The sequence below is a fragment of the Leuresthes tenuis genome, unplaced genomic scaffold (genome assembly GCF_036924035.1).
Source record: "Leuresthes tenuis unplaced genomic scaffold, fLeuTen1.0.hap1 SCAF_12, whole genome shotgun sequence".
Lineage (NCBI taxonomy): Eukaryota > Metazoa > Chordata > Actinopteri > Atheriniformes > Atherinopsidae > Leuresthes > Leuresthes tenuis.
In genome coordinates, this window is record NW_027325366.1 from 18,221,216 (window position 1) to 18,452,519 (window position 231,304).

Consider the following 231,304-nt stretch of genomic DNA (forward strand, 5'->3'; position numbering starts at 1 on the left):
ACTGTGGGAAGCCAGAGCACCTGGAGAGAACATGCAAACTCCACAGCTCAGATTTGGACGAGGGAGCAGTTCAACAACATGGCATCCTGCAAGGGTGAAGCACTGTGGTCTATATCTCCCTCTAGTGTAGGACGGTAATATCACAGAAACAAACCAAATGGTTTGCTGTGTGTAGACTGTAACTTATTTGCAATATATTCAGAATGCAACAAGTAAAGCCCTATGTTACAAAAACTAAAATATGATAACATTACAAAAGAAAGAAAAGTATATATTCTGGCATCTTTACATGTGTTAGTCCCTGTTGACGCTACCTGTAGTCCTGCTTACTTAAGTCCAGCACTTACTGTATAACAACCATCCTACGGTAAAGAAGTCTTTTCCCACAGAGGCCATCTAATCCAATCAGAGTGGTGAACTGAATTGAATTCATTTAAAAGTTACCCCCTTGAAATGTGTCACCTAATATAGAATATTCCCTCCCAGTGGTTTTAATGTCACGGCTGATCTTGTGCGCAGGTATTGTGGTACCTTTCAGATGTGTCCACTGAGCGTTTTGTTAAATTCATATGATGTACTTTCTTCCATTTCCACACAAATGTCTGATCCTCCCTGATCTATAGAATTCATGCTTTTATCTTGCCATCCTTGTTTGTGTCCACAGCATAGACGATGGATGGATGGAGGAGCAGCACACCCACCCGGCAGCCCAATCCCACAACAGATTGTGAAATAGCTACTCTGGTCCACAGAGCAAAACAGTGCAGTTTCACAATCGGTGCTCAAAAATGAAAAAGTTTACCATACGCAGTCGCCAACGGAAACGCAGCTTAACTTTCAGTATGTCAGCATGTGGAAGATATACATCTTGATCAACTGTTCGTGATAACATTCACACTCAGTGTGTCACTACGCTACTGGTGATTTGACCGCTAATGGTTATAAGGAAGAAGGAGAGGATGGCTGAAGGTTCTCATCTATTTAATCTCATTCACTAGATGATGGGTATGGTTAAGTTTTCAAAAACTAGAGTAAAAAGTATGTGGTGAGGATGACAATTAACGCACATGAATAAGCTTAGATGTTACAAAGAAAAAGGTTACGGTTTACACGTGCTGTGCTGCAGAAAACAATAGTCTGCCAAGAATTTATGACCCTGGATTGTGAATCTTGTTCATTTTGGACGTGTGGACAAATGTCAAGAGCATTACATGGTCTCTGGTGAGACTGGGCTGCATCAGGATGATAGAATATCCATGAAACAATGTTAGAGGATTTAGGGAGTTTGATTGACACCTACCAGGGGGAGGCTGTTCCTGTGCTGGCAAGTGTCGAAGTAACATCCAGTGCCAGGTGCAGGTTTTCCTGCAGAACGTTGCATTGTAAGCAAGATGTGGAGTATTTGAATGGATTTTTCCTGTTCCTTTTAATTTCAATAAAGGTTTTAAGTACTACTGCCATCATGATCTGTTGGCTATTTGCCAACGACCTGCCACCACAGCCATGGGAGGGGGGGGGGTTAACGAGAGTTAACGAGAATGTGTTCACTTATTCTACTCAATTAAAAAAAATGTATAAGAAGCTTTTTTTCGCAGAAGCTGGAAATGTACAAAAACATCTGCATGAAACAAAATCAATTCATGTTTAAAAACCTCTTCAAAGCAGGGGCTTGAAATAGAGCTCAATACAGGGCCCATATTATCTCCTTTTATTGTGTTCCTGGAAGGCATATTCATGGGTCCATTTCCAGCTAGATTAGTGCAAATATAAATATAAGTGCGATCCTGAGGTACTCTGAGGTTGATTTTGAGATACTTTGACCTGGTATGTTTATAGCTGCTTTGTTCTTATTCCACTCCTCCCACTCCATACTGTGTGCTCCCTGTGATTGGATTGAATGGTGAAGTGGGGTATTTCCAATGAGCTCTTGTTGGTTGAAGAAAGGACGTGCGTGAGCAGGAATGAATGCCTGTGCTCGCTGAGCCACACTCAAATCCACAAGATGGCAGTAATATCCCTGCATAAAATCCTGTTGCCAGATCAGCCAGTTGTTTTGCTCGGCTCTGCCAGGTCGAGCTACATCTTTTTCTTTTAGTATGGCTGATCTAGTTTGTGAAACTTAATAAGTAGCTTCAATCTCTGAAGTGAAGATGGTGGTTGTTACATGCAAGGGTGTGAGCAGGTGTAGTAGAAACAAGTTTTGGTCATTTGGCTCACTTATCCGCAGTGCTGCACGCATGGGAGCTACTAAAACCCAATCTGAACACACAAACCTGATACTTTTAGATTAACTGTGAATGCTTCGCGGGGAATATAATGATTTAAGATTTCCACAGTAAACACACATACCATAGATTTGCTCAGAAATGGCCTTGGAGCCCCCTGAGCTTGAGTATCATTATTTTTTTTCACAATCAAAATAAACCATCAATATGTAATAAATACATGTATAATAAAGTTATCTTTACACCCAGCAGCACTTCAAATTAGGGACTGATATTACCAAATTTGCTTTATTTGATTTTCCACTTAGTAAAGTTGTAAACTAGAAGCTAAAAATAAGGAAAGAGGGATTAATGCGTTGCCTTTTTGAAGCCTTGGCTGAAACTATCGGGGGTGTGCTGATTCAATTAGAGCTTGCACAGCCCTTCTCTATATTATCAGATAAGTTAGTTATAGAATTTGTGAAGTTTGTGACGTCTACCCTGGTGCACACAAATGTGTACTCCGTGTTTAGGTTTTTGGTTGATTAGTTGAAAATCTCCACTGATCTCGGGCCAGTGATGATAAATGATCATTTTGTTAGTAGATTTAACTATCCGTGCAGACTACCCTGACTATCCTTCAGTTTTTTTTTTAAATCAACAGCACATTTAGCTCACTTTTCAGCAACTTTTGATTAAAAAAAAATAGAAGAGAAACTGACCTCCTGTAATCTTTCCTTTGACCTAATTAAAAGACAACAACAACAATGGGACCACAGTAACTTTAAGCTGTGCTGTGCATCTATGGTTTCTGTTAGCTATTGGTTCGTTAATTAGATTACTTTATTCAGTCATAAAAAAAGAGGAAAAAACAAAAAAGAATTCATTCAATGTTCATTCACTGAGGTTATATTATATATAAATCAGTGTGACAGGACTTAATGTAGACTATGACTTCATCATTTAGATTTGTCATTCTAAAGAAATAGATAGAAGTGAACAGACTGTCACAGACTGCTTACCTTTGATCCTGCTGCTGATGTTTTTTTAGCATCTAAATGAAGTATTCCTCCATGACTCTTCAAACAGATAGAGCCCTGACCGCTGCAGGTGAGACACTCACTGCTGTACTTCACATGCACAGACTAACCTCAAAATAGATAAATAAACAAATGAATAAAATAATGCGCAAATGAATGGATAAATCAATAAACCAGAGTGCCCCCTTTAATGTCCTTAGTTTGTATCAGTCTATGCATGAAGTATAACTGAGGTGTGACATGTGCTGTTTGTCAATGTCATTTAAGAATTAGGAAAAAGAAACTCAGTTTGAGTCATACAATTCCATTCCTCCTTAATGGGGGGGAAAAGGGGCCTTTTATGGGTTATAGTTTTAATAGCTGTCCCCCGTGAAATGTCTCCACTAGATTACACTGTTGTTTGCATTTTCTGAAATGCAATGCTTGGAGACGGCAATGGTGACATGAACTGATGTGGAGATTTAATTTTTTCCATAATCGAGTTAGGGGAAGATAAACACCAAACTGTGTATTTTGTCTCTACTCGTCAGAGAGAAGATGGTCACGAGAATAAACTGTGGTCGTGGTGTTGCGATTCAAAAGTGGACTTACTCCGTTCAGTAAGTAAGTTCCTATGATGAGGACAAGTCAATCTCTAACCATGTCAAGCTGTAGCCGTAAACTCTTAACTGCGGTGTAGCGCGTCATCGTTTTGTTTACTCTTTTTCTTACAATAGTTCGTGGAACGTGACGTTTTCGAAAAGATTTGTTGGAAGGAAAAAAAAACGTTGTCGAATTTAGCAGCTGTGACGTCAGAGGAAAAAACGGGGAATTGTGGAACGTGAATTCCAGCCCGGAGTTTGCGGCTCTCTCTGAGCCTCTCAGGTTTCACTCCGGCGCGTGCTCTGCTCTCTGTGCTTTGTGTTGTCAGGCAGAAACACTCCGTAGTCAGGGTGGCGTGTGTCCTGATAGACGGGCACCCCAGTAAGTGCACGGAATTAGACAATAGCTAGTAATTTGACTCCTTTATTTTTCGTTCTTTCCGTAGTAGCCTATTATTTATCAGTCAGCTCCGTTTTGCAACAATGTCTGTGGGAATAGAATCTGGATTCTCGAGTGAGGAGGTCTTAAACAGCCGCTTCCCTCTCCATCGGGCTTGCAGGGATGGAGACGTCGGTGCCTTGTGCTCGCTCCTTCAGTGCACCTCGAACCCGACCGACCTCACGGTCGAGGACACCTTCTACGGTTGGACGCCCATACATTGGGCCGCTCATTTCGGAAAGGTAGTTGGCAGGAGCGCTTTTTCCCCCCCAAACGACCACGTTTCTCCTAATTAATAAGTAGTGAAACAGTATTCACGATGAACGTCAAAGCTCTCCGACATGAGCCCCGTCTCGGCCATTTCCTGGTGCTTGACTTAATTATTCGCTGATGAGACCAGAGGCAGCCTTCGTTAAGTGGAACCAGACAATGGGCCATTAAAGATGAAAGCGTACTGTTCTCAAGCTAACGGCTTTTCCATGAAATTTCTCGGCATACACACGACGTTTTTCGGTCCCTTTCGTGTTTGAGCAATGATTAGCTCACATTAAGCGGGAACTGTGTTGACTGCTGGTCGCTAGGTGATACGTTGACCATAAAATGGTGAGGTTTCGAGAAGCAAACGTTAGTTAGCTCACCTCACTAACGCCAGCTAACTTACACTTAATCTTAACTCCTCATTGAGGACATTCCCTAACAGCTATGTATAAAACCGATGCGATTTGGTGACCGAGAACGTTTGGATAGAAACACATTTAACGTCTGTTTCCAATCCCAATGTTATTTTTTTCCTAACCGTTTGTGAACACTATTGTTTGTGCTAGAAGTGATTAAATGTTTCGCACATACTGGAAAAGAAAGGCCAAATTGGATGGATGCCCAAAAAGTCACTTTGAAGAGTCAGTCCGAGCAGTAGCATTTTTGTCTTAATAACCTACAGTCGCACACCTGCCTATACTTGCCCGTTGACTTGGAAAGCAATGACCTGATCCTGACTCTCTGTGCGTTCCCTTCATCTCCTCACAGCTGGATTGTGTGATGCGCCTGGTTCAAGTAGGCTGTGCCGTGAACTCGGTTACCTCCAGGTTTGCACAGACGCCCACTCACATTGCTGCTTTTGGGGGCCACCCTGATTGTTTGTTATGGCTACTTCAAGCTGGTGCAGATATTAACAGACAGGTATGACGTCAGACATACACGCCACACTTGAGAATCAAGGGATTAGTTTTATCAGGGAGACTTTTCTTGTCAACAATGATCTTAGAAAATGCAAAACTTGGGGGGGGGGGGGGGTTCAATGTGTATATATATATATATATATATATATATATAAAACTCAACTCTATAAAGCTGAACTGTAACAACAACAAGATATGCCTGTGTGTGAATGAAAAGAGCAGAGCGGTGCTAGTGGTTGAGCTCAGATGATCCCATCAAAGAGGATCATTCTAGCTTGGGATCACTGCCGTGGCAGTATCACCACTTAGTCTTTCTTCCTCTTGACCCATATTTCACATGACGTGTGCCACTCACATTTCCTGCTAAATGAATCTCTGTCCGACGGCTGGGCATTTTTGCTCGTCACATCTTTTCCTCTTTATGCACAGACTCGTGCACTGGGGCTATATTTCATGCTCCACTGCACCACTGAAAGAGATTGGATTAGTGGGTCAGTATGACCTAACATATTGTCGTCATCAGGAAGCACATTGCTTGCGATGGCCCCTGAATTATTTATCTTTTTTTTTTTTTCTCAGGGCTTAGGGAAATTTTGAGATTTTGTGACATTATTGGATAAGTTTTGTGCAGCAGAACAGCCAAGTATGGCCTACGTTGTGGTTTAAGGCATGCTTTGGAGCTCTTTTTCCCTCCTCCATTTGCACTCTGACAAATGTTACTGTAAACGTCTGTGTGTGTGTGTGTGTGTGTGTGTGTGGGGGCGGTGATGGAGTCTAGGTGAAAAGTTCAAGCTCTGCCCTGCAGAGCCGCTCCCTGTAACAGTTTCTGGAAAATGTCCTTGGAAATTAAAAAAATAAAAAAAAAAGGAAGTTGCGAAGAATACATTTGATTAAAAAGTGTAGTCACACAGAGATTCATTGTCTCAAATAGAGAACTGTTTTGGCTCATAGTTTTTTCCTTTGTCGTCACTCAGGACTATGTGGGCGAGACGCCCATCCACAAGGCTGCTCGTGCGGGCAGTCTGGATTGTATCAACGCTCTCTTGATTCAGGGAGCGAAAGCTGAGTAAGTCCTCTGATCAGTGCCGTGTAGATGTTTTCTTCTCCTCTGTACTATCCAGCATTTCAGTCGCACCTTTACAAGGGATCACCATCAAATATAAATCAGAGCCCTGAGGAAGTGTCAGTGCTGTGAGTTAAAGAAAAATCACAGGATCTGCACACTAACTAAGCACTTGTGAGATGTGCAGAAGTAAAACAGATGCGTGGACTTTGTGGCTGGTGAGCACTCTCTTAAAGGGCCACTGAAGGCTAACTCGGTTTAGCTTGTGTTTGTGTAAAGTATGTCTCAGTGAATGATGATTCACTTCATAAATGAAGTTTATCTGTTAAAATGTGAACTTAAGTTTTGAGGTGGCTCGACCTGAATGTAGAATTGTGTCCTTTTTTGAAGGATCTCTACAATAAAACACCACCCTGTCATGCTGGAGCGTGTTCCATCTTGGTGGTTAAGATTTACACCAGACAACCCGTGTAAACACTTACATCTCCCAGAACAATTTAAGATGTGGGGGAGTTTGTTTTTGGATTTTCTTTCTTTATTCCACAAAGATGAGGTTAGCTAGCTCATCTTCACCTCCAGAATTTGTGGGAGGGAGACTGAATTGATGTAATAAGACAATAATAATAATAAAAAACCCATAATTCTTTAACCTCCTCCTTTAAATGGTTTGATCATGAGGTGTGGTGTTCATAGTATTGGTGGTGCTCCCTTGGAAATGTGAAAATATTTTGTTAACCCTTGAAATTGTTGTTTGTCATTGCAACAATTGGCATTAAGTTGCCCTCTGTGTGTAATATCAGAAGCTAAGATGTCTAGAATTCATACTGAGTGCTTGATAGGCACCGTTTCCTGCACTTTTAAGGGAGACACTTTGGCTTTAGCTTTTGTAATTGGAGAGCCACTCGTTGGTAAAAGTGGATCATTAACTCTGCACGGCGCTTTTGAGCTTAATGAATGGCCCCGTTGATCCAGCACAATTATTACACGCACACGAGGACAACTTAATGTGAAGGTTGATAAACTGTTTATTACCTAGTAGGCTATATTGCATGATCTCTGTTAAAACTAGAGTGTGGTTTTCTTTTAACATTTGTTTTTGGTTAGTGTCTCACATACACAGCTTGACGGGATGACCAAATGCACATTACTTCTTTTTCTGAAGGTGTTTTACTGTCAGTATGAGAAAGGCTTCGTGCTAATTGTTGCATAGAATGAAAATGCGTCGCTACCACACAGTTGGCATAGTTGATATTTTCCAAAAGAACTGCAAGGTTAGATAAAAAAAAGGCGGCTTTATAATCTGCCTCAGTTGTAAATGGTTAGCCACACCTTTCCAGCCGTCGGCAGTATTTTTTTTCTTATTTTTTTCCTTCTCTCTCGTGCCAGGCTCATTCCATTTACAGAAAACATTTTGCAACGGTCGGCGCACCTGAGGCACAAACAAAGAGATGAATCCTACATTTCCTGTTTCTTAAATTTAGATGCAGCACCAGCGTGGAAACGATTTGATATTTCCACACTTGATGCGTCTTCAGTCATTTCCTGAAAGGTAGCGCAAGCCCAGCTCAGCGAACAAAAGATAGAACTGATCTGCTGCCAAAATCCTCTGTTATGCAAGTATGGGAGGGAGGGGGAGAGAGAGGGGTATGTTTCTACTTACTCAGTCATGGTTTTATTAATGCATTAAGTATTAGGGCTGTGGAGGTGTTTAATATTTCAACTCAGAAACACAAAAAGAATCAAAGTCAGCGTATTTAGCTGCTGCCCCCTCCCCCATTTATATTATATATTTACATTATTATTTACTCCGCCCTCAGCTAAAGTTTTAAGATGCCGCTCGCAGTTTCATTTTCTGCAACAAACTTTATGCCTTTTCTCTGTTTCACGACTGCAGTACAGAGAACCCAAGCTGCCAGGGGGTTGACACGGTTTGTCGTGCGTAGCCTCTAATGAACCTGTGGTCACTGTGAGAAATTAGTTAGTAAGTAAGTAATTAAGTGCATGTTGTAAGGAGGGCAAAGAGAGTTGCTGTTTGACTTTGTATTACCGAACACTAATTGAATCTGCCGCTGCAGCAGCAGCAGACATCGGTCCTCTTCTTGTGACAGTGAAGGATGCAAACTGTCCTTACACGCTTTAAAAGATAAATAAAATGTTGTGGATTGCACAACCTTACTGCCATTCGCCTCGGTGACTAAAGATGTGAAAAGATCGTAGATTAAGTGTTTACTGCACACACAACAGAACAGTGCAGTCTGTTGGTTTCCTTAGCTAGGAAACTGTTTTTGAATAGGCTCAGTATGTATGAAATGGACTAATTTTGAATTTAATTAATTGGATTTGAATAGATAATGATTACAATGAATTGAACTGGCTAATTGGCTAAAATTGGACTGTTATTGAAGTGCCTTGCGATGACATTTGTTGTACTTTGGCGCTATATGAATAAAACTGAATTGAATATAATAGAGGGTGACGATGACGGAAGAGACGCGGTGATAAAAATCCACTGTGACACAGAATGAGTTTCTTTAAATGTTGCTCGAAGCTTAGTTTTCAGTTGTGCAAACCCCCTGGTTGCTTTGGCCGTTTCAGCCAATCAAACCCGCAGCTTTTGTCCAGACACATCAAATTCTTTGTTTCTTGTTGACTTCCTGTAACGTGCATTTGGTTATCAGTTGATGTTCTCTATGAATGAAATGATGTGATGTTTTTTTTTTCCCTCTGCAGAGCAAAGATATTCAGTTTAGTTTATTATGAAGTCTGTTTTTGTTTGTTTTGTTTGTTTTTTTTTTGTTTTTCTTTCTTTCAATTTTTGATTTATGATGCAGAAATCTAGTGGGGCACAACTGGGAGGGAAACTAAAGCACACAAGGTGGGAATGAGGCTCATGACAAGAAAATCTAACTTAATGATGATGTAACCTGCCAAATATCAATAAAACTACTCGCCAACATGAAAAGCAGAGCAGCCTGCCATGGTTGACAAAAAACTGTCCTTCATAAGCTGAATATCTGCTCAGATGATATCCGGTAGTGTAATGCCCACCGATGTGTGGTTCAATAAGCTTTGATGCATCAAAGAAATGTTACACACATCAGTGGATGAAAGGTCTGTTTGGTTAATAAACTTAATTTTGCATCCCTGCTTTTGTGAAGAGGAAAGCTAAATAAATGAAGTATTAAAACGAATATAACTCCTGTTGAATATAGCCAATGAAAATTAAGAATGCTTTTTTGTTTTAAGAAAAGCTAAAAGAAAAAGAGCATTTCTTGATGTGGCTGATTTTAAACTAGATTTTTAAATTCTCAGCTGTTGGAGCTCAGTTTCCAAAATTAAGTATCAGTGAGGTTGTGGAAAACGGAACCCAGTTTGATCTGAATTTGCTGTACTCTAATTAGTAATTACGATGTAATAAGCAGTACTTTGTCTTTTGGCCTAGTTTCCACAAATTTATTTAATCATTTTGTGATTAGAGCAAGTTTTATATAAAATAAATACATAATTAATAAATATATATATATATTTCCAACATTGAGACTGTTGTAGATGCAGGAAAAAGGACCCTTCGTTGTTCCGAGGTGGAGAGACTTCCCTTAATTCTATGTTCAAACTTGTATCTGATTTTCCTTTTTCAAAAGTCACACATTTCCAGTTTCATTCCAGTCATCTTGTGTCTTTTGGTCATTCACTGTGTGCTGGTTTCTTCCCGATCAGATTGACACTCTCTGAATTCCTTCGGAATTTCCAGATGATTTGATGATTTTCATTACTACACTGCGTCGAGTATGATACAAATATAAGTCCTTGTCTTGAAACCTGCAGAGACGTCCATGAGACGCATCGAGGAACAGGATTTGCACATTTCTGGACAACAAACACGGTGGCAGTATTATTTGCTCCTTTAGCTTCAAGACTTTTCTTTGCTGAATTCCTCCTCAGCCATTTGCGCCGTTTATTGACTTCCTTTGAGGATTCTTGAGAAAAGAATCAGTTCTCATCCCGCGCCACGTCGCATCCTCCGAGCTTCCATTCACTCGAAGACCTGCAGCCAGCCACGTGCCTTCATTAGAGGAAATAAGTCAGTAGTTGGTGTTCTTAACTGGTAAATTCTATGCTTTGGATCTATTTCGAAACCCTTGGGAGCTGCGACTTTTCCGGGTTTTCCCGTTCTGCTTGAGCCCTTTGGCGTTGGGAAATGAAGAAGAGGAGGAGATGAAGATGATCCCTCGCTGATTCATAAGGATGATTTGTGCTTTCTTGCCAAATTCCTCCTGCACCTACATGGTAAAACCTAAACAACCTCGTGGTCCTTTCCTTCCTTAATGAAGACACCGGTTGCGTTCTTCCACGTCTTATCTTTTCTGCATTCCTAACCCCAAAAAGAGACAATTGTCATGTTGAAATGACCGGATAAGGCTGTCGTATTAATCTGGACATTAGAAAACCTAAATCCATTTGACTTGACGCAGCTAAAATTGATTTTCAATTCGCCATGTGCCGTTTAAAAAAATTCGCAAACGTCCATTAAAGGATAAATATCGTATCCAACGACGCATCTTCAGTCGAACCACACCAATGGAAACTCTAAAACCAAACTTAAATATGTACGTATTTATTTGACTTCCCTTCAATTTGTCATGAGCCTCACAGTGCTAAGGTGGTCCAGTAAGAAGCTAGCAGCGGGTAGAACAGTGCTCGGAGGCTGCCGGTGACGAAGAGTAGCGCAGACATGCTTAGTGCAGCTGAGTGAGATGGGTTAGATTTGCAAAGCATCATGTACTCACCTGTTTAATTGCTAATATCATCCTGTTGCAATGGTTATTCACTGTCATTTCACTGTATCAGATATATTTTTACTTTATACACAGAAATGTTTTCTTTTGTATGTCTCAGTATTAACCCTATATAGTATCACAGTCTGTTTTGACATCTAATCTTTGTCACCTTTTCCTTTATGAAAGTGGCAATAAGTTACGAAAAAGTCTGCTCTACTGTTAACAGAACCAGAACCGTACATCTTAATGTTTTGCAGCCATTGAATTGGAAATGACTTGGTTTTTTCAAGTAATCCTAGAAAGGGGGAGAATAGACACTGCTGAGTCTGCCCCGTTCCCTGGGATAGCCGCACTGTTGTGGCATTGAGTGTTCTCACTATCGCTTCCTATCTACACACTGGCAAACTGTTGAGGTATTTCTTGCGGTGATTGGTTTTAATGCTAGGTTTTTATGAATCAAAACTAAAGTTTTTAGACCTGCATGCTTTGCTTATTATCCATGATTGTATTTAGCCTTTTTTTTTGGTTTTTGTTTTGTTTTTGATTTTTATAACTTGTTTTTGAACTAACCATAGGAGTCCTTTATATGGACAGGTTTAATCACGTGAGTCCCATGTCAACATGTAGCATGACAATAGGCTGCCTCTGGAAGGTTAGACAATAGTTAGAGAAGATGCATATTGTGTGCTTAGGACTGAAAAGCAAAGCATACCAGGCATTTACAACGAATTAACGCTTCCTTTTTTTGAAATTTGAAACTCCAAGCGTGGGTCATTGGCGTGTACGTTCATCCACTTTTTGGTGGATCGTTTTACTGTAGGAGGTTGGTCTCACTAAAGGAATAATGGCGGGAATTTTTTAGGGTAATGCAGACGGTCAGTTGCTTTTTAGTTCTGCAAGAATCCTTCAGAGTCGATGTAATATGATAAATGTAATATGATTGAGCTCATGATTTTTAAAATCAATTTAAATCTTCATCTGATGGGAACAAAATCTCAAATTAGTAGTTAAATGAAAGGTCTTCGCTCCTGAGATTATACAGTTGTTCCAAGCCCAGAGAAAAGTTGCTGTTGTCACTCAACAGAACTCGAAGCAAAAAATCTTTGGAAAGTCTCTGCTGTTAGTGATTAGTCAAGAAGGGTTACGGTTAAGAGAATGTTTTGATCTGAAGTCAGCACTTATGTGCATCTGGAGGCCGCGCGCTTAACCGCTCGACCTCCCATAGACCAGTGTGGCGGGTCCTCGGCGTACCGTTGCAGACACAATAACCAGAAGCATGTCGATTGGTGTTTTTACTTTCCTGCGTCAGCGCCTCTGTTCAAAGTCTGCCCACAGATTTAATTTAGTTCTTTTTAATTGCCGAGTCAAGTGCTTAAAACGACAGCGGCAGGTATCTGCAGGTGAGAGTTTGCATTCCTTAGCGTGAGACCAGTCTGTCTACCTCATCACAAATTGTTCCAAGCATAATCTGGTGCAAACCACTCCTCTGGAAGCGTTAATTTTGAAGGGGACGGGTAATGTGCAACAAGTTATTGTGTGATCTTCTTGTTTTTTTTTTTTTTGTCTCTCTTTTTAAATCTTCAATTCTTAATAAAAAAGAAATAAAATGTTTTGTTTTTTTTTCTTTCATGTGCACTAGCTCTTGAAATGTTTCCTTTTTTTTTGCACAACTGTTTAGATAAAGCAGAGAATGAGCAGTTTTCTTATCGAAAGTGAATGACCAAACGGTCGCCGTGCGTCTCTTCTTCAGTGTGGAAGCTAATGTCGGTTGGTTTTAAGGTCAACGGTAAATCAAGTAAAGAAAAAAAGCATTTCTTAAATAATCCGTCACCTGCACCATTTTAATGCGGTGCTTTGGGACGTGTGGGGCGTGGACTGCAGATGGAGACGTTTTCACGCTTTTCTTCTGCACTTTAAATTGGACGTTCCGAGGCTGGATGTTTGCCACTAGTCTCCACCTCTGTGACAAAGAGCTGTCTGTAGAGAACCCCTTTTTAAATTATTTTTTATTAATGCACTGTGATGACAGTTTAGGTTTCAAACAAGCGCCTCATTGTTTGATAATTGGCTGATGGAGGGGAGAGAAATTCCAAGCAGACGTTTCTCCCTCCATGTTAATATTTCACAGCAGCCAGAAATGTTGGATTTCCTTATCTGGCAGGCAGTTTTGAATAAATTACCACAAACGTAAATGGGTTTGTTCTCGTGTAGAATTGATGCCTCATGCAACTGGCTACCTGCCCTCTTCTTTTTTTTCTTTTTTTTTTTTTTTAACTCCCTGGTGACATTGCTTTCACACTGGAGCAAGAAACTTCCAAGAGTGTCGAATTTAAAGGGGAAAGAAAAGAGACTCGGCACCGTTTGCTCATTCATTGTTGCACACAGAAAGTCACCTTTTTAAAGTCACCTTTTTAAAGTCCCCTTTTTCGTGCTGCAACTGGACATGATGAACACACCGGTGCAAAGCGCACAGACTCTTGACTCGAGTCCTGCTTCTTGCGGTAGCACAGCTGCTTCTGCTGTGTTTTATTCTCTTCCCTTTTTATTTCCATCTCTCTGGAAACCAGACGAAGACGAGCTGTTCGTTGTGTCGACGCCCCACGAGAAGACGTATGGATCTCTGATGCTTGAGGGCTGAAATTGGCCTTCGTCTCATTCTCTTCTTCATCAATAATTCTGAGGCGTTTCTCTTGAAGATACCGTTGCACCCCGGTCTTGTCTGGATGAAGGACTTTCTTGGATTGGAAGAATTCTTTGCTTTGCTTTGCTCCCTTGTTGTCGTCGGGAACGCAGCATGTTTCTGTTCCCACTTGAACACGCCCATTCTCTCCATTACACATCTACGAAGACGCAGCCTTATCGGAGCTTGGAACTTTGGATGCATCTTTGCTTTGATCCGTCAGCAGCACCAGTGTTGGATCAAAGACATGGAAGCTTTTCTTTTCTTTCCAATCGCCGCCACATTCTTCCTTGACGTTGCAGACGAGGCGGGCCTTCACGCTGCCCACAGGAATGTTCTCCTTTTGGATTCGGTGACCAGTTTGGATACAAGTTGGACTCCTCTGCTGGATTGCTTTGGACGATCGGTAAACCTGAAGCAGTTCATGTCTCCGGTTGTGTTAATCATGTCCTTTTGCAGCGGATCCGTTTCCCTTATTCTGTGGAAACTTGAATATTTTAAGTTCCGTTTGAGATGCAAGCGATCCGAAAAGGATCAGTCGTCATTTCACATGAGGATGACGAAGACGAAGTGAAAGGGTAGAGCAGCACAGGCTTTTTCTATTCATCTGTGATTGTCTATGTGCGAATATTTGCTTAATGAGTGAGTGAGTGACTGAGTGAGTGTGTGTGTGTGTGTGTGAGTGCGTGCGCTTGGGCTTGTCTTTTTTATTCATTTATTTTTTTGTCAATCAAACGTACACTGAGGGTTTCTAACACTCCTCCTTCCCGTTGTGCAGCATGAGGAATGCCAGTGGGCTGACTGGCGCTGACCTGGCCCACGCTCAAGGATTCCAGGAGTGCGCTCAAATTCTCGCCAATGCCCAGAACCTCCAACAAAACATGGCTCAGTCCCACAACGGGGCTTTTCTCAATGGCCAGAATGGGGGCCACGCTCACCCCACCATCCAGGGACGCAGCCTCTTGAATGGCATGCCCAATAGAAAGAGGTCTTTTGATGGTATGGCGGCAAACCCAGGGAAGAAGTCTAGACCTAATGGTAGGTCACTAAGGTTATCAGATCTGTTTATTAGTCCATTTTAAAGGGAAAAAAAGCATGAAGTGCTACAGCGTTCGGTATAGATCTCATGTTCGTTCCCATGTGTAGATTTGTTTTTTTTCTCTTGGTTCTTTACTGTTTGTAACAGCAGTTGTGTCCTCTTTTGAATAGCTTGTTAAAGGAAGATTAAATTTGGGATTCACCTCTGAAAAGCCTCTGTTGCCGGCAGTTGAAATATGTGAAACTAGTCACTGAAAGAAAGTCTAGGTTTGGACTGTTTATATCGATTTATACAGCAACAATTCGCTAAAACTAAAAGCCACCTCCAGGCACTTAATGTTTTTAAAAACTTAATAATTAAACACCCTCCATTGAGCGAGCACTTGGGAAGAGTAATGGTGGGCCTGAAATACCTGACGTTTTTGGCGGACGACTTTTTCTCTCGGCTCCTAGGAATGTGCGTGCCACTTGAGTTGCTGAATGGCAACGGGCCACTGGGTGGCGCCGGAGAAGCTCCGATGGAGAGCATGAACATGGAGACGGTGCCGACTGCGACCTCAGGTGGGCCGGGAAGCTTTGCATTTGGGCTGAATGGGTGTGCGCCGTCTCAAGGGCCGGGGCTCATGGATCAGTGTGTGGACCAGGGGGGACGGGACAGGCTGAGCCCCGCGACCAAAGAGCTGGAGGTCATCACTGTGGCATCAATGCAGACCCCCTGTCGCTGCACTAACTCTTATGCCTACCTGTAGAGGGTTTGTGTGTCTAATGGCACACACACATATTCGTATCTGTAGTGTCTGACTTTGTTTTTGTTTTGTTTTGTTATGTTTTCTGTGCTTTAAACACAAAGAAAACCTTTTTTTTTTTTATTTTAAAGTGGTGAGTTATTTGAAAGGTGTGTAGCAATGTGTGTGCGAGTGCTATATTTTATACTTTTCCATGTAACGGATACTGCTTGGGCGTATAGAAGTACTAAGATTTTCTTTGTTATATATCTATATATTCAGTGCATCCACTCGGTTCCACAGATAGCTGTCATGTAATTCTCAGTGTTTGGGTTTATAACAGAAGAACAGTTTTGTTTTGCACAATTTTTATCACCCGATTCGTGTTTTCAGCTTACTGGCTAAAAGCAAAAAAAAATGGCCTAATTTGAAGAAAACTGTTTTAATCGCTGTTTTTTTAGACTTAAAATCGCAAAATTTCAGTACCAGTTCTAAGATTTATTAAAGGACTCGCCGGAATAGTTGGAGCTTTTTTTTTTTTTAAATGAGCTTTTCAACAGAAAAACAGATCTTTGATTAGAAAAAATTCCATTTCTTCGGTGGCTTTGCTGTGAGGTTAATGAGAGCCGGAGCTTAAATACGTAAACCCTGAGGACATGTCTCGTTGATGATGTGCATCAACTCCAACTATTTTATGTTCAGAAAATAACTTCATGCCATAGCATATCCCACCACGAATGTAGCCTGTAGAGGAAGCGGCGGCCTCGTGTTTCCACACTAAAGGTCCACTTGAGGCTTGAGATCTGGTCGATCCTGTTTTTTTGCTCTTGTGCTCACTTGGCGTGCAGTTTAGTGAATGTTTTCTGTCGTGCAACCAGTCGGCTGCACATACAGTGCCCTGTATCTGACCATTGTCTGTTTTTTTTTTTTTTGCGATCAGAAGTTATTGACGATCCTTTCCGTTATGGGGCAAAAAAAAAAAGATTTATACACGATTCAGCTTTTTTACTGAGGGAAATTCTGCTCTCTGCCTGTTGTACTATTTCATGTTGAAGTTGGGTTTTGTTTTTTTCTTTTTTACTCTTCACAGCAGAGGCTGAGCATATACGTTGAACAGAAGGCGCCGTATTTAGCTTTGTATGCGACAGCAAAATCGTTAAACGTGGATGGATTTTCTAAATGGGTTTTTATAAATTGTGCTCTTCTTGATGTGCTTTCATGCATCAGTCCGGTCTCGCCCTTTCTCCTTGTGCTCTTGTAAAAAGGTTTGTTGTGTGATTTTTCCGATTAATGCGAATAAAGATAATGGAAAAAAGTCAAAAACAGTAAAGTATAGTATAGACTTTTCTAAAATTGTACCTGCTCTGCTCGTCATCTTGGATGATGTCATACCGTCGGGAAAATTCTGCTACAGAATTGGGTCGTATGAGGCAAAAAAACGACCCCAGATCAGAATGTGACCTGTTTACACAAGTCCCTCGAGTGTATTTCACAACTTATTGATCGTATTTTGTGTGTAACCTGAAGGGTTATAGAGCCTAGTGTGTTGAAATTAGGTCGGATATTAGCGGCTGAAAGCTTTTGTAAAGAACCAGAACTACTGCTTGTAAAAGTTGTGCAAAACAAAATCAGTCCAGCGTTTTTGGGTTGTTTTTTTTCTTCTTTTTTTTTTTCTCTTCCCTGCCTCACTGTTGTATATAGCGGCAGGTTTTTTTTTTTTTTTTTTTTTGACACTTTCTTTTGTTTTCAGCGGGAGGTGAGAGACACTGTGAGGATTTTTCCTTAAATGACCCAGCAGTAGGAATGCTCCTTGGCCAGCACATCTGCGGTGACTCGCCCGAGATCATCGGTAGCACTGCGGGCAGCCAGGTGGAGCACCAGAAGTCCGTGAAAGCAGAGCAGTTGTATGACCATACCCTCTTCAGCACCATGCTTCTTTACCACGGGTCCTAAAGTACCGAGGGATCTGTGTGACGGGCTGTCTCTTTTAGCCTGGATTTCATTTAAGCCTGAATAAGCATTCATCCGCCTTAAAGCCACTGAGTGGTTTCGTTGTGCGTTGCAGTCAGTGTTTGTTCTAAACAGTAGGGCCGTCGCTGTGGATCGATCTAAAATCTGTATCAGAAACTTGACTAAGGGGTGGATTGATGTTTGTTTAAAAGAAAGTGTATGTTAAGCTTATTATGTTTGATTGTGTTGCAAATGTTCAGAAATAACTAAAAGCATCTGTGTTAAGCACTGCCAATACTTCAGTTTTGTTTTCGTTTTAAAGTTGGTGTTAATAAAAAAGCAACTCGAATACATCCAATGGAACTCATTTATGATTAAAGAAGTTTAGCAAATGTCGAAGTCTGATTTTATTTTTTTTCCCACCTCACTTTAGTTTTGCAATGCTTTCTCACACAAGTGTTTATCCAGGTCCTCAGTCCTTTTCGAGTCAAAATCAAGTTCTTCTCCATTAAAAGCCCAAGAAAATATATTTAATATATTCCAGGAATGCACATTTATAAAAGTGTAGGGCAGCTCATATCCACTGAAGACTAGTTAAATGTATGTGTGCATTCTTAATTTCTCCTGGATCTTTGGGATGAGTAAATCCTGTTAGGTACATAACAATTACTTCCTGTCAACGGCAAGTAGTTTTTATTTTTATTCCCCCTCCCCTCGAATGTGGACAATGGGTCTATTTTATGAGACCTTCAGGAGGAAACAGAGTACGACTCCAAATGTGGGGGGGATCAGCGCAACCTCACGTGCAGGGACACACCACACCTGTCACCAGGACCGACCTTCATCATAGCTGCTCTGCACAAACATCACGTCACTGTGGCCGCGCCTCTTGGCAAACAACGCGCTCCACCCGAATAGGGGGCGATACCATTTATCGTTCAACGACACATCGTATTATATACATACATCTTGCCACAGTACCGTTTATTATGTCTCATCTTACATGACAGGTTCAGTATAGCAGCATTTTAGCCGTACTCGAAAACTACAAATTCCTGTTAAATTTGGCACTCGCTCATGCCACCCCCCCCTTGTAAGTGAATGGTATCTTCCTGTAAATCTATCTGGACTAACCTGGGAGTCAGAGCTGTCGAGCAAGCGACGGAAACCGTCGGGCCCCTGACAGGGATTACTGTTAACTTGTCAACTAACCAGTAACTACCGTATAACGTTTTGATTAAGAAAAAAAAAGCTTATGTCAACACATTGGTGTTGTTAATAAGTAACACACAAGTTAAATCATGTCAACCCCGGCTAGAAGAAGACTTATGAGAGATTTTAAACGGTGAGTTCATGGTCTGAATTTATGCCGATAACGTTGGTTAGCCGATTTGTCTAAACAGCTAACACTAGCATAGCTTACGTTAGCTTGGTAAAGCTAACCCATATATATTTTAAGACTGAACTAAATAATCCAACTCCGGCACACAGTGCAGTTTTCCGCGGCCAATTCTGCCCACCTTGTAGCTCTACAAATTTGAATAATTTCTGTACATTTTTAATATTTAGAGGCGAAAAGTACCGGGAAGCTAATAGCGTTAGTCGATATATGTTAGCAGGTTACTGTTACAGTTTACCATTGCAACGCTATTTACTATTGCTTAACTAGATAGCATTTAAATGTCCACGAGGAGTGACCGGATAGCCGTTTTACTGATGATTAAAATATATCTAATGTATATAATTGTTGTGCCACATTAGTTGAAGCCTGGTTTTCTTTCGAAATCCGCATCAAATGTTTACGTTGCCACGGCTGTTGGAAGTGTATCTGGTCGCAAACTGATCACATTGATCATTTAGATCACCGTGGCTGGGTCCCCCCTCCCCTGTGAAATGAGACTTAACGTTGCAGAGTGACGTTATAACCTTAATTCCCAGAAGGGCAACACTGAATTACAGCGGAAGCCACAATCTGTACACGGTGGGTGCATTTTGTGCAGTCAGCATTAAGCAGTTGTGTTGTTCTCACAGCAACGGAACACACTGTTCAGGAGAAGTGATCGCTGCTTTTGCTCGAGGAAAGCTTCACTGCATGCCAGTGGGGGTTGAGGGTGGGGGGTGCCGATCTCTGTGATGTCAGCTTACTTCAGCGTTCTCAGCACGTTTGAACTCGACTGCACAAGTCAATGGTTTCATCTCCCTTCACGGAACTGAACGTTTGAAGTTCTTTTAAGACCAGTAAAAGTCAGGAATGTTCGGCCAGACCTTTCCAGGTGTTGGGAGAGGCGCGGTTTGCTGTAGGCATAACATCTGGTGTAAGGCTGTGTGGAAATGGTTGCAACTTGGATCTGTGAAAGAACCTGAGTGCTTTGTGATACGTTCTCACATGAGCACAGGGCACATTATTCTTCCATACTATTCATTTGGCAGATAATGTGCCTGCAGGTAGTTTGCAACGGGTGCAGACTAATATCTTTAACTTTTATTGTTAGTCAAGACTTGAAAGTGTTAATTGATGCTCTTTGCGCCACACTGTGGTTGCTTGGATTCCATAAATTGTTATTGATACATTCGTTTAAATGAAATGTTTCATTATAAATTCTACTATGTCTTAATGCTCTGACTGAACAAATCGTTGTTCCTCGATGTGCAAAGTTCTGAGGTCCGGTCGTAACTCTCTCTTCGTCATAAAGGCTACAAGAGGATCCTCCAGCTGGTGTCAGCGGCGCCCCGTCGGAAAACAACATCATGGTGTGGAATGCAGTCATATTTGGGTAAGAAACTGAGCTCCGTTTGAAAGCGTAGCCCTCGCACATTTGTGGGTCAAGTCTGGAATAAATGACAGAATGCCTCTCGTCTTAATCTCGTAGGCCCGAAGGAACTCCCTTTGAGGATGGTAAGTATCTTACCTTTGTAGGTCAAGAGTAAAGGAGGATGTTTTAATGACCTTTTCAATTGCAACCTTTGTACTTAGAATTGCAAACGTCATTAGATTATCTTTTTCATACAAATATCACTATTAAATTCGATGTAGTGACCGTATAACTGTCAAACATTACACATCATCCTGCTGGTTTTCTGCCTCTTTCATTAGTCGGTTTAAATCCACCTTTCTTTTATCCCTTCCTCTTGTCTCAGGTACATTTAAACTCATTGTAGAATTCACAGAAGAATATCCCAACAAACCCCCTACAGTACGCTTTGTGTCAAAGATGTTCCATCCAAACGGTAAGCGTGTTGTCATTTGTGGGAACGTCACGGTGTTGGCGAGACTTGTGGGTGGTGTGTAACCCTTTTGTTCTTCCCTACAGTCTATGCAGACGGCAGTATATGTCTAGATATCCTACAGAATCGCTGGAGTCCGACTTATGATGTGTCCTCTATCCTTACATCTATCCAGGTGAGAAGCCTGAATGTATTAACATGTGGATCATACAAGATCAACAAGAACAGATGAAAATATTTGAGAAACTGGAGGCTGAGAAGTTTAGTTGGAATTTGTTCAAGAAAAAAATCCTCTGTACTGTTTGGAAAATGTATAAAACTTCTATTAAGACTCCACCAAGTTGCAAAAACTATCAATGGTTTAACTTTTGTGGCTGTAAAATGTCGTAATGAACTGGAGAAGCTCTGGTTCTGGCTGATTATTTTTCCACTGAAGCAGCCACATCTTCTGTATTTGTCCTTCCCTTCACAGTCCCTGCTTGACGAACCGAACCCCAACAGTCCGGCCAACAGTCAGGCGGCTCAGCTGTACCAGGAGAACAAGCGGGAGTACGAGAAGCGCGTGTCCGCCATCGTAGAGCAGAGCTGGAGGGACAGTTGACCTGACGGTCCAGGCCGCTGCTCTCGCCGTTGTCAAGCTGTGTGTAACGCTGCAGGTTTTTAGTGGAGCATCTCTTAATTTTTTGCTCCCTTCACCTTTTTGAATTTGAAGCTTTTATGCACTTTACCTTTGAAGTTTTTTGTTTTTTTTTCCCCCTCCTCCCTTTTCTAGTCCATCAAGGGAAATGTACCGATTCTTGCCTTGATGTTTCGTCAGTCTGGACTTGAGGGCCATTAACCCCACCCCAAAAAAATCTGGTGTGTTCACACGTGCTGTTGTAGCTCCCCGTGACTTATATTAAATGTTTTCAAGGGGTGCAGCAATTAAAACATGGGTCCGTTTTTTTTTTTGTTTTCTTTTTGTTGTTGTGCGCCTGACCCGTTCCGTCAGTTTATTTTCGCAAGGCATTGGAATAATAACGAGCAGCCCGAGAATCACAGACTTCTACTTAATCAGACATCTTAACACCGTGTCTTTTTGCCGTGTTGTGAACTGTTACATGCATGACAAAGTGTATTCACAATCCTGTTCAGCTCTCATGTATATAAAGAAACCTGCAACGGAAATTATGTACAGATTTTGCACTGGTTGTCTCCCCCCCCCCTCCCCCTCAATGTTACTTTTTTCCAGTACTTGTAAATAAACAAAGGCAAACTCATTCTTACATGGGAAGGTTTTATTTCACTGGAACTCTTATTTCTTTACATTTCTCTCACCCACACTGACCGACCTGATATAGACCCAAGTTTTGTTGGAGCGTCTAATAATTCGGATGTACGCTGAGTTCAAGGTGTTGTCGCTCAAGTCCCGATACCGCGGCTGTTTTTAAGTCCCTTTGAGGTCCGTGAAGCTACACAACTGACACCAGTAGCCTAAAGTTAGCAGTGTGAACAGACTGAATATTTTGGAGCCTCGTTCTCACTTTAGTAGATAGTAAGATAGTAAAAACAACACTTTCAATATTCACTTCACCATGCAAGTATGAATAAATATATCGGAAAAAAAACCCCACTTTAATCCAGCTAACCACATTTTCTAGAAATTTTCTAAGAAGTTGAGACTTCCTCCTACAGTGTAACATGATATGTTATGATGCATCTCGACCTACTGCCAGCTGAACAGCAAACTGCCTATTTAAAGGCAACGGTGAGTTGTGTATATTGTCAGATACAGAAGCCCTCTAAGTTTAGAAATGTTTTATTTGTTAAATGGGAGGATATAATTCAGGGCATGCATGATGGAAACGAAGACAGACGTAGGTGCAGGACAGCTCTTTTAAACACATGCACACGGTCCTGTTCAGTACTGCGTCTACTCCTTACAAATACTACCGACCGGATGGAGGAAAATCTTTCTCGGTTACACAGCAGTTAGAAAAATATGTTGTTTTTTTTTTTAATACGAGAATCCTCATATCAATGCACTGAACAGTGTTCGTTTTAAATGGAAACGGAGACATAAAATGACATTTTTTTTGTTTTACACAGTGTTCATTGGGGCCAGGCAGAGCGAGCTACCTGTTGTAAGCCCTCTCCTTCTTGGCCCTCTCCAAAGCCTTGTCCATGGTCTTTTCATTCTCACCTCTACACTTGGGGCAGTACCACTTGCCTTTGGGCTTGTGATGCAGCCCGACGCAGGAGAAATGGAACCACTCGATGGGACATTCATCGTTATCGCAGCCGATCATCTCGCCGTAGGACACCTGCTCGCACAGGCAGTACGTTGGCTCATCTGGATCTATGGGCAGGTCCGGAGGGGACACTTCCCTCTCCGACTTCCCTTTCGACCTTTTCTTCTTCTTGGAAGAGGTTTTGGCCTTCTTCTCCCGAGACGCCCCCACTTCCTCTGAGTGATCCAGACCGCTGTAACTTTCACGATTTTCTCCGTTTTTCTGACGTCTCGAGCGCTTCCCCCCAGCTTTGTCTCCGCCTCCCGAGCCTGGCGTGACCTCTTCGCGCTTCTTGTCGTGGTGGCCCGGTTTGCCTGGAGTGACCGCTGCCGACGAGGAGGACATTAAGGTGGCCGTAGTTGGTGTTGACGTTGCGATTGGTACGTGACTTTCTGGGGCTTCTTGAGAGGAGAGGAGAAGCTCAGAATGCCAGTCTATTTGTCGGGTTCGGTTCTCAACCAACTCCACCTGCAACAAAAGAACACATGAAGTTAGACTCCAGTCTTATTCAAATGAGTACAAAAATGCAGAAACATTGTCTTAGGGAAACTAATATTAAAAGAAACACACTACACTAGAACTATTATCAAAAGTAATATAGAGAAGGAGCACGTTTCAACTATGATATGTCAAATGGAGGGTTTCACATGGTGTTATGCTTCTTCTAACCATCTGCCAAAGAACTTGTTCAGGATGTACTTCTGTGTGTTTTTTCACCTGCTGATCTAAATTAGATGTAAATATGGACTTATATTTACACACAAAAAGGTGATTAGAGAGGTCTATAAAACTACTCTTAACCTTTCCGTGAACCCTCATCAGTTGTACGCAGTCAAGACTTGAAACTTAGCCAATGACCAATGTCACCCGATCAGATGAACCGCGGTTCCCGACGTACCATTTGACCGGCAATCTGGATCTTTTCGTCTCCCAGCTCCTGACTCCGGATCAGCGCCCTCTGAATGGAGAGCTGAAGCTTGCGTCTCTGAAGCGGGTCCGACTCGCGGCAATAACGCTCATAAGCGTCGTCCAGCTCCTTCAGTATATCTGCTCCAAAAACAGAACACAAGCATAAAACTATTAAGATTCATAATCACATATCATGGTAAATAAAGGCTAAATGTACCGTCCAAAGGGGCCGATTACAACCCCTCTTAGTAATGCCCTTCTGTAAATGGCTGATAGCATCTTCTGAACACTTAAAAAATAAAAAAAATAAAAATTCTCTAGGCTACATAATAGTTCAGTTGTCTATCAAATTCATTAGGCAAAGCGTTAAGGTTTTATTGACTTAAAATGTTTTAAAATATATGTATTACACTGCTATAACAGATTTAAAAAAATACAAATAATCAGTGTCGACAGTCTATTCCGAGGAGGTTCTGTACCTTGATACTTGGCATCAATTTCTTTCATGAGGGACACACTCCTCTGCAAGTCAAAAGGCAGCGACTCCACCAGATCCAAATACTCCTCGACATAGTTGACAACAACATGGCCCGGGTCCCCATTGGTCGGGTTCAACATTGTGGGTCCTCTTCACCCCAAGGACACCTGCACTTGTTGACACCAAATCATTAGAATTCAAGGTCCTTCGGCTCCAGATGCTCAGTTTACACATATATTCCTTCCCCTGGAGACTGTGACTTAAAATGCATCAGACGTTTCTAGTTAAAAATGAGCACGCGCTTGCAAATATGGGGTGTCTTTCAAAATAAGCCACCTGAAAATACGTCAAAATGTTATAAAGGGGGAGGAGACGACTGATCCGAGGTCAGCCGTCCTGAAATTGCTACGTGGATAATTAAATGAGAGAATCAACTTGCCACATAACTGAGCAAAAATAACGCAGCTGAGGAAGAATGTAAGTGCCGAGCGACTTCAGATGTGCACAGCTAATGAAGATCCTCCAGTACACATCTGGAGGCTGCTTTGAGGTCTTCCCAGCCCCATCGGAGATGACAACGACGATGTTAGCGAGCTAATTTTCCCCAAAATCTGTACGCTGACTTTGAGCGGGGGTGAACGATGACCCGACATATTACTATCAAACCAACCACACACACACACGGAAAAAAAGATAACTAAACTTTAACATTTCAATCAACAACAATGGAGGTCGGATGACGTTCGCCAATGCTAACTGAGGCTAACGTGTCAAGCTGTTGGGTTTACGCCAATCAACGTAAAGTAACGTTAAATATTTAACCCCTCTTTGCAAGTTCGAACCTCTTACTCCACAAAGAATAGCGTTGTTCTTTTTTAAAAATTCTATCTACATTGATAGCCGACCTCGGTCTGCTTGCCGGCTCTTGGGGCTTAAAATGTTTTGGTGTTGTGACAAACACGGGACGGTAATACATCAACGATCACGGTCACGTTTATAGTCGCCCCCCTCCCCAATAACATAACGGAAAAAAATCCCTGGGCGTTTATTTAACCAACCACTTAAGGTTACCCAGTTAAATCGCTCAAGACAGAATAATTTAGTCACTTTAAACGGTCTTATCTCAAGGTTCGCTTTAACGTATCCGTTAGCTAAATTAGCCTGTTAGCTTACACGGTTACTAAACAAAATGTAGCACACATTCAAACTAAATAAGGCAAATGAGATAACATCTCACTTTTTGTGTTGTGGGTAAGCGGTGTGCAGAAGCTCTTACCTGTGGCTATATCTCTACGAGTTTGCTTTCCTGTCCTTTTTGTTGCTTACGCCAGGTTGCGTGTAACTACTCCGGAGAGCAGCATAGGTCCTTGAAGCTCACAAGATGCTAACGTGCCTGAATAATTTTAGGTGTGCCCATGCGCCGCCCTTCAGCGCGCCAGTAAAATACAAAGATTAGCACAATTACAACAGTTTAGACCCCCCTCTGTGGGCTTAAATTTGTCTCAGAAATAATTGCAAATGCACAGAAGGTGGTCTACAAATATATATTGAGTTGCACACGTGTTTTGCTATCCACAAATACAAATTTCCTATTTGTAGCTTGTGTGATGGTTTTTACAAATATATGTGTATTTGTAAATATATAATTTTCCATTTGTAAAACAAAAGGCCATTAGTGAAACTGAAAATTCTGTTTGTGAATCGTGACTCAGCATTTGTGGATCACCAATCGTTCGTATTTTTGAGCCATTCTTTCCGAAAATCTGCACACATCCACAAACAAATAGCTCGTGATCCACAAAGCACCCTCCAGTAGATGGCACTGTTGTTCACTGATGTATCTATGGCTCGGCTTAAGAACGATGAAGAAAGAAGATCGCTGATTAGCAGTAACCATAGTAACGACATGGACGCGTCAGTTCGGTAGTTTTAAAGTTTTAGTTTTATTTCAGCCATCTTTGTGTTGTTTTTATGCAATAAGCCTAAAAGGTGCAACTTACCTCTGCAGATCAGAGCGATGGGGTCAAAAGAAGGAACTGGGACTGGGCTGAGAGGGAAGGCCAGCACCCTTCCCTGTGGTTTTTCCAGGGACAACTTGCTCTTTTTAAATGGGGATACAGAAGTTGTGGTCATTTGTCACGCAAATTGTTTCCACTGTCTCTGTTTAAAGCCTGTTTGATGGCCTCTCACGGGGCACCATGAGGAACGGAAGGATAAAGCCGAGTCAGCTGAGGAGAGGAATTGGGATTTGGAATAAATAAAGTTTCTCAAAATCAGATGCCTTTTGTGTCTTGTATGAATGTAAACAATGTACATCCTTCTGCATCTGGGCTTATTCACATCTTATACAGAAACAAGGCCACGTTTTAACTACTTTTCCCTGGTTTTTATCTTTTCCTTGTTATTTGTTTCTTCAGTTTAGTGACGCCACCTTCATGAAAGACAGATGTTCTGCTGCTGTGGTGGCTGAGTGCGGCTCAACATCACGTTTCTCTCAGAGACACAACAGTAACTGCTTAGATGTTGTCCATGAACTGAACTGTCAGATTAAAAAAAATGTCTTCGGGGAAGGCGAGCTGTCCTTGTGGATGTGACCGTGTCTGGCGTGTGGGACATGAGCTGAGACCGGAAAAGGAAAACTACATCCAAGATTCATGTCTTCTAAATGATAACTCCAAGTAAAAACAAAACAACCAACATCAAATATGTGAACTGAGAATATCTTACATACAAAAAATAGTCAATTTCCTAAGAACACTACCTTATTATATACATAAATATAGAATTTAAAAAGCGGAGGCTTTTATTTTTTATGTCCTCACCGGAAAATATATCTAACTGCATAGCTGCTAGCTTGACAACCTCTTTGCGTCTGTCTATACTTCCCTCTGGTGGTCATAAGCTGCAACTACACCCTCAAAGTCAGTATGGACATTGAAATGTGGGAAATCTTTATAAAATGAGGTTTTACGATGGAAGAGAGCAGTCATATTAATATTTAACAACACTGTCATGTTTTACCACAGCTTACATTTCTTATCATTATTCAGTGTAGATAGATAGATTTGTAGATCACTCTCTGTGCATTTGCAGTTATTTTTGAGACAAATTTAAGCCCATACCCCCCCCCCCCCCCCCACCAAAACAAACCCCATTACGTCTCGGGACAACACGAAAAGCACGGGAGTCATTATTGATATCAACGGTGACAAAGCTCCTTTTTGTGCCCCAATTAACCTTGAAAATGAATCAACAAGATCTTTTTAAAATTTTAATATTGAAACATCTTCAAAGTTTTCTGTTTTTAATCACAATATGTCAGTCTCCTCTTTGGTGGACAGTGAAAATTTCAGCTACCCCTACATGTTTGGTGTGAATGGATTATTCAAACTACCTCGGAGACAGATTTGTGCCTTTGTTGTATGTGTGTGTGTTTTTTAATAGTTTCACTTAATACACTTAACACATCAGTGTGTATTTTTGTCCACAAACACTTTCTCTGAGGGAACAGTCCACTTTCAAACCTTCAAATTCACCTTGATGTACACATTACCCCTGCAAATCCAGAGGCTATAAAAACAATTCAGCCATTTACTAATGATCTTTCTGCAACACGTTGGACTGTTTTCAGCTTTCGAACAGCTTCCTGAAAGCTGTGCCGATCTCCTGGATCATGTCCGAGGTGGTTGTGGACCTGCCGTGCCGCTGAAATGCTTGACTGTTACACTGTCTGGTAAGCGAACAGGCGCCAAATGCCGCAACCACCGATGGATTCACACTGAAGGGCAACAAAAGTCGAGAATCAGGAAACACAGGGACACACATATAGCAATTATAGACAAACTTAAAGTCGTTTTCATCAGTTTTGATGGGCCAGTTCCTCGGTTAGTTAATGGCCGTTTATTCGGGGCCGGGTCACTTTGACATTTATAGTAATAAAACAGCTTAATATTACAACATTACTAAAGGTTATCATGACACACAGTTAGGAAGTACTGACTAAAAGGCGCCGCAAATTTCATTGAATCTGTTAATAAAAAAGGTCTTAAAAGGATATAAATGTCACACGTTGAACCCTCACAGAAATCCAAACTATAACATCATCAAGACACAATGCGCAAGGAGCCAACGCCACCCTCACCTTCTGATCCATCCTGCTGCAGAGGCCGCATGGGCCCAGTGAGCCAGCACTCCCATTGATCCAGACAGGAGGTCACCCTGCCCGCCGCATCGTCTCCCGCTGCCCTCGACGCTGCACGAGTACACTAGAAACAACGACGCAAGCCGTGAAGCCACAAAAAGAAGCGCCAAAGCCTCTCAAGACTTACTACATGAGCAGCGACTTACGAGAATTAAAAAAAAAAAAAAGAAAGAAAAAAAAAAAGGATCAATGAGCACCTATGAGCGTCGCATAAATTTGTGTTTAGTACCGACCCTTGCTGCCGTCTGAAATGAGATCCTGTTCACCCTTCAGCACCAGCGTGAGGTTGCCCATGGCTCCACTGAGCTGCATGACGCTGCGCTGGCGGTCGCTCCCGTTCAGGGGCTCGTGGTGCTGAAACAGCGACACGCACAAGATGAAAACGCACATCAGCGCACCGAATCGTACGAACTCTGCCAAGAGACCCACCAGTGCCTCGTACAGTCGGGTGAACTCCATGAAGTTGGGCGTGAGGATACCCTTCTGGTACCCTTGAATCACGGAAGGCTGCTGTGTAACCAGCCATAATCCGTCCTGTTAGAAACCACAAGTCATCCTTTAGGACTTCGCAAACACGTGCAACAGCTGGAACTTGATTTTAAGAATCGAGACTTACCGCATCAACAACTATAGGGATATCTCTTGCTTTGGATTTTTCTATGATCTCCTAAAAAGAGAGAAAACAGCGGGTTGCCCTTTTGCCCAGAACACAGTCACCAATCAGCAGGACTGAAAAACAAGTGGCCCCTGCGTGAAACTGGGCTCTGAACTCCTCACGCACCAGAAACAGAGAGCCACAGAAACTTGCCTAAGAGAGCGTCTTTGAGTGCAAAGGCGAGAGATAATATTCAGAATACCTTGGCTGTTTTCAGTAGAAAGTCATCCCTGCCCAGTCCCGGTCCCACCACAAGGCTGTGAAGTCTCGGGAGCCACTTTTCTATCTCTTCCACTGCATTAGGACTGTCTCTTGATGGACAGAGAAAAAAAAAACGCGTTAGATGTGGTCAAATGGACCCATTAAACAGGTTCCTTGAAGTCTTGCACAGAAGTAATTCAGGTATAAGAGGTGTGGGGAGAAAAAAAAAAAATCGCTGGTGATGCAATATAGAATGTAGAGATGGGTGATGGATTACAGGAAAAAAAAAAGAGCCTTACACCTAATTCCCTGAACAAAACATGCATTTATTTGGTTAAGATGCTTAAGTCATAGCAAGGAAATGCACAGACAACAACAACAAGGGCTATGGGAGCTCCAGACTTCCAATTTTAAACAGTTTTTTGGAGAACACACTCCACACCACGATAACATATGCCAAGTTTCTGGCTTTTGGATCTTTGGGAATCACCTTTCTTGTAGATGTGACAAAAGAAACGGGAACAAATGAAGTGCCTCCGAGGCGGGATTCGGGTAATAAAAGGGCCCAAATTAGAAATTTGTTTGTGTCGACACAATACTGGCTCATGCCTCGAGTTAGGAGCCTTTTTTATGACTGGATGCTTCATAGGTCAGAGTTGGGTAGCTTGAAAAAAAAAAACAATAACACATTTCTCTAAAATGGTCAGGAGGGAGGACTGACTGAAAATGACTGAAACACCTTAAACTTCGGTTGTAGCTTAAAAATTCAGACCGTTACAGCATCTTAATGTTAACCTCGACCCAATATTTATTTCCCTAAATGTCAGGAACTGGAGAAAAAAGAAAAACCCAGTCATGGTGATTAGTTCCGAGCTGATCTGCACTTACAGAACGGGATGAACGATGAGTTCTGGGCTGTAGGATTTGATCACGGTCGCAGCGTCTTTGGTGCAGAATACATGAGACAAGTCCGCCCCCTGGAAAAGAGAGACGGAGAGAGATGAATCACCGATTCCAAGATCAAATTTGAATGTACAAAATGAGAAAAGGACCAGAATCCCGTCTTACCACTTTCAGTGCAGAGATGGCGGCAAAGTATGGCGCCCCGGTATAGCTTTAGGGAATGAAGTAGAACAAAATTAGAGCAAATGTTCCACAATCACTCGGCACTCTTGCTCAGTGAATGACGTTTATATTTAGGAGGACTCGGTCTGTGTGTGACGTACTCTTGGCATCCTCCGATGATCCCAATACGTCCATCTTGTCCCTTGTGCTTCTTGGATGTCAGCGGAGGGACGGTGCTCTTTACCAGCGGGAGGATGTCATCATCCATGCCTCTGTGTGACGAGGAGCCCGAACTGTGGTAGCGCTCAAACACTGAGGAAACAAAGCCAACAAAGAGTTTTAAACTGTGGAATACCAGTCCACCCCCCCCACATAACTCTTAAGAAGACATGCGATGTCAATTAGTGGTCGACAAGCCTGCACATGAGCACAATGTGACCCAAAGGGGGTTCTAACTGAGCGACGGCACCACCACCGAGTCTCCACATTACAAACGGGCCTTTTCAAACATTCCGCCTCGAGGCCTCACGCGTGGCGCCAGAGCCAGTACCTAAAGCCTGAGGATCTGCGTTCAGTGGTTGGCTCGGCTGGGTCGGACAGCCTGTCTGGGGCGAGGGGCGCCTGAGATGCCCGGACGAGCCGCGGGCGTGAGACAGCGAGGCAGAGGAGATGACCGGGGGGCGGGCGGGAGGGGCCGTCTTGGAGGGAGCGGCCGCAGAGCTGGGTCTGACCGAGGAGACGCTGGAGAACATCTGACCCAGCATCTGAAGCATGTGCAGCTCCCTGGCGTGCTCGGCCTCTCGCCGGCGGTCCTCTGCCTGCAAGCGCTGCTCCTCCATGCGATAGAAGCTGTCCTCCGCCTGGGTGCTCTGCTCCAGGAACTGCTCCATGAGCTTCTCCATGGGGAAGTTGGAACGCCGCTTCCGGGGCCGCTTGGGCGGTCTCGCTGGCAGGTTACCAGCTGACTGGCCGCTGTGGTGTGGCTTTGCTGTGGCGCCTGAAGGGAGTCAAACAGTTGGTGAGTGAATGCACACACAAGCATTGGGACATTTAAAAAAAGAAGCACAGTAGGTCAGAAGAGCTGGAGACAGGGGTGGGGGGGGGGTACTTACTGTTGTTGCCCACTGTCACTTTAACTGGAATAGGGATGGGGACAGTTGGATATTCCAGCTTCACTTCAGTCTCAGCAGGATAGGGACACTCTCCTGTGCTCTCGGAGTATACATCTTGAGCATCCTCTCCATCTTCCTCCAGGCCATCCCCGGCCTCCTCCGCCCCCGCCCCGCTGTCCATCAACTCCTGAGGGTCAAGAGCCGGCCGGTTGCTCAAAATCCTCTCCATAGTGTCATAAAACTTACAGATCTTGTGATACTGCCCATTGTTCCGCAGGTTCCCCTCTTTTGCAAGCAGATACTGTCTCTTGAGGCTTTTGATGCGCACCCTGCACTGCTCCGGCGTCCTCTCAAAGCCCATCGCCCCCAGCCTGCGGGAAACGTCGCGGTAAACGAAGCTGTTTCGGAAGTTCCCATCCAGCGCCGCCTGGATGTCCTGCTCCCCCCAGATGTTCAACAAGGTCCTCGTCTCGACGTCCGACCACAAGAAGCCCCGCGTCGTGTTCGCTTGCATCGCTGATCCAAACAGACCGGCGTACAGCGTCGACCTCCACCCGAAGGAGTTGAATGGAGGTGTTGACGCTGCAGATTATGATGGAGGTCTGCCCTGGATCTTTGCTCTTAGCTGCATCAAAGCCGCGGGGCGCCGCTAACCCAAACAACGTCCAGTGGCCATTTTTTTTTTTTTTTTTATAGTTTAGAAGGACGTGGAGGATTTGAAATGGTCATCTTTAACTTAATGGCGTGTGTGTGTCAACTCTTTGTACGCTAGCTAAACCTTAGCAGTTTGTTTATCCCTTCACGTTGTTATGAAAAAATGAAAAAAATGCGTAGCTGCTACTTTTGGATTAACTGAACGGGGGTCAGCTTCCCTAGCCGTTTTCACAACCGTTTGCCTTGACTGGGGAAATTTCCCAGCTGACCTCTGATCAGTCCTCTGAGGTGAATTGTCACCTCTCTCCGCCTGGTCCGCCCAGTCGACCCTTGCTAGGTGTCTTCGGGGTCCTAGAATCCCTCAACGGAGAGGTGGCCGACAACTGCTCGACCAAAACAAATGTCTCTATCGGCGTGTAGTACAGCTAACGTTACGGCGAGGACAGCCTTATGAATTTAATGTTTCGCGAGACACCCCTCAACGTTACCTTTGTCGTCCAAACAGAAGAACGTGGCGACAACAACCGCCAGTGCAACTGGTATCAAGCAAAAGGCGAGCTGGGATTGAATCTGCTGCGGCATGTTGTCATTGTTTGTCTACCTGCAGACATCAACACTCTGAGCTTCCCCACGCGTGGGAGACCACCCTGCTACACACACACACACACACACACACACTCCCCTCTCTTACCTAAAAGCCTCAACGCCCTAAAGTGCACGCGAGAAATCCTGATCATGAGGCGTTCTATGTGCAGCGGTACAGGAAGAGAAGGCTAATGATGCCTTTAAAGGCTCCTCGGACACTCCAGCGTCAAAGCAGGCCGCGGTTGTCAACAAACGCTCAGGCAAACCGGAAGTCCTTCAAAGAAGCGCTTTACTTCTTTTTCTACACACAGCAAAATTTCTCACCAGTCACCAGTCGTTCTCTCACCAAAAGCCTTGTTTTCGCATACATGGAAAGATAATATATATGGCTGTTTACACCGGCGTTTTTCTCCAAAGTAGAGGGAAAACGTATTAGCTTATTTTCTGTGCTTTTATCAACTAGTCAAAGTTTTGTGATATAATCAAAACTAACATATGCGTTTTTCGTTTATGACACTTTCCCTCTGGTGTGTGATGAGAATGAGCAACATCCATATAGTGTTTTTCTTCTTTTTTGTAAAGTGTCAGTTTTAGTGTAAATTAAACAGATATATACACAGAACAAGAATTACAAATATATTTATGAAGTTGGCTCAAAACAAGTGTATCTGTTACATTCATGTGCAGGTTTAAAGCACCTGTGCTTAAAGCATCTGTGCTTTAAACCTGAGTCTAAATTGTTTATCGTTGAAGGTCTAGTATGAGCAAAAATGTTTGAAATTCGTCTGGTTCTTTGTATGACAATTGTTATCGACCACCCTTATATCATAGTTTCAAATCATGATTATCCTTTACCAGGGCAGCCTTGGTGTGTCTTGGTGCAGATCGTTACAAAACTACAAACAGTCCCCTCAGACGATCCGTTCTTATATTGTGTAATTCCCGCCCCGAGTTTTGTCTTTTAGGTAAATACAACTAGTCCCAGCAATTTCTATACAGACCCTTGCATCATCGCAGTCCAGGTAAAACACTGAGGTCGACGAGCCCGGATGCTCTTTATAGATCCAGACAGAAAAATAAGAGTCTTAGGGGCCACATCTTAGGGCCCTTTATAAAGAGAGAAAACAAGCTCAATGCAAGTCCAATTGAATATAGTTCAATTTAATCCACTCAGATCCAATTATAATCCAGTTCAGTCCAAATCAGCAGGACAGAGGAGCAGCTGCAGTGAGAGACTCATTTCACTGAGCTGCAGGACTGAAAGGTTCAGGAGGTCCTTTGTCCCCACAGCCATAAGGCTTTTTAACAGTGACTGCTGACATTATTTATTATTTATTTGTGTATTCATTTATTATTATTATTTATGTTGTTATTGTTCTAATATACAATCATTGTAAATATAAACAGTTTTTGGATTTACCTCTTAAAATTTAAAGCCATTTTCCACCTCATACAATGTTTCCTGTCTGCTCCTTTTATTAGAGATTTGTTGAAAAAATTTCTTGGATGTACGGTGTTGTAGAATATCAATCAATTGATCTATCTATCAGTCAATTACACAACCAATCGACACAATGTAATCTCAGGTGCAAAATCACCAGGCGACATGGTTTCACACACTTTGGGATTAAAGGGAATAGCGAAAGAATACAAAATGAAATGCCACGTGAAAAGTGTCACGGCAACACAAACAGCATACAAAAAGACGCTCTAAACACCGAAAGGTGAAATCGGGAGAGACCGACCTGTGAATTGTGTTTCTAGCTCGACGGATTGACCTTATTAAGTGGCAAGTGATGGGTGATCAAGATGAGTGATGGAAACAGAACTGAACTAACCACCCGTATACGGAAGTGAAGCCACAGGGTTGTGGGATGAGGCAAATCAAACTCAGCCAGGCCTTCTCAGTGTCAGCTGACTCGACACAATCTAACACTCGCAGATAAAAAGTGTCACAACAGTGGCTGGGAATTAGCTTTTTGTTAACCCAGGCGTCACTTGGCTGTTTTTCCTGTGTCAAATGGATTTACTGATGGAATTGTTTCTTTGAAAGACCAACAGACGGATTGATTTTTGGAAAATTTGTGTTCAGTGAGTTGACCAACTGGTAGAGTCAAACAGATTGCAGACCAATGAGACTCAATCAGTTTGAGCTGCTGTAAAGGCATTCCTTAATCTGGCGGCACCACTAATCAGCAGCTCAAGAGGTTTGCGAATATGAAAATGCTGTAACCTCTGAGCTGAAAACCTCATAGAGAATGTTACCAGGATTTTCCTTTCAAAAGCTGATTTAATCGTAACACCTGAGCATGACCTGATCCAAAGCAGTTTATATGTTGTAATAGTTATGATGGATGTCTGCCTGGGCTGAGAAGAGAGCCACCTTTGTGACATCTTAAACTCTGAAATCAGGCTAATCGTACCCATTAAATCTCCCGAAAGCACAACATTTAAGGAAAAGAATAATGAGCACAGTTTAAAAAAATGTCTCACAGACACAGCGATGAAAATTCATAATCCTCTCAGCACAAATTCTGATGCAGAAAACGAGCAAACTTTAATCTGTGCTTTTGGAGATGCAAAGTCAGAAATTTTGACAAAGGATAGCTTTTTTTTTCTCTTCAAAGTGGTGCAAATGGGCTTTAATAGGGAAAACACAGAAAAGCAAACAACTTTCTGTTGTTGTTGTTGCTTCGTTCGCACGAATGTTGTGTTTTCTGAATTCTTGACGTCTGTGACATAGTGACCTTTGGGTCCCCGCACCATGTAGACCGCGAGACGCCTGAAAGACAACGCGCTGGGAAAAGCCTCCCTTTAGCCCTCTAGTTCCTCTCCTACTTCCTGTTTCGCCTCAGCTACTTTTTGAAGTTCAGACCGACACGGCGGATTGGAGAATGAGCCAAAGCCGGATTGTCACGTTGTGAAAAATGAACCTGTGCTCATAAAATGGTGTTTGCCTCAGGCAGTAACGGCTTTTTACACGCCAGGCCACCGCGTCTCTCTTTCGTCGTTTAAACAGAAAAACAAAGCTCCGCTCTAACGGGACTGGAGACATCATCACCACCACCGACAACATGCCCGACGTGTCGAAGATGAAGAAGCCCGACGTGAAGGTTGTTCTCCTGGGAGACATGAACGTCGGGAAGACGTCGCTGCTCCACAGGTACATGGAGAGGAAGTTCAAAGACACCGTCAGCACCGTCGGAGGGGCGTTTTTCCTCAAACAGTGGGGACCTTACAATATCTCGATATGGGACACAGCCGGTAATACCACCCTCCTGTGTTTTCCTCCATACTTTTCCTCAGTGTTTGTTTCAGACGCCCGTCGTGCCTTTTTTCCCTGTGATTGATTAACTTTTTACCTGACAGCGCGTGAGACCTGAGGCAGTCACCGGCATGTGACCGCGCGACCAGTCCGTCCGTGCGGGCGGTCAGGCAGGCAGCCTCTCTCACGAGAACTTGGGTGGTGGGGGGGACTGGAGGCTCGCCTCTGCCTGTTATGTCATAGCATGTCATGTTAAAGCCTCGCACAATCAAATCGTTTCAGGACAAACGGGAGAAAATCAACCCAATAATCAAAACTAGACTCTGCCTCAAAGCTTTTAACATAAAAGTTTGATTTCTCCATTTTAATATCAGAAGCGTCTGGACTAAATTCTTTTTTTTTAAGGCACATTCTGGTTTGGTTTACTTCGGTTGTAGTTTCCTTGTTTCCACACAGATACTGAACTTTAATCTCACATGAGATGTTCGATTGAGAGCCACAGCATTACAGAACTATAACCACAGCCACAGTGTAGGAACTGCTGTTAACAAACTGTCCTGTAATGTGGTCATTTCAGCTTTTAAGTTTGTCACAAATATCTGAGCCAATTAGATCATAGTCCCGAGTGTGTGTGTGAATCTCTCAAAGCATCATAAGCAGACACACATCAGTGTGTCCTGGGGACATTGCTTAGGGCTGTGTTATTAGGGGAAAAGAAATCTGCCACAATGTCTGTCAGTTAGCTGTGTCCACGCTACATAACCTGTGATTAAAATCACTGTGAGCTTCGTCATGTGCCATGTTGCCTAATGTTGACGCAATCTAATCAAAGGCGCTGTCGCCTGCACACTTCTGCTGAAACTCGCACACATGCTGAGTTTTCTATTAGTTTCTGTGGTTTTCTAATGGCTTCTCTTGTAATGAAGCCTTCAGAGATGACCGCCACCGCTGAATATTTGATGGACTGACAACATCCCGGTTCCGTCAACAGCTATTCAGTCCAGAGTCGGTCTGAGAAGCTTCATCTGGTTGTACTTCTCATCAGGATATGTCCGTACACCGCTGTCATTGGCTGTTACTTGGCTCTCTCAGATGTGTTGCACAGGTTATGTATGCGGTGGTGTAAGTTGACACGTGTCTACGTGTTCGGATGGTGACGCAAGCAGACTTCAGGACAGTTTTTCTTCTGTAGAACAGGAAGCAGAAAGTCATCTGAGATCATTTCGAAACCGTCCTGTGGCACAGTTTGTCCGGCAGACGATGCTCAGCAGCACATTCGGAGGCTGAGACGGTGGTGCTGAGTCAAGCCGTGTCTTCATTGCGAGTCGGTCGCCGCTAGCTGAAATTGATGAGCAGTTGTGTGAAAAACGCAGTCCACCCTCTTTCAGTTCTTCAGGACGAATCATTTGGTCCCCGGTTAAAGACAACCTTTGGGAAACAACAACAACTAATGACATATTACACTGTGTCATTGTGTATTTAAATGAAGTCGAAAACACAGAAGCAGTGTCTGAAAAGCCGAGTCCATCCCATGATTCAACAGCTGGAAGAACCACCTTAAGCAGCACTAACGTTCCTGGACTTTTGACTGATCATTGTCCTCCTGTGTAATTCTGTTTTAGCATTGTGAGATCACCTCACTTTGGCTCTAGCATACCTCGGTATACAGAGGAGTTCATGGTGGACTTGATGACTGGAAGGTGTCCAGGGCCTGGGGCTGCAGAACCAGCCCAAATCATCAGCCCTCCACCACCGTGCTTGACAGTTGGTGTGAGGTGTTTGGCTTTCTCCAAACGTGGCCATGTGCAGTATGACCAAACGCTTTGCTCTCGTCCGTCCAAAGGACATTTTCCCAGAAGTCTTGTGGTTTGTTCAGGTGCAACTTTACATTCCTAAGCCGTGCTGTCATGTTCTATTTAGAGCAAAGAGGCTGCAACCCTCCCAAAGAAGTCCCTCTTGTTTAGTCATTTTCTAATTTTACTGTCATAAACTTTAGCATTTGACATGCTAACTGAAGTCTGTAGAGTTTTAAGATGTAGCTCTCGAGTTTTCTGCAAAGCATTGTGGGGCCTGACCCTGAGGTGAACGAGCTGAGAAGATTGACTGGCTGTTGTTCTGGCGTATGTTGTAGCATTCATCATGGGAAAGCCAAGCTTTTATTCACAGGAGCAACTCGTCACTGACTTTTCTATTGAATGCACTCGTCCTGAAGACTTCAAATGCATTCTCTCTTTATCAACCATGCGTGGGTTTTCGGCTGGCTGGCTGTGACTGGAATAATGTGCTCAGGAATAATCCCAGAACTGCTCTACATTCCAGTGTTGTGTAAACTTGAATTGCGCTAAACCGTTGTGGGTAAACATGCTCTTAAACTGGTGAGTCAGAGATTTTTAGGAAAGGCTGACTGTGTCACCAGTGAGCTGTTTCCTGCCCCTGTGCTGCCTTACTCCACGACCTCCCTGTTGCTTTAGTTCAGTCAGTGTGGCGGAGAAATGCCAGATCAGCACTGCTGAGTCACTTTAAAGCTGTCGTATCTATCCGCATAGTGCATAAACTATGGAAGAGTGCCACTTAGAGGGTGGGTTGTAAAGTTTTTCAGGTTGGCACACTGCGTCGCTCATTTCTCTCGGCCAGTTTAAGAACTTCGGTTACAGTTTTTAAGGTCAACTCAAGGCTTTTAAGCAGTACCCTGTTCCTCTTAATGGTCACACGATAGGAAGTCTAGACTCTCCTTGCTTCAACCTGTCTTTTCCAAAGTTACATGCAACAGCATTTCCCAGAAGTACAACACGGGCTCAGATAAGGGTTCTTTTCTCGGTCATTTGGGCTGACACGGTGTAAAAAGGAACGCTTTGTAATGAAGTCATTGGTCGAAAATTGACTCCGTTCAGCTCGGTAGCCGTTTCTCGTACAACTTCACCTACTACACCTAAAACTCCAGAAATGCCTCTTTTGGAATGTAGAACTACGTGTTATTCACATCTTTTCAGATCACACAAACCTGAGCTATTTCTATAGAAAAAAAAATAGAATTCAATGATTTAACTGCTTCATTCTGTTCAATTTTAAAGCAAAAACTCATTTTACACATTAAGAAGCTGGAAAGGCTTTTTCTTTCTTCTTGGTTTTCTTTGCCACATATGACACTAAACTCAATATCTTTTAGTTGGGCACGTCTGGTTAGCTAAAGAAAGACGGATAAATGGTCGGTCAGTTGTTTGAGGCATTCCTCATCAGCGTAATTGTTAAAAATAAGCCCTGGGTGTAACCTTTATAAAGGTGGGACCTCTTGCTGGAGTGTTGTTTATCGGCTCTGTTAGTTTTAGCAAAGCACATCTTATTAATGGTCAACTGAGCATGTCACCAAGAAGTTTACCCACAGACAATGTGTCCTTTCAAGAATCCCGCATATTTCGACAACAAGGGTTGTTTTTGTTTTCAAACTGCTGACTGTCACTGCTCCGACCCGTCTGCAGTGCTTTCTGTTTTTTCAGAATAGTGGTTTAAAGGTTTTCTGATTACAATAGGCTTGCATGTTTTAATGTAAGAAAAAAAAAATAGAATATATTTTTGGAAAATTTCGCCCATTTCTGTCCCAAACACTTTGTGTCGGCGCCTGTCTCTTTAAGGCCGCCCAGAAGACCTGCTTTAACCTGATTGGTTGAAAGAAGGAACGCGAGGCAGCTGTTTATTCGTGGTTTGAAGCAAACCGAACTAGACTCTTGACATTACGCAAATATTTGGGAATATTTGAGGGAATTAATTTCTTCGGGGTGGACTTTGCTCTATCTGTAGAGTTATGCAACACCTTGAGGACTGGAGAAAACCCCCAAGCAGCATAATATCCTCTCTTTATGTATGTGTGTTTTAAGTTGAGCTGGTCGTTAACCTCTTCCTGTCCTCTTAGGCCGGGAACAGTTCCACGGTTTGGGCTCCATGTACTGCCGAGGTGCAGCCGCAGTCATCCTCACCTACGACGTCACCAACTGGCAGAGCCTGGCTGAGCTGGAGGAGCGCTTCCTGTCCCTGACGGACACCGCTAACCACGACTGCATCTATGCCTTAGTGGGCAACAAGGCCGATCTCACCGATCCTAAAGCCCTACTGTCCCAGGACTCGGATGGACTCTCCGAGGACCGAACTGAGTGTGAGGAGGAGAGGACAGAACCACAGGTGTTGTCAGCTTGCCCCACGCCCCCCGCCTCCCCTGCATCCCTCTCAGGCTTGCTTCACAAGCAGGTAACGCACGAGGATGCCGTGGCTCTTTATGGGAGAATACTTCGATATAAAGGTCTGGACGACAAGAGCAGCCTCCCCGCTGAGAAGATGTGCTTCGAGACGAGCGCCAAGTCCGGCTACAACGTAGACACTCTGTTTGAGACACTGTTTGATCTGGTGCTGCCTTCCATCCTACGGAAGAGGCACGAGAACCAGGAGACGGTGGATCTAGAGGAATGCAGGGGGGTTAGCAACAAGCGAGCCAGATCCACCTGCTGTTAGGGACCCAAAAAAACCAAAGCAAAGCGCAGAGGCTTCCACCAGCGACTCTTTTTAAGCGATCGGCAGGTTGGTTTCAGCTCCAAATGCATACTGTGATGGTACGACATTGTTTTTTCCAGAGGGTCCAGGGAGTTGAAAATAAGGAAGGGAACTATTCCAAGTCTGTTTTCTGAAACCTTCCACTCTACATGACTGAAACTGCACTTGTGTCATGCCAAAGATGTGTCTGTGGGCAAATTACACAGATTTAAAAAAAACAAACAAAAAAAAACAAACAAAGTCAATCACTGCTATTTGTAAATGTTTTTGCTATTATGATTCCACTAATTTGACAGCACTAATCGTTAGCCGGCGATGCGTTGCACTGATTATTGTAGAATTCTAATCACACCTCACTTGAACGTTCCGCCTTTAGCGTTTGATAACGATCTTTGTATTTTACGGACATTTTTCAAGGAGTGTAAAACATTTCCCTGTTGACCTTTTTAAACACGCTGTCATAATAAAGATTTTTGTTTTGCAGTTGGAGTGCTCTTGTCATGCTTGGAAACGTATGGGTGAAATGACACAAACGTACAACAAAACAACGTTTAATCACGTCACTTCAGTCGAATCCTCATGTTATGAGAGTTAATGTAATCGTATTACAATTGAAATGGATCTTTTCTGGGTTGTGTAAGTGGAGGACATTTGACCTACTTTCTCAGCTGTGTAAAATGCCTTAATCTGACCCAGGATCAGGGAACAGAGCGAGGACTGGCTGCGGTTGGACCTCTGATCCCGAGTGTTTACATTCTGCCCCGCCGGCAGCTCGGGGGGGGGGGGCGGATCAATGATTAAATTTGTTGCTTTAAAATGACCGCGGTGAGGCGGGCATTGGATAAGATAAACATTAGAAACTCTTAGGGAGTAGGTCAAGTTCAATCAGACGGTAAAAACAGAATCAGTGCGTCACATGATCATATGGAAACTTATAAAAGAAACTTTGACAGTAGTTGATAAATTCATAGAAAAGAAAACTAACTGTAATTTTATAAAAACAGGCAATAAGAGCGACAGAAACGAAGCAGGATAATAACAATACACCTCTACTGAACTCTTCATCTGGATCAGAGGCGGTGTTAGTGGCTTTATGGCGGGCTGCATGCCCGTAACCATGGAAACTGAAGCAGTGCATACATGAATATGTGCATCTTTGGTTCAGCTGTATTCGATGATCTCTGATGGTTAACAATGTGACATAATAGCTGAGGTAATAAGTTAAAAAGTAAGCACCAAACCACATTTAACAAACAAAAAAAGAAGAATTGTTCTCCCGTAATACAGTTGTTTCTCATTACAGAGCTTCTCTTGTCCTCTCTACAGTGTAACTGGAAGCTCAAGGCATTACACAGTCTTTGCATATCTGAGCTCTGCGACTCAAGAAGGACGCTTCCCACTGACATAGATGTTTGTGTGGTAGAATGGAACCGCTTCCTTCTATCATGTGAAGTCTCTCACAAGTTCTTCATGCAGACCTGGCAGCGGCTGATGCGTGACAGGAGCTGGCCTGCTTTGAGCGTCTCTGATGCCGGCTCAGTGTGGAACGACTGATCTACAGAGGTCAGCCAGAAGCTGTGCTTGTTAGCAAAGTAGTGGCATGTGCCTTTGGCCCCGTTGCACTCAATGAACGGCGTTGTTCGGAAGTCCTCCAGGCAGGAGCCGGGCGATGACAAGGACTGACCGCCGCCTTCGTCTCCTGCTGCTGTGTGCTGCGGGGTCAAAGGTGAGAGAGGGAGGGTTTCATGAGACAGAGCTCCAATTTCTGGTAAACGGTGTTTTAGGGAAACTGATTATTAATTTTTCTCGCCACAAAAGTTTGATACAAAATATTTAGCCAAATAAGTATCAAATATTACAGATATTTCAGTTTCAATATTCCACTGTCTTCATTTAAATTAATTTAAAGCCACTATTTATTCATATCCATTTTACGAGATATATTTTTTATCATATCTCTGTATTTATATTATTCATGTTTTATTTGTACATAATACAGCCTTTGTATTTAAGGGAATACAGCAGAAAACTGAAGCTCAAATATCAATTCGTGACACATTTTTTTCTCTCATTATTAATTGAGCAATTTATGCATTTTTTGTATTTGTTTTGGACATTTCAGTCCTCTGAACTCCACGTCACCAGTTTGTAACAAATGTGGCTGTGGTGAATCTTTTGTATTGAATAAAGTTCAATACAATAATAAAGTTTTCAAGTTTCATAAAGCCCCTCCGACCGAATTTCCACGTGAAACTGGAACTCACCATGAGGAAGGAGTAGCCAATCCACAGGCTGCGCCAGCCGTCAGGACACTGTGGGATGGTGATGTCCTGGCTGTGGATCGCAATGGCAACCGATGGAGCTTCACACACTGAGCAGCGACTTATGTACGGTTTGATGTCTCCTTCTTCTACAGGCATCATAGGGAGAGGAGCGGTGGTTGACAACCAGTAGGACTTATCATTTCTGCTGGCATAGTAGCAAATGTCTCCAGGGTTGCAGTACAGGAAGGGCATGGTGTTGAACCGTGGAAGGCAGGAGCCAGCTAAGCCTGGAGAAAACAATTCGGCACAAAAGTGTGTCATGAATAAAGGGTGTTAAGTAGGAAAGACATCATGAGAGTTTTGAGATAAGGTATTTCAAAGGGGTTTTAAAACTGAAAATCAACATTTACCAAGTAAACTTGTAAAATGAGCACAACTAACAGTTAAGGGATTAGTTTGTGGTCACATTAGACCTAGTAAAGGCAAGAGGGTACATTTTAAAGCTTACGAATTCAACATATAAACTCTATATGTTGTTTCTTTCACAGTTTTGCATTAAAGATGAATAAGGAATTAAATACGGAATTTGGCCCTTGACTGAAAATGACAGTGGACAGATGTTTCTGTTTAGGAGATTTTTACTGGGAAGTCCACCTTTTTCCAGCCCACATATCTTTCCAAGAAAGAATCAGTCATGATAAGTTTTAGAAATTCTCATAATTAGTGAGATCGCTATCAGATTTATAGCAAACCCCCAAAGGCAACTATCTGTTTAGCCTCTGAGAAAAAGCTGATTCAGTTAGGAACAGAGTCACATGACTTGATAAAAAGCCAAAGTTTAAAGCACACCTCTGCTGGTGTGCACTATTAAATTAGACTGTGGGAATGGGAAATAGTGGAAAGGATTCTGCCGCAGGTTAGGACATGGCTAGCCAGCCGCTGTCCATAAGAGGTCTGAAGGTTTCCTGAAAAACGAGTCTGTTAGTCTCTAACTCTTTTGATGTACACCAATAAGTATTAAAATGTTAACAGCATGCCTTATGATGAGTAGGCTCTTCTTGCGCAACCAAAAAAACCCAGGAGTTAGGACATGGACAAAGAACATCTGACAGTGTCCTTGATTTGACTTTGCTTCCCACAGATGCCATCAGATCCCAGATCAGATTGGTATCTGGGGAGTTTGAAGCCCAATGGGCGACTGTTCTTTAAGCCCTTCTAAACAGTCGTTGTGGGGTCCTGCTGGGGGAAGCTGAGTGTGTTAAAGTAACATCCATGTCAAACAGGGATGTAGTTTTACCCAGCAAAACATTGCATTGTCACAAGATGAGTGAGTGTTATTCACTTTACCCATCAGTGGTTTTAATGTGGTGGCTGAAACACTACAATAATGACTTCTCCTCCAGGAGAAAGCAGAAAAAGCAGAACAGGAGGTCCTGACAAAAATGTTCTCGCCGCCTGAGAGCTATACTCTCAACATCATGGTGAGAGTATGGAACTTGAAGAACTGTGTGCATGTGATGTTTTTTTTACTTATTTGAACTTCCAAATAAAACTTAAAATTATTTCTGAACAACAGATTTATTGCTATGGGGAAATATACTTATATTTATACATGTAAACAGATATTATTTACTTAAATTTGATACAGTTGAACCGTATAATGAAAACCATTCCTTATGAAAATACATCCTGGATGTCAAGGATCACGAAGAATAGATCCACTTTTGATGATTAACAGTTTGGAAACTGTGGATGGTTGAGGCAAAAACTGACATATATGTGATGGAAAAAGGAAACATTTTGCCAAAGGAACAGGGTTTTGGAACAACCATTTTGTAAACATAAACTGACTGAATGCATGGCTGCTTCCGATCAAGTTCTGCATTTCAGGACAGAAATACACATAAAAAACAAAAAAACAAAAATTACATGAGGTATATCCAACGATCTAAGATGACCCAGAATCTTCAACTCAAGCACCTTCTGGGAGCATTCACAAGACTCTAAACTCTTATAAAAAATGTCTTCAATATCAGGATTGTATGTAAAACATACAAATTGAATACATACTAAATCCCTAACTTCTGAGTTTATTAGTACATTTATTCAATACTTCACAACAGTTAAGTTTATTAACTGAAACAGTACTTTGAAGTGGAAGTTAGTTACCGTATTTTCCGCACCATAAGGCGCACCTGATTATAAGGCACATGCTAAAACATATAGATCCGCCTGACCCTGGATTCACACCAAACGCAAAGCGAGCGACAGAAGTGGCCAGTTGCCATTCATTTCCAATGTACGAGAGTGAAGAGGCGCGGCAAAAGTGAACGTGGCGGTGAGCGGTGTGAAGGGAGAGCGGTGAGTGATGCGGAGGGGGCTTAATGTCCCGATGAATGCTCGGCGCTCCCCGGTAAGTTCAAAATGCTGGTATCCGTGACAGATTTTGGAATCTGGTGCACACATAAGGCACACTGGAATATATGGTGCACGGCCGATTTTTGTAAAAAATGTAAGGCTTTTAGGTGCGCCTTATGGTGTAGAAAATACGGTAACCTTTGGTAGAGCAGTTTTCTGTTCACATTGACTTACCAAGGTCCTGGTTGTGGGCCTTTTCCTGACCCTCGAAGTACAGCAGGCTGTAGCCGTCCCACAGTTTCGACATTCCAACAGGACACATGGGTGTGAGCTCAGACTGACTGTGTTTCACCAGCAAGTAGCCCACGCTGACACTGCGGCCAGGCATACCGGGTAACCCAGAAATGCCAGGGTTGCCACGGTGACCTATAAAGGAATGAGGGGTTCATTCAACTGTCCAGTGAATTAATCATAATTACGTAATACTTACTGTACTGAACACAGTTGATACACAAACAGTTACAAGCTTATAGCTGACTGTATTTTCATAATCTTTCATTCTCGTAACCGGTTTTGTGAAGACATTACATAATGCAAACAGACCATTGTAGTCCAGCTCTAAGTGGTATAGTTAACAGATCAACTTTCACCAAAAATAACAATCACAACCTTCTATGTAATTGGTTCCCTGCTTAGACCATTGTCTAATCTAAATCTTTTAATCCAGGCTTATTAACCTAATCCCAAACTGCCCCACTGTGTCAGACACACCTTCCATGCCTTGCAGACCAGGATGGCCCTCTGGTCCGAACCCTCCACGGAATCCAGGCGTTCCTGGGGTGCCGCTAATCCCAGGCATACCTTTTTGCCCACTGGGTCCCACGAACCCTTTGAAGTCACAGAAAACATGTGTTATTGAGCTGTGCATTTGCTGTATGTACAACACTGGTCTTAAGTTTGGACTTTCAAAATGAATGAACAGCTGTCCAAATGTTTAACTCATACTGTCCAGTATGTTCAACAGAAAATATTTGAATAGAAATAGTAACCTGAATCTCCAGGTGGGCCTTGAGGTCCTGGTCCCCCTCCATTCCCCCTTGGTCCTTGGATACCCTGCGGTCCTGAAGGACCCCTCTCTCCTTGAATTTTAACGGGAGGTGGAGGACGACCCTGGCTGCCAGGTGGCCCGTCAAAACCTGAAGGATATATGGATCATTTAACAACTAAGATTAAAGAAATTACATATATACTAACTCATGCTAACACTTACGCTAACTAGCAAGCAGATGACTGATTAGGAGTCCGTTACTGACCTGGGAGTCCAGTGTTTCCTTTTGGACCCCGCGGTCCTCTGTCTCCTTTTATACCAATCATGCCAGGGACTCCCATCAGCCCTTGTTCCCCTTTCACTCCTGTAAAAAAACATGCACATCAGGAGTGTGCACATAAGCAGGAGATCCAATGTTTGACTTGTATAGACCTGCTGAAATGTACATTAATAAAATTTTACAGTTCTTGACGTAGCTATTATGAGCCAGTTTCCCAAAACGTTGTGACATTATGCACAATGGAAATTATAACACAATACAGTGATTTCAAAGTCAGATTAATGCTGTTTAACTGCCAACAGACAGTTTTAGATGTGGGCATATAATTAAATAATTCCAAGATAATATGTTTTGTAGTAATACTGCAAAGAATTTGGTAATTGTACTAAATATCTTTTAAGGGTTCAGAGAATCCTGTAAAATTACCTGTAAAGACTGAAAACATGCCTTTGGTCTTACAAATCTAAATTCGTATGTATTTCCAATATTTCTTTGAGGAAACTGACAACAACTGTTCGAAATCCAGCATTATAATATGCACAGGCTTTGGAGCAACACATGCTGACACTCACACCTGATCTTTTCTATGGAAAGTTTTGCTTTTTTAAGTAAGATAATATCAGCCAACAGCTTGGTTCCACAGTGTCAGAGTCCGGCCGTGTTCAGCTGCCCCCTCCCCAAAAACATTTAATTCAATGTGAAACAAAGAAATAAAACAAAAGAGGCAGCGAAATGCTAATCGAAATCATTTACAGAGCAAGGATGGGAAAATGTTTCAGTTCCAAAACTACTACAGCTCTTCTCCTCAGTTTGTAAATCATTTGAGTGTTGACCTAAATATCTTTGGAAAGGTATTGCTGATATCAAATTTGAAATGAGTACATATATATAAAAAAATAGTAAAACGTGGTAGATTCAACATTTTAGAAGTTTCATCAAAGGTCAAAGTAATTTGGTGGGCAGATCCAAAGTTATAACTTCTAATCACTTTCATATTGGTTCAAGCCACTTATAGATACATAAAACCTGACCAATAGCACTGATATATGAACAAGAAAAAAAAACGAAAAGATTTTGTCACACTATGTACTGAATATTTATTGTTACTATAAAGTCTTAATCTATTCAAATGACTGTGCAGACTGTATCCAACAAATGCAACAATGGCCTTTAAACTCACCTGATGACTTCCCGGAGCAAACATTTCACTCAAAGAACTGCAGTCAATGAACACAAGGTATTCTAAAAGTGGTGTCCTTGAAAATGTTTCATATTTCCATACCTTTCTTCCCAGAGATACCACCAGGCCCTCTGTATCCAGTGGGACCTGGATCTCCTCTCAAGCCTTTGTTACCAGGGAATCCAGGAAACCCAGTTATTCCCTGTACTCCCTTTTCTCCAGGGGGAGCATTGAAACCCGGAATTCCTCTGGGCCCAGGAAAACCTAAGAAATAAATCAATTAAGATTAACGAATACATACAAATTTATAATGGTTATTATTGGTTATTATTATTATTATTATATGGTTATGAGACAAAAAATTAAGTGTATATGTAGATGAACTGGAAAAAAACAAAACACCAATAAAAAAAAGTTTTAATTCATAAAATTACATTTTAGTTCAAGTACAACTTTTATTTAACCCTTTATTTGAACAGAAGATATGGAATCACAAAAACTAGTGAAATAAATGTGACGTTACAAACACAAAAAAACTCCAGACCTCTTTCTAAGTTTTCATTTGATTAGGAATATTTATAAGTGAAAGAATGATTTATTGAGCTATATCAACTGATCTATATATCTGTATCTATTACCCATATTTAATCAAAGTTGGGACTACAGAGAGCTGATAACAAGCTGGACGTCTCCTCTCCTCTTTAGTCCAGAGGACAGAGCGTCCATGGTTTCCAAAAAATAATTTAAGTTCTAATTTGTTTCATTTGCCGGTTTTCCACTTTGCCTCAGTCCATTTCAAATGAGCTTTAGTCCAGAGAAGATGGCAGTATTTTCTGATTTCATTTCATGTTCACGTATGGCTTTCTCTTTACTTAATGGAGCTTTATCTGCATTTGTGGACTGTGTTTGCAGACAATAACACCTGGAAGTGCTCCTGAATGCTTGCAGTAATATCGAATTTCGGCCATGTCCCTTGTGCAAAAATGTCTTAAGATCAATTGAATATTTTGATGAAAGTACAGTACGTTCTCTAGATTATACAATATTTAAAGACTTCATAATCTTATATTGCGGAAAATATTTCTGAAATTTGCTCCTGCGTTTGTAGGCACACTTTTTGCAGATTGCTGAACCTCTGCCTAGCTTTACTTCCGAGGGACTCTGCCTCACTTTTTGGGCCTAATCATGTCACTGACCTGTTTCCAGTTGATCTATTAGTTGCAGCATGTCCGTCCAACTGCTTTCGGTTTAGTACTGCTTACTTTCCTAACCTTTTGTTGGCCCTGTCCCAACTCTTTTGAGACGTGTTGTTGCCAACAAATTCAAGATGAGCTAATAGTTTTAATGAAACAGCTAAACGTCTCCCTTTCAGCATCTGATACATTTTCTATGTGTATAAAATATTGATTTATGAGATTTGAAAATCATTAAATTTTTTTTGGAACTGGGGTTTTACTATACTTGTCTATTTGAGCATTTATTTCAAGGCCATACTTACATTTATTTAATCAAGTATTAATTAATTTAATATTGACTTAAATGGCATTCCATAGACTAACTATAAAAATATCAGTATACAGAATCATCATATGACTGATTCTGTAATATGTGTAGAGAGAATGTGCATGATGTCATCAGGCATGAGACGGTACAAGAGTTATACCCACTAAGTGGCAAAAAGAGCTAGCTTACTGACGCTGAATTGTTCGACTTGCTGGAAAGCACAGAAAACATGTCTAAAACAACGAAGCACTGTCACACAATCGACTCTGCCGTCAGACTCAGAAAGAAGTCAGCTTTTCTTTCTGCAAAATTCTTCAAAGCAAAGAGAAGAAAGCCAAATGGACAGCTGCCATTCACTGGGAAAATTGGAATCCAGGCTCAGAATTGTGGATTATCAGTAAACACTTTGTGTACTTTATGTTAGATTTGATCTAAATTGGCTATAAGTTTTGATGAGGAGTGTTGCCGCCATTAACAGCCCCGTTGGACAAGCCGTTGCAGTCCTGATCTCATGGGTCACAAGTCAAATGTTTTTCCAATGTTACACATAGAGCATGTAACGGGTAGCTAAAACAATCTAAAAAAACATGTTGAAACTCTGACTGCGTTGTAAAATAAATGTTAGTAAGAAAACCTCCAGGTCTTTGTCACCTTAATTTTTCTGACAAATCAGTCAGGCTTCCAGGCTTTTAGATGCCTTCCTTTGTGAACTTCCCCAGCCCAGAAGTGAGGTACATACGAATATCAGAAAACTTGATTTCTGGTCAAGTGTTAATGTTGTGTTCCCAAAGTTCTTTTGTTGGTCCCAAAAATCACTGTAGAGCCCAATAGCCTTTAATATAAGGGGATATTCAGTTGCTGTGCTCCCAATTCCACAACTAGCAGCAGAAGCTATAGTGAATGTTATAGCAGTCATGGGGCGTGTCTGTATAGAACAGGGATTTATAAGTATATTCCTACAACACTGGCTTCTTTTCACCTTGGTATCCTGTAGGTCCTGGAAAGCCAGTATCCCCCCTTTGTCCTGGTGTGTCTGGGGTTGCATCAGGTCCCTTAGGGCCACGTATTCCTGGTAGCCCAGGTTGGCCAAAGTCACCTGAACAAGTGAAACAAAAAGGAAAATTCCATCACAATTTCCATTATGTGTCGCTGTGTGGTGTTTGTTCTGTTCTTTGGGGTCTTGGCTAATTCTGGCTCTATAACAAATAAAGGTGCAGGCTCACCTGGAAGCCCCAGGATGCCTTTCAAACCCGGTGTGCCTGGAACACCTGGCTGATTATTGGGGATGCCACTCTCTCCTTTCAGTCCTTTGACTCCTGGCTGCCCAGCCGGTCCAACAGTGTCCAGACCTGACGCAAACATGGTCCAGAAACAAATTCTTTATGGCAGTCTTAAAAAGACTCCTGGTCATAAATGATGAAATCACCACTCCTGCAGGATGTTCATTCAGCTTTTTTCATTTTGTAAAAAAATAAGCAGAACTGAGATGCAAAGATAAAAGAGACAATTTAATTAATTGCTGAACATTCTGGCTTCATAAAAAACATAGCTAATTAAAAAAAAATAAAACTGTTGTAATCATTTGCTTTACCCATTTTTTTTCATATGGCATAGAAGAAAAAAAAAACATGGAACCACAGCTCCAGTAAAGAAGTCAAGTCACGGGCACAACATTGAACATTTATGTTGAAAATTGAAAAAAAAAATCTAGAAAAGCTCAATAAAAAGGCTCAGTTCTGCAAAGCTTTTCTGTCAGCTACTGTACCAGAAAGTTGAAGCCTGATTGTTGAAGAACTTTAAAAAAACAATCTAAAATATTCCCAAAAGAAATTAAAAATGATATCAAACATTCATAATTAACACTGTTGGTTAAAATACTTTTATATATGATAATAAAGATGAAATAGAGCCCGACAGCTTTTTAACCAGAAACATTAACAGTATATTCCTGCAGATTTAATTCTCTGAGGTCTGGTACCTGGTGTTCCTGAGAGACCCTTCTGTCCTTTCAGTCCGTGTAATCCAAAGAGGCCCTTTGAGCCAGGGTAACCTGTGCACATTTAATCACTCAGAGTGAAGACTATGGTAGAAAAATAGAATGTATATCAAAGAGAAGGAACAAAGGGAATTGGTCTGATGTGGTTACCTTTGCCTCCTGGGAAACCAGGAAAGCCTGGCTGTCCATCTTGTCCAGGAGATCCAGGGAAGCCCTTTTGACCTTGCTTACCAGGAGCTCCACTCTGCCCATCTGAGCCTGCAAAATAAATTAAAAGCGTAAATAAATGTAGATCTGCTGCAGCGTGTTGATATGAAGTGAAAGCTAGTCTTTTACCTGAAAATCCATGTATTCCTGGATCACCCGACTCCCCCTTTTTACCAAAAATACCATCAAAACCAGAAAAACCCCTGTCCCCAGTCGTTCCATTTAATCCTTTCTGGCCTGTAAGACGGAAATCAAACTTTTCATATCATTTCATATTCCACATGAGAAGCAACAACAAGTGTATGGAGTCCAGCTTGTACCTGGTTCTCCAGGAAATCCAAACTCTCCTCTCAATCCAGGAGATCCTGGTAGGTCTATTTGAGCGCCTCTGTCACCTATGATATTTAGCTGAATTTACTATTACATAAGAATATATTAATCACATCTAATTCATGATTGCAATATAAACGCTGACCCGTCAATCGCTGGTTTCAGTTCAAATCTATACCTTTGGCTCCCTTCCTTCCTTTGTCACCTGATGCGCCATAAGCCCCGGGACTTCCTTTGATTCCCTGAAAAATAAGGCAGTTAAAAGTAATGACAAATAATTCATCGCATCAGCCAATTAATTTTTATCTGACATGCACAAAACAATAAAAAAAATCCTTTGAAAATAACATTCATTTGACGTTACCGCATGATACAATAACGATTTGTCGCTGAAGAGAAAAAAGTAATTCTGGGTATTCACGCTACAAGGCGTTGCCACCTCATGGGCCGAATGATGAACTTTTATTAAACGTGGTTATAAATAATTCTGTCCACTTATTGTCTTTGTCGACTCAGTATATGTGGAAGGTTATACTGAGGAGCCTGATATCGAACCCAGTTTGGTTATTCTGGTGTGTAGATAGAAATAGCTCTTTTTATACTCTCCTGTCCCATCTTATTATGTCAGAGTTTGATCCCTCCTGTTTGTTTAGATGAAACCTGAGATAATGAAGGTTTGTGTTTTGGGTTTTTGGATGACGTTACTGTTGAAGATTTTCCTTTTTAATGGAACTTATTGTAGGTAATCTGATGTCTGTATTAGTGTGGTTTGTTGTGTAATTTGTATGTGGCTGGAATGCAGTCTTTTGTTTGGATGATTGGATGTTGCTTTGGGGCATTTTTGTATTTGTGTACATGTGAGGTTACTCTAAGCCTGTACCTGAAGAAGGTAAGATAGACAGAAACATATTAAAGATTCACCAGCAAGTCAGACAGTGTGCGGGAATTTTTTGTTTCATTGTTTAAGAAATTAAAAGTCCATCTTGTTTTTCAGCTGATGGAGCTCTTCATTAGGACTATAACGCGATAACCATAAATCCACCGGATCACATAACTTTCTCTGGTGTGGCTCTGCTCACCTTTTTGCCATGCGTTCCCTCAAAGCCTAAAATGCCTCGATTTCCTGTTGGTCCTGGCATTCCTTTAATCCCTGGAAGCCCCTCAGCACCTGGATCGCCACGATTACCTTTATTGTTGCTGGGGTCTCCAGGAAGACCGTGGTATCCCCCGATGCCCGGCAAGCCAGGAAAACCTTTAGAGCCTGTAGAAAGCAGCAAAATTTCTCGAAGTGAGGGGAGAAGGGACTTAAAATGGAAGTAAAATGGAAGAGGTCGATATTAGATTGGAGCTACAAACCTCTTGGCCCAATGAACCCTCGATTTCCTTCGTGGCCAGTGTCTCCTTTGACTCCCTTCATGTCAACAATCAGTTTAGCTGGGATCTTGGGCTTCTCACCAGGTTTCCCCCTCAGACCACGATCACCTGGCAACAGAATCAGGGGTGAATTGTAGGAAGTACCAGTCTCACGACAGCATCAGTAGATCACCGAGCGTCTCACCTTTCTCTCCATTTTGTCCTATTACTCCTTTTGGACCAAACTCCCCAGGATCTCCAGGCTCTCCTCTCCCACCGACCAGGCCTTTCTCCCCGAGATCACCCCGGAACCCCTCAAAACCTGACATGCCGGCAGACCCTTTGTCTCCTTAAAAGGGAAAAGTCCCAGAAACAAATTATTCGGACGTAAGATGTTAGATTATCAAAATGTTTAAACGCCTTATTTGATTATTCTTAAACAAGTGGCACTGTAGGTTCTGTGAGTAACCAACCTTTCATTCCTGGTAGTCCTGGGCGTCCGCCTGCACCTGGCTGCCCTCGGTCGCCCGGTGTGCCTTGCTCTCCAATGATGCCATCATTGCCAGACGTCCCTGGCATGCCTTTCAGCCCTGTTGGACCTGGAGCACCTGGGTCTCCATCAGTTCCCCTCTCGCCTGTGATTCCTGATGAGCCAGACAGCAGTTTACTAGTACGAAAAGGGAGGAGATCCTTTCTGGTTTTGTGTGTTTAACTACTTTTCCTCTAACCTGGCTGTCCAGTCGCACCACGTGGCCCAGGTGGGCCTGCTCCACCAGGATCACCAGGGAAGCCATATTTGCCCGCTGGCCCAGTTCTTCCCTCCTCCCCTGGCAGGCCTGAACTGCCTGTCTCACCCTTGAAGCCAATCATACCAGGCATGCCAGTCATTCCTGGAAAAAGCAGGCAAATACAAAAAAACTATCCGCTTCCTTACATTTTTCATTCCATTAGCTGACTGTGAAATAACAGCTTACCGTGATATCCCGGTGGCCCTTGATTTCCAATACTGCCTTTCTGTCCTTGAAGCCCTGGTTGCCCTGGGTCACCTGGTTGTCCAGGTGATGCTCCTAATATTTCACCATGAGCACCCTTCTCACCTGGTTCCCCATATCGGCCGGGAGCACCGGACACACCAGGATCTCCAACTGAACCTTTGCTGCCAGGAATCCCCAAATCTCCACGGGAACCAGGGAAACCTTTAAAAAAACAAACAAAAACAAACCTGGACTAAAGGAAAATTCAAATCGGTGAACGGCTGTGTTCGACAAAGTGTGATGCTGGTTTCCTGTGATTAATGAAAGCGAGTGAGTCTCAAAAAGCTCAAAGAGCGTATTTCAGTTCGGCCGAGGAGTTAAAGGGATTTTCTTACACTTTAATGAAGCATTTTTCAGTTAGACTAACAACTGTGGATGCTGCAGCAGGTTAAACAAAAATATCTTTCCCACTCTGTTGAATATCAGTTACACTTTAAACTCTCAACATTCTGTGTTTTAGGTATCGGGACGTAATAAAATAGATCTTGAAATGAGCTAAATACAACCTCAGATGACGTAGAAGCAGAGTGCAAAAGACTCTAAAAACCGAGATTCGATAGCTCGCCAAACCACCTTTAGCAGCTCGAAGTGATCGTTACGACAATGCTGTGAAGCGATGACTTTGTCGTCGCAACTATAGGTGGAATTCATTTATTGACAAAAGAATCTGAGCCTGTCAGTTGCACATATAAGCACTCTAGGATTGTAGCTCAAAATGGGTCAAATTGCTAAGATTTCTGTCCCAATCAACCAATTACACCCAGATAGAAGGTAAAATAAGTCCTGTCTTGAAAATCCCAGAATATTCTATATCTTTACTTGTAGTAAATAAGTGGGGGAGTGTTGCTCCAGTGCTTCTCAACCACATGACACCAATGCTGATCAGTACTATTTATCCCATGACTGCACAGTGTTTACATGTCACCCCTTACCTGGTGGTCCAGGAGTGCCACCTGTGCCTCGCTCTCCTTGTTCTCCTTTTTCTCCCTTGACTCCTAAGAATCCCGGTTGTCCTTTTGAGCCGGTAGATCCTATTAAATTTAAATTACAACAGGACATCAAATGTCACACAACAGCTACCCTTGAGGCAATATTTAGCACAAGTCTCTTTCTGTTCCAGTATGTTTACCTGGTAAACCTGGTAATCCAATGGGTCCTGGAAGTCCAGGCAGACCAGGAGGTCCTGGGACGGCTTCACAAAGGCCTGAGAAGATAACAGAAACACAGTCTTCAGGGCAACATCAAGGCGGTCTGTTGAGGTGGCTGTTTTTAAATAATTAATTGGTGAAAGTGATTTTTGACTGCTGCCCAGCGTGAATGGTCTTCAGAATCAGGCATTATCATTGCATTAACTGGTAGCTCAACACACTAAACATCAAAGACTAAACAACTGAAAAATGATCATGCCCACCAGTCAGATAATCCAAAGGCAAAGCACAATAGAGTTATAAAGGGGAGCAATAAGATGAAAATGTTGCTATACCAGCTACCTGTTACATCCACCTGTCCTCCATCTCCTCTTGGACTACAGCCGCCTTTCAGATGCAAATGAGGGAGAATGAAAGAGAGAGGCATTCGGAACAAGAGTTATTCAAAAAGCACAAGCATTATCTCAAACAAGCTGAGAGCTGCAGCTGGTTTGAGGGATGCAGCCCCTGCATTAAGGAGACAACAGGAGGAAGAAAAGTAAACAAACTGAGCAAATCTACTTGTCATGCGTCCCTCTCTATTCACCACAAGCCATTAATGTTCATTCCAGTTGTACCGCTTTGCACTGAATGACAAAAGAGAGCATTTTGGAAGAGGCAAAGTAAAAACACGCGGAGCGAAAAACTGCAACACAAAAACGAGACTGCACAGAAGCAGGCAGTCAGCTGCCTCTCACCTGGAATCCCGGGGGCTCCTGGAACGCCGTTGTAGCCAGCGAGGCCGACATCTCCGGGTAAACCCTGATTTCCTTTGAGGCCTGCAAGATCTTGACCTGGTTCTCCCCTCAGTCCGGCTGCACCGGGTCCACCACGTGGTCCTGGGAAACCTTTCTCGCCACGTTCTCCCCAGGGCCCTTCGCCCTGTTCATATAAAACAGCACAATCTTTATACAGTAAACGAGCAAGTTCTACAAGCTACTGAATCATGGGAAATGCTGCCTTTTTCACACAATGTTTCTACATGTTGGCTTATAAACCCTCAGCGTAATATGTCATGTGTTGTTGTTAATCTGAGGCTGTATTTACCTGGTGAGGATGATTCATTTTTCTATTATGACCTCATATGTAAAACCTTAGACATGAAAGACATTGGACTTTCTTTTTCAGATGACTGCAGGTGAGCCGTAAGCATGCAGACTATGAAACTAAGTATGGAGACAACTGATGGACTCACTGGATAACCGCGGCTACCAGGGAAACCTGGAAGACCATATGGGCCTGGAGTACCCGTTTGTCCTGCCTCGCCATCTCTTCCCGGATCCCCTGCGTCACCAGGATATCCTGTTGGGATCAAACACACACACACACACACACCAGACCAGACCATGCGTTTTTATCAAGCGTCAACAGACATGGAACCACACATGTATGGACAGTATGCAAATACATGGCGGAGGTTAGTGGATCAGCGATGTTGATCAGAAATTAGATGAAATAACACAGACTCTGCACCTTTCTGTTTGGCAACAGCCAAGTCTCCTTTTTGACCTTTTGGGCCTGGATATCCAGTCGCCCCAGGAGATCCCTACAACACACGGCACAGATGAGTGTGACGCGGTCAAGAGCTTCTTGTAAATTATGTAAGAAAACTGAATGAATTCTGAAATGATGCCATTCTCCTTATTTTCCTTACAGGGAACCCGTCGTCTCCTTGGAGACCGGGGTCTCCTGAGTCACCCTCACGACCAAATTCCCCCGTCATCCCGGGATCGCCACGTTCACCAGCAGGACCGGGCAAGCCAGGCTGGGCATTTAAGACGCTGCACTGGCAGTCTCCATGTTCACCTAAACAGACAACATGGTCCACTGGTAAATATTTCACAAAACTGGACTGATTTTATCATTAATGATATTTAAAAAAAAACAAAAAACATGAGAGGAAATACTTAAAAAGAAATGTAACTTCTGTAGATCACCTTTCGGTCCTTTAATGCCTGCACTGCCAGGCCTTCCCCTCCCACCTGGAGAACCCTTGAAGAACTCCTCCCCTGCAGACAAAATTGAAGTGCAGTGAATTACACATTCTAAGACAAAAATAGAAATAGCACTGAGAGTAATCGCTCCATCCACACAGTCACTCACATGTTCCTTTGGGTCCGGGAGGGCCTTGGTTCCCCGGGCGCCCGTTGGCTCCTGGGGGTCCTGCGATGACAGCAGGCCACCCTGGTTCCCCTTGCTCGCCCTTCTCTCCTTGATCGCCCTTGAAACCAAATGGGCCGAAGAAATCCAACACTGAAAAACACAAAGGGATCTTTAAGGGTCATTAGTGGTGAGAAGATGGATGGATAGAGAAAATGGATAGGGAAGGGAATGTTTACAGAAGGCCCAATGAATGCACGAGGATGTACCTAAAACACAGGCAGGCAAACAAAGTGATGACCCTGACCCATGTATGTCACCTGACTTGAGCCCGAGTAAAACAATTTTTTGGGGAGTTTCAGCGAGAAGGTGACCAACACAACTCCTCCAGAAAAGAGTAGGTGGAAGTAAATGTGTAACGTCGTCATGAATATAGTTGGAAAAGAAAAGCTTCCAGTCTCAGCAGCGTACTGACAAACACCCACCGGTTCAACTTGGAGTCATGCACAAACTGAGGTGATACAACTTTAAATCAATTGACATTTAAACGATATGGCGCAGGAATGCCCTCATCTTTGCTGTAAACGCTGAAGCTGCACACGTGGTTTCTGGATCAATGTGTGTGAGACGACACAGTCATATCTGTACCATCTTTTGGGTAAAGCCTCTCATGAATGAGCGTGTAATTGTGCTACAGTGCAGGGTCGAGGCGTGGATACTGGTGATTTTCCTGCAAAGTCCTTCTTCAGAAGAGTCCATGTTGACCTTTTGCTACTCATTCTCATTTCCATTCTCTTGGCGTAACTTCAGTTTACAAACCTTGCTCCTGTGTTTTAAATGCAGGCTGTCCAGGGGGTCCAGGGAAGCCTTTCTCTCCATCTGGACCCCTCGCTCCTTGTGGACCCTGCTCACCAGGAGGTCCAGGGGTGCCACCTTAAGGTCAAAGCAAATTGAAGAAACAGTTAATCGCATCTATACAGGTACCATTAAGTTTCAGCAAAGATGACGTTTCACAAATAGTTGCCAACAGCCAAACCCTCATGTGAAAAGACTGCAACAATGACACTGATTGATTTGTTTGTTTAAAGCAATACGATAGAAGTTTGGGAACCTTAAAACTATGCTCCTCTGACTTGCTTTGAAGTAAACTGATTTTTGTTATGGTCACTTCCGGGCCTGAATCTGCCCAAAAAGCACCCGGGACCTGAGACACCGTAGTTCAGGACTTTGGTTTCAAGCCCCGCACCACAGCAATCATTTTGCTTTACAATTGCGTGACAATTTCTTTTGATGGCGTCTTTGTGGTCTCCTTAGTATGACAACAAATGAACGAGTTTGGCCATACACTAGCAGGGCTTACACAGAGATCTGTTTTTAGGACAGGGGTGTTACGTCCCACAGCTCTTGGGGGAGCCAAAGAGCAAAACATTTGCCAAATTCTCTGGTGTTGCTTTAATACTTCTGAGTTACAAATTGTGTTTCACTTCCTCATTGAGTAATAACTCATCTGTCCCTCACCTCTGGCAGCCACCTTTGGGTCTACACTTTTAGGACTCTGACTCCACAATATATGCTCAACCAACCACAGCGATTCCACACCAAATTTTCTGCTGACATCTGGACATGTAGCCAATTTCTTTCTCACGTTCACAGTGAAGTTTAATCTTTGAATAACAACCTGCTTTTCTGTTTTGTACTGACTCTTTATTTGACTGTTTTCCTCAGGCTTTAATCGTCTTACCAGTTGAAGACCAGGGCCAAAAGGATCCTGATGAAATCAACTCTCCTGCTTCGCCTCTGACTCCCTGAAACAAACCAAACAAACAAACAAAAAAATACTGTCAGTCTCTCGGTGTGCAGTGACTCTTTTATTAGCATACAGGTAAATTCTGACAGATTTATATGGGAGGGGGTGCTGCAATCACATATATTCAGCTGCACATTTTCCTTTTAATCTTTGATCATGTTTCCTTCTGAGCTTTTCTTTCCCTCAGAGACAATATCAGCAAAATGGTCAAATGCGAAGGAGGCTGATGTCATGCAAATGAAACCACATCAAACATTGTTTCGGGTCAAATGGGACAAAAGCTAAACTTGCATGAAACTCAAGGGTTAGCGGCGGTTCATCTTTGGTCACCCAGTGTGGCTACTAGCTACTTAAAGGAGGCTGACTTGCGACATGTTTTGTTTTTCATCTTATAAAGTTAGAGGACATTGGACTTTTATCAATATCAGATTATTTTGCCTGTGATTGCCAAGAGTCAGCCTACAAATGTATAAAATGTATAAGCGTGTAAATGTTCATGAAATCAACTTTGCGTATTAAGAATAATAGTAATAATATATATCATAATAATCATGCAAGGTTAATTATCTATGAGTTTAGGGGAAGACTATCAAACAAACGCAGGGAAGTAAAAGCATTTTCTTTTTTAAGCTGTCAAGAGCATAAAAATGACGGAATGTACTTAAATTTTTTTTTTAGCCAATATTTGTTAAAACTGTTTAAAGTGACAGCTCATTTTTTAGAAGTCACTTAAAAACACGTGTAAACAGGCATTGGCTGCCGTCTCACCTTGGGACCAACACTGCCCATCGGACCTCTTTCACCAGAATCGCCCTGAAACAGAGTTGTCATGGGCACCAAAATTATTATCATCAATATTGTTATCATTTTCCACGAGCATTAGGACAATTACAAACACAGAGCACCCTCACACAGACTTACCCTCGGCCCAGGACGTCCATCTGCGCCCCTTTCACCCTGAAAAAGAATCATAAACAGCCCACAACATATGTTTAGAGCATGCACAGAGAACAGTGTCTGGATGAAATGTGTAGAAATTTGCCTGGGCTGACCAGTGGTCCAGGGAATCCCATTATGCCACGTTCTCCTTTGTCGTCTTTGTCTGGCTGAAATAGACCAGACAGGAAAAGATCAGCGCAGATGCCATTGCAGCAGAGAGCGCTTGTGCGGTAACGTGAAGCAAAGAAAAGTTCTCATGTGCTTATATGCGTATGATTGTTCCTGAGTGAACACATACCATATCTCCTCTTTCTCCTTTTTGACCTTTTCGTCCAGGAGGTCCCTAAAATAAGAAAGACATTTTCATATCTGAGAGATTATCTTCAAAAGTCATCGGAGCAGGTCAGCGAATGAAAACGAGTGCTTATTGTTATTACAGCAGGGGGCAGACGTTGCTGACGAGTATAGTTTCCCGGAAACCCCGGTGGTCCGATATCCCCCTGTGGTCAAAGCAGGAAATGCAAAAAGAGTCAGCTGATACACAATGCCTTGAAGAACATTCAAGAAAATGCAGTTTTAATAGCATATTTCAACAAAATGCTCAAAGTTATTGAACATCAGAATAATTAGCATTAGCATTTGACTATAAAACCTCTGACAATAACGACAGCCTCTAAATGTTTCTTGAAGGCATCTTTCTTCTGGTTGTTTCTGTCGCTCCTCCAATGCAAGTTTCTTTTTGCCAACACGCGTTTACCGGCTCCCATGAAAAGTTTTTGGTGGGATTTATGCCAGGACTGTTGGTCGTTTTCAAAATGAAGATACAAGCAGTTGTTGCTTCCCCTGTGAAAAGCTGAAACCACCTCATCAGATTTGCCCTGGTCAGCCTGAAGCTCTTTATCACACTAGTTTTCATTTTAGCACCACTTTTTGCAAGCCTCCCTGACAGTTTAGATAATGTGAAACTTAACTGAAACTGAAACAGGGATTTCATAAGTATTACTTGGAATTGTTGTGTTTCATTGTGGTTTAAATGCTGTTTTTTAAATAAATTATTTTAAACGCACAATCAACTGTAGTGTCTGGTGTACAGCATGTTTTTGCATTTTCAATTTCACTACACAAAGGCATTTTCACATTTTTATCAAACATCGTAACCACTTCTTTAGGAGTAATACCGAATGAATTAAACTCTTCATAAAGGTATGTTAATGAAACCACCTCTGAAGCCTGGAAATGTCTCTACGGAACATATGCTAACAAATGCTACGTTAGAATACAAAAAGGCAAAAACAAACCATTTGAAAAGTAGTCTGCTGTCCAAAATGGAAATACTAAAGCAGACGTATTAATCACAGTGCTTGAGGAGGTGAGCTTTTGCTACTTTGCATTCAAAGATAAATGACATGCATCAGATATTTTGTGACTTGAAAGAATTCACGATTTTTATGCAACAATGATTTCATTTCACATATCTGCTTTACAGTGAAGGGAGCTGACTTTATGAGCGAATTTGGAAATATGGTAACTCACTGTCTGTCCTTTGACTCCCTTAAGCACTTTGGTCATAGTGCCCTGCAAAGAGAAAAGCAAAATACTAAAGCAGCATCGATCTTTTCAAATCCCTACTTTTCTCACAGGTGACATCCTACATAGACAGAAATGTTGCTTGCTATGTAAATACACGACAATATTTACACACTCATACATCAAATTTACATTCCAATATATGCATATGTATATGCTGTCTTACCTTTGGTCCACGAGGACCTGGGGGACCTGGTGGGCCCTATACGAAGACAAAAACTGCTTCATGACACGTAGTTTGCTTCATAATAGATTTGGTTTCAGGAGCTCTTAAGAAAACTGTAGCTCTGAAACAAGTGCATGCACTCACCTTTGGTCCTATTGGGCCTCTGTTACCTGCCAATCCTTGCTCTCCTGAAGGCCCCTGGGAAAAAAAGGTAAAAAAAGAAAAGAAAGAAAGATGACATTCAGGAAAAGGTGCAACTGAACAACAGGGAGTTTCAGATAATGAACTGAGGAGGATAACGTGTCTTACAAATATTCCGTTTTCTCCTGGTGTGCCTGGATCTCCCTGATAAGAGATGTTAAAAGATTCACAAACTGAATAAAACCGTATGCTTTACAAATATCAAGGCGTTAATGCAATTTGACTTTACATAAAACAGGCCATTTGTTGTGAGAGATAAACTACTATTCCTCACCCTGAAACGCTCCATGTACACTCTGACCTCCAGAGTTTCTCCTTTCTCTCCCTTCCTTCCTGGTTGTCCCTGGGAAAAAAAGAGCACAGCAATGATCACTGCCAGGAACGCAATCTCTTTATAATAGCATATTACTCTTTATGGAGATTCTGAGTTACACACAGGTGTTCCAGGTGTGCCATCATAGCCGTTTGCCCCCATGAACCCTGATTCTCCTTTAGTCCCGTTACAGCCATCTGCTCCTGGCTTGCCCCTCGGACCAGGTTGCCCAGGGTGGCCCTGCAGAGAAAAGGCCCGAGCAAGACCAATACCACGTCAGCAGGCTGTGACATGCTACTGTATTCATCAACAATGCTGGATGGGACTTACAGGAATGCCATCGTTTCCAGAGAACCCAGGTACGCCGCTCATTCCCTGCAGAGTGAAAACAATCACACATTAAGTAAAATAGATTCCTCTGTCATGTTTTTCTAGCTAAAAGGAACAGATGGATCATTTACCACGCTGCCTTTAGGACCTATGATGCCATTATGACCTCGGTCACCCTTCTGCCCCTTTGGACCTTGGATACCTGGATCCCCTGGTCGCCCTGAAGCACCCATTGGACCCTGAGGACCAAGAGGCCCAGGCTGACCCTGAGATCAGGAAGGTAGAAAAACAAAGAGTTAAAATAAACTTCAAGTCAAGGATGCAACACACTGAGGAAACTTCAAACTGATGGATATTCAAAAAAATGTGATTTAAAAACAAGACAAATAAAAAGCATCACAACAAACTTATATCCGGCGCCATTCTTTCAATACTTAACCCCCCCCCCGGCCCGGCATATCATCTGTTAAACTTCTGATCTGGTTCCTTTTTTGTATCACCAGGGGGAGACAAAAACTTGTGTTTCTCAAACGATGGCCTCCTCTTCAGCCCTCTTCACTCTCTACACCCATCCAGTGACCAAACTGTATACTGCAGATGTCAACCGTCAATGATGACAACACATCAACAAAATACAAAAGGTACATCTGGAGCTTACACTGGAAAATGCCACTGAACTTTGTTGAGTTCTTTGAAAGTTTAAAAGAATAGTCAATGTGAACCTGCATGCACCCTCTTTGTGGCACATGCAAAATCCCCTAAAACCCCATATACACAAACACACATGCACATCGTTTTGTAGTTATTATTTTTGGGTAAATGAAGCCAGACTCTGCTGTCAAATCTCTCCATAATGAGAAGAGAAACGGCTGTTCAGTCATACTCAGACTATTAGTCTGCAGACAGCCCTTTAATCTGCTGACTAAATATAACAATTTGATTAAGACACTCAGGGTGACGAAAGAGAGAGGACAGGCATGCCTTCAGACAGGAAAGAAGAAAAAGTTGGCTTGGATTAACTGCCACAGTCTGGCCGCTGCATCTCCCAAAGATTTAACTGTCATCTCCTGAAGGTGTGAAGCTTTGTCTTTACAGCGACTGCTGGTGCAACGGAGATAAAATGCAAACAAACAAACCGGAGCCGTGAACTCCTGGTCCAGGTGAGATGTGTGAGAGGAAACAAAAGGCTCGTAAAAGAGAGCGAAAACAGGTGCGTTTCACAAATATACAGAACTTTTCGATGAGAGCACACTGTGACAGTTATTAACCCAACCAAGGGAGCTCCTCAGAGGGGCTGAGAGTGGAACGAGGACATCGCTTTTATAAGGGTCCTGAGACATGTGATGTTTAAAATGCCGTGTGAATTTATTGCTGCTGGTGGTTTGTGTGGTCAGTAAGCGATGACCTCAGAGGGCATGACTGGGAGAACCAACAAACCAGTGATGTTGTCAACTGACAGAAATACTCAAATTAATAAAACAGCAGGAAGCCTAAACAATGTCAAACAACAATTCAAACAAAGTCAGATGAATCAGATGCACACAGTGTAGTGTGAGATAAAGCCTGAGATGAACCCGTGTAGCAGATGACCAGATGTGTGTGCACTTGTGCGTGCAGTTTGTGCACCCTGTGTCTGTGGGTAGATTTTGGAAGATGAGGCGTGTGTTTTGTCTCCGCTGAATGTCGATTTCCACAGCTGTTGCCTATAGGACAGATAGCTGGCAACAAGTGATGTAAAACAAGTCAAACTCTACATGAATTATACGCCGAACAGTTTGAGCCGTGAACCCTTACATTTACTGGTAAAAGCAGCTGTTCCGATGAGCAATCTCCTGGTGCAACCGGTGCAAAAATGACATCGCAAGATTGGCTATTAGGCAATATTTCGCAATCAACAAGAAACTGCTTTAATTTATGATAAAGACATTTACACTGTGACCTAATGGAAAGTCAGAGCGTCAACAACTTTAGTAGAATAACTCATCCAGTCAGGAAAATTAACGCCTGCACCATGTTTAATGGAAATCCATCCCATTACTGTTGAGATGTGCCTCTTAAACTACAAATATGAATCTGGTGGTGGCCTAATGTCATCGGTAATTATTGTAGGAGTCTCTAAATGGGAGCCATGAATGAATAAAAACACACCATCATCAGGTAGAATTGTGCCTCAGCGGAACACAAACCTATTTATAATTCAGTCCTTACAAAGATCCTCCTTCTTGACAAGATGACTGTTGTGACCTAAAGTTTAGGAACTGTCACCCATTTCCTTTGTTACAAAAACCCCCCCTGTTAATTATTTTGGTGGGAAAAAAATGTGACTCTCTAGGCACATGACGTGAGATGAACTTTACCCATTCACACAGCTGTAATTCATCATCCGAATTTTCTCAAGGCAAATGATTCAGAGTCATTATTTGGCAATAATTCACACACAGAGCAAATGCAGAGTGACACAGGGGAGGAGTAGAGAAAGCTGGAATGGGGTAGAGAAGTTAAAAAAAAAATGGCATGTCTCAAATAAATCATGTGAGTGCGGCCTTGCTTATTGTATTTGCAGGGTCCGGAAACCTGGGAAAATCCCTTTACTCGTGGGGTCCCACTGCTTTATGGGGACCAAAATGTTGGGAGTCCACAAGTTTAAAGAGCTTTTTGAGGGTTGAAATGTGGTGCCGTGGTTAGATCTCAAATTAGGCTGCGGTTAGGATTAGGCATTTATATGTGGTGGTAAGAGTTAAGAAGGTTGACCGGGTAGCGTAGCATGGCATAGAAGGACCCTCCGAAGACAGAAAAACAAGGACGTGTGTGTGCATGAGAGATCCTTGTCTGGTGGACTTGCACGGTACACTTCTCATTATCTTTCTGCATGCCTTAAATAGAGGACTGATAAATACCAGTCTCTCTTTGTAGCTGTCAGAGATGTTTCTTGCTGCGTATTTCTGTGTGTGTGTGTGTGTGTGTGTGCGCAGCTACCAATCTCCTGGATCTCCATTAAACGCCACTGTCATAGTGAAGACTGAGTGAAAAGAAAAAGATTGATGGCACACTGGTCAATCTGTTTCTACACACACCCTCTTCACTCCGAGTGGTCACCAAAAGACACAAGCAGCATGAATGAGCTTTCTTTAAAGTGTGTCACGTCTGTCCCTTAGAGTCGGGGTGAGGAGCTCAGTCAATGGGAAGGGGCTCAGAGAAAACTCGCTGCTCCTCAAATCAGGAGTGAGTTCAATGAGTTCAGACATCTGGTTAAGATGCTTTCTCTCAGGAGAGGTTTTGGGCATACACTGGGGAGGTCATTTCTCAAGAAAATGGACCAGCTAGAAATGACACCTTACTCTACTTGCATCAAGTACAGTAAGGAGCTTTTGTACATCATCAAATGTAAGTCTGCTTTATCTGTGAGCCAAGAACTCTGATGGCCTGGCTGGAATGCTCCTGGAGAGTTATTGGAAAATGATCAGAGTGCTTTTCACCCACTTTTAAAGGATGCTATTTGAAACACACAAACCTTTTTGCCCTTACATGCAGTTTATCAACATATTAGTAAGAGTTAGTTTCTTAGTGTTTACACTAAACACTTGTACATGTCTTAATCAACTAATCACACGTGTTACAGTATTCCGTAGCCACCTGTTCCATTAGGAGCATTGATGTTGATCCTTTTCCTTCTTTTCTATTCTCTCCTGACCTAAAATCAAATTTCTGTCTTCCACACTCAGCACGACGGGCATTTGCTCTCATTGCTTCCACCCAGCATTTCCTTCCTTCCTCACCAAATTCTCAAGTGTTCTCACATCCATTTGCGTATCTTTTTACCCTCCTTTGTCTCCAGATCTTTCCTTCCTGTAAAACATTATTTGAAGAATGACAAATATGTGAGCCAGATACTGTAGATTGGTCAAGACAAGTAAACTAAGATGGATAATAGCGAAAGAGCCGTTTCCTACATGGGAACGCAGTAAAATTCTATAAATAAAAAGAAGAAGAAGGATGCTCTTCAAACAGACAAGTCTTCACTAAAGGTCAGTGAAAGCAGGCTTGTCTGAATTCCTCTGTCTTTGAAGGTTGGTCATAACTTGAGCAGATTATAAAGCTCTGGAGACATGTGCTGCCCTCAGGCTGTCTGTTTTGCAACTGTAGCTGTCTGTTCTCCTTTAAGCTTCTTTCCATCACCGATGGCTCTCGTCATAACTCTGGCTTCTCATCTCCTGAGCTCCACTGTACGATACGATCACTGCTGAGAGATGATCTGGAGCATCTATAGATGGAAACCAAGAAAGATACTCTATGAAACCTCGAATGCTGCAACAAGTCCTCTTTGTCATTATCTTACATAAAAAATTAAATGTTTACAAACACAACTCGTTCTTGCTTTAAGTCCAAACTGATCTTTACCTAACCACACCAAGAACAGCAGCTTTAAGTACCAAAACCGAACAATGAGGGAAAAAGGAGATTAAAAGTAAAAACAACTATCCCACATGAAACTTGAACCCCACTGATCAGGTTAAGGTCTCCCATGGGACTGAGACCCAGGTCTCCAGGACCAGCGTCCCAAAACTCCTCAGACTCTTCTCTGCTGTGGTTTGAGTAAAACAGACACTACGGAAAACCTGCTATATGCTTCATAGGACAGATTTTCTTACCCTCTAACAATAACGAAAACAGAGCCAACCATTTTGATAGATGGCATTCACTCCCCTGCTTTTGCACACTTTAAATCAAAATCGAACATTTGGATTAAGCATGCCCACTGAGCATCAGACCTGAATTAATGTAACTTAAACATAAGCTACATGTTGATGAACAGCAATAACGAGATGTTACTCTGAATAAGACTCTGCTATTAGAGTTATATTAGAGTTTACGCAGTATTTTGCCATGTACACGGCAAATGCTTTACGATGTATGCTCTTCGGTTCCAGTGGACGTCAAATGGCGCGGCTGCAGAAAAAAAAAGAAGAAGAAAAGAAACCTTTGAGGTGAGAGACTGCAGCACAGACCGTGCAGTAAAAAGGAGGCAAGTGTCAGAGGGGAATAAGAAAAAACAAAAAAGGAAGTGTGATTACGAATGTGCACGAGAAATCAAGACTGCTGAACTGACAAAGAGGAAGATAGTAAAAGAGCTTTTTCTCAAATCATTTCACAGCTCATTTAAGGGGCATAAACACACGTTAAATCACACACTGAGCAAGTCACAAAGGCTTGGGTGTCAGATGATGGGGTGCTGATAGCACATCTCTTTCTGGAACAACACAAACAGAGAGTGAGGAAAGAGAGCTGCAAACTCCCAGCTGCTGCAGAGATGTGTGAGGACGATACTGTTCATCGTGTGATGTGAGATTACAGCACCGAACATGTCACCATTTATTTAGAAGAGATGTCTAAGCTACATGATGCCCTGAATGGTGAGGTGTTGCTAAGGAGGAGGGAGACGCAACTTTGTTTTTTTACCTTTGACTATTTACCGCAGAAGGCTAAAGTGTGGGGATGATGCGGCTCATGAACTTTCTGTGTTGCAGTTTTTTAAATTTATTTCTTAGTTTTTATGGACACCTACATTTTACAATGGAAAAACCTCATTTTCTCACGTGCCTCTGAAAATATATCATCATTACGATTAGTCAGTTTCAAACTGTTTAAGACATGTCCAGCAGCGGTGTAAAGAAAATTTGTTTGTGACACTGACAGCAATGAAAATGTACATTTAGGTAAAGGTTTAGGTTAAACATATGATCGATTTTAAGAAAACAAAGACTGTTGGCATGGATGAACCACAGATAAATCTGCATGAAAATGTGCCCTTCAAAAAGTAACAACATGCAAAGCTATTTTCCAGCACATTTAATGTAGAAGATGATACCGTGGTTATTTTTGAATGGGTTCAAGCAGTTTGACCCGTAGAGGGCACCCTGACTCCTGTTTAAACCCTCTTCAAATAAAATAATGATGTCAGAATCAGAACAAAAGTTTATCATGAATCTGATTTGTAAGTTTGACAGAGCAGACAAAAAAAAACAGTTTGGCAAAGAGCTGTTTGGAGGTGCTTGTACTTAAGTAATTCCTTTGCAGTTTTTTTCTATTTTATACTTTGCTTTTACTATATTTTAAAGTGAAATAATGTATATTTTACTCCACAGCTTTAATCCTTTCATTCTCACTGCAATATTTACACTTAAAACATTTTTTAGTGTTGCTGGGTCTTTGTGTATTTTATACTTCTCTCTTTAAGCTTGACATAGTTTGGCCCCTGGGGGGAAATTAATTGGTTGATCCCTGCTGTGTGATATGTTATTTCCTCCATCAGTATGAGTGTCTTTGCATGGTCATATCAGTACAAAATCAGAGCACCAAAACAACACATAGGAAATGTATGATCTTACTCCCCCAAAAAACTGGAATTGAGCTCCTATACTGGTCAGCCTCCACAACTAAGAAAATATGTTTTCCTTTACGATTTGGTCAAACTCACCTTTTTAGAGCAACCTCACATATTTTGACCTCGAAGAGTTTGACTTCTCACTGATGGAGAAATGTCACTGCTGTGCTGAGAGTGATTACAGCTGCAGCACCTATTGCCTCTGATCACAACACACAACTCTTCAGCAAAACAAGTTTCCACCATAGAGGATAGTGAAGCATCTCTTTAATGTTCTCTTTTAATGATCATGTGTTCAGGAGGGATAGCTTCTGGGTCGGATTTTTCCCGCTATTTTCATTTTCCTATTTCTTGTTTAGTGTTTTTCTTATTTTCTTTGTTGGCCATTACCAAACACACCACATGGCAACGTGATGACCTTTGTTCCTCAATTTTCTATGTTCTTATGAATTTCTAAACCCTGCATTCTTGAGCAAACCCATCAGAGCACATCAGAGAAGCTCTGAGAAAGTCGCCTCTTTTCGCACTCGGTATAGAATGCACTAATTCTTCTTTCTGTGTGCTCAACCTCTGTGTACGTAGTTATGTTTGCATTTCTCATTCCTAAGCCACAGATCTATTAAAAGTTCCCCTGTCTGACACCATAAATTTCATCTGGGTCCAGACTGTTCCCTGGGGTGAACAGTTTGGGAATGACCAACTAAGAACAGGATGGGAACGCACAGCCCAGGGTGCAAATCTCTGACCTCTGAGAGGAATAAAATAAATTGATAAACAAATGGCCGGAAACTCGTTCTGTTATTTCATCTGTCTGCCCGCAGAATCTGGACATTTTTATAATTGTTTACACAAGAAAAGGACAGTTACTGATTCAATTATTAACCATGCGGATGAGTAAGGTCAACGGAGGCTGGACTTACTTAAAAACAGTTATTGTGACTTTGAAGCAAACATTTAACATGTATTATTAGAATCATATATTTTCTAACAACAGGTTTCAACCTTTTCCAAACCTTCACCTCTCCCAAACCTTTTCCCAGGACGTTTTTTTTCATAGTTACTGATCATTTATTCATCTCTTCATTTACACAGTTGCAAACAATGTTAATGCCACATGTCTCAGCTGGCTTGCCCTCTTGGGGCTTGTATATACTGTATCTTCTCAGAAATAACACTGTAATCTAAACTGGAACTTTTGTGGGGAGGGAGGACTGATGTTATACATCCTGATGTCATCAACATCGGACAGGGAGCCGACAGCCGCTTACTTCCTGAGAGACTTCTGCAGGCTCTGCACAGGCGGAGTTTTTTAATTTCACAAAACACTCATGTGAACTCCTCCTGCTGAACTTGAAATCACAGTAAGCCACCTGCTGCATGAATGCCAAAACACTAAACTCTAAAGATAAATTAGATTAGGTGCTGAAGAAAGTGGATAAATAGTGGAAAAATGACAAGTTTGAGTGTGACTAAAATGTTCTTACTTGGGGGCCATGTCAACCAAACATGGCAAAAGCCAACTGCTTAGAGAACTGGGAAAGGCAATGCTAATCAATGTGCATTTTAATGCTAGTTTTCTCATCAAATGCATCTAAATCAATAAAAGAAGAGCCCACAACTAAATCATACAATAGGCAGCTTATCAAATCACAGACAAACGATAACTTTTTTGTAATCTATTCATCAATTTTTACCACAAAAGCATTTTACTGTGATAGGCTTATTAAACAGTACCAGTGACTGTGCTCAGAAGCAAATCTGAAGCAAACTTTTAAAAGTCTGCTGTATGACAAATGTGTTCCAGGCATTTCATTCCCTGTTTTAGACGGCATAAACCAGGCTGCTTATTGTAATTAGCAGGTGGTGGTATACAGTATGATACGATACAACACCATATAATGCAATATGATATGATATGATGCAATACGACACTATGCTTTACACAGAGATGCCTTTGGTTACAACAAAATCATAATGATATGAAAGTCTAAATAGTGTAGTGTACATAGTTCCCAATGTTCATAGAGTCTTGTAAAGTATTGCACAGCCCCAGTAGTAAAACACCATGAAAATATTGCCCGATCCGTTCAGCCTCAAACAGATGTATCTAAATGTTTGACAGAGGTAGGGACAAAAGAGGTTCTAATCTAAAACGACAAAGTTTACAGTGGAGAACTCAATATTGTCTACCAGAAGGGAAAAAACGACATGTGATAGGCCAGTCAATATCCTCTGAGCTTCTCTGAGAACAGACTGCTCATAAACAGACTCACTCCTACCCATCACCTTCATGGCTGTGTGGACCAGACAAGCAAGCTTAATTCTCAGTAGTAAAGTTGGGTCTTCAAAACACACTGACATCCCACATTTGACTAAGCTTTCTATCAACGCTTTATACTGCACAACTTATAAAATGTGCACCAAAAAAAACATTAATAGAAACCAAACTTGAAAGACGTTTTCAAAGTTCAAGTGAAATTAAACTTCATACTGTTTCACCTCCTTAGTAATGGACAAACACTCCATTAAAGGCATAGAGCGCCTCAATGTTAGTTTTGGAAACTCATGACATTTCCCTACTAGGGTGTTGGAAAGGTGTGGGGAGAAGTGGTTTCATTCATCTGGTAAGCACTATATGCACACATACAACAGTTTATCACTTCTGAACAGATCTACTTCCACAGAAAACAATTTGAGTCAAAGAAAATCATGAAAAAACAAAGCGAATAAACTATGGACGGATGGCAGAAAAGAACAAAGGAAGGAAAGAGAAGTGGAGTGATATGAGGAGGTAGGAGGGGACATGTTTAAGTCTTATTCAACAAAGGAAAACAGGGAAATAGGATAAAGAAGAAATGAATGAATGAACATGTGAAAAGAAAGATGGACAATGGAAGAAGAGAAAAACGAAATTAGGGAAACGAGCAGAAGAGGCTTTGAAGGTGAATTACAGCAACACTAAATGTCTGCCTTTTCTCTGTGACTCCCATAGTTGGACTCAGACACTTTTGTGCATTTGGTCCCACTGCTCTGTGACCCCTCTCATGTTTTTCTTGGACACATTTTTCTTGGACTCATATCCTTAAGAGTGGCTTCCCTTATGGATGATGCACAAAGGGGAAATGGGACTCAGTTCCCTCCGGAGGGCTGGGTGTCGGGTTAAGAGACAGGCCGGAGGGGCCTCGCTTCGAGAGCGCACGGGCCCTTTAACTGATGCGGATGCACCGAGGAGGACTAAGCAGAGTAAATAAACATCTGTGAAAGATGTTTAGATATCTATTAGAGTATGTTTAGATCCTCTGGCTGCAGTCAGGAAGGTCAGCTTTCTGGGGACTCTGAGAATGTCATGAAAATCCTTTGACGACCATGATGGATCAGACCTGATGAAATAATGATACACTCAGAGTGACGGACAGCTTACACTGTCACACAGTCTACAAGTACAACTAAGAAAATAAAATGAAAAATCTGATAAGGAGTTTTCTGTGAGAAAGTTTAGGGGTCTGTTGTCGTGGAGACAAACCTCCAGACAAACCAACATCTAATTTCATCTAACAAAAACAGATGCTCTAAAAAATGGCATTGGTCGTTTGTACTTTGTTTCTCATGGAAATCTGCTGATCTTTGTTTGGACCTTCAGCACAGACGGGTTTGGCTGTTCTCACACCAGTTTACATTAGCATTAATGTGTTTAGACTCTGAGCTAATTTCTGCACGTGCACACGCATGTGCCAGAAATCTGACGGCATCCAGACCGCACAGATCTGTGCTCAGACCCAGTGGTCAGACTGAAATGTGTGCGTGAGTGTGTGACAGAATCTGCATGCGTGCTGAGCTTATACCTCGAAGATCAAGACTTGAGTGTTTGTGTGTGTGTGTGTGTGTGTGTGCGCGTGTATGTGTGTGTGGGGGGGTCATCCTAGGGTGAGAACAGAACAGTCTGGACCTCCAACAATCCCAGGGGTCTCTGGGGCCCAACACCTGCGCTATTGCCTCACATCAGAGGAATGAAATTTCTCAAGTCTTTGGTCCGAACACGTGCGAGTGTAAGCAGGACACAGCTGCAGTCTGAGTGTGTGTGTGAAAAATAATATATGTCTCAAGTGAGGTGTTGCTCCCACCTCTGAGATCAACCACCTGTGTGTCAGTATTGTGTGTGTTGTGGGTATTGTCTGGGAGTGTAATGAGGACCATCAGGGGCGTGCCACCTCTGTATCAATACAGTGGATCACGCAGGGCGCATGCTTATTTCTGTGGGATTACACCGAGAGAAGTCAATTTGTTCTGAAAAGCTATTCAGTGGTGTTCATTCTGTCCAGGAGCACAAAGGTATTTAGTGTATATTCAATCATATTTAGAGTTTAATAGGCCATGGGAGCGATGATGAAGTGTGTGAAAGTTACAGTAAAAATGATTATTACCAGTTAGTTGTCAGAAAATGCCGCAAGTATTGACAAAAAAGTCATACATTTGATATTTTGCAGCCCTTTTCAATTTCATATAAAGGCATCCTGTCACGGTCTGTAGGTCTCTGGTTCCGTTCGTGTAAATTTATCACAGACATTTGGGGTTTTCTGTGTTAGTATTGGTTTGGTTCTTATTAGATCTCTGTTTCCTGTCCTGGATCGTTTCATTTCCTCAATTTGGCATTGGCTTCTCAGTCAGGCTTTTTTTTCAGCCCACCTTTAACACTTTTAGCAAATTACCACCAGTTGCCTTTTGACAATACTTGCTGGTTTTCTTTGTCCAGTGCCACATCCTTGGCTACACAATCACAGTTTGCCATTGCTGCTTTCTTACATTGTCAGTTTTTCACCTCTGCTTGGTTCCGTTTTTTTTGTTTTTTTTTAAATGTTTGTGATTTTTGGATTGAAATTGCAACATCCTATGATCTTTTCTTTCTTAATAAAGCTGCTTTGGTCCTGTCATCTGGTTGCCTCCTGTCTGCTCAGTCCCGCATTAGAATCCTACCTCTTTCACCATAAACCATGACCAATTCACATCTTTTCCTCTGATGCAATAAATCTATGTAGTTTCCTCTACTTCAGTTCCCACTGCACATTGTACAAGCTAATCGTTAACAGTGGCACCACTGTTAGGAGTTAGTTACTATTTCATGCACTTAAAAAACTCAACTCTGTCACTTTGTTTGGGGCTTCCTAAGTTTGACAGCATCTCATTAATATTTGCATTTGATTTCTACTGGATATATCTCGCCTCCCCATGTTTACCTTCACCCAACTTCAACTTCAAATCATGCTGCTTTTGCTGTACCTCAGAAGAGGGAAGTTGGCTCCGATATTGCTTTTTGCTTGGCTATGAACAGTGACATATCATTAGCCGTTATATAGCTCACATAAGAAATAAATTAATAAAAGAGTTCCAAGGTGAATTTTGGTGCCCCAGCTGTCCTATTTGTGGTGTAATGCTTTAACAACCTGCGCCAGTCCAACACATGGCTCGCAATGAGATTGTGCCTGAAACAGTCATCAGCTCCAAACTATCTGATCTGACAAGGACAACTGAGGATAAAATGAGAATTGAGACTCAAGTAATCTGTATTTTTCGGTTTAGTGTGTGGTAGTGCGAGTTCTGCAGTACTATATGCACTTTCATACAATAATAACATGCTTTGAAGGTTACTGAACATAGTTTATGTCCAAATTTACATCTGAAGCTATAAGAAAGATCTCAAATTGGACACACCATCAAAGAGGCCAATGTTAGAGTATGGAACACTCCACCCCCTGAAACCAACTGTTATGATAAGAGCTGAAAATTTATGGTTGAAAAGGGAGTTATCTGTCTCTGGTATTTCAGCAAAATAAGTTATAGACATTTCATCAGGAAATTGTGATAACTTATAAAAAAAGGGCATAATATGTCTTCTTTATTGTTTGCAAGAAAAAGCACAGTGAGCCGCCAAACAGTTATTAAGACATTTCATCGAAAACCATAAATACAAAGCTTATAGTCAAATCTGCATGTGACCACAAGTGTTTAGTGGCATGTCGCACACCAGGAGTGAAAAAAATGACAATGTTATAAAGAATAATAATAAAATAATCTCTTGGCGCTAAGTGACGTGGAAGTCAGCCAGTTATATTAGCAACAGGGACAACCATGTAATCCCCGGGATCTCATTCTGCACCCTTGACACCATACAGCTGGCCAAGTTCCACAGTTCAATTTGGCAGCCTGGAAGACTTTTTCATTTTCCCACTCATGGGCAAAAGTCTATACATGTGGTTCACTCATCAAATAAAATGTTCATCAGGTGATCATCTTGTACATGTAAGTTCTATGAAGCTGAATTCCTAATTTCATCAAGATGTAGATAACAAGGTTGTCCACTGATGTTATGCCAGTGGGGGAAAAAAAAGAATTAGCCACATATTACGCAACTTTTACAAAATGAGAGAACACATGTTGTGCCAGGACAAAGTGAGATTAAATCTCTCAAATCTCATGTCTGCACTCAAAACTAATTTTCTCAGAGGATTGTGGATTGTATATGAGAGGACTTGGGAGGGATCTGATTGTCTCCTCTGCAGCCAGCCCCTACTATGGGTTTCGAAACACATGGAGTTGCCATGGTGACCTAAGATTCGTGTTTTTTCCTACAGCAAATTGCAGCAAATTAAATCCATAGATGTACAGAAGATGAGCAATGCTAACACCACATTCATCACCACTCCTATATTGAGAATGCAGTGAAGAAAGATATGGCTGCCATAGGAAACTTAGTGTGTGTCTGTATGTTTATAAAACCAATATGGAGAGAGATGGTTGGTACCAGGAGGCGTCTGCAGCATGAAAAATAAGGAAACCTCTCCAGAACTGGGAGGGGGCTTACGATAGTTCTTCAACTGACCTCAATTACATATTTATGAGTTAGTATGGTGAAAATAAGCTTGACCTCACAGTCACAGCCACAACATGAGATCAGATATCTATGGTCTTTTTCTGCTTATCTTGATCCCTCTACATGTCACCTGTCCCTACTTTTACAGTACTCACACCACATGCTCTGTATTATAACACAATCAGGCTGCAGATGGCAACAGGTTCAGGGTCCATGGCCACAATGCGGTAGGACAAATACTAGACTATTGTATCACTTTACTCTGAGAGGCTAAACTTTTTTTTTCCTACTGTAAGAGAGACACGGTCAACATTAGGATCATGGAAGGATTCCGGGACAAAATGACCACTTTTAATGTGCATCTGTCCTCCCACACACATCTGTCCAAACATTTCCCCTTCCCTCCTACACAAAATATTGTTGCCATGCCTGTCAAGCTTTCTGTTGTTGAACAGCGCAGATGCATTTTACAATGACGACGGTAGTAGATTTACTACTTGAAATTCTCTAGAACAATGGATTCTTGTGTTCAGACCGAGTAACACAAAAGCAGGATTTTTCAGTTTTGGTAAATGAATAACTGTTGCAAGCAGATTTATCAGCTCTTTAATGTTTCCAGTTGACCCATTTTTAAAGGTTAAGGCCATCAAACACGTCTCAAGTATACTGTTGGCTGCTTTCGGGCATGATACAGTGCTAAAGCTGTATCCCTTGTCACAAGCAAAATTCAGCTGGTCATTGTTGCCCTGACGTGAAGAGTTGAGATACAGTGATACATATGATTCAACATGGAGCAATTCAGCAATTCAGCATAACTGACATGCAAATCTGCAACTAGTATCTTTGGAAGTGATGTGTCCCTGGTTCTGGAGGTAAAATGGCTCAGCTTCTTTGATGGACAGATTTGAGCGTGTGTGGCACTAACACCAATCCCACCCTAGACCCTGACTCTAACTTCTAACCAAATGGATTGCACCACTGCCTCCCAACAAGATGATTGTGGGTTTGAGCCTGCATGGAAGCTGCAGCTTATTTCCACAAAGCAAAGACTGCCTTTTGAGGATAATTAGTAATTTCTAATAGTCTTTGTTAGCTCTGTGGCGATATGCCCAGACTGTATCCCACCCAGTTTAACCTGGGACAGGCTCCAGTTCCCCCTACGACCCTGCACAGGAAAAAGTTAATAAATAAAATGGATGAAGGAAGGTTCCTCTTGGCTGTTAATGAGTATCTGTTTTTTTTTATAATAAAAAGTCAAAGTAATTACATTCAATTTTGGGGGGAGAAGATAAACAAAACTGCCTTTCAGCAATAAATATCTGCCCAGCTCAAGATCCAGGAACATCAGCTGCTGGGAGCAGGTGGAAGCAACAGACTGTGCTGTTGGGAAAAACATGTTGCTATGTACAGCTACAAAAAAAAAAAACAAGTGTTTTGAATCTGTTTCTGTTTCAGACTCGTGACAGTAAACCTTTTCATGGCTACTCCAGCTGAGAGCAGCAAAGCAGTCTGCTGTGCCGCTCCATTTCAGAGGGTCTGTGAAACTGACATTACACTTGTCATGGACATGAATTACATGTCTTTCTGAAAGTTTCTGGCTGTTGTCATTAATTATCAACTGATCAGTTGTGTTATTTTCAATACAAAGTGGGCACTGTTTGAGACCAAAGGTTAGAATGGTGATTATATGGCCAGGGTTTAATGACAAGTCTTAACTCTGCCAGTGTAATTTAGGTGCCGAGCTGTGGTTGGATAATTACAACTGACTGAAGGACTTTCTAATTACTACATCTCAAGTAAGAGCTATCCATATCAGTACAGAGATCAAAGTGTCATTGTACGTGTGCGTCAACAGAAAAAAATCCATCAACAATAGTCTACTTGTCCCTAAACCATACTCATCATCTTAAAACATGAGAGCGAGACACTTTTAAGGGCCCTTCAAGCTGGACCACAGCTGGGTGCAGGACAGTAGGTCAAATTTGGCTTTGACAGTGATGGAAAAAAACAAGCACTCTTTAGACACAGTTTGAGAGAACTGTGAGGTGGTCTTGTGATGTTCATTATGTGAGAAGCATGTGTCTAAGAATGGCGCTGTTTGTCAGATTTCTCGTTCTTCAGCGGACCAACACAGCAAAGTAAGATACACTCAAGAGTAAAACTTCAATGTCAAAACTGAATAGAAAAAGGTAATGTTTAAAAAAACGTCCCACTTCCACCAACACAGAACTGACTGACTGTGGTTTGCAAAGCTGAATATGAGCTGTAGCTTTGTTTTCCCCCAAAAAAAGTTCCATTGGTTCTCATTAAGAAGTAAGAACAGATCAGTTCATGTTTCTAGTGATGATGCGAAAACCTTTAAATTTTTTCTCCCAGCTTCTCCCAGTGACTTAAGACTTTTCCCTTGACTTGAAAACCTGTGAATAACAGTAATAACTACCAGTGATGTACTTTAGCTCCTTTCTTGGCTTCTTGTCTGTCAGTTGTCGCTGTGTAAATGCCCGATTTTACTGGATTAACGGACAAAACAGCTGCTCTCTGTCCGTTAGTCCAACCATCTCCCATGACGATTCCTACAAATCCACAGCTTTAGTTTTTCACACAGGACTCCGCCAGCCTGTGATCCCATCTGAATTCCTCTTTCCAACATTCTTCGGAAGAGAAAATCCTCCCCTTCAGAGTTTTTAGTGATAGCAGCAGGTTGGTGCTTCCCTCCCTGCCACTCCCTGCATGCAATTTATTTTCCCAACTCCACAGTTGGTTGCTCTTGCCTGGCATGTCTAGTCAAGGCCCAGGTCAGCGGAAGTTATGCACACATGGAGGAGGCTAATTATTACATATTTGGAGTTTAAAATGCATCAGAAGATTTGTTGATATGCCAACAGGTCTCTAACGCAAATGGACAAAATGCTAAAGCGGGTAAATCAGCTTACTAAGCCATTCCCCCTGGAAATGGTTTCCATCAGAGAAAATCAGTTTTGATAAAATATACCAACCCCTTCAGGAAGAGTAGCTCCAATATGTGCAAACAGATTAGGTTCAAGAGTTTTTTTCTGCTCTTGATTGATGGAGGTTTGCTTAGACTTCCTGTCAGCTCGGTGTCCGTGCAGCTTCTTTAAGTTTCATGATACTGAGGGGTTGTTAAAAGGTTATGAACAGCAAAACAAAGTCCTAACCTGAAGCCTGCCAGATCAGAACAGCCACTCTGCGGTGACACATTCAAAGGGGTTTTTGATCTTTTTCGAACCAGCGACATTCCTCTCAGTGCCTGTTCCTGAGCGGACAGGAAGTTACATGACAGCCATGGGCACTGGATTCAGAATGTAGGTATGGGCTTGTTTTCGTGGAACAAGGAAATATCTGCCATTTATAGCAGAGGCGACACAGGCAATCTTGTTCCCACAAAAACAGAGGCCGACTATATTAAAAAAAAAGATCAGTGAGCTGTCATTGTGCTCAGCTTCCCGAGTCTTGTGTCATTTCCTGTCTTGCGTCAGATGTGGCACCATTTCCCATAGTGCAAAAGACAACATCTCCCTATCTGCTTAGTGTCTATAATGGGCATCTTGTTATTGCTCTGTTTCTACGTTGCTCACTGGATGGAGAGAGGAGGGACAGTTGGCTCATCCAGAGGACATAACTGAGCCTTAGATTTGTCCGTGTAAAACTTGGCATCACTAATTGTTCTAAGATGGAAAAACTCCTAGGACAAAAACATTCACAACATCGTTCAGTTTCTCAGGCCGCCCTGGTTTTCCCAGCTTCAGAAAACATAAAAGGCTCCGTTTTATAACACCACCTACCTTGGTGGGTTCCAGACTTATGATTTTTACATCTTCAACAGACCACAATTTATTTTGTTTGTAAAATAGATGCCAACTCTATTATGACCATGTTTCTCTGCTATAAAGTGTGGTATTGTGAACTCTTCATATGCTTTCATTAATTTTCTTGCTACTCCATTTCAGGGTGTTTTTTCTCCTTTTAATTACAGATCGCATGAGTCTGATCCACTAATGATGTAGAAGCACAATAGGGGCTTTGGACGTATGTGGTGGGGAAATGGATATTTTTCTGGAGGCCTGCAGTGAAGAGTTATCTTGCCAAAGTCTCTGCTGCTCCACTCAAAGCAGAAAACTCATGAAATTATCATATTTGTTCCCTACCAAACAATCTGCCCATTCTTCCAGGGTCTCTCACACTCTTTCCATCTAATGTCTCCTTTCAGACTGACAAACCCTGTACAAAATGATGATGACTTTTTGAGAAAATTAAGCATTCTTTCACGGAATATCTCCATAGTTACCACAGTAAGTTTCCCTTTTCTTTTTGTTTTGTTCTAATTTCATGTTTTTAATCTAATATCTAATAATTTCTCTCTTAAACTTGCATCAGCTTGTAGTGTGGCCACTTTGAGACCAACATGACAAACAAAACAAGCTGTAGCTAGAATTATCACCTTTTAAAATTGTTATGTTGACTCTTCACCAACTCTTAAAGGAAATATCTGGATTTTATCATCTAAATAGTTTCCTTTTTTCATCTGATAGCTTCTAGCAGTGCCTACTTGCTGTTTGGTTCAGAGAAGGCTGTCCATTGCTATCTTTTTAAACCATTTTCTTTCCTTTTTTTTTTCTTTTTCTTCAGGAATTGCTTCCTGAAGTTACTGTAAATAGTGTCGATGAGAACAATCGAAACAACCATAATAATGCCATGATGAACCAAGGATGGTACGATGTAATTCAAAGGTCAGAGCTGTTGCTACTTTTTGATATTCTCAAAGTTAAATTATAGAAAAACTGTTGTACACGTTGGACAGTGGACAATTCTCACCTCAACACAACAGCTGTATAAAATCTCAGCCAATCCAGACAGCTGCACAGGATCAGATGGACTCTTTCAGTGAAGGGCTCATCACCATGACTCTCCTCAGGGGAAATATTTGGAATGAGACACAATTGACGCAACATAGATGGACAGATAAACACATCTGTAAGGGCCCAGCTTGGATTCCCCGTATTCAGAAACACCACATTGACTGGGGTAAAAAAAAAATCACGCACAGGACTATCAAATTTTAAGAGTTAAGAATGGAAATATCCACGTGTTAAGTCAGGGACCACAAATGTCAGATAAAAGTGAAGGCAAATTTATATTGCCTCTTATCCTTTAGCAACAAAATCAGCGCATTTGAAGAAGAAAGTTTATACAGTTAATCTTGAGCAGAACAGGATGAAGGATCTGTGATTGTTTCCTGTTTTTATAGACTAAGCATAAACCATTCCAAGGAATGAAGCCTCCTTACTGTTTTGGCACTGTCATTAACATTGTCAGTGTATGACTGAAAGCTTTTCCTCCATATCTTGCTGTCACAGACTAACAGTAAGAAAGGTTAAGAGAGGAAGAGAAAGGTGGTTTGCTGACCCCGTCGTCAGATTTTTGCATTCTTCAGATGTGAAATGTAGAACTTCCTCACTCGGTCTCTGTCTGCTCAGGGTTTCCTGTATCCATTTTGCACTGCAAAGGTCAGACTGACTGTAAAGTCGGTCCAGTAAATTCTTAGTGCATGCCAAAGTCTTGTTGCAAGGCCTTGCTGTCCTCACTTCAGTTTTTTTAAAAGAACACCTCCCTCAGGAGTAGTTCAGACAGGTTTACTGGGAAGCTTTAGAAGGGTTGATTTCAGTCCTTAAGTTTACCAAATCTTACAGCTGAACTGAGCTTTTATAGTTCCCATAAGCGCAGTTTACAAGATAAGAGAAACAAAGGAAATGGGGCAATTCATCATCTGGAACGTTTGTCTTTAGTCCCTTTCGGAAGCGAGATATGTAACATTAATGGCTTCATCGACCTCTCAAAGTGACGGTATTCTGTTAGATAGACGTTTGTCACGTTTATCGTGTAATGTTCCACATAGCTTCATTCAAACGTACTCTTGACAGTGATTAAGAGCACTGTGGTGCTAAACATGTCAGTTGCAAAGACTGGAAATTACCCCTCACGAGGTGGAACACCAAAGTCAGAATTTTCTTACAACACTATGTCAAATTTGCCATAACAAAGGTGCCGTGGTTGTGTGACACAGACCTGCACTGGAGGAAGCAGCTGCATATAACACTTTTTATACAGGCTTAAGCCTATTGAACAGTCAGCACTATTACAAGTTCTTACCACGTTCGTGCTCGTGTTAGAAGTAGCACAACCAAAAATATGCGGAAGCAAATATTCCGTTTTCCCAATTAATTTGGTTCAAGCGCTAAATAAAAGGAAAGAGTTTGCACCGATTGCTAAAAAGGAAAACTATTAACTAAGCTTAAAGTTTAGACAGCACTGCTGGATTCTTCTGAAAAGCAGACTGTGTGAAGCCGTGAAATGGATCTATAGGTCTTGCCAAGTCTGTCTTGGTGCATGCTATATGATTAAAATCCAAAATTCAATTAAAATCATAAACATTTAAGAGAAAGTTGGGCTGTTGGTGCTGGATTGGATCTGCTATGATTGGTCATTCCGTGGTTATAGTAGGCTCTTTTTGCACTGCGTAAAACATTTCTCGACTCAACGTTTTTGATATTCCATTGTAAATGATAGGTGATATGAGTCACTGTTTTTATTTTTATTTAACAGTTAAGTTTAAAAGTGGGGACATGAGAACGGTATCGCCCCCACCGATTGGTCAGACAGAACTATTATGATATATTTCCTCTGAACCAAAATCAAAAAGACTGCACTGGTATTCAAGTTATTTAGAAGACATTTGCTTCATGCAAAAACACTATCACTGGTTAAATTGTTGGGTTAATGAAGTACTACAGTCACAACTGCTGCACAGTTGACGATACAAAGCTCTTTGGCACCAAAAACATTTGGTTGAGGTTTTTCTTGATAATCTCAAGTCACTGTGATAAAGCAGATCTTTTGCAAAACAAATGTGATAACAAAACACACTGATATGACTTTAAATGGTAACTTATGTTCTTCGGATGCCGAGCCAACTCAAACTGCTAGACAAAAAATGAATTTCTGCCCAGCCACCAGTCTCTTGTTTCATCCACTGAAATGCAGGTGAGCTCAGTGCGCAGCTGGGCCCGCTATGCAATTTCCTCTGTCAGCCTTTGTGAGCTAAGAATACCCACATCCCTAACTAAAGCATGTTTTATTCTCTGCGAGGCAGAATTTTCTTAAAAGATTAAACCGTGTTTATTCTAACCGCAATGGAAAAAAAGTCTCAGTCCAAAGATCTGGTTTTGATGCAACACGTGTCTAAATCAAAACACAGCCTTAAGTCGAGCAGAACCTCAGTTACTCACTGTAAGTTTCTTATCTCAACATGTTTAGTCTAAGTCTGTCTCTGATTTAAAACAAGCTCTCTTTTTTCTATCTTTTATTTGCCGCTCTAATGGGTCTCCCACACTCCAGACTCTCCCTCCACTCTGACCTGTGTTTAATGGTGTGAATTTCATCACTTTGACTGTAAGGAAGTCTGATAAACGTTTCAAAGAAACGACTTTCAGCTGCAGTCTTCCGTATGACTGAATGCTCGTATCAGGCTCTGGCATTCAAGACATCGAATAGGTTAAAAATGCCTTGTTGAGGCGCTTCAGTCGTCTACAAGAAGGCTTATACTGTCGGCCGTGATTAAATAAGACACAGCTATGAGTTGGGCTGATAACAAACAGACTACCTCGCATGATGCATCATTCTAACTCCTCTGCATCTCAAGTGATGCTTAAAGGTTTGTGGATGATTTAAAAATCATTATCATGTGCATGACTCAACCGTAAGGAGCTCATGGCAGTGCTGCCAGGACGAAGGCAGGGCTCTCCAAAAAGAACATCATATTCCATTCATTTCATTCAAAGCAACTTACAATAGGGGTAACGTAGGGTTAAGTATCTTGCCCAAGGACACTTTCAGCTTCTTATAAAATCATGCGTGCGAGCCAGATTGTTTGAAAAATATGCTTGTGGACAGAGCAAAGTTAAGGGAAAATTCAAGCACAAAAAAAGTTATTTCTGTCTGTGAAACACGGTGGTGGTAGTATCATGCTGTGAGGCTGATTTGCTGCATCTACGGCGAGACAGTTTACTGACTTTGATGGACCAATGAAGTCTGTGTTATATCAGCACATTTTAAAGGAAAATGCCAGGACATCTGTCTGTCTAAGTGGACCAAGAGAAAGTGGGTCACGCAGCAAGGCAACGACTGTAATACAAGTCATTTAAACAAACAATGTCCAAGGAAAAAAAAGGAGGGGGGTGTTTGTACAAACTATCTCTTATAACTATTTCTGAGTGTCTTTTTCAAATTATTTCCAATATGGAGGGAATGGATGTAGAAGCTTGAAGAAAAGGCAGCGCAGTCAGCAGTTCTGGTGGGGTTTGTCGGAAATGACCACGACAAACATTTGCAAAAGGTTGCTGAGGAAGGACAGTGCTTCCATAAAGTGTACAAGTTGTCAACACTAACAATAATATGTGCAAAGAGGGATTTACTTCATGTCAGAGGTTCTGACATGAAGCACTCATCAGCACCTTGCCTGGGCTATTTTGCCAGAAAAAAAAAAAAGAGAAAATTTTTTGTTTGGCCAAGTCAATTCCCTGATTATATCTGAAGAATGGGCCGAAATTCCCCAAAGCCAATGGGCAGGGCTGGCTGATAGTAATCAGAAACTTTCACTTGAAATTACTGCTGATATGTTAGTAGAAAAATATTATTGTAGGGATACGGCTCAACTTACTTAAACACAGTAAAATATATTATCGAAACAGTTTACACTCATTCTGTTTGTTTGAAGGGATGCACAACATCCTGAAATATTTTCAGATATATTAGTTAGTGACAAAACTATGATTGCCTTGATGTAGTGGTCCTAAATATGAGAAATGGCTCATCTTACCCCAATCTCCCTACTGAATAGCTTTGCTCATTTAATACATGAGTGAGTTTTCATATTTTTGTCTAATTTACTTAATTAGCTTCTCTTCATGTATTTTTTAACACTGGATATGTTTTTAGGTAATTTTCTTGATGTAATAAATTCTGCAGGAACTACTTAAAGGGTCACAAACTATATTTTTACTCAGTGATCAAGCTTTTGAGAAGTAGCTTAAAATGGCCTGAATTATTTGCTGTTATTCTAAAGGCACAACATTTTTCCATATGATTCCAACAATGACTACTCAAAGGTACAATGTAGTCGAAACATTGCAAAATCTTTTTTTTGTTTGTTTTAGCAATTAGCAACAAATATACAGGGAAAGTGTATCGAAATAAGTATTTGATTATCACTCGCAAAAATGTTCTCGCTGCTTTCTCAATATGCATGTGATTCATAACCAGCCCAAGGCCTAATCTATTCTTACTGAGGATCACGAGTCCACAGTGTAAGAAATGCAGAGATATGTCAAACTGAAAAATCAGAATATGAGCTGGTGTGGAGGACATTAGGCATCTTCAGGACTCAAAGTTATTCAAATTACGAGGGCAAAGAAAGCTTCATGTGTGATTGTGGCCTTATTTGGTACTTCAGACTGAAAACCAAGCATTACAGCTGGTTAACAGGGACGCCAATGTGGGAAAAGGAGGAAAAAGAAAAGGACGGGTGTTTTGCAGAGCTATTTGAAACAGCTGATACAGTAAGGGACTTACCCTGGCACCCTTCTCTGGGAAGCATTGACATCCTCCGCTGCAGTCTCTTCCTCCACAGGGGCCACTGTGCTTCTTCCCACCCTGTCAGATACAAAGCAGAAAACATCAGGGTCAGAGCTGGCTGTTAGAGGTCACGGTATACATGTCACATTATCCATGGGACTGCAACATGTTATCCTTTACAATATCTGAAAAACACAGCTGTGACATGTCTCCACGTGCAAACCATGGGACACAGTGAGGGATAAGCTGTTGTCTACTCGGCAGTTTCTGAATACACTGCTTGTTTATGTATATCAGGTGTAGAGTGGATGGTCAGCACTCTGGTGTCTTCAAAGTTCTGCGTGTTAGTCTGGTGTGCTGGAAGGATGTTTTGGTTGTGGCTTGATTGAGTCATGACATTTTGAACACTAAGAAAAGATGGTCCGGCCGCTGATGGGGACAATTCGTCTGCATTCCAACCAAACCACCCACCATGACAGGCTGATCTATGTTAGACATGACACAAGCACACCCACACAAAGCTGATGGCGTCAGTGCAGACATGAGATGATCAAAGAAAGCAGTCATACCAACTCAAAGGTCAGAGAAGTCGAGACCCTAAGCTAACTGAAATAGCAGGAGACATCAATTTATACAGAATGAAGTCTTGTTTCAAAATAGAGCTCCAAGCACAAACCCAGTTGGACGTGCTGTGTAGTACCTATAGATTCTTTGCCATGACAACCACCTTTGATCTTGAGAAGCAGAAAACACACAATAACAATCTGATACTTACACCCTCAGTGTACAAAATCTAGATGTTTGCTCATTGTCTTTGGGCTTATCTTCTTTGTCTCTTTATTATGAAATCGGTTGTAGTCGGCCCCTTCTGGCTCTATGCGGCTTGTGCTAACTTCCTCATCCACCACCAACATCTAGACTACAGGTTTTCTTTTCCTATCCCCTTCCTTTATTCATACAATGTCTCCAACAAAATGATACTTCAGTTTCTAATTGCTAAACAAAACCGTTTTAAAACTAATCTCTTGTGCATCAATAAATGTTGTTCCAGCCTGTCAATTGAAATTTTCAAAAAGCTTTTTATATGCTCCAGAAATTATGATTCACGGCTTTGACCCAAAGTAACAGAAGAAGCCGGTTAACTGTAGCTTGTATTTACAGTGCATGCATACATCCCAACTGATCCAAATGCTCATTTAACAGGCCTGGAACCTAATCACTGCTTGTTTGAACCCTCCAGCACTATTTAAATACTTGGCTGGAAAGAAATCTTGTGCATTGTTAAAAATGTTCCGTTCAACTTTCCCCCATAGTGCATGAGAGTGAATTTAGTATTCACTGCACAAACATCAAGTACTTTATCAACTTTAAGTTTAACAAAAGAGATGACAACGCCACTATGCCATCCCTTTCTTAGGCATGTGTGAGTAAATCTTTGACTACAGATGTCAGAAAGGCTCCATCTAGTTGGCTTATCTTATGACGTCTCTCCCTATGTCTGCCTACATCCTCCACCCACATACCCATACCATAGCCTGCTTAGACAGCAAACGCCTAAATACTCTCTCCTCTCTCTTGCAAAGAAAAATCTGAATGACCACTTTATGCCCACAGTGGCAGCAAATTGGAAGATAAAGAATCAGAATAATCTCCATCCTCAGTTCGACAGCAGATCCAAGCAGCCCCGCTCACAAAGGCCACATTGAAACCTTCTCCTCACACAAAGACCTTCTTTTACTATAGAATAGTTGTCCTTAATGATCCCCTATCCCCAACAAAAAAGACCCTCTTCCTCTCTCTTATGGAATGCTCAAGGCTGCATTTCTTTGTTAACTATCAGAGAATCTGAGGGCTTCCTTTCATCATGCTGTTAGATGTAACTAAGGCACACTGTGATGGGTTTATTGTCGCTTACACACAATAGTTGCAGACTCACTCAGGTCACAAACATCATCCTTTGCCTAAATCCTAAATTTGAACTGATTTCGTAACACACAATATTTACAATCCATCAAATTCTTTCCAATCTTCAGCAGGCAGGAAGACGTTTTCAAAATTCTTGCTTCTGGACTGAAGAAAGGTCACCTCATCCCAGCAAGGATGTAACAGTCACGACATAACCTTTCCCCACATTGAAGTGGAAATCCAAAATACACAGACAATAGACTGCGTCAGACACACAAGGGACCTGCTCCCATAAAAAGCAATTACGCATGATGGAGAAATGCACCATCAATTCAAGTTTTACAGTTTACAAGCTCTAAATAGATGATGGTCATTTCAGAAGAGGACAATAGGACTGTGCTACAGCATCCTGTTTTCTCCACCCACAGTCACAATAACCCACTGTTTGACAAAATCACCTTTTCCATACTTTTGCTACATCCTGGAAATATATCGAACAACAATGTGCAGATGCAGTTATTTGCAGCACTTCAGTCCATCACACTGTGGCATACAAATGTTTTGGCAGCACTGTCAAAATGTGTGCCTAATAGAGGAAAGAAAAACCAATTGATGATCAAACACTTCATTACCATCTTTGATATCAAAGTTAGGTTTTCATTTCCACCTGTTACAGTTTCAACATAAAGAAGGAAAATCTGGTCACCCTCTGCAACAACCCCTTGCAACTGCCTGTAAACACTTTTAGTAGCAGTCTTTTGATCATATGTGGGGAATTTTCACCCATTCTTCCAATGAAAGGCTTTTGGTCTTGCATTTATTGCCCTTTTGAGGTCTGTCCAGCGATGTTTGATGACGTTTAAATACATGGGATTGTGAATGTGATAACAAAACCCTCAGCTTATACCTCTTGAGGTTGTCCATTTTGGCTTCAGAGGTGTGTTTAGGATTAATAACCTGTGGTGAAAACCATCTACCTGTGACTTTTGGTGTTTTTAAATTAAATTTATTCTTCCTTATACCAGTGAAATAGTGCCCATATCAGCGGCTAAATTACAAGTCCAATATGCAACTGAAACACCCTCATGCTTAAGATTTGCACTGTTAATGAAATTCGGAATTCTTTTTCTCCAAACATACAGCCAGTTTGAATACAGTTGTATTCAAATGAACAGTTGTATTCAAACTCATCACATTATTGGGCTTGTCTTATTCAGAAAGTTGCAGAGACCGAAAGACAACTTTTTTATGGACATAAAATGAAGGCCCTGCTAAGAATTTTGTAGTGCTAACTAAATTGTGGACATGTGAATGTGTTATGGACATCCTGGGAATGTCCCTTGTTTTCTTGGCAACCAAAGCATTCAAGCAAATTAAAGTTAATCTTAGAGCTAAAATCTATTAGTCTGCTCTAACTTTCTCATGGTGGTGGTCTAATTTTTCCCCATTGCATTGACTGTACAAAACAAAAATAATATGCTACTCTTGCTTAAAAAGTTGAACCGCACAGGGTGTTCAGCCATTACAGTTAAGATTTTAAACTATAGGGAACATAAATGCTCAGTTCAAATGGAACTGTGAATGGAAGAACAGTTCAGCTCATATTAAGTTAAATAGCAATGTCATTTATTACAGCTTGCTGGAGAATATGGATCTTGCTGAAGGGTTCACTTATCACTTTTATCAATATTGATGTGATGTAAGAGGTTGAATTACCTCAAAATGAAACAGTTTGATCATTTGACGGAAATAAGATATTGATGAAATCAAAACTAACCTGTTAGCAAGCTAGGCTAACATAGTTTTGGCTAGCTTAGCAATAGAACAGTAACAGATTTATGTCAGGAGATTGGGTGATCGGAACAATTAATACTGTCTACATTGGTGATGTTGTAGTGTGTGCCGAAGCATTTTGTTAAGGGACTTTCCCCTTACTGACATTCCCTGAGAATGGAACAGGGGATAGGAAGTAGTAATGCAACACAACCTAAGAAAAATAAACTGTTTACTTTTAGCTCAAATCGAATTTGTATAGTAATAAAATCATTACCAAAAACAACCCAAGAGCAGTAACACATGAAATCATGTAGAATAACCATTAACTCACTGAGTGGATCATTTTGTTTTTCTGAATAATCGAAACTACATGAACCCAATAGGGTTAAAATCATAAACTGTAACTTGATGAAATGAGAAACTATTAATAGAACTCAAGTTTCATGTCCACGTCAATTAAAACAACCAGTATCTAACGGAATAGGTAAGCTGATACAACAACAAAACTTTGTAACAGGTGCTTTTAGAAACACCTAAATTAATTTTCTGGTCATGGAATCTGCTGGAGAAGCAGTTCATATATTCAACATGAAAAATATCATGAAAAGACAAGAGTGCTTTTTAACCAATTGCCATATCAAGTAAAAAGACAAGGCCAGACCAGGCCACAAATTACCTCAGCTGAATCCAGACCACCTAGATTCATAATATGGGATCCTGCAGACTGCTGTCATAAATCTGGCACCTTCAGTACAGTACGCAAAACCGTAATGAAACAGGACCATATCCCAGTCTAAACATAATGATTGTTCTACCAGATGGGAATGTCTCCCATTTTTATGAAAATAACACCCTCACGTTTTCTCTACTTTAGAACGGTTTTAAGAGTATAAAAGGAAATATATAAATTTATTCCCATGCCATTGTCACAAGAAGTGTCAGGCAACAATGTGAAATGAAACAATGGCCATAAACAAGGACATTTCTTTGGATCCGATTTGCTCTCATTATTCATCTGTGGCTTCATGTTTACAGTGTGACTCTGTGGTGATGATTATATTTCATGCCCTGTGACCAACCGTTGTAGACAGCTCTGCATCTCAACTGCATTCAGTTGGTCTGGCCTTTCCAACCAAAAGCAGGCTGTTTTCCCCACAGAGCCAACACCCTGTTGTTCCTCTGTTTTTGTTTCTAACTTTTGAAGAGCCAATCAGTCCATTAAGCATGGAGCACATTGTGAGGAAAGTCAGTGTTAATATGCAAAACAATTAAGAGATGTTTCATCAGGAAGAGTAAGCCATTTCTCTTAAAGAACCACTACAATTTGAAGGAAATCAGCCAGCTTGATGTCTTACGCCACCAACGGCACATGACCCTCAATTAATCTTTTTTTGTGTGTGCATGGACAAACTGTGGGCGTATCTACATGATTTGCTTGCCATTTCACATTTACTTCCCAAGTTTCGATCACTAAAATCCTGAAAAAGTGTGGCGTAAAGATAACTCACAGCTTTGGTCCTTGGAATCACGAAAGCTGTTCAGATGAATATCTTTCTTGATAAGAAGTGTTGTTTTCATTGCCTCCCTGTTTTTATAGATGCACTGGTGCTTCGCTCCATAGCTGCACCAACACCTTTACTGCATTACACAGCTAATGAACAAAACAGCTGGGCCAACTTAATTCTTTCACAGGCTCAGTTTTTCTCTCTTTCATTCCCTCAGATTGCTGCATACACTTTGTACATTATTGCACAAATTAATTAATGTTAGTCTGACTTAGTGGATACTTATTATATTCTTTTTTTCAAAAACTGGCTATTCGAGTCCAAGAACTTACTGTATGATGTCCTAATGTAACACCATAAAAGACAAACTGGATACATCTAGTTTCTATAGTGTTCTATACATTTGCATTAACTGAAACTTAAAACTTGTATGTGTTGATTTTGTGGTATTCCTGAAACGTAATAATAGTGTTTCAGAGCATGTAGTTCACTCCTCTTCTTTAAGAATTTGCAGTTCCATCACTTTTTCTTGATAATGTGTCAAAAACATATCTCTAACAAGCATATCAAGGTCTGAGAACATAAAACATATCTGAGACCTTGACTCTTTTAGGGCATCAGGCTGGAAAGGCAATTTACGCTGTTGTCTAAAAGCAAGACGGCACCGGTTCAAATTCCAGCTGGGGCCATTCTGTGTGGAATCTGAGTGTTCTCCTTTGCCTATGTGGATTCTCTGCGGGTGCTCCAGCTTCCTGCCACAGCGTGAAAGATATGCATGTTAGATTAATTGGTGATAGTGAAATGATCATGAATGTGAGTGACTGGGGTTGTTCGTCTCTGTGTTGGTCCTGTGCAGGACTGGTGACTTTGTTAAGGATGTACGCTGCCTCTTGCCTTGTGACAGCTGGGATAGGCTCCACTGATGAAATTGGTATGGAAACTTAAGGACTTTTTTATTTCATCTATCTTTTTGTTTTACAAATTCATGCAGGATGCCACTCTTTTTACTCTAAAATTGTGCAAAACAACACAGATACATTTGTCTTGTTTTAAATCAACTTAAATTTTGTGCTTTTTAGAATCACTTCATCAGGTTGTATTTAAGTTAAGCATTCGTCCTGTGTTTTGTTGTTTCCCTGTACCAGCATACAGCACATTCAGACATCATGACGGTCGGTTTATGTGGATTGTTTGTGGTCATCCTGAGTCACCATGGTCTTGATTTTTCTGTGTACTGTTTAGATTAGATTTACCACAGACAAAACCATTTCCGACACTTCCTGCCAAAGTCAACAAGCAGCCAAAATCTACAAATATACACGAGAACAGGATGATGACAAGACAAAAACACAAAATAAGCTAAATAGGAGTTAAAAAATGTCTGATTTTGAGAGGGAGCTGGAACTAGGGAGGCTTCTTATGACTTTAGCCTCGAGACTGCTTCCAAGACTCCAAAACATAAGGATCGTAAGTGGATTTATAGTAGTTCAGAGCAGTCAGGAATGCACAAAAGCATGACTTACAAGATTAGGTCACACAGACAGATAATCTCAACATAGTTGAAACTATTTACAAATGGCTCCTAAAAGAAAACGTTTGGAAGGTCATGTTCGGAATAATCTTGAAACCAGAGTTCAGAGTGCTACATAAAACATCCTTCCATGGAATCCAAAAAATGCATCTTAAATAAGGCCTTAAACACAGGCACAGCTACACAGATCCTCATAATATGTCCATCAAGTTGACACACAGCTATGCATTCGACTGGCAAATTAGAGAAGATTCTACAAAGAATATTATAATAAAACTTTAAATATTTCAGAGACATGACCAGACTGAAAGATGGCCTTAACAGGGGGGAGTGTGACGAAGAAAGACACACTTTTGAGGACAATTTTCCACAGCAGATCTTGTGACCAAAATCTTTAGGATTCTTGTTTGTTACACAGATAATGTTTCATTTTCCCATTTAAACAGTCACAGACCTTGGATGATGGGAGTGACAAACTGCCTCTTTGAGCTCGTTTCTCAATTTTCATGCATGAAACAACAGAGGGAAGCGTAAACAGAGTTTGTGTGAGAGCCCTTGTGGACGAGGTATCAGATGAACAGAGATCACAGACTGTTGGCTGTCAGGACGAGCGTTTGATCTGCAACCGGTGGTGACACTTCACTAACTCACACGAACGAGTTGGACAACAGACAAAAAGACAGATATTACTGCTGTGATATCTGTAATGATAACTCTCAAAGTCACAACAGTTAACGGAAACCATCTCTATTCAACAGGGGACCATAAGTGGTTGATCTGTGGGTTGTTTGATAGGAGCTGCTGCTAACCTTGATGAGTGATCTGACCTGCAACCTTTCCACTTCAACCTTGGCAGTAAGGAATGTCTGATCCTAATGCTCACCTTTTTAGATGCTAATTTCCTTCAACAAGCACTCTCACAATGTAGAACATTGGGCTGCAGTAGTTCTCAGACATGAGTAAACTCCAACATCTGGATATGAGAGGACTAGTTAAGAGAAAACCAAGGCAAACAACGATGCCCATAAAAGGTGGTTAAAGCAGTTCTTGTTAATATACCCTTTCCCCACCAAAATCGGAGTATAGAAATAGAGTTTTTTAAAAAAAAAATCTCAGGTGCACCCACCAAAACAAGTCGATTAAATCCTTAAACATTACCAGTAACATTAAGTTTACTTTGTACATTACTTCCAGTAACTACCATCACTTTCTCCCAGTGGAGAAGCTTGTCAGCTATGACAAAAATTAAGGAATGTATCTCACTGTATCCTGCAGGCTATTTTAGGAGCTTCTAATAAGCAAAACTTTCTGAGATAATTAGACTAATTTAATTTATTCGAGATGTAATAGTTAGTAAATATGTTCTGTGCGAAAAGGGGAGCTGGGCTCACTCTTGCAGCCAAGAGTGCAACAACATCTTTGAGAATTAACTATGCACAGGGATGTTGGGTTACAATCATCTGATCAGAGCTGGAGCTGATAAATACCTGTAAATACAGGACAGTAATTTGATTAATTTATTCCACTCAAAAGCCTGATATACGTGGGTGTTTGTAAGTCTTTGACTACTGGGAAAAGGGCTTTAGTTAACCACTCCTTAACAATCTGAGCTTTCCAGAGTTCTAATGTTGGGATGTTTCCACAATAATGTTTTAAATGATGCATGTTGTAGCCTTGTCATCTCAAGTCCCTGTCCACCTCTAGATTGCTCCAAAATGACAATCAAAACTCAAAGTCTGTATGAGAAGGGCAGAAGGGTGTGACCATGGAGCTAAATATGACTGTCAGCCAGATTGCTCTCTGTTTAATTAAGCTTTGTCACTTAAATCAACTGGTAATGATTAGACATTAAAAAAAGACTTCACTAGAGTAAGAAAACCTCCTGGCTTGCCATAGAACAGATCATCTCTCTATGCTTTTTGCATGTTAGACATCTCAGTGGTGTATACACAAAATAAATCTCCAAAGAAACACTTTGAAGTCATGCAGAGTATCAGAAAATTCCCAATTCATACATAAAAAATGACACATAGGATAATTTATGAATGTCAGGATTCAGTTTGAACGTAGACAGGGCTGTAGACATGTTCATTAGACCGCAGATCTCACCGACTGCTTGACAAAGTTCTCATACACTGTCACCCCCAACATTTCATTCAGAGGTACTATTATCATTCTCAGCAAATGGCCATTTGGAGAATAAATGCCAACAAATGAGTCCAACTATATAGTTAAAAAAATTTAGAAATATCACAACATACATGTCTGGGATGCCATGATTCAGGTGAGAAGCTGTCCACTAATCTGAAGGTCAGTGGTTCCCTCCCCACCGAAAAAGACAAAGAGACAAAGAGAATCGAGCCAGAAATGGGCACTTTGTAAGGAAATGTATGCATGTTTTAATCTCTTCCATTCGTGAGTGTGTGTATATAATTTGGACACTATATGTGAGACCATTTGCCAGTGTTGTAATTTTCCAAGGTTACAGGTGCCCTCTGTCACAGTAATGAGACAGACGTCATGAAGAAAAGCTCAGAGTCGCTTAACTTGAAACACCTGGCCACAAGAGGATCTGAGGATGTGTACAACACATCTGTGATGGACACATGGTGAGAGATATCACTTGAAACGATATCTGCACCATGTCATACTCCCTTTGCAAGCTGAGAACCATCTCTGCGAATGAGTCTTTGAAGCAAGCTCTCCACTGAATCAAGAGGTAACTGAAAATAGCAGAAATACATTTTGTTGATGAGAATTCTTTTCTTGTTTCCATTCAGTTATCTTTTAAAACAGTGCAAAGCATTTTCTCATATCTCATATGCTCTGCAATAAAGAGTTTTGTAGCAACAGGCTTATGCACATCACAGTTTAAAGCCCAAAAAGGTGACTCTTTGAGTCTGGGCTGATTTCAAGTAGCCAGGATCAAGGCTTCGTCTTTTATCCAGTTCAAAGTCTGCTCAATCTGTGTGAAACAACGGAGCACGATCTCTAATGATATTTTGATTTGTTTCATCACACTGTTTATAGCCTTCCTGTAACCTCGGTAAATCCTGGAGAGCATAAGGAAAAATCTGGGTGAGGCTGCTCTAGATTTATGGGATAAAAAAAAAGGGAGGGGGGGATAAAAGCACATCCAAATGACCCCCGTGAATGTGAGAGGGAAGGTATGCACATAAAGCCACAAGGGTCTGTGTGTGTGAGAGATGACAAAAAGAGTGGGTGACCAATTCATGCTGGTCACTGTTGTTGTCTGGCTGCGTTATAGACATGTGGGCCGGGGGGGAAATTTTTCCCTCACCAATGTTAAGTCTTCAAAACTGTGACTAATGTTGTCGTCTACTTTCAGTTGCTTGATCTCTGTTTTGATAAATTCAGCAATCAAATCAGTTTTTGAATGCAGTTCCTACACCTTCAACAAAGGGTTTCTTACTCTTTAGCATACTACTAAATTGCAATTCTTGAAAAAAGGAAAAAAGAAAAGAAACAAAAAAAACAACCAAAGTGGATTAAAAAAGTGGGAAACATGTCAAAAGGGACAGTTTATAGTTTCTGTTCAACTTTGCCTTCCGGCGATTATCAAGCTGGATCAAAAAATCAGATTTTAACAGTAAAACAAACACACGCACACACAGAAGCCGGAAAGGCAAAACATCAAACACGACCATGTTTGCGCTGGTTTAGTTAAAGTGAGGCATGTCTGGGTATGACCTCAGCTGTACAAAAGGTCTCCGTTGCAGTGGAAATTCAGTCACAACCCTCCTGTCATTTTTTTTGTTTATCTCTTGATAAACAGCACAGCTTGTCTGTATCATCTCTTTACTTTACATTGTTACTTCTGCTTCCAGCTACACCATCAATGACTTCCTGCTGATGACAGGAAATGATGACATCTCTGTGTGCACTTATGAACCTGGGGAAAGACATGAAGATTTACGCTAATGGTGACGTGAGAAAAGGAAGGCCATTTAACTCGATTTGATCAAAGAAGGACAGTGTCACACCGTAATGAAGTGCGGGCCCCGGTGCGGTCACAGAGTCAGGAGAACAAGAACTCTTAGTTCAAACAAAAGTTTATTGGTTAACAGAAAATCTCACACAGAGGAAAAACCTGGCCTGGTGAGCAGGGAAGTCGGCCTGCAGGACCGGAACAAAAAAACCAAGGTAATCCAAGAACTGAAAATAATCCACAAAACACCAAGGGTCAGGATCCAGGTCGTGAACCAAACAGGCATAACAAATACATTAACACACGAGCAAAGAAAGGCGGAGAAGACCAGGTATTTAAACTAACGGGGCAATCAAGGGAAGATGGAACACAGGTGAGTTACGAACCAGGTGTCACAGCTGTGGCTGTGACAGACAGATTGCAACTTTCTTTGCAAAACACCTGATTCCAATTTAATTTAAAAAAACAACAAACTTCACAATAGGCTCCAGCCCCCCCGTGACCCCACCGACGGATTAAGCGGGTATAGAAAATGGATGGATGGAAGGAACATACTTCACAGACACATTCAGTCTTTACAATAAGACCAACAAGCAGGACCCCGAATCAAACATCATGTAGTGCAAAGACAATCTTTGTGTCCAAACTGAAGTAGAGAGCTGTAAAAGGTCAAAGGTGAGGCCACAATCATTTCCCAGATGAATCAGTCCAGAGCTGCTGTGCATGTGTGTTTATACACCGATTTGCACACCCATTTACTTGGCATCTGAATGTGCTTAAGGCGGAAATAAAGTCTTGTTTTACTTATGTAGACGTGGTATCAAGGGAAACTTCAGTGTGGGACCTCATATCCGTGGGATAACTCAACTGTGATGGTGAGCTCACTTGCCTTCAAGCTGATTCAGTGTCACTAAAATGTTCCAAGGGAACTGACAAAAAAGTACTGCATTATCAAATGACACACTGTTGCACCCAGGCTGGCAAAAGACAAGAGTTTTAGGCTATTTTCTAGTTTAGACATTCATACCCGTCAGGGACAAACTTCAGCTCCTTGAAATTAGAAATCCAGCCTTGAACACCCAGTCACAAACATCAAACCTTACATCGCATCCCTGGAGGAGACTGAAAGCTTAAGGTGACCGTTAGTTTTTTATGGAAGAAAAAGTATGACTGACTGTGATATAAATGGGGGATCAATAAAGTTTACATAGTAAAGCTTTTGGAAACCACGAACAACTCCAAACAACAAAAAAATCTTAATGCCAGCCAATAACTTTAGTGGCCTGAAGATCTGAAGGGGTACTTTTGATGTAAATGAAAAAAAGATATAAAGAAAGAAACACTGAAGCTTATTCTAGCACCCATTAAGTTCAGATGCTGTGAAATTTTGAGCTCCCTCAAAATGGGGCCCTGAGTCCATGTGCCAAGTTATGACAGATCAAAGCATTGTTGAGTTGGACCTCACTTCCTGTCGGATTTTTTCAGTGCTAATATCTATAGCCTATGACAAACAAACACTGTTCATATGATAACTTTGATCTTCAGCTCATCCGTGCCAACTCCGGTTCAGCCTGGTAAGAAATTGTGGCCTGTTAAATTTCTCAAACTGAAAAGCAATTGTGAATTTCCTTTACTGTTTAGATAATGTTTTTTTCATGATCATGGCGCAACGACCTGTAATAGACACGTGGTAAACGAGCTGAAAATCAAGTAGGGCAGCGGTGAAAAGGAAGTGCTGGGTCAGAAGGTTGGGGTCACTCTGTGGGGTGCAGGACATGACTTTATAGGAGAGCATGAACTAGAGCAAAGGGACCTGAAAGACAGGGCAGAGCAGAAACTCCCAAAGTACTCCCGTGGCTGAACTCCAGTGTAAACACAGCTCTGGTTTCTGCCCCAGGCTGACAAAGCTCGACCTTCCCTCTCCGTAACTGCCTCAGGTCACATACAGAGACTCGACTTCATTCCCCTGTGGACCACACTTTTAATCAGGGCCTCCTGCTGCAAATTGAGCAAAATTAACCTGGGATTAGACCCATTTCTGCCCCGGATCTTGATGCAAACATGACAACGTGTCGGACCTTGTTACATTGATAGTCCCACTGTGGCTCAACCCGTTAATAAGATGACCAATCGCATCCAGATGGGAGGATTCATTCAGTTACATGGAAACTTGAGAGGTCTGAGAAAAGCGATGTTTGCTGTTCTGCTCATGAGTAGACAAGGAAAGGGAGCACGAGGAAAATCTTGCAAAATATTGACCGAATGTTAAGAATGAGATAAGTTATCACACTTGATTGCAGTTCTTTTGTAGTGGGGCCCAATCATTAATGATCAGGATAGTAAGATAAGTGACCAGTGACAAAGAAGGCCAAAATGGTGGGCCAACTGAAGGACAGCTTGGTTTGAAACCAGCACGGTGTGAGACCAGACACAGTCTCCTAGACAGTTCTTGGTGCTACAGCAAAAAAAACGAAAAAAAACTTGTTGTTAACCTCGTGATGACGTTATGAGACAAGGCAGAAGATTACCAAAATGATAAAGATTCACTATGAATGTCTGCCCCAAGCTTCATGGCAATGCATCAAATAGCCGTTGAGATATAACTGTCTGAACCAAAGCGGTAACAGACCAACTTTCTATAAAAAGAAGAAAAATGCAGACGGGGCATGAGAGAGAGAAGAGAAACTGGACATGGTCACGTTAACGCAAAGTGCGCATTTAATTTCGCTAACATTCTTCCCATGACAAGAAATAATTCAGTCTAATCAATTAGACCACAGCTGCAATGGAAAGTAATGGTCTATGACTCCTTTCCAGGAGAAAAAAATGTGCAAAGCACAACAGTGAGATCAGTGAATGCCACCGCTTGATGATATGTAGTGACGTGATGGAGGATCTCATATCTTCTGCCACTGCCTCTAAAGCCTCTTTTTTTTAGCACTTCCCCACCATGAGTCAAATTCAAACAATGAGTCAAGGAATTGGAGAACTGCATGGGCACTTGTAGAACCAAGCGCTACGTAAGGAAATCCAGTCGTTTTGTGAGAGACGAGTGTGTTCTTTCTGTAAACACAGCTGAAGCAATCCTTCCATCTGAGCTCACTGAAGAGACAGATGGCCAGAGATGCACGTGTAGGAGGAGCAGGAGGGATAAGGAGGCAAACCGAGAGGAAGGAGGAGGAAGAAGAGGGAGGACAGACTGCCTGCCAAGTGTCCCGCTCAGGGATACATGGTGAAAGAGCGAGGGGACAGAGTACAGGGGAGATAAAAACCAGGGGCAGAATGAGGCTATAAAAGGAAGTAAGGGACAGCGCTGCACTGAAAGACTTGAAGCCTTGGTGGACAGGGAGGACAGAGACTTTGGAATTCTTTCAACACAGCTTGATTGGACCCCCGTGTCCCTCCATTAATCACTGTGAGATAGAGTAAGGGCAAAAGACAGGGCACATATACTGTATATGCAGAATAGAGGGATTTTCCAAAGAGAACCACAATCATTTTACAACCAAACTTCATTCCAAGTCAAATAAAGTCTCTGGCTAGCGCTTCTCACGCTTTACTGGAGAGCTGCGTCAGTCCACAAACTCTTAAGAAACACAAACAAACAAAAAGAAAAATATAGAACTAATGGCAATTACAGAGCGAGAATCTGACAAAACGTCAAATAATATTGTGAAATAATATTGTAATAGACATTGAACTTATCACCTCCCAGGATCAGATCTTCCATTAATACCATCAGTCTTCTGTTTTGCCATTCATTGTGGATGCTGTTTGTTTACTTTTGTTGTTACTTTCCCCGACTACCCGATTGACATTGTTTTAAATTTTTAAGTAAGTAAACAAACTTTATGTATTTATTCATTTTCTGCTCCATCTAAGCTGTGCTGCCATGTTGTTTTTAGAGAGAAGGGGCTTTCTTCCGGAACGTTTCCAAACAAACCATACTTATTCAGTCTTTATCTAATTGTGGTGTCATGAACTTTGACATTTAACATGCTAAATGAGGCCTGCAGAGTCTCAGAGGCAGTTTTCGAAAATCTGCGGTTCCTCTGAGCATTGCATGGTCTCTTGTGGTGACCTCGCTGGGACGTCCACTCCTGGGAAAATTAACAGGTGCCTTGAAAGTTTTCCACTTGTGAATAATCTTTCCTCTCTGTCGAATGACTACAAATTGCTTAGAAACAATCTTAAAACCGTTTCCAGATTGATGGGCAGCAACTATTGCCCTGTAAGATCATTGCTGATGTCTTTCCTCCTTGGCTTTGTGTTACCACACACCTGAACATTTCAGGTTTTATAGAGGAGCTCAAACTTGCAGATGATACTTACACTCTTAATTCCTTTGGAGGCAGCAAAGATCTACTCAGTTTTGAGGCCCCGCTTCTACATTTTAGTTTTTGTTGAATAAATAGGAAAAATATCACGTGTTGCTGTTCGTCTAAGGTAGTATTTTCATGAAATGAAGAGTCTGCTTCTGGGATGAAGCACACTGATAGGTAAGTGTAGACATTGTTGCTCCACATATTGGATTTCTGTGTGATAGAAGCAGTCAGTTTGGGCGAGTATAAATCTGCACATATGCTATACTGGAGAATGTATGACAGCAGGGCAGTGGTGCTGTGCGTCTGCTCGCTGTCACACATGACTAAGAATTAAAATGAAGCATGACTGTTGATTATCCATGAAACCAAACCACTGGAATTCCTACATCCGCGTAGCCCCCTACACTGAACTTATCCTAAATCGTATCCAAAATATCCAAATAATTAATCAATATCAAAAAACACCTAAAAAGCAATGATGGATAAGGGGTCCATAAAAAATGATGGTGTACAACTATGTGTATGTTTATGAAGTCATTACATTTTAATGCACTTAGGACTAGAAAGTCCCATTAATGTGACCAAGGCACACGCCGGGGCAGCATGCATCCATGTTTAGAAATGGGATCATGCCACAGGGACTGATCTAAAGTTTGAACAATTTTTTTATAAACACCCAAACCATAAAACACCCCCTCACATCACATTTACATTCCCTTCTCATTCACAGGTTACTTCATCCACTTTTAAAGCGTGGACAGGGCAGAGTTTACATTATGATTATAAAGCTCAGTAAACTCGAGAGTAGTAAAAAACTATGTGGGGTCCGGCAGGGCTGTAAAGAAACTCTGACACATTTAACTCCACCTCCCTTCCTTTTCCTGTTTAGAGAGCTTCTCTGGATAATCTATTTTCTCTTCACACAATTCTGCCTGCACTCAGGATGTTTCTCATAAAGTCAAACTTCACTAAGCCCACACACTTAAACTGAGCCCACACTCTCTGCACGTGCATGAAGGAAAATGAGTTTCGCACATCCTGTCGACAAGGAAGAGCAAATTGCCGGACTAATTCGAGACATGTTTCAGTAACCTACAACACATGGGCTGATTTACTCCTCTGTTTAATTGGTTTCGTAATTGCAGATGCTCTCTGGTTTAGAGAGGTTATTTGTATACGACAGCCAAGAGCAACTAGCCCTTCCTCAGGCGAACAATGCCGAACTGCTGAGATCAATCAAACAATCACCACCACCAAGTTACATTTGCAAGAAAATAAGAGATGCACCTAATGTACTTCCCTTCGCATGTGAGCACTCACATGCACATGCCCTTCTAACGCCAGACGCAACACAGAAAAAATGCAGAAAGGTCACAAGGTCTGTCTCTGAGGTGAGGCCAACACCTCAGTGGAAACTGCCTGCCCCCTCTGCTCCAGCCTCTCACACCACACATAAACGCACATACACACCGCTGACAGGGAAGCCCCATGCTTCTCATCCGAGGCAGTGGCTTCCTGCATATCAGCACAATGGGCTCTTCCCTTGATTGTCAAAGCCGGTATTTTCGCAGTGGATGTGCTGGCCATTTTTCTACTCTTATCATCGGCAGACATCTTCCCCTCGCCCCGGACGTGTACCTTCCTCCTTGGTAAAACAATCGCATCCGAGAGGTCAGTCACATGGCTACTTTACATTTGGTGATCCCCTATCATGCACATCATTAATTTACAACCCAGGTGACCTGCACTGCAGTGTAAGTCATGGAAACTTTCCACGACCGTTTTTCAATTTTCTTATGGATATTCAAAACACACTCATTTGGATTTAGTTTGACCATGTGGTCGCAACGGAATCCCAAGCCAAGAAGACACATGTAGAAACAACATCCATCACAATCATTCACTTAGCAGAAAAAAAGGGTAATTGCTAAAGCAGACATTGCTGCTGGGCTTCCAGGTAGAAGACTGTGGCCAAAAACTCCCAATGCCTGTATTACCCCCCCCCTAATTCCATCAAGTTCACACACATCTTGAAATATATTCTAAAACACATGAGAATCAAAGCCTCTTGAAGGGACCTATAAGAAACATCCTGTTAACATTACTGCCTCAAGAGCCTTCCTTCCTACGCCAACAGACACTGTATTTTGTGTGCATGTTTGATGTGTCTGAGTGAAGTGGTGGTGGTTAAATACTTCCATATAATCATGTTGGTGCTCTCATGAATCTAGAATATCTTCTCAGTTTTCCAGTGAGGATATGGCAGCTCCATGTGGAGTCACAGCAGCAAGGTGGTGGAACAGAAACTGTCCCAAAGACCCACCAGAGTCAAAGCAGATTAAAGTTGAATTTAAGGGTTCAGCTCACTTTAAACAGATCCAGATGGATCTGAGGAATGCTAACAGCAACAAAAATATTCAACTAAAGAATATATAGTATGACACCTAAATGAAACACAAAACAAACACATGTAAAGGGTGTTCTGATCAGGTTCTCTGGGATCCATCACCAATTTCAGCCGATGCAAATAATCTAATCAGGATCAATGTGATGTATTGTGTATTTTTGTTTACAAATCTAGTTTTTCTTAACAAAAATGTATGTTAGCATTTTGTTTAGATATGAGAATGTATCTAGCGACTGTTGATTTATTGTAAGGCCACATGTTCATCGCCGTTTTCTTGTAAACCACAGCAGCTTGTGCTTTTGTGTGGTCTAAAATATGCCACTTTTCATGAAATAATAATCAGAATAAAAGCTTAATGTGAACAACACACAAATATAACAATGCACTGCAACAAATTCTTGTGGCATCCCACAAGAATTTGTCTTAAGCTCCTGTAACTTTATCGTAACTTTATCGTCACCAGTCAGCTTCACACACTACACACAAATAAGAATCTGCACACACTTAATAATGTCTGCACATACGCCTGTGGCTTGATGTGCTGACATTATTAAGTGCGTGCAGATTCTTATTTACAAGCTTTACTCTTGTGTGAGACCTGACTCAGATATGAAGCTTTCATAGGACAAAACAATGGGAAGGGCTTACATGCTGTATGTAGCCCTTTTGTATTAGTCCCTATTACACCAGAGCTGAGGAAGCCTCTGACTGAAGACACTGTTTGTTATGCATATTGTTGCATAGAGAGTGTGCAGTGTTGTCCACTACGTTGAAGAGCCTTTCAATGTTCTTTCCATCAGCTCAAGGGCCTCCAGAAAAGTCCCAAACATAGAGCCAACTGGCTTTATCGGTATGTTGTTTTAAGCTAACAAAAATAAAAATGTTTTGCTACTGCCAGCTTCTAAAAATTTGTTGAATTACATGCTGGTTGACTTTCCGATCAATAAACATCCATTTAATTTAAGCCTTTGACAATTATTTTTCACACAATGATAATTAAAGTCTCACAGATCCAAAGTTTTAATAAGTTTGAATAATCTTATAGCCTTACGATATAGAATAAATTTCCATTAAAGAAAGCAAGCAATGGGGATTTGTTGTGATTTGGCACTACATTTTTAGAACTGAACCGAATTGAACAGTAAAGGCAAATGTTAAAAGTACCTTCACCTTCCTCATCTGCTCAGCGCGGACAGAAAATGTACAGTATTGTCCAGTCTTTCCTCATCTATATCAACGAAGCCAAGCATGGCTAGTTTTGGCAATATAAGGGCAGCAAGCATCTGAAGCCCAACATGTTGCACAGATGTTACTTAATCTGGAAACAGAGGTAATCAAATCAGATGAGTAACGGTTAAATAACTGACCAACATCCAAAAAGAAGAATCAAAACAGCAGACGTACATATCCAGTGAAGGCCAGCACGACCGAGCATGTATTAATACCTCCCTGTGCCATTTTCGTGTGTATTTTGTTTTCTTAAAATATTAGGTTAATTCTTCTCGTTAGTTTGAGAAATCTGCCTTTGATTTCTGCATATGGGATCATATAACAAATGATCGTGATTACAAATACTTTGTTGTTTGATGATTAAGGAGAGAACTTGAAAATGAGTCCCGGTTAGTTTCATCACGCCTGATTTCAGCTTTCAAGATTGCTGTCATGACGGCTGGGGAGGATCAATATAAAAAAACTGAATTAAAGGACGAGAGTTTAGTCTTGTTTGCAGCAGTTAAGTTATTATCCAGCAGCTGCTCCCATAAAACAAATCGCTGGAGTTACTGCTAAAATGTCACGTATGCATACTGGCATGACACCCCCGATGTCTGATAACTATAGAAGGAAATCCTTTTGTTTTCGTATGAATGCAAAATAATGATCACGACAAAAGGCTCTTTGTTATGCTGATATATCAACATAAATTCCCAACAAAGGAGCTTTGTTGTCTTGAGATGAACTCTTGGTCTCAACCACCTTAGCCACCTTTCTCTATGACGACCAACTTTTCATGCCACCTTTGACTGGCTGTTGGGAACGATCAGAACATTTTCCATGTTGTACTTTATCCCGCCAACAGTCTTCATCACGGAGGCTCAACCGGTCACGCCAACACAGTGAAGCACATCAGGCAGAGGAATGGCAAATTTGTGGGAATCATAAATAAAATCGTATGAAAAATATCTTGAGTTATGCTTTCAGTAGGCAGAGGAATCCCTTAATACAAATCATTACGTGGACACAGATGGTGGGAACCAGTTGAACAGTGATTTGGTTTAAAGAAGTTAAACAGTCCCATGAGTCAGATGTAAATCTGATATTAAACAGAAACATATTTTCCAAGAGGCAGCTGAGATGAGAAATTCTTGATGGGAATCACAAGTGACATGGTGTTTCACGAACACTTTTTCCATGTAAAATACCTTCAACCACCTCGTTACCAACAACCTATGGCTTCTGAAACCGTCTCCATACTCTATTATGCTTTCAACAGCCTCTGCAATGATTACAGATGGAAACATCCAACTTAAAAGTCAGATGCTGGTTGTACGTCACACCAAGAAAGGGAAGCTATTTTAAGAAATGTGTTTAAGCTTTGTGAGATGTTTCTCCATTTGACAGTTAACTTGTCTGTGAAGAGCACATGGGTTGTGTCAAACTAAATTTAGCCTGTCGTCTCCCGGTATCGTGGCCTTGGGGAGAAACTGAACAATACACAGAGGAGTTGAGCGGTGTCACATGCTTTTTTAATCAAGTCCTGACCATATTTGATAAGAGCATGGGACAACAGGGCCTTTTCATCACAGTCTAGATAATAACTTTTCATCTGGGAGCCTTGAGTATGATATTAAATATTTTGGAGCATCGCCAAACAGCTGACGTCCTGCACAAGCATAGAAACACAGTGAGCACATGGATTCTACATCAAACACGTGGGCTTGATAAAAGGTAAAAACAAAAAAGACTCTGCCACTTGAATTTTTAGAGCAACTTGTATCAGCACATAAACGAAAGCTTTTGTGCTTACATGGGCTTTTGACCAAGGGGCTTTTCTGGGTTTTACCAGAAATACGTGTTTTGTTGGTGTGTGTTTTCATGTGTACTTCCATAAAATCTCTCAGCATAGCACTGGTTTTTCAACAGATGTGTATTGCAATATTAGTGACAAAACTGTTTCTCCACGGCTGCTGGCAAAAAGATAAAAGGCCTCCAAGTCAAACTCGTGTTCAGTGTAGGTGTTCAGTTCAGTGAGTCCCACACCATTTGACCATGTGACGTGCACACAAACATTCAACAGTTTGGTTTGAGGTTAACCTTTAAAGAGAACATATGGAAACAAAATCCCTTATTTTGTATGCTTGAAAAGAACCCCTCTCATTTTGTTTTGGGAACCCTAGAACTGAAATGACATCATTCAGTGAACCTTTTCGATTTACAGGGGAAACATACATCTCTTCTATCTTTATCTCTGCCTGATTTCAACTTCAGATGATGCTGCATTTGCTGTATCTTCAAAGTGAGAAGTTTTTCCATTAACATCAAGCCTCACCATTAGATATCTTGTTCATTCAATATAATAAATAAATGTTTTATTACTGACAAGGAAATCTTGACTTCTAATTAACTTCTTTAATCTATTTTTTACTAGTCGGAAGTTCTGATATCCCATTTGTCGCTGAATGCACCATCAATAGGCACTGATAATAGCTCTTTCAAAAACAAACATTGGTGAAATATTGGATAAATAACATAACAGTTCTTAATGTTAGCTGATTGATAAAATAAAGATAAAGAAAACTGATGAACAGAGCAACCACAAATGAGGGCAATTATTTATTTGATCACTGTGGTGTGATCTGAGCTTTCAGGATATTTACTGTATGCTACTCTTACTATAATAACATGGTCCAAGGGTTGTGAAAAAAGACACACTTTAAGAGGCAGACCCCTAGAAAGTGAGAGGTAGAGTGGTGACTCCCCCCCTGAAAAATTATACGCTGCTGTGCTATTTTGACTAAAGCCTGACGTTTAATCAAGACCTCGAGATGTGTCTGCTTGTGAAAAAATGGGCATAATAGGTCTACTTTAACTGTCCAATTTGGGATGGCCAGCGAATGACATCCCCGTAACAAAAATAGAACCCTTTCAATAACGTATGGCATCTACTTTTGTTTGCTGAGAAACTAACCTTAACTTTAATTCCACATTAAGCATGCACCATACAGCCATAACATTAAAACCACGGGTTACTTGAGTGACACTGCTCATCTTGTTGCAAAGGAAAGCACAGCTGGGAAAAACTGCCTCCTGGCAGTCACATGGACGTTACTTTGACACTTGACATATACTTTGACATTTTTGCAGTGCACTCGCACCCCCATATGGTAAGAGAGGCTCCCCCAACAGTAGCAGCTTCCTCCCATGAGGACAGCAGTGGGCCCCAGAAAAACGACAGAGGAAGTACTCGAAGAACATGCCAAAGAGTCTGAGGTGGGCTCTGACGGAAGCAAGCCTAGTCCACAAAGAAACCACCCCACAACCCACAGGGCCCAATGGATCTATTACTAACATCCTGGTACCAGACCCTCTAGGACATTCTTAAGTGCTCAATGTCTACACCTTGACTGGTTGGGGCTTTTTCAGCAGCCAAAGGAGAACATGAGTAATGTTAGTTATAACGTTATGGCTGATTGGAGAATATTACAGAGTTAAAAAAAAGAGAGAAATGCTGTAAAGACTTTTTCAAAATGTTCTTTTTCCAGGTGATGAGGTATCTTATGGGATCTGTTTTGCTATGTATAAAGAATATCATAGTTACTCGAGGTAATCCATTACAGCTATGCCTTTTTTAAAAATTTTGTCATTACCATTATGCATCCATTCAGATGTGATGATGTGCTCTCATTTCAACAAAAATAATTTGGTACTTAAGAGTAACTTGGTAACATTGAAGCAGACCGTGTAAAAGCCCTGAAAGGTCAATAACTTATGCAGCCTACAGAGGTCATGACCCTGCCTCTCACAGGGTCAAGAGAGGTCAATTGAAACACAACATAACCAGACTTGAGTATTCCGTTTCTGTTTGTTCGATTTGCAAAAACAAAACAGCTGGTAGAATTGCAACATGAGTCACTTCACCACAAACTGTCTTGACATTTGTTGCTTGCTGATCTCTGTACCAGGATACAGAGCCAAGAATCCACCTACTGGTGGAACTCCCCAACCCACCCGGGACACTCCCACTGGTAACGCACTGTGTCTGTCTGCCTCGCAACTCCAACCAAGACACTGGGTTTATTTTTTTCTGTCGTAATTCTCAGCAGGCTGCAGTGTTTTAACTGAAAACTCTCAAACAAAATCAATAACACGTGGGCGATAAAACTTACTGCGTACACCCCCGAGGTGAAGATGGTGACGGAGAGGCACAGAAGCAGCAGCCTGTTGATGAGAAATTCCAACGTGAAAAAACGCTAATAAATAAATGGGCTGGTGACGACGTGCTGTAAAACGAGATCGTGTAACTTTTACCTCAAATTGTTGTGCCCTCTGTTGCGCTGCCGGTGCATGGTCCCTCTCACACGAACCGCAAACTCAAATCTCACGCCGCTTCTTCACTGTCAAACACTTACAGCATGACTATCCGACCTGAGGCAGATTGACACCTTCAATATAAATAATCCATGTTAACAGTGAATCCATACACCAAATGCGTCAGTGTATACAACTTTATTTTCTATTTTTTACTAGGGTTTCCAACATGCGTCTTGCTCGTGAGAAAGTACTGTCACTGACACACAAACACAATATAATCGTTTGTCTAATAATATAATAGTTTGTCATTCGTTTGTGATCGGTTTGATAAAAATGCACAACTTACTGTCGACTCAGTCACGCGCGCAATGGCGAGTCGAAGGAGGTATCTCTGGGGGGAAGATGCTCTGAATCCGAGGCTTAAAAGTTTCAGAACCTGCGGCGCAAAAAATAAAAAATAAAAGCGCTACAAATATTCTTGCAAAAGCACAAAAGTGTACCGAGTAGTCCCTCTCCTTACCGAGAAAAGTCAAAGTGTTTGTAACAGCAACGGTTGAGTCCGTTTGCATGTGCGAGGGTGGTCGTTTTGGGGAGGGGGGTGTGGTGCAGCAGAAACAAGGCAGAGTTGCATTGATCAGAACCTCACATCGTCTCGGATAAAGATGCAGCTAAACGTGCTGTCCCTGCTCTGCCGATAAGATTCGAGTTACCTGAAAACAGAGGACAAGGAGCGGTTAACAGGTGGCTGTTTGTGCGCACAGAGCCTCTACAGCGCGCCGCTACAATGCTGTTACCGTCCGGCACACTGTTACTGCTGGCGGCTCTCTGCTCAATAATAGATCTAACTGGGGCTGAGGTAAGTGGACTTACAATTTCGATGTGTTTACTGATTAACCTGCGCAGGAAATATCTTTTGAACCGCGTCTGGTTCTGTTGTCAGCTCTCAGCAGAGGAGAAGCCTCCTCTTGTGCACAAAGTCATGCTGTCTTAAGTCTTTTGCTAAAGTCTGCTTATATATTTATCAGTTTAATAAGCATTTGGCTCATCATCACTTAGACATTCGCTATGTAGAGATTTTCATAGTTATTTGTTGTACGCTAGTTTTAGATTCAGAATCAGAAAAATCTATTTTTCCCAGAAGAGCAAGTCAGTAACTTTTTTTTAGGTTGGGCTCTATCATGCCTTTCTAAAACTTTCTGTTGGAGCTACATAGTCCAGCCTTCTCCACCTCTGTTGGAGAGGAGCAGAGTGAGGGTGGGAGAGGGTGGGGCACATAAGCCTACAGTAGCTGCAGTTTCTGTGTGTGTGTGTGAGTGTGTGTGCGTGTCTGTTAGATAGGACGGTCTGGCAAAGTAATAATAGACGCAGATATATGTTTGCAGTTAGTCATTGGTACGTTTAGATAATCCACTGAAGATAGTTGTTATTTTTTAATGTTTTAATGATTTCACTCCACAGTCTAGACAATGAAAGAAAGTTTAGACTAGCTGCGGTTTTTCAGGACAGTTTTGTCAGCTGTGTTTCTGTATTGAGAGAGGATGTGTCTGTCAGCATGTCTGTTTTCTCTGGGAAATAAAAGTCCTCAGGAAGAAAACTACCAAGCTCTGAGTGACCCTGTTATACTTCTGTTAGCCAGCTCTCATCTCAGTTCACGAAATACAAAGTTTTGATGCTTGACATGAGCTAATACATTTGAGAAATGTACACATATTTACCTTAAATGTCTATCAATAGTCCTTTCAAACCTCCAGGTTTGAGGCAGATGTCACAAACTATAGCAGTTACACTCTCTTCTCTAAGAATGAGTTCTAAATTACTGATGAGATTGACTATGATTTCTCATTTTGTCACTCGCAAACATGGATGCACTGATGCATGGCACAAACCTCCACTATCCACTTCTAAATTCTTTCTGGTGTGCATCAAATTCAATGTGCTCCAAGTTAATTTGTTTTCATTGGAATAGTTGTGCAGAGTGCAGACATGAGATTCAGGTTTTTAATTTCCTTTTTATGCCTACTCTGATGTCAAGTGGCAAAAGATGGGTGACTATGTGTAAATCATACTTAGGATCGACAGAGATCTACAAAGTGCCATGAGGTGTCACTGTTTAAAGCAGAAGGTATTTGTTGTCCCATAAATACCTTCTGCTTTAAACAGTGAAAAAAATATAAACTATAAAAAAAATATGTATGTATGTATATATATGCCTTTTGTTCTGTTCTCTGTCAAGATGATCCTACAATGATTTTCAGTGGCAACAACGCGTTTGTCATACCTCAGAACTTTTCTCCCAGTTTTCCTTCTTTAAGAAGGGCTTATTGACAGCCACCCTTCCATGAAGACCATTTCTGATGAGGCTTCAGTGAACAGTGGATGGGTCAACTGAAGGTCCAGATGCATTTCTCAGGTCCTGTGTCTGGTCTCTGCTGGATTTTTTTTTCCTTCTTTCTTAAGGGCATCACTTTCAGATACTGTTCATCTGTTGTAGATAGTTTCTTCGGCTTGCCACTTCTTCTTTTGTTCTCTAATTGTCCAGTTTCCTGAAATATTTCAAGGACACACTGTACATCAAGCTGAGACTTGCCAAGTTTTCAGCTAATAGCGCTTCAGAAATCACCTTGTTGAAGCTAAAGTACTATTTTACGTCTGTCTAACCTTTATCTTTCATCATTTATGTTGAGGCAATTAAAGAAATAGGAACAAATTATGTATATTTGCAACAGGTTGCTTGCAACAAAGCAAAAAAACTGTTCTGTATTGTCTGTTATGTACAGACACAACACTGGCTCATCCCTTGAGTTAGATGTATTTTTTATGCCTGAATGATCAATGGGTCAGTGTTAATTGGATTAAAAATAAAGAAACAAAAAATTACTCTGGAAATGGTCATGTACAAGGTCTGGATTGAAAATGAGTGAAGAAACAATCAATTTCTAAAGAAGAACTGTGACAGAAATCCTGGAGAACTGTTGATCAAGACCACTTTGAGAGATTACAAGAAGGTGTGGGTTTATGGAAGCAGTGTATAAAGAAATGAGAGTTGACTCAAGTCTTATGTACAGTATCGTATGTGTAATTTTCTTTAAAAAAAAAAGAATCCATAATGTCAGTCTAAAGCTAGAAGTGCTTTTATGTCAGATTGACACAGTCTCCAGTGCAGCTGTGTCGCCCAAGCCATAGCCTGACCTGCACCTACTCAGAGATGCTACTGTGCGTCGCAGCTACACCGACAGCAACGACTGTGATTCGTCTGCTTTTAATGCTGTCACACAGTTTACTTCAAAGATGAAGCTCACGTGAAACATAAATATGAAACTGCTTGAATTTGTTTGGCTTGTTCGTAATATTAATGCAGTAACCAGTAAAAAGCTCCGGTCCCCTCCCTGACACACACAGACATCTCTCAAATTTAGAGCCTTCTTTGTAAAACTTTTTTTTTTTTAATTTGTAACAACATTGGAGCAACATACACATGTTGATTTGACAGTGGGCCAGAAAGAATGAATGTTAACAGAAAACCTTATTTAAGAATGGCAAAGATACTGTTTGATACATCAGTTGAAGCCAGTACTGATTCAGCATGATGAGCTGGTGCATCCCCAGTCACTGTGTTGGAAGCTGCTAATGTAGATTTTACCAGGACTCCTGTTGTATTGAAAAAACAAGGTTTTGCACAGATAGCTTTGAATGAATAATTTGATCTTGAGACGATATCTGGTCAGATATTTGTGAGGTACCCAAGGATGAGGAGTTGTAAATCTTCATTTAAAAGTAGATAATCATGGAACTTGCTTGTGTTTCAAGTGTCTCTTGGTAATTTCGTCATAGTACACTTAAGTATGTCAAGACATAAAGAAGTGTAATAAAACCACATGAATGTACAGCAGTTGCTACCTTCGTCTGAAAGGCCTACCTAACTAATTTTAAGTGGACTCTCCAGCAAAAATATCTCACGAACAGGAATCGATTGTATTAACAGTGTGGGTCCTTATCAGGAGTAAAGATCTGAAAGAATGGAATTCTGTAATCAGTTTATTGCAGAACAGAATGATGACGTTTATGAGCTAGTCACCACTTCATGAGGATGTGCGTCTTTACCACCTGGGTGTACTTTCAGTTGGGATAGTGTGGCGGTGAGTTGCCATTGTCAAGTGACAATTAAAACTGAGCTTCTTCAAGCAATTTAAGATGTTGGTTACAAATTCCAGCTAATGAAATACACATTATCCTCTGAGGGTCATATAAATGTCTCATATTATAACAATATCATATATATTGTCCCAGTCAATATAACGATGTCTTCCAGGTTGTGTGGCTACAAAACCAAGCAGTGTGGTTGCTGCACCCAATCATTATATTTAAAAAACTATCGATTATCTATCGAGTAATCTGAAAACGTTGATCAAGACTTTGATTCGTTGAGCTGTGTAGGATAAGTGTACAATGTGGAGAGCCAACATGCCAAGTTAAAGGAATAGGCAGAGGTGCCCTTTATCCACTGGATGCCTGCATTTGGAGCCAGAGAGATAAGACAGACACTGAACATCTGGACAGAGGTATGTCCACCTGAACATATTGTTGCTGATCAGATGACCCCAGTGAAATCTGAGTATTTTAAACTTCTGGGTTTAGTGTTTAGAGTTGAATATGTTCCCATCCACCCATGGGAGGTCCTCGGCAGGAGGTTTGTGATCCTCTCAGGGCTTTTATTCCACTCAAAGCTGCTCTCCTCATCTTACATCCTGCACGGTGAAGCGGATATTATAGACTTAAATGTTGTCCCAGGTGGATTTTTATTCAACATACCATTTTATGTCATGACTTTTGTTTGAGACACGACTTTGAGAATCAGAACCTGCTGATTGGGCTTGTACACAATCAGGGAAAACTCCTGGCTAAACAGTTCAGGGTCAAACACAAACACATACAAGCACTCACATAAAGTGATAACCCTGAACCTACAGTGAGTCAGGCTGACTTAAGAAAGGAAAAAGATAAGATGCAAGATTGCCTTGCTTTTCCCTTCTTTCCTGTAGGGATGAAACAACAAACTAATGATTAGCTTTATGTAGACCTCTGCTTATGATTTTTTTAACAGCATCATCTGATATCTGATACGGTCAGAATTAGTCATTAGTAGTTCCGAGTGAAGCCATAGGAGGAGGAGGAGGAGGAGGAAAGAGGGAATATCTGCAGAGTGAGAGTTTGTGTGTGGGATGTCAGATGGTCTCATTGGGAAAATACGGTAGCTGGTGGGAAAGACGAGCTGTTCCCACAACCAGAATGGTTTTTATGTTCAAGGACTTCACAGGGATCAACCCAACCTTAAAATGAATAAAGAAAGTAGCACTCTATACTGTTAACCATCGTAAAACTAAGGATCTTTTAGACTTGAGTCTCATCTCAGTTCCTCCCCACGGTCCTTACCTACATTTTGCTGTGGTAAGGCGCCCCTTTTCTTTTAGAGATAAAAGAGTAGTGGTCATGCAGTCATCCAAATGGACCTCAAAAACCCTGCTGAGGGGCTGAATGATCACAACTCATGTATTAGTGTGAGTTAGACAAAGGGCATCTTGCCTTCGCGAAATGGAGCGGTAGGGCCAAGGGAAGGAATTGAGATTAGGCCTTGATCTGTTTCTCTTGCTGGCCTGACTGCCGACATGGCTGCTTGCAGTTTTGACTGATGCTGATCCTGTAGACACCCCCCACAAAGACAACAGCTGAATCTGTCACTGCGACTGGCCACCAACAAAGCATTTCACCCTGGGAATGCACAACCTGCCTGCTGTAAAAATGCCTACATTTGGAAGAGCTGTGTTTGTGTACTCCTATTTTGACAGGTGTCTCTAGGTAGCAAAGGTAATTCTCTCCTGACCTTGTTACCCAAGAGCTATGGCAGATATGCCCCATTTTCAGCTTGTGACGCTTGTGTGTGTGTCTCTATGTGTGTTCCCTGACTCTGCCATGTGAGGAGAGGATTAAATAAGTTGGTTAAGCTTTGTAGAGCCCTTTTCAATTCCCTTTGGTCCAACTTAAGGACTGTAGAGGAGGCGTTTCATTCAGATTGGCCACAGCTGCAGTTTCCTTTTCACACATAAAACATTTGTTCTGTCCCACGCTTAAAATTTCTGCACTTAAGATCAACTTGTATGTTATCCTAGAGATTGGTTACTTCCCTGAGGTGCGTTGTGATGGTGAAAGTGCAGTTTACCCATTTCACTGTGAAATTGGTGAGTCATAAATGTCATTTGTGGTTTGAATGAAGATGGTGTAATGGATATACCGGTCTGACAGGGAGGTGGGAGGTGGAGAGTGATGGAGGGAAAGGCTGCTGGAGGAGGGAGAGGGGGCGACTAGTCTGAAGTGGAGGAATGTTTTTCGGAGCCAGTGATGATACCCCGTGGCAAATCTTTTAGTTTCACTCTCTGGTCCTTGCCCTGAACTTCCATCCTCTGCTGCAAAACTGTCCCAACCAATGGAGTACAGGCCAGTGATGATAGCATCACCAGATTTATGGCTTTCTGCTTTTTTTCTTTACGCTGGTTAAGTTTTGGCTGTGTTTTCATCCAGCTGTTCCTTTTTGGAAAGGAAAGCTTCCATCTTAGTGTCTTACAGTAGATGCAGTGGACGGATAGATGTGGGACTGCCAATGCTGGAGTTCCTTATTACAGTCTTTCTAGAAAACACAGACAATATTTAGAAAAGCTGTTACTGTTTTCTCGTGTCACCACTTAAACAACGGTGCAAATCGGAATGGGAGTATGTCTGTATTTGGATACAATCTTGTTCCCTTTAGCTTAACATGAGAATACTAACATACTATGCCACATTCAGCATCTTCTGTGTGCTTATAGGCAAAATTTTCTAAGCACAATAGAAGACAGTAAGACAGTAAAGGGTCATGATGTATCAGTGCATCATCATCTAGAGACAGAGAAGTGGGATCAGCTATTGGCTCTGCTAACAGAAGAGATGTTAAACTCCACCCAAACTCCACCCATGCAAATTTATTTTTTTCACCCACCCGGATATGAATGTCTGAATTTTCCCACTGTCCATGAACTGAGAAGGAGATTTTAGACAATTAAAAATCACCTGCTGTTGAAGCTAGTATAAACAGTTAGCATGGTAGGAGGAGGAGGCCACAGAGATCAGAAATCTGTCCATCCTTGCTGCATTGCAATAGTACACTTATTTGCGAGTGCAGATGGATTCAGCTTTTATGTTGGAAGCAGATGTGGTATTAGCAAAATGTCCTGATCTTCCAAGAATACAAATACAAAACAAAGAAGAACAATAAACATGCATAAAATTCCAGTTAAATAAATCATTATAATTGTAAGACAACTTTGGCTTTGAATTAAGCTAAATTTAACTGTGCTGATTGGCTAGTATCTATCATTTCAAAAGAGAAAAACTTTCCACATGTGCTTTCCATCTCTTCAGGGAACAAGACAAGCAGCCTTGGCTTGATGGCCAAGCAGCTGTAAACTCTACTGTATGTGGAACAAAATTCTTCAGTTTTGCCTAAACATTGCAGACTTTTAAAATATTGTTATTATAAATTATTATATATAGTTGGTTTTCTCTTGACATCAATCACGCTTGATTGCCTACGATGGTTTTACTTTACTCCATTCAATAATTTCCCAAGTAGTTAAATTGATTAAAGGAATGCTGCAAGTTACAGAAAACGTTTGGCAGTGTCAGGACATTTAAGAGATATGGTCTGAGACGTGACACAGGCAGTCAGATTCATGCTGCAGATGTAGCTCATTTCCACTCTCACAACCTACTTTTTCCCTCTCTGCAGACAGGTTGAATATTTAGGACTTCCTAAATACCAGCTCCAGTACTCAAATGTCCAATAAGAAGTCCCGACAGAGCTCTCTTTTGGGATTTCAAATAAGAGTTAGGAATCATTAGGAAAGAACAGGGGAAAAGGTCAGTCTGTGTTGCGGGTGCTGAGGCACTTAGAGAAGACAGACTAACCCAGAATGACAGTAAAGGTGGTTGAGGCACATGTTTCATATTTACCCTATTGTAAGTTAACTGATTAATGTGGAAGTTGGCATGTGGTGTGTATTTAGTCTGTAACCCTTTCAGGGGTTAGTGCATTAGCTTAGTAAAGGCATTCCGTTTTCTGTCAGTTAAGCAGAACATAAAACTGGGGGTTGGTTTTTTATACATTTGTCCTTCACCTTTCATACAACGGTCTCCTCATCATAACTGAGATAACTGAAACACAGTCATTCTATAAATTTACCAGACATGGTAGGCATAAAGTGGAGGATTAATAGAGAAAGCAGACTGTGTGTCAGTTCCAGCTGCAATTCATAGGACCTGAGAGTTCTGCTGTATCCATACAGTCATACATCTGTTCTGTTTTTCTGTCAGAACAGATGCTTTATTAATCTCCTTTTCCCTTTTATGTTGCGCTGGTGCTTGAGTTTGGTCAGCTAGCTGGACATTGAGAATTGCTCATTTTTGTCCTCCAAAGCCTTAATCTGATCATTTAGAGAAGGAAATAAGCTTAGCAAATCAGATGAGGGGGATTCACATGAGGAGAAGAGTAGATATGCTAATCTTTCAATGCACAGTAGAGCCAAATGGTGGTTTAAGGAATTTTTAACTGATAGGAGTGCAGATCTGTCGGTGGGGTTTGTAATCTCTAAGACCTCTTAGCAGTGAAATCAGTAAATTTAGTCTCTCTATATGTTCAAAGAACACTGATGTAATAGCGATGTAGTGGATAAAGACTGGCGTGGAAGGAGACCAATAGAGAGCAGCTCTGTCTATTAGATGTCTATCAACTGCAAGTCTTTGATATGATAATGAGCCCAAAGAGCTCACTTATCCATTTTTGTTCTTACAGTTTCCCAACCTTTTTTTTTCTTGTCCTTGTAATTCCCTCACATTCTCACACTTACTCGCTTGTGTCAAATAAAGCCTTTTATGCTACACTGGGGATGATGATCATTTTAAAAGGATGTCATTTTTGCTTTGAGGACCAGCAACATGGACATAAGTTTGGCACAAATGGTAAAACTCAGGCTAAAATTATGCAGAATTGAGGTTCCATTTGCACACGTGTGCACTTCCTGTTTGCTTTGTGTGCAATGCATTGTGTGAAAGTAATGACATGTTTTCTTTGTGTGAATTACTAACTCACTGACCAAACACTTTAGTGTAAACTGTGTGAGTGTTTTGAGAGAAAAAAAGGTTTGGTTTTGTATTCAAGCTACAGTTATTTTTCTCAGCCAATGTTTGTCAGCTGGTGAGTTGAACCAGGATTTTGAAACAATTGAACAACAACAGCTGAACGGACTGCAAGGAAAAATTGTGTAATTTTGTGTAAAGAGACTGCTCCTCCACCCAAACTCTCCATGGAGTTACTGTGAATGTAGGCCTAAACTGCCTATGATACGTTTGTAGAATATGTGACCTCTAGTGGTCATGACAGCAAATGTATGTGAATTGTAAAAAATGGTGTTGTGCTGTTGTGTTTACATGTAGTCAAGGCAACCTACAAAATTGTGTCCATTAGAGTAAAGCTAAATAAAAAAAATGCATTTTGGCTCAAATCATGATCATTTTCAAACCATAATTGGCTAATGTTATTGCCTAAACCTAAACATGAAGTAACAAAGTGTTTTAGTAAAGTATTTTTATGTTTTGGAACTAATCTTCTCGATCAATTGGATGACTTGTTGTCCGTTCAAGGTGGTCAAGGTGGACTTTAATGATCTCTTGAACTTTTCATGTTGTGCCATAATCAAATGAAAATACATTTTGGCCAATACTTTGGTTTAATTTGCTAAATTCTCACAAAATTGATTATTTTCACTTTGGGCTCAGATGAACTAACACGGTATAGTCAGCACTGTAGCCCGTGTTTGCATTTAGCTAAAATGGTGCAATCTAGTCCCCGTGGTAAAAGTCTTTCAGAAAAAAAGTCATGATTTAGTTTAAAGTGCTAATTCTCTCTTGCTGACATGCTCCTGACAAGTTTAGGGTGAGACTTGGTTCTGTGTGGAGACTGTACATGTGCATCGTTTGTAGAAACACAAATATTTTTTTCTGCTGATTTCTCTGCAAGTGCAGCTTCCCAGAGCTGCCAGCATGGCTGTAGACTCTCAGTCTGGTTTCACAAATTGGAATAAATTACTTATTTTGCTGCCTTTATATGTATTAATTTGTGTGAGAAACTTCCAGGGTGGAAGTTATTCAGTTTGCACTTTAGTCACAGGTCATTCCTTGTCCTCACGTGCTGACGTTATTCCCAGATACTAAAGCACTCTTGAGAGAGACGCAAGACTGACCCAGCCCCTTCTTGTCTTTGTGAGCATAAAAGGCACGGAAGAGGCCTTCCTCCTTAGTGAAAGAATGGCTTCCTAAATCCCATATCCGGTGGCAGAGTGCTGCACATTCACAGAGGAGCCACTGGCAGAGATGAAGTGTACATGAACTCGATGGGCCCTTTTACAAAGAAAATAAACATCTTAACAATGTAGTTGTTGCCCCCAATTTACATCACCACCCCCTGAGCATTTTCTCCCTCTCATTGCCTCCAAAGTAGATATGCTAGTAAAGAAAAAAAGTCAATATTCTTAGTTTCCTGAACACATTTTATCTAACTGCAGAAAAAACAAGTGGAGATGTAAAGAGAATTGGATATGATGTTTCAGGATATTTTGATCAAGCCCGTTTCTGTTGGATTGTATTGAATGCTTTTTACTTCCTTTTGCTTTTTTGGTGTGCAACAATAACTGCCCAGACCAGTGATGTGTGGGCACATGAACAACACTCTGCATAGAAACCAAAATTCCCACCTCTCCCACTTGCACAGACAGTAACAAGATCTCATACTTAGTGTGCCAGATTTCTGAATTCTCTGAACTCTGCAATTTATGTATTTGAGTGCTAGAAAGTGGAAATGGTTGAACGCTAGAGTGTGTGTTTGTGCAGTGGCTGGAGCTGGAAAGTCCCCCTTGAGTCCAAACGATTAGTAAGTTAGGCTTAATTTGTTAACAAGGTAACATTTCTTCCACATGCACTTCCTTACATGTACTCTCAAACTCTGCAGAAGAGCTAAGTTATCAAGATGACCTTTGATTTAAAAGCTTTGCTTCAGAGTCTAAATCTCCTCTGACAACCTGGTTAGAGGTTTCCTGTCAACAAGATGATCTTGTGGGGGTCATGTGACTGATCAAGATGGGGTGACCATGAACTGGCTCAAAGGGAGATGCTTTAGTTGTATATTTTATTAAAAGAGATCAGCAACTTTTGTTATCCGAGGCAGTAATTTTGTATAGGAGGTGGAATAGCAATGGGACCAGCAGAGGCACCTTGGGTTGTTGGATTGCTTGTGGGAAAATAGAAGAACCCATTATACATAATCCTTAATATGATTCAAATCACTCAAAGGTAAACGATTGATGATATCTTGTTTTTCTGGAAGTAAAAACAGAATGATCAATAGCTTGGATTAAGCCAATTGCAATGATATAAGTGGAGTTAGTCCCACTTCCATTTACAGGAAGGATATGGAGCAAATTCAATGCTACTTGCAATCATCCCAAATGTTTGAAATACAGTAACCCAGTTGGTCAGCTTTTGAGACTCAAATGCAAGTATTCAAACTTTAAGACTTTAACATTAAGAAAACCATTGTTGCTCATTGCTTCAAAGAGAGAGGCTATTCCTCAAAATCTGCTCAGAAAGTCATGTGCAGATAATACTTTGTTTAAAAAAAACAAAAACTTCTACTTGCTTCTCTTGCAAATAAACACTGTGCTTCACAAATGACAGAAATAAAAGAAATGATAAAGAGACGCTGACATGTACTCCAAGCAATGGCATCTCTGAGGGAATTCTGTGAGCAATCAAAAATAGAATTCATGGAACACAAAATCATACACGTACAGGTGTGGTAATTGTAGGCCTTTGTGAATTCTAGGTCAACCCATGAAGTGTAGATGTCCCTGCGGCTAAGCATATGTTGGACAAACAAATATCACAGCACAACACAGCAATCAATACATGCTGTATGAATCACATGGTTGTAACACTGTCCTGAGGCAAAACACCCTCTTCCATCCAGGTTTTGTGGAATTGAGTTATGAAGCCAGCCAGAGGAGGTGACCTTTTGAAGAAACTGTTTCAAATGGAGAGGTTTTGGATATATACACGTTACACCATGATACTAAATTGACCTAATGATGACTTCGGCCTTAAATGTTTTTGGATTGAGATTGCTTGCTTAAAAGTGGCTATAGACAGTGTTGTTGTGGACCTTAAACAAGGACGAACTAGGAAACAAAACCATGAAGCACTTGCAGCAATGAAAAGGATCTGATAAAGACTGAGGAGATCCAGGGAGCTTAAATACAGAGGAGAATTGATTGGTGAGTGATGTCAGCTGAGGATAATAAGCACAGGTGAAGAGAGTGCACCTAACGACCAGAAGTGGAGGGAACTGAGGAAACTATGGAGTAATGATCAAGATCAGAAACAGAACAGAAAGCAGGAGAAGGTAAACTAAATAAGAACACAGAACCAGAAGAATAAATGATCAACTATGAAAAAACACTAGAAACTCAAAAGACAAAACAATGGAAACACAAAAGAAACCACAGATCACGAAAATACAAAACTACTAGAAAAACTCAAAATACAGAAAAAGCAGAACACAAAACCACAGATCAGGACTCTACAATCTTGGTATCTATTGTATGACTGACCATGTGCAGCTTAAGATGCTCTGGTGAAGGCTATTATCAAAATTGTTCCAGGGTTGTTTTTTCACTGGAATGTGCACATACACAGCACAAGTACACACAAACGTTCACGGTACCAAAACAGCAAAGCCTGTGAAATTGTGTTAAACAATTTTCCCATTTGCTAAGCTGTTTTTGCATGTGAGAATTCCTGGGTGGAGTGGAGCTGTTGCTGTACTGCTGAAAACGTCTTTCCTTGCTCTTATAGTTTATCACATGTGCTGATGTGCTTTGGTCATTTCTGTAGTCCCAGGAGAAGAGTTGTGATTGTAACTCTGTTCACATGCTGTCACATTGCTTTAACTCAGTGAATGTAGACTTGGGCTTTATTGGCTCTCTGTTGCTGAAATTGGTTGCAATAAGTTGGCTTTGTGATAGAAATGCAGTTTTCTTGGGTTAATGATAGAGCCTAATCATAACTTGTTCTGACGTGTCTTTAAACAGTCAACAGTCACTACTTTCTATAAATCTTCCAGGAAAAGATAGATATCACAAAGCTTGCCAAGCTTTAGGATTTCTCAGACTTTCAAAATGTCTGGAAATGATTTTATTTACAAGCACTGAATATGTGTGTTTTTAATTTTCAGAGGTATGAGCTGAGTGAGTGTGTATGACAGAAAACAGTGCTCCACATATGCATCTGCTTTTAATCATGGGAGCCCTGAATTATTTTTGTAGTGTGGATAAATACCTGCTGCCTGCGGGCAGAACAAGTCTTGTTTTACATCAGGCTGGTCCGAGAAAAAAAGTACAACACGACTTCTTAAACATAAAGAAAAAACATACTTATTGCACTATGTACATGTAGTAAATCTCCAGGTATATAACTCTCATCTTGGCATTCTCTGGAGAATAAATGTGTAACTACTCTATGAGTCCTCCATTTGTAATTTTGAATGTGATAAATAAATGCTAAATTCAACTAAAGCTGCTAACTTAGCTTAGCACAAATATTCCCATCTTGTATCACTTGTTAAGATTCAATGTAAAATTTGCTGCTTTCTGCCCTTTTATCAGACGTTTTCACAAGTTGACACACAGTAATTACTGAAGTCTTAACAAAATGTATGTGAAATGCTGTGTGACATGAGATAAAGTACAATGCTCCCCTTTTACCAGTTAATTTACAGCTGTTTTCATAGCAGCTGGCTTTAGGGCAGCTCAACTTGACTCCACCCTTTTCTTCTCCTTTGTCTATCTATTTAAATATCTGTCCTAGAACGTCAAGCGATACTGGAAACTTGTAAAAATGACATCCATTAACCTTTGAAGCATGTTAATACTGTATGAGATATCGTACCCAACATGATATCTCCTATTAGCTCACATAGAAAACTAAATAAAGGAAGAATGCCAATTATAAATTGGATTTCCAAGTAGGCTATAGAGATGTGATGTGACTCAAGTCAAAAAAGAAACATGAGGAGAGATGAGTCATGGCAATAAGTACTTAATAAAACGAGTTTTTGAGTTGATAATGACACCCAAATATATGTTCCCAACTGTGGAAAAAAGGGATTTTCCTTTTTCATATATCCCGTTTAAAATGTTGGAAGGGTGGCTGTGAAATGATTTTTTCATCATTAAGTATGATTCTTTATAGTCGTCACTTTCATTTACACTCACTTCCTAGTTTTGCTTTCACCTGTGTTAGGTTAGATTAGCCTCTAAATCCACTATGAGTGGAAGTACTGGAACCATCATGTCATCTACAGATTGCAGGCATGATAGAAATTTCCAACTGAAAATCATTTATTTTAAAGTCATGCTCAGTGTCATAGAAGAATGAACAATTTGTTTGTCCATCTGCTTAAATGAGATAAATTTCCCTTGATGCCTATTTAATGATTTGTCATTGGACAGGCTGATATATTTGACTAGAAAAATAAAGCTCATGAACGCTCTCAAATTTGAAACACAGAATGGGCGAATTTCATATTTATCTCAAATAGAATATTGCTATTTCACATGATACAGCTCCAGGTTGTTCACATGCAGCTCACCCTCACACAGGCACACACATGCTTGTTTACAGAACAACTTGCACCCAGAGCCTTGTCTACCAAGTATGGCAGTCAGACAGAAACTTCCCCTCCTCCACTGCTATTCTCTCATATTGGCTTGAGTAGTCGAGAAGTCCAGGAATGTTAGTGCGGCACAGTTCAACCCAGCATAGGCTAAAAAAAGAAAAAAACTATGTCATCCTCTACTCATCTTTTATTATTTTAAGTTTTTTTTCCATTTATTTGACTCTCCTCCCACTTCAGTGTGTGTATTAGTCATGAGAACTGAATTTTGGTGGTCATTAGCACCTGCAATCTTACCGAGCATGAAAATAAAACACAGTGTTCAAACCGCAGAAGAGAAGGAGTGAGTCGTTGGCACAGAGACAGCTGACCTCACACAGTTTCACGACACCAAAATCAGCTGAGTGATTGCAGCATTACAGCAGTCTGTTACTACTTTGTGATCATAGTGGTGCTGCCACATTTGTTAATAAGCTCTGCAGCCAACTGAGATCCCTCTGATGTTTATGGAGTAAAACTATCCTAATTGTCTCCGTATGGAAGCTATGATCTTTGGTTTACCGCTCTTAGTAGCTCTTTATGGGTGACTTAAACAGGTTAAACTTGAATGCCACTGTTGTAAATCGACTGTGACTGTGTAGGATCCTATTTGATGGCTCATAATGAGGATTCAGTATATAGTAGATTGCCTTGAAATAGCTGGTATAGGAAGTGAGACTGAATTTTAAGGAACCCACATGGAACAACACATGGAAATTAAAAGTGTGCTGTATTCAGTCCACATTGAGGACCCAGATGTGTGTGTGAAAATTCACAGATGTGTTAACAACATTTCACAACATTTACAGTGGGGACACTTAGCTAAAATCTCTTTGAATGACATTAAGAGTTATTAGATGAGCCAGCGTGAAAATACAAACAGCCAAATGCCCAAAATACAGTGCAAAATGTAAACACGAAGCTGCCGGGCCTGAATACAGCTGACCTCATTCATTGAAGCTGGAGATTGAGGGATTTTGAACATCTAGATCGTAGGGATTTTTTTCAACTTTGGTTGGTATTGTTTGTTGAAGTCTTTCCTCCATGACAGCCATAAACGTTATTACTTCCAAATACAGCTTCCGTGTCAGACATGGAGGGAGCAACACAATTACAGCTAACACAGTCAGTAATGTTGCTGTAGTAGGCGTACAAGTATTCTAGTAAGAGAGACATGGAAAATGTTGACGAAAACATCATATGAAGGAACTCATTGTAGTGATGTGAGAGTGCAAAAAAACATTATCTGCTTTCTTTGTCAGTGAAATCCATATCAGTGCGGAAGGAAGCCTCCTCTCCGCTCCCCCATAGTTGAGGGGGAAATAACTGCAAAAAAGAACTGCGGGATAACTTTACGGTCAAATTGTTCTGCATTTTCAAGCCAACAAAAAACAACGTCGAAGAGTTGCTGAACTTGAATTATGCGTGTACCTTGAAAGAGAGGAATTAATTTAATCTTTTTCATACAGTAATCACAGTAAGTGCCATAAGTGCAATGTGTTGACTCTCTACGTCTCAACATGTCGTCTGATAGCCTTTTACAGTATGTTAGAAGATTATCTTAATGTTGAGCCCATATTTGTCTTTATTTGTTTGTGAATATGGGAGTATAAACGGAAGAGGGTTTGTGAAATGGCAAAGCCTCCCACATTTCAGTGCACAGCCCCAACAGGATACCCTGGAGGTTAGCGAATTACTTCAGCAGTGGTGGGAGGATATGGCATATGGAATGTGCCAGGAATGTGATGTCGTTTTAAAGAAAAGCCTGTCGATGACATTGACCAGATGTTTGTGTGATCTTTAGTTTCCCTTAACATGGAGGGGGAGATGCAGTGAAACAGCTACAGCTGTTGTACATGTACAGTCCAAGTGGAGCAGCTACAGGGATGGGAATGTTTCTGCCCTCATGTGGGAACAATCAGAACTGCTGTGAAACTATTAATAAAACACATGCACGGTATGTAGTCGGCAGGACAGGATTGGTGCAGTTGTTGGAAACATTTCATGCAAGATCGAGAGTTGAATATTTCAAATACACTTGCCATGTTTGGAGGTTAGCTGCTGTTCATGAGGAGTGGATTTGTTTGCTTTTGCAAGAGCAGAGGTTCCGAATCATACGGCCACAGAAGACTTAAAAACAAACATGATGACTGTACTGTTTGTGCTGCAAAAACTGAGACACTCTTTGTAGGTTTGGTAGTTGTTGCCTTTAAAAAATCTCAGAGTTGTGCAAGTAATTCCTTTCTTTTGTTTCTTTTTCGAGCATTGTGTATCCTCTGTACAAAATGTTTCCTGACAAACTCCAGACCAGGAATGCAGTTTGATTCTGGTTGTTAGGACAGCATGCTACATTGACTGGATCTGGGAAAGTCTTTTTTGTGCATGTTCAATCTTTTACAAAGTATTACAAAGTAACAAAGGCCAACGTCCCCACCAAAAAGGATTTGCTCTTTACCGAAGAAAAAAAGCTTACAGTACATAATGAAGCTACTATGAAATACTCTTGTATAGTTTCTACAGATACACGAAATACATATGTCATCAGACATGTGACTGTAGTTTGGTTACGCCCACTTTTAGCTCCTGAGTGGCAAAAAAACTATGGGGGTAAATGGCCACTGTGTGAGCAGCTGGAAAACACAAAAATGATGTCAAAAATGTCGAAAGGCTGTTATATATTCAACTGTAACAAGAAATAAAAAGAAGTCAGGGAATTCTTTTGACTAAATTCTAAAAAGTAAAAGCAAGAGAGCCAAATGGAGTTCTGTCATTCCCAGAGACAAATTTAAAATGTGGATTTGCATTGAATACTTTGTATCTGATATGTACACTTATATTGCACGCATATTTTTAACAAACCTGACGAATCACAGCAGACCTCTTAAAGGGACTGGACCTTAAAATGGGTATTTCAGACAGACGGTGGCAAGAAGTGTTGCGGCAATGGGTTTTATTTTGGAAATAATTTGTCGTTTGAACATAGAAGAATGTGAGCCAAATCAAGTAGACCACCCCAAAAAAATAAAATGATGAACCTTTAATTTGACATTATCTAGCTCTGACACAATAAGCTAATCAGATAGTAAGCTAAGAGGTTTTTAATGGTGCTTCAGATCATATCACACAATCCTCTTCAGCACCTGTGAATATCTGTTAGCCCAACTGCTGCAGGAGATTGTTTGATGAACTTCAAAACTGGGCATTTAAGCTGCTGTTTCCAGTGTCAGGCCTTCAAAACTTTTATGCCAGCCTCAACAAGGAGTTCTTAAACTGTTTGGAACAATTGAAAATTTGAACTTTTACGCTTTCATGATGGTTTGGAGAACTCCATCTGTTAAGAAAGGCTGGGTAATATACATAAAAGCTTTTCACAAATGGATATTTTATTGAACTTCATAAGCCTCCCAGTTCAACAGTTCTGATTTTATTGTTATGGACATTTTATTAGCAACCAGTTGTGTAACAACTCTATGCACCCATCCATTTTACATTAAGAGTGTTTGTGTTAAGGTCAGGATTGCTTTACCACCATCTCCTGCTGGCTGAGTCATCTTATCTGAAGAGCAAATGTTATTTATCATTTCCTCTCTCCAAGGCCCTTCCCAGAACTGGACTTCCATATCTAATGATGTCAGAGGTATTGAGAAAGTGTTGTTGAAACATCAGGTCTTTTGGGGAAAAGGCCTCGTCTATTGTCACCCGAACACATCTGACACACAACATCAAGTACCAAGAAAGATCAATCTATGTCAGTGCCACTAATCTCCTCTCCCCTCTGCTCGTGTTTTCTAAAAGCTAACTTTCAGGCCCATGTTTCCCTGCCAGCTCCAGCCTCAGTAAACAATCACAAACATTCTGTCCCGTATACACAATTATGATAAGATGCTGTTTCTTGCAGTGCCCAGTAAAAGTAAGCAATCTGCCAGCCCACGTCACAGTGATTTTCACAGTTTGGAGACATCAGAACCTGCCATCAAGACTCGAGAATTATATAAACCACTTGTCCTGGGACACGTGAGGCTGTCTGCTGTAGAAGTGTACTGGATCTGATACAGTTCTTCTTCCCAAGCTCGGTGACTCACCAGCGACTGGATACTAACACTCGTCACTACAGGGCCTCAGTCAGTCTGTTTGGTCTGTGAAAGATCACACTGTTTGGGCAGCGAAACGTCATCCCTATTCATCTTTTCTCACAGTCTCTAGTTCCAGTTGCATCACACACACACACTCAAGATGGAGCATTTGCAATGTCCCTTGAGTTAAAGTTTGCTGGCCTTTTTAAGTAAATGTACTTCAATTAGAAATTTTGATCATACAGAATAGCATATGCATAATTTTTGGCATTTTTTATAGATTCAACTAAAGAAATGAGAACAAATTATATGTATTTGGCTGCAGAAACAAAGTGCCTAAAGATACAGTCTCTAATTGTTTTTTGCTATCTAATTTGTCATGTGGAGACACAGCACTGGCTCATTCCTTTAGTTTGTTGTCTTTTTTATGCTTGAATGATTCAGAGATCAGTTGTAAGTGGGTTAACAAAGAAAAGAAGACACATTCCTTTAAAACGGTTTAAAGTTCTTTAAAAAAAGGACTGGATTAAAAATTAGTGAAAAAGCAGCCAATGTCCAAAAAAACCTTGAGAATGTCCGAAGAACTATTGCTCAAGAATACCACCAAAGAATACAAGAAAATCTGGCTTCTTTGAAGCTAATTATAAAGAAAAGGTTGAGTCAAGAATTCAGACAGTCTAAGAGATTAATTAAGACAGTAGAAAAAAGTAGTCTGTTAGTGTTTTTTACCATACATACAGAATGTGATTTAACCAGCTACATATCAGGAAATTGGACCAGTGCAGCCTTCCTCTTAATCAAATGTAATCCTGAACAAAATCTGATGAATAACCTCAGATACATTGTGATGTGGAAGCTGAAGTTGCACCAAAATGAGACTGAAGTGAATAGAAACTACATCAAAAGTGCAGCATCTACAGCATACTATCTTTGTTTGTCCTCGGCTTTGTGTCTGTCCTAGTACGAGTTTTATCTGTATGATGCGAAGAAATGATATTTATGTAGAGAAGGATCCCGCCTTGTCGTATAGCGAAATATCAGAGCCCTTATTATCCCATGTACCTGTGATTTTACATGATAAGGCCCTCTTAAGATCCTCTTTAAGTACAAGGCCCAGTTACCAAATCAGACAGATCTAATCTGTGGTTGCAGGACTCATTACCAAAACACACTTTTTGTGCAGATGTCATGTGTGCCATCACTCTCATCTGGTGTTTGGGTTTATGACGACGCATAACGGATATAGAGGCAAAACAAATGGAGAATCAAAGAGAAGCCACATTTATCTTCCTGCAGATTATTTTGCTGTGTTTGGGGATCCAGCATGAGGATGGGGCTTTTCATCGCATCCTCATTGTACGTGTTGGTGTGAGGCTTCTGGTCCCCTGGTCACGCCCTCCAGCATGCAGGAATGTCTGCTGAGTTAAGTTGTGTCTGAAAGACAAAAAACTGCGCACAAAGAGCAATTATGAGACAGCAACAGGCGGATGAGGGAATACTCACACTGTAACAGCTGTGATTTACCTCGGCATCCACCATATAAAAGCTGGTTCCACCATTGCATTAGCGACCCTTAACTCTCTTGGGGAATTGCCAATAAAAATCATGTTATTACAGCACCAGGAGCCCTTATTGCTGGGGGCAAACGGGTTTGCCATAATAAAACACATATGTGCTCCTTTCCCAGAGTCAATATTCGTTTCCTCTGTTTGTATTATGACACTAATCAGATCTGAAGCAGGTGTTCCTTTGGTGTTCCTGTAGCATGACTGAAAAATTAAAAAGAGATTTAGGCAACCGGAAACAGCAAACTGGCATGGACTGAGTAAGAGGTGTTGCTGAGAGCTAGAACAGGAAAAGGCATAGTGTAGCAGGCTACACATATGTGATACAATGTTAAATAAGTAGAACAAGTGCACTGGGACTGGCTGCTCTGAGTTCTGGGAATGCTGTGGTTACGGTGGTTGCCCATGATTTATAAGGCCACATGTTGATCCAGTTAACAGGTATGTCGGAATGTAAAAAGACAAGATAAGTGGTTGAGTGTGAATTTAAAGTATAGTGAAATGTAGAATCAAGAAAGTCAGGTTTAGCGAGTCAGAAGGGGATTATGATGATTGGTAAAGAACCTACTTATTTGTTTTGTGTGCCTGTGAGAATGAGAGGCGGACAAAAATATGTGTGGTTAGTGGAGCTGCGTACTTTCTTCCCAGAGAGCCAGTCCAAAGCTGTGACGGGACTTTGGCTGGAAGCCTTACACGTGAGTCTAGCAACAGCTGTAAGAGGGAGAGAAAAGGAAGAGAGGAGCAATGGAAGGCAGAGCCAAGACAGTGGAGACCAGTTCCCAGGCTCTGGCCTCTGGAGCCCTTAAGAGGAAAGGAAGTAGGGTGGGGGTCGGGAATGGGTGGACCCAGGGCAGCTGCACTGATGTCTTGCTCCCTGCAAGCAGATCTACAAATAGGTGATCCCTTCATGTGACCTTAAAGAAACCTGATTACTGCTCTTCATTGTTACCAATATCTTGAGTAACTGTTGCAGTGGATCAAAAGCCTAAAGTGTAAATGAATGGAGCTAATAACGAGAAACCATCAACCAAATCTGCAGTCGTTTCTAGCTGGACACGGCAGGTTTCCATTAGTTCTTCTCATGTACTTGGTTGTATATTCTCACATACTTTTATACTAGTTTTTATTATGTCTGGTAGCTTTTTATAAACTTACTCTTTATAATTACTGTGTAAATGTTTCAGTTATTGTTCTTTATATTCATTTTTAATTGCGTTTAATAGTGCAGCTACACTGCAATTTTACTGCATGTGCTATAGTGACAATTCTAGTGAATTCCAATGCTAGTTTGAAAAAATAAGCAAAATACAAGTGTTTTTCAGATTGCTTTTACCACCTCCTAGTGGCCAAAACATATTTAACATATAGGTGTGTGTTTTTTCTTCCTGGCAACGGACCATTAATTTTTATGTCTCTCTTCATCTTCAGGGTTGTGGAGCATCATGTGGAAAATGTGACTGCAGCGGTGTGAAAGGAGCAAAGGTGAGATTTTTGTTTATACTTGTTCCATTTTTCTGTCAGTCAGCCCTGGTATATTCTTTCACATATTTTATTTCAGGCATTCAGACGTTGTGATTTAGCAGCACGCAGACACAAGAAACAGTGCTTTCAATGTTCTGACAAATGGGGTCAGCGTAGTGGGACAAACAAGGCCCGAGTGGAAAAGAAATGCCTGGGCCTCGGTCACGGAGCAGAGACCAGGACCCGAACAAAGATCAGTTTGAATTAGAGCATGTCGGCACTCACAGCTGGGCAGAAGGCCTTATTCCCATCAGATGGAGGGAAGCTGTGAGTTGCGGATGTACAAGTGGCCATAAACTGGCTGTGAACTTCTGAGCTGTCAGTACTACAGTTGGTGTTAGACTGGATGACTGGGCAGAGTTGCTGAGTTGGAAAGAGGTTGTTTAAAATGACACCTTTCTACCCACAGACACTGCTTTCATAATAAAAAATGTTTCTGTTTAATTCCATTTAATGACGATCGTCTATCTTTTTTCATATTTCTTTACTCCAGTCAAACCATACAACCTGAAGATCATGCACACTATTTCCTCAGTTTTATCAGGCAACCGCGATATCAGTCTATTGAGTGCAAAAGTCTGGCCTTTTAAGACTCACTCTTAACAGCAACAGTAGTCAAACATTTAGCTCACCTGACAGTTCAACAGTTGTACTAACTTGTATTCAGTGGAGTCTGGCCAATCGCTTCATTCAAAGTTCCTGTGTGTTTTGAAAGTTGCTGAAAGGCCTCAAATTGCCTTAAAAGGTCTCATGTGAGCCTTTTTCCCAATTAAATCATCACTCACTCATGTTGCACAACTGGAGTTGCCATGGTAACCCAGTTCCTTGGTTCGACATGCAATGTTTCTCCTGATTGATGTGAGCCAGGTGTTATGGAAATCAATTCTAAAATAATAGTTTCAGTATGGAAGTTTCCGACTTTAACATGTTTCCTCCCGTGCTGTAACATGAATATCTCTCATGGACCAGTGCTGCCATCTAGTGGCAGATGGTAGAATTTCTCGGGTTAGTTTTAGGATACAGCGAAAAAAAAAATGTGCTGTGACATATATCTGCTTTTATTGAACGTAATTTATAAAATGAATCGGAAAAAAAAGGTGATATGAACCTTCATAAGGTGTTCAAAATTAATTACACGTAGAATGTATGCGTTCGCGATTAGTTGTTTTGACATTAGGTTAGTTTATACAGGATTAAGAACATGATTGAAACAAGCCTTTGACATACATTTACATTCAATAATATTTATACAGTGTAACTAAATGAGCATATAATCTGTTCATTGTTATAATGTAGTGTAATAACAGTAACGAATCATATCGTGTGACACATCTAATAAACCACATTGAAAAATTGGCAAATTGAACACACTATATTTGAGCTAACTGTGTGAAATGCACCTGCTTGAATGCATCTAGTGACTTTCTAAAGTGCTTAAATGTGCTTTAAACAAAACAGATCTGCGTTTCTTGTGTGACTACTGGAATTATCATGATGTGCTTAAATGTTAAAATCTTATCCAACATCTTGCAGTATTTGGCTAAAATCATTTTATCTCAGTAAAAGTTTTTGTTGTCTTTCTTTTTTTCTAAATCTTTTCCCTGTTCACCTATCACCGTGACGACTGTCTGTCCTTCACAGGGGGAACGAGGACTTCCTGGTCTTCAAGGTTATGTTGGATTCCCAGGGATGCAGGGACCTGAGGGGCCTCATGGGCCAATGGGTCCCAAGGTTAGTGCACATCATCCGTCAGGGTCTTTAGGCGTGAAACTGACTGAAAAATATCAATCTTTAGGGTATTTTCTGAAAGAATCAAATCAGAGTGAAAATTTAATTTTCCACAGCCTACATTAAAACCGGCAAATACCCCTGCAGTCTAAATGAATAGATACAATAATTTAACCACACATTTAACAGCATTTTCCATTAAATAACGCAATTTAGTCAATTTTCAAAAAAAATGTAAGCTTTTTCTTTTTTTCAGTATTATAGCAGTCATGATGTCGTTTGTCTGATAGGGAGATTTCGGCGAGTCTGGAGCTCCAGGACTGAAAGGAGTGCGGGTAAGTAACTAAACACCAACATTAAAAAGCAGTTGTCAAAGCTGTACTATGACAAGGACTTGTAGTCCTCAAACGAGTGCTGCAGAACTCGTTGCTGTGTTCACAGTAAACATTACGTGTCTGTGATTTCTCAGGGTCCTCCTGGTCTGCCAGGTATCCCAGGAAACCCAGGACTCCCGGTAAGTTCCTCTGATCTGCCGTCATCTCTCACATCCTGCAATGATAGGTTGATGTCTAAACGACATGATTTACTTCATCCATATAGTAATGTGGATGATGTCTTAGTAATTTTACTGTCTCAGTAATTTAGAACTGTCAAAAACGGTCTGCTCTTACACTCCCACACACAGGGCATCAATGGAATCGATGGTCCACCAGGTTCATCTGGTATTCCAGGATGCAATGGGACTAAAGTGAGACACTTTTAGTTCTCTTGCAATCTGAAACAGATTTTTATTCATTCTTTTTATCTCGTACATATGTTTTTTGTGTTACAAGATAAACACTGTTTGTTCTTTCCGGCTGTGTTGTGTGTGTGTGTGTTTTAGGGAGAAAGAGGAAGGGATGGCTCTTCTGGTTTTCCTGGTCTTCAAGGGCCTCCCGTAAGGAACCCCAGCTTGCATCACAATCAGCAAACCACTCCACTGACCAGCACGTAGTTCAGTGACCTGTGGAAAAAAATGATTAAAACATCAAAGAAACAATGCTGCCTTGTTTTTAAACACATTTCAAACACATATTTGCTGGATTTGTCCATGAAGAGCTCTTGTAGAGATTTATTTCTTCACTCTTTGTTTTTTTTTTACAGGGTTTCCCAGGATCACCTGGAATGAAGGTACGCTATAATTCATTAAGCTTTGACATCTTACTGTATTTGAGTTTGTAAGCTAGCGCTACCCAATCTTCCACGATGATGTCACATTTACTTTTGCTCTGTCTCACACAGGGCGACCCTGGTGGTCTGATTGGGATTGTTCCCTTGAAAGGAGAGAGAGGGTTCCCTGGCGTGACTGGACTACCTGTACGTAGTGTGTGTTTGTGTTCATTTGTCTCTGTGTTGGAAGATTCGATTTATGTTCCTCTCATACTTGTCTCTCTCCCTCAGGGAGTGCCTGGCTTTCAGGGCCCTGCCGGACCTCCAGGACCCCGAGGATATCAAGGACCCAAAGTGAGTTACTCTCACGGTGATGAGTGGTCCTGCAACTAATAATCTTTGCAGGAAGAAAACTCAAGTTGAAAAGCGCCAGCAAGGAGCGTTAGAGGCACATTAGTGTTCTGATATATACCGACAATTCAAAAACCCAAAATGAGAGAATGAATTCTCTGTAAACTTTTACTGTTATCATTGCTTTGTTTAACTAACTGAATGACTGATTGACAGGGTGATCCCGGCCTGCCTGGCCCCCCTGGAGAAAAAGTAAGATGTACTTTAAAGATTTCACTTTTACAACACACTGTCATTCTTTGGTTTGATTACATCACTCTATTTTATTCTCTCTGCAGGGTGACAAGTTGGCCTTTGTGAGTGAGAAAGGAGATAAGGTGAGCTTTGAGTTTTTCATTTTTTATTTTAAAGGGCAACATTTAAATGATGAAGACAGAGGGATTTCAGCATTAGTTAACAGTATCATGATATCGTGCTGACCTTATTAAGCTGACCGATATGAATGAAAACTATTGTGCAAAACACTGTTTGTCATAGAAAATCACTACGACTTTTCTCAGACACGTGTTGGACCATTTCTGAAATAATTAGCAGTTTTTCGGAGAAGAAAACCCAAATCCGGTTCAAAATGAGTTCACGGAATGTTTTAGTGCCGTTCGAGTTAGAGGGAGAGGAGAGAAGTTTCAATGTAAATTTTCTCGTTAACCTGCCACACAACAACAGTTTTTACTCTAGCCTAAAACTTGTTTTAATCAAAACAGAAAATTTGCCATCTCTTTCAAATTGTAACGCTCCGGGTCAAGAAGACTTTTTAACTCACACTCCTATGAATGACTGGAATACCGCTGGAAGCACCCTGTTGACTTTAATACAAAATGTGAGCAGGATGCTTAGTGAAATCCCAAAGTGACTGCTTCTAACTCTGTATGCTGAAGTCATGTGTTTCTGTTGTACGTGAGGAACGCAAATCTCACACCGATGTGTGTGGAATAGCCTTGCGGTGCCTACAGTGGCACAACCGTGTCAGTAGGAGTTTGGTGTTTTTTCTTAAATAGCAGACGTTCAAGGCAAAGTCTGAGTGATTTTTTTTCCATCTGAGTCAGGTGGAATGTTGCATGTTTTGTCACCATGGCAACATCAACTGCCCCTTTAAAACCAGAGCTAATAGACGTTTGATCATCAGCAGCTTCTCTCGTCTCTGTTCTACTGAAAGAATTTGATTGATTCAGCTTACACTTATTGGAAATTAGCAAAAAATGAGGCAGGGGTAAGTCCAGCAATGCCCCTGCAATTTCTCCAGGCATTGCATTGTTCAGCATCTCTCTTACTAATCAGTAAAACTTAAAAACTGCAGAAGATTTGTAATCTTTGGAAGGTTTTTTGGTGTCACTTCATGTTGCAGCATAACATTATTCGCAAGTGTAGTGAAAAAGCACCGAGTGAAGTGAGCTATTTCGAGAATAGTTTAATTCAATTCAGTTTTATTTGTAAAGCGCCAAATTCTAACAAATGTCATCTCAAGGCACTTCAAAGGTGATTTCCTATTCAGGCCAATTAGAATCCAAGTCATTAAAATCCAGTCATAAATTCCAAATTAGTCCAATTCATACGTAAAAAGCCAATTCCAAAAATAGCCTAACTAAGGAAACCAGCAGATTGCACCGATCTTCGATCCAATCTCTCGTCCTGAGCATGCCCGAGGCGACTGTGGAAAGAAAAAACTCCCCTTTAACACCATAACACCAGACCAGTGCTTAGGAAGCTAATCTGCTTGGGAAGAGAAACACCAGTTGATGACAACATATGTCATATGTACATAGAGAAAGAAACCACTTTGCGTTTTAGATTTACTTTGTTTTCAGCTTTTTTAAAATTCTATATCTAATCTGTTTTCAGACTAATCCTTTTTACCAAAGCGCCGCATTTAAGTAGCCTTTAAACAAAGTTTATATTGGTACGTATGTAGTTGTGGCTGTTGTGATTGATATGGTCTCCCTGCAGGGCGACCAAGGTCTCAGAGGTCCACCGGGTCCCCCTGGACCTTCTGAAGAAGCGGGAGGAGGAGAGACCACAGTGGTCCTGCCAGGACCACCGGTACTCACACCGTCATATTACTACTTTTTTCTTTTCTTTTAATAAATCATAATTACTAAATGTCTGCCCATTTGAAAAGGATGACCTCGATTCTGAATTGATTGTTTGATTGAATGATTGTTTTTCTGAATATGCTTTTGTTTTTAATTCCTGAAGGGAGCCGATGGAACTAAAGGGGACAAAGGAGACAAAGTTGGTGTTTTCCCTTCAGATGTTATCGTGTAAAACTTGTTGTAGACTGAGGCAGCTTGCTATTACTGACTTAGTTTTGAGAAAATAATTTTTATTTTATTTTGCAGGGCGTTTGCATTCCTTACCTGAATGGAGTCAAAGGTGATCCTGGTCCTCCTGGACCAAGAGTAAGTAACCAAGAAAAGGAAAAAAAAGTGTCCTTGGGACTGTATATTAATAGTAATGCATACTTTGGCTGCACTGTTACTTACTCTTTATAACTCTTTATTCATATTATGTAATTAATTGTTATTTGTGCTTGTAATTTAGGGTAAACCTGGAAAAGATGGTGGAGATGGGCAAAAGGTAATAACATTCCACTGTTCCACTCTATGCATCTACTCTACAATCCAGCTACATAATGAAAGAAAACAGCTGTTTTTATAGAATATCTATTATATAGAATATGTGAAACTATTGTGCAATTTGTTATCCTTCAGGGAGAGAAAGGCTATGCTGGACCTCCTGGATTCCTTGGATTGCAGGTAAACAATGCACAAACTAATGGGTTATCCTATTCTGGGCTTGGAAAAGAAATTTCGTGTTTGTTATACATGATCAGACAGACTGAATGTTTTTTTTTTCTTTTTTAGGGTGAAAAGGGAGAAAGTGGACCACCTGGTTATGTAAGTGATCTCGAGCCTTGGTCTTTCCCAATTTTACTTTTGCTTCGTCTGTTTCCTCCATTGACTTCTCAGTCAATCAGCTTTTAACAGTGTGACACCTCAAATTTACCTTCAGACATCATCAAACACGCAATGTCTTAAAATGGACAAACAGTTGAGTCAGGAGTCAGGCCTGCTGTGTTTTTGTTCAAAGATATTTTGGTCATTTTACGTCTTTAGTAACAAACTGTATGTCAAATGTTAAAGGGTTTGGGTTGGAATTGAACCCAGGTTGCCACACGGAGCCTTTGACATATTCGGCAGATTCATCCCGGAGACCAGCTCATTTTGGAGTAATTTTCTGTATAGACACCAAGTTGTGGGGATTTCCTTTATACTGTGGCTTTCTTTTTTAATGCAGGCATCCTTCATAACAACAGGATCAGCACACACTGTAGAACCAACCTTATCTTGATAAATATTTAAAAAGTTTCTAGAACATTTTTTTTTTTTTGCAGTAATTTTACTCTTCGTAGAACAATAAAATGAACAAACGGCAGATGGTTTTTCAACTGGTTTAGCTTCGGTGAAAATGAAGAATTTAGAATATTTCTGTTTGTTAAGCCATAAGGACCCATGGTGACATAGGTGTAACAAATGACTGAAACTGAAATAAATTGACCAAAAGTGGGCAGATGTTTGGCACTCGGTGGTGCTACTGGAACATTTGTTTTGGAAATGTGATTTATGGGTCTGGGTTCAAATCTGTTACCAAACTACTGTGACACTGTCCACGAGCCCCTTTGGTTGTATACCTTTTAAGTTCACACAAAATACATCCCAAAGACGTAATGTGCAATGGTGGAGTTATAGAAGGTTGGACATCAGGATCATGAAAACCAGTAATCCAGTCCAGCATATGCAATCATTGCTCTTTATCGAATATAGTTAATTGACATTATGATTCAGTTTCTGGTCGTATGTTCCCTTCTCTCTCTTGTTTTCCCTCTCCATCTCTTTCTCTCCCCTTCACATCTGTTTTGAATAACCTTTTTACCTGAACAAAGCAAAAGGTAACATGGTAATCACATTAGTTAGCATGGAATAGCGCAGTTATGACACGTCAAGTTATCTCGCATGTTATTACTCTGCATCCTTTTGTTGATGTTGTTTGTGTCATTTTCCTGTGCTCTTTTACCCTAACCCCTAACCATGTGGTGAGTCAATTTAACGGCACAATAGGATATGCAAGAGCCTTAAATGACACAGTATTTGAATTGCTATGACATCATGTTGCACAAGATGGCACCCCGTCCCAGCATGCAGTGCGGTGTGACATACTGTACTTTCATTTTTTTTTATATATTGTATGTAATTCCTGTGAAAACATGGAGACTTTATCAAAATAAGATGTATATGATGTATTTTGAGGGCTCTACTGCTGATTGTTTTGGACTAGATGATTGTCTAACTTTGACACTCTTGGGCCAAATCATATTAACACATATTAAAAGGCTTCAGTATTTTATTAATAAGAAGCAATAAGCAATAATCGGCATGAAATGAAAGATGTCAGATGATCCCGGTTTAGTGTAGTATATTTGAAATGTTAATTTCGTATTTGCAATTATGTGGTTTTAGGGTACTGGTGCCCCTGGCCCCCCTGGGCCCCGTGGTCTCCCAGGGTTACAAGGAGAAAAAGGTAAAAGGATGCTGTGATGTGCTGACAAATGCTTGCATGTATTAGTGTCAGAGACACTCCTGTCCCTCAGTCATATAAAAACTTACCACTGATCAGTTCCTATAATATTTCTGTTTTTAATATTTTTCATTATGCTTTCATCTCAATCTGCAGGTTTTACTGGACCTCAGGGAGAAGCTGGTCCACCAGGTAAAAATCTATAACTTTTTTGGCTTATAGGAACACTACATGAGCCCACAGTCATTCAGATGGTTTTCTCACCTGAAACAATAGAAAGAAGAAAAGATAATGCCAATCCTGCTTCTGTAGTTGTGTTATGAAGTCAGAATGATATGTCTTAGCCACATGGAGACAGCCAAGATGGATATTGGGCTGAGAAAGGAGCTGTGCAAATAACCAAGCACCTGCAGGTTGTTATTGTGATTTCCAACTCTCAAACTCTCTGCATGTTAGGTTTATTGATGATCTAAATTGACCCTAGATGTGAGCGTGTATGTTCTTTCATGTCTCTGCGTGGCCCTGCAATGGAATGGTGACCTGCACCTTGGCTTTTGTTTGATGGCAGCTGGAATAGGCTCCAGCAAAACATCTGTGACCTTGAATAGCAGGATAGAAGGAAAATGGATGGATGATGAATAGCTATAAAAGTCATAGAACCCAGTGCCTGTTTGAGTCACGTATTGGTGTATCTTTTGCTTGGGTCTTCCAAAAATTCCACCTTGAAATAAGAAGTATTTTTAAAATTGAATAGTGTGTCTTGCTTGTGCACTAGCACAGTAAATAACACACCTTTTCATACTTCAGGTCGCCACTTGGAAGGGCCTCGTGGAGAGAAGGGTTTCAAGGGAGATGTGGGAGAAAAGGGCTACAGAGGCATAGACGGAGAGTCTCTTCCTGGACCTCCGGGACAACCTGGACCCACTGGGCTCCCTGGACCACCCGGACCACCGAGTATGCCTTAAAAAAGATTACAACAGGCGGCACTTATGTACAACTCAGTGTGTATCTTCAAAGGTTTTAATAATCAAATTTGTTTATGTTTGTTGCTCACCCAGTTGGCCTTGATGAGTGTAGGATTCAGAGGGGAGCTCCTGGCCCACCTGGACCTTCTGGGTTACAAGGGGAAGAGGGACAAAAAGGTCAGAATGACTACCATTACTGATGATCTATTAAAGTTAAATAAAAAAATGTATCCATCTCCAAGATGCATATTTAATGTTGCAGTTCATCACATTAAATACATCCATGTGGAAAATACTTTATTCATTGATGTTTCTTTGCCTCATTTAGGTGACAAAGGAGATACCTGTGTTCGTTGTGAAGTAGATGGTACACATGGATTACCGGGCCCCCAGGGCCCTAAAGGAGATCGAGGTGAGTGAAGAATGGTCACGCGCAAATAAAAAGGAATTGTACAGCTATCTGATTTACACCATTTTTTTTACCGTGAAATCACTATGGCTGAGCTTTTCCATTAACTATTGATCAGTGCTGCAACAATAATGTTGTTGGGTGTCCTCACATGAGCTGATCACTTAAAATCTTTCCACAACACTTTTGTTGGATTAAAGGCCAGGCCTTTGCCTTAGCAAATGTTTTGCTTTCAACTTTTGTGAATAAACATTTTGTTTCTGGCCCAAACATAAATGTTATGGCTGATCAGCAGCTTTTTCTGGCTGCAACAGGTGGATTGGTTGGCTTATGTCCACTTGAGATAGAGTTCGATAGACCAATCACCTGTTTATTCATTCTTTTAAGTGCCTGCCCTTTCAAGTTATTACTGAGGATGTCTATGGAACAAACCATCATGCATCAGTTAGCAATGACAAACTTTCACAGACACAAGAAGGATCAGATATTGCTAGATCCCTGTTACTTGAATAAAATACGCTCGCTCACACCTAATTAGCATCCCATTGATGAAAAAACATCTGGCTCTAATTTCAACCTCCAATTACATGCTATTCCTGGAGGTTCACATGCAGTATTTTTGTCAGAGTCATGTCATGGATTTTTTTTCCCTAAATGAATATGAACACGTGTCAACTTTTCTGTTGTTTAAATGGGTTTGATTTGATTTTCTTCTGAGAGTTTCTGACCTCAAGTATTTATAGTCCACAAAAAACCTTTTGGCGTTTATTGTATTGCCTTGCATGTGATTAGGATTGGGAAGGGGTGGAAAATTCTTAAACTGAATTTTTCAAATGAATTGAAATCTTTATTTCGGGAATTTTGGAGATATTCTCAATTGAATCACTTAAAAAAATGACTTTCCAGAAATCATCTGTGCATGTGATGGAGAGGAATGCACTATGCTTGTAGGGGATGTGGCCTCAATAGCCCTGCAGTAAGTATCGTGCTATGTGCCTGTGACTGAGGAATAGCATTAATGATACTCAGTGGATTTGCATCAAATCTGAATATATTTTTTGTAGTAACTATATTTAAGTTCCCAACCCATTAATTTCCATGGAAAGTTCCCAACTTTAAATTATGCAACCCAAATGTTGGTACACGATTAAATGTGCATTGATAGATTGAGTTTATGATATGCAATGTCCATTTTCATCTGACAGGACCTCCTGGTCCAGCTGGCAACAAAGGAGATAAGGGTAATTCTGGCTATCCTGGACAACCTGGTCGACCTGTGAGTATGATCGTATTTGACATAATATCAGCATGATTTGAAGTGATTGACAGCTGCATTAAGAGAACATTTTAAGAACACATCATTAATATTTTTGATTTGACCTTTTTGTGCTGACTGTGTGTAGGGTTCTGAAGGAAATCCTGGACTGATGGGGGCCCCTGGTGCTGTTGGTGAGCCAGGAGATATTTTCATAGCACCTGGTTACAAAGGGGACAAAGGTTCTCCTGGTCGTCCTGGTTTAACAGGGCAGCGTGGACAGGATGGACTGCCAGGGAAAGATGGCATCCCGGGTGAACCTGGCCTGAAAGGAGAACCTGTAAGTGCATGAGTGGTTAACATAACACTCGGGGTATAAAGACGTCATAACTGCTTTGAATGACTTTCCTGTAAATAACATGAACAGACAATTTCATTTTGCTTTCAGTTTTTAAAAATGATCAATGAGTTATTTTATTCATAACAATGATGTTTTTCATGTAGTGGCCTCTTAATGGCATCCAATTCCCTTCACATTTAATAGTTGCTCTTATTTGTTAGGATTAATGTGTACAATGGGCACAGTAGGGTTACAAAGTTTAATTTAAATAAAAACATTTTGAGTGTCATTACTTTGAGATAATAACTCCATGCAACCCAACAACTGAATTTACCATTTAATGCTAACTACAGTACCTATATGGGGGGGCTCTGGTGGCTGTTTTTATGTTTACAGCGCAACTCAGGCTTCTTACTTGAATCTCCGTGGAATGGTAAAATGAGGAATAAATAGGTTACGTTTTTGTAGAGTCAAGTTAAACAGCACGTACTGCGAGTGTATGTAAATACTCACAGAACTGGTTAAATGAGTTCTGACAACAGATGGTAGTTGACTGCTGTCAGCTGTCCTTGCAGTGGTCATTTAAAGCCTGGTAGTTTAGCAAACCGAGATCAGAGACAACTGAGTTTAATGGATGAACCGCTTTAAGGTGGTGAAACTCAAAAGAATTGGTTAATTATCACTGTATATCATATCTAATTTAAATAATGGCCTATCCTAATCTATTCTATGTGAATAAGATGTCAGAAATGCTTTCTTTTTATTTCAAAGCAAACTGCTCTTCAAACAAGGTACATTTCACATTCCTTTTCATTAATTTTTCTCTCAGGCCAAAGAGGGTATCAAAGGTGAACGTGGACCAGGAGGGGAGCCTGGTCTAAGTGGGTTTCCAGGCGAGAGGGGTCCCCCAGGAATGCCAGGTTTTGGTCGACCAGGAGAGCCTGGGGAGAAGGGCAGTCAGGGGAGACAAGGAAATCCTGGACTTCCTGGACTACCTGGTAAGCATGTGATCTGATAATAGACAAACAGCAAATGAGTGCATGAACAACATGCAGTATACCTGTACCTTTTATTCAACAGGTGCAAAAGGTGCGGCAGGTTCAAATATTAGCCTTCCTGGACCTCAGGGCGCACCTGGACCACGAGGGGAAAGTGGCAGACCTGGACTTCAAGGTGTGGAACAGTATAGTGTACCTCTTTGTCAGATGCGTTCATTCATGCCTAAAATATTGATCATAAGTGTGTCACTTTTGGATGTATTGTGGAACTTAATTTAGTCTAAAGCCAAAAATAATGCTGCAGATTCATTCATAGGTAAAGTTCACTTGTTCAGTTCACTATATTAAATATTGTAATTGCAGGTGATAGTGGACTGCAGGGAGACTCAGGTTTGCCAGGTTTTCCTGGTGATAAGGGTGAGCTAGGACCACCAGGAATTGGATTTCCAGGCCCAACCGGTCCTAAAGGTCAGTCAGTTCATTACTGGACCCCTCCATTCTAGAAGCAAAATGTAAACAAAGTCTTTATACAATGCATGCACATTAGGAGAATTATACAAAAGCCATTGTCCATGTTTCTAGGAACCAGTGGAATTCCAGGAGCTCAAGGATTAACTGGAGAGCCAGGAAGACCAGGACGAGATGGCTTAACTGGAAAATCTGGTCCACCTGGACAAAAAGTGTGTATTTGTCTGCAGATACTTGTATTTCATTTGACAATTTAACAATCCGGTGCATCCGGTGCCTCCACTGAGGCCAATGCGTTTTTTTCACAACTTTATGCAAAAAATGTATAAATTCTGCTTTTGCCCAATGCTTTACCAAGTTTTATGAAATTTGACTTGGTAGTTTTTCCAAACAGACAAACAGTGATGATCACATACTAAGGCGAGATGAGGCTATACTCCTCTCCTCTCATCAAGATACCTCCCAGTCCAGAAACATGCATGTTAGGTTAACTGGTAATTCTAGTGATTGACCCTAGGAGTGACCCTAGTTTGTCTCGTTTGTCTATGTGTGGCCCTATGATGGGTGGGTGATCCATCCTTGGTGTACCATGTCTTCCGCCAAATGGCAGCTGGGATAGGCTCCAGCCTCCCTTTGACCCTGAATTGGATTAAGTGGGTATAGAAAATGGATGGATGGATTTTCAAGATACAGATGTGCCAGACACTGCAGTCGAGTTGTAAAAGACCTGAAACAAAAGAGTTTAATCAGTTCAAAAGCTCTGTTGTGATACTGTAAAAATTAAATAAATCTAGCAACAACAAAACAATCTGTTATGCAGAGATAGTAATCAGGGATATTTTGATGTCATACTGAATCACTGTCAGTTTTTTCAAAATCATATGGGTACTTGTAAACCTTGCAGGGTGAACCTGGGCGGGGTCTTCCTGGTCCAAAAGGTTCACAAGGCTTTCCAGGAGTTACTGGTTTCCCAGGAGAGAAAGGTGCCATTGGATTATCTGGTATTCCAGGACAAGAAGGACAGACAGGGCCACCAGGACCTCAGGGTTTCAAAGGTACTGGAAGAAACACATAACTTTGCTGTGAAGCTTAACTGGATTTAGTCAATACCAAGAAATTGAAAAAGGCTTATTTTCTATACTAAGATTAACATTCTTTGGTTTTTAAAAATAGGTGAGAATGGGCCCCCGGGACCTCCTGGACAGGTTGGTCAACCTGGTCCCCCTGGAAAAGGCTTGCCAGGATCTCCTGGACCAGAAGGACCACCTGGAGAGCCTGGACCATATGGTGAGCACAAACTCAGAGAAACAATAAATAAATTGATAAACAAACAGACAAATCAATGAATACGTTAAAAAAATCCTCTTAATGGAAGCTACTTTGCCATGTCTCAGTCAGTGGGTTTACATGATGAGATTAACTCGATTATAGCTATAGTTGGGTTATGCTCCTTATCTGAGCAAGGGTAATTATCCTTTGTTACATGGCGGTGAATGAATCGAATCACTGGCACAAAGCATGCAATACCACAGTAGATAAGTGGCGTTGTACCCATTTCAACTATCGCTAATAGAGCCACTTCTGGTTGATCTCTTCACCACCAACAACAACAAAACTAAGGCATTCGAGATCGAGTTGGATCGAGTTATCCCGGGGTCTTAATTCGATCGCAAGTAACCCGATCCGATTTGATTTCTTGTCGGATTAAGCTGTCTGCATGAGCTGAATAACTCAATCTTATTGTAATTTAGCCATTAATCCGATCCGATGGCCTGCATGTAACCGCACTGACCGGAACAGAACGGGGTAAGAAAAGGGTTGTTGCGAAACTAGAATTTCACTAGATACCGATGTCAAGGAAAATACTCCATACGGAATACCATTTTTGATACAATGCAGTGAAAAATGACAAATCTACAGACAAATGAAATGTTTTGATAAAAAAGGCTCCACTCTTTACTCATGACTTTTTTTTTACCAAAAAATAAATAATTTGTTCATATACAGACAATTTACATAAATTACCAAACTTTCTGATTAATTCTACATGTAAAATGTCACAGAGTAAAATAGTAGTTTCCAAGAAAAAAAGTCAAAGTCGTACTAAATGTCTTAATTATTCATTCTTTCTGCAAAAATGATACAGCAGTTCAGTCTTGCTGTAGGTGTAGGACGAAAATATACTATATGTGTGTCTATTTTACACAGGTGGGCCAGGTGTAAAGGGAGAAAAGGGTTACCCAGGCCCACCTGGTCTGGACATGCCAGGTCCTCAAGGAGAGAAGGGAAATCCAGGGTTCCAAGGAGTCCCGGGTTCCAAAGGACTGCCAGGACTACCAGGCTTACCAGGCAGAGACGGACTAATTGGAAAACAAGGTAAGACGGTCAAACAGGATGCACATTCACAACAACTAGGGCTTTTATGGGTGTTTTTTCATTTATGGAGGACTTTGCATAATTTTCTTTCCTTATCCCATTACCATTACTATTGCTTTTTTACTTAAGTTGAGAAACATCAGCAAGTCAGTATAGTTGACGTTAATCTTGTACTCAGTAACGCCAGCTTTACAGGGATCAATTAAAATCAATTTAGTTTTTTAGGACAGGAAATAGGTGACAACAAGCACTATAACACCAGGCCACAATGTCATATGCACATGGAAAGTAAAAGAGAGCAGGGTGAGGAAAGGTGCATCATGGGAGATCCCCCTAGCAGTTAGGCCTATAGCAGCTTAACTATGGGATTTGTCAGGGTCACCTGAGCCATTCCCAACCGTAAGCATTATCAAAAACAAAAGTTTTAAGCCTGATCTTAAAGGTAGAGAAGGTTTCTGCTTCCCAGACGCATACTGGCAGCTGGTTCCACAAGAGAAGGGCCTGATAACGCCCATTCTACTTTTAGACACTCCAGGAACCACAAGTAAACCTGCAGTGTGACAGCGAAGTGCTCTGTTGGGAAAACATCAAACCATAAGACCTTTAAGATATGATGGAGCTTGGTCATTAAAAGCTTTATATGTGAGGAGAAGAATTTTAAATTCTATTCTGAGTTTAACAGGGAGCCAATGAAGAGCAACTAAAACTGGAGAAATATGATATCTTCTGCTAGTTCTCATCAGAATTCACATGTTTAAAGGAAGACTAAACTTAGTCTGTCTGTAAAGATTATATCATATAGGCTCATTCAAAAAGAAGGAAAAATTAATCAACCATGTTCTATGGCCCCATAAAATCCAACAACGTTGCTCCTTCACACAGGCTCATTTGGAAATGAGTACATGATCGTTTGTACTTTGGAACTTTGCTGTAAAACTATCCGTAAATGTCTTACTTCTCTGAGTTCTTTCTTTTTTTTCTTTCTCGAACTGACCGCAGTCACCATTTGTCACTCTGTCTTGTCAAACAGGGGGAAGATTAGCTAAGTGGAAATCTGTATTTGGAAACAGTTACTAAAAGTAATTCATTAGTCTGCCTTAGTAAGTCATGTATTCACTTTAAACTAGGGCTGGGAAAATATTGATTCCTATTCTGATCAAAAAGCTGGTGTTCCTCTGGAAAATATTTTTAAAATTCAATAGAAATGAGCTCTCAAAGAAACATGCAGTATTGTTCAATCAAGCTTCAAGTATCATTCTACAGTTTCCACTTTCCATACCAAATATGACTGTTTCTAGCAAAAGAAAAAAGTGACATGGCAATGAGGAAATGTCAATATTGAGGCTTCAAAATGGCACGTCACAAACTAATGGGTGACACATATTAAGCGCTTTCAACGTTAGGAATGGATTCAAATCCTAGCAAAGCTGAAATGTTTTAAACTTATAAGACAGACAAAGAAATGAGTTTACCATAATTGTAATAGCTGTTGTTTGAGAATTTGTTGGACATATACTTTATGTTGTCCTGATGTAATCACACGAGCCTGTTTGAAAGCATCTACATTCCTTTTAATCTTCTAGAATTTAATCTCCTTTTCAGTCAAGGTAATCTCACTGAATGTGTGTGTTTGGGTGTGTGCTGTAGGTTTTAAAGGTGAAATGGGGGTCATGGGAACACCGGGACTGCCAGGATATCGTGGGCTACCAGGTACACCTGGTTCTCCTGGTCTGAGAGGTGAGCAAATGATAAAACCCTTGCTGGTCTTACAGTACGTGCAAGCTTCTCGAGTTTCTTTAGCTCTATCAGCAACAGTCAAAACCTTGCTGTTCCACCACTTATCACAGGTGATCCTGGTGTTACTGGACCAAGAGGAAATGTTGGAGAACCTGGACTTAAGGGTGAAAGGGGAGAGCCAGGTCTTCAGGGACCTCCTGGGAACATGAGTAAAGTTGACATGGATCACATGAAGGGAGAGAAGGGAGACATCGGAGACTCAGGTACAAATTAGAATGCAGATTTCTGGCTTAGTACAAGTATCTTTTTCATGTGCAGATTTACTATACACAAAACCAATGGTGATTCTGGTTAATGATCTAGTGTTAAAGTAAAAGCTTGGTGCCTATGTGGATTTTTTATTCTGTTTTCTAATCAGGCCACCCTGGTTTCGCTGGAGAGAAAGGTCACCGCGGACTTCAAGGAGATCCTGGAATGCCTGGCAAAGATGGAGATCCTGGATTACCTGGCCAACCAGGTAACTCTTCCGCCCACCTCAACTTCAATTTAGACTGTATTACATATTTCCATGCATGTAAACTTTGTATAAAGGGATCTCTGTCTCAATACCACTGATATTTTTTAGGGGAGAAAGGAGATTCTGGTTTACCTGGAGATCCTGGAGGTATGGGACAACCTGGACAGAAAGGCAGTGTTGGGGAGATGGGAATACCAGGTAGATGCACATAAATAAAACACACAAAATATATGTTATGGAAATGCCACGCAGTGAGAGTGCAGCCGTTATTATACATGACTCTGAAGCTCTGAAATTTTCCAGACATTTTTCAGAGGGTTTTCATGTGAGAATGCAAATGTCACCACTCAGTAATATTTTCGATATATTTTGTTCTTTGAACATCCCACAGTTTTCATGTGTGACAATGACTTGTGAATGTGTTTGTGCCGCTGTGTATTTTTGTATTTTACAATAAAAAAACAGCATTTCAATTCTGTAAGGACAGATATGTAAGTGTCTGTTTTCAGATTATTTATTGTTTATTTATAGGATTCCTAAAAGCTGATTGTAATAGTAATCAGATCATCTTCCTGGAGTCCACATCTGACATACAATACAAAGTACTTTACAGGCTGAACACTAATTTCTTTAATATACATAAAATTACATGAAATGTATTCATATTATAAATATGACAAAGCTGACATTGATTTGAAATGTTAATATATTAATTCATTAATATAGGACACCAAAGAAAGAGATCAAAACAGAGTCATTTACAAAAAATGAATATAAAACAAAATGCAATCATTGAAAATTTGCCCAAACCTATAACTCATTTACAAATAAAAGCCTGTGCATGTTTCAGGGCAGCCAAGTTTGACTGTTAACATTGTGAAGCTTGTATTTATCAGAGTTTCTTTGCTTGTATGTGTGTTTGTGCAGGTCCGGTTGGTCCAAAGGGTACAAAAGGGGACATTGGTACACCGGGACATACTGGATTCAGAGGCACAGATGGTGAAAAGGGAGACACGGGATTACCTGGTGAACCAGGTATCGGGGTCCCAGGATATCCAGGAGAAAAGGTAATTCACTAGGTAAAACTAGTGATAGTATAACTGAAGAGGTCTGGACTCACCAGCACCAAAGTAAGGAGAATAACCTGACAACAATGATTTCAAATGGTCAAGTGTCCAAAAGTGTGTTCTTTTACACGTTTGGAAAATAACAGATTATTTACATAATAACAAATGTCGTTTAGAGCACAGTCAGTATGAGCATCAGTCATCCAAGTGTTCCTGCCCTGTTCTGTGGTACTGACAGTATCTCTGTATGTTGTCTTGCTCAGCGTGCATACATACTCAACAATTACCAAACAAAGAGAGCTTAGGGAGCGCACATTTTACCAAAGCCTATACTGTATTTTCCAAGTTTTAAAGAAACTAATTGTGATCCACACCCCTTCCTTTACCCCCTTTCCAACTATCCAACAATAATGAGTTTCATAACACGTACACTGTCCCAGTGCGTAAGCTCATTGGCGGACGTAACAAATAAAGCAATCAACAAAGGACTTCAAATGCATTCTTTTCGGAAATAATTTTACCATTTTTATGTAACTCTCAATTTGTATTTATATTGTTTACATGCAAGTACACTTTTTTTTTTAAAAGTAATGTTTCTATCCCATGTCAATTAGGTCCCTTCATTACATTAACTTACCTGTCTTAATTATTTCACTAACAACCCTTTCGATTCCTCTACCCACATAGGGCCAGAACGGCCAGCCAGGATTTCCAGGATCACGTGGAGACAAGGGTGAGAAAGGTCAAGAAGGAATGCCTGGCAAGCCTGGATTGCAAGGGTCTAAGGGTGACAAAGGCAGCGTTGGGTATCCAGGTCAGATTTCAGTTTGTGTTGTTTCACTTAATTGGTTCAACAGGACAAATCAGTGTCATTGTTATCACACACGCTGTTGTTTTTAGATATTTTCTTATTCGGGTTTGTGTGTGTGTGTGTGTGTGTGTGTGTGTGGTATAGGTCAGGCAGGTAGACCAGGAGAGAGGGGTAATCCTGGGCTTCCTGGGTCTGCAGGAGAGCCCGGTCGTGACGGCAGTCCTGGTAAGTAACTTATTACATTAGCCAGCAAATATGTCGATCATCAATCATCAGTGTTCTAAGCGTTATTATTCAATCTCACACAAAAACAATTCATACATCTTTTCAAAGCTAATTAATTTGATTTGCAGGACAACAGCAAGTGAAGTGAAATTATACCTTTGCCAGTCTAATTAACAGTAAATGACAGAAACTAAATTTATTCTTCTCCAGGTGAAGGTGGCCAACAGGGACCTCCCGGTGCCCGTGGAGAGAAGGGTGAGCCGGGAGAGGATGGCATTCCCGGATCCTCAGGGGAGAGAGGAGACCCAGGTTAGTATTAGGGGAGTCACTGTAGGATAAGAAAAGCCCATATTGATGCCTCATATTGTTGCCAAATTGAAAGCTGCAACTGATGATGAATGTTAATTAAATCAGCAGCTGACTTGTCAGTTAGGGTACAGCATTTGGACAAGGTTGATGAAATGCTGGCATTTCATTCATGAATATTAACCATACTATTCAATGCAGTTTTCGGTTTATTTATATAGCGCTTAATCACAACAAATGTAATCTCAAGGCACTTAAATGATACAGTCCAATACCAATTAGTGTCCAGTTAATTGTAATCATAATCCAATCAAATCCAATTAATCAAATTAGTCCAATTCATACATACAGAGCCAATTCAAAAACAATTTCCTAGCTAAGGAAACTAACAGATTGCACCAAAACTTCTCTTCGGTCCAGTCCCCCCATCCTGAGCGTGCATGAGGCGACTGTGGAGAGAAACAATTCCCTTTTAACAGAAAGAAACCTCTGGCAGAACCAGACTGGGGTTTGAGAAGACAGAAAAGAGGGGACAACAAACACTGTAACACCATTCAAAGGATACCTGCTGAGAAAGAGAAACACAAGTTAATGACAACAATAATGCCAAATGTACATATGTCATATGAGAAATTAAAAGGGTGAAAAAGGGGAGCAAAGTGAGGAAAGTTGTGTCATAGGAGGCCCTCCAGCAGTCCAGGCCTATAGCAGCATAACTATGGATGTTTCAGGATCACCTGAGCCATCCCTCAGTATAAGCTCTATCATAAAGTTAGAGAGGGTGTCTGCTTCCCAGACATATACTGGCAGCCGGTTCCACAAGAGAGGGGCCTTATAACTGAAGGCTCTGCCTCCCATTACACTTTTAGAAACTCTGGGAACCACAAGTAGACCTACAGTCTGAGATCAAAGTGCTCTGTTGGGAAAACATGTAACAATGATGTGATGGACCTTGCTTGGTCATTAAGAGCTTTATATGTGAGGAGAAGAAATTCAAATTTAAATTCTATTCTGAGTTTAAAAGGGAGCCAATGAAGAGAAGCTAAAACTGGAGAAATGTTAGTTCTCACCAGAACTCTGGCTGGAGACTTTTCAGAGAATATATGGGACAGCCCAATAATAAAGAATTACAGTAGTCCAGCCTTGAAGTAACAAATGCATTGACTAGTTTTTCTGCATCACTCTGAGACAGGATGTTCCTGGTTTTGGCAATATTACTAAGGTGAAAGAAAGCAGTTCTAGAAACCTGTTTTAAATGTATGTCAAATGACAAATTCTGGTAAAAAATATCTCCAAGATTCCTCACTGTAGTACTAAAGCCAATCTGAAGCAAATTTTTAGAGAACTTTAGACAAAAAAGGGAGATTGGATATAGGTTGATAATTACCTAACACTTCTGAATCAAGAGTAGGTTTTTTAAAGTAAAGGTTAATTACAGCAACCTTAAATGTCTGAGGTACATATCCTTTAACAAAGACAGATTGATCAAATCCTATGTGAAAATGTTGATTGAGGGTAAAAACTTCCTTGGGCAGTCTGGTTGGGATTGGGTCTAAAATACAAAGGTAATCATCAACATTTAATCTATAAAAAGGTTGATCCGCCATCTCTACCAGTTCTTTATTCTAGCAAAGCCGAGGAAGTCTAACCCTAACCCTCTCCAATACAGGCTTACATCCTAGAAGATATGATATATCTTGCTGCAAACTTCGAAGAACTTGTGATTCCTCAAGAAGTAGATTCCACTCTGTCACTTCTTGTAAATAGCATTAGTGTTGCATTTCGCGTTCAAACTGTGAATAATGAGTTGAATACCCAAACCTATTAAGCTGTGCGTTACCCCAAGCAAGCACTGCAGTTAAACTCATTGTTTTAAATACCTCATATTAGCTTACTAATTGGCAAGATGGACAACTTTCTGCCAGCACTCCTTTGTTGTGTTATTTGTGCCTTTTTTAAGGTTCAAGCTTGTCAGTTTTTGATAAATAAATAGATTCAGACTCAGAGAATTTAATGTGTTTGAATTATTAAGTATTTCACATTCAATTGTGAAATACTTAATAATTCAAACATTCAAATGACTGATATAGCATCCAATCTGGAAAATATTTTAATCATTTATTTGAAAAAGATTCCACTTATGAACAACAAGTTTGAGGTCATGGGCAATTATGATGAAATTAATTAATTGTTAATGCCATCAGTAAAGAGTATCAGTCCTCTTTTAAGAATCATAAAATTCTAAGTAGGTTAATTTTGATTATTGTGAAATACTTTTTTTCTGATGAGAACTTTCTTTGAGGAAATTGCCAAATATGATTAAATGTTATTTCTCTGCTTATCCGGTTTTCTTTCCTCAAGTAACCATTCTCATTTTAAACCAGTAGGAAATAGTATGAATCAAAATGTATGCCCTTTATCTGCCCTTTTCCACAGGTTTACCTGGACAGGGTTTCCCTGGGCCACCTGGAGCACTTGGTATTAAAGGTAAGAACCCATCCATCATGGACCTCTACAGTCCTTCAATTACGTTCCGTCAACTGTTTCAACGTGGGGCTTTTCACTTCCCTGTCCAGGTGACACTGGTAGTCCTGGTATCCCCGGCGCCCCTGGTCATCCAGGTGTTCCTGGTATTAAGGGAGACAAAGGATTTTCAGGCCCCCAGGGACCCCTCGGAGAGCCAGGAGAGCGAGGTCTCCCAGGCATCTCTTTGGAGGGCCCGAAAGGAGAGAGGGGAGAGACAGGACAACCTGGAGAATCAGGTGATAAGAAATTAATTAAATGATGTACCCTGACATGAATTTTGTTTGTGCAAGAGGATATACATGCTGTCAAATGGGAGAAGTGTTAACACAGACAACTTGTACTCTATACAAAAACAAGGAGCACCAGGAACACCGGGACCTGGTGGTGTGCCTGGCAGAGAAGGCTCAAAGGGAGATAAAGGTGATCAGGGTCCCCCTGGTTTCAGCGGAGAGGCGGGACACAAGGGCGACAGCGGAGCTCCTGGATTGCCTGTATGTTGTGAGGGTCTTTTCCAGTGTATCTTTTTTTTACTGCACAGATTAGTTAATGTATGTACCGGTGAAGATAGCTGATACCTGGCAGTTAGAGCTTTGATGATACTGCAAAAATTAATAACCTTGTGTCTGTGTGTTTTGGTTTAAGGGACAACCTGGGCTTCCTGGTATTGATGGTCAGAGGGGAGAGAGAGGATTGCAGGGTGTTCCCGGCTTCCCAGGTGAGTCTTCACACTGTAATATAATAGTTAGTAATTGTAACTTGGTAATTATCAATGTCTCTCAGTGGTGATGACATTGAGAACATTCATCTCATGGATATTAGTGGAGTCCTTTTACATATTTGCCAACATTGTTTTTCCATGAACCTCTTTGAAACTTAGATATAATCTAGAAATGAGTCATAGCTGAGTCAATCACAAGAAGTTGCCAGTCCCTGAGGCATCGGAGCAACCCCAGATCATAGCATTTCCACCACCATGCTTCAAAGTTTGCTTGACTCCGCTTCTGAGAGGACGTTCTTTTATTCTTAAAAGATTAATTAGGAACTTAACATTGGCACCACATCCATCAGCCTGTTGTGGTGTGCTTATTTTTTTCCATGTAACTGATTTGTCCATGTCCATGTCAAATTTAAGTTATTCATCAGAGTGTAGCCTGCGTATTTCATGATGTTTCATGAGTATATCGGTGAAAGATATCTTTTGTAAGCAATTAAGAGAAGAGAAATGTGTGTGTTTTTATTCAAATAATATTTGATAGAATACATTTTATACCAACTCTAGGTACAAAGGGTGATGGTGGAGATGTTGGATATAGAGGAGAAGTGGGTGACAGAGGATTCCCAGGAGAAAAAGGTACGGAAAAGACTAAAATATCTCCAGTGTGTTAGTACTGAAAACCGTCATTGATAATAATAAAGATTTTATTTCTTGATATCTTTCAATGAAACTGTGTATGTCAGGAAGTGAAGGCCTTCCTGGTCCCCCTGGCCCCCACACCTTCATCAAAGGAGATATTGGGTTCCCAGGAGTTCAGGGCTTGCCAGGACCTCAGGGGCCACCAGGGCTCCCTGGACAGAAAGGGCAACAAGGTGAGATTTATTTAGGAATGTTTCAAATGTGCCTGTGTCTCTGAGTACAGCAAAGAAGGAGAAAAAGGAATGTTTCAGTTAATTTGTAATCCACTGTGATGCAGCCATTTTGTCCTGCCCATACCCATCCAAGTCAATAATCTTTCCATTGCCTTTGCCATTTGATCTCAGGTGTGTCGGGTATTCCAGGGCCAAAAGGTGATGAAGGTCTCCCCGGATATCATGGTCAGCCAGGAGCCAAAGGGGAGCCCGGTCTGCCAGGGCCACAAGGTGAAAGGTTCACATGGACGAAAGGTGTTGATGCTGTTGTGCTGTCACTTTGTATTTGCTGACACATTGATTATTACTTGTGTTTAGGACCAAGAGGATACCCTGGCCCTCCTGGACCTGATGGAGTTCCAGGTCAAGTGGGTCCACCTGGCCCTTCGTCCATGGATCATGGATTCCTGGTAACACGTCACAGCCAAACAATTGAGGTTCCATTTTGTCCTGAGGGGACCAGGCTTATATATGATGGCTACTCTTTGCTCTATGTACAAGGCAATGAGCGCTCTCATGGACAAGACTTAGGTGAGAACCATGACACCGGAGAGAATAAAACTGAAATGCACAAAAAGGACATTTTGCAGGGTGAATAACTATGTGCTGTTGTTTTAGGTACGGCGGGCAGCTGTCTCAGGAAATTCAGCCCCATGCCCTTCCTCTTCTGTAACATAAACAACGTGTGCAACTTTGCCTCTCGTAATGATTACTCCTACTGGCTCACCTCACCAGAGCCCATGCCCATGAGCATGGCAGCTATCACTGGGCAAAGCATTAAACCCTTCATCAGCAGGTTTGTTAACTTTACTGTTTATAGTGATTTATTTTAGTGATTTCTTTTAGGTGTGCTGGACACTTGTATATCATACTGATTTGTATGTATATCATACTGATATGTATGTGCTGTGCTGTGTTCACACAGGTGTGCAGTATGTGAAGCTCCAGCCATGGTGATCGCAGTTCACAGTCAGACCATCATGATCCCACCTTGCCCTCAAGGCTGGGACTCTCTATGGATCGGCTACTCCTTTGTCATGGTAAGAGAGATCCATGACCACATTTTCATAATGATTTTTTTCAACTCAAAGACACTACAAGGATCTAGATCATACTTCAAAAGATAGATCATCAGGAAAAGACTCCCAATTGAGGATGTGCACAAGACTCCGCATAGTAACTCTCATCTTTCTCATTGCATTGTGCAGCACACCAGTGCTGGTGCTGAGGGTTCAGGCCAGGCTTTGGCCTCTCCCGGTTCCTGTCTTGAGGAATTCCGCAGTGCTCCATTCATCGAGTGTCACGGTAGAGGAACCTGCAACTACTATGCCAACTCCTACAGCTTCTGGCTCGCCACCATTGAGGACAGTGAGATGTTCACGTAAGATAGACCTCTCATGCTCCTACATTTTATTACTTGCCAGAGAAAAACTTAAAAATTCTAGAAAAATTGTTCATCTTGCCTTGATATACCGAAGATTTCCAAGAAGTGATCTGTGAAAATGCCTTCTTTTTTTGTCTGGCTTTAAGTTGCATTTACACATTTGCTACACTGACATTTGAATTGCATATAAAATTGACCGGTTGCACTTTTTAACTCTCCTTCCCTCCAGGAAACCTGTCCCGACAACTCTTAAAGCAGGCAATCTACGAACACACATAAGCCGCTGCCAGGTGTGCATGAAGAGGACATAAACCTCAAAACCAGAGTCTTTCATTTTAACACACCAGCAACGAGACATGCATTGGCGTCCTAGACTTGGCCTTACTTCCTGTTTTCAAAGGATGGTGCTATTTCCCTGCATGGCATGTGTGAGAGGAGAGGAACAAGAGACGTTGGTCGCAGAACAGCCAGAGATTGGACTTTACAAATCAAAACACAGAGACCAAGTGGCCTATGGCTCCATGTAGAAACACACAATCACAACATGTTTCCAAAGAATGGCACCCAGTTTACCACTGCACTGACTTCATGCCCCTGAAACTGGTAAACTGGTGTTCATTTTGAAAGGGCTGTTTGTGTAAGTCAGGTGCTATTGAATTTTACTTCTCCGCCTTTTCCTTTCTCTTCTCCTTGTAATTTGCCTTTCCTCTCTGTGCCTCACGATTCAAACATATAACTACACATTATTATAAAGTTTCACACCCTATAACATATTTAAACCTACTAATGTAAAGGATGGGACTTACCACTGGTTACAGATGCTTATTATTTGCCAAACCACCGTAATGTTGCAGACACAGATATATACCAAACACTGATGTAAATACAATGCATTCCTCTTTAACATAGTTACACATACTCTCCTCAGGTTACTGTACTACTTTGTGTGTCATTAAGCCCATTTTATTTATAAGATTTATGAGAATATGTTGGACTTGAGTTTATCGAAATCCCATGTATCCACAAGCAATGTTTCAATGTGTGACAGCCATATTACCATAGAAAACAGCACTGAAAGAGCATTGATAAGTGTGTGTGTGTGTGTGTGTGTATGTACATACAGTATATGAATGCATGGGTAACTTGGAAATGATGTGTGTTGTGATGTCTGCATATATATTGTTGCCCACCCCTGTTTTTGCTTTATCTGAAACAAAAGAACATGAAGAAATAGACATACAAAAGAGTAATCTTTTCTTTCCATTTACCCTGTGAGATTGAGTATCGCGACTGTGCTTCAAAAGATTTCCAAAATTGTTTCTCGACTTTGATCCCAAAGCCATGCTCGTTTATTCTGTGTACTAACATGTACTTGCAGTTTTCCTTGTGTACTTGACCGTTCCCATTCTTGAATTATTTTTTTATCCTGTCTTTTAGTGCAAAATGTGTTTGTCATTAAGCGTGAAGTCAAATATATTCAGTGTGTTTACAGGTTGAGATATTTTAAAAGGCCTAAAAAACTCATTTGTCTTTTCATTATCCTCATAACATGCTGAACTTTGAAATAATTAAGACTTATCGAGCCTGGAAAGCTTCTTGGGCCCCAAACTTTCAGTGTCTCTTTCAGAGTGACTGAATCATATAGAATTTCTGTAATTCAGAAACTCTACATTGATTCCAACCTGTTTTTGTTGGTGAGTTACCTGTAAATGTAGGAGTATGAGCAACATGTGCCAGCATAAAGCAAACAGCTGGAATTGTCCCAAGTGATTAAAGAGACAGAACAGGACACACCTCATCAAGATTTTATACTTCCTTCGTCTGATACTTTGTCATTTCTGCAATAAAACAGTTTGTAGAATATTCCTATTGATTCATCAAAGGTGTTTTTTTTTTTCTAAATTAGTTTTGTATTTCATTGTACATGTACTTCATAAATGCCACAAGAGGGCAGCGCCAGCACACTTTCATTTGAAGTCGCTGCAACCTCTCCATCGGTATGACTCAGCCCTCACTGTGTTTGTTTTTTAATCAGCTTCTCGCTAGCAACACACAGCACAAGCTGACCCAAAATATATCATGAACGATAATTCAAGTGCAGCCTCTGCAACAACGCTTCCACTGTGTGATGCAGCCACTACCTCAGCACTTCTGCTGGGACAGTGGCCAATGAACCCTTTCACCCCATGAAAATACAAATGGATCGATTCGTTCTGCAGAGGGCCCGATAACCCCACCTTTCAAGTCTGCTCTCATCTTTCATTTATTACCGGAATCCTATCCCTTGTTTCCTCTTTCGTCACCAGAGAGACAAACAGAGCCCTTGATCCCTGGCTGTCTTCATAAACATGTCTGATAAGGCCTTAACCTCTGACTGGGAGTGTTAGGTCAGCAAGGTGGGAATCAGGTTGGATTCCCTATTGAGAGCTCGGATGGTCAAATGACAGGAACAATGTGGAGCAAAGCCCTTTTGACTAAAAAGTGGAGACATCGGCAGTTTAAGGAAAGGTAACTTTGAAGAAAAGTGATTGAAAACAGCTCCTGCCGTTATTCTATATTCGCAGTAAAGACAAAATTTGAATTTAAAAGGGAACACCTTCCAACAAAACTTTGAGTCAGATGACTTTACACGTGGCCCACTTAGGAACTTTTATAATTTTTTCTTTTTAACTAATTTTAAGCTGGAGCAACATTATGTTACATAATCACTTTATTTGTGTATGCATGTCTGTTGTTTGGTTATTTCCTATTTATATATATATTAGAAAAAGTAATTCCAGTGTCTCTGCTGTACCTGCTTGAGTGTCTGGTCAAATCTTAATTTACACATCAGCTTTTGCTGGTCACAATAAGCCCAGTAACACTGTGGGTAGGCTTCTGCAATATCTATTTGCATCCTCGTTTTACTCCACTACAATGTTTTCTGGGAACAGAAAACATTTCTAAACAACTTAATCTAATAATCTAAGTAGAACATCCATTAATGAATTTATTTTAACATCCATTAATTCTAAGTACCAAAAGTAATCTAATAAATTAATTTTCTAATGAATCAGATTAAAATTCAAAATAATCTGTTTGATTTAGATTTGACAGGCTTTTGTACTTAAAAATGTCACGCAATCTAGGCTGTGTGCGTGCACGTTGTGATGGTTTATTACACAGCTGATTTGAATGAGGCATCACTGGAATTCAGATGTAAATACACAGACAACATCAATGCCATGCATATGGTTAAGGTCAGTGCTTAGCCTTGATCAGGGCTTTTCAAAGGTTTATCCCCTTTAAGTAACGTAATCCTTTAGGTTGTTTGCTAACATAGCTAAATTGAGACCCAACTTAAGAGTTACAATCACCTTCAAAGAGCTGAAGTTGATACTGCTGTGAAAATCTGTCCATGATGTTACATACACAGCAAAGAGACAAATTGCTATTTGTGCTTTTTTTTTTTTTTGGCCAAGTTAGGTTTAAATGTAGACAATAAACTTTAAAGAACGCAGGCTATGGCTATGTTCCTGCACTTGATAAGGATTGTTTTCCGGAAAGTGTTGACGTTACAGTGTGGGAATGTATCATGGGGTTTGTGTGAGCATGACCTTTCCTCTTAGCATTTCATGTACAGTGGCAACCAACTCCACCACACACCCTTGACCCTCTGAGCCTGGCTAAATACAGATTATCTTGCAACGGAGCACGCAACGCAAAACCCATCAAAGGTCATTAAGGGGAAACCCTCACAAACATACTAACAGATGACTGCAAAACGTTGTAAATCCAGTACTTCTAATACATTGTTGTGGGTTTGTAAGAACACTGCAACCAGGAGGTAAATACCTTTGTGCAAAATCAGTTGTCGTTACCACTATTACTGGTAATTTTCCATTGATAACAACATAAGTCGAATAACCATTCAGCAGTTGAACTATAAAAAGGTTTATCTGTAATTGGTTGGAATGCTCTTCATCTAACCAATAGATCCTTTTTTTCCCAGAATATGAAAACGTGGAATCTTGTACAATAGAGGTAAAAGAATACAGAAGAAAACATGATTGGGGTATGATTGGGACTTGAAGAATGACCTTGAAGCAGAAGCTCTGGATAAGGGTTTAACGTACTATTGTTGTACCACACAGATTATCTTTAAATCATTCACACGGACATATTGAACTGCATCTTTTTTTAAAATACCATTACTCTAAGGTTAACAGAAACTGGTTCAGTTTTGTTGTGTTGCAAAGTCTGGAAAAGCAACTAGGAAGATGTGAAATGGTCACAAAATGGAAAACTTTGTAGTCATGCTAAGTAATGTGTTATTACAGTGTTTGCTTCAACATCAGCCAAGTTAGCTGTTTGGCTGCACAGGCCCACTTCCCCCAACTCCTCCAACAGTCAAATGTAGACTTTTTTCGCTTCCTAAATGTGATGTACGGTCATTATTTGTCTGTTTCCCAAAATGCAGCAACAATGTGCTATTTCATTCGCGTCAAACAGCTCTAAGAAAACAGCGAAAAACTTTGTATTTCACACGTTGCTGCAAGACTGGTTTGGCAACGGATGAATAGACTAATAGTTTGGAAGTTTTTTAAAATTCTCTACATTCCTTGACGTTCCCTGAAGGAGATTCTCGAAACCAAGCTATTGCCTAATTGTCATTTTTCTTTCAAAATATTAAAGTTTTGTGTATTGCTCAGTCCTGAAAAATAGAGTAATATTTGTCTGAAAATGAAACACAACAACAAAAAAAACCCTGATATCTTTTAACAGACTTAAAAGTCAGAATCAAACAAGACATGACCTTCCATCCCATCAAATGCTGCCAAAGGTTTTCACATAGCACATGCAGTGTATAACACACATAAATAAGGATAGGAATGTGCTGTTCTTAACAGTTACTATAATTACTATAGTCATGGAGCAGAGCACAGTACACATCCTTCCAAAAATTTGAAACAAAATTAACACCCTCAGTCACAAAGTTTACTGCACTATACAGTATCTTTTGGGCACAGAAAGATCGGGCTCTGATATCTGTTTGATAAGAACAGCCTGTATTTATAATGTGCTGATCCAACAGTTTAGTTGCATTGCGCAGCATACACATTTGTGTCTCAGCATGATTGTCAGAAATATGATTCCATCTGCAAAGCTTGGCTCTCGTATGAGGTCCGATCACGATCTCAGCATGACTGGAAATCTGATGTCTCTGGATGGAGCCAAACATGGTGCTTCCTCCTCCTCTTCCTCTGCCTCCTCTTCCTCCACGGACATTTTAACTCAATGCACGATGTCCACTCAGGAATATGGAAATAGCGTGGCACTGCATGAATGAGAGAACAGAACGCCTCCACGGCAGAGCGGAGGAGTAAAAAAGAAGAGTGGACGTCACAGTAACAGAGAGTGCGTGGGCACAAGAGGAAGAGTGGGAGGGAATTTGTGGGAGGCATTCCAGTACAACTCTCAATCTGTCTTTTATCTTCATTTTTCACAGTTAATTCTCTCGTACTCTTTCAAGCTACTCATCACTCTTCTTTCTTTCCTTGCCACCCTCTTGAGTTACTGGTAAACCTCACTGTCCTGTATCAATCGGTACTCTTTTCAATTGCTACCCTCTGCTAAAAGTCAGTATTTTTTATTTCATCAAGATGCTTGATATGCCTAATTTTATTCTTAGCAGGGAAGATCAAACAAATCAACAAAGAGACAAAGGATTATCTCTTGCCACTTGCCACTCTAGTGTTCGACTACGTTATACAAACCCAATTCCAAAAGAGTTGGGATGTTGTGTTAAATGTAAATGAAAAATACATGCTGTGATTCCTAAATCTCATAAACCATTCTTTCATTAACAATAGAACATAGAAAACATATCACATGGCGAAAGTGAAACATCTGATCATTTCATGGAAATACAACAACATTTTGGATTTTGATGACAGCAGCACATCTGAAACATGTCTCTTCCCCACAGTGTATCATCACCTCTTCTTTTACCATCAGTCTGTAAACATCTAGGAATGGCAGAGACCAGTTAGTGGAGCTTTGGTAGAGGAATGCTGTCCCATTCTTGCCTGATATAGGACTCTAGCTGCTCAACAGCCCTGGCTCTTATTGTTGTGATTTGTAATGTTTTTCACTTGGTGAAAGGTTTGGACTGCAGGCAGACCAATCTAGCATCTGAACTATTTCACACTGAAGTTGTGATGTTGTAACAGATTGTCTTGCTGTAATATGCGAGAACTTCTCTGGAAAAGACATAATCTGGGTGGGAGCATATGCCACCGTAAAACCTCTATATATACCTTTGAGCATTGATGGTGACTTTACAGTCAGATGGTTCGGATGTCGGATCATTTGATGATTTTATGTACTGTCGATGATGATGATTCGCACTCGAATGTCTTCACAGTTTTATATTGTGGAAAATTATCGTGAAATTTCTCCACAATTTGTAGATACTTTCACTGCTTTCATCAAATTAAAAGTTCTTCATAAAATAGAAAAACTTCTCTCAACACATTGACATGTTTTGATGTCCATTGTGAATAAGACGTTGGTTTATGAGATAAATAAGAGTATAAGGCCTGTAGATGTTTCACTGTGCTCAGCTTATACTTAGCCTAAAGCAAATAGAAAATAAGAAAGCGTAAACCTAGCTCCATCCAAAGCAGGGCTGTTAGAGTTAATCTTTTACTTGGTTTACTGATTCTTTTCTTGTTATTAGCTTGTTATACACTCAAAAATGAGTGTATATGAGGGGAAAAGAGAGTCTAAAACTAATTTCATGTAAACATGGAAAGTGGAAAGCAACCAAATGAAGGTTAGCCATCACTTGCTTATCGGTCTGGATCTGGAAGTCCCACAAATTCTTAGCTCTGTCATTCTCCTTTGAAGGTATCTCCCATTTTGATTTTGGGACTTCCAAACCATGCTCGGCACAGATGTTCCTGTACACTATTCCCGCCACTTGGTTTTGGTGTTGCGTTTATGCCGTACCTGCTTGCACCCCACTACTATGTGCTGAGTGGTCTCTGAGGTCTCTTTGCACAGCATGCACTTGGGGTCTTGTCTGATGTGGTAGACCCTGGCCTTGATTGCTCTTGTGCTCAGGTTCTGGTTCTGTTGTTGAGATGCCATGATTAGCTCCTCTGTTCTGTCTTTCAGGCCATTTTTTCTTGCTACTGATTAGACTTTGTGATATCAGCCACTTCTTTAGTCTGTCAATGGTACCTGCCATGCAGAGGCTTGATGGTTCCTCATCGCCTCCTCTGGGTTTCAGCTACCTGAGACGCTCACTTAGCATTGTATCCCTTGGTGCCCTATTACAGATGTATTACTGGTTATTTCTTGTTTCATCCTGGGGCTCACTAGCTCCTGGCCTTCTTTGGCCAGGTCATTATGCCAGTGAGGTATCTGACGAAGCTTATGTCTCTGATTTTGTTCTTCCCGTTCAGGTGACTCTTCAGGACCTATCTTACTATTTGTAGGTATTCGGCTCTGGCTGACTTCCTTATGGCCTCCTCATAGCAGCCATTTGCCTGTGGGATCCCAAGGTATTTGTAACTGTCCTTAACATCTGCCATGGTGCCCTCTGGTAGTTCAACACCTTCAGTCATGATCACCTTGCCTCTCTTTGATATCATACAGCCACATTTATGTAGTCTCAATGACACCCCGGTGTCCTTGCTGTATATCTTGGTGAGTTGTATCAGTGAGTGGGCGTCTCGCACAGTCCTGGCATACAGCTTGATATTGTCCATGTAGAGGAAGTGGCTGATGGTTACTCCACTTCGGAATCGGTATCTATAGCCACTCTTTGTGATGATGCAGCTGTGGGGATTCAGGCCTATGCAATGTAAAATACATAATACAATATCAGCTGAAACAAAAAATAATTACATGTATATAATTACCATAATATTGATCAGTTAATTCCATAAAGAAATATAAAATCCTTTCTTTTCATTAATTTTGTTTTAAATTCCTGAAGACAGCACAGCAGATCACACTTCGGTTTTCCAGTAACCCATAGAGACTTAAGAGGGTTTAAACCAAGCCACAACCACAGTGGCTTAAGGCTGAAGCCCATGCAAAAATACCCTAAACGATTATACAAGTGGGTCTCAATATATGCAACTGGGTCTTGCTGATAAATAGACACGAAAACAAAATTGGATGAGTGCCACAGGATGAGAATTGTATTTTTTCCTCTTTATTTTAGAACACAAGGCAGAACCTTCAAAGTAATGCATTTCAGTGGGAGCTTTCTTTTGTGTCTGCACTGTATTTGTGTCTTTTTGAGCGGTTGATAGTTTTGGCAGAACTCATTACCAAATGAGCCAGAGAAAAAGTCAATTTGTAGCAATTGCTTGAGATAGTGTCTGTGGAAAGCCATCATGTCTCCCTAAATCTAACTAATAACAGTTTAATGTCCAACCCCACTGTATTGCTCCACTACCACACCCTCCACCTGTTATGGAGATTGAGGGCTCCATAACAGGCAGAAGGTTGAACACATAAGGCAGAAGGTTTAAGAGAACAAAATTAATTTAATGAAATTGAAAAAAGCGCTGCTAAACTCAGGCAGGTAATGTAATCCAATATCATTGGAGATGATCACCAGCCCACCTTTCTGAGTGCCTATATCTTATATCTTCAAACCCTTGGCTTTTGGTCTGAGCACACCATTAGCTCTCTGTGTGCTGGTTTTACCAGAACGTTTCTGTTTTCAGTTCAAGATAAAAGTGTTTGTTGAGACTTACAAACGTGGTGCTATAGCCGATCCATCTACTGTTCAGACCTCAAGAGAAAGCAAAAAAAAAAGATGAAGTATTTTCTCAATAAGGTAGAAACAGAAATCTTAAAGGGAACTGTCATTCACAAATAATTGCTTGAGATTCCACTCACTTCCCTTCTTGTTGGGGTTTCGATTACTTCAATGTCTGCCAGTTTCATGAAACACTAAGCTTTCATTGAATGAACATGATCCCTCAAAAAAGGGAAAGATGGTGCAAACCATAAGTGGCAAGTAGGGGTTCCAAACTGCTCTCAGTGAGAACTGATAGGTGATATTACACGACACAGGGTCCATTTAAGTCCATGTTTAGCAGGAAATGCTAAATGCTCAATCGTGTTATTGTCATGGGTGGAATTTGAGTTGTAACAGGAGGAAGTGTAACAGTTTGGACAAGCATTCAAGAAAAATTACAAGCAGTCAGCACGTGATGGTCTGTCCAATCCTTCTGGATCGTCTGCATGATCAGATGGTTGGCATTCATGGACTCATGTCTTGTATTGGGAACCCAGAGGAGGAGGACCCAACTGAACTGCAGAGGAGACAAAATGGAATAAACAGGGCATGTAGGTCACCAAGTGTTACATTCCCATCCATCCATCCATCCATCCATCCATCCATCCATCCATCCATCCATCCATCCATCCATCCATCCATCCATCCATCCATCCATCCATCCATCCATCCATCCATCCATCCATCCATCCATCCATCCATCCATCCATCCATCCATCCATCTTCTTAACCGCTTAGTCCACGTTACATCCCATCTCATTAAAACCTGGGTGGATGCCATAACAACATGCGCAGAAGTCAAACAGTTGATTCATATGCGGAGAAAGCCGTTGAGGAATGATTTTTTCACAAATTAATTTGTCTTCACAGAGCATTTAACTCTTTGATAGGGGTTGTTTAAACAAAGAGGATAGCACAAGAGTTTATGCATGCATAAGGTTTAAGAACAAAGAAAAAAGGTACACCCTGTTCAGTCCAGTCTTCAAGAAATAGTGTTTGGGAACTGTGTGGTATGTGTATCACAAGAGGATTGTGGGGGATGTGTGAACATTAGCAACTAAGGGTGTGAAGATAAATGGACTGTATTTATATAACACTTTTGCTTGTCTTACTGATCACTCAAAACACTTTATAGTACAAGCTACAACCACCAACATATGGATTTTGTTCCACACTCAGACATCCGTTATTATCATACAGGCTCATCCACCAGGGATACACCCAAGGCATCCGTAAAATTCAGTATTTTGCTAATGAAACTCTCTGCATTTGGTCTGTGTGAGCTGAGGGTTAAACCACCAACCCTCCAACAATGTCCAAAAGTAAGGAATGTACTTTACTTTAGTTTTTTTTTCTAAAAACTATTTCATTTTACCTTCTACGTTTTAACACAAATATATGTAGAAATACCTCTTCAAAAAGAGGCTTATGGGATTAAATGCATTTGATGGCTACTATAAATGATCTTTGCAGCATCAAGATCTATTCTAGCCTGGGACTGTGACATTTTTTTTCTTTATTTTTTTTTCCTGTAACATTTTTAAATGACATGTCTTTGGTGTATGCACTGGTAGAAGATGAACTTAACAAGAAGCCATGACGCAATATAACTAACAGAGATAACATGACAGACTGAAGCGAGACAACAATCTAATGTTGCAAGAATAGCAAGTAACTAAACATATGGACAACAGTGAACCGGACCAAACTGCAAGTTGTTCCTCCTTTGTGTCCTTATCAAATCCATTCAGACATGAGTCAACATACGTCCTTTAAACTTACAGCCCTGAGTGTTGGATTGCCATTTTCACTACACACAAACAATTATTTCTTTAAAAGATAACGATAATTTCAAAAAGGGAGTCAATAATGTACATAAAAAGTCGAAAGTTTAACCTCTGCTTTTTTTTTTTTCGCGTTTGTATTTTCTTCAGAGGCTTACCCTTATGTTTCAGTCATGGTAAACAAAACTGATAGTGGTATCTTAAGTTTGTATGGTGTTGTCACATCATAATGTAAATGATAAGCAAAGGATTATTAAACTGTATAATGGGGAGATATGCACAGCACATTATGCACAACCCTGTTATCCGTTTTAATGTCACTTTCCTATTTAAAGGTTACATGATGGGTCTTGGCTCATTGCACAGCATGTATAAGCTATTTAAAAGACTACTCTGTACCTTACTCTCCAGTTTATCCAGCAAATCCACAGTTCCTTATTTTACGTAGTAATTTACCATGTTTTATGCTAAATTACCTCACTTAATTGTAAAGCTGGTGTGCTGGAATCTTTTCCTGACTTGGCTGCTTCTGATTCTGACAGTAGTCTTCAAGCACAAATGTGTTCCTGCTGAAAGAAGCCCACTTAGAACGGATAAAAAAGCAAACGTGAGAAAACTCGGGCATAAAGTTACTTAAACAGTTTTGCCGACTGCAGAGAAGGCTGCACTAAGGTTTTAAGTGGAGCCATGCATAGGGCATAAAATCTATTTGGTCCTCTGCACATGTTGTGCTCCTGGTTATCCGATGACATTGTCCAACAATGCCGTTTGCTCTTTCAGAGAGCAGGATTGTTGTTTTCACAGCAGCTGCTGAATTATTGAACAAAGCTATCATTACACCAGCAGACCAAGTATTTACAGTACGATTAGGATTGTTGTGCTCTTAATGGACCCTTCCATTAGCCTTTGTGAAGGCCAGCCTAACACCTGCATCAACAGAAAAAAAGACACATGTACACACACATACGCAGGCTCCAATGCTGTCACACAGTTGTTGTGGTCGAACCCTCATGGGAGCAAGTTGTTTTTCAACAGTGGTCTGAGTACGTCAGAAAATGTGCTTACACCATGGCGACATGTGCTGGCTCAACAGTATTACAGGAGCATGGCTGTCCTTCAACATCTCAAGAGACTTCAGATTAAACTCACAATCACATATAGGAGCCCCGTGGCGACAGCATGCGCAAAGGATTCAAGGATGTGAGCCTTTCTGGATTACCTTGTGTTTGTGCATGCATGTGTGTGTTTTTGACCTTTCATTTTCTATGCATGAGTCTTTCCCATCATCACTGGCAATGAGGGCAAAGATTTAGGGAGGTCAGTAACTGTGATCCCCCCCAGAGAGATATGGGACCCCGTTGGCCTTTTCACTCTGGAAACTTCCATAACGGACTCCTCTGCTCCTCTATCAGCTGACTAACTGTTACATAAAGCAACATAGTGGCAATAAAATGGTTCCCCTGTACTTGATTCATTGGCTAACCCGACTAGCACATCTGTCACAAAAACATCTGTCTTTTTTTCCTTGGCCACCTGCAGTATGTAAGTGTTGGCCTTACTTCAAAAAGAAGAGTACACACACTCCTAAATAAACTTAACTGTACATATATGATTATTTGTTTTTCACAGAAATTAATTTTAAAGCGACTTCCAAACAGCCGGCAATGTAAAGGATACAGTGCAATACCACTGGATCAATAAATTTGTTTTTCTCTTACAAATCATATCAGTAGCTACCAAAATATATGTCCTCTGATCAGTGTGCTGTGGTCCTTTTAAAAGAACACTCAGTAAATAGATATAGTGGCATCAAAGAGAGGTTAGTGTTGGGGGTGATTTGCTTGATTGATATCTATGAAAATCAATGGGAGTGATTGTCAAGTATGTTGAACTGCACGGGTCAGGAGGTTAATTTACTGGATGACTCACATGCCATACAAGTCTTTTCGTCTTTCATGAAGCTCATGACTTATTTTGTATTCATTTATTGGTTGACAACGTTTTTCGCAGACTCTATCGTCTGTTACGATGTCTCCTATTTTAAATGCACTTTCCATGCAGTTTTAAGCCCATGTAGAATGTTCACCATATCAAGTGAATGTAGTATAACAATGAATGACAGAGTTTATGCAAATCACGTCTGCCCATTGCTAAACATGCTAGTTAGACCTAGCTTATCACTGGGAGATCCTCCCAGATGGAGTTGTTAAAAAAAAAAAAACAGACCAGAAAACCTCTCCCAAAAAAGCAAAGTAACAGCCACCCTGGCAATTCTCATGGTGGCTTTGTCTGTTTCTTTTAAGGTTCTGTATCTAGTTTGCTAATTAGCTTAGTTTGCCTCGGCTTAAATTCTCCAGCATGCAGTTTAATATTTCTTTCTAACTCATTTTGAAATTGAAACTCCAAAAGGCCTTCAATACTTCTCAACAACTAATACAAATTAAACACCTAAATTAAGAAAAGCCTTTTTATTACAAGATTTGTGTATGACATTTTAAATGAGATGATTCTGTCTTTTGTCATGCCACAGTTCATCAAATTTTGCTTCATGAAAAAGTCTAGATGAACTGCAGAACTTAATATAAACAAGTTAAAGAATGAAATCTCATCATTGTAAAGGCGTGGGAAAGATTAACCTTACACTTTAGCCTCACATTATTCTTTTTTTTTTCTTATGAAGCATTTTTCTCTTTTGGTATTACTCACAGATGCAAGACCTTGACGATTAACTGTAAGCCTCTACTGACTGAAACTTTTCAAATGGGCTCAATTGATGCTGACAGACCGGCGCTGTTTCTAGTCTGTACATATTAAAGCTTGACAGTGTGTAACTAAAGAAAAGGCATTACTGTTGATGAAGACAAGTGAAACCATGGATGACACTGGCAAATCTCCCTATTTGAGTGCCGTCACACATGGAAGCTCAGATTATCAACCACTTAATTTATTGCATATGGAAGCTCTTTCCACACCCTGAGTCAGGTCCCCTCCCTATGAATCTTCAACCCGCAAGACCACAATTTATTTGATCCCAGAGGCCCTGTAATGCAAATCTAAAGACTCCTCCTCATATCCTTTCGATAGAATTTATTCTGTGCAGGAGGGCAGTCATTCATTGACCGAATGCTTTATACCAAGCTACAATTTTTCTCTGCTGTTGGTCTTCTTTTTTATATTTCTTGGATTGAATTTAACGTCATCTGAAGTGTTTCTTAAAAGCTCATGATATGCTGATTTACGCACTCTGTGGGTGTTAAGAATAGACACCTTAACACCCACATACACATTATCATATGTATACACAGACACTCACCTATTCAAACAACGTTTATCAATGGAAGGCATTCATTAAGCAGTCGTCATGTCATTTGGTTCAACTTCTTGAAAGAGAGTATGAAACAAGTGAAATTTTGGTATGTACATACATTTAAATTAGAGGGTCTGCTGTGACCTCAGTGACACTGAAGGCGACAAACATTTTAAGCATTATGGTAGCTAGCAACAGAAAACCTCAGTGTCTTAGCACTCTGGCTCCCTGCCCCCTCATGTCAAACCTTGAGATCAGGACTCATTACTCAGTCCCTTCCTTCGTTAATTCTTTGACAAAACCATTACATCTGAAATCTGGAATTTAGCTTAATGTATGCACAATTAGGCCTGGTCTCATCCTCATCAGTTTTGCTTGTCTAAAATAAGCCATTATCGAGAAAATGTTCAAGGTACTGATGCCTCTCAGTGGCCTGTTCTTATAAGCCACACTGCTGGCTCTGTAATGACTTTGAATGTTGCACATCAAGAAGATGCATTTTGTGCTTATTAGAACTACACTTTCCTGTAGCTTTTAAAGCAAACGGCGCTGTGCACCATCTCGCTAAATGAGCACGCTCGTGTGTTTCGTTCATATTTTCCATGAATATTGAAATGAAGAGGAATCTTTTTAACTGACGAACGTGAAGTGAGTGCAGCTTTCTTTCTTGCTGCATTGAACGACATTCTAATCATCAGGGAATGACTGGTGCTGGTCCGCATGCACCCCGCAGATGCACGCTCCCATAAAAGCAACAGACAAGTGAACTAGTCTATGCTGGGACTGTAAACTTAGTTCAGAAATTCAAATGCTGAACTGTGAACGTGAAGTTGTTCAGTTTTAATCTGTGTGAACTGAACTTTGAACTAGTTAATGTTAAGTGTGACGTTGCACAACATAATAAATTTCATCTACATTCTATGTCGCACCTGGATAACCAGTCAAGCTAAGAATTAGCTAAATCTTGACCCCATTTTCCAAGGTTGAGGCACTGAGAATAACGTGAAATGGAATGTAGTCATGCTGAATGTCTCAGCTTGAACATCCTACATAGAAACAACACAATGGGTCTTTTGTTTTAGCAGGCGATGCGACTTTCATTCAGGTTTTTTTTTTTAACAGTTGTGTGAACATGTGAAATCTCCCATTGAGACATCACCAAAACACCCAGCAGATGTTATGTTCTCCTGTTGATTTGTCCATTAGTGCGGTGTTGGTCGTAGTTTGTGGTAAATCATCTTAGTGGGGGCTGGCTCAAGCAGAGGCTGCAGCAGCTACCGGTGGCACTTCTGGTTAAAGCCTTGTCAGGGCATCTGCTGCTATTTGTGGCCACTGCTACAGAGTCAATGTTAGTTTTGTGCTTTGTTCTCTTTTAATATCATCTGGCTGTATGTATGCTGGTGGAAACTAAACTCACTGATTTAAAGTGTTTAAAGAAATGTTCCTCCCATATATGAAACCCAGATATTTACTTATTAATTAATAGATTAATAATAGATTATGTAACCCTTGGGCTCCACACATTTTGACAAAACTTTGTTGTGCTCTTGGAAACCTTTAAATGATAATAAACAACATACTTTAGAGTGCAATAATGTGGCTCACTGACGTACTTTAGAATGGCAATATTAATTGGTCAGCCACTTTTCATTGAACTTAAACATCCAATCAGTTGGATGGATAACATGAAATTAGGCACAAATTGTACAGAAGGCTTGGGAGTCATTTGACTTTTCTCTGGCACAGCATCAGGACCAAAATTCACATTTCCATATCCAACATACAGGTTTGCAAATGTGCAAAAGTGGCATTCTCATTTACCTCCAAACATTTAGCATAATTGATTCCTGTCATTGACAGCCTTGCAGGGACAAAAGTATTGGTGGAGATTATCGGATTTATATTAGCATATAATAAATGTCGACATTAGCACGGCACTGCACAGACAGCACCTATCAGGATGAATACAGTTGTTTTTGGTCTGAACATCTAAGTGCTTTTGTGTCTTTACTGAAGCTTAGAAAAATGAATTCATCTCCTTCTGGGGCTGAAGATAAGGATTCAAGCCCTAAGGAATGAAAGACTCTTTTACCAATAATTCTTAAATCTACAAGTTATGGTTATATAGACCTGTTATTTCTTTCTATTTTTTTTTTTGGTTGTTGTTGTTATTTTTTTTTTCTTTAACTTATAGTGTTGTACCAGTATAGAGACAGCTGACATTGTCCAGTGCTTAACGATGACATTTCCTGTGTTCTCTGGCAGTCAGTCCACCCCCTCACAATATCCACCCCCATGGCTGCCAAAACCACTACTTCTTCAGCAACTACCCACACATACAGCATCTGACTGATGATGATGCAGGCAGACAGAACTTTTTACCCTACTATATAGTGCACATGTGCTTTTCTGTGGTCCCTGCCCACCATATGTGTGGAGAAAAGTGCCTCTGACTCTGAAAACCTACGGAAATGGCTTATTTCTCCATATGGATAGCACGGGCCTGAGCAAAGCTGTGTGTTTCACTGTAAAGCAAAGGAAGATTGACGCAGTTCATCTTGAAATGTTAAATATTTAAGAGCTCCAGGCCCCTGAGCAACGGGAGGGGGGAGGGAAGAGACAAAATGGGGGAGGAGGAATGAAAGTGAGAAAGATGAAGAAGGAATGTGTAGAATGACACACAACTCCATCCTTCTCATTTCAGTGTAGACTTCATTACATATTCATGTAATGGTGTAGTTTTTATACATATTGTGTGTGCAGCACAGCCAGTGATCATACATATTATCCATCACTTCCACTTTAATTGTGCACAGCCAAGGGAGGGTGGGCTCATATTAATTATTCTAATGCTATGTTAAAGCAAATATCCTCATTTTTCAAATTATTTGGTTGAATGCATCCTCTAGAAAGTTGGAAAGCTGTATTTATGAATGCATGTCTTGGAAATGGTAATATGGCTGTTGCTTTCATTAACACAGCACTGCCCTTGTGCATGCAGGAATTTATCTATGAATGGGTTTGTACTGATTTGTGTCCGTGCATATGTGCGTTCATATAGATTATCATTACAATTCATATCTACATCTAATTTATCAGATGCCAAACTCAACTCTGAGCATGTTGCACATCCAATAAATGTGATTATGGTAATGTTGTGTGTGCACATGGGGGGCATTAATTATCTTATTTGAAGTTTATGAACCCTGACTAATACCATTTTAATAGCAATACAAAATCAGAATGATTAAGTTAAGGTCCAAAGTAACTGTATTGCCACTAAATATGTCTTCACCTTTCTTCAGAAAGAAGCAGTCATGTATAAAGTGCTGAAAACTGGGAAAAATACAGCATTTAAGTCGTAAAATATTAAACTTGACATCACTGGAAAGCGGACAAGAGGCGGAAAATTGGTATATTTATGACGAGAGACACAACATTGCTTTTTTTTTGTTCACATCAATTTATGATGCAAGGAGGAAGTTGTCTATTTGTCCACATGTTAAAAAAAGAGGGAGAGATTCAATGGATCATGTTTTCTGACATGTTCATGAACTGCTCTGAGACTGTGTTGAAATATTCTGCATAATTTACTTGTGTCTCCATGAAGTGTGACGGGTTGCTTGACTTTTCATACATGTGCCCATATAGTAATCCCCTTCAGAGGCATCTTTGCTCAGGTAAGAGGTGACGAGCGACGAGTGTTATTCGACTCTTCTTTAAAATATCCTCATTATGCAAATAAGTAGTCCAAAAGTGGGGGTTTTTGTTTGTTTTTTTAACTCGGGAAGATTGCAAAGATTCGTTTTTTCCTATATTCAGAAGATGCAGAAAAACTATTTGATACTATAATATGACGTGTTAATTCTACCTTGATATTCAAATGTGAGGATGCAACTTTTCCCATCGAAAAAAACAAAGAGGAGAAAGTAAATTACTCAAGTCTTTAGCAGATTTCTCAACTCACCCTTATCTTATAAAGCTTATTTTAAGGCGATGTTCTTGTTTGTTCAGATCTCGACAGAGAACTATCCGAATATGTTGCAGAGAATTTGACACACCCTTGATCACCCTTGAGTTATTAGACTGAAGACGCATGGATAAGTTATTTCTTCCTGCGACATTTCAGATAGATGGAGTAACGTGACAGTATATCTCCACCATGTTTTATTGCTTTTCCTTACGCTGTATTGGGGATTTTATCACCCTTCCATTGTTTGATCTAATTTTTCTCTATTTAGCCCAATCATATATCTGTCTTTGATATGATTACTCTGTCATTTACATATAAAGCACTTTAAGCTTCAGTCTTTACATGAAATGTGTTATAAAAAGTAGTTAATAATTAAAAAAAGAAATCAAACATTGAATAATTCAGTAGATCATATTTCACCTCTATACCTACACCAGAGGTGCAATCATTAATAAGGATAAATAAAAAAAGGATTTCAACACTGAATGCAGAGTTATGTCATAAGACAAGTATGTTTATGAAGTGGAGCAGAGGACCTACAGTACTAAATTCAGAAGAAGGTTGGGTAAGGCCCAATCCTTCAAAAGCAGAAAATCTGACAACTACATTACTTTTAGATCTTCTTTTTCCACACCTGCTCCCCACAGTGCTGCTCTAGGATCAGCTGCGTTCTGGGTTCTGTACAGCTGGGCCCACAAAAAACAAGGACTCTAAAGTAGGACTCCAGTTCTGCAAAACTCATGGAAAAATAGATCGGTTGCATTTCATTCGGATAAACGGTGCTTCCTATATAATGTAGATAAAAGACTTTATGATAATCACAGAAGCTTTGAATTGTGGCAAACTGAACCTCTTCTCTTACCAGTGGGGGGATTTAACATGATGAGCTGCTGTTTTCATCAAATATGCTAAAGCAGGCATATCCATCCGCCACTCACCTTTTCATCAGCTATCTAAACTCAGTCATACAGTCTTATACTCCCTCTCAACCACTGTGTCCCTCTCAGGAATGTTGTCTGGAACAGCCTCTGTATTTACAAGGCAGTCTCAATCCAGACTGTTATCATTTGTCGGTCCATGATGGTAGAACGGAACAACCAAATAATATCAGTACAGGGCGTCCTTTTCTACCTTAAAAAAGTCTGTTGAAGAATTTGTTTTCAGAAATCCTTCTTCTAACATCACTGACACCCAAACGTGCCTAACCTGGTCTTACTTTGCACTTCTGTGCCTGTTCCACTTCTACTGTGTTCTTTGGACAGATCTAAATAGATTGAGTACATAATGCACATACCAGGGTTTCTTTCTCTTTTGAAGCTGGAATATTAACTAACCTAACTTGTAAATTGCTATGGATACACCCTCTACTAAATGGCTAAATGTTTAATCTGTGATCACATTAAGGTATGGCATCTATTACAAAAAGGGGTAAACATTTCTTTTTGTCATCCTAGAAGACATGAAATAAATGTACTGCCAAAAACTGCCAGCACAGAAGGTTCTAAACATCCAATATGTGAGGCATAGTGTAAGTAGTGTAGTGCCCTCTCATGCTACCAAAAAGAGCTCTGAACCTCTGGAATATGGGCATGGGATCTCTGGAGGCTTCCTGTGATGTCAGTAACACAACGTTGGCAGGGCTGCAGAAATGGGCCTCTGTGGATCCGACTTGTTCCTGCGCCTCCAATAGAAGCTTGATCAGCTTGGGATCTCGGGAGTTTGGTGGGGGGTCTTTGTTGTATTATCCCAAGTAATGTTTCAAACATCAAACCATGTGCTTAAGAAGCATTTTTTCCCCTGTCCTGCTGTGCTGTTCACAACCTTCATTTTTGACTCTTGAGGTAAGATACTGGCCCAATTAAAACAATTCCTTTGTTTCAGTCCAATTTTTGCTTTTGATGAAGATACAGGGATGCTCTTGTGTTTGTGAATGTAGTGTGGAGTGTGCGAGTGTGTGTGTGTGTGTGTGTGTGTGTGTGTATTTCAGGTTGAGGTGAGATTAATACAACCTTAATGGGATGTTAGCAAATGAGTTTATAAAATTGGATGAACACATAAAATTACAGTACAAGATGTGTTAAGGATGTAATTAAAGCCATACATCAGATCAACTAATAACCTGCTAATGACATCATTAGTAAACAAATAAATGTGGCTGTGTTTAGATAAACACATGAACAACCACAGCCATATTAGATTGAGTTTTCATGAATGGAAAGGAACCTTTTTGTGTACATAGCGAATCTAATTTTGTGTTCTTTGTCTGGGTTATTTCCTTTTTATTGGAGCGGGCTCTCTTTAACCTAAGGGAAAGCCATCTTCTCATTTGTGGTAAAAGACTCATCAACATCTAATTCTAACACTTGATTGGCTAATTACACAACATGCATAATTTAACTTTGTAACCTCTCTCATTCTCTTTTTTGCTCTCATTAAAATTCCTGCCTCATACGCACTTGGATGAAGTATGTTCTAACCCCCAGCACTGCATATAAGTATACAGCAGCAATATTTTGAAACACTTAGTATGCACATGCAAACACAGACCACATATGGAGACTGTTTTTTAAAGTCAAGGCAATAAAATTGCCTCTCATGCCTGCATTATGCTTGGCCACAGGCTTTTTCTCTGAACAAGTTTCTCCTCATGTCATTACTGTTATTGTTATAATCGTCATTACTATTGTCATTACCACATATTTAGCACATATTTCACCAAATAAAGTTGAGTATCTAAATTGCTCTTTCAATATTGCAGCTAGCAATGACTCTTAATGAGTCTAGAGCAAAAACTCTGGAACAAACAGGTGTGCTGGAGCAATAAATGACTCAGTTGTTCTGGGTGCTTTAAAATTTGGGCTCTGATTATGCACAGTAGCTACTGTAACTCCTCTGTCTTCTTTGTCTGCACCATCTTTATGTGTAGTCTTTCTCCAGGCTTTAATTAAACATCTTAAAACTAATCCCTGTCCATTAAAAGTACATATTATTCCTTGAAATTAATGTCCCTGTTTCATTAAAGGGGCTTTGGTTTGCCACACTTGTCTCATTTAGAAATGTTGCTCTATGCAAATTAGCCCCATCTGACCCCTACACTGCTTGCTTGCAGATGTCCATGTTCCCCCGTGCAGACAAAGGGAACATGGGAGAAGGGCTTTTTATTTTAACATGTGCAGAAAGTGCTTAATTTGTAAATAAAGAAGTCCCTCATATAGCAATGGTTCTATTTAAGCGAATTGATGCTTCAAGTCCCTCCTCCTCCTCTTCTATCCTCTGCTGTGTGTGTGTTAGCTAAGCTTGATTCTGCCTAGTGTGCCACTGGGAAAAAAAGACTAATGCCCAGTGGATGGGACACATTGTGGAGTTGAGCCTCACAAAAATGCAGCAGATAACATATCCACATTCTTCATATATGTGAAACGGAGAGGAGGATGGGATGGGAGCAGCAAAACAGCAGTAAAGACTTTCTGAATTAAATTATTATATATTTCTTTTTATTTAAATGAACCTTATTCACCAATTAGTACAATTTAGCTCTAAGGTGATGGAATTGGGTCTTTAGGGTTTGTTCCATAAGAAATTATGACTGTTTGGATCAGTAATTTGTCACTGGCAAGGTTTCCATTCACTAGCAAAGCAAATATGAAGACATTTTTTTAAAAACTAAAATAAGTGGCTATCAGACATGTATCCGTAGATGGGTTTGAAGTGAATAAACAAGGCTGCGAAGTGTTGCCAAAGGGAGTCATCTAGGCTGCTTTGCTAGTGGTTGTAATTCTGTAAAAGAAGTAGTTGTTTTAACAAGAGACAAACTGGGAGGATTATAAAATAAAAAGGGGAAAATGGAGTGACCTCCTCTTTAGAATTACGTTAATTCCTCTGAGTATCTGGGTTATTATACCTTGTCTGGCAAGATACTGGTCAATGATGGGATTTATTTTTTTATTGTTTGCCAGCTCAGACCAGAAACGGCTGCGTCGTTTAATTTTGGCCAGATCGTGACAATTCTCAGAGTTACTTTCAGTCCCTCCAATGTGCATCAAGTCTTCAAGATAACAGGCAAAAACTACTTCGAGTGACCGTATAAAGTTTTTGGTGCATTCGGGAAATTTTATTTCTACAGTTTTCTTTCACCCTTTCTCATTTACATCATCTAAATGCAAATCAAAAATAGGAAATGGAGACCCACTGTTGGCACTGTTGCTCCAAACTGGAAATGCTCAGCCATTGTGTCGACTGTTTTGTTCATTCACAATACCTTGAAGTGTTCCATGTATAAAAACAGCACGTGGACATGTGTTTAAAAGGTGCACATATTTAGATATGTTCTCCTTGAGCAGAGCAGTACGTTTTAACACTTGTTTGGTCTACATATTATGGGCAATACAAGCTACAGAAAAGATGGACACAAATGCCTCCTAATGTGACTCAAAAAGTCGTGGTGGGAGAGACCTTGAGCCTTCAACAGTCATTCTGGAGCGTTTGCTAGTCAAGTCATAACCCTTGATCTTTAACACGTGAGAACAACAGTTGAGATCACCCTTGACATGTGCTGAGTTTATTTTATTACCGTGCCTGGTGTCTTTTTTTAAACAAGCTGCCCAGTCTTGAAGGGTCAGTAAAGTGCTGTTTGCATATTTTTAAAACACACAAACATACTCTCACTGGGCCTGAACTTAACTTGTGCCTGCCCTTCAAAGAGCTGTCGGCCATATGCAGAGCTGTAACAACCTTGCAGTGTTCCTTATATTGTTATGCCCGCCCGTCCCTCTATTTGTGACTGTGGGATTTATGGAAACTGACATATGGCTCAGAAGCCTAGGGAAGACATGAAATATGCCCTCTGATGTGTTTTTTTTTTTTTTTTCAGCACACAGACATAAATCGCAGTTTCCTCTTTGAATCTTTAAGAACTGTCATTGTGAGCATGTTCCTACTCGCTGTGTTTCTACAGCAAGTTCAGGTGGATTAGGGTTCACTACCAGAATAGGAAATCAAAAGGGTTAAGGTTTCAATTGACCACTGGTAATTGAATTTTGCTTTCTGCTCCCATCTGATTCTATAGGTGGAAAACTGGGGTTGTTGCTGCATAAGAGAGAAAAAAACACATTTATTTTGTGCTCTGCAGCTTGAGAAGAGAGTCGCTTCACTATGATGTCCAAACCAAAGTCAACATTATTGCTTGAGTTTTTGCCATGGTAGAGGTTTAGACACACTTAAACACACAACAAAGTTAACTGAGTGGTCCTTGACAGTCAGATTATAATGACAGATATTTTTCAATATGCTTATTAAAATGGGAAATATCTGGCTCCAGAGGTGATATCATGCTCCTGCTTGGAGAGCATCTGCTTTTATTCCACTTTAATATGGTCTCACATGGTAGATCTCTGATAGCTTCTTAATGGAGCCTGAGAGCCACTAACACATGCTGCACTCCAGTCACCAGGACAAGCTAACATGACACAAAGTTAAAATTAGCTTTGTGTCATGTTAGCTTACCTTGGCTACCATGGCCTTCAGAGATATTACAAATGCTTTGCTCAAGTTTAAGCTCGTATGAGATTACTAAAGAGCAATACCGTTGTACATTGCTGTCCGATAACTTTTCAAAATGTTGCACCTTTCACTTCTGCTGCTGAATGGTGTTTTTCCACAGTAGTGACGCCAATCGTGCTGAGCCCTGTCGTCAGTTGCCACAAGCAGTGGAGCGACACTGGCATCGTGTAGTTTTCCACTACACTAAACAGCAAGGTAAAAATGTTTACTATGATGACATGTTGGAGGACTTGTCGTCAAACCACAGAAAGGTGTTTTTGTTTATACTGTCCCAAACCAAGGAGCCAAGGAGATACGCAGACGTTCAACCTGCATGTGCAGACGGAATACTGAAAATACTGTTACTTAAGGAATTACTGAACTGAACTGTGCTACCCTCAGTGATTAACATGCAGTCATTTTTAACTCCTTCATGATAAACACATTTCAAGTCACAGGGGGGAACGCTGTGATGCAGCAATATCATGAAAAGTTTGATTTCCATATTCAGTCATTTACCACAGCTTCAGTTTGTCTTAAAACAATCAATATACAGTAAAATCTGCCAAGTTGAAACAAAAACTGGAGAGACTGAGAACAGCTCAGCCATCCCCCACTGTGAGACTGCCGTGGAAACTTGTCATTGTGGTTTGGCTTGGCTCACTGCAGCTAATACATATTGATTCGAATCCCTGGAAACACCCAGAAATCAATCTCAGATCTAGCATAGGGGGTCACATGCTGCTCAGACAAACTCAGATTGATATGGTTGGCACTCCTTGTGTTTTTAAGTACACTCATAAATACGTTGCCATATATTTAGATGTGTCTTTACATAAGCTGATCAGCCAAGACACATTTCCTTGTGTCTTTAAAATATGTCCTGAAATATTTCAAAGGTAAATCTCTGTATTGTTGAATTAAGTGGCTTTTATTGAGAGACATCTGAATGCTATTATGTGTATTATGTTGTTCTTTGTGTAAGCATGAGACTTTTTTGTGTTAATTTTTTCACCGAGCTTGATTTAAATAGCGAATCTTCCTTTATGGTACGTTTTTAGGTGACATTTTCAGTGTCTATGCAGAATGGCGTCCTTAACTCTACTGAATAAAAGCTACATTTCAGTGTTCTTTGTTTTTCAGGTACAGTGACTTTAATTGGTTGTGCTGGGCAACTTTCTCTCAGCAGGTATATTTAAAGAAATGGTCGTATTAATTGACAAATGCTCAAAAGCACAACAATGATGACTCCTTCTGCATATTCATGGGTGCGTGTGACAGTGTACAAAGTACACGGTGTGTAAGTGTGTTTGTAGCAGACAGCGAATAAGAGAAGACAGAAGAATGAGGAAGGAGGAGAATGAATATTAAATCAGCAGGTCAGTTCAGGCTAAGTCGCAATCAATACACAGCGCATACACTCACGCAAACAAACAAACAGGAAAGGATGACTACCTACACACTCCTACACAGTTCCATTTTAGAACCTGCACCGTTCCTTTGTAGATAATGTACACCTACACACTTTCTTTTAATCTTGCTTCACTAATCGTATGGACTCAGCACAACAACATCTGCCCACTGGTCTGTCGTTATGCTGGAGTGGATGACAATACAAAAAGGCTAATGCTACCTTGAACTGAACACCACAGGCATTTTTAGGTTTCTCTTATAATCAATAGGTTGACATAAATCGTTCACAGGTCTCTTTTTGTTGTACCTCAGTTGTCCAAATCTGAAGTGATTTTTTTAGAAAGTTATGAGACGACAAACTTATACTTTTATGAACCGACACGCTCGATGTTCAGATTAAATGCGCTCCCTACATCACAGTCAGTGGTTTCCCCTGTTCTAGCCACGGTAGAAAGGGGTCTCCTTTATATTCATGATTTGTATAAAACTATGTCACTCCTGATAATGCATAATTATGACAAATGACTAATAATGGAGCCTGAATGGAGCCTGAATACCATATGCATTCATATCTGTTCAATCTAAGCAGTTGTGAGCTAAGATTTTAGATGGCAGTCTGCTGTGATATCTCTCTTTGAGGCCACCGGTAATTCATTTGGAGAGGACGTGTTCATGAATAAATATGTTGTCTGTGTATGTCTTCAGCTTGCACAACATGTTATCACTGGTTTCTCTTCCATTCACATAAACATACATACAACTGCATGCGCCCGATATGTCCCTTGTTTATTTTTAATGAGTGTCCTGAATAGATATCTGTCTCAATGACCAATGAAATGACAAAAAAATCCAAGTTATTATAAGTATTTGACAAATAGATAGTTAAGAAGAGACAATAACCTTTATTGTGACATAATGCAGATATCACTGTAAAGGACTGCAGCTGCACAGTTCCTCATCAAACATACACAGCCATTATTACACAACAGAAGAGGGGCATGGATGACAATCTATAACTGCATTTCCAGCACCACACTTTAAGTCCATGCAAGCCTTCTCTTCAATGTACAGATTAATACATAAGTCCATACTAATGAACAGGCCAGCTGAAGTAATCAAAACTGTAATCACTCGTGCTGTGGCTCAATAAAAGTGCCTGCAGAGATGTCCAATAACACAGAAATCTCCATCAGCACATGTTATCTTTCCTGCAGGTCAGCCTGCCTATGATCAATCAGCACAAAAATGAACCAGAAGAAATTTCAATTTCATATTGGTGTATTGATTAAGGAATCGAGTCAATTACTGGTGACAACGTGAAACTGAACGAAGCAATCTATACTGTATGTGCCCGAGAGCACAGAAAACTGCCTCCTTTATCATTACCTGGCTATTATATCGGGTTTAGGAAATAACAGTTTCTGTGGAATGGCATTTAACTGTTTAAAGGAGGACATGCTTAACCCAAGCTTGATCTATAAACAGAGGGTTGTACGTGACTGTTATGGCCATGCATTCCACATTGTGTGGATTTTTGTTTTGCTGACATTGGCCTCACATTGGCTTTGCAGACCAGCAGAACCATATTGTTGCATAAATAATAATAGTAACAACAAAGAAAAAGAATCCTTTCTGGCACTGACTTTTTCTTTTCCTTCTTATCTTTTTTTTTTTAATTAAGTTGAAACCAAAGCAGTGTTAGATACATAGTAATTGCATATTTTTTATTGTTATCAAATGAGAATATAATCCATTAAAACAGATTTATTTGTGATCTATGGATAGTTTGTCAGAAAAATATATAAAAAATATATTTTAAACCCATTCATTTAACTATGATTTCTTGGTGAATTATCAGTCGTGTTGCAGCAGACATCAGAAACATGTCATCAACTTTTGTAAAATCCAAACACAAGCCATACAAAAATTATAAAAAGTGTAAAGAATCCTAACAGAACATCTGGGTCACATGACTTTAACAATGGATCAATTGTTAAATGATCAATAACAGCCAGAGCAGTCAATAAGACAAAAAAAAAAAAAAAAAAATCAATGGTCAATAAATAACATTGGGATTATATTTGGATCAAAAACATCAAAACATGGCTGCCATGACAATATGAATCAGACACCCCGGGCTTCAGTTATAATCTGTTTTGCCTTTGACTAACGAGATGAGGCAGGGGCAGGATGGGGGGGCATGTGTGATGTTTGGACGCCAACAGTACATGTTTGTGCTGTTCATTTGATGGGGCCACATGCAGCATTGAGAAGAGTATGACTGATCCTAATCTTTACCCCCTCCACACCACTTGTCCCTAATCTTATCTCATCAGTTTGGCTATTCTAATCTACTTTATGAAAGCTTATCAAACTAATCGTTGCACAGTGACAGTGCAGTGGGTGACTGAAACATTATGTGCTTGTGACTCAGCAATTGGGGCAAGCAGGGCTGTTTGTATTTGAAGGCAAGCCTTAAGAGCCTCGATAAGATTAGGTGGTCAAAGCTACGGCTTCTGGGTGGACTTAGATGATCTCTTATAGTTTTAATCTTCACACAAGATTGCATAACTGTCCTGTTTATTTAACCCTTTGAGACTGTTTACTTGCATTGTAGTATGACCACTGGTTGAGAAGAGGTAATAAATCCAGATGATGGCAAGGACCGTTTTGAGAGGATGCACCCTTAAAGTCACAGCCGTCTCCCACCTAAAATAAAAAAAAACCTATAAAGATCTAATGGGTTGATTGCTGGAGACGACAAGGAGGCACATTTAAGGCCTTGTAAATCACTTCGGCTGACCGTTTAATTAACTTGCAAATTAATGCACCATGCTGTGTAAATTGTAGGGAAATAAATATTCATGTAGTTAACGAAGAAAAGGGCAAGGACGTATCACACACACAACCAGCAGCGCACCCAATAAACACCTTATTGATATTTTACAGACAGCTACTTTACATTTCTTATGCTTCACAGGTTATGCAAAAAGAAAGTCGTTCTGCCATTACTTTTACCCCGCCCCTCCCCCAAAATTCTGGTTATGTTGCCTGTCATGATATTATACAAGATAACCTGTCATCCACTTGAAATACTTCTGACGGGGACAACGTGATGAGAGATTCAATCAAAAAGCGCTATTTAGCAAGTTATTAACAATTCACTCACATTACAGACAACCCTGAAAACTAATTGTTTGCTACACAAGTGTTTAAGGTTCCCAACTTGTAGGCCTGCCATCTAGGAAAACAGACAGGGAACCCTCCTTATCCTACAGGGAGATATCCGAGCCTCAAATGCTGAGGCACTCTGCTCCCTGTGTCTATTTATATGAGTTTGCCTTTAGTGGCACTTTAAATAAGGCTGAGGGGAAACACTGGCTCAGATATTACACAAAATCATTACTGCTTGTGGTACAAATGTGTAAGTAAATGCAATATATCAAACAAATTTTGACTCTTCTTGGTGACAACAGACAGGCATGTGCAGGACCTGCTCAGGGCCTTGAAGTCAAGGACAAGGTGATCAGTGGGGAAAGTGGGGCTAGTTTTCTGCATGTCATCATCATAAGACATGCTGCTGCTCAAAAGTGTCTTGTCAACGATTTCTTAATGGCTTGTAACTTACTGAAAGCGGCTGTAGGGGTGTATATTAATCCCCACTTAATTAGAGTTCAGGATTACAGTTTGATTTTCCACTATTTGCTGTGTTTGACCTGCATACATAGCTGCCAGGACACACTGTGCAGCCTGTTTTCGTCAATAAAACAGCACCATCCTTCTGCTGAGCTGGAAGAGATGATTCTCATACCCACAGGAAGTCTACCGCCTATCAGAAACACACGCTCATCTCCGAGCTGGCTCCCGCATTTCATCATTACGCACATCACCAGCCAATGACGCATTGAGATCAGGAGAATTTTTTGGCGTCATCATGATCACTATTTTGCCTGACCATATATGGGTCTTATATGATCGGTTTGCGGAATAAGTGATTTGAATGCACAATTAAGGTGTAACTCGGTCACTATAACCACTTTGGTCGTATATTCTCATCTTGAGTTATGCCCGCTCTCTGCCTCTGAATGGGAGGACAAATATAGAGATAACGCAGTAGGAAACAAACGGTAACTGCGCAGCTCGGCAATCCTGGGAGCTCCAGGCAAACATAAACGCAGACAACCGCGTTATGCAATAAGGCATGCGCCTTATCTGCTCTTTCACGTTTCCTGTAGTAGTTATTTCCCTTGAAAGCTTATAGTTTGATAAAGAAGGCCGGGGTAGAATATCTCGATTCTAACCGTAAATGTATTCTTGTTGAGGGTGCAGAGGGAATATTCAGTTCATGCGCCATAGCTGCGGGATCTGGGAGCTTGTTTACCAGCTGGACGTAAAGACTGTGATGACTCCCTCTTGGCACGTCACAAAATGGTCAAGAGGTCGTGGAAAACACTTCCTGTGTTAGGAGTTGATTATCAGAAAATTATGAATATGCTCGTGTGAACAAAGTCACTTTTTATACTAAGTTCATGCGTTCTGTGCTTATGATAATTACATATTCAGGTTACAAAGTGTTTTATAATTTACTAAAATGCCTTAAATGACGCAAATTTAGGTTTTATAGGTCAGGAGCATCTTGTTTGTTACACTATTTGAGGCTATATCCTGCTAAAAAAATCTCCCAAGAAGCCAAATGATGCATCATGGGACCAGAGAAGCTATAAATAAAGCTCCAGTCCTGACTGACTACGCTTAAATGAGTCGGAAGAGGGCAGAGTGATAGTAGGAGGGCTTTTTCCTTCTCTCTTTCCTTTGAACAGGGCAGTCTCACTCCAGCATTCATCCAGTTTCCACCAATAAGCCCAATGAGCTGAGTGCGCACCGCCCACTCCCGGCGTGCGTATTTTTTTCCTTCTCCTTTCCCTTCCTTTTTTTTTAAGCAGAGCTGGATGTGTAGATCGTCACATGTTGTTCCCCCTCTTCAGTCCGGACACCAGCAGACATGTGTTGTTTATTTCTCGGCTGTGGAAGAAGAGGGACGCACGTACGTCGGCTCTGGAAATAGAGGATTAAAGTAAAGCGAGTCGTTTCTTTTGCAACTCGAGGAAAGGAAGCGTGGTGTCTAGAAGTGAAGGACGAGAGAATGGCGAGTCCGCCAAACACGGGAGATCAGTCGTTATTGGCCAGTAATGCGAATAACAGCGTCAAAAAATGTGGATATCTGAAGAAGCAGAAACACGGACACAAACGCTTTTTCGTTTTAAAAGATCCGATTGAGGGTTTCCCTGCCCGGCTGGAGTACTACGAGAGTGAGAAGAAATGGAAAAACAAATCGGCCGCCAAGAGAGTTATTTCTCTGGACAGCTGCCTCAATATCAGCAAGAGAGCGGACGCAAAACACAAATATCTTATTGCTCTTTATACTAAGGACGAATATTTTGCCGTGGCGGCTGAAAACGACCAGGAGCAGGAGAGCTGGTACCGGGCGCTGACGGATTTAATGGCAGAGGGGAGAGTCTATGACGGCTCGGCGTCCAACTCTGCGTCCTCTCTGGTTGGCTTTGACGAGGCGAGCTACGGTGTAATAACGCCGGTTACCGCCGCCTACAAGGAGGTATGGCAAGTAAATCTGAAATCAAGAGGCCTGGGACAGAGCAGAAATTTGACCGGGGTGTACAGACTCTGTCTCTCCAGCCGAACCATCAGCTTCGTCAAGCTCAACTCAGAGGTCGCCTCAGTCATTTTACAGCTGATGAACATCCGGAGGTGCGGCCACTCTGACAGCTTTTTCTTCATTGAGGTTGGTCGATCTGCAGCCACCGGTCCTGGAGAACTGTGGATGCAGGCTGATGACTCTGTGGTGGCTCAAAATATCCACGAAACTATCTTAGAGGCGATGAAAGCGATGAAGGAGCTGTCGGAGTTTCGTCCGCGCAGCAAAAGCCAGTCGTCTGGTACAAACCCCATCTCTGTACCCACACGACGGCACCTGAACAACCTCCCCCCGAGCCAGACCGGGCTACCCCGGCGGTCGCGCACTGACAGCATGGCTGCTACTTCTCCTGTGAGCAAATGTTCATCTTGTAGAATACGCACGGCGAGTGAGGGCGACGGCACCATGACACGCCCAATGTCAGTCACCGGGAGCCCCCTCAGCCCAGGGGTCCACAGGACCCTTCTGAGCAGATCGCACACCATCACAGCTCGCCCCTCTCTAACATTTGAATCTTCCACCCTCCAGCACAGTAAGTCCATGTCTATGCCCCTTTCTCATTCTCCGCCTGTGGCCACCACTTGCCCGGGAAATTGCTCAGATAGCACAGCCCCCCGCCCCTCCAGCTGCAGTGCATCCTTCTCAGGCTCCCCCAGTGATGCAGGTTTTATATCATGTGAGGAGTATGGTTCCAGCCCTGCAGATGCACGGGACCTCAGGTTACCTCTTACCCTCCGCAGCAACACTCCCGAATCTCTCAAAGCAGACACCCCCCCCTCCAGGGATGGTAGTGAGCTTGATGGCTACATGGTGATGGAGCGGCAGAATCAGAATGGCTACCGGCGCTTATCTGAGCTTGAGAAAGTGTATAGAAAGCGCACATATTCTCTAACTACTCCCCGCCAGCAGAGGCGCCCCCCCCAAGTGTCCTCAGCCTCCCTGGATGAGTATACTCTTATGAGGGCCACATACACCAGAGGAAGCCAGTCTTCTCTGAGGTGTCACACTGCCTCCCCTAAAGGAAGCGCACTTGAGGATTACAGGGATCTTCATAACAGCGCTAACAGTCTCCATGGTGACAGTGGCTACATGCCTATGATGCCTGGTGTGGCATCTCAGACACCGGGGTCCAAGGACGATCCCTACATGCCCATGAGCCCCATGTGTGTTTCTGCTCCTCAGCAGATCATCAACTCTCGTTCACACTCCTCTTCTGCTGGGCTGGCCCCACGCACAGACTCACCGGGGAGTATATCTCTCGAGGACAGTGGTTACATGCCCATGTGGTGCGGAAACAAGATGTCAGTTGAGAGCACTGATGGAAAGCCTAACAACGCAGAGTACCTGTACATGTCTCCTGTTGACACTTTGGTGTCTCTTACACCGTCAGACTACATTCTCAGCCCTTCAGGGGATCCCCACCTCCAGCACAGACAACCCTATTCTTACAGCTCTCTGCCAAGATCCCTTAAAGGACAGTGTCAGCGCAATGGGTCAAATGACACCGACCAGTATGTGGTGATGAGTTTACAGAGACAACGGATAGAAGAGGAGTCCAACTATTGTCCTCTCTCTCCAGGGAAATCGGTACCCAGCAGCTCTCCAGAAACACAAGGCACTCCGTATTCTGCTCCATCTCCTCTTAGACTGGCTCGGATAGATGGAGGTCTGGTACACCGCAGCAGGGTGTGTCGACCCACTCGCCTGGCTCTTGAATCCCTGAAAACGCTGCCATGCATGACCGAACATCCCCTTCCCTCTGAGCCACGCAGCCCTGGAGAGTACATCAACATAGATTTTAGTAGCGCTGCCCATACCCAGCTAGCACCCACAGTGTCAGAGGGCTCTGAGTCCTCTGGGAGTTTAATATCTGCAGAGAGGGGATCCCTGTCATTCTCAGACTATGCTAACATTGAGGTCAGCTCCCCGGTTCACCAAGCCGGGGGCTCCCCCCCAAGAGGGTGTTTAAAGCACACACCTGAAGTCTTGACCTGCCCCAGTCTCAGCACCCTGCAGGACACACAGGGCAGTGAGGGAGAGAAGGAGGAAAAAAGGATACAGGGACAGGCGAAGGAAAGGGGGGTGGTGGAGGAATATCCTCTCCAACAGCAGGGGAGCCCTGTGAGTCAGCCTGCACCGGTCAAAGATGACTACACCGAGATGACCTTTGGTCCTCCTGCTCCCTTACCTGTTCTCTGCACCGCTGATGCTGCTCCCCTCCCCACCAGCCCCACTGCATGTGTCAAGAGACTCAGCCTGGAGAGCAGCATAGTGGATGTGGTGCCCCCTGTGCCTGTGGACTCTTTTCTCTTGGGGGGTCCTTCGTTATCAGTCACAATTGTGGATCCAGACAGGGGGGCTAAAGTTATCCGGGCTGACCCTCAAGGGCGTCGGCGTCACAGCTCTGAGACCTTCTCCTCCACCACCACTGTTACACCCGTTTGTCCATCATTCGCCCACGACACCAAACGACACAGCTCTGCCTCTGTGGAGAACGTGTCCCGCACCGTTCACAGCTCTGAGGGGCCTGACGAGGACTATGGCATTTCCATGTGCAGGGAAACTTCAGCTGGTTATCAAAACGGACTCAACTACATTGCCTTAAACTTGATGGAGGGGAACCTTGCAGGATGCAGGTTAGGGGGGTGTGATGAACTTCTAAGGTTCAAGACAGCCTGTGGCTGCAAGGGGGGGCTGAATGGCTTCAACACTAGCCCCTATGCCAGCATGGGATTCAAGGAGACTACTACTGCTGCTGTGAAAGGTGAGTTTTTAAACTTGTCACACATAACCATTCGGTACTTTTTAATTCACAAAGGGACTGGTGTTGAACTAGAGTGGGATTAAGATCTGCATAAGGGTGACTTTATTGTTGCCATAAATAGGCCAAAGGTAATATTTGCAAAGTTTTTGAGCTCCTTTTTGCTCCAAAGTTATTATAACTCTATCATAGAAAGTACCTAAGGCAGCTTTGTCATCTGCACTAGACCCTGTCTCATCCCGTTAGATGGATCCTGCTTGCTGGCTGTTGAAAGCTGACATACATCTTATGTGTTATTTGTCTCAACAGCTCTTTCGCAACCTTGTAATTGGGACTGAAAAACCTAGTCTTATGAAATCCAGTGCAGTGAACACATCCATCAGCTGCGTCTATTTTACTCCAACACTGATATGTAAACACAGGCCACAGGAGCTAAGAGACGTAAAGTAGTTATTAGCATTGCTCTTGGGTGTGTGCTGGGATGTTTAGGAAGGATTAGTCCCCGAGTTGTCACACCCATGACCCTGAAGATTCTCAAGGCTGTGCGATGCTGACGAAGGCTTTCATCTGTTTGTAACTGCAAACTGGAAATGGCTATATTTCTTTCAGAATTAAAGCTTCGCCACAGAGTATTTGTGAAAGCTCTGAATAGTGCAGCGCAATTAAATGGTGTCCATATTCTCCACAGCATGCTGCTTTCTACCTTGCTTATAGGGGGGACAGTTTTCAGATTGAAGTTCTTGTTATTAGGATATGTTTTACTCTGCAACGATCTTATTTTGAAACTGCTTTTCATGGCTATATTCTGTCTTGCTTGATGCTCCTGTTGTGTATTTGTGTGAATGGTCTGCTCTGATCTCCCTTAGTGACGCAGTTTTGTACCACGTCAGCATTTAGAAGGGGAAAAAAATCTAATCTGATTCGGTGACGCACTCAGCGCTACACGTGATGCTTCTGTAGAAGCAGCTAGAACAGTTAAAAAACACTTTTTTTTAATCAATAAATTCCTAACACACTGTTTTATAACATTTAGAAGCTGATATGTGCATGTGAGTATGTATTGAAATCTTTGTGACTAAAGGGAAGGAACTGTTGCCATCAAAATATTACCTTTCACCTTGTTTTGTTCAGAGTTGCATCAGTAGCTTTTCATGCATTTGTAAATGGCAGGGATTATTTACAGAGATGGATGACCTGGCAGGGGCAAGTCAGGAGTTGCTGTTACTTGAAAAGAAAACACATCTTGTCGGGATCGTTGTGAGTCAGAGGTCTGTGTTCCTGATGGTGAAATACAAGAGTTTAATTTGTGTTTGTGCTTTCACAACCAAGTTGTCTCTGTCTCAGCTGGCTCATGCTGTGAGCGCAGCCAGCGTGGGGCTCGGTGCAAGTCATTGGGTTCCCCAGAAAAACAAGTGAGTCAGTTGTTTATCAATTGTCAGGTACTGGGTTTCAGGGCTGGAATGTGGGCAGTGTGCAAAGGTTGCTGGGAGAGGTGAATGCTCGTTTGTTTTTCTAACCTGACTGGATGGACTCAGATGGGGGATGGGAGGACTCTCTTTTTTGTTACTGCGAGCCACTTTACAAAACATGCCAGTGAATTTCTTTTTAATTTCTATTTTTCCACAAGATGATAAGAACATTTGACTTCAATGAGGTACAAACACACTGTACACAACCTCCCCATTATTGTCACTGAAAAACTGATATTTGATCCCAAGTGGAAACATTTGTCCATGGCTACGTGAGGAGGAGGAAAGAGGGAGGTGAAAGAACAACGGTGATGGATGGATTACTTGTTTTGTTTTTCCTGTACAACAGAATAGACACTTGAACTGTTGGCTGAAGGAGGACGAACAGTGAAGAGGAGGAATGGAGGAGCAAGGAAGGCCAAAAGAGAAAATAAACATGAGGAAACTAAGATCAGTGTCAGCCTAGTAAAAGGTGGATGGCCTTTGCCATAAAAAACCCCCAGAATTCCTGTTCTTTGTTTTTGTGCAGAGAGTGAAAAAAAAGGACACGCCTGTTTACTACTAGATGACAAGCCTTACTACATTCTCTGGTAATCTCTGAGCGAACCATAGTTTGCATTCCAGTCATTGCATCGAATACGTTAGGATTTCACCTGTTCTCATTTGGCATCTCAAGTCGCAGTTTGAAGGAGAAGTGGAGCGAGAGGAGATATGTAAACATCCCGCCTTAGGAGGTTTACATGTGGCCAAGCGAGAAGGGTTTGAGTCGATAACTTACAAATTCATTGTTTTGCTTTTAGTTTCCGGTGCAACTTCCACGTGCCTGCTAACAATAGTGGTGGAACTTTGGAAATATCACAAAAGAAAACATTAGTTTTTTTCTAACGTAGTATTTAAAGAGGCCTACAACAAACAAAAAATTATGAAAACACATCTATTTCATGAGTTTTTAGGGTCTTGTGTGTGTCTTTGTGAGTGGTATCGCTGGACATATTTATTTCTATGTTAATAATGAAAAAAGAGGGCGTGTGCTCTGTTTTCACACCATTTCTTTATTCCCTTTGTTTGCCTGTCCTCATCCCATCTCTCTTTTTTTTTTTTTTTTTGGCTGCCTGCAGACCGCTTTATCTTGCCCCTGTCATCTTCTTTTCTGATTTCTGTCCTCATTCATCTAATGACTCTCTTTCTGTCCTAAAGCAGTCCTGCATGGGTGCAGACAGAGAAGAAAACTGACTCACGCTCTCCATTTGTGGGCCCAGACATCCCGCCCCCCCAAAACACACCAAACACACTCAGAGACACGTTTTAACTCTGTGTGCCTCTACCATGTGCGTACATATACAGCCATCAGCAGATGGTGTGGGGTAAGGAGGAGGGGTAACGGGGTCAGGGGTTTTTGCACCTGCCCCGCCAAGCAGTGCTCACTGGTTATCTGGCCCCTCAGAGGAGAGTGACAATACGGCAATGACTGGCCACCATCTGCCACCACAACAACGGGGAGAGGGTTGGGGGTGTGGCCAAGCAGTTTCAAGAAGCCAGCCCAAAACCCTTCCCCCTCTCCTCTCCTCCTGTGCATCCTCCTCCCCCATATCCCCCTTTTCTTCTCTCCAGACACTGGTTTCTGTTTTCCAGAAACCATGTGATTTGGCCCTCCCTTTCCCCCTTTACACACTCAAACATACACCTTCTCCACATCAGTGCATTTCAGTGTTTTGTTTTTCCTGTTTTTCAATCGTAGTGGATCATCTCAGATTGGCTTCTCACACCAGAGGTTACGGCCTAAGGTTATAGCTGATTTATACGTGAGTGGAGTCGGTAACAAGACTCTAGATGTGTTGATGGCCTCCATTTCAAATATGTGGGTACTGCCATTTAAATTGCCGTTTTTGGGCCCATTGATGGTGGATATCTTTTAAAGCATAAATCGTGAATGCGTTGAATTTGTCGAGGTGTCATCATCATATATAGAATATTTTCAGTGCACAACGACGTCTATGTTTGGCGCCCTGATCACACACAGTAATCTGTGAACACACAACGTCTATCCTCACCTGTCCTGAACACCCCTCCCCTGCAGACACACATACGCAGCGGTCCTGGCTGCCCGATACATAACTCTTTGAGCAAAGTAGGGCGGGATGTTCCAGCACTAGATCAAAACAAAGTTAACCTCCTGTATCCTCAATTTAGCTTGGAGGTAAGAAGGATTACGTTCACTTCAGGATTAGACATTGTTCAGTAGCTTGTTTTTCGAGAGGTAAGAAAGGAGCCTCTGTGGGTGACATGAGTACACCTTCCATACAGCAATTATATATGCAAACACACTCCAAGTACGCACAGTCTAGTTTAGGGGCAGCTGGCCTCTTTAGATGTTTTCAGGCCAGTTCATCATAAAGTCTTTTACAGACTTTGTGCAGCACTTCATTGCATTAACGCTTCTCTAAAGAGATGTAGATAGCATATTAGGCTGCAATATAAAGAATAAAGGACTTGATATGTCAACTGTCATCAATTAGTCAACCAGAAACACAAATCAGCTGCTGATTAGCGTTTTAAGTAATAAGTCTTGAGCCAAACGACTAAGCATTGTTTTATCCAACTGTAGACCCAATGTCTTTGGAAACGAAACATTTGTATTTGAATGTATCAGCTGATGTTTTGGAAAACCGCCTTGGTTTCGGTCAGCGACAAGATAACGTCTAAAAAGAAAAGCCAACACGGAGAAGGCGTTGATCAATTCTTCGGAAACCGATGTAATAGTGAGTCAGCAAGTTGACGGAGCTTGGTATGGTTGTTGTTTCTGTTTTGCTGGTCAGACTGAGGTGTGGGAGGTCAGAGGTGTCAGCCAGTGTTTGTTTGGCAGAGCGCTGCTGTAGATCAGGGAGGAGCCGGCAAGGCAGGAATGTAAACAGCGCCGATCTGAGCCTGCTGATCTTTCAGTGTCAATTTCCAGCTTTACTGATTTACTCTTATTGAAAACAAGTCGACTGTCTTCTCTCTTACTGTCTGAGTTTGATCAGTTCCGCCTGAAAGCCAGAATCATTTAGCTGGGGGACTGCAGGACACTACTTAAGTAGGCGATGCATCTACAAACACGAAGACTTGTTTATATCTGAAGAGCAAGAGTGGAAGCGGCTTATATATATCTCTGTGCATGTGTGTCCTAGCCCTGAATGGAGCAAGGCTAATTTTAGCATGAGAGAACTAAATAAATAATGAAAAGAGCCTGTGTGTGTGTGATTCCTGTGTGTGTATGTGACTAAGTGTGCCTCTGTGTGGGTTTGCACAGAGGGGGAGCAGACTTTTGGGCTGCAGGGAGGGGTGGAGGGGGTGTGTGCATGTGCTCAAAAAAGAGGAGGGGTAGAAGGCAACGGGTTCATTCTCCCGCTGTACCTCTGTCCCCTCCTTTCAATAACATCCCCCCTCCCCAAATCTTCCTGCCCACCCAGACTTTTCTCCGATCGGCTTGTGTTTGAATAGCAGCGTGTGTGGCCAACCCCCGTACGCCATATTGCCGACTTGGACTATGGTTCGTTGATGAAAAAAATGAGATCTTTAGGTTTGTGTTGGTGGCTATACCTGGTTGCCAATCTGAGCTGTTAGTGATTCACTTCTCCTTCCCAGCAAATCTCTGTCATTCTCACCCAAGTGCCTGTCTCTACAGGCCACCGACTGGCCCAGCCCCTTCAGAAACACACACACACACACACACATTCGGATTGTTATGGTCTGTCGGTCCCATGACCTCACTGCATTCCCGTTCCTCTCTGTCAGGTTGATTCTGTTACTGTGGTTTTTCCACCACTTCCCACCCCAGTGTTTCTTTTTGTTCCGTCTCTGACGCCTGTGCTGATGAAGAAGCAGAGCCCAGCCAGCACAGGTGGCCTCAGGAGTGAAATCAATTATTCTATTATTCAAATGGGCTCAGCGGGTCCACATCTTTGCTTCTCAAACTCTCCAGAGCAGCTTTCACATGTTTTATTGTCTCTCTGGTCATCAATAATGTTCATGTCTGTGATGCTTTAGAATCAATATTAGCATCAGTACTTTCATTTGCAGAGAGAGTATGTTTAGGGCAAAGATGGAGAACAGAAGTGTGTGTGTGTGTGTGTGTGTGTTTATGGTGGGAATAGTTGAGGAAGGGGTGGATGGGGGGTGGAGGTAAAGCAAGGATTCTGAATGAGAGGTTTGTTTCAGAGAATGACGATCACATTCAGCTTTGTGAAAACGGCTCTTGTTCACGGCCAGGAAGAAGGAGAGGAGACAGCGAATGAGGGAAGAAATGCTGCCGCTGTGTGTGTGTGTGTGTGTGTTTGTGTCAGCCAGCCAAGACTTCCGCTCCCATCCGATAGCTCTGCATGCAAATGAAACCTCACAAACATGTACACAGGGGCAAGGGTCAGCACAGCTTTCCACTGGGAGAAAAGCAACGCTCTAAAGACTCTGGGTTCATGGTATTTGAAAGCACATAGTTGTGGCGCGTCTGTGTGTGCGTGTGCGTGTCTGTGTGAGCGATGGAGAATACCTGCGTATGTTTGTAAGTGTGAAAGTGTTGTTGTTGTCACTTTTGTCGTCAGTGGAGACAGTCTCTGTTTCAGCTGCGCAGTGCTAAATGCCACGCTGTTTTTCTCCTGCCCTGAAAGCACCTGCCACTTCAGTGTCTACCAGCTGAGGAGACACACACACACACACACACACACACACACACACACACACAAAAAAGCAGACCCCTCGAAGAGCATTTATTCCATACTTGGTAATGATGAGGGAGGAGATCAGCTTTGCTTGATGTCTTGAGTTTTCTGTGCACGTAAAAAAAAATTTTTTAGATGGGGATTTTGACCAAAAAATATTATCTGGCTACATTTAATTTAATTTCATTTCAGAACAGAAAACTCACCCATGATTGTTTTTTGTTTTTCTCTTCCTTCAGAATGAAGACTGATGGGTCTTCCTTGCTCTCCTCCCCCTCCTCTGCCTCCTCCTCCTCCTGTGAAAGTAGGATTTCACTGCAGCCAGATGACAAGGTCGCCACAGCAACAGCTGGACACCGCGCTGCAGCCGATGTCCCTTGACCTCTTCGCTGCCTCTGGGGGTCACGAGGACGGCCATCACCATGGAAACACGGACACTTGACCTTTGCCCCAAATGTTGCCTCCTTTTTCTTGGCACCCAAACACTCAGGTGCCATTGCTGCTGTAGTGCTAGATGAAAGAAAATGACAAGAACTTAAATAGACTTTTGACTCTAACACTAGATGGGTGACTGTGTGTCTCTGTATGTAGGCCTTCAAATACTTCTGCAGTATATCATTAAGTTAATTACGCTTACTGTTATGATCATCTCCACACTTTTCGCTGGCTTTTTTTCGGCTTCAGCCAGCAGATGCCAGATATTCTCACCTGAAAACCTGTGAACCAAACCTGGAGAGCATGCGTATACACATACACGCAAAAAGACCTTTTATGCATACTGATTACATGTATTTATTTATTTATCGTGTATGTATGCATTAAATGTGTATGAGAATTTGTATACAAGATTGTACTGCAAAAAGAGACGGCATTTATGGACATATTTAAAAGTAACATTTGTTAAAAAAAACACACAAAAAACCCCTACCTCAGCACCAAGTCACACAGTAGAAATATATATGAAAAATATTTATTTTCAGAGGTGAATGTTTCTTTTCTTCTTTCCTTTAAATTCATCAATCCAAAGCCTTACTCTAGCCATCAGCCTCAATCTGATGGACCCTCCTAGTTTGGACCTTTAAAAACACATTATCAAAGATTTATCCGATCTTGTTAGAGACTGAATGTTCATCAGAGCCGATTGAGAGACAAGCCTCTCTGAGATTAAGTTCTCCTTCTTCCCACACGAATGGCACGATTATGTATTGATAGTCCAGAGTAATATATTTATTCATATACCTCAGATGGAGCATTCATACACACTAAAATGATATCAAGAGGACCTTAGAGGTGTAGTTGACATTGGATTGCAAATGTGTGCGGCTGTCACAGATCCAAACACTGCAGCAGAGCCAGGTCCAAGTGGACCAGATCATCAAAACTGAGCCCAAGTCTCAGTCTTTGTTCCCTTTACCAACCCACATGTGATATCCTGCACACAGCCTGCAGAATGTTGTGACCTATCGGGACAAGGGACAGTAAACTGAATGTTTGAAGTTGTTTATACAGAGTAACTGGACAGCCCAGTATCTTACTTTATCTCACCCTATGCCTCATTGCGGAGCTCAGGCACCGAGCAATGTGGCACATGCGGAACCGCGGGACTCAGTCTGACCGTCTGTTCGATAAGCTGCTCGATAGCTTGAATCCACGGCCTCCGCTGCATGGTCTTGCATTTACAAACTCTCCAGATTGTAACACAAGACACATTGAATGTAGTACATGCTGTGTTCTGAGCTTGGGAACACACAATCTAACAAACACCAACAACTGCAACAACAATGAAACATGAGGTACTGAATGGGAACCACAACAAAGATACAAGCCGAATAAACGAAACAAACCAAGGGAAGTATCTTCTTATTTATCTGAACTCACAGGTACTTAACCTTTGCCTATATACTGTAAATAGTGCGGAGAATTACATCTGAGCAAATGCTGAGAAACTTTCGGAGGTGTTAAGTTAAATAACTTATGTTTGTACTGTACATAATATGTGTTTGAGTGAACTTTCTCATACAACAGAAGCACTAATTAAGTTATATGCTAACCAGTAAGGTTGGGCTTTGATTTTTTTTTTAACTGTCATGGGATAGTCTTGCAAAATGGATGCCACTATGAGGACATTTTCTAATGCTGTAATTCTGAAAAAAAAAAAAAAAAAGATTTTAAAGAGATAATTAATACTTGACACAATTACTTCTTGATACTTAGGTACAAAACAAATGGCATATATGCAATATTTACACCTTTGAGAATTAGTTTACAAAGACATACCAAATGTAGAAATACTGTTAATAATGTTTGTGAAACATTAAATCAAATTTTTGCTGTTTGTACATTTTTTTTTCCAATTTTGAAATGAAAACTTTTTTCTGCTTGTTTTTTTGCTAATGGAGACTCTTGGTGTTTTGAGCAGTGTTTTGCATTGGGATAATGTTTCAAGTTTTTATTCAGCATCTAAAGGTTACGATACGGGCTATGGCTTACCTTACTGTGTCTTTTCATTGTACATATTTCATATCATGCACATTGTGATGCTACTAAGAATTGATAATTTAAACTTAGCTCATTGCTTTAGATTGTATTGATTCTTTATAGACACATGCAATAAATAATGATATTTAAGAAAACTATGTACTTCTGTCTCAGTTTGTTTCCCTCACTTCTTACCATCATGACACAAACGACTAGCTTTTCATCTCATGAACTGACACATGCCAGAGAAGATCTCAATTTAGGCAATTGCCTTTTCCAGTGAAAACAAAAAGCCCTGATTTCTGATGAGCACATCAAATATTGGATGCTGGCATAGCCAAGCTTTTACTCCAGCATTAGCATTGTAATTGTTTTTGCACCTCACAGTCCCCACCCCCAGTGACAATAATTAGACCAGCATGTTGAATCAGCTCCTGTCACTGGGAGGGAATAAATAACAGTGATAAGATAATGATTTTTCACCCTCAGCTATATACTATCAGATTATTCGTTCTTACAGATATCCGAATTTAAATAAAAAGATATTAACAGTGATAATTAACGTCTTTTAGTCCTGTATAGCTAGTTAATTAATGGCAGGCCTGGTTTTAGGTTCATATTGGAGTGGGGAATTACATGTCTGTAAGGTATTTGAGCTGTAAAGATGAGTCAGAAAGGGGTTGATTTGAACATCTGGTTGGAGGGGTCGTGTTGCAGAGAGATGTGCAGGTTGACTGACAGAGGTAAAGGCAATGGTAACCTGGAGGTAGATGTGCTTTAGGCAAATGTCCCAGCAGCGTTGCATCAAGGCTAGAGGCCTAATGAGACAGCTAAGTCCAAAGGAAGAAAGTGTGCCTTTATGCAAATCCATGACTGCTCTGTTCATTGCACCTGTACACCCTCTTACTTTAGTTGCACCTAATGTTTAATTAAGGGCTGTTTTTTTCTAATTGAATAGCAAAAAAATGGATATGGAAATAAGCTGCAGGCCTTTTTGTAACTGTGTATGTCCGCTGGCCTTTCCTGTCACAAGAGTAGCTTTCTTGCAGATCAGGAGGAGTTTCTTTCATAAATGTGTGCTGATGTGTGTCAAACATGAGAGATAGTACCTGAGCATTTACTCTGATAAAAGCATTTCGGATGAAAAATGCAAATTACTTTAAGATAATGCAAAGTCAGTGAATCAGCTTGTCTCCGTTTGCCTTTGTGTGACTTCATGTATGCGTGCACACGAGTCAGCTTATGTTTCAACTGAGATTGGGGGGGCATGCAGGAATCGATAGGTCCATATGAGTAACATGAAGTAGCCAGTTGCCCCCAGGGAGTCATCAGACTTATGGACAGGGACTTGCAGTACCTCCAAAGGAAATGGCATGCTTCCGGAAAGCAGTCTGGGACTCCACATTAGTGGCAGTGCGTGAGAGTGTGTTTGTGTGTGATTTTAAAAGCTGGCAGGCTTTGTGGTCATTTGTTATGTACCATCCTCCCAACCCCCCACTCACCCAAAACACACAGTCTTTGGTTGCATCTGTATTTTAGAACACAAGGTAGGCTGTGCACATTACTGAGAATGAGAGATCTCAAAAATACGCACATCAAAGTACTGTATGGGAATGGAACAGAAAAAAACATCTGATATTTCATGTTCAGTAATTGTCATCTTAATCTAATTTATTGATATACATCCATTCCTTCATTTCAGGCCTGCAACACATGACAAAAAGTAAGTTGGGACAGTTGCTCTTTGTAATGCTGCCATTCATTCTCAGTTTAAAGATGTTGTGGCATTGAGGACACCGAGCAATGAGCGTCTCAGTTGTTAGTTTGTCACATTCTTCCTTTTCACATGTCTTAAGGTATGCAACATTACAGAGTTGTCATTCTCATTTTTCTTTTCAAACTCCTCCACAAATTTTCTATGGAGGATAGGTGTGGACTGCAGCTTGTCTGGATGAAAAATACATGGACATCCCTGGATAAGATGACACCTTTTCTTCATTGATGCTGACATCCCAGAAGTGTAAACGAGCTTTGCTAAGAGCACAATTTAATCATATCAGCAATGACTGAATGATGGGGCGATGCAGAGGCGATCACTGGTCTCCAGTTTAGACTTTTGTCCTTGCCTTGACATACTGAAATTCCACCAGATTTCATGGATGGTTTAAATATATTCACTTTACACTTTACTGACAAACAGGAGGCCATCTGCCCAACATTTCTCCTCAGGACTGAGGCTTTTGTTGATACCGTGTTGTAATGTTTCTCATATGCTCCTGCTACAATTGGAACAACCAGTCACACCTTGGATCTTGTGACCAACATGTCGGTAAACAACTCAAAGGTGACAACCTATGGCACCCATAGAATGAGTTGGTGGGTCTGTGAAACCCATGTGACCTCAGTGACTCTCATATGAACTCAATGTCCCAGCTACAGCTTTTAAGCCTGAGACTCTCTACCAGCTAGTTAAAAGTGCAGAGGCCTGGATGAGAGAGGAAATGCCTTAAAAAACCAAGAAAAAGTAGTACAATTGCCTCTATTCATTCATGTCTGGCCTGAAATACAGGAATGGATGTATGTTAACTAATGAAATTATTAGACCAGACAAAAACATGAAATAGCTTTAGTTCTTACTGTCTGCACTGAAATAAAAGTAAAAATAAATAAACAATTGATTATCTCAATTTGCATTCTTTTCCACACTGTCACAACTTTTTCTGATTTGTCAGAGCAGCCCAGAACACCCATTTTGTTGTGACACCCGGCAGAATTCCCCAAGTTCTCAATCTCCATTGGCATTTTTTTTTTTCAACCCACCAGTGGTGATCATCTGAATATTTCAGATTCTTGTGAATATTCCGATCATGTTTAGATCAGACCTTTTAAAAAGAAACATTTCTGAGCATGGAAAGGTACTTAACATTCTCAGTATTTTTTTTCTCTCCACAGCCTTTAAGAGAAGAGTCATTCTACTGTAGTGATCACATGACAGGAATTTGGCTTTCGTCGACTCTGTCTGCAGATGTGGTCTGGTGCTGCATGGACACATTGGTATTCAGGCTCCCAAGATATTTCTAACAAGCAAGAAGATGTACAGGGAAATGTTTTCACCATATTTGCAGATACCATATGGAAGATAATGGATGACAAGCTGAGAGTCAAGCTGCATTCTGAAAGACTCCCATCATATCCGTTTAACTGATTCCTCTCTAACCATGGAAACTTATGCAAATGTGACTTCCTTCTTATGTGAGTCAGTGTCAACACTTATCTCTTTCTCTCTCTCACACACAAACACCCGATTGTACACTTGGAGCACTGGGACACATTTACACCCCTGTGTCATCTTTTCGGCCTTGCATAACCTGCCAGCAGAAGTACAGTAAATAAAGCAGGACTTCCCCCTCCAAGTAAAACCTGAGAATTCAGAAACAGTTTCTTTCCATCCATGTTTAGGCGCTCCTGTGCACCGTTGCATAAACAAAAACACAAGCTTGCGGTGGTAATTCTAGTGAAGAGTTCATACTGTACGCATGAGTGAGAAGAGCCTGACAAACAAACTTAACCAATAAAGCCTGCTTTTTTAAAGAAGGAAGTCCATGTGAATATTTGAAAGATAAATAGCTAAGAGACCAGAGAAGGTAGTGCTCATGGGGATGAGGATGTTACTCCAGAATAACCTTTGAATAAGCGTTGGGGTTATAAGAGATCCCTCCTCTGTTTTCTAAGAGGTTTCCAGACCCCTGAAACTATGATTCTTGAGAAATGAGTCATTTCAGTAATCCCAGTTGGTTCTGACCAAGCATGTGCAAGAATGTGTGTGTGTGGGAGTGCCTGTCACTCACTTGAACTGCTGTCTATGTGTGTTTGTAAGTGCACATATGTGTGCATGGTCAGCTTGTTCGGTACACATTCCCAGCTGTTTTCCAGGTAGTGTTCTCACGCTTCTTCTGCATCTCCTGTTTCTCACGCTGGCTGCTTTAACCGTAATCCCTAGCAACACACACACACACACACACACACTCACACACACACACACACACACACACACACACACACACACACACACACATATATATATATATATATATACACAAACACTCACACACAAGCCTGTCGTTTTACCTGGATGAACATAAACCCACCTCACACTCTCAAACATAGACACACTCACACACCCCTTCCTGGAACAGATGATGGAGGAGCAGCCACAACAAAGACAGGTCAGAGGAAAAAAAGCACACTCACAAACAAACACACACAAACAAACAATGAGAGAGAGAATGGAGCAATTGAGGTGAACAGGAAGAAACAGGGAGAGGCAGGTAGGAGAGGTGGAAAGACAAAGAGAGGGGAGAAGGTGCAGGAGCCAACAGGATGAGCTCACGTTTGCCCCTGGCCCCGCCTGCTGTGTGTGAGTCACACTTGGCAGGTGGGTCTGAACGAGTGTTTACAGCTGCAGGTCAGCTCCGGGTGTGTCCTCATTAGTGTGCCGGTGAACATGTTTTCTCAAGCACAGGTAGAGCTTTTCATTAGATCAGTGTTTCAGCAGGTTTACTGTCACCCTGCCAACATACTCAAAGTGGCAATCAGAATGAGCGTCATGTAAAACACTGACAAACTTTTGCAAAACAGTTCTGTGGAACATAAATTACGAAAACTGCATGCAGAGAGTATGATGTCAGCGTTTCAAATTTGGAAACTCTTGAGCCCTGTTGTCCCTCGACAGTGACCACAATCACAGAGAGCATCAAAAGAGCGCAGCGTTCCCCTCCCTGCTTTTGCCTCAAAGTGATGGATGTGGTTGGCGGACACAGCACACAACCTGCAGACAGCCACCAGTTCCTTAGAAGGCAACAACATCTGCTGCCTTGGCTGCTGTGTGTCTGCGATCTGCCTGTGAGCATTTCATTTGTGTGATTCTGTGTGTACGCATTCAAGGGCCTCAAAGAATGTATGGTGATGGCATGTTAACACAAAGATCTGGATTTTAGAAGGTGAAAATGTCACCCAACAAAGCTCAGATGCAAAAGTTTGCTCAGAATGCCTGTAAAATGTCAAGTGAGTTGAAAATTAACTGCTCTCCATCACACATCAAGTTTAAGAGTGGGCGTCCTCTTTTATGTTATTTTTAAAGCCTAGACTGGAGTATCATTTAGGTTTAGCCTAATTTAAGATGTAAAAAGGTAAGGGACAAATATCCAAAAGTTTGAGCACCCCAAGAGATCTGAGCTTTAAACCAGAGGTGGGAAACTTAATAAGCTTGTTAGGCTTGTCAGCAATCACTGGCCAGATTTGAACTTGCCTTCCGCATCCTGTCTCAAAAATGCCAATATCCTGATAATTACTCCCCCCCCCCCCCCCCAAAATGTGTGGAGGACTTGTCAGAAGAAACTCTTAATTGCAAAAAGAATCTCATGGCTAGGATTTGTTGCCATCTTGTAATTTGTACCCCTAATTGTAACACTGATGCATTTGTTGACAAGGAGAAATGTACACAAAGTGCACATTTTCGGGTGAGACTGGGCTGAAACATCGCCTGAGAGAGGATGATTTCTACACCGGGGATAATCATCCCAAGTGTACACTTAGTCATAAGGTCACACTTTTCTCATAGTTCTTATAGTTCCCCAACTTGAACAACATAGGAATGCTGCAGATGAACCTAAAAAGTAGAAGTGCAAGCAATATTGCAGATGACTCTCACCAAAACTAGATGCCTTTTGCACAAAGGATAAATGGAAATCCTGAGAGACTGAAAGACTCAGCGCTGCAACAAAAAGCATTTACATTCTATGATATTTGCCAAACTATGAATTCTTGCTTCTGGTCATTTTCCTTTGTTGGTGCTTTGAAACTGTAAAAGATGTAGACATAACACAAATCGGTGAAACATATCGAAATAGCACATTTACCTGAATAGCTTTTGGAAATCACGTTACTCACTTAGCTCGTCATACTGACAGAAATCTTGAAGTTTTGGCATGTACTATATGTACTTCCTGGGGCAAGAATTAACGCGTCATTCTTGTCGGGTTAAATGATGTCTCTACTTTGAAGAAGTCGTGATGTGTTGAAACATGTATGTTAGAGATTTACTGAAAAAACACATGGACTTCATCACATGCCAAGAATTCACTATCAGTCAACCTTGGTGAACTGACTGACAATGCAGTAATTGCATCTTTTAGAAGCTTGTTCAGCACTTTGTTTCGTCAACATCTGTCAATTGAAAATATCCTGTTATAATATATATTTGTAGTTCTTCAAAACAGTCAAAATCTTATCAGGCAGCACTGATGCAGAATATCATGAAATGTGGTGGAGAGAATGATCACTGAGAAAGAAGGAACAGGATGAATTGTGGTGCAGAAGAGCTTTGCTCTCAGGTACTCCTGGCAGAGCACTGTGTCCTGAGAACGCTCCTCTATTTATTTGGGAATAAATCTTCTCATTTGTAAGAAGTCACATTTTCTTATGTGAAGTGTCAGCAATGGAACACTAAAGGAGAAAAGAAAATACTCTCAAACACATTATGGAGACACACAAAAACATTTATGTGACATAACTGTCTAATAATCCTTAAACGAGTATCTTGCCTCTGCCTGCCAATGTTTACTTTGCAAATTTAAGTGAGGAGTTTGCTGATTACTGTTGAACAGCAGAGGGAAGTAACAGTGGAGAACTTGGCATTGTCAAGGAGGGTTTTATATCTGTGTGAATAATTGAGTTATGTCTTCAGTTTTGCCTTTGTTTTGTAGATCCTCAGGTGAAAAGAAAAAAGAAATCATCTTATTTAATGGTCACATATTAAAATGTAGTGTTGCACTTAAGTGGGGAATTTCACAATCTTTTTCCAGGCACATTTTCTGGGGACACACAAACAAAGCAATTACAGTTAATGTTGCTCAATACTTAGCTGGAAGAACACGGAGCACTGGAATATTTTGTACCTATCCAAATAAAACAAAGAGGGTTTGCTCTATTCCAGACAAATAGCAACAATGCAAACATAAGCATTTATATATATTTCACGTTCTGTTATTCCTCTGCAAAATCTGGACCACTCCTTTCTCCGATTGCTGCAGTCTCTATCTGATATTTATCATGTTAACCAATGAAAACAAAATTTTCATGTTTTCTAATCTCCGCGTCACCTCTATCTACATTTTTTCCTTATCTGTGATAATATTCTGAATTCTCTGGGCCCATGTTTTATCTCTGCTTCTCTGTATGACGCACAAAACCAAGCAAGGTCGTGCAGTTTCTATGCTGCAGAGGGACAGCGTCCTTGAAAAGTCAATTTCAAGATAATTCCACGATCGTCTCGAACGCTTCTGTATCTGAAAGCAATGGGTGGATGGGAGGAGAGATAGAAAAGAGAGAAGTGAAGGACAATGATGCCATTCTTTACACACATACTTTGATTTATTACACATGTGGTCACAAAAGACAAATTCAGTCTGTGATGACCTTTACATGTGGTGACTAGTACGTATTTGAGGTAGTCTTTCTAAGAAGATATACAGCCAAGTGTTGAGCAGGATTAGGTGGCATGCTCGTGAAGAACTGAAAGAGACATGAGGGGGGTTGGGCATCTAATTTGGGACTTAACTCATTATTAGTTGAATTATGGAGGCCAGTAGTGGTGAGGGGACAATAAACAATTAGCAAAACACACAATTGAGCTAAACAAGGCTTCTTTTTTTGAAGGCAAAGTAGGAGAAGAACCAAAGCATTCATAAAACAGAGGCGTGGATTCATTCTCCCACTTTAATATTCATTTCACTGGCAACAATAACAGGATGAGACTCAAGATACAAAAGATTCCCTTGTTTGGCTTCTCCTATATCAGTGTAATGAAGGCTGTTTTCCATCATTGAAATCGCACAGCAGGTTCACTGAGAGCTCCAGAGACACTGACACTCTCTGGAAGTGGGCCATCAGTTTCCTTCAATCACCCCAATGTGTAAGGCTGTGAAGCTGACAGCCATCTATGGCAGAATGATACCCCTCCCCCTGAGCGCCAATAAACAAACACACAGCCTCCCCAGAGTCCCCCAGGTGGTCTCAGTCAACACACTGAATGGAGCATCACTCAATGATGGATCAAACGAAAGACCATCCACCCATCCTTCATCTTATTGTCCCCCCCCCCCCCCCCCCCCCCCCCCACTCACCCATCCTCTCTGTCTTTCTTGGCCTCTCCCACTCTTTTATCCACCCATTTTCATTTAGCCCCTCTCCCATCCATCTTGGGTATTCCTGCCCTTCCCTGAGTTTCAGACAGGCTGACGGGCTCCAGACGTCATCCCTCACCTGGCTCTCCCTTCCGGGACAAATAAGTCCCAGAGAGCCCCTAAAGAATGATGAGCCTGTTACACTTACAACTATTTTTAAGATCCTTTAATAATTCCTTTGTCTTGGACTCTCATGCACAGTTTCTCACTTAGATTAATCAAGTTCAGCACCAGTTTTTGAATATCATCAATGGTGGTTGTACTTGTACAAGCTGCACAATTAATCTAACTCACAACTACCAGCAACATGGCTCACATTTATCACACTGCTGCTGAACTCAAAGCTCACATTAGATGCTCAAATTAGATGCTAAAAGTGGAATGAGGGATTGAATTAATAAATTAATGTAATTCAAGGGTCCTGTTATGCCTCAAAGGAGGTAGCAGTTGAAAGAAGGAGAGTCCAGGGTAGTATGGACCTGCCAGATCTTCTAAAAGCTTTATATTTTATATAGGTAGGGCAGAGGGCAACCAGTGGTTTTCCTCTGAAACGTTTTCCAATCAGCTGCAGAGTTGCCGGCGAACCACAGAGAGATGCAGTAGCTCATGGAGCAGCAGCAGAAGGACAGCAGTTATCTCTCAGCCGTGTGGTTCTTTCTGAGGGTCCTCAGAAAGTAGAGACACTGCTGTGCCTTCTCAACAAACACAGTGGTGTTTGTCTTCTGTGGGAACTTGTCATCCACATGCCCACCCAGGAACTTGAAGTCACTGACCCTCTCCACATAATCCCCGTGTACGTTTATAGGATGCAGTGCACGTTTTTTTCTTCGTCAAGTACATGATCTTATCTTAGCTCATAACCCGAATGCTAATCTATCATCTATCCCAAAGATGAGCCCCACGACAATTGTATCATTTGTAAACTCAGTGGTAGCATTGCTTCAGTGGGAGGGTATGCAGTAATGGGTGTACAATGTGTAAAGTAGGGGGCTCGGTTCATACCCCTGGGGAAAGTCATTGTTAAGAGTTTTGGCTGATGAGAGGTGTGACCAACTCTCACTTTCTGAGAGCGAGAAGTCAGGAAGTCCCTAATCCAATAACAGGTGATTGGTTAAAAACCTAGTAGTTTAGTAGCAGTAGTTTATTGACTCGTCTATATGGGATTTGTTGTGGTGAACACTGAACTGCAGTCCATAAAGAGTACCCTGGTGTTCCAGATGGGTCAGTGTGACATGGAGGGCCGTGAGTGTGAAGTCTTCTGTGGATTTATTAGACCTATAAGCAAACTGGAACAGGTCAAATGTTGCAGGAAGGTGATGTGCAGTCAAACCAGTTTCTCGAAGCACTTCATGATAACTACTGTCAGAGAAACTGACCTGGAAACCCCTAACTGGAGAATTTTTTGGCAGTGGGGTGATTGTGAATGATTTAAGCAGACTGAGACTGTAGATTGTGATAGAGACTGGCTGAACATCTTTGTGAAGAGATCAGAAAGGTGATCTGTGCTCTCCTTTAAGATCCTCATAGTCACCCCATTGGGTCCAGCAGCTTTCCTTGCAATAACCACCCTAATTCTTTGATATCACAAAAAGGTGCACTTGGGTGTTGTTTCGGCCAGTCAGGCACCTCTCGGTTTCTGTAACCTGGCATGCTCTGCCCAAGGGGTCGGTCTTGACAAACAGGAAGAGCAGTCAGGAGGAGTGCGTGAGCAGGTCTGTCTCTACAAGCATCTGTACGACCCATCAAAACCCAAGACAGTAAAACTATTGCAAATGTTACAAAAACAAAAAGCATGGCTTATAAAGTAAAACAGAGATGTTGAATTGAAAACACTTACTATTTTGGAATAAAACTGCAGAGTCCAGTGCCGGTCAGAGCACCGCTGACGTCACAGTTCGCTCGCGCCAAGACCAATGGGGTGAGCATAATCGCAGCTTAAGCGTTTGCACATCTTGTGTTCCTGCATTGTGAGGAAGAGATTGCTTGTTTTCATGTCTGCTTGCAAATAATCTCCTTACGCAGCTGTAGTGTTTACTAGTCTTGTAGTTAGTGATCTGCTGGACTCTCTGCTACACCTGCCTTGTGTTAGTGCTGTTAAAGCGCTACTAGAGCTTCTTCTATGTATGATGTTTTTGCCTACCTGATGCCTCCTTTCAAGTTGGCTCTGGAAGTACTTTACTGTCCCCATCTCCAGGTCAGAATGCATTTGTCAACAATCCATCTCAGTGCAGTACTTGGTGTATTGTTCTATGCCCTCAAAAACGTCTCAATTGGTTCTATCAAAAGAGTTCTGCAGCTGAAGAGAGGTGCCAAATGTACTAATTCCAATTGATTTGCTCAATAGTAAAGACGCTATGCAGACCATTAACCACTTCATGTAACCTTGTGTTGCCTAATTTTGCTGCAAAACATTGTGCATAATGCTGCAACAACCCTAAGGACAGCAGCCAATAACTAGTTGACTGCTTTCATGCATGTGCATGTATACACCTGCAGTAGAGAGAGTGGATATCACAACACCAATGGGACTGGATAGCTTGTAAAACTAGTAGCATGCTGTCAACAGTATGCAAATGCAAAAAAAACAAAATAATGGTCAAACTCTTTTGAGTTTAATTCACCTTTACCGAGGTCAGAATGACTATTCTGTACTTTTTGCAAATGCCCCCACACTCAAACTTTCATATTTCAATGCAGTGATTGACAAGATGTGTGGAACTGAGAATGTAAAAAGCCTTCTAAAGCCTTCTAAATATATTCCTGCTGATACTCCGAATGCAAGCACCATGAATGTCTTAAATATATATATATATATATATGCTTTAAAGGTTAAATGTCTAACATAAAAGCTTAAATTTAGCCTCATGTTTGTGTGGGTCTGTTCCAGCTGATTTCAACGCAGTCCTGATGAAGCAGAAGCACATTCACTGTGTACAACAATATATTGACACAGAGAGAAACTAGGAGGGGCAAAGTTTGGACAAGCAGCCCAATAACAGCCAGGCAGTTATGCAAGTGTTGGCATGGCCTGAGTAAAGAGTAAAATGAATAAAATCATAACAACTGTAACGAAAACCAGAGACACACACAGAAAGAGAGAGTAGGCCAGTGCAAAGCAGCAAACCTTCCATCACAACTCCATCTACTCTGAAGAGGTCTTACAACCCCCTGGTTTACTCCTAACAGATATGGCCTGTTTTTCCTCTAAGTACTTTCCCCTGCTGCTCTCCAATTCCCCGCCTCACTTGGTTTCTCTCTGCATGTCTCTCTTGTTCTTGTCTTTTTCCTTGAGCACTATAACACGGTAGGTTTTTCTCTCTTTGAGCGCTTGCAGAGCAACAACACATTCCTGTTCGCATTCCAGCCTCAGGAAAAACAGTGTCCGGAACATAATAAAAGGCCAAGCACGTCATTTGTTTTTAAACCCACTTGCTGGCTGGAACAAAGCTGCACTGAGGGCAGGATTGGGCAAATGTGTTTGTGCAAAAGAGACAGTCAAAGAGATGTGTTTGTGTTTACAAAGGTCTGCGTGCACGTCAGTTTTCTGTTTTTCTATATTTTCTGCGGTAATGATATTGTGAGCTTACCCTTCCACCAACAATACACCATGCAGCCTCCACGTAGCAACATGACCTGGTGGGAAAAAAACCCAAAAAAACCCGACTTGGCTCTTGTTTGTCTCCTCTCCTTGTTGTTATTATTGGCATTTTGTACACCATGTCTCATTTTTCATGTCCACCCAAGATACACTGTGACCTTGTTTGAACTATTAGCACATAAATACAGACAAACAACGTTTATTATGGGACAGTGGATAACAAGAGTGCTGAACATTTTGATATTGGTAAGTCTGCACCCTTTGTGTTTGCTGTGAGCGCACATGCCCACTAAAACCTTAATGACTATTCATTTGAAAGCAGTTTGAATGCTTTAGTGTTTTGGCCCTGACATATCGCTGGTAAGAGAGCCTCTTGAATTCAAAGTCCTCCTCTAAACAATTTTACATCCCATGCTTTTATTAAGCATTACTCTCCATGCATAACTAAAAATGAATTTGGTGCAAAAAACTTCTGTGCTGATGTTGCACATCATTTATCCCGATTTTTTTTAGTTTTAACCTATCGGGTCTACGATGTTTCTAATAACTAACCCCAAACAGTCAATTTCTGATAAGAGTGCATCCTCTGTCAAGACCAATGCTCTATTTTGCAATCTTAAAGAATGCAACCAAGATTTGAACCAGAATTGAATGACCCTTTCTCTGTTTACGCTTTCATGAAATTCAACTTGGTAGTTTTTATGTAATCTTGCAGACAATGACACACTCACAAAAAAGTATACTTCTTTCTCCTCTATTTTCACCTTGGAGGAGGAAAATTTTTTTCTTTAGAAGTAACGGACCCTGAGTTTCCAACCGACTGAGCCATAGCACTGTTGACCCCCTCCTATCCTTGCCACACCCATCAACTCTTCAGGAAGCTAATAATCTCCTTCCTGCGTCTGACACGAAGGTGGTGGCCGGCAGCAGGGCCCACGTGTGAATGGTGCACGAGTGTATGCGCATGTGCAAGGCCAAGCATAATGATTATTCAGCCATAACGGAAGTCATAAAGACTTCCTCTGATCACTATCAGTGTAGACAGAGGGACTGGAGAGATAATACAGCCACAGGGTATATACGCAAAACTAGAACAGAGCAGGAGTCACATCCAAACAAAGCTGCTGCCTGAGAGGCAGGGAGATTCCTCATACCACTCACATTATTTCTAAATGTCACCAAATGTCAGCGGGTGTCAGTTAAACACTGCCATGCTAATTTAAAAACGTGGTTTACAGTTGCTGGATGGCTGCACGACACTATTACTTTGACACACACTTTGAGTTTTTAATTGCTTAAACATATATTCACATCTATTGTTTCAGGTAAGTTAGCATCTCTCTGGCAAATGGAGAACGTCATTGCACAGGGGTAGGTTTTCAAACACCACCTGGGCTCAAAACTGTTTTGCCCTAATTTCTACTCTGCACAAGCTCTTGTAGTAAAGTTATTAAATTATCCAATAATATGGTGCTTGGGTTTAAAAGAATCTACCATGTGTGCATTCCTAAAAATAGTACACTATATGGTACATGACAGAGACACCTGCAGCAGGTTGAGGCTCTGATTGAAGATTAGGAACATAAAGGAGAGATGGGAGGAAGAGTGAGGCGTGGAATAAGAAATTGTGTGTAACAAACTGCGCTAAAAGTTTATTTAAATCTGAAATTGTATAAATAAATGTATAATCACAGAGATACTGCTTTGAAAGGTTAAGGCCAATTCTATTTCCATTTTTTGCTTCTAGTTAATATATCCTTTGAAAAAATCCCAAATCAGTATGGAATTGAGCGTGATCAGTCCTGTTATTGCTCATTACTCTTAGACATAGACCTCCACTATTGCCAAAAAAATAAACGTATCAGAAAAATAACATACCAATTAGAGAAGATGAGGAGCAGAAGAACAACATCTCTTTTTTGCACATATTTGTAGAACTAACATGGTATTATCTTTCTCTCTTAAATCAGCTCTGATGTGCACTCAGCTCAGCAACAGTTGGACCATTATCCTTTTTCACTTTTAGCTAACCATTTCATATGTTAAAGGTGAGACTATTGTCACATACTGTTTGCAAGGAACAGACATGGAACAGGGTTGCCACAGCTGCTTTAACTTTAGTCATTAGACTGTCACAGAGTCATATGTATTTGTGAAAGACATGGAGGAATACCCCATGTTAGACACATGTTATGTTACATGTGATACCTCTAAATCCATAATGCTTGCATGTTATTTAAAAAATCATACTGGAGCAGCATTAAATGAATTCTGTGGTTCACAGTCAACAAGAATGGGGAAACAACAGCAGCGTTGTAAGGGGGTCTTCTTCGTGACATGAAAAGAGCTAATGGCCTGTTAGAAATGTCCCACACAGGAAAAATCAAGAAGTCAAAGTTTAATTACCAGCCAATAACCCACAGATCTTACAACCTGCTTTTATATGACCCAATATTACACTTCTCCTCTGTTGGGACTCGAGGGACCATTATATGAAGTCATTAATGACCACTGTTTATCTTGCCCCTTGACCTGGACATCACTCGTAAAGCAGGGAGTAAAAAGCAGGCACACCCATTTTTACCCTTTCTCTGCTGTACGAGTCAATTTTTCTCATCCAAACACCTTTTTTTTTGTTTGTTTTTGTGCTCAGGTTCCAGCAGGCTAAGTGTTGCTAAGCAGCTCCATCACTGGATTTCAACTCATTGTGCTTTTTCCCTTCCAATCAAATACAGCAATTTAATAGTGACATGAAAAACAAAAGCATGAATGGAAATAAATCCTCCCTCACTCTGCTTCTTGTTTTCCCTCTAGTGGTCTCGATATTGTAATCCACACCTGGACCGGCGCCAAGCATGTCTGCAGACACCTGCGTCAGACCGAGAAAAACAAGAGTGAAAAGAACAGATTCCTCCCCTTCCCCCCTTTACCCCAGCTCTCTGCCTCCCTCCCTGTTTGTCTGCGTTTTGCTACCCCCTCCCCCTGGCTGTGTATAAGTTTGAATGGATCATGTGACTTCCTTCCTGTTGTTTTGACCCTAAGGTCACTCTGCCTCAGGGTCAGTGCCCCCCCCTCCAAACACCCCTTTTCATTATTAAACAAAATCTGAAAATCTCAGAGTTTTCTTCTCTCTCAGTCTCAAGCATGCATGCTTGAGACTGAGAGATACACAGACGCACAGTAGCACAAAATTATAGAAACACAAAGCAGAAGAGAGGGGTGGGCCTCTCCTGAATGTGATTGAACTTTAGAGGAACTCAACGACCGCGCTCTCCTCTTTATGGTGCTCGACTCCGGCTGACCTTTCTGTCTGTGGAGTACGGCAGACTGTGGGGGGTTGGGTGCCGGGCTCTTGTTATGACTAACAAAAAAAGTAGAAGGAAAAAAAAAAAGAACGTTGACTGGTCCAGACATTGAATGATGATGGCGAAAGACTAATATTAACATCAGTCGGGCCTTGGACATACAGTGGTGGATCAAGAGTTATCTGCACATTTCATACAGTTATTTAAATCTCGACATCAGTTGTCCAGGGTAACCATTATATTCCGAATGTTTTGAGATCAGTATGAACAATACAATTCAAGGCTATCTGAATGTAAAATGTCCCCCAAATCCCTTTGGATTCTAACATGTAAACTCCTGAATTATTGAAGATCCTGTTATCTCACAGTTTTCCCACCGAAGGCTTTTGTTCCTATCTAAACACCAGTCATTACACTTCTCAGATTCAGAACAAGCATCAGAGGGTCCACAGCGAATCTAGTGTTGTCATGGTTCCTGATAAGGCTGCACGTTATCACTCTCTTCAGCCTCTGAAAACACATGACCATGAATAGTATTACAGTTGGTTTATGTGTATTTTCCAATGTGTGCGATTACGGATATTTAAAAACTGCAAATGACAGCTGCATCAAAGGCTGCAAGAACAGAGCTCTTGGAAAGAGAGACAAAGTGCATTTGCTCAGAATTTATTAGATAAGAATGAGATCTGCTGAACACCTTTCAGTATCTTCCTACATGAGATCTGGTCCCAGTTACCAGGAATAAACGTAATTTCACTTGACTAGAAACCACCGTTATGTCCAATGTCAGTGTTTGTTACATTGCTATTTTACATTTTTCTCTAAAGCCTTAACGACAAGGAAACAAGCTCACACAAGGGGGCAACAGGGTGGAGAAGGTACTATTCTAAGAGTTGGTCTACAATGAGAAGAGAGAACGCTATCTTTCAGCTTGTTTCAACATATAAACAGCAATAAACTTTGTTCATGCTCAGGAAACTCAGGAAACGAATGACTCAAAAACAAAATTAAAGAAGGCAGCGGCTTTGGGACATGCAGAGGACGCAGACTGACATCTCTATGGGCAAAATGAAATGAACAGCACTAAGCCCGCCGTACAAGCTCTTCAGTCCACTGAGCCAAACTCTGGTTTGTCTCCTCCCCAAAAACTTGCCCATGTGGCGTATGTTTATGTAGGCAGATACAGCCAAACAATTACGTCAAAAAAAAAAGAAAAAGAAAAAAAAGAGGAACATTTTGTGACTGTAAAAGTAAACTGTATGTGAAAGGTGAAAATAGCGTTTATGAAGCTGATGGTAAAATGACTGTACCCTCACCCTCACTCAATCATTGTTATTGTAAGTGTTTTAGTAAAGTGCTGCAGAGGTTTAGTTATTTTGTGGCTTCTTAAACAAAAGACTCCCATCTGAAGTGGAAACATACATTTGAGTCGTGTTTCACTTTTGCCACTCATCGTTGTGAGCTCCATGGAAGAGTATGAACAATCAAGGTCTGTGACCTTTTCTGTTGGAGGACTTGTTCTCCACCTCCAGTATTTGCATACATGTTTACCCTCAGTGCTCTGAGGACTACAGTGTACACAGAACTAAAGCTACTTCCACAAACTGTACCAACTCCCAGGGTACAAGCGAGCTACAGCAACACGAAGGGACATCTGTGACTACCAGGACAACAATAACAATTTGCTAATCATGACTTTATGATAGGCTACATTATTATTCTTTAAGTCAACATGCACAGCAGGAGTGAGCTGCCAGTTGATTTGCAGATAAAACTAAATCAATTTAACTTATTTTTGTCACCTAGCTTTATCTGTCAGTTTCAGAGCCTCCATGTGGAACATTATGAAAGGTAAATGTGTTTCTGTACAGAAAAAGTAAGCTGTGCCCACAAATGTAGCCCCAAGGGCAGCACCTTCATTGAATACTAATGTGTGCACCAGGATGTTTTGTTTCCATAAATGCCGGTCAAAATCAGAGCCAATAAATAACTATTACAGTGTCATTCAACGCAGAAATGAATGTCGATTAAAGGCTTCCCCACTGCATTCAAAAGCCAGATATGAGCAGTTTTTCTGACTTTATTCAGCTCCTATTCATCTATATGAAGTGTTCAGTCATTGAGCATTCAATAAGACCTTTCAATTTATCAGAAACTGTCCAATTATCTATGTTATTATCTATTCCCTAATGTTGACTTCAATCTTATTGGAACAAAATCATATCACAAGTCATTTTTGGAAACTCTCATCTTGACAGGGGGAGGAAAAACTATTTGACAGGAAGAAATCTCAGATGGAATCCATTTGCCTTGAGAGACTGTGGTGGCAGAGAGCAGAGAGAGACAAGATAAACAGAGAAATAATAAACTTTAAACCCTATCTTTTGAAATACTATTTAAAGAATACAATAAAAAGTGAAAGTACATGTTAGACTAGTTTCTATTTCCTTTTTTGGAACGAACAAACTACGCAGTGCAGTGTTGTTAGATGGTAGCAGCAAATGTGATCTTACATATGGCTAAAATAAACAATATATTATGTGCATAATCTTTTATAAAAAAAACAAAAGCCACCTCAAATGAGGGTGTAAACCTTTGTACAAATTTAATTAGTAACTTCATTAATTAACTTCAAAAAGCACATAAGAAAACTGTTAAAAACAAGACAACTAGGCACAGTGATGAGGCTACTAATTACAGACAGGAAACCCTGGAGACAAAGAGACCTGTGGAAACACCCACACACACAAAAACACGAGGGCGAGGAGGAAAAAGCAAACACCGAGGGACAGATACAAAGTTTATGCCATGCAACGGGTGTGCGGCAACTACTTCTCTCTTTGTAGTTCAGGGAAAGGGATTCTCTCCATGCTATTTTGACAGCTATGGAGAACACAGGGTGTTAAGCAGTCCAAATTAAACCTGCCTGCTGCTGCAAAACGTTCTGTTCCAAGCCCGAGTACAACGAGACCCCTGGCAGAGTGTCAGCCATAAGTATGAGTGCTTCTCAACACCTTATCCAGGCAGAGCAAGGTGACCTACTAATGTCATGTCAGCCATTTGTGGAACAAGAAGAGCCGAAAGTACTTTCTCTCCATGAATGCGAAGGATGTGTGTTAGCACTCATGCGGGTGATAGAGATACACACAAGGATCTGGAAAGAAACAGATACAGAGAAACGCTTTTCCAGTGCCGGTAACACAGATCCAACTGGAAGAGTTTGGACAGATTTTGTTCTTCATTCTCATTTTCAATTTGCGCAGTCTTACATCACTAATGATTCCGAAATAGATCAATCAAGAGTGTCACGCCGATGGAAAGAAATAAACGACCAAGATAAAAATCTTTTTCAAAGATTTCAATTTTGTTAATGAAGTAATTCGCTAACACATATATGTGGATAAACCTCTGCAGTACTATTGCAATGAAATAAAAGTCAAAATTACTGGATTCTCATGAATTTATTCATTTTAGTTTGTATTTTTCATACTGTTCCAACTTTTTGCATTTGTGGTTTGAACAGACATGCTATTGATGTGTTACTTCCCCAACTACCCAACGATTCACATAAAGTACTTCCCCTTTCTGCTCTTTGTGAACACTACTCTAATATCATGACTTTATTATCCCTATCACACAAATCTCACAGCAAAAGTCAGAAATATGTTTGCCCTCAATGAGCCCGTTTATTCTTCATCTTAATTTAAAAAGTCTTGTTGAATGTGGTATTTGGTATACCAAGGGGTGGAAGCTCTCAAGTTCGGTCAAGAAACATAGAGATAATTATTCTAATTGTCTTTGCAAGTGAGAATCTACCAACTGTCATGTTTAACAATCATTTTACTGTCTCACAGAGCCATTCACACATAACCCTCATTCCTGCATATAATAAATATTTATTGTGTCTCTATGTCATTGGCTGCAAGCCCCATGTGGATTAGTAAATGCTGTAAAGTTGAACAGTTTAACTGTGGCACGCTCTTAAATTCTCAGCACCAGCGCATCGCTCTGTTTGCATTGTGTCATGATAATCAGGATGTAAATTATACCGATAATCCAACAGTGATCATTTTTCAATTCTCACACATCCGCCCCCCCCGACGCAAGTCAGATGATAGAGGACTGTGTGAGTGTCTTTGCATGTGCCACCGGTCTGTTTGTAACAGAGAAGCCTTGTGCTACGCCTGCTGTATACTAACACGCAGATCTAACAGAATGTGCTCATTTAGGATCAGACCACGCTGACAGGAGGGACAGATGACGACCATCAACTGGAAGGACTTGAACTGGAATGATGCCCACACATGCCTCTCGTGCGCTACGAGTGAATGAATGGAGGGCTGAATGGCCGAATGAAAAAATAACTCGTGCTTTGTTGCATGGCTGATATGTTGTACTGTATGTAAAAACGGAGCGAGGGCGTTTTGTGTGGCATTTCAAACACGCATGGCAGTATTTATTGACGCACTGTCAGGTTTTTGATATAATCGAATTACACGCTCTATATATTCTAATAAATTAAGAGGCAGTTTGTTGTGTGTCATCATTTTCTTTTTTTTTTTGTCAATGAAAACACAGAACAGCAGTGAACTAAAAGATAACATTACAAATTCATATCAAATAGTTACAAAGTCACAGCTTTCTCACTGCCAAAACAGTGCGTACAGATTTATATCACACCTAACCAGATATATCAATGTCACATTACAACCTAAAATGTTCCATATTTATAGAGCTTGTTCTGAGATATAACACCTTGTCTTTGAGGAAAAAAAAAAGGAATATCACTTGAGGAGACTCCAATTTAGTGCTGGTCTTTAATCGCTCTTTAAATATGCTACATTATGTCAAATACGTGTATGTTGCACTGATATCTGTTCAAGTTAGACGACTAAGCAACTGCTTTCACACCCAACGTTTTTGCATGACTACACTTTGGTGTCACATTTTAAAACACAGGACACCATTTATCGGATGTTCACTGGGTGTACTGAACGTCACAGTTTTCCTTTTAGCCCCTGTATCCACATCAGCAGTGTAAGACACACATCTCAGCTGCAGCCGCGTAGGGTTTTGGTGTGATGCTTATCATTCATGAGAGAGTATCAGAGAAGTGGTTCTCAGCAAAATACACAGCGAAAGCATTGCTGTTCAACATATTAATCTCACATCTACAGCAATACTCCTTCCACTGTAGTTTCAGTGTATAGACAATATAACACTCACATTAAAAGTACAGTTGTTATGATGACTATGTTTGATGATGATGAATGATTTTCTTTTCATTTTAGCATTTGTGTTTGTCTTGTTCTCAAGTTACAACTGGGCGACTCCCTGGTTTTCACTTTTCATCATGGATTACACAATACACTAAACATTTGTCGTCATTAACAAAGGCAAGTGTTGTTCAAAATGACTTCAACTGAAAGCAGGCAGTATGTGTGTTGAACTAGTGCAGCAACAGAAATGTTGTGGTATGTGTATATGCAGCTGCGATGCAGCAGTTCAGCAATGCACACAACAACAAACCTTCATGCTGTTGTTATACCATATAGTATACTATACTATACCATTGTCAGGGCATTTACAGAGATGTCTAGCAATGGAAACCGGGGATTGGTGGACAAAACAGCGCTGTTTGATGCTCTCAAAATGAGGTCGGGTTTTGACCTCGTGTAATATCTTCACTCTCTAAAATTCCAACCTCTGGACAATCTCATTGAAGGACTGGTGTCAATAAAACAGCAAGATAAGCGATGGCTCAAGCTTCTGGTGACTGACTATATTGGAAAGCAGGATGGCCTGGAAATGAGCAACCTGACTGGGCTTGTGCAGTTCCTTAATACACTGTCTAACACCACCAATACTGAAAGCGATGGTCTGATCCCTGCTGCAAACAAAGATCATGTCCCTGACCCAGAAGATCGTCACAAAGGCAGGTTGTTGAATGATAACCATGCTGCTGCAGTTTCTGAATGTGCCCTACACTGAATAAAATACTCTAAGTCACTATTAAGACCTAAATATGTGTACACCAAGATAAAAGTGTTCACTGTATCCGAGGGCTATTTGATTGGAAAACGACAATACCTGCTGCACCATATTCTACACATTCCACCAACAAATGATTTGGGAATTATGATTATTATTTTAATTGCTGTTATAATTTTTCCAAAGGCACACCTGGATTCAATCTCAGAGTAATTTTTGTAATTTTTCATCAGTAAGATTAGTATAACACAATATACATGAAAATATATACTTCAAGTACATACATAGATACTTGCCTGGTGAATAGTCAGTATAGAAACGGACATCCAGTGTATAATGTCTATATTTCACACTCAGTGATAATACTGATCGGAATGTATGCATGTAAATGTGTGTCATAGTGTCCTTTCACGTCCAAATCCTTAATTGTCTTGACAGACAGTAAATGCAGATGACCTGTGGGTGACTCAAAGGTAAATTAGGATGTTCCTGAAAGCTGGTTGGATCACCGTAAGGTAGCTCGTCTTTCACCCATAAAGAGGAGCTAGCCATGCTAATTAAATTACTTATACCTCTTAAGTAGGGCAATTATGAGATTTAATTGGGTGGCAAATGGATGATTAGAAAGTTGACTAATGCTTGATTAAAAAGTGTCACAGGACTATGTGGTGCTGATTGTCGATTACATCTTGGGTGGAGGAGGAGGAGAACTCAGATCTTTTTGTATAAACAAATAGGAGTTGGATCAAAGAAGAATTGCAGGGAATTTTCCTCCACACATTTGTCATTGTGTCTCCCCCAGACATTAAGGGTATAAATGTGTGGTGGTTCAGGGTTTTCTCTAATCTTTCATTTTATTGCTGACAGCAGAGATAAATGAAGGAAGAAAGCTCAGCCACAACACAAAGAAAAGGCCCTTGGGACAAAGCAGAGAAGCGTCTGACATTTTTCCTTCTGACCAGGCCGTATTGCTTTCTGAGCTTTTTGCTCGTTCCAGACTCTTTACCACTAATGTCTCGATTATGAATTTGGAGAATGCATGCCAAATCTCATCCATAAAAGTACATATTCATGTAATTGATGGGTATTTCCCTACTAATGCCCTCTAAGTACTAATGCAGGCTGGAATGACACGTGAGCTTCCTTCGTTATCACTTCACGCAGACAGTTGACCGTGGCAAATGTTTGCGCGTGGAAGCAGAACTGATTGTTCATGTAATTATGAAATAAAGCAACGAGAGGCAAAGAAACTTCCTTGGGGAAATGACTCAAGGGTGAAAAGCAGCGTTTGCTGCACAAAAGCTTCACACCTACACAGCCTCTGGTTGCTATGGAAACAACATGCAGGTCACTGACATAATTTCACGAGGTTTCTGGGAATCATACCTTCACCTTATTTTGTGAACCTCTTTCATTTCCGTGGTTTATAAACTGGTGCCAAAAGAAACAGCTGTTTTCTTCATACCCCAGTAATTTGATAAAAAACACAACTGTTAGACTGGGAGCAGAGATCAATATTTTTCTTTGATTCTTTTTCACTTTCTCAACATATGTTTGTGAAATCAACGCTACACAAGTGCGTGTTTGTCTCCACATTAATCACACGGTTGCGGCAGATCCCCCCCCAGAGCCCGTCGGTGTTCTTCAGCAGACATCTATCCATGTGTGTCACATACGTGCACGTCCCCATGTCACAAGAAAGTATGTGTGTCTCTCTCCGTCTGACAGTGTCAGCACTATGGAGCTTTGTTAATTGCCACATTAATTAGCTTCATTAAAGACAACACGAGACAGTCTATGCTGACTGCGAGCTAAAAGGAATGTAAAAAGAAGATGATTCAGCTGCTGCAGTCTGGATTGAGGGAGAGTGGAGCAGACAGGATTTATTTTGCATTACTGATCTGCTGTCCATGATTTATCACGTTGTTTTTCTTTTCTAAAATCAGAGGAGCATGGGATCATTGTGTGTTGACATTAGAGAGTTAACTGGATGTTTATCAAGTTCAGATGGGGGAAAAGAATTCCCACGGAAGGTATGTTGGCAGAGCACGTTTGTTCAGATATTGACACTAAGCGCACCACAGTTGCTGATGAAATTCAAGTTTGTTGATCATTTTTAAAAAGTAAGAAAGAGAGAAAAGTAAGAAAAATGTACATTAGATATTTTACTTCTTCTCTATATGAAGCACTGGTGTATATATAGCTTTATATATATATATATTTAAAATATTTCACCAACCAATTGTCTTTAACACTTTATTAGAACACTTCCTGGTTGGGTTAGAAAAACATCACGGTAAGGTCTAAAATACATTGTTTTTACAACAGGGCCGTCACTGCCATGGAGGCCGCTTTTCGTGTATTTCCCTGCATGTACATGGCAATAAAATCGGATCTGATCTTTGTTACATTTAAATACAACATTTATGACAAAGCTTTGCCACTTCGCCATTGGCTTTAGTCAGTAACATCACATGGTTAGGGTTAGAAATCCAAACTACTTGGCTATGGTTAGAAAACATTCAAGGTTAGGGGGAATTTATTTATTTTTTAATCCGCAACATGACCATTCGTCTGGGATGCCATTTTGACCCTTTGTATGCAGATGCTCTCATGACCACTAGATGCTAAATATTCATACACCATTCATTCACTCATAATATGTCCATGTTCGCCTTTTAAGAGCTGCCCCAGAGCCAATTTAACAATAAGAAGATTAGTATGGATCCTAAGATTATTTTTTACACTAAAGTGGTTGAAAGTGTTCATGAAAATAAAAAAACACTGTCTTATCATTTTGAGCCTTAAAAGTCCATCAATTAATTTTTGGTGTGTGGACCAGTGGTCGTGTTTTTCCACTGAGGAACGGAGCACAGCAGCATTAGTGACGCTAATGTTTGCAGACATTTTCTAATGTTGTTTTCACAGTACTTCACAGTGTGCCAACACATAGGCTGTCTGAGTGTGACAAAAATAGAGGTTGCTGTTTACTACTGGAGTATTGAACACAGCACAAAGCAGAACCTAATGCCAAAGTATTTCCTGATGGGTTATTAGTGATATTAGACACTGTATAACAAAGGTGTCACAATAAAGCTTCCTCTTTTATCAGCAGCAGGATGTGTCTCTCACAGGGGTCCCAAACATTGAATGGCGACGCTTTACAGAATGTTTTTTTTTTTCTTAATTAATGTAAAAGAAAACCAGCACGGTTTGAGAGGAGTTGCTTGCATCAGATTAAAAAGATATAAGATATATTTTTTCCAACACATTCAAATTTCTAGAAAACAACAGATATGAGTAGATCCATGGCTCATGAAACCAAAGCAATGAGCTGTATGAGCTAGAGACTTGCTTTAGGTTTGTCCCTTAAGCAACCCAAAAGTACATCTTTTAGGAACACAATTTAGATATTTTTTATTTTACAGCTGGGGATTTGCAATAGGATGTGAGCTGTGTGAGTGCAAGGGTCACCCTATGTGAGTTTGTCTACGCTAATGCTGCAAAGGCTGATCTTGATGTGATGGATGTGTCTGGAGAGACAGACCTCAAAGTCGTTAATTGAAAATTGAGGCAGTGCTGAGATGATATTGATTTTAACACTTAACTGCAAGCAGTGCACGGAGGACCGTGTCACAGCAAGAAACAGGTGAAGAGGTGAACAAGGAACAACCGTAGGGTCAAACCAGGAAAGTCAAAAGATGATGTAGAGGGAAAAAGAGCAGAGAGGGCATGGAGAGGTGAGAGGGATTATGAGGGTGGACTGTAAAGTGGGGTTGAAAATGGACATTATGGGGCCTTTAAATGCTTGGGAAAGAGCTACCATCTTTCATGTATATTGCGAGATAAACCCTAAACCTTTGGCAGTCATAAAGTCAGTGAATGCTCACAGTCAAGGGAACAACTGCTCAGACTTGCGCCTTTTCTTCACAACATCGATCACACTGGAGAAAGCCGGTCCCCAGGCTGTTTGTAAGTCAACATAAACCAACCAACCCTCCAACCTGTGCTAAAGTAATCAATAGAATTGGGAATCCTGTTTACTCTTGTTTCATGGCCTTTGAAATGTCTCAGATAGTGGCGTCTCTCACAGCTTTCATATGCTCCCTCTCACTTACTTTTCTTTCCTTTTCAAACACAAGCATATAGACACGTAGACAAACAGACCTGTATGTCATTCTGTCTTGGGTGGGGGCCTCTGGAACAAAACAAGCAGATATAATCAATACTTTGCCTTTCCTTCCCATTGTGCAAGCCACAAACAGTTGTTCCCTCCTCCGTAGCACGGTCACATACCCACCCACCTTCCTAAGAAGTGTTGAACTAAACATTTGTAGGAAGAATAACAATCTGGTCCCACCCACCTAAAATGAAGAACCAGTAGAGGCAAGTTGGAAGAAAACCTGTACTGTACAGAGTAAATTTGGATAATATTACAAGTCAGAGAATCAAAAAGGAACCAGAGTGTGTGTTGAACGTTGGTGCTGGCATTGAGGATAATTGTAATATTAACAGAAATAAACACTGCTATCATGTTGATAACATACATCTGATAATACTGTGAAATGAAAACAGAAATAAATGCAGATTTCAGCAGTTTATACCTCCTACTTTTTCAAAAAGTAAATTAAAGGTGAATTAGTCTCAAAACAACAGAATTTTTCAAGGCTTTTATAGATATCCCAATCAAATCATTATCAAGAATACCTGTGAAAGTGTGTAGTGAAAATATACTTAAAAAATATCCAAAGAGATATAATACCTGAATATGTAGGTAAAGTATCTCATACTGTGACAGTAGAATTGGACGTGAAGTTTATCTCATGAAAAGGAGCTATTAAGCTATTATAGACGTGCCTGCAATCGAGGCTACCCTGTCCAATGGACATCTGACTCAAGGGAACTAACGTATGGAGACATGTATAGCTCAAAATCATAAAATGCTACTGATGCTGAAAGATCTACCAGTGAAATTCAATGTCAAATGTGCATGTCTTTGGTATTAGACAGACATAAATACATAATAAAATGAGGACAAAGCTACTTGAAAACACTTTGTTATCTTCTTGTAGCCTTCTTGTGCTTTGTGGGCATCAGTTACTATAACTTTCAAAGCTCCGGGTATCCGCTTCGAAGGCTCTGCAACACCTGATTGTTGAGACAAGTTTGAAGGAATCACATGTTATTGTAATTTCAAAATTGTGCGAACAAAAAATTATACATATTGAACTTAATGCCTTTTGGTGTTTACCTCATTTGATCACAGCACCAGAAAATAACCAGGGGACAGTTCTACCAAAACTATGTATGGTGCTGTACATTGTAGCTATTTCCCTGATTGAAATGATCCATGTCTAACAAGTTTCATAAGCGTTACATGAAAAAAAGGAAAAAAAGTGGATTTACACCTATTTAATTATCATAGAAAGCAAAGTAGATTCTATTAATGTTGTCAGTTTTCCACCACGAGTGGTCCATGGCAGTATGGCATGTGCGCCGCACACAACAGCTAAGTGGAATTTAGACTTTATAGAAGATGTTACACGTGGGCTAAAGCGGAGTTTCAGTAACTCAATGCCAAATCTTTTTTTTCCCCTATCAGTTCTTAAAAAAAAATAAAAACGTATCCTCAGATTTTCTTTATTATTCTAAGACAAAATGTAAAGAAGCGATTTTAAAGCAAAACAAGGACTGCTTAATTGTGTCATTCCGATTGTTCTTTGTTATTCTTTTTCTTTTCTTAGATGTCCAACCTTAACAATGACTAATAACAGATAGTATACACCTTGGTACAAAGGTCTCTTCAAAGTATCCCTTTGGGACTGATGGAGACCAAAGAGAATCAGGAGAAACAGAATATAAAGCAAAGGTCACAGAGCACTTCCAGTGGCCTAAATGAGAGGAAAGTGCTGTGTTTGATTCAGGGCTTAGTGATCTAGCATCAAGTGGCATTTTGGTCCAAATTACCTTGTTGCCATCAACCCCCATCTCATCTTTGCAACGGTGGATCTTTTCAACCCCGAATAAATAATAGAATAGCTGTGCTGACAGTTCTAGTGGTGGGGATAAATTAGAAATGAACCCTCCTGCAGATAAATGATCAAATGTAAGAGAACACTACCTATGTCCCTGTGTTAACAACAAAATGGTTTATCGGGAAAAGATAGGAACAGAGAAAAAAAGCATGCCAAAAGCTAAAATGCTTAAAGATATCTGATTACACGTAATGTACTGATAGTCAGCCAATTTTGCCATGTTATCAGAAAAAAAATCTCAACAAAGAACGAAGGTTTTCTTTTTTCAACTAAGGCACGAAAAGCTAAAACGTGAGAAAATATCACATACATTACACACAACCCTGTTACCAAATACGGATGGACATGAATGTAAAAAAAATTAAAAGGAAACAATACATTTTTTTAACCAATTAAATCATGTAAAAGATAAACTCAATTAAAAATAACATCTTATCAGTATTGAAACTCAGAACATTGTTGCTTTTTGCAAATATTTGATGCTTTTTAATTTTATTCAGGATTTGACTGACTGAGTGGAAGTCGGAACTCAAAAGCATGCAATTTTCAAACTTGAGATTGAATATGTTTTTGTGTTTTCTGTGCAGGCGCTCATTGGGGAAACCTCAGCAACTGACGAGAAAAATCGGACTAATTTGTCAATTTCTTTTGAATTTAATTTGATTTTATCCTTGACGGAGATTGGTAAAAGAGTGTTCGTGGAAGTGTGACAGATCACTGGACAAATCGGTAAATAAAGAAAATAAAACTTAATTTACAGCACAAATAAACATGTACACATCTCTGCACCACCCAATGGGAAGGTGCTGCATTGACAGATGTGAAAGTCTATATTGTTAGGAGTGTAAATATAGAGTGATTAGTAATCATATAGATGATTATTTTGTTTCAGTCTTAATACCTGCCTGTGATCATTAACTGGTTTCTACTTATCCTCTACCCAAAACAATTCATCATCTAACACTTATTTCAGTATTTAGATTAAAAAAATTTTAAATCTTCAGATACACTATATATTGCCAAAAGTATTCACTTGAATTAAGGTGTTCCAATCACTTCCATGGCTACAGTTGTGTAAATTCAAGCACCTAGGCATGCAGACTGCTTCTAAAAACATTTGTGAAAGAATGGCTCGCTCTTAAGAGCTCAGTGAATTCCAGCGTGGTATCGTGATAGGATGCCACCTGTGCAACAGGTCCTCACTACTAAATATTCCACAGTTAACTGTCAGTGGTGTTATAACAAAGTGGAAGCGATTGCGAACAACAGCAACTCAGCCACGAAGTGGTAGGCCACATAAAATGACAGAGCTGGGTCAGCAGATGCTGAGGCGCATAGTGTGCAGAGGTCGCCGACTCTCGGTAGAGTCAATCGCTACAGACCTCCAAACGTCATGTGGCCTTCAGATTAGCTCAAGAACAGTGCGTAGAGAGCTTCATGGAATGGGTTTCCATGGCCGAGCAGCTGCATCCAGGCTATATATCACCAAGTGCAATGCAAAGCGTCAGATGCAGTGGTGCAAAGCACGCCGCCACTGGACTCCAGAGCAGGGGAGATGCGTTCTCTGGAGTGACGAATCACGCTTTTCCTTCTATCAATCTGATGGAGGAATCTGGGTTTGGTGGTTGCCAGGAGAACGGTACTTGTCTGACTGCATTGTGCCAAGTGCAAAGTTTGGTGGAGGGGGGATTATTGTGTAGGGTTGTTTTTCAGGAGCTAAGGCTTGGCCCCTTAGTTCCAGTGAAAGGAACTCTGAATGCTTCAGCATACCAAGAGACTTCATGGTATTTTCATGTTCAATTTCATGTTCCCAACTTTGTGGAAAACAGTTTGGGGATGACCCCTTCCTGTTCCAACACGACTCCACACCAGTGCACAAAGCAAGGTCCATAGAGACATGGATGAGTGAGTTTGGTGTGGAAGAACTTCACTGGCCTGCACAGAATCCTGACCTCAACCCGATAGAACACCTTTGGGATGAATTAGAGCGGAGACTGCGAGCACTGGCCTTATCGTCCAACATTAGTGTCTGACATCACTAATGTGCTTCGGGAAGAATAGTCAAAAATTCCCATAAACACACTCCTAAACCTCGTAGAAAACTTGCCCAGAAGAGTTGAAGCTGTTATAGCTGCAAAAGGTGGGCCAACGTCATATTAAACCCTATGAATAAAGAATGGGATGTCACTTAAGTTCATATGCGTGTGAAGGCAGATGAGTGAATACTTTTGGCAATACAGTGTATCTCTGTACTTAAGAAACAAAACTGAAAATGATACTAAATGCTCTTAGCCAGCACTGCCTTGAGAACAGACATGATTCTGTCTTGGAAACTCAACTGAAAGTCTCAAATATAAACAAGGTTCGGAAACATGGTTGCTTGACAAGAGATCAGTTATAATTAAGTGAACCTAAGTAGGAAACTGTCCTGGGATCTGGTGGGTCAAAATTTTTGATTCGTTTTATAAATCCAGGAGTCCCTTAACCTTCTGGCTAGAGAAGAGAGGGACCATTTGGTTTATTATCAGAAAAAGTCAGCATCAATAAGTACACAACATATCCTGTTCACAATGCAGTGCATTGATGTTAGAAATATATATTCAGGTTTTTAGAGCAACATCATCTGTAATGACTGTCATCCAAGTGATGTCTTTTTTTTAAGGAAAAGTCTTGCTTATTTCTGCAAGACAATGCCAAAGGAAGTATCATATCAAGCATCTGCAGAGAGCGAGTTTGGGAGCTAAATTGGTCTAGTTCAAGTCCGGACCTTTTAAGCAAGAAGGGTAAATCTTTTAAAGCTTCAGTAATTATTGTCCTCATTACTATTCTCTGCATCAGATTCAAAATTGGCATCAATTGTTCAAAGACAAAAAAAACAAAACATATCATGCTGTCTACATTTAATATGTTGTCTTTGTACTTTATTTTTAAATCAAAAAAAGGTTTAAAGAATTTGCAAGCTGTTTAAAATAGAACAAGCACGTAGTCCAAACATGTATAACGTGTGGGTTCGATAGGTGGTAGCTGGGTCACTCTTGATGCTAATACACAGCAGTGTAAAGACAGATTATTTGTTCTGCAGAACTTTACTCTTCTTCTGCACGCTTTAATAACAATCTCCTCACACTTCCTTGTACTTTATTCCATGTGACTGAGCTAGCTGAACAAAAGCTAGGAGGACTAAAATGAAAAAGTAAGGAAAACACAAATGCAGATTCGCCATATTTTCACTCTTGCAGTCACAATGTAAATGTGGGGGGCTGAACATGTAATCAAGAATAAACGCCTTAAACATATCTTGCAACCAAATTAACTCAGTGTACAAATTAACCTCAGAACTTTACATATGCATGCTATGCTAATAAGGGATTCTGAATTTACCATTGGTGTGTGTGCAGTTATTCTATGTGTTTATGTGTTAAAAGGATGAAGAATAACTCACAGACAGAAACAGATGAAGGGGAGTGAAGACATTATCTCAGTGATTGTAGTCATTAGAGTGGATTTCTCCACACAGAATTTAATTGCTTCCTGCTCATCCATATATATTTACATGCACCAGGTGTCTACAGTGAGTATGTGGCTCATTTGGGATTCGCTGTCTTTGGGAAATGTTGTTTGCACACATGCACTGTGTGCTGATGATAAACTGGAACCAGCTAGTTTTTACAGGTGCAGCCTGAAGCACCTAAAACGTGCTGTCTTCTGAACAACATGGGATTGAACAGATAGTTATGTGAAAGGGCAATGTCATATATATGTGTGTGCGTGTGTGTCTCTGCGTCAAATGAATGATCTATTTGCTGTATAAATATTCACATCAGACACACAAAAAAAATTATTTGATTAACTGTCAAGTGATTCATTAGTAAATATCAGTGTATGATATTAAATTATTACAGCTCACGTACATTTGAGAAAGGTCCATCTACCCCATCCTCTGATGGCTATCCTGGACTAAGCCGTGGGTTGCAACAGTCTCAGCAGAGATCCTCAGACCTATGTCTCCCTAGCCTCCTCCTCCAGCACTTCAGGAGGGATACCAAGGCATTCTCAAGCCAAGAGATACAGCCTCTTTGGTGATTCCTAAGTCTTCCCCATGGTCTCTTCTAGGTAGGGCATGTCAAAGAGATCTCTGCTGGAAGGCATCTGGAAAACAATATCCTGACTAAATGCTGGAGCCACCTTAACTGGCCTCTTTTGACAGGTAGGAGCAGCGACTTTACTCTTAGTCCCTCTCAGATGACTGCACTTCTCTCCATATCCCAGCACAAACGGTGTGTAGAATCACACTCCGGAGGAAATGAATTTGGCTGCTTGTATGTTTGATTTCATTCTAGAGTTAGAATACAGATCAGCTGGTAAATCAACAGCTCTGTCAATAACTGTGACAGACCAGTATAAAGCCCACAGCACTGTAAATGCTGGCCCAGATACTTAAATACCTCAACTTGAGGGGTTTGAGGAGGAGTGCCTGCTGGAGGTCTCAGCTTGATTAAGTCAACTGGGCCACGTTATCTGCAAAAAGCAAACTTGCAGTAATAAGCCAAACAAAGCTATGAACAGAAGTAGCGAGAAAGGGCAGCCCTGGTGGCGACCAAAACACACTGTAAATTAATCTGACTTACTGCAAACAATTCTCAGTCTTGGTTGTACAGGGCAGAATGGCTCGTAACAAAGATTCCGATACCTCATATTTATGAAGCATTTTCCAGAAGACACTGCAAAGGAGGTAAGCGTGTAAACCTTATCAGAGTCCACAAAACACCTGAAAATGAAATGGACAAACTCAAATACACCCGTCAATATTCTTGCAAAGGGTAAAGACCTGGTATAATTTTCCATGACTCGGACCAAAAAACCTCATTGCTCCTCATGCTCATGCATCTGAGGCTCAATGTCGACTGAACTGTTCTCTCTAGCACCAAGGACCTTGAGAAAGTCATCTCAAAGGGGGGTGGTCTAATCCCCTTCTTTGGCCTTGCTACGACACCTATTGTGTGGTTTGCTATTTCAAATGGAAAAAGTCACCTTACTTGCTTTAACTTCATGGGGACCCTTTTAACAGGAGGAGATCTCAAATAGAACCAGACTCAATGAGGGCAGCTGCTCTGACAGGTTGGTGGATGAGAGGACAGAGAGAGTCCTCACCTGTTGAATCTGCAAAACTGTAGGTACTGTGTGGAAAATATCAACATGTGGACATTATCTCTTTGCAGTGGAAGAGGAAGTAAAGAAGAGTCGAGTTGATATATACAATGCAATAGGAAAATGGCCTTGTGTCGTACTCAATTGCTACTTAGTCTTGTTAAAACTGGATTTCTTTGATAGTTTCTTGTGGCCAGGCTGTTAGCAGTAGCAAGGTGGTGTTGAGGGTTCATGTGTCTTCTTTTTTGCAAGTTGTTAGGCTGAAAACTTTGATCAACCACAGTATTGATCTCTATCACAGGGGCAGCAAAGGTAAGAGCTTGCATTTGGAAATGATAGAGGGAGAACGGTTGCCTGTTACTACTGTAATACCAAGTTAACAAGCTGTTAAGTTAAAAATTTGAAACTGAAATCGAAAAGAATCCACCTGCCTCTGGTCTGGTAGGATTCCTCTACGAGCCTAAGTTGCCTGTGAGATTGCTTCAACAGATTTAACACATAAAAACTTGAATAAAAAATGCATTGCATCAACTTATTTTGACCCCAGAGCACGTACTGTACACACCCGGCAGTGCGTGAGTCAGCCCCCTCTAGTACAAGCTGTTTACAGTGACACACACACTGACACATTAATTTGAAACTCCCACACTCTGTGCTGACTCTTCCCACTGACTACTGCTTGGAGGAAACATTCCTTCCAATTACTGCAGTGAATTAATTATATTTAAAGCAAACAGACGACTGACTTGTGCTTGCCTAGACCTGATTTTTAACTGAAACCACCGTTGGTTAGACAATACATGGAAGCACAGCCTCTCATCCTGAGAAATAAAGCTCCACATGGGCTACTCCTTAATTCTTTGGAAAAGAATGGATTTTCCTTGCAATGAAAATTGATGGCATTTCTGATTGAGGTTATACTTTCAGCATATGAGGTGCAGTTTGACCGGAACTTGACTGTTGCAGAATTCCGAGCTGAAAGTACACTCGCATCATTGAATACTTGTGACCAAGGACTCTTGAAAGTCATGTCATTGTACAGCCTCCATACGTTTAACAGAGGATATGATATTGCAGATTTTTCCTCTCAACCTGTTCAAAAAATGCTGATCCAAAGCTGGACTCGCTTTTTAGGATGCTTTTAGCCAAAGTTAAATCTGGCCTCTTGATTTCACAATAGACTTTACCGTATAGAACAACTTTGCTATTTTTCAGTTGAACTAATACTTACAATACAATCACCTCACCTGAAGCTCACTCAGCAGTTTATGAAATTATCAACTCAAAATTCGACTTCTCAAAACTCGTTCTCTACATTATCTGCAGTGCAGCTC

At 41.0% G+C, this 231,304-nt stretch overlaps 8 protein-coding genes across 12 annotated transcripts; 5 read left to right on the forward strand and 3 right to left on the reverse strand.

The window, feature by feature from the left end:
• Positions 1-4,137: 4,137 nt before the first annotated feature.
• On the forward strand, positions 4,138-18,070 carry ankrd10b (ankyrin repeat domain 10b). The gene is made up of 6 exons (XM_072396886.1): positions 4,138-4,506; positions 5,291-5,443; positions 6,417-6,508; positions 14,742-15,001; positions 15,455-15,562; positions 17,477-18,070. Exons 1-6 carry the CDS (start codon positions 4,309-4,311, stop codon positions 17,677-17,679), a joined length of 1,014 nt encoding a protein of 337 aa, XP_072252987.1. The 5' UTR covers positions 4,138-4,308; the 3' UTR covers positions 17,680-18,070.
• Positions 18,071-18,799: 729 nt separating this feature from the next.
• On the forward strand, positions 18,800-22,166 carry ube2al (ubiquitin conjugating enzyme E2 A, like). Its single transcript, XM_072396889.1, has 6 exons — positions 18,800-19,021; positions 20,370-20,450; positions 20,547-20,572; positions 20,815-20,904; positions 20,988-21,076; positions 21,374-22,166. The coding sequence occupies exons 1-6, from the start codon at positions 18,978-18,980 to the stop codon at positions 21,500-21,502; spliced, it is 459 nt and encodes a 152-aa protein (XP_072252990.1). The 5' UTR covers positions 18,800-18,977; the 3' UTR covers positions 21,503-22,166.
• Positions 21,893-24,814, reverse strand: ing1 (inhibitor of growth family, member 1). The gene is made up of 3 exons (XM_072396888.1): positions 24,560-24,814; positions 24,070-24,218; positions 21,893-23,639 (listed from the first exon to the last, which is right to left on the reverse strand). Exons 1-3 carry the CDS (start codon positions 24,696-24,698, stop codon positions 23,016-23,018), a joined length of 912 nt encoding a protein of 303 aa, XP_072252989.1. The 5' UTR covers positions 24,699-24,814; the 3' UTR covers positions 21,893-23,015.
• Positions 24,815-27,818: 3,004 nt separating this feature from the next.
• On the reverse strand, positions 27,819-33,293 carry naxd (NAD(P)HX dehydratase). 5 transcript variants are annotated; one of them, XM_072396893.1, is made up of 11 exons: positions 32,935-33,108; positions 32,716-32,829; positions 30,842-30,992; positions 30,684-30,729; positions 30,504-30,592; positions 29,617-29,725; positions 29,376-29,426; positions 29,189-29,293; positions 28,993-29,113; positions 28,700-28,823; positions 27,819-28,336 (listed from the first exon to the last, which is right to left on the reverse strand). In XM_072396893.1, exons 3-11 carry the CDS (start codon positions 30,946-30,948, stop codon positions 28,186-28,188), a joined length of 903 nt encoding a protein of 300 aa, XP_072252994.1. In that variant the 5' UTR covers positions 30,949-30,992; positions 32,716-32,829; positions 32,935-33,108; the 3' UTR covers positions 27,819-28,185. The 5 variants fall into 5 exon arrangements, with proteins under 5 accessions (XP_072252994.1, XP_072252991.1, XP_072252993.1 ...); XM_072396890.1 differs by lacking the exons at positions 32,716-32,829; positions 32,935-33,108 and adding exons at positions 31,231-31,677; positions 31,793-32,703; XM_072396892.1 differs by lacking the exons at positions 32,716-32,829; positions 32,935-33,108 and adding an exon at positions 33,138-33,293.
• A 1,865-nt stretch (positions 33,294-35,158) lies between these two features.
• On the forward strand, positions 35,159-41,075 carry rab20 (RAB20, member RAS oncogene family). Its single transcript, XM_072396901.1, has 3 exons — positions 35,159-35,238; positions 35,775-36,295; positions 40,204-41,075. Exons 2-3 carry the CDS (start codon positions 36,106-36,108, stop codon positions 40,794-40,796), a joined length of 783 nt encoding a protein of 260 aa, XP_072253002.1. The 5' UTR covers positions 35,159-35,238; positions 35,775-36,105; the 3' UTR covers positions 40,797-41,075.
• Positions 41,076-41,370: 295 nt separating this feature from the next.
• col4a2 (collagen, type IV, alpha 2) lies at positions 41,371-109,394 on the reverse strand. Its single transcript, XM_072396899.1, has 48 exons — positions 109,187-109,394; positions 108,838-108,971; positions 108,696-108,747; positions 85,911-85,991; positions 63,150-63,284; positions 63,019-63,063; positions 62,812-62,928; positions 62,650-62,718; positions 62,484-62,519; positions 62,319-62,372; positions 62,175-62,210; positions 61,955-61,996; positions 60,859-60,921; positions 60,720-60,764; positions 60,535-60,588; positions 60,404-60,439; positions 60,251-60,295; positions 59,417-59,480; positions 58,495-58,608; positions 57,679-57,828; positions 57,513-57,584; positions 57,230-57,381; positions 57,049-57,121; positions 56,771-56,877; positions 56,274-56,457; positions 55,879-55,923; positions 55,518-55,592; positions 55,321-55,419; positions 54,329-54,550; positions 54,083-54,244; positions 53,828-53,998; positions 53,560-53,703; positions 53,358-53,483; positions 53,081-53,262; positions 52,180-52,243; positions 51,992-52,066; positions 51,801-51,908; positions 51,615-51,722; positions 51,447-51,518; positions 50,692-50,817; positions 50,448-50,564; positions 48,068-48,229; positions 46,771-46,869; positions 46,507-46,653; positions 46,229-46,345; positions 45,692-45,883; positions 43,100-43,386; positions 41,371-42,547 (listed from the first exon to the last, which is right to left on the reverse strand). The coding sequence occupies exons 2-48, from the start codon at positions 108,873-108,875 to the stop codon at positions 42,293-42,295; spliced, it is 5,019 nt and encodes a 1,672-aa protein (XP_072253000.1). The 5' UTR covers positions 108,876-108,971; positions 109,187-109,394; the 3' UTR covers positions 41,371-42,292.
• Positions 109,395-109,483: 89 nt separating this feature from the next.
• col4a1 (collagen, type IV, alpha 1) lies at positions 109,484-157,583 on the forward strand. The gene is made up of 52 exons (XM_072396900.1): positions 109,484-109,696; positions 130,755-130,808; positions 132,489-132,578; positions 132,866-132,910; positions 133,045-133,089; positions 133,261-133,323; positions 133,459-133,512; positions 133,719-133,745; positions 133,857-133,931; positions 134,016-134,078; positions 134,292-134,327; positions 134,414-134,452; positions 136,077-136,169; positions 136,326-136,361; positions 136,469-136,528; positions 136,671-136,706; positions 136,841-136,885; positions 136,994-137,026; positions 138,647-138,707; positions 138,861-138,896; positions 139,512-139,658; positions 139,763-139,846; positions 139,998-140,081; positions 141,284-141,354; positions 141,482-141,673; positions 142,503-142,671; positions 142,754-142,846; positions 143,035-143,139; positions 143,254-143,351; positions 144,044-144,194; positions 144,313-144,426; positions 145,348-145,515; positions 147,163-147,252; positions 147,363-147,515; positions 147,671-147,769; positions 147,878-147,967; positions 148,697-148,836; positions 149,524-149,650; positions 149,792-149,872; positions 150,083-150,181; positions 152,615-152,665; positions 152,755-152,940; positions 153,062-153,195; positions 153,347-153,419; positions 153,984-154,055; positions 154,163-154,291; positions 154,463-154,561; positions 154,649-154,861; positions 154,949-155,126; positions 155,256-155,370; positions 155,539-155,711; positions 155,944-157,583. Exons 1-52 carry the CDS (start codon positions 109,625-109,627, stop codon positions 156,023-156,025), a joined length of 4,923 nt encoding a protein of 1,640 aa, XP_072253001.1. The 5' UTR covers positions 109,484-109,624; the 3' UTR covers positions 156,026-157,583.
• A 27,730-nt stretch (positions 157,584-185,313) lies between these two features.
• On the forward strand, positions 185,314-197,808 carry irs2b (insulin receptor substrate 2b). Its single transcript, XM_072396896.1, has 2 exons — positions 185,314-189,012; positions 195,412-197,808. The coding sequence occupies exons 1-2, from the start codon at positions 185,679-185,681 to the stop codon at positions 195,414-195,416; spliced, it is 3,339 nt and encodes a 1,112-aa protein (XP_072252997.1). The 5' UTR covers positions 185,314-185,678; the 3' UTR covers positions 195,417-197,808.
• Positions 197,809-231,304: the final 33,496 nt, after the last annotated feature.

Coding starts and splice junctions, on each gene's coding strand:
- ankrd10b (XM_072396886.1), top strand. CDS start 4,309: ATGTCTGTGGGAATAGAATCTGGATTCTCGAGTGAGGAGGTCTTAAAC. Junction 5,444..6,416: donor GTGCAGATATTAACAGACAG/GTATGACGTCAG, acceptor GTCGTCACTCAG/GACTATGTGGGCGAGACGCC. Junction 15,563..17,476: donor GGTGCCGACTGCGACCTCAG/GTGGGCCGGGAA, acceptor TTTTGTTTTCAG/CGGGAGGTGAGAGACACTGT.
- ube2al (XM_072396889.1), top strand. CDS start 18,978: ATGTCAACCCCGGCTAGAAGAAGACTTATGAGAGATTTTAAACG. Junction 20,573..20,814: donor AGGAACTCCCTTTGAGGATG/GTAAGTATCTTA, acceptor CTCTTGTCTCAG/GTACATTTAAACTCATTGTA. Junction 20,905..20,987: donor AAAGATGTTCCATCCAAACG/GTAAGCGTGTTG, acceptor TCTTCCCTACAG/TCTATGCAGACGGCAGTATA.
- ing1 (XM_072396888.1), bottom strand. CDS start 24,698: ATGTTGAACCCGACCAATGGGGACCCGGGCCATGTTGTTGTCAACTAT. Junction 24,219..24,559: donor AATTGATGCCAAGTATCAAG/GTACAGAACCTC, acceptor TTTTTGGAGCAG/ATATACTGAAGGAGCTGGAC. Junction 23,640..24,069: donor TCCAGATTGCCGGTCAAATG/GTACGTCGGGAA, acceptor CTTTTGTTGCAG/GTGGAGTTGGTTGAGAACCG.
- naxd (XM_072396890.1), bottom strand. CDS start 32,306: ATGCAAGCGAACACGACGCGGGGCTTCTTGTGGTCGGACGTCGAGACG. Junction 31,678..31,792: donor AGTGACAGTGGGCAACAACA/GTAAGTACCCCC, acceptor GACTCCCTTCAG/GCGCCACAGCAAAGCCACAC. Junction 30,593..30,683: donor CCATCTCTGCACTGAAAGTG/GTAAGACGGGAT, acceptor TCTCTTTTCCAG/GGGGCGGACTTGTCTCATGT.
- rab20 (XM_072396901.1), top strand. CDS start 36,106: ATGCCCGACGTGTCGAAGATGAAGAAGCCCGACGTGAAGGTTGTTCTC. Junction 36,296..40,203: donor CTCGATATGGGACACAGCCG/GTAATACCACCC, acceptor CTGTCCTCTTAG/GCCGGGAACAGTTCCACGGT.
- col4a2 (XM_072396899.1), bottom strand. CDS start 108,875: ATGCACCGGCAGCGCAACAGAGGGCACAACAATTTGAG. Junction 53,263..53,357: donor AGGGTTCATTGGGCCAAGAG/GTTTGTAGCTCC, acceptor TGCTTTCTACAG/GCTCTAAAGGTTTTCCTGGC. Junction 52,244..53,080: donor AGGGAACGCATGGCAAAAAG/GTGAGCAGAGCC, acceptor CTTATTTTTCAG/GGAATCAAAGGAAGTCCCGG.
- col4a1 (XM_072396900.1), top strand. CDS start 109,625: ATGCTGTTACCGTCCGGCACACTGTTACTGCTGGCGGCTCTCTGCTCA. Junction 149,651..149,791: donor AGGCAGCGTTGGGTATCCAG/GTCAGATTTCAG, acceptor TGTGTGGTATAG/GTCAGGCAGGTAGACCAGGA. Junction 154,056..154,162: donor AGGATTCCCAGGAGAAAAAG/GTACGGAAAAGA, acceptor TGTGTATGTCAG/GAAGTGAAGGCCTTCCTGGT.
- irs2b (XM_072396896.1), top strand. CDS start 185,679: ATGGCGAGTCCGCCAAACACGGGAGATCAGTCGTTATTGGCCAGTAAT.